At 41.5% G+C, this 281,012-nt stretch overlaps 21 protein-coding genes across 39 annotated transcripts; 10 read left to right on the top strand and 11 right to left on the bottom strand.

The window, feature by feature from the left end:
* Nucleotides 1–1,565: 1,565 nt before the first annotated feature.
* gucy2d (guanylate cyclase 2D, retinal) lies at nucleotides 1,566–9,071 on the bottom strand (the record flags this gene model as incomplete). The annotated part of the gene is made up of 18 exons (XM_083986575.1): nucleotides 1,566–1,650; nucleotides 1,797–1,879; nucleotides 1,997–2,091; nucleotides 2,992–3,090; nucleotides 3,681–3,855; nucleotides 4,124–4,316; nucleotides 4,840–5,003; nucleotides 5,146–5,294; nucleotides 5,531–5,680; nucleotides 5,782–5,938; nucleotides 6,038–6,214; nucleotides 6,461–6,541; nucleotides 6,658–6,777; nucleotides 6,910–7,021; nucleotides 7,100–7,184; nucleotides 7,294–7,663; nucleotides 7,765–8,066; nucleotides 8,192–9,071. The coding sequence occupies 18 exons, from the start codon at nucleotides 9,069–9,071 to the stop codon at nucleotides 1,566–1,568; spliced, it is 3,477 nt and encodes a 1,158-aa protein (XP_083842701.1).
* Nucleotides 9,072–17,584: 8,513 nt separating this feature from the next.
* On the top strand, nucleotides 17,585–22,100 carry hsd20b2 (hydroxysteroid (20-beta) dehydrogenase 2; the record flags this gene model as incomplete). Its single annotated transcript, XM_083987045.1, has 11 exons — nucleotides 17,585–17,735; nucleotides 18,273–18,319; nucleotides 18,478–18,553; nucleotides 20,086–20,196; nucleotides 20,522–20,589; nucleotides 20,731–20,775; nucleotides 20,862–20,896; nucleotides 21,005–21,086; nucleotides 21,214–21,279; nucleotides 21,713–21,862; nucleotides 21,957–22,100. The coding sequence occupies 11 exons, from the start codon at nucleotides 17,585–17,587 to the stop codon at nucleotides 22,098–22,100; spliced, it is 975 nt and encodes a 324-aa protein (XP_083843171.1).
* Nucleotides 22,101–22,285: 185 nt separating this feature from the next.
* slc12a9 (solute carrier family 12 member 9) lies at nucleotides 22,286–32,832 on the bottom strand. The gene is made up of 14 exons (XM_083987430.1): nucleotides 32,548–32,832; nucleotides 30,101–30,342; nucleotides 29,823–29,957; nucleotides 29,578–29,715; nucleotides 28,523–28,825; nucleotides 28,290–28,397; nucleotides 27,424–27,535; nucleotides 27,174–27,331; nucleotides 27,003–27,085; nucleotides 26,608–26,732; nucleotides 25,840–26,032; nucleotides 25,566–25,740; nucleotides 24,654–24,800; nucleotides 22,286–24,554 (listed from the first exon to the last, which is right to left on the bottom strand). Exons 2-14 carry the CDS (start codon nucleotides 30,303–30,305, stop codon nucleotides 23,710–23,712), a joined length of 2,727 nt encoding a protein of 908 aa, XP_083843556.1. The 5' UTR covers nucleotides 30,306–30,342; nucleotides 32,548–32,832; the 3' UTR covers nucleotides 22,286–23,709.
* A 2,473-nt stretch (nucleotides 32,833–35,305) lies between these two features.
* On the top strand, nucleotides 35,306–44,991 carry gnb2 (guanine nucleotide binding protein (G protein), beta polypeptide 2). 2 transcript variants are annotated; one of them, XM_083986142.1, is made up of 10 exons: nucleotides 35,306–35,903; nucleotides 37,859–37,938; nucleotides 38,026–38,064; nucleotides 38,250–38,356; nucleotides 39,783–39,846; nucleotides 40,100–40,262; nucleotides 41,440–41,506; nucleotides 41,588–41,789; nucleotides 42,623–42,839; nucleotides 43,888–44,991. In XM_083986142.1, exons 2-10 carry the CDS (start codon nucleotides 37,882–37,884, stop codon nucleotides 43,992–43,994), a joined length of 1,023 nt encoding a protein of 340 aa, XP_083842268.1. In that variant the 5' UTR covers nucleotides 35,306–35,903; nucleotides 37,859–37,881; the 3' UTR covers nucleotides 43,995–44,991. The 2 variants fall into 2 exon arrangements, with proteins under 2 accessions (XP_083842268.1, XP_083842269.1); XM_083986143.1 differs by lacking the exon at nucleotides 35,306–35,903 and having other exon boundaries at nucleotides 37,824–37,938.
* A 1,088-nt stretch (nucleotides 44,992–46,079) lies between these two features.
* On the bottom strand, nucleotides 46,080–78,906 carry mink1 (misshapen-like kinase 1). Of its 5 annotated transcripts, none has more exons than XM_083986699.1 (31): nucleotides 77,470–78,906; nucleotides 73,159–73,224; nucleotides 71,778–71,960; nucleotides 71,571–71,681; nucleotides 71,375–71,465; nucleotides 71,140–71,270; nucleotides 70,992–71,046; nucleotides 68,568–68,646; nucleotides 67,280–67,455; nucleotides 67,111–67,180; nucleotides 66,787–66,997; nucleotides 63,691–63,798; nucleotides 62,980–63,066; nucleotides 61,003–61,179; nucleotides 60,732–60,902; nucleotides 59,489–59,755; nucleotides 58,938–59,017; nucleotides 58,743–58,846; nucleotides 58,549–58,640; nucleotides 57,644–57,795; nucleotides 57,377–57,494; nucleotides 55,868–55,984; nucleotides 55,454–55,589; nucleotides 55,047–55,196; nucleotides 54,369–54,512; nucleotides 53,424–53,558; nucleotides 53,192–53,292; nucleotides 52,664–53,066; nucleotides 51,796–51,935; nucleotides 51,589–51,688; nucleotides 46,080–47,380 (listed from the first exon to the last, which is right to left on the bottom strand). In XM_083986699.1, exons 1-30 carry the CDS (start codon nucleotides 77,524–77,526, stop codon nucleotides 51,605–51,607), a joined length of 3,996 nt encoding a protein of 1,331 aa, XP_083842825.1. In that variant the 5' UTR covers nucleotides 77,527–78,906; the 3' UTR covers nucleotides 46,080–47,380; nucleotides 51,589–51,604. The 5 variants fall into 5 exon arrangements, with proteins under 5 accessions (XP_083842825.1, XP_083842827.1, XP_083842828.1 ...); XM_083986701.1 differs by having other exon boundaries at nucleotides 46,080–51,688; nucleotides 52,664–52,823; nucleotides 52,917–53,066; XM_083986702.1 differs by having other exon boundaries at nucleotides 46,080–51,688; nucleotides 52,664–52,823; nucleotides 52,917–53,066; nucleotides 55,478–55,589.
* A 1,604-nt stretch (nucleotides 78,907–80,510) lies between these two features.
* On the bottom strand, nucleotides 80,511–99,764 carry pld2 (phospholipase D2). Of its 3 annotated transcripts, none has more exons than XM_083986705.1 (24): nucleotides 99,519–99,764; nucleotides 93,560–93,723; nucleotides 93,331–93,458; nucleotides 92,040–92,182; nucleotides 91,804–91,897; nucleotides 91,436–91,501; nucleotides 91,279–91,337; nucleotides 90,940–91,185; nucleotides 90,692–90,835; nucleotides 90,513–90,596; nucleotides 90,290–90,368; nucleotides 90,072–90,182; nucleotides 89,756–89,959; nucleotides 89,010–89,166; nucleotides 88,791–88,909; nucleotides 88,351–88,464; nucleotides 86,583–86,687; nucleotides 86,158–86,246; nucleotides 85,848–85,961; nucleotides 85,464–85,510; nucleotides 85,030–85,164; nucleotides 83,178–83,331; nucleotides 82,577–82,694; nucleotides 80,511–82,479 (listed from the first exon to the last, which is right to left on the bottom strand). In XM_083986705.1, the coding sequence occupies exons 2-24, from the start codon at nucleotides 93,690–93,692 to the stop codon at nucleotides 82,255–82,257; spliced, it is 2,868 nt and encodes a 955-aa protein (XP_083842831.1). In that variant the 5' UTR covers nucleotides 93,693–93,723; nucleotides 99,519–99,764; the 3' UTR covers nucleotides 80,511–82,254. The 3 variants fall into 3 exon arrangements, with proteins under 3 accessions (XP_083842831.1, XP_083842830.1, XP_083842829.1); XM_083986704.1 differs by lacking the exon at nucleotides 99,519–99,764 and adding an exon at nucleotides 97,543–97,696; XM_083986703.1 differs by lacking the exon at nucleotides 99,519–99,764 and adding an exon at nucleotides 97,547–97,696.
* Nucleotides 99,765–100,098: 334 nt separating this feature from the next.
* chrne (cholinergic receptor, nicotinic, epsilon) lies at nucleotides 100,099–107,975 on the bottom strand. 3 transcript variants are annotated; one of them, XM_083986867.1, is made up of 13 exons: nucleotides 107,629–107,858; nucleotides 105,927–106,021; nucleotides 103,902–104,035; nucleotides 103,565–103,609; nucleotides 103,341–103,450; nucleotides 103,095–103,250; nucleotides 102,905–103,005; nucleotides 102,625–102,825; nucleotides 102,189–102,303; nucleotides 101,976–102,090; nucleotides 101,675–101,882; nucleotides 101,241–101,374; nucleotides 100,099–101,115 (listed from the first exon to the last, which is right to left on the bottom strand). In XM_083986867.1, the coding sequence occupies exons 2-13, from the start codon at nucleotides 105,976–105,978 to the stop codon at nucleotides 100,942–100,944; spliced, it is 1,545 nt and encodes a 514-aa protein (XP_083842993.1). In that variant the 5' UTR covers nucleotides 105,979–106,021; nucleotides 107,629–107,858; the 3' UTR covers nucleotides 100,099–100,941. The 3 variants fall into 3 exon arrangements, with proteins under 3 accessions (XP_083842993.1, XP_083842991.1, XP_083842992.1); XM_083986865.1 differs by lacking the exon at nucleotides 105,927–106,021 and having other exon boundaries at nucleotides 107,633–107,975; XM_083986866.1 differs by lacking the exon at nucleotides 105,927–106,021 and having other exon boundaries at nucleotides 101,241–101,371; nucleotides 107,633–107,975.
* Nucleotides 107,976–110,771: 2,796 nt separating this feature from the next.
* On the top strand, nucleotides 110,772–115,961 carry gltpd2b (glycolipid transfer protein domain containing 2b). Its single transcript, XM_083986775.1, has 4 exons — nucleotides 110,772–111,439; nucleotides 113,711–113,769; nucleotides 113,946–114,124; nucleotides 114,261–115,961. Exons 1-4 carry the CDS (start codon nucleotides 111,370–111,372, stop codon nucleotides 114,877–114,879), a joined length of 927 nt encoding a protein of 308 aa, XP_083842901.1. The 5' UTR covers nucleotides 110,772–111,369; the 3' UTR covers nucleotides 114,880–115,961.
* Nucleotides 115,962–121,153: 5,192 nt separating this feature from the next.
* atp1b2b (ATPase Na+/K+ transporting subunit beta 2b) lies at nucleotides 121,154–127,691 on the bottom strand (the record flags this gene model as incomplete). Its single annotated transcript, XM_083987044.1, has 8 exons — nucleotides 121,154–121,318; nucleotides 121,441–121,536; nucleotides 121,796–121,822; nucleotides 122,076–122,135; nucleotides 122,404–122,609; nucleotides 122,829–122,936; nucleotides 123,050–123,178; nucleotides 127,601–127,691. The coding sequence occupies 8 exons, from the start codon at nucleotides 127,689–127,691 to the stop codon at nucleotides 121,154–121,156; spliced, it is 882 nt and encodes a 293-aa protein (XP_083843170.1).
* Nucleotides 127,692–130,759: 3,068 nt separating this feature from the next.
* nyap1 (neuronal tyrosine phosphorylated phosphoinositide-3-kinase adaptor 1) lies at nucleotides 130,760–161,070 on the bottom strand. Of its 3 annotated transcripts, XM_083986771.1 has the most exons (8): nucleotides 160,614–161,070; nucleotides 147,178–147,286; nucleotides 144,022–144,269; nucleotides 136,192–136,565; nucleotides 134,126–136,102; nucleotides 133,769–134,011; nucleotides 132,608–132,714; nucleotides 130,760–132,012 (listed from the first exon to the last, which is right to left on the bottom strand). In XM_083986771.1, exons 3-8 carry the CDS (start codon nucleotides 144,207–144,209, stop codon nucleotides 131,581–131,583), a joined length of 3,321 nt encoding a protein of 1,106 aa, XP_083842897.1. In that variant the 5' UTR covers nucleotides 144,210–144,269; nucleotides 147,178–147,286; nucleotides 160,614–161,070; the 3' UTR covers nucleotides 130,760–131,580. The 3 variants fall into 3 exon arrangements, with proteins under 3 accessions (XP_083842897.1, XP_083842898.1, XP_083842899.1); XM_083986772.1 differs by lacking the exon at nucleotides 147,178–147,286 and having other exon boundaries at nucleotides 144,022–144,255; nucleotides 160,597–161,070; XM_083986773.1 differs by lacking the exon at nucleotides 147,178–147,286.
* A 2,520-nt stretch (nucleotides 161,071–163,590) lies between these two features.
* Nucleotides 163,591–169,099, top strand: mogat3b (monoacylglycerol O-acyltransferase 3b). Its single transcript, XM_083986620.1, has 8 exons — nucleotides 163,591–163,852; nucleotides 164,297–164,387; nucleotides 164,572–164,679; nucleotides 165,091–165,161; nucleotides 165,816–166,020; nucleotides 168,209–168,383; nucleotides 168,493–168,677; nucleotides 168,753–169,099. Exons 2-8 carry the CDS (start codon nucleotides 164,306–164,308, stop codon nucleotides 168,905–168,907), a joined length of 981 nt encoding a protein of 326 aa, XP_083842746.1. The 5' UTR covers nucleotides 163,591–163,852; nucleotides 164,297–164,305; the 3' UTR covers nucleotides 168,908–169,099.
* A 505-nt stretch (nucleotides 169,100–169,604) lies between these two features.
* srrt (serrate RNA effector molecule homolog (Arabidopsis)) lies at nucleotides 169,605–178,491 on the bottom strand. Of its 7 annotated transcripts, none has more exons than XM_083986780.1 (20): nucleotides 178,400–178,491; nucleotides 177,657–177,775; nucleotides 177,407–177,535; nucleotides 177,176–177,322; nucleotides 176,633–176,821; nucleotides 174,799–174,968; nucleotides 173,929–174,110; nucleotides 173,730–173,840; nucleotides 173,488–173,647; nucleotides 173,189–173,343; nucleotides 172,663–172,724; nucleotides 172,456–172,534; nucleotides 171,990–172,181; nucleotides 171,709–171,879; nucleotides 171,364–171,517; nucleotides 170,950–171,143; nucleotides 170,711–170,867; nucleotides 170,181–170,273; nucleotides 169,985–170,098; nucleotides 169,605–169,854 (listed from the first exon to the last, which is right to left on the bottom strand). In XM_083986780.1, exons 2-19 carry the CDS (start codon nucleotides 177,773–177,775, stop codon nucleotides 169,992–169,994), a joined length of 2,571 nt encoding a protein of 856 aa, XP_083842906.1. In that variant the 5' UTR covers nucleotides 178,400–178,491; the 3' UTR covers nucleotides 169,605–169,854; nucleotides 169,985–169,991. The 7 variants fall into 7 exon arrangements, with proteins under 7 accessions (XP_083842906.1, XP_083842902.1, XP_083842907.1 ...); XM_083986776.1 differs by having other exon boundaries at nucleotides 169,996–170,098; XM_083986781.1 differs by having other exon boundaries at nucleotides 170,717–170,867.
* Nucleotides 178,492–181,803: 3,312 nt separating this feature from the next.
* rnf167 (ring finger protein 167) lies at nucleotides 181,804–188,944 on the bottom strand. 2 transcript variants are annotated; one of them, XM_083987470.1, is made up of 10 exons: nucleotides 188,512–188,944; nucleotides 186,908–187,038; nucleotides 186,718–186,798; nucleotides 186,488–186,625; nucleotides 186,317–186,404; nucleotides 186,117–186,207; nucleotides 185,832–185,937; nucleotides 185,483–185,576; nucleotides 185,224–185,304; nucleotides 181,804–184,528 (listed from the first exon to the last, which is right to left on the bottom strand). In XM_083987470.1, the coding sequence occupies exons 2-10, from the start codon at nucleotides 187,010–187,012 to the stop codon at nucleotides 184,104–184,106; spliced, it is 1,209 nt and encodes a 402-aa protein (XP_083843596.1). In that variant the 5' UTR covers nucleotides 187,013–187,038; nucleotides 188,512–188,944; the 3' UTR covers nucleotides 181,804–184,103. The 2 variants fall into 2 exon arrangements, with proteins under 2 accessions (XP_083843596.1, XP_083843597.1); XM_083987471.1 differs by having other exon boundaries at nucleotides 188,746–188,944.
* A 7,379-nt stretch (nucleotides 188,945–196,323) lies between these two features.
* On the top strand, nucleotides 196,324–197,286 carry LOC310997000 (olfactory receptor 52K1-like; the record flags this gene model as incomplete). The annotated part of the gene is made up of 1 exon (XM_083986567.1): nucleotides 196,324–197,286. One exon carries the CDS (start codon nucleotides 196,324–196,326, stop codon nucleotides 197,284–197,286), a length of 963 nt encoding a protein of 320 aa, XP_083842693.1.
* A 2,560-nt stretch (nucleotides 197,287–199,846) lies between these two features.
* On the top strand, nucleotides 199,847–200,809 carry LOC310996651 (olfactory receptor 52K1-like; the record flags this gene model as incomplete). The annotated part of the gene is made up of 1 exon (XM_083986087.1): nucleotides 199,847–200,809. One exon carries the CDS (start codon nucleotides 199,847–199,849, stop codon nucleotides 200,807–200,809), a length of 963 nt encoding a protein of 320 aa, XP_083842213.1.
* A 1,393-nt stretch (nucleotides 200,810–202,202) lies between these two features.
* LOC310997367 (olfactory receptor 52D1-like) lies at nucleotides 202,203–208,889 on the top strand (the record flags this gene model as incomplete). Its single annotated transcript, XM_083987042.1, has 3 exons — nucleotides 202,203–202,975; nucleotides 207,865–207,973; nucleotides 208,881–208,889. The coding sequence occupies 3 exons, from the start codon at nucleotides 202,203–202,205 to the stop codon at nucleotides 208,887–208,889; spliced, it is 891 nt and encodes a 296-aa protein (XP_083843168.1).
* Nucleotides 208,890–213,714: 4,825 nt separating this feature from the next.
* LOC310997366 (olfactory receptor 52D1-like) lies at nucleotides 213,715–214,656 on the top strand (the record flags this gene model as incomplete). The annotated part of the gene is made up of 1 exon (XM_083987041.1): nucleotides 213,715–214,656. The coding sequence occupies one exon, from the start codon at nucleotides 213,715–213,717 to the stop codon at nucleotides 214,654–214,656; it is 942 nt and encodes a 313-aa protein (XP_083843167.1).
* Nucleotides 214,657–221,508: 6,852 nt separating this feature from the next.
* Nucleotides 221,509–251,287, bottom strand: LOC310997650 (connector enhancer of kinase suppressor of ras 2-like; the record flags this gene model as incomplete). The annotated part of the gene is made up of 22 exons (XM_083987429.1): nucleotides 221,509–221,556; nucleotides 221,648–221,847; nucleotides 224,093–224,576; nucleotides 225,247–225,347; nucleotides 226,588–226,655; nucleotides 226,915–226,986; nucleotides 228,593–228,666; nucleotides 228,751–228,929; nucleotides 229,467–229,515; nucleotides 229,600–229,799; nucleotides 230,713–230,802; nucleotides 231,011–231,213; nucleotides 233,059–233,195; nucleotides 234,716–234,862; nucleotides 238,416–238,484; nucleotides 238,659–238,718; nucleotides 241,583–241,702; nucleotides 241,803–241,844; nucleotides 242,886–242,991; nucleotides 244,028–244,230; nucleotides 246,446–246,609; nucleotides 251,224–251,287. 22 exons carry the CDS (start codon nucleotides 251,285–251,287, stop codon nucleotides 221,509–221,511), a joined length of 2,880 nt encoding a protein of 959 aa, XP_083843555.1.
* A 4,530-nt stretch (nucleotides 251,288–255,817) lies between these two features.
* On the top strand, nucleotides 255,818–260,941 carry nlrc3l1 (NLR family, CARD domain containing 3-like 1). The gene is made up of 7 exons (XM_083986592.1): nucleotides 255,818–255,884; nucleotides 257,123–257,387; nucleotides 257,869–257,973; nucleotides 258,176–258,253; nucleotides 258,337–258,445; nucleotides 258,566–258,806; nucleotides 258,895–260,941. The coding sequence occupies exons 2-7, from the start codon at nucleotides 257,218–257,220 to the stop codon at nucleotides 260,481–260,483; spliced, it is 2,292 nt and encodes a 763-aa protein (XP_083842718.1). The 5' UTR covers nucleotides 255,818–255,884; nucleotides 257,123–257,217; the 3' UTR covers nucleotides 260,484–260,941.
* Nucleotides 260,942–262,844: 1,903 nt separating this feature from the next.
* rnf121 (ring finger protein 121) lies at nucleotides 262,845–271,876 on the bottom strand. The gene is made up of 9 exons (XM_083986850.1): nucleotides 271,754–271,876; nucleotides 270,563–270,600; nucleotides 269,508–269,649; nucleotides 269,022–269,176; nucleotides 268,808–268,915; nucleotides 266,638–266,758; nucleotides 266,415–266,548; nucleotides 264,950–265,051; nucleotides 262,845–264,403 (listed from the first exon to the last, which is right to left on the bottom strand). Exons 1-9 carry the CDS (start codon nucleotides 271,829–271,831, stop codon nucleotides 264,283–264,285), a joined length of 999 nt encoding a protein of 332 aa, XP_083842976.1. The 5' UTR covers nucleotides 271,832–271,876; the 3' UTR covers nucleotides 262,845–264,282.
* Nucleotides 271,877–273,567: 1,691 nt separating this feature from the next.
* On the top strand, nucleotides 273,568–279,348 carry LOC310996865 (ribonucleoside-diphosphate reductase large subunit-like; the record flags this gene model as incomplete). The annotated part of the gene is made up of 19 exons (XM_083986367.1): nucleotides 273,568–273,706; nucleotides 274,363–274,451; nucleotides 274,550–274,727; nucleotides 275,048–275,148; nucleotides 275,246–275,305; nucleotides 275,400–275,439; nucleotides 275,542–275,704; nucleotides 275,798–275,939; nucleotides 276,047–276,130; nucleotides 276,236–276,397; nucleotides 277,218–277,297; nucleotides 277,385–277,586; nucleotides 277,708–277,857; nucleotides 277,952–278,173; nucleotides 278,262–278,338; nucleotides 278,455–278,590; nucleotides 278,684–278,779; nucleotides 278,879–279,067; nucleotides 279,157–279,348. Exons 1-19 carry the CDS (start codon nucleotides 273,688–273,690, stop codon nucleotides 279,346–279,348), a joined length of 2,382 nt encoding a protein of 793 aa, XP_083842493.1. The 5' UTR covers nucleotides 273,568–273,687.
* Between the last annotated feature and the right edge of the window lie 1,664 nt (nucleotides 279,349–281,012).

The following is a 281,012-nucleotide window of genomic DNA, read 5'->3' as shown; positions in this document are numbered from 1 at the left end:
TTAGATTTGTTCTCGAAGGACCTTCAGATACTGCCACAGTTTGGGATCCCAAAAAGACGAGACGATAATGGCTTAAAAATTCAGACCAAGACATTTTTCCCTTTAGAAGCCGACGATGCATATGAAGGCTCACCCTGCTGAAGCACGCTATTAGAGAAGATCGTTCCAGTCAGTCGACGTTCTGCATATCAGCGCAGAGTAGACATACTGTTTGTACCCAAAAATTAGGTCTCCTTATTGCTGCCCTGTGAGGAACACACGGCATGCTGTGCAATACATGCAGCCATGCATGCAGCATGTTCGGTAATAGGCTACATACACTGCGGGTGAACCTATTATGACAACGCATTACTTTCACGAGCAATAGTCTGAGGCTTGCCTGCATGTTGTGTACATCCTCTATGTTTTGGTAGAAAATGTCAGAATAATGTTAAAAGCAATACACACATTGTTAAAAAACAATACATACTGTATGTAGCATTGTGCCATCATTAGGAAGAGAAGAAAAATACTTAAGATGCTACTCTGCAATAAGTCAGTATCATGTAGGTCCCATGGTAAGTTTTTAAAAAATGGCTTGTTATCAAATGTCAGAATTGACTCATTATTTCCAGCTTTGCATTGTTTTTCAATCTGTATTTTTGTAATTACCGTAGGAAAAAGTTATTTAACGCTAATAGGCCTGTCACAGAAATGTGTTCCACCCAGTTGTCAAAAAGTTGCTGTTCTTTTCTAACATATGTTCATAATTCAATCTAATATTAACTAAACAAAGCAGATGCTTAGATATGGCTCCATTTGTCAAATGAGTGAATAACCACATTGCTGCGCTACAAAAGCTAAATCACAGCTATGCTTGACCTGAGCTCTCGACCCTGACTAACATGTCTAGTGTTCCCAGCTGAAATTACTGTGAGAAGGTATTAATTCTGTGTTGTTGTTCTAAAAAGGCTAATGCTTTTAAAGTGAGTACAGCATAGACTCTATTATACCTGAGATGACTAGTCCAGCAGTAATAGCCTCCAGCCTCAGGGTGCTGATTATAAAATCTCTCCAATGTCTCTACAAAGCACAATGATCAGTGCAGATACATAGTGCACACCAGTATCACACGTGGTACTGTAGATCCTTTTTGTAGACTCCTCCATCATAATCGCCTCTTGTTGGGCGATTGACACGTTCTTAGACAACATATTTTGGCTCTGTAAATCAACCATGGTGTACATATTTATGCTGTGTGTTTATATATACAGCATAAACAACTGTTGAATGAACATGGCGCATTTTTTTGCATGTTGGTGCCGCCAGGGTTGATCATGGCACCGATGTGTTAAAACTATGAATGAAGAGAGCGACGACCGCCAAGGAAGATCATTTTGGTCTATAAATGATTTTGACACACCCAGGCCATGAATTTCCAACTCACTGGTGCAGGGATTTTGTTTGAGTGCACATGATAGTCGATTTTGTATTATTTAAGCATTTAGCACTGTTCAGTTTTCATTCAGACACATTCATGTATTTTCTCTCACTGGAAAAAAAAATACTCTTGTCTAAACGTCGGGCTAGCCCATCGTCTTCTGTCGGTCCAGGAATTTTTGTCTTCTGTCAGGAGGAATCTCATCTAAAGAGATTCCATGACTGCTACCCCTGGAATGAGAAATACAGGTTATATGTACCAAAAACTGGGACACAGAGCAGAACAAGACAGACCATCCATACCATACCAATGGCTAAAATTACACAGTATTACATGTAGGCTGTGCGTGTTTGAAGAAGTAAAGAAACTCTCTTACCCTTGAAGGTCTGGAGGAATAGGCAAAGGTTTGTCGAAATCTTCCCTCCCAACCAACCAGAAGGTGTTCTCAATACCTTTTCCCTAGAAATAGACAATCAATAGCAAATATTTGCTACTATTACATGGCCAGTGCTATAGTAGGAACTGCATATCTATCTTCTGTGTATATTATGAGGGGGTAACTCATCCTTTACTTACCTTTAACTCTGTCATTCCTCTGGTGTCGATTTTGTATCCCAGCTTCAAACTGTTCAGGACATCAACTGTGCTTTGGTTGACATGGATTCTGTAAGCTACAATAGCAAATACAGAAAAAAAAATATTTTCAACATTTGCATGGAGAAACGGTCTGAACATCAGGTACGTAAAATCTGCATTTTAGTGTGAACATTTGGCTTAAAGTACAAACAATAGAAAGAAAACCACAAAATGTGGCAACATTTCAGGCTCCAAACACGAGCCTGAAGAAGCCTTGATGCGAAACACGTTGCTTAATAAATCATGGATCCTCCATACAGTCTTAGTGTGCGGTATGTTGCCACATTTTGTGGTTTTCTTTCTATTCTTTGTACTTTTACGCAACCCTACCAGCACCTCGACTGTTCGCTGTGCACAGGCATTTTTCTAATTTGGCTTAAAGGTTTTGGTTTGATGTCTCAGACTCTGGGAGCTCTAGACATTCAGGCTGTCCTGCTGGTATTGAGCCACTTGGTGGCAGTAGAGAACCCATTATTACTTTGCTCTGAATTACAAGATATTGTACATTATAGTCATGAATAAATGCATAACTGTTATTACAGACACAATGATTTAAATTGGCCAGTAATGTTGAATTATTTTGTTCTCTACAGTATCTCCAAGGAATGTGAGAGTTTTATTTTTCAATGTGAGTGAACTGTACTAGTGACTAATATTTAAGTTTATATGTAATTTATACAGCATGCAGAGGGTAACCAAGGCAAGGGTCACTGACGACATTTACACTGAAACTTCAAATTGGCCTCTAATTCTGCTGATAGTCTTAAAGGATTTATAAGGACTGTTCACTTAAAGCCCTGTTTAGCCTCAAGCAGCATGCACACAAACTGCTGTACACCTGTCCACTCAACCACCATGTCAATTAAAGAAGAAGAAGAAGAAGATAAACGGAGATCTGACTGGTTTGTGTGATCAGTAAGACACGAGACACTCACGCAACCCTGTGGACTCCATTCGAGATGCTGTGTTGACGGTGTCTCCGAAGAGACAGTACCGAGGCATAGTGAGACCCACCACCCCAGCTACAACTGGGCCTGCAAAGAGCACAGACACACACACAGATGTTAGAGGGTGCAGGGGTGGGATTTGAACAGGACACTTGTTGAGTGAGTTGTCATTTCATAAACATAAATGTGTCATGTGATTATAACTCTGACAACTCAGAGTTTTAAGAACAGTTTCTCCCCGTTGTTTTGTTGTTGTTAATGTTTTTTTCTATTGCAGACTCACACAATGTCCTAGCAATTTGTCAACAGTGCACAATTCCTGTTACTTTCGTGCATTAAGAAATTCATAGAATACAGTTAGAAATCCAGAGTATGCTGTGTGTTAATTGGATGACAGTGTCCTAAGTGGATAGCGTTTCACTGTTCCAGGAATAAGTTCCAGACGAGGACGAGGATAAAGGAGGTAAAAATACCTCTGTGCCTGAGGAGCTTGAGATCCTGCTTTCTTTTTCCTCTGCAACAAATTCACTTTTACTCTCTCTGAAATGTAATTTACATCTATTTCATGCTATCTTGCTCATTATATGTGACTTTCAAAGGACACGATTATTCGCATGCAACACTACTACTGTATATAATCATACTAAAGAGCTGAAAAGGGCGAACATAATGCTCACCAGAGTGCAGGCCAATACGGATCCTGACTTTTAGCTCAGGCATGTGGCTCATCTTGAAGGTCCCAATGCAGTGGAGGATGTCCAGAGACATGTTGGCCATCTCAGCTGCGTGACGGTTGCCGTTCCTGTTGGGGACTCCTGAGGCGCACATGTAGGCATCACCAATAGTTTCCACCTAAGGAAATAAGAGCTGATATTATTTGGCATTCCTCCCTCAACATGCTTCATACTGCAAAGTGACAGAAAGGCACTCCCTTCATAAACAGTGTATGCAAAACATTGAAATGAAGTGGGAATTGACTTCACAGTATATATATTTGGATCAGATTCATGAGCAACAATAACAGAGTAGTCCAGGCCTGATATCTGTGGATGTATGGACACAAAATATAAAAAGACAGATACAAAGAAAGATGCAATGGATAGAGCCCTCCAATACTCACCTTGTAGACATCATGCTGTCCAATGATAGCGTCAAAGAGTGTGTAGAGGTCGTTGAGTAATTTGACCACCTCGATGGGCTCACTGAGAGCTGAGATGGTGGTAAAACCCACGATGTCACTGAAGTACAGAGTGACATCGCTGAAATGCTCGGGTTTGACGGGCTTCCCTGTCTTCAGGGCCTGGGCCACAGTCCTTGGAGGAGGAGGATAAGTGGAGGGCAGTCAGGATTTTCACACCAGATTAACAAGATGTCATTTTAAGATCTCCTCCCAAACTGTTATTATTGCAAACATGCAAAGTGACAAGCAGGACTGAGACATGGTATACAGAGTAAACACTGTGGCTCTCTCCTTTCAAAATGCAGCTAGCAGAAAAATATTGGAAAGCCACCTCTCTTTGGGTGCATTCTTTTTTTTCTTTTTTTATGTGGTGTTAAGATTATTGAATAAAATATTAATTAGTATGAAAAGCACCCTTGAGTGTCCTTGCTGACATGCTGCACATACTGACACACATCTCTGTAACACTGAGACCTCTACTGTATGTCTGGGTTTGCACCAACTTCAGCTCTGCTTCCCCCTTCTTGTCCAAATGTGTTGATGCCCTACAGGCTGCCACAGGCCAGTGCTGCACATCAACCCTAATTGCTGTACTGTGTGTTTGTGGGTGCAGACAAGGGATTATATGGCTGGAGTGAAAATAGCTGGACACTAACCTGGGCAACATCTGAGCCACCAGGTTGTCAGTCTTCTGCCTCTCCACCTCCAGCTCCTCTGTCCTCTCCCTGATCAGATCCTCTAAGTTGGAGGAGTACTGCTCCAACATGCGCAGCATAGAGTCGATGATGTTGGTCTTTTTCCCCTTGGTGATGCTCTTGAACTGTCAGGTGTTAAAAAAAATAAATAAATAAAAAGGAAAGAGAGAGAACAGAAATGTGATCTTCAGCTAAAGAGCAATCTACTATATAGAATAAGGTAGAGTGGGCCTGTTTCAGTGTTTTTGTCTTTTTTTTTTTTTTTACCTGTTTGAAAATATCCTCAAAGGTTAGCCTCTTGTCAGGCTCCTCGCTCCAGCACTGTTTCATCACCTGTATCACTTCCACCGGGGCCTCGTCCATTGACACAGTAGGTCGACACAGAGGAGGAGGCTCTTTGACCTTGCTGATAATCTCTGTCAACGCATCCACATGAGCAAGAACACAGAGACGATAGACAGACAACAGTGAACTTCACTGCAAACATGTTACAGCACTTTCAGCAACAATTGTGATATTTGTCATTTGTCATTTAGTTTTGTGGGCAGTGTGGGTGAAGAAGCATAGAGGATGGGATAAACATTAAAAAAAAAAAAACCTAAAGCGTATTTACCAAAAAGATTCAGATTAGGGTTACTAATGCTTCTCTCACCCTTGGGAGGCATGTCCAGCATGCAGAAAGGTGCACAGCGAGCGATGACCTCCTGCATAATAATGGAGAAGCTGTAGACATCTCCGAAGAACGTCCCCCTCCTCCTCAGACTAGAACTTCTCAGCAGCTCAGGAGCCGTCCAAAGCAGCTCTTTGTAATGGAAAAACATGCACCGGTGTTATTACACCAAGAAATGTTACATACGCACAAGCACAAACACTTAAGTGGCCGGTGGATGCTCATAAACTCACCCTCAGGCTTTTCCTCATCACCATCAATGCCTTGGGAAATCAAAATTTCACTGAACCCATAATCGGTCACCTTCAACACAAAGCGGCCATCTACCACACAGTTACGGGATTTGAGCCGCCCATGGATGATGTCACGATGGTGCAGGTACTTCATTCCCTGATGACAGTTTGTAGAAATGTGTGAGAGATAATTAAAATAATAATAATAGCAGAAAAACACATGGTAGGATATGAAATATGAGTTGGTCTTTCTTACTCGTATCAGATCCATCAACAGGGACGACTTGAACATCCAGTCGAGACGCACTTCCTCATTGCTGAGGAGATCCTCCAAGCTGCCTCTGGAGCAGTGCTCGGTCACGACACCAAAGACCCCAGAGTCGCAGAACATTCCCAGGAACAGATTGAGGTTCTCGTGCCTCATGTCTCTGAGCTGAGGGGAAGACAACGCAAAAATAATCAAAGCTGTGAAGTTTGTCTAACTTCAAATTTTTTCTGGCCCGGGTCAAAGGAGTCAGGAGTTTTGCAACATCTTCCATTTCAAATTCAGACAACCAATTATTTGTCCTTTCCTACAGCATTTTCAAACACATCACAGATCCAGACTAATAAGTATTTTATGGTTTGTGGCTATGATGCGCTAATAACATGAATGACAATGACTCACGCACACACTTACCTTGACAAAGACACCCTCAGTGCTGCTGTTGACAGCTGATACTGATCCATTGGGAGATTTCTTTAGCCAAACCCAGTCGCCCTGGGAGGTAAAAAACACGACACAGTCTTTGTGAAGCCAATAATATGCATGGGCATGAACTCCAAATTGATGAAGAGGAGTTTATTGAATGTGTCTTGTCTCGTAACTCATCTCACCTCAAACACGGCAACGTTGGAGCTGTCTGGAGTTGAGGCCAGGTAGCTTCGCCCCGACACCGAGTGGAGAGGCGTCTTTATGTCAAGGTGGCTTCTCATGATACTTTCATCATTCAGCTTCTGCTCACACACACAGTTCAAATAAGACGGATCAGCTTAAAGGAGATCGTTTCCTACAGGTTAACAACACATACTTCTAAAGTATTGCATGAGAGAAGAATACTGTCAATGTTGATTAAAGACAGAACCAACCCTTTTGCTGATTTGAGTGTTGATGAAGACCAAGTCATCCAGGGTCAGGACTATCTTTGTTGATCCACCGTTACCACCACCTCCAACGCTGAACCCAATCCGCCCACTTTTCCTAAACAGTCACAATTCATTGTAAAAAACTACAAAAGACTGCACTGGGTGATAAATCAACCTCTGACATACTACATACTTGAGACGAAAGAGGAACCCAGCTCCACCACTAAACAGTGCAAATAACAGAAGGCAAAGGAAGAACATGGTGACTGAGTCCATGCCTTTAGTAAGAAAGAAGGAGAAGAAAATACAAAGTTAGACAGTTTGAAATCCCTGAATTCAGAAATACACATTATACCAGCTTTTTGGTGTACTGTGTAGTGCACTCACCTCCAGAACAGGCAAAGTAGGGGCTAAACCAGCAGCCTGAGTCCGTGTAGGGCGTGCTGCCAGCAAAATGGACCGATTTGAGATACTTCAAGTTCCCGGTCCTTCCATCTGTATGAGATGCATCCAGGACATGAGTGGAGTAGAGAGTGCTGCCCATGCCACTGTAGTCCAGCACTACATAGCGAGCCTGCATGCCTTCACCATTTCTGCCGGCCCTCAAGGGCTGGTTAAAGCCTTCAAATTCAAAGCCGCCCTCACTGTTGCCCAAGATGTGACCAGTTACCCAGCGGCCTCCTTTGGCACGTGCCTGCTCCACAGCCATTGCTATGAAATACATCATGTTGTAGATGGTGCCAAAGAATGGAGAGATCTAGCAAAAGAGACAGAGATGACATGATTAAGATCCAAATATGTCTAGAAGAACCTTTATTTTTCGGCTTCTTCCAGATTTGTCCAATTTTTTTGTCTCACCTCCTCTGGTGGGGTGCTGCTGCGGATTTCATAGTTCTTCTGAGCATCTCTGAAGGCCTCGTGGAAATTTCTTTCTCCAGAGTCCATAGTGATGGTGAGTACCCCATCAAAGGCTTTCCGCAGGTTGGTGTCATTGCCAAGAGCATAGTAATTTGTATCTTTGTAGGGTAGTGAGTATAGGAGGGTGTCATAGGGGATGAAAACATAGCCACGGTCGATCATACGCATGGACAGCGCTGTAGTCAGAAGTTGGTACTGGGCTTGACCACCGATCAGGACACTAGGCATGCACATGATGACCACTGTAGAGATAAGAGGGTTTAAAAACTCATTTATATGCATGTGCATGATTCTTGTGGAATAAAGCCATGTGGAGGTTCTCTCTATTTCGATCTATCTAATCAACAACTCTAAACCTGCAGCTCACCTCTGACCCGGTCTGCTTCTCGCACTTTTGTCAGGGCTCTGTGGGGCCCATCCTTGTCCGTCTCCATAGTAACTACAGGGTTGACAGGTAGGCCAAGAGCCCTCAGCGAAGAAGCCAGCTCCTGCCCTGTGGCCTCCCACACGTCTGACTCCTCTGAGATTATGGCCACATGGGCCCACCGGAAGAACCGCAACACAGCAAAAAGCACATTGGAGGACAGCGGCAGTGGCCTCAGAAAGGTGGGGTACATCCCTCCTTTGTGCATGTTGGGTTTGAGGCAACCCCAGGAGTGTATCCCAACATCCCATTCCTTAGTGTACAGAGCAGCTGAGGAGCAGTATCCTGGGTTGGCGGGGCCGAGGAAAGCAGAACCGTAACCATCCAGCTCACCGAAGCGAGCAATAGCACGAGATGACTTGCAGTCCTCGTTGATCAGCGTGTAGTCGTACCAGTAGCCTTTCTTTAGGTGGGGGTCTTTGTTTATGCGGCTTGTGGCGAGTCGGGCTGCCAGGTCAGGTAGGGCTTTAGAATATAAGATGTCACAGGTCCAGGGTCCAACCAGGGCCACCTTGAAGGTGGTTCCCCAGGCTTGAGAGGGCATAAATGTGAGCATGATTAAGGACAGAAGAAACCGGTACCCCCACCAGCTCCCAGAGCGTCGCATAGGGAATGATGGCAACTGTGGTTTTGATGACATTGGTCTTGATGACAATGATGATGATGGTGATGAATTTAAGAGACTATACCCACTGCAGCTGTTTGTAACCATTGTCCGATCAACCTTTGTAAGTCTTTTCCTCTTGACTTTTATTGAGTCATGCTGCCATCGTGGGTGGTAGGACAGTTTGTGCAGGAAGCGAAGGTCTCTGTGACTTGCCATTTTCTCACACAGCTACTCTGATGCTTTCAACACAGAAGAGTAGTGGAGAGTTTACAGTAACGAGTGTGACAGTGAGTGTGTCTTTTGTGGATGGGACTGTCTCCCGTGGCACTGAGCAGGCCTCTAGTCCAAAGTAGGACAGGCGATGATACATCCCCGAGCCATCACTGCCTCCAGAAAATGAAAGCAAAAGGTGAAATTAATTAGGAAATTGACACAATAACAACAATAATGCATATGTGGTGCAAGCAAGAGCTTCTGAGGATACAGACATGATCCCTGACCTCATTTATATCTTGCCGAGTTGTCTTTTCTGTGAAGACTGTGATCATGCATCTAATCACCATCCATCTGTCTTACTAAGGACATGGTGCCCAGAGTGCCAGCACTGTCCCTTGGAGAATTAATGGCATGTGTGTAGCAAGCTGATTATGACTGTAAGGGTCAAGGAATTTAAGATGAAGTGCCAGGTAACGTGCAGGCTAAATCTGGCCTTGATGTCTTTATTTGGTCCTGGTATCTTTTTTCCCCTCTAAGACCAATCTGTTGAGCTCTTGTTAGTTATCCGTTTGAGGATGATTCCTCCACTTCACCCCTCAGATTATGGAAATCTACATCTAAATTTGTATCAGCTGCCAGGAATTCACTAGGTCACCAGTTCGTATGATCTTTTTGTCCAAAATAAAAGACAGTCAGATTAAGTTGACACTGATGTTTCAGCTAGTTAAGAGAAAGAAAAGATGGACTCTCTCAATCTCAAATCATTAATTGATTTTGGAGTCTTAAATGCTGTAAAACAATTTAACTGAAAAAATAACAAGCAAGTAGCATTTATTCTGTATAATACTCTACTGTTAAGTTGGAGATGCACCAATTTGTGAAGATTTAGCTGCTGTGACTATCCTGCTGTTCAGATTATCTCCACCAAAACTTCATGAGTCACCAATTGCATGATCCACCCCTGGCAATTCACAGGATTTCATGTTGTAAAAACCTACCTTAAAAAATAAATAAAAAAAGAGTTGTAAATATATACAGCCGATAAGTCATTCTGTGTTCAGGTTTTCACTTCTTAGAAACGGCTGCCCATACTCAGCTGAGCAAGAGGTCCAAGCAACCTGACAAAATTTTACTTTCACCTCATGCTAAAATTGAGGACATTGTGAGTTTAATTTTTACAACAGAGCCACAGAGCCTGATTCATGATTCATTTCTCTGTCCTCAAGCTGAACTGTAGCAGGCAACGAGCCTCGTCGAGTGACTGACACTGGCTTATCAGTTGCTAATAGGTTAAGAGGAACAGTGACTAGAAGATTCTGGCCCTGTCCTTTACTCGAAATAAAAAATAGGTCAAATTATGTTAATCCCCCAACACCCTCTTTGCTCTTCCTAAATAGAGGAATGATTTCAAATCTATAGTAATTTACTGAAGCGATTAATCGACCTGTGGTGTTGCAGCAGTTACACATTTTGCACTACTGTTAGAACAGTAAATTAGCTGTTAACATGAACAAAGACGCAGCAATATAACAGATAAGGCAATTAAATAAAACATATGAATAGGAAACAACTAACCTGGAGCAGTTTCTACATAGGAGCCATGTCAGTGTTGCCTGTTGTTGAGTAGCACCGTCCAAATATCCGAACTCCAGGTGGATTAAGTGTACAAAGGTTTATGGCAGGAGCTGTTACCTTTGGTCTTTTATTGTGAAAAAATACCATAGGTAATCCAAACAGGATGAAAAGTAAAAAAGAAAAATAAAGTCAAATCATCTCCTCTTGCATCCAAGTTCCTCGAAGAGAGCACCAAAAGTACTAAAGCTGCACATTTCCAGTAGGTTAGTCTTGCTTTAGTTCTTTCTGTCCCTGTTTTGGACTGGGACCCACCTAAAACCAAAGAGCGAGGGAGGATGCGCGAGAAGAGGTGCAACCTTGATCCAGAGTATGGTTTGGTTAAAAAAAAAAAAGATATGGCAGAGAGCAGTGGAGAGGTACCAGGTAAGGGAAAAGGAAGAGAGGGAAAGACTGGCAAGCTTTGACTTCTCAGCCCTCTTTAGCTTTTAATCCATACTAGTGTGGGAACAGTGTGTGTGGAGGGGGGGAGGGAGGCCTGGCGGAGATGAACAAGAAGGTGAAAGTAGAGGCATCCTTTGTCCTCTACACAGATGCTGCTGCAGCTGGAAACATTTTCACACCTACAGCATTTTAAAATTAACTCAATCAAATAAAAGTGCATTATAAAACTGATTTGATCGATTGTTCTACTGCTATCGGATCAGTACGAACTGAGATTAGGATAATAATTTTTTTTTTTAAAAGGAAACCAGCCCTGAGTTTGGACTGATTTACTGCACCTCCCCCAACTCCACCTGTTTCAAATCAAAGTTTTTTGAAACGATAAAACAGGTGCAATCATCAAGGTGACCCATAATCCTTAGATGTGCCTAAAGCAATAAAACTGACAAATAGAGGAATGAAAAAACTCACTTATACAAACCAGAACAAACAAATACTTTGGAATTTTAACAATTGCAGTGCTTGAAACGCCACGGTCTTGAAGCTGCTGTAGTGATTAAGACGCCCGTGCCTTTTGCCTCATATAACCTGCTGCTGTTCAAATCCTTCTTTACTCATGCTCTTTGCTCTTCTCCTAGTCTTATTACAGCGGCAAAAGAGGCCAAAGAGGCCAACTGAAACACATTATGACCAAAACTCACCATACATTAGTAAAGTAGCTCTTTCATCCCATCAAAGCAAACGACAGACGCCATTTAGCAAACAACAGCATGGGATATGACAGAATCACAACCCTGACTGCACTCCAGATGATCAATAACAGGTTTTCTGACACTGATAAATGATGTCGTACCATTCCTAAAGTGCCTATCTTTCCTTACATCATCTGAGGCCTCATGCCAGCGCTAACATCTTTATAGCCTCTCACCAAGCTGTGTGTGTAACAGCCGCAGTCCAAAAGGTCAATATTAGCACCTTAAGTATGTATAAGATGCATCAGAACTATGTGACCTGGAGCTGAGGGCCAAAAATACCCTGGGGTAAGCTACTAAAAGTCTGCTGTTGCTCTTCTGACCTGGCAGCATGGACAGTCCACTACAGCTGGATTTTAAGCCGATGCGGGGGAGGGGACAGTGAGGTATAGGGAGTTGAAAAAGTTTCTGAATGCAAAGATTTACAGAATATACAGAAAATACGGCATAAAAAACATAGCTTCAGCGAATGTCACGGAGCTTTGTGCATATGAAGGTGGTCTACACTGGATTTGGAAAAGCCAGGACATGTCATGTTTGTTCTTGTTTACCCTGCCCTGCACATTGATAGCAGCCTTGTTGAAGTAATCAGATTAGTCAGGTGAGGCTGTGCTAAACTGATCTGCTACCTGCAAGCCTCTTAGCGACATGGCTAACGGCACTGACAGAGATCACTTCAAAGCAAGGTCAGACACAAAGCCAGCCCAGCTGAGCAAAGAACCGGCTTGGCCTACTGCAGCGGCAGCAACGCAGCACAGCACAGGACTGATAGGAGGACACTATGGACCAGTAAATTAACTTATTATGTCATTCATCTGTGGCCAGAACCAGTGACCAAAACCATTGGCAGCAGGAACAGCATGTCAAGTTACAAAACAATATTGTAGTTTATTCAGAGAAATGTGATTTGATTGAAGTAATAAAGGCAAAAGCAATGTTTCGAGACTTGGTTCACTGAGATTTGTTAAAATTTGATATAAATACAAATGCACTCCTTCTTTGTTTTAAGGTGACATATCTACCCTTGACAGACAGTTCAATAATTGGTCACATGACATGCAAAGCCATTGCGTGATTGGTGATAATCAGTACATCTCTCTCTTGGAATTCTCTACTTTCCTCCCCTGAAGCTATTTGTCCAAGTTGATTAATTAAATACGGAGAAAACGCCGTGGGAGGAGCCACAGAGAAGCTTAGACATTTGCCTCCTCCGTGACCCCACCTAATTGATCAGGTGAATTAATTTGGCCACCTCCCTTTGTGACATCACTCAGTCTTTCCTGGATCTCGGGATCAGAGCTGCATAGGGAAACCCTCGGGAAAAGAGACTAGACATTGTTACCTAATTAAAAGCATGTTGGGTAATTCTCCTGTCGCTGTTCTCAGACGGACAGAGGTGGACTTGTTCACGGTTACTTCAAACTGTAACAGAAAAGTGTAAGCAGCAGATCCAGAATTAGGATATTTCCCCCCCTCAGAAATGTAAAATTTGCAGCTGCAATAGTTTTGAAATGCATAACACTTTCTCTGATGAAAGGAATTGAAAATGTGGAGTGGATATCCTCCAACACTTTAGGCTACCAGATAACAATCTGTGGCAGCATGATTCATCTTATTAAGCAGCACAACCTAACCAGAGAAATGCCATTATTAACATCAGGGTGTTGTCGGTACAGGACCACTGCTTGCATATCATTCACCTTTGACCTCTCACAGAGGTCATGGCCTTATTAAGGAGGTCACATAGTTAGGCTATCTCTCTCTCCTTGTTATTCCCATATGTATTCAGTGTAGTCTGGATTTTTTTTTCTTTGATTTCAAACAAACAACAAATTTCACACATACAAAAATTAAATTTACACATTAATGAGAGTCGACTGAGCCATCACAGATCACAGTACTGTGTCCCTCTGTCAAATCCAGATCCAGCTGTGACCTACTAACTCAATCCGGCCCACGATGTCCACAGAGGAAAAAAATAAATGAAAATCCTGCATCATCTTTTCTAGAGGTGAATGAAGACAATGACCTTGAACTGCTATATGACCCTATTGCTTTTATTACTTTTATTTTGAGCAATTGAGGTGAATTAAAAGCCATTTGTAGACAGACTGATATACAGCTCATTAATCAGCAGAAACAGTCGATGACAGCCCTTTAGAGCACTTTAGCCTACACGTCACAGACAGAAGCCTCCTCCAGGTAAGCTGTTAGGGGTTCCCAAACTTTTCCATGCCAAGGCCCCCAAATAGCATTAGCTTCTGGCCAGGGACCCCTTTTGCAGACTCACCGAGATTGAAACTTGATGTCAGGCACAAACTGCCAGGTCAACATAGTTTATGATTTCATGAATTATATTTTGACTGGCACGCAACTAGAAAGATTAGAAAGAGCATGATGGCAAATAAGGTTTCAATGTGTTATATTACTATACATTATATTTCATAATAATTCTCAAAATATAATCATTGTATTTTATTTTGTTATTTGCATTTTTTCTCATCTTCACTCCAATTTGATGAGGACCCCCTAGCACCCCCAGGCGGCCCCCCAGGAGGCCCCGGTCCCCACTTTGAAAACCACTGAAGATCTCCTGCAGCAGAGTGATGATGAACGGCTGCTCAGTTTCTCCTCCGCCGGACACCGGAGCGGCTGTGATAGGCTGCAGTAGCTACTACCTGTCCAGGTGCAGCTGATCTCCACAGCGAAGTTTTTGGTCACGGCGCTTGTCAGCGGGAGATTGGGGATCGGTGTCATCAGTGCTGACGGTTATTCGCGTTTAATTTCCGAAACACTGACGTTTGGCAAACTGTGATTAAAAGAGCATTTCATGAGATCGCTGGGTTTTCTGACGTGATCGGTGCAACCGTGCGTCTGATTGTAGCCTACACATACGTGCGATTGAAGCCTCCCTCCACAAATGATAGGCTTGTAATCAGTCATTTCTCACACTTAAAATTCGTTTTCATGCTGATGCTGTTAGTTACAGTAAAACAGCAGCAAAGGAGTTGTGTGTTTCTTCATAAATAAATATAAAAGATACCAGCCTAATATTTTCTTCATTGAGTGATGCAGGTCTGTTTAAATTTGGGTTATGCTACACAAATATAACAGTCTTGCTGAATCAGACCTGAAAACGATCTGAGTGGTTAATTGTAATATTCATTAGTATGATCATTGTTTAAGGGTCTGTGAATATTATTTTTCTTCATTCATTTGGGCTACTTAATGGTCAGTAAGTTTTGATAATAGTAAAAACAATCTGCCTTGAGTTGAGTCCATATTTATATGATAAGTGACCTGTGGTGGATACCAGACAACTGGCAATATGTTTGGCCAATCTAAAAGTTGATGGATTATAGGCTGGCTAATTTTTAAAGCAATCATGTTCACCAAATATGAAGGAAGTGTTATAACTAATATAATTCAGCACTAAATATTTATTGTGGCCCTTCCCTTACTTTAACTCATTGTAGCACCCTCTGGTGGTTGACGGTGGTCTATTAAAGTTCATTTATCAAGTAATAGTGTTTACTGCCTTTTATGTCATTTTATCTGTGTATCCTACAGGTGATACAGCTGGCTGTGATAGGAGGAAATATATAAATGCTATTGATTATTTGCTCAGTTTCTTTTTGCTGTATTTGCACATGGTCACAGGTGATTAATTAGGAGCAAATTATAATTCCCATAGCAAAAATAATTGACCTCATCCACCACCACTTGTTTTCCTATTGTGAATTGCATCTCCTTATAGTTTGATTAAAAGCACATTTATTTATTACATGTTTGTTTAGTAAAACAACAAAGGTCTTCAAGTATGTTTTAGCTCAGAGTCTCTATATTAAACAAAGCATCAAGATTAAATAGCTAATTATGAAGGGGTTCCCTTAACAATCAGTCTACAGTCTGTTTCAGCGGTTCATGCCGTGTTAACCAACAAAAAATGACCACAAACTTTTTGTCATATGGTAAATATGGATATAGTCTTACAGGAACAATCTCTCAGTCACTTTTTAAAATGACTAAACATGTGTGAAAGAAGAACTTATTCTCACTTGGTAGAGCAGGTGCCTCATAAACAAGGCAATTTCCTGTCTCTCTCTAGCTGTACTGTCAAAATAAAGGCATAACAGCTGAGTTTAATCGTGTCTTTGCTCATGTGAGCCAACATCAGCTGGTTTAAACAGAGTTGGGGTAAATGTCTCAACCATTACTTTATCCACTCAGCGTTCAAGGTTAAGAAAATAAAAGCCTGAATAAATTTAACCTCAATTACACAAAACACGTGACTACAACACAAAGGTTTATCAGAGTGATATTGTCAAATATTTATCTTTTATATGATAAGCAGCTTTTCTCATCATTGGAACATGGGACTGCATGTGTGAGTGAGTGCAATTGAAATTTCTCATCTATCACAAATATTATCACTCAGATATTTAATCTGGAGTATTTCCAGGTTTATCTGTGTACAGACGTTGACTTTGAATGAATTGGTAGGACTGTTTCTACTGACATTAAAACTTGACAGATTGTAACTGCAGCAAAGACTAATCAGCTGGGAGAAATACAGTGTCATGTTCGCAGCTTTCAGCTTTCAGCTGAAAGAAGTCAGGTTTTTGTTTTGGACTTTTGAGATAAGATGAAAACACTACCCGCGTAATGAGGCCTGCAATATTTACTGGATATGCTGTTGTGACACAACGCATGTGAGGTGTAAAAAGATCAGGAAGTTTATCAAGATGGAAGCATTTAATCAATGACACTATAAGGTTGCACTATGATATGTATGTTTGATCCCAATTAGCAACTAAAAGTTAGCTCAACCACTGCTTCTTTGGTTAGCACATCATTTAATCATTCATTGTGATTCATTATATTGATTGATGTCCCTTTAATGTAAATGTAATTTTGATACAATAACGAATATGGAAGAAATCACTTGTGTGGTTGATTTTTGAATTACAGAATCTGTTTTTTAAGGATAGGCACTGGGTTTTAAAAAATCTCTTTAGCCGTATGGAAAATTACAACTCAGAAAAGCTTAGAAAAAACTCTCAAAATTTATTTCAACATGACAGTGTCTCCCATGGCTAATTAATATGTTTGTTCCACTATCTTTTCCTTCTTGTTTTTTTTTTTTTTTAAACATTAGTTTTACTGTGACACCATTCACATCTGGAGAGTAGACCTTTGATCATCAGGCGGTCTTTTCACATGTCAATAAACTACTTAATCCTTTAATTGTACCTCCTGCACTGAGACCATCAGACATGCAACATTTTAAGGGTAAGTCAGGTAGACAGGAGGTGTTAAAGAAACACTTCAGAGTGATGAGAGACTGGCCTCAAATGGTGATGTTCGAACCTAGGTGGTTGATTCACTTAAAAATAAGCAATGGCATAATATACACAAGTTATTTCATTGAGTCTGGGGGAAAACTTCCATGTCTCAGAGACAACATTTCAGAGTGGGGGTCAGACTGTCTTACATTCGTTTGAAACATTTCCTTCATCTCTGTCTGCAGGGAATTTGTAATGTTCAGGTGCATTGTTTCCAGTGTTGTCTGCCAAACGTACCCTCATGACACACAGTGGAGGGTGGAGCAGAGTGGGAGGAGCACTATGCTACATAGTTCATTAAAAAAAATGTGTCATTGCTTATACTATAAATTTAGGAATCACCGCCTTTTAAAACTTCACCCATTGGACTAAAAGGGAATCCCAGGAGCTCTGCTGCACAATGTCCTTCCCTGAAGTATTAACCGTCATTGGTGGATTCACTGTGATTTTCTACTTACTGAGACTGGTCTGGAGATGTTGGTGTGGATTCAGAGAGTTTGTGTTGTCAGAGCTTTGGCAAGTGGATTTAAGGACATATGGACGATGGGCAGGTAAAGTCCAAAATAATATGTTATGTTCTATTACAGGATGGCAAAACAAAACAAAACAAAACAAAACAAAACATTAACAGTGTCTATTATGCATACAGGCAAAGACTTTGGATTTAGTTAATCGAGTACAGGAATTCTCTTAAACTACTCTTTGAGTATGAGCTTCAATCTGCAGCGGCACACACTGGACTCCTCCCCGTGAAGCCCGTTTGATTGAGAACTTGATAAGATATCCACATTCCTTTTTGATGGGACATTTCCGTCTAATTGGCTGAATTAAAAAACTCTGCAGTTAATTCACAGTCAATTTTTCATTGTAGTTTGGTAAAAAATGTGAGATTTCTAGATGAAAATAATAATGATAATAATCTCAATTTTTTTTTTAAAAGTTTTGCAGAGCTGGTTGAAGAGCTTTGTGAACGAGTGTCATCTTGAAAGGACTCTATCAAAAAAAATATCAACTAATGTTTTATAACAATATGTGTTTTAATATGGCTTAAGTAAATGTAAAATTTCTCTGCTCTCTCCTTTGTGCAGTTGTCACTGGTGCCACATCAGGCATTGGTAAAGCTTATGCCACTGAGGTGAGGCTCCAGTTTCCATCCACTATTAATATTTCTCACCAGTTCTTGGTCTGCATTTCAAATTTGGAGCTGATGACGTGTTTCAGTTTTCACCAGTGTAGAGTCTTGTCACGACTCATGACTATCGTTAAACCTGTCTGTCTGCTTGTTCCTTCCAGCTGGCACAGAGAGGCCTGGACGTCGTTTTGGTTAGCAGATCTAATGATAAGCTTCAGGTGGTTGCCAAAGAGATAGGTGAGTTACTTTACAGTTCCTCTCATCTACTTTGGCTCAGTCCTCAAATGAGAAGCTCAAATCTCTGAAGAATTAGGCTACTCTGTCATTCACATCAAATCTGAATTTCTCATTCATTTAACCGGATCACATCATTAGCATCGCTTGGCTCACTTGGAACCCGGGCTGAGGTGTTACCAAAAAAAAATTAAAAAACTGAAGTGGGCCCCTGCCCCCTGACTTTTCATGAAGACTTTTTTCTTACACTTTGTATTATTATCATACCAGGAATGTGAAAACATTGTGTAGGGCAGGGTGAGTGTCCTGTATTGATTTAGTAACGAACCATGCATTTTAATTTTCAATACGGGACAATCTAGTGTATGGGACGGCTGGCAACCCTAAGTTAGTAAGTTAGCTGGGAGCCCTGCAGCTAGCAAGCGATCTTCAAGCCCCACTGTGTAACTTTTCTTGTTATGTAACAAAAATCGATTATTTCATTCAAAAGAATGTGTTTCCTTAATTAGTATTTACCCCATCAACAAACTTAAGTGTTTTGATAAACTTTGGATTTTTTCCAAAGCTTATCATAGGCCTACATAGAGCTGGTAAGCTCAATGCAGGCTACCATGTTGCGCCGCCATCTTTTACATTCAGTGGCAGCATGTCCATTAGAAACACTGGTAGGCTCTGGGAGAAACAACAACACCAAGGCTGTGTAGAGTGAGAAACGATGGAGGGTCACACAAATGCTGCATTCATGTACATATCAGGCAGATGGAAAACCAGATACTATTAGTGGACAAGGGAAGGCCGGTAAAACGTGGGTGAGGTAAACGGGGTCATTCCTATGTTCCCACAGCCCTATGTTCCCTCATTTCTAACTTTTGTTGTCACTGAAAATTAGGCCCTATGTTCCCACAGCCCTTTGGTCCCACCATTGGTTGGGTTTAGGCAATGAAGAAAGGAGTTGGTTAAGTTTAGTAAAAAAGACCAGGTAGAGGCTAGACAGGCCAGATAGGTAGAGTCCAGATAGGTAGAGAGAGTCCAGAGGGAACATAGGGCTGAGGGAACATAGGGCTGAGGGAACATAGGGCTGTGGGAACATAGGCACGCTCCCAGGTAAACAATAAGACATGGCCATAACAACGTATTGTCACATATTATGTGAGCAAAGAGGCCAATAAAACATTCACTTCCTGTGGGGAAAGATTATCTGCATTTTGGTGGTTGACACTTGACAGTCATTAGCTCAACCTGAGGTGAACAACAGTGAGTGGAAACGACCCCCGTGAATCATTGGTGTACACTGCCAGACCAGCTAGCTTACCGAGGTGGTTACTCTGTCGGCTCCACGACGTCTCCAGCTTTCTTGTTCAGAAGCTACGTGTCCTCGCTTCCCAAGCAAGTTGTGGACTACGCGTCATTTCCTGTGCTTAGCGCGGGAATGTCACCCGAAGACACGAAATTCAAAACAACAAATACTGAAAAGTGGTGTTCAACCGCGGTTTCCTCATCACTGTAAACACGTGTCTCTTCTCTCTCTCTCCCAGAGGATCTTCACGGACGAAAGACTCGCACCATCCAGGCTGACTTCACAGAGGGCCACAGCATCTACCCTGTGATAGCCAAGCAGCTGCAGGGCCTGGAGATTGGGATTCTGGGTAAAAACGAATTACTACACAGCAGAGGACGAAGATCCTTTTTGAAATGAGAAATAATACAGAAAACGAAATGATAGCCTCAGAAAGAAGATTAATAGATTAGATTAGAGATGAATCTCTATTGACTGTCAATGAAGCTGCAGCCTGCAACAGGTTATTTTAGTTCATCAAAAGGAGAAACACCTCGCTACATCTGAAGGCAAATAAATCAAACAATCATAACCTGTAAAGATTAAACCAGATTGCGTGGAAGATGATGTTGAATATGAATATTCAGATGAACTTTCTAAACAAAGTTTCTTGTTGGTCTCTTTCTAATCCACAGTCAACAATGTAGGAATGACCTATTCTGATAATTTTGCCTATTTCCTGGAAATCCCAGATGCTGAACAGGTAAGTTTGGCAATGCATTATGAATGTATTTTACCATAACCAATGCAGTGGATGATTTATTTTCATTGACTCTTAACTTGTAGAAAAGATCATATTTACCTGTCATTCACATAGTTTCCCTTCTGCTCATATTCTGACCAGAAAATCACTCAGGTTATCAACTGTAACATGCTGTCTGTCCCTCAGGTAAGACATTTACTATATAAGTATTATTAACAATGTGTCCTTTGTATCTGAACAGTTTTATGACTATTTATATTGTCTCCACTCAGATGACCAGACTAGTTCTTCCAGGCATGACAGAAAGGTATTGTCATATTCATTCATCCAGATCATAGTTATCCAAAAGTTGAATCGAAGACAACTGGATTTGTTGGATTACTTACTGAGAGTTTGTCTTCCTCCTCGTCTGCAGAGGGACGGGGCTGATTATCAATATCTCCTCCGAGGCGGGCGTCCGTCCACAACCTTTGTTGTCCCTTTATTCTTCTACTAAGGTACTTTTTCATCCATATTCAGTCATTTAAGTGCATGCCTTGAATCACATGCTCTGTAATGAGCTCATCCTTACACAATCCCTCATTTGTGCACTACTTCATAACACTTTTTTTTTCTTTCTTTCAGATTTTTGTTGCCTATCTCTCACAGTGTTTGAATGCTGAGTACAAGTCAAAAGGAATTACTGTCCAGGTAAAGTTTCCAAAGTTATTTTGTGATTAGCTGCCAAAGCCAAATGTTAAGATTAGGGTTAGGTTTAGGATTATGCTTAACCAAGCCAATGTAACTTGGTAAATGTTTATTTTACACCTATCTCTGAAACATAGTGACCTTTTACAAGAGTTATTCGAGAGGATTTTCTTCATGACATGTTTTTTTAAAGAAAGACTTATCTGTGCCCTCTGCTGGACAAATTGTGTAAAGAAGAACACACTGTTTTGAAGTGACCTTAAACGTGTCTTAAACATTTCTTACTTTAATGAGTATCTAGCTAATATGTGAAGCTGCATCAAACTCAATATACTAGAGATCTTCCTGCACTGCACTGGATGTTTTTCGGTCTCTGTGGTGTTTTTACTTATTGATATCTGGAGAGGTTTAACCCATATTAATAACACATCCCCAGTGTGTGGCCCCCCTCATGGTGTCCACCAACATGACAAAGAACAGAGAAGTCAACGGCTTCGTGAAAAGCGCTTCAGGGTTCGTACGTGAAGCCTTGAACACTGTGGGTCACTCCAGCTACACCAGCGGATGTCTGTCTCATGCACTCCAGGTCAGAGAGAAGAACAGTGATTACAATCTTTTGCAAATTTTCCTGGTGCTGCATCGTCTTAACGTCTCACCCTCTCTTCCCTGTCATCCTACAGAACGTGGCTCTCACAATACTCATGCCGGACTGGCTTCGTATGTCAACATTCCTCATCAGGAAGCTACGAAACTTTGCAGAGATCAGTGGAGGTGGAAGACGAGCACATGAGGAAAAACAGAAGCTGAGAGAAAAGGAGGAATAATCATCTGGCTGCATTTGCACAGAAGCTAAAGCTCAATAAGTGAACGAGAATCACTGTTAGGAATGTACTGTATATATTTCAGTTAAAACTATTGTCTCCACTTAAGACATGGATGTGAATAATAGTATATTTTGTATCTATTTATTATTCTTGCATGGACTGTTTAATTACCCATGGAGGTAAATGTGTTTAAAAGCCTTTTCACTGGACTCTAAAGTAGCCCTGAGTTGCAACATCTGTAAAGAAGCATCAACTATCATTTCTTTAGCTGTGTATTACACATGACAGATCTGCAGACAACAGTTTGTTTGTATTGCAATGAAGCAATCTATTAAATAAACAGTGCCGTACAGTTATACAACATTACAGTTGCAAAGGTGGCAATACACAGTACATTTGGTGTATATTTACTCCTGTGTACAGTGAGGTCCAAACGTCTGAGACTTAACCATTCAAGTGAATTAGTAAACAAGTGCCAAGTCGTTTAAGGCTTTCAGTGACCATTCATCACAACTCATGATGGAAAATAACAAAAAGGGTAAAGCCAAGTCATGCAAGATGCTTTTTCAGCAACTTCATATGTATAGTTTGTTACAGGTCCATGCAGTGCTGGATGCTGTAAAACAAAAACATGGCAATAGTACTGTTACAGTTCACTTATTGTATCCATAATGTATTTGGTATAGTATGTGGTTAATTAGTTGCTGTGTAAAAATAAGAGAACTGGCTCTAGTTTCAAACTTGACTTGGTCTGAATCATCCTTGGTCCTGACTGAAGCTGGATTCACACGCTCTTTATTATTTTTTCAGTAACTCCATAGTAAGCATGTGTGACCCTTTTTGGTGTATTATTCACTGTTTGCATTGTGAAGAACAAAAACCCTATGGTTTTTTAAAATTAGCATATAAAACAGCAACTAATGCTCTGCATCATTCTGATGTGTATGTACACAACAGTTCCCTTTGTGAAGACTAGAGATGTACACATGTAACAGAAAGAAAGAAGACATGTACAGTATGAGCACATGGAGAACAGATATCACAACTCAGTTCAGTGCAGAAACAAAAACTTTTGATAAGTTGGTCCAACAACCAGCAGAAATGTTGGAATGAAAGAAAGAAAGAAAAAAAAAACAAGCAGCAAAAACACAAAGGAATTAAAAATAACAATTCTCATGAATTAATACAAAACCCTTTTGAAACGGAACCAGTTACATTTCTACCATGGTCAATCGGTATCACAAAATACCACAAATTCATAATTTCATCTCTGAAATTATATCATAGACATTTCTACTATTACTACACTCATTGTCCTAGGCAACCCGTAACGCTCAAAACAAATAGTGATTTTGTTCTGAAGAGTCTTTGACACATTCCCATCTCTGTCTTGAGTGAAAAGACAGACCTGTAGACCTTAATCTAAGCCAGTATCACAAACATGACCAAAAACATTGTCTCCCATTCATTGGCTATGTCACTGAGCCAGTTCAAGTATATGAAAATAGGAAATTCTCCTACAATTTATACTTTTACCTAAATAAGCAGTCAGATGAGATGCTGCTGTGAGTACACTGTCAAATGTCACAACTTCCTGCCTTGCACATGCTCAGAGGTCAGTGTATGTGACCGGGGTGACGCCGTGAATCAGCAGCGTTGGCCCTAAACCGTTGGTCACTGCCTCTAGCTGAGCCACGTACTGCTGCTGCGCCTGGCTGTGATGAGCAGGGGGTCGAGGTAAATAAAGGAAGCGGACGGCAGCTTGCGAGCTGTTCTCCGCCAACATGGAGTTCACCGCCGACAGGAAGTCCTCGGACAGAGCTTGCGGCTGCTCTGCGGCGCACTCCCCGTCGGGCTGACTGTGGTGCAGCACCACGGCGTCCCACGGCACGATCTTGATTGACGCCCTGATTCGCAGCTTCCTCAGCAACTCGCGAACCGTCTCTTCGTTCACCACCCAGCTCTGGTCGCTGGACTCCGTCTCCACGTTGAGGAAGATTCTCATTCTTGCGTGGCGCCATTTGTTGGACATGTTGAGCACGCAGGCCATCTGCAGCAGAAAGAGGCTGCACACGTCCTGGTAGTCGCGGCTGCCCGGCTGGAGCAGGTTGAGAGGCCACACATCTATGGTCCGCTCTGATCCATCCACCTTGCTATCTTTACCCTCTCCCTCTAACTGGAAGAAATAGCGGCCGAGGCAGACGTTCTTGTTCATTTTAATGGCGTCAGAAATGATCCCCACGTACTCCTCTGGTGATAGCCAGCGGGGGCTCTCGACGTGTCTCACTGGGGGGAAATGAGCCTGTAATGAAGGCAAATCTACCCCAAAATTATATTCTCCCTCATTACTCCGGCCTATTGATGAGTCACAGAAAGCTGAATCTTGTAGAAAGAAGTCCTCGGGGGTGCAGCTGTCGTAGAAACCCAGAATCAGCGTGTTGGGCTTCATGCCACCTAAGAGAGAAACAGAAAAAGCACAAGAGTCACAAAGTGCAGATGAAGACAAACATAGTCTCTACCTAGTGACGCCACGATGATACAACCAGAGCTCACCTAAGCCCGTGATGCGCAGCAGATGCTGTGTCCCCTGTCTGACAGAGGGAGACAGCGTCAGATCTACGAAGGCCTTCACCCCGAGTTTATCAACTAGGCTCAACCAGAAGTTATACTGCTGCTGCACCGGGTCTGATGGCAGGGAGTCTGAAACACAGAAAAGGTCAAATTTAATATACTGCATGGATTTCAATCATATTTATAGAAAACTCTTAATCAGGATTTACTAAGTAAAGAAGTAAATAGCATTTCTGGTCATTGCAGTGTCTTCTAGTGGACACCAGGGGGCAGAGAGACTATGAGTTAGTTAATGATTGAAAGACCAAATTAGCAGCTGCTATACAGTATGAATTGCCATGGTGCATCTCTATTAAAACTATAAAACTATATTCTCTTTCTTACAGTTTGGTAAATGTTTGCATGAATTTGAAAAAAATATAAACAAAGGAAATATTTAACTTAATTCAAAAGTGCCTAGTTTAAAAACACAGGTTCTGATGCCACAGTGGTGAAGAGAGAGTATACTCTTATTAATAATGCAAGAGAAGCAGCAGGTGGAAAGTGAAAGCCCACGAGGCAGCTTTCCATGCTGGTGTCGATGGACTTCAGGTCGGCTACTCAGAGCTGTCGGCTTATCCTGATCATTCAGCCTCAGACTGAAGGATAAAAACGTCTGCTACCACACCTACAGCTTATTCTGCTGTAAAGACATTTCCGTTACAATTTCCGTGGAGACAATGAAAATCATTACATTTTGTCAGCAGTAATTAAAGGAGTGATGGACTTAAGATGGTGAAAAGTGTTTTGTTTCGGTGGAAGTGGAGCGAAATCAGTGGAAAATTATCCAAAGATAAGGATAATTTAATAGTGTTTGCTGCAGATGGCCGGCACAGAGCATCCACAGAGCATTACCCAGATCTCCCAGCTGCACGTGGCCCAACACATACAGTCCTCCCTTCTTCAGCTGGTTGACAAACAGGATGAGCTGACAGGAAGAGCGAGGGTTGGCCACCATTAACAGCACCTGCGGCCTCCAGAACTTCACATGCTCTTTCCTCACATCCAGCATCAACAGATACTTTCGCACCTAAAACCACAGCAGAGAGAGGAAAACAACATCTTTGAGTTCATTTGTGTGTGTGTGTTGTGTGTTGTGTGTGTGTGTCTCTGCTGTGCGTCCAGATACCTGATGGAAGATGAGAGCCTGGCTGATGTAGCCCCAGCTGCTGGTTGGCGATCTGTAGTGGAGGAAAAGCAGCAGCACTAACAGCAGGACGATGCTGCCCGAGGAGTACACGGGGTTAATGACGAACATCATGACTAAACAGCTGAGAATCCCCAGCAGGCAGGTGTGCCAGGAGAAGAGCTGGAAGGTCGGTCTGTTAAACACACAGAGACAAAGAACTGAGGCCACCGAACAGCAATAAATATCCCTCTATCTGTCACATAAAATACATATCAGGTAGTTAATCTAGTATATGATGCTGTGGTCTGGTGTTAATATTTCTGGCTTTCAGACCTCACTTTGTAAACGTGTACTCTCTAAGAGAAGACGTCTTTAGCTACCTTACTATTTTAGCTTTTCTATTATCACTGAGTGCATTTACATTTTTTTTGTCTAGAGAATTTATGGCCATGCTAAATGATACGATGAATAATAAAGCAGCACTAACAGCAGAAGCAGTGGATGCTTTTTGTAATTTAAAGGGGAACTATGCAAGTCCGGTTGCTTTTCTGCTGTTCTACAAACCCTCCTCCGGGCGATGTGCATTTGTTTTTTAACGAAGCCGGCGAGAAAATAATCCATGGAGTGGTGGTGGATAATGTTATTTATCATATACGTGTTACAATGTCTATATTTGTGTAGTTTTATGTGTCATAAATAAGAGATTGAAGATTGCGGGGCGCGTTTGTGTTGCGGTGCCGCCGAGACAAGACAATGATGTTATATTACCTGAAATTCGGTGCCGATGCCCACTCAAGAGCCAGACAGGCCAGGTCAACTGCAGCATAGGCAAGCAGGTAGAAGACTGTCACCAAGCTCGCCACAGCATTGAGCTGACCTGCAAACACAACACACTGAAACACACACACACACACACCCCACAGGTTAGGACACAAGCTGTTGAAAAATGTTGAAAAATGTCAATCAGTGTTTCCCAAACCACAATATGCCCACAAACCAAAGGGATAGTCAGTCAGAAAGGAACAAAGAAACTAGAAATATTCACATTTTTCTTAAAAAACTACTCAAACCGATTATTGGATTATCAAAATAGTTGACGATTAATTTAATAATCGATTAATCAATTTATTGGTGCAGCTCTAGTTGACACCGCCTCTGCTCACCTGTGCCAGCCCCCAGGTGTACAGCACTGCCACCCATGGGTTCCCTGAGATCGATGTGACAGCAGCCGGGGCTAACGGCAGACCTGTTGGGGTAATAAAAGTCTCTTAGAAAATGACTTAACATACAAAAAAAGGCACTGGTATATAGTGAGTAAAAACATCAAACCTCACCAAAGAGCTGGTCCAGGGCGAGAGCATGGAGGATACGAGACGCCCCAATCATAGCGCACATCGCAGCTGACAGTGAGGCGCAGAATATCCCGATAGTGACGAACGGTTTCCAGATGTTTATTTGCTGCAAGAATCCATAATCCTGAATCAACAGGGTCCTAGAGAAACAGAAACAAACAGTGTTACATTACCGCAACCGCTTACAGGACTGTGGATTTACCAGACAACACCATCACGAGGCGTTTCAGACCTGTCGCAGGTGGCGCTGACCAGGATGAAGAGGAGGACGTAGACTGTGAATGTGTAAAGAACGGCTATGATGGTGCCTTTAGGGATGGACACGCTCGGAGTCCTCAGCTCCCCTTCAAAGACATGTGGAGGCAGAGCAAAGGGTCAGGGTCCGCTTTTTTGTGTGTGTGTATATGTATCAACGACGTGATAAACTGAACTGTGATGGGTATAAATAGCGGGAGTTGTAAAACTGTGTTAGCTCTTCCACTGAGCACACTTCTCTCTCTCAACATTAGTGTGAATATTATTAACATGTATATGGTCTAAAACTTAAAGGCCCCATGCTGTGCACTTTTCTCTGGGTTTATTTACCTGCTGATATCCCTAACAAGATGTATCATTGGTTTTGAGTACCTGTGATCTGCTTAATATCGTTTATTCTGCCCCTTTCTGTTGCCTCTTTCTGGAGCTCTAGCAGGCACAGGTCATTTGGCCAATCAGAAGAGAGAATGAGAACCTCTCCTCTGATTGGCTGACTGTTTTTTGAGTGGCATGTGGTCGGGCCAATCACAGGCAAGTAACTGAAACCTAAGCTGCATTTATAAAAATTGAAAAAAAAAAAAACTGGTCACGGTGGGCGGAGTTACCTTGTGTGTGACATCACAGAAAGGAGGAAGTGCTATCTGCTCGTCTTAAAGAGAATGTTCCTACAAATGGGCGGTGTGTGTTTCTCCGTTTATGACCAGTTTGATGCATGGGGCAGTTTATACGTGGCCCAGAGACCTCCCCAAGCACCAAAAAATAACCAAAATCACATTTTTCATGCCATGGGGCCTTTAAAGCAGTTCTGCCATAAAAGAGGGCGATGTGACAACAAGCTTTAACCTGACATATTTGCTCCGGCCATGATCCCCGTGCAGCTGGTGAACATGACGGCAAACACGGTGGCAAAAGACATGACGGTGTTGGTGCTGTAGTCCAAAGAGTAACCAGCTGGAGGGAGAAATGAGGAACAACAGTAAGAACCTCTAATAGATGCACCTATATTCGTGAGTGTCATCTTGTTTTACACATGGAGTTTCACATCCTCACTAACAATCACCCTCAGCGACACTCACGGCCCAGGTTGTTCCTCAGCGTGGTTGCACTGAAACCCGTGTAGCTGGCGTTGTAGCGGAGGGTCTGGTTGCCGGGTCCCTTGTGGGTGATGACAAAGTCACGAGGTTTGACCGCCAGAGAACTGATGAAGATGGACAGCAAGGATACAGTGACCACCAGCAGGATGACGAAGGCGGTGCGCGAGTAAATGTGGGCGCCGACCAGACACACAAACAGACACAGCAGGAGGACCACCGAGGAGTACAACACCGTGTACCAGTAACCCTGAGGGAGTACTCGAATCCCCCCAGACACAGATGACTCTGAAACAGAGGAAAACAGGCAGGAAAATCAACACCCTTTAAAGGGATAGTTCAACATTTTGGCAAATTGGCCCATTGCCATAATCCCTATAGTTTTAGGAGTAGGTTTGTTACCTTTGATTGTCGGTGCAAGATATTTTTAGAACGGTGGAGCAGAGCCGCGAGCTGCTCAGAGCTAAGCTACGGAGGCTAATGGGATTTCTTGGTTTCCCTCATCAAACTCATCAAATACACAATCCAACAACTCCAAAACGCTCTGGTGGACAAGTTGTGACCTGCACATTCACCACACTATGAGATAATAACGGAGAGTTACGAGACAGAGTTGTTTTAGAGGTAAATTCATGCAAAACCACTGATCCGCGTTCCTGTCGAGGGCAGTTTTTCGGCAAGCAGTCTCTGCATTTGCCTCTTAAGCAACTCCGTCTCGTAACGTTCTGTTATTATCTCATAGCGTGGTGAATGTGCCTGTCACAACTTGTCCACCAGAGTTGTTGTTGGATTGTGTATTTGATGAGTTTGATGAGGAAAACCAAGAAATCCCATGAGCCTCCGTAGCGTAGCTCTGAGCGGCTCACGGCTCTGCTCCGCCGTTCTAAAAATAGCTTGCACCGACAATTAAAGGTAACAAACCTACTGCTAAAACTATAGGGATTATGGCAATGGGCCAATTTGCCAAAATGTTGAACTATCCCTTTAAAAAAATGGATAGGAGTTGTTTAGTTACAGAAAAAAAAAAACATAAAACTTACCAGGATCCTCACCAAACACATCAAGTATGGCCTCCACCAGACCCAGAACATATTCTCCACATGCACACACTTTGGCGAGGAAAAACATCAAACCAATACTTCCTCCAAACTCTGGGCCTAGAGACCGACTGATCATGTCTGGTCATATTTTTATTAAGGCTGATGTTTCGACTTGAAATGAGCATGAGATCAGGTCGCTCCAGAAAAACTGTATTTTGAGAATGTGTTTGTTTCTGAAAGGATACAGTAGGCTCCACCTCCTTGAATAGCGCCGTTGGTGGAAATTGCACAGATAGACAGTATTGTAAGAGATATAATGGTGTAGGCTACGATCACCATCAGAAGACCCTGTAACAGCCCTGCATGACCAACCACAAAGCCTGGAAGAGAGATGATGGCAGCGTTAGTCCCTGCAGCACAATGACTCAGATATACTGTATGTGATTCATACAAAAAAGCCACTGTCTGCAGCACAAAGCAGCTGATAGTTTCATAATAATCTCGCCGCTCACGCACTGGTCACCTGTTCTCAGAAACAGCACAATGCTGAACATGGAGAGGATGGTCGGCACCATCACCCCGAAAAAGGTGTTCAGTTTTCGGGGGTCTTTGCTGGGAGTCCCGGGGCTGGAGTCTGGGGCGGGGTCCGGCTCTGCACCGCATGCCGCTGCGGTCACAGCCAGGCCGCACACCCCGGAGGTGATCAGAGGGGTGCGTTCGCTCGACATGGCCGACGTGAAAGGTTTTCACCCCAGTCTTCCTGTTCTGTGAAAAGGAAATCAGGTTAAAAACTCTGGAGATAAAAATCTTCAATCACCTCAGTTTTTCTTTCTGTTTGCATTGTGGGTAATCAGATTGTTCTCTGTCATTAAGCCCCGCAGGGAACTGTATCTCCCAATTTGTCACTAACGCACAACTGTGCTTTCCCAGACAACTTTAATGAAAGGCTGGACAGTAAAAGATGTGATACACCACCTTTACATGTGTATTTTATGATAAAAATACACATGTAAAGTGTAGACAATGTGTATTGTATGATAAAATACACATGTAAAGGTGGTGTGTCACATTTTCTTATCCATATGTGAGCTCTTGTTAAAACCAGAATAGACTAAAGAAAAGTCTGCGCCCTTCAGCTCCCTTTTCAGTGCATTTATTTAGCACATCCAACAAGCTACGTTTCAAGCCACATCCTCTTCTTCAGGCTAAGATGTGTGATATGTTCCCATTAGCAGTCAGATAAACAAAACTGTCTACTTCAAAGAGTTATGAGGAACTGACAACTTTACTATCTGAGACCAACCTGAACACGTTTGGGGCTTTCTGACGAAGATAAAACATCTGTTTTGTTTTCAGTGACTCGAAACAAAAAGGAAATGCACCACCAGGTTCGCCAGCAGCAGCACTCACGTACCCCGGTCACCTGACGCTACAGATGCAGGATCATTCAACTAACTTGTTCTGTTACTGTTTGACACAGTCACTCATGTCTCATCTTTGCACCCTCTATATATAGGGACCAAGTTTTTTTTTTCCTCCTGCAAAACACACTAAAGATCAAACACTGAAACACCAGCAGGAAGAGGCTCCAAGTGCCACTTAATGAAAACTCATGCTCACACCTAAGCTTGGCATTTGGAGTCACCTGATTCACAGCTGCTTGTCTGTTTTGACAAGCAACTCAGATCAGACATTGACGCACAGCTGCCTGAGCAGCAGCGCCCTCGCTTTTCTGTCTTCATCTCAGACACCTTTGTTTTTCTGCCTCAAGGTTTTCATCTCTGAGAGAAAAAAAAATCTGCCAGGTTTGTCCCAGCCCTCTCTGCAAATTATTAGATGACAAATAGGAATCACATGACGGCCAAGCCCAAACTAGGACAGAAGCATTACACAACAATGGGTAGAGGCATAGGCAAAAGGAGCCTAATTATAGAGACAACACCTATAGGGGCTGATCTTTTTATTTCTACTAATTCTAATTCTACTAACTTCTAATTTCTATTTGAGATTTTGACATAGTTTCAATAGTGAATTGAAAGTAATTGTCTATTAATTGATCAGCAGACCGTTCCTCTGTGTTTTTCAAGAAAGATATGTTTGGGTTTCAGACCAGTCAGACAACTAGGCTAAATTAAGTCTAGGCCCTGATGGAAAAAAATAATATATCACAATAGGCCTTTTACACAATTAACAACGATCAGGGCAGAAATGAATCAGCATATTGCCAGACAGTGAGCTATATGCACTTCTAACCACCACCGTCTGACTCATAGTCATTGGTGGATATGTAGTAGCCTATCACACACTTCAAGTTTTGAGTGCATTGTGTCTTGAAGACAAAGACTCTTCTTCCCCGTGGTTTTAGGGTGACTTATCACTGATGTAAATGGGGAAGTGGATGGTGCTTGGTCGGTTCACACGCGCACTGACCCATATCTCTTCATCAGGCTCAGTTCCTGTGATGTAGACTTGAACTGAGGCTCTTGGTGGTGGATGCTGCTGCTGACAGTGACGCACTGAGCTCATGTCCCGGCCGGCTGTGGACCGGTGGAGGCCCTCTGCGGGTCCCCGGACCGCACTTTGAGAAACAAGTAACCGGTAACCAAAATAAATCAGCCTGCATGTGTAACCCTCCGCATTGCTGTGTGGTGTGAGCAAGCATGGTGCGGCACAAAAAAACAAAACAAGACAACCAAAAACACAACTTCTCTTTACGTCGGGTTAAGTGGTTCAAAAACGTGGGTAAATATTGCGCCATTTTGGGGAAATGAAATGGTCTGTTTACGTTTTTGAGGTTCACGTTCAGGTCAGGAAGTGTTTAGGCTGCGGTGGTGAAGCTGCATGGGGAAACTGCACGGCGCCACTCTCTGCAACAACATCCAGGGTTTAAACAGGGAGACGCGCCCTGTCATGTCATGTTTCCCACCGCCCCTCATGAAACAGAAACACCAAGGACAAAGTCAAACTTACCTCCGTGACTGAGCCTCCCCAGTGACTGTTTCACCCACTTCCTGCTTTAAAAAAAAACTGCTTCTTCTCCCCGCGGGGCTCCAGCTGTGCTCGATCCGCCCGTGTCTCAACGGTGGGTTTCTGCCAGAGGATGATGATGATAGTGATGATGATGGTGGTGGTGGTGGTGTCCCGGGTCAGATGCGCAGTGGACGGCCGGGTGTGACGGCATGGAGCAGGCCGGCGGACGGAGCTGAGTGTCCCGGAGAGTTGGATGCTGCTGCTGCTGTGAGAGATGAGCTGCCCAATAACAACACAGCAGCCATGGCACGCCTCGGCCCCTGTTATTTGCTCCAATGTGTCACGGGAGAGCGGAGAGCGAACCATGTGACCGGCTGAAGGGGAAGGGGAGGGCCCCAAAAATACTTCAAATATGAGCAAAGGTACAGCTGCTGCCTGATGTAACCACGCCCCGTATTTGAACACAAGTCAAACGTGACCTCACACCAATCACCTTCGTTCAATAACTTATTAACATCAGTGTATAAAATTATATACAGGTGATACAGTTAGTTGTTTATCTGTTGTTTGCACTAGGAGGAAAAGTCGTGGATAGCTACACAACTATCAGGTGCTTATAAGTTTTTACTGTAAACTGGATTGTAATACAACTTATTCACTCTAGGGGTCGCTGTTGTGACAAAGATGACGCCCACTATAAAAGGGCAGGACAAAACCTCAAGTGTCAAGAAATTTTCAATAAATGATAAAGGATTTATTCAAAACAATTACTAATACCACTACTACTACTACTACCGCCACAAATAATAATAAGTAAGTCTGTGCAGGATTAACAAGCCTGTATTCATTCTGCTCCAAACCAGCACTATTAACAAGGCGATTGACATAAGGTCAAAGGGGTGAGCATAGTGACTCAACTGAAAGTGTGTCAACATCTGCTCTGGGAAACAGTGAAATCCCCATATTATTTCACAATCTATATCAACTAAAACTTATATGAACTCTGGCATTGTCTATTAATGTTTTTATATTAAAATATAATCCCTACTGTACTGTTGAATTAGGATGCAACTGGAAACCTATACAACCAATCAGATATTATTATCTTTTTATTAAGCTTAAGCTATTCAGTACATTTTACCCAGGCGATTTTGGGAAAACATCTGTTACTTTATTGCAAAGAGGGTGGCACAGCCTACGGAGGCCTCATATCTGTTATGCAGCAGCATCTCTCCACATGTTTTTAAGGAAGGGGAATAAAAGTCAACACAGTTCAGTCTGACTGTGTGTCCATGTTGATGGCTGCTTTGATGTTGTCTAACATTTGATGATGTATGCAGTCAGTGCATGATAGGTTATGTGTAATGCTAAAGCTAATGCTAATGAGCTCATGGTGAGTATATGGTCAGTCATAATTATATTTGCCAGATGGTGCAGCATCTTACAAAGTCTATCAAAAGGAACTTCAGATATTCTTTCATTCTGACCATATAGTAAGTAAACATCATCATCCAAACATTGCATCATCATCTTTAAGTGAGTAGGCTGCAGGCTTCAACATGGCCAATCCTATGAAAAATATCTGTTGAAAGAGAGACTTGATGGATACAGATGACAGAACAGACAGTAAAAAAAAAAACAACAACAACAAAAAAAGGACTTAAATCTTATGGAAAAGAGTATAGCCTATGTGAAGTTTGGCCTTTATGTTGCACATCTTTCTTGTAGTTCGGTGCACACAGAGGAGCCCTGGCCTCCAAAAACTGTGACTGACTCAATCTTCATATCCAAGTGAAGTAAGAAAAAGCAACACACACATTCATTATTATATTAAACTACAGAGTTAGGTTAGTTAAGTTAGCACATCGATAGGCTAATGGATTTTTTTTTTAAAGGACACAACTGCATCACTTTGCTGTGTTTTAAATGGAAAACTGCTTGAATTTCTGAATCACATCTATAAATTGGAGTTATTTTAAACATCCCATACTAAATCCCCAGGGGCCCCCTGACTCAGCCTCAGCAGATCAACTCCAATATGTTCCCTGATGGAGCCTGTTTAACTCTTAATGCTCTTATTTCTAGTTAAGGGAGATATCTGTTTGCATGGACCTCAGACATGCAGCAGGAGGCCTCCATACTGAAAAACCTGTAGGGGGATTTTTTATTATCATACTTCTCAGTTTTAAAACGAGCATCCTGGAGGATCTGTTATCTCCAACCTGGTTATCTCAGTCCTCGTGCAGATAAACTTGTTTACAAAAGACGAGGAAATGATGTCAAACCTGCAGGGTGGTCTGATCAGAGGGGGGTCATGAGGTTTAATAGTATTTCAGAGATGGGTGTGGTTGAAACATATGCTTCATGCCCGGATTTGAGGATCCTTCTGCAAACGTTCACCGCGTGATCTGGCAGCCTGTTTCTGAATGATGATATTCAGAGGAGAGAGAGAGGGGGAGAAAGAAAAAAAAAAAAACAGGAACCGTGTGGATAATAGCTAAGTGAGCGACAGGGCCTCCTCTTCTCTGACTGGAGGAAGAAACCGGCCACATTGGACCTGCTGATGGGCTGACTCCTTCCTGTCCCTGCAGCTTGTTTTTTTCCTTCTTCCTCCTCTTCCTCTTCTTGATCTCATTATTTTTCCCACATGAGGCACTTCGCAGATTTTGCTCAGTAATTCATCGCAGGGTCGGAGGCGGCCGCCCCGATGAAGTGTCGGCAGAGGGAGGAGGAAACCAGAGAGAGGAAGGAAACGAGGATCACGTCACGAAAAGCAGAGTCGGAGTAAAAAACGGGGCTGAATAGTATTTAATGGACTGAATCCTTGGATGCGGGGCCGGGGACCGAGCTGCGGCTGATTATTATTGGCTTTGTTTACGCCGGAGCGGACAGAGATGCGTTTGGGAACTTGTCGGGCGTGAATAAGGCCGAAGCTGTTTTTATTTTTTATTTTTTTTGTCGGAGAGGAAACGGCAGCAGCAGCAGCAGCAGCAGAGGCAGCAGCAGCAGCAGCAGCAGTGTAGTAGATTTCATCTGTGTGTGTTTTTCAGGGGCTCCGCTAAAGCAGAAAGATAAATGGAAATGTGTGCAGCCCTTCTCCGTTTGCTGTTTTGCTGAAAGGATTTTTTTGGGAAACAAGCTCATCATCGTGACACACGGAGGGAGCTCTGAGTGGATCTGCTCTGCACCTCATTTGTTTTTAATGAGAGAAAAAGACGTGTAGTCCGATCCTCCGCGGGATTTTTATTTTATTTATTGGGGGACGTCGCTTTCAGTTTTTCTTTTTTTCCCCTTTTTCATTTTTTTCTTTCATTTTTATTTTTGTACGGCAGCAGAATCATCGGGAGAATTAACAGGTAGCCACCCATTATCAAACACAGCAGTGACAGTCAGCAGCTGCAGGGCCAGCCCCGGTGAGCGTTAAGATGGCTGGGTGGGTGATGATGAGCCTCTTCATGGCATCATTTCGACTAAATTAATTTAGCTACATCCGCATTTTTAGGAGCTCAGTGTGTGAAACAAGATGTGGCCCAGGCCTCCATCACTGTGCTGATCAATATGTGATGTAGCTTGAATTCACGGGGCCTTGTCTTCCTAACTGGAGGCTCTAGGAATCTCTAAATTGCTGCAGATAAGAGAAATAAAATCCAGATGAAGAACTAGATCTGGCCTCTTTCTCTCTCTATTGCGGTTTTCCAGGCCTATGAGTGTGAGCAGCAGCAGCAGCAGATAGCCTTTCAGTTTTACTCTGAGACATTCAGGGGGCTGTGTATGTATAGAGGCTCTGCACTCTCCTCCAGCTGCAGATGTAGCCATGCCATGGTGGTGTAGTTACACATCAGATGTGCATCCCAAGGGGTGGGGCCAGTCACACTTGGCATCTTTGAAATGTTATATCTCCTTGTGTTATAAAACATGCTCTCAAAGGGGGCCAGCGAGTGAACGCCCTCAAATGTTACAAGGCAGCGAGAACATGCTTTATCCTGCTCATCCTCCTCATCAGCAGCCTCATGTAGGAGGAGGCAGCCTCTCGTCTGCTACTAGGCCCATGGATGCATCAGTGCAGGTGGAAGCTGTGATGTGTTTGTGTCTTTTTTCTTTCTTTCTTTCTCCACACTCCTCTGCTCCCGGTCCATTGGCACGACTTCAGCACAAAATCTGCACGACAGTCGATGCTCACAGGCAACAAAAACATGCACCCGAGCATCTGGCTGGACCCATCTATGACTGATCTCTGATGCATAACCCCCCACCTACCCCACCCCCACCCACCCACCCAGCTTTTCTTCTCCTCATTGGCTAAATGAGCAGCTGTGCCAGGAGACTGAGACCCATGATGCACCCCTTTTGGCTTCCATTATTGCTGTGTGATCCATCTGGTCGCAGGTCCCTCCAGGGAACAGTGACCTACTGTAGCTAATTGCTCTTCCTCGCAGTGTGTGCCGTGTGCATGTTTGCTTTTGAGTGTTATCGAGAATTTGAATAGCTTCACAAATGCAAATTGATGCTCCGTCTCTGGGAAGGTGTTTGAATGTGTAACTGTGCTCCTGTCGGATCGGGAACAGGAAATAACTGCTTCCCACTGAAATGAAAGCATGATGCAATGTAGAGAGTGTGTGTGTGTGTGTGTGTACGTGTGTGAGTGTGTGTGTCTGTGTGACCCCAGTTGGCCCGTAGCTGAAGCCATCTCCTTCCTGGCTATTTTTACCTTCCATGTTAATTTTTAGGAACCATATTGCCTCACTTGATGATGAGGAGGAGGAGGAGGAGGATGGAGGGAGCAGGAGGAGGAGGAGGAGGAGGAGGGGTGGGCAGGGGGTCTTAAAGATGGCTGTGTCCAGCAATAGCACAAGTTGTGACTTGATCTCCAGCCTGTACGTACGCAGTGTAACAGGTTCCCTTTGCTTTAAAGGGAGTGTTCCCTCTACTGTCTGGTAGCGATGCTGGCTGCATGATAGCAGCTTAGTCATTACAGATTATTCTCCTCAGTTAAACCAGGCATGGTTGCACAGCCATAAACAGATTACAAGGCTTTTTCTCACTGTGTGGGTTCAGTAAACCTTAGAGATTAAAAATGTGTGTTTTTATTTTATTATTTATTTTCACAAATCAGGGACAAATGGTATTTTAAGTAAATTATTTGACTTAATTGATTCATTTTTGATGAAAGTAGGCCCTGGGATTATTGGATTGTAAAAGCATGAAACTATGCCAGTCCCAGGGAGACAAAGGATATATAGCAGCAGTCATTAGCTCTTTTTTTTCGTTCATTTTGAGATGATACTTATGGTTTGATATTTGACACCAACAGGTGACGGCTTGGACAAATCCAAAATGAGTGAGCTGGAGCAGCTTCGTCAGGAGGCAGAGCAGCTTAGGAATCAGATAAGAGTAAGTCAAATGTTTTGTTATCAAATTTTCACTTTGGACATGATAATACCGACATATTTAACTCTTTTTTTACTCCATGTTGAACAGGATGCCAGGAAAGCATGTGGAGATTCAACCCTGACACAGGTAAGAGCCACTGAGAGTCCAAGGTGATAAAATATGAAGCAATTAAATCTGAAGCATAATAATATATGTGACAGGTTTTAAATACTTTTTAATATTTAAAACTCCTCTCACACACATATTCACCAATAAAAAAAAAACAGTGAAGTGAATTAAACCTGATGTTTAACCTCTCCTCAACAACTTAGATAACCGCTGGTCTGGATCCAGTGGGGCGGATCCAGATGCGGACGAGACGCACCCTGCGGGGCCACCTCGCCAAGATCTACGCCATGCACTGGGGTACAGACTCAAGGTGAGTGTATACTAGACCCAACACTCAATGCTGTTGACTTAATGCCTCTGATTGCCTTTTACTTAACTCCGACTGTGCATCATTCAAATGCACCATTAGAGTTTCCCTCGAAGTGGATCAGTAAAATGGACATTTTGAACTGGCCAACTAAATCTTTGGCTCCCTACCACAACGACTTTAGATGAAATAATGCATTAGAACTCAGTATGGAGTGTATAATGGGGCTAATGTGATGATTTGTAAGTAAATGCATGTCATAAAATGAATGTAACATCATCCAGTCTCAATAGGAGACAAAGACTTATCAAATAATAACTATACCAATTTGTGGATACATCCTATAAAGATCTATAATGCACTGCACAGTAACACGACTACACTGTGATGTTGGTTCAGAGGGAAACTTCTCCATCAAACCTTGATCCAAAATAAACAGTATGTAATAATGTGACCAAACTGGTGCGGAGTAGGCTACCAAGGCGCTGTGACGTGTGGTGGCCCGGGCTCGCCTGTGTCTGCACTGTCATAATGTGATGTATTACATAACTATCTATTGTCTAGAAATTTTGAATGGCATGATGTAATTATTCTGCGTTTTATTGGGATCAGGAGTTCAGCTCTGTACGAGGGCTGGTCAGTCTGTCCATCACTGTGGTCTAGGCTGAATCACATGGATTACTACGAAATTCATAAGTGGCCAGCGGATGAATTATAATGATTTAGATGATCCTGTGTATTTTCATGTATTAAAATCAACAGCATTCATGGTCTTTAGACGATATATCCACATGGCTTTTCTTACGCTAGTGCTATCATGGTGTTTTAAATGTCTCTAGACATTAGGCACAGACGGGATGAATTATAATAACTTAATCAGTGGTAAATGCCAGGGTTGAGCCACAAATGTTAGCACACAACAAACAAAGATGAACATAGTCAACATAATATAACTGCTAATCAAATAGCAAATGTTAGCATTATCTATTGTGAGCATGTTAGCAGCATACTGACGTTAGTGTTTGGCTCAGAGCACTGCAGTGTCAAGCTGCTGCGCCTTCAGGACTTGAGCTCAGAGTGATTATCTGGGCTAATGCACCACAAACTGAACTAAAGCACAGAATTAGCAAACTGGGAAACTGATATTATTGTATCAATGTGAGTTATATTCTGTATGAATCTGACTAAGCAACTATCTTCAGTTTGAAGTCATAGTTAAATTTACAGCACATGTGTATGTAGTCTGGCGTAAGTTGTCAGATGTTCCTTATAAATGATCGTCATTGTTGCAAAAGAAGATGGACATTATATTTCTCTTTTTTCTTTTTTTATCTGTAAATGAACAGTAAATCCAACCGAAGGGCCTTAATGGAACGGAACAGAAAAGATGGAGAAAATGTTTGAAATGCTTGAGTGTTTGTCTCTGCAGGCTTCTGGTTAGTGCCTCTCAAGATGGAAAACTGATCATCTGGGACAGCTACACCACTAACAAGGTAAAGTCAGCTGAATCATTCTCCTCATCAGGCCATCAGCTGGATAAATAGTCACACTTGGCCTGTGTCCAAACTGAAAGTGCGAGTGGCATTAAATCTTTCTCTTGTAGGAGTGTGGTTGACTCATAATAGCTTCCTTTCAGTGTTCATACTGGCCCCATTTTTATGTTCTCACTCAGGTTCAGCATTGGGTTTTCTTCCGATCCAAAAGTTACATTATGAGTTGCTTTTCCACATAACCTTCCCATCCTAGATCCATGCCATCCCCCTGCGCTCCTCCTGGGTGATGACGTGCGCGTACGCCCCCTCTGGGAACTACGTGGCCTGCGGAGGCCTGGACAACATCTGCTCCATCTACTGCTTGAAGACACGTGAGGGCAACGTCAGGGTCAGCAGGGAGCTACCTGGTCACACAGGTAAGAGAACATCGCACTCTGGATCACCCCTGTATCTGTGTCGACTCTTCTGCGATTCAAACTGATGAGACATTTCAGAGGAACGCACAGCAGTCGCCCGTCCTTGTGGGGAAAGCTCCGGTCCCAAACCCCTAAACAATAAAGATTTCATTTACATGGTTAATTAATTGCAGGGCAACACGGTCTTAATGAGCTGAGACATTACTGAGAGTCTGTGAGCCTGAGACCCTGTAGCTACTGAGCTGCTGTACATTATTAGATTTAACACTTTTTATAGTTTTGTTTTTGGCAGTATCATGATAGTATGTAAGAATTTGATTCCAGTTGAATGAAAATAAATTCACAGAGATGCATGAAATTGGACTAAATTAGTTGCATTTTCCCCTGTAAATGGGCACAAATGCTCTTCATTTCAAGGGCTGTGACTTAATATCAAGACGACTCTAAAGCTTGAGTAGCATTTCCTGGGCAGGACATGTCCTGTTAATTAAAAGCTTCAGTTAGATTTTCTTATTAAAATCAGCCAATCAGCCTATATTGTCATCCAGATGGTAAAAATCAAGGTTATGCAAGTTCTGATTATCAGTCACCTTCACAGCATTAAAACTTTAAGAGCAGCAAACCGCTCTGCTTTCCTTGTTTTTCCTGCATTTTGCCCCTCACTGGACTCCACACGTCCAGCCTGCTGTATTTATGGCTTTATGATGCTTTACTGGACCTGAGTGCAGCCTGTGAGGAGCTGAGAAATAATTTAATTATTCATAATTTCAATATTCTTTTTATAAAGACAAAAGAAAGAATCAACCATCAGTCCAAGAAAGGACTAAAAAGAACAGCTATCTTTGTAGTGAAGATGAAAGTAACTGTAGAAAATATCTTCCTAGGAAACTAAATTCTATAATTTGAAGTAGATTTGTTGACTTGACAAAACTCATTTGTATTCAAAAGCCTTTCTGGTTGATTTCATCAAACACACAATTAGTTATTTACTACAATGACATATAGGAAATGCCATTTAAGTATTCTATCCAACTTTGCCCCCAAAATGTAAGTGTAGTTTCCAGAACACGCTCAAAATACCTCTCTACATCTAAAGGTACATATCATCTTAACTGTGCAAGTTTCCTTCAGGTCCAACGGGAACTCATCCAAGTGTGTGCGCTCTCTTTTCTCTCAGGTTACCTCTCATGTTGCCGTTTCATTGATGACAATCAAATCATCACAAGTTCAGGAGACACCACATGGTGAGCGATGCAAACAAACGCACAGTGCGAACACGCTTTTCTAAGGTAATAGGTGTCTAAACTCTGCGCTCTCTGCCCCAGTGCACTGTGGGACATCGAGACAAGCCAGCAGACCACGGTTTTCTCGGGCCACAGCGGTGACGTCATGAGTCTCTCCCTGGCCCCCGACCTCCGCACCTTTGTGTCGGGAGCCTGCGACGCCTCGGTCAAACTGTGGGACATCAGGGACAGTATGTGCCGGCAGACCTTCACAGGCCACGAGTCGGACATCAATGCCATCTGTGTGAGTGAGCTGCTCTGGGCACCGGTGGCCTTGTGAACAACAAATCTGTCTGGGCCGGGGTTTTTTTTTTAATTCAAATCTTTTGTTTCTTTTCTTTAAAATCTAGGAGGAGTGCTCTGTCAATTTTAACACAAAGTTCACTTTTAATGCTCGTGCTGGCGGCTGCAAATGGCCAAATTGATTTATGTTTATTACAACTCTGAAAAATAAGATAAATGTATTGACTAATGTGCTAAATAGAGCTAAGCAATTGATTCTTAAAAGGCAATTGTTAAATTTTTAATTCAGCCTCAAAGTGGGCTGTTAACATATAGCATACATCTTGATTGATAAATGACATAATAATGATTAATTAATCAGGACATACATACATATTCCCAATAGTGAATCTGAATGTCAGAGATAAAACAGAATAAAACAAAACCTGTATTATACTATATAATGTGCCGAGATATATTCACTTAACTGTTGTGGCTCCCTCCTGTGTGTTGTCTAATATGTTATCAACAGAGCGGCTCCAGGATTTGACTGTGACGTCACACACTGCCTTGTCTCCAGCTTTGGGAGGGATTTAAACTGGGAGCATAGGAGCTAGAGGATTAACAAGATTATCAATTAACAACATATCTGAGCGTCTTGACCATTAGGAGACGAGCTCCAGTGCAAGTCTGGACTAAAGGCGCCACACAGGTTATCTGATGGCGTGACAGGTGGACAGGTCGTGTATTAAAACATGGTGATCCAGTCCAACAGTAGAGGTCTTTATTAGAGGCTTATGATTAAGTTGCATTGATTTGAAGGCAACGTCTCACTTCCTGTGCTTCTCTCCTCAGTTCTTTCCCAACGGCAGCGCCTTCGCCACGGGCTCTGATGACGCCACCTGCAGGCTGTTTGACCTGCGAGCCGACCAGGAGCTCAGCCTCTACTGCCATGACAACATCATCTGTGGCATCACCTCCGTGGCTTTCTCCCGCTCCGGCCGCCTGCTGCTGGCTGGCTACGATGACTTCAACTGCAACATCTGGGACGCCATGAAGGGGGACAGAGCAGGTGGGTGGAACGGATGAAATAAAACAGTGGGTGGTGAACAATTTGAACCAAAAAAAAAAAAGTTTTTTAATGCAATTGTTTGAGGGATGTGGTATTGTCCAGATCAATACATCAAAGAGCAGGTACACTGTGCACTTTAGTTTTCAAATGAATTTTGCAGTTAGCTGTGATACTTGGTTTTAAGGGATAGTTCAACATTTTGGCAAATTGGCCCATTGCCATAATCCCTATAGTCAAAGCAGTAGGTTCGTTACCTTTATTTGTCGGTGCAAGCTATTTTTAGAACGGCGGAGCAGAGCCGCAAGCTGCTCAGAGATACGCTACGGAGGCTCATGGGATTTCTTGGTTTCCCTCATCAAAGCATGAATTTACCAATTTGCCAAAATGTTGAAATATCCCTTTAACTATCTGACATGGAAATGAAAGAAAGTGTTTAGCATCCTTAAATTAAGTTGAATTTTCCTGCAACTGAATCTAAGGTAAAAAATAAAATAGACATAGTTTTACAAAATCAGATTTTACTGTAATGTATGATTTATAAATAGGAAAATAATAAGCTACTATTATTTGCAACTGATTCATGTCTTAAATCACAAAAATGCCAAACACACCCTGGCTTCAGGTTACATTTGCTGTTTTTATATCGGTGTAAGCTAAATATATTTAGAAAACAAGACGGTTGTGATTGTCGCCATTTTATATTAGAACTATCAATGTGATGAAGAACTAGCTGCGACCCATTTGATCTTAGTTTACATATGATTATTTCTGGGGAAACACGGCTCTGTGCCAGACTCACCGGTGATTTCACACACTTTTTCCCTTTTTTCAGTCGGATCCCCTGCGTTCACAGCTTGATTTTTTTGTACAAAATGTACATCGCTGGGTGAAACCGCCCTCCCAGCCTGTGGTGGTGCGAGTTAAAGCACAAACAAACACTAGCTCGCTGTGTTCTGTGTGGTTTTTAAGAAGTTTCAGAACAGACTGCAGAGCAAAAACATTTCACAGTTAACAAGTCCTCTTTTGTTTTTCCTCGTCCCTCCTGCAGGAGTCCTGGCCGGCCATGACAATCGTGTGAGCTGTCTGGGTGTGACGGATGACGGCATGGCGGTGAGCACCGGGTCCTGGGACAGTTTCCTTAAGATCTGGAACTGAGCCACCGCGCACATCGACGGCAAACAACGTCCGACAGACCGACACCGCTGGGACACAGTTTGCACCCTGTATTCACACTGTATGTAAGATTCAACAGACAAACTGCAACATCGTACTGTACATAATATATATGACTTAGGTATGAGTTTACACACACACACACACACACACACACACACACACCTTAACACCTGCCCACACTACCTACAGCTGATTTAAATACACACATGCTACAATACCACACACACAAACACACACACACACACACACATATATATAAATATAAAATCTGTAAAATGTCAAAATGTGACCAAATACAGTTGAATCTTCAGCTGCCCAAATAAAATTTTAAAAAAATGCCACTATGACCTGAAGCCTTTTAACACTTCTAAAACACACTCTCTCTTTGTCTCTCTCTCTCACACACACACACACACACACACGGTTTCCTGAGAGAGACTGCTCCTCGAGTTAAACAGGAGAAGAAGTAATTGGACAATTCTGTCTTTGTTTACATTGAAGTGAAAAATGCACTTCAGACAAGTTTTTCTGTACTATTTTTGCCTCTGAACCACATGTATCTCAGCAGTGGCGATGTGAAGGAAGAGCGGTCGAGGAGGAGAATCCAGTCAGGTCCATTAACACTGAAAAAAACTAAACAATTCACTGACAGACAGACAGACAGACAGGACGTGGACGGACAATCCACCGAGTCCAAGAGAAACGTCATCTGGCTCCAAACGTCATGTAGTCACTGTTTTTATAGAAACGTACCCCCACATACAGTACATCTGTTCTGAAGTTTGAGTTTTATTTTCAACACTTATTTTCTTCATGTTCTCCCTGTGTGCCTCAGATACACTTTAAGGATTATTAATAGAGAATATTGATACAGTTAAATTAACTCAAAAAAAGATCTGCGATTCAGAAGGTGGGTGAAAAAGAAAAAAACATTATAAGACACATCTTAATAAAGCAGGAGCCAGTATTCGTACTTTGACTTGGTCAATGTATTATCTGGACATTATGATGGTATAAATTGTACATAATATTAATAAATAATAGCCTCTCCTGCCAGTTATTGTGGTGTCTTTTTTTTTTCTCTTATTTTTAAAACACTGTCTACACAAAATGTTGATGTGAAAGTGAGAGTGTGTTCAGGTGCAGATTAGGCAGGTGTGTGATTGTTTCAGTGCTGTTGGACAACACACACACACACACAATAGGATGTTGTTTTCAGTGGCCTTGTTACGTTTTCATCACTGATTCTAGTTTTATATTCTTATTTTGACATAAGTTTGTTTTAAAGACGCTCAAGTGAAATTCAGCCCCATGATAGATTTGTGTTTATAGCTAATGTTTAAAGAACGCTCTTCTTCTTAATAAGAGCCCATCATTTGTCACAGTACGTGTTGGCAAACAGTACAACATGACCACAATTCAGGAAATTTACAAAATATGGTAAATTTGGTTGGTAACGTGGAAGCTGAAAATATACCAGAGTCTGTTTAGTTGTATTATTTTGTAGACATTTCTAATTGTTTACAGACTAATAACTTCAGATAAGAGTAGTTCTTACTAACAACATTGGATTGTTTTATTTATTATTTATATAGTATATATATATACACTGTATATATATTTTGCAGGGCTGAAGTGTTTTTACCTTCAGCCACCAGAGGGCGCTGCAGCTCAGCCAGCATCCCCGATTCTCAAAACAAGGATAAAAGCTTTATCCATTAATATTTTATGTTCATCATTAAGCCAGTTCATTTATGCCATTTACTGGCTCTGTCAGTTGAGCTGTGCTTGGTGTTGTGTGTACAGTGTTGCCCGCATTAAAAGAGTCGTGTCATATTTTTAAGCGGATTTCAGCACCATCATGTGGTAAAACCATAAACAATGACGTTTTCCCACTCTGTTCACCACCATATTGTTAAAAACAAAAAAATGTGTGAATTATTATCGTGACATCATGTTTGGTCACTCTCTGCTCATAAATCAAACACATGAATGTCAGATCTTATGTGATGGACATTTTTTCACATTAGAAAAAGAATGAAACAAGACGAACAGACCACAAAATGAGATCAATGTATTTTATTTTTCAAACAATTCTGTATTAAGACATGAATTCATTCAACACAATCCTTTGAAAGTTTAAAGTTTTATCAGTCTATGAAATACAATCTGGAGTTAACCTCTCACAAGTAACACAGACGCGCGCACACACTAAAACATTGCAAAGATGTTTACCGTCTTTAAAAAAAAAAAGTTATTGAAAAAGAAGAAGAGATATTGTAGTTCTGTTCAAAGATCCACGTCGTCTTCCAGCTCCCCACGTTTGATCTGCCTCGCTCCCAGCTACAGCTGCTAATCCATTCATGCGTTATTGATTAGAAATATAAGCTTCTAATGAGAGAGGAGTACCTCGTCGGAATATTAGCTATCATCCATTAATCAATACGGAAAAGTTCATAAAAGGCAGTTTCTGGGATTTCACTACAGCAAAATGAGAACAAGTGTCCCAACAGACACACAGAAGCAGAAAGTGAAGTACAGAACAGTTTCTGTAACAAGCGACGCACGAACCAGCCGACATTCAGTCTGCCAAAGGCCACTGACCAATCACTTCCTGCGGGCCGCACTGAGAGAAGACAGCCATCATATTGATTTGTTCAAATGCTTGTATTGCTTATTAAAAAAAGAAAACGTCACCTTCAGCTCCACCTACAACTCAGTGGTGCCTGTCTCTCTCTCTCTCTCTGATCTCATACTTTGTGCATCATGGCTGCAGGATGAACTCTGCAGTCAGACCAGATACACATGTTGCCTAAAACTACAGAGCTGCAAGGTTCAGGTCTTTTAATGGCTCTTGGTACGAAATGAAAAAAGCACTTTCATACATTAAGGTGCTTCGAGAGGAGTCAACAACCAGAACTACTCTTCTGTTTTGAGACTGCAACCCACTGTAGGAATTTCTGCGGCATGAGATGAGTCAACAAAAGTGTGTGTAAGTGTGTCTGTGTGTGTGTTAAAAGACAACTCCACCGATTTTACACATGGAAGTGTTTACAGGTCTTTGTGGAAGAAGTTGTTTTGTGGATCTGCGTTATATCTGACTCTGGGGTTGTGGAGTTCTGCAGAGGAGAGAGAGAGAGAGAGAGTGACCTGCTCCTCATCTCTGGTTTAAACTCATTAACCTGCAGCTTGGCCATCAACAGTGAGTAGTCAAGCTGCATCATGGGTAATGTAGTAGGATGTGGAGAGAGAATAGCATTTAGTTTTGTTGGCATCAATTTTGATCAATGTTTTTTTTTTCTTCTAACCATCCATCATGAGACAGAAGATGTTCCAGATGACCCGGGATAAATTGGTGGAGTTGCCTGTTAATTACATTGAACAACACAAATCCCAGTTTATTATGGGCACTCTGCACATCAGGGTCATTTCATCTTAATTTAACTACTGTTCAAAGGTGATTTAAAAAAAAAAAAAAAAAACAGATCTGCACATTTTATTTGGATTAGGAGACAGAATTAGTTAATTTTTGCAACATTTAATTGATTGTTATAGAGAGCAGTAAAGCTACAAGGCAGCACGAGACATGTTGCAAACAAAATGGCAGAGGAGACTGTACCTAGTGTTTAGTGTCTTCACTTTCACATCATGGTGAGTAAAAAAACGTGGAGGCCCAAAAACACACGAGTGTCTGTTCTGTCACAGTCAGTGATTGATAAATGCATTTTTCCACACGTTGCCGTCTATAGGATACTTCCCAAAGCCAAGAGCCACCAACCTCACAACAGAAGCCATTACACCACCATCACATCACCACGTCCACACCTGCGCTATGATGCATGTCGTCACCTGAGCGTATTAACAGCCTGTCGACCCCTCGCAGGCCAGAGACACGGAGAGAGGCCGGCGACGCTTACCGGTATCTATCTATGAGTCACCACTCGTCTGAATCACAGCCACAGTCGGCTCTTCTGGTTACCAGACGACAGACTTTGTTTTTCTGTCTGGACAACTCAACAGAGTGACACTGTCCCCACACACACACACACACACACACACACACACACGGAGCTGTCTCAGCGGATTACTCGCTTCGCTACGACCAACTAGCTGGACTGGTTTCACACTGACGAGTTTGACGACTGCTGAAGTGAATGAGGAAAATAAAACTCCATCTCTTTGTTATATTTAATTATAGCTTCGATCTCTCTGCCTTAAATACATTGTGCTTTGATTAATAGAGTGGTACACGCTTTTATATAAATACAAATCTGTCTTATAGATGTACATTCACTTTTATTTCTCAATATAGGCTAATTTACAGTTTTTTTTGTGTTTTTTTTTTATAAAATAGGCTTCTTAGAATATATCAAGCTACTTTCCCCACTACAAGATTAAACAATCAACATCAGTAAAGAATAAGCGTTTACCTCAACTTTGCTGCTATAACCTACATTTTCTGAGCAGACATCACACACAGTTTTATCTGACCTGTGCACAAATACTAAGTTTTCTTCTACAAACACGTTTCATACGTATGGCTTTTCTCTATGCTGGCTCCCACTGCGAGTCAATCGTCTAACATGTTACACTGGATTAATTGGAAACGTATCAGCTCACTTGTTATTGCAACTTTCTGAACGGGTAGTCTGTCTCTTTTGTCATTTTAGGTGCCAAAAAAGCATTTCAAGTCCCTCTACGGGGCTTTCTGGGTTTGACTTAAGTGCACTTAACTGGCACAGAAACGTTAGTGTTGACGAGGGAGTAGAAACAGTTGTGCCTCTTCTTCGTGTGATTTCAAGTAAGAGACAAAGTGGGGGGGGGGGCTCACAACCCATCCTAGAACTTCTCGCCTTCCCAACTCCAAGGCACTGCTTTTATAACTGTAAACATGGCAGATTGGAAAAAAACAAAACAAGAATAATGATTTGCCCATGAAAAGAAATGAGTGCCAGAGCTCCTGGTGTGTTGTTAATTGAGAAATCTGAAATGTGGGTCATGGCACACGACATATGTAAGAATAGAAACACATTCGCTAAAGGGAAAAACAACTTTGTTACAGTACTACATACTCTATTTCAATGACTTACATGCACACCAAAGTATCTGCTCGAGATATATTTGTAAATGTTTACTGAAGTCAAAGTGCTTTCCATGCTCATTTACAGTTTGTTTTATAATCTTACTGTGAAATTAATCTCCTATTTATATAATCTTTGATTAAACACTCTCTGCCCTGACCCTTCACTGCATTCTTAATAGCTTTGATTTTTTTTTTAATGCATAAAATATATAGTATCTGCCTTAGCTTAAAGCCCCACTTTTAGCTGACTATCCCGTTGATCACTGGCCAGGTTTCCTTTTATAGCATCCAAAAAGCTTTTCATACCGACAGTCTCACTAAAACTTTACCGTTGTATTCTTTTTAACTTCAACATGTCACCACTTAATGATGTAAACTTTCTTCCCCAACATCCTTATGCTGATTAGCTGCAAGATGGGAGGAGGGAGTAAAACCATATTGGCTTTATGTGGTAGCAGTGTTGTTGTAAACACTGTAGAAAAAGCTTTATTCATGTGCTGACCTAATAAAGAAAAAAGAAGAGAAAACATAGACTACTTGCTGTTCTCTGCTGTACTGACTGGTGTATGAGAGCACAATCCCCCACCCTAAGGAGCTGCCTTAACAAAGCAGACACTTAATCCACCAGAAATATGGGGGATAGGTGCATTACTAACAAACACATAAAATCAAGATCTATAGGGAATCCCAAGAAACTAATAAAGCACAACACCACAGAAAGGACCCAGTGGTTAGTGATCAGTGGGAATAGTTTCTTCTCAAATCTCTACAGTCGCCCCAAATAAACTCTATTCTATTGCCTTTGGCCTCGGTTCATTCCCCCGTTACAGAATATGCTGTGAACTTTGGCAGAATGTAAAGATATGAAATATATTAAGTCTCAAGTGTTCCAGCCGTGTTCTCCAAAGTGCCTGATGAGATGGAGTCCTCTGTGGTATTGCAGAGTCGCCCTACATTACGTTAAATCTTTCCACTGGCCCAAGACAAATAAGTAAGTGTACCACGCTAAGAGCTGTTCCACTGCAATCCCCTGGACAAACACTTTGCACATTAAGATCCACACTAACAGAAAAATAGTCTAAGAACTGAAATATAATACAGTAGAGTGGATCGCTGTGGTCGGAGGGTGAAAGGACCCTGAAAATGAACTCCCTCCAATCACTATAATCTCAGTGACACCCTCCTCCCACATTTTCCAACTGTCCTCCTTCACTGCCGAACGTCCCATCCCTCCGTCTCGGTCCTCCAAAGTTGTGACCACACTCGCCTTACTAATATTAGCTGAACACATGAACCCTCCTCCTCAAACAAAGACTCCACAAGATAGAATATATTGCAATATAATGGCAATATAATTACAGTAAAGTTAAGAATACCAGTAGGCTAATACCAATACAGAATCACTACATATAAATATCAAATTTTTGTATTTTGTAATCTACGAAAACAAAAACTTTAGATACAAGCCAGATGAGTCAAATAATTAATGGTTTCACCTAAACCATAGAAAAAAAAGGCAAAGCAGGATATTTCACAGTACTGTGTATCTGAGTACTGATGAGTACACATGTCTGATTGTTTTGATCTTATTATTTAATTGTTTCAAAACTGAAATTCATTTTGTTTTGGAAGCATTCAAGGCTTACTTGTTGTGATTGACAGTTAGCAACATAATTTGCCTTTCAGGCCAGAAAAAAAGAAGAAGTTGAGAGCAGAACTTCAGGTAACTGTCTACTAAAGAACAAGCTACTTTATCCTGACTTAATGTCCCTTTGTAATATTTTTTTTAGGACTAAATCCTTCCTTTAAGCCTTCCTGGAATTGTGAAATCCCCAAAACAACGGGGAACCACAAGCCACTGCAGATGGGTGTTCCAGCATTTTATTATTTGACGTCCATGTGCCCAGTGGCAACGCACTGAATGTAGGCTATATAAGAGGCCCGCAAATGATTCAGATTCTAAGTGTCAGGTGCTAACTATATTTACAGCTTCAGTTTGACATACAGTATCGGTAAATAATGCCTTCTTCAAAATGTACTGCAGAACCATCAAGGAATGTTTTTAACATACTTCACAATTAGGAACTAAATAGTTACGACTGAACACAGGTCCACCAAGTAAAGTAAATCAAGACAAGAGTATATACAGTACAAATTAATAGATGGTATTAACATTTGAAGCTCATCAGTGTTTTCTCGTGATGATTCCAGGGACAATGTTATCAGGGGGCCTCGGTAGAAAGTGTATTTTAAGGAGTGTAGGCTGGAATGAATTTAGATATTATTTGTGTTTGTGTATGTGTGTGTGTTTGTGTGTGTGAGTGTTTGTAAGAGTCTGTACGTGTGTCTTTGGAGCAGGAGTGCGTGAGTGAGAGCGAGCTGGAGGAGAAAGCGAGAGAGGTGTTCGCGTTTTGTGTGCATGCGTTTTCGCGAGAATTTTCGGATGCACTTCCTTCTCCAAACCCCTGCTGGGTTTTCACACACACTGACCGGAGCAGCTGTTCCTTCACCAGTTCATGATGCAGTTTCTGTTCAAGGTCATGAAGTAGACCTGGCTGCTGCCGCCGGACCGCACTGAGGCGAAGAACACCTGAGGGGCAGCGCAGACACAAAGGACACGTAGGTCAGAAACATCCTTACATCTGGCTACTGTTAGTGACTTTACCGTCCGAGGCTTTCGGCGCTTTCATGTCTCACCTTGTCGTTCCTCTCACACAGGAACTTCAGCCTCTGAGCCCTTTTGTGCATGAAGACGCCATCCAGGTGTCCCGTCTCCACAGAGCGGATCTCAATGGCCTTCTCTCCCCAGCCCATGATCTGATTGGAACAGATGTGAGCTGCAAAGCAAAGCATCGTGTTTATTATACAAGGAACAGACCTGGTCACAGATGATGCATCTAGTTTCATGTAAGTCCATATAAAGCCCCTCTCCCACTGGATAAAAACCCTGTTTAAACCTGCTAACAATCAGCTTCTGATGAAAGGGCATTTGAAAATCCCATACTTTTTCCACACCCTAATTTCCAGACTTCTCGGTTAAAAAAATTCAAATAATTTGTGACGTTTGAGTAATTAGATGCGTCTCATGTAAATAAATTATGCAATTAATCATTTGTTTTCATTATTCTGAATTTGTATGCCATTATGTCACCAAATCATTTCCAGGAGATTGTAGCTAATAGCGCATACAAAATAATAAACCCAAATAACTTCACATAAGACCAAAACCCGATAAGCATTAAGATAAATATATTTCCATGCAATAGTTTTCATTTTCCATACTTTTCCAGACCTGGAAATGTATAAAATCAAATTCCATACTTTTCCATACTTGTTTAGGAACCCTGTTAACCGTTTACTTCACTGTTTTCTGCACATTAATGTCAATGTGATGACATCATGAAAAGTGCTGCAGTGGGGGTAAACGGCCACGCAGCGTGCCAGCTGGAGATCAGACCCAGGTTGTTTGGCCAGTGGGAAAGGAGCCATATGCTGACTGTAAGCGGGTCGACTTGCTCATTTTAGTGAGAAGCGGTATAAGTTTGTCATTGGATTTGACCCGTACCAACAGATGTGGGCATCTCCCCCCACTGCAGGACGACATCCTTGATGATGCGCCCATAGGTGTTGACATAGACGCCCTCGTCTTCGTAGCAGAGCAGCATCTCCATGCCATCGGAGCTGGGCAGGAACACGATGGCGTGCGGTGTGATATGACTCTGGATCTGTTTGAGGTGGAGAAAAAAGGAAAAGGATGAGATTGTGTGGGTTCCACCTCTCCTGAAACGCAGCATCCGTCCAACAGTCGCGCAACTCACGTGCACAGGGATGTAAATGTCATAGTTGTTTCCAGAGTCCACGTCGATGGCGTGGAAACCAGCACAAGAGCCATAGATGACTTTCAACCTTTGACCTTCTTCCACCGTTAAGTCAACAAGTACAGGCCTGTGTGGCAGGTCTGCAAACGACTGGTGAAAAGGAGTGGGGGGTTTTAGGGGCAGAAGGTGAGTGGGAGAAAAGGATAAACTTGAATGCTCCTCTGCTTGATTGATCTTGCATAACTAATCCAGCGGGTAAGAAAAGAGAGACTTACCTTGAAGGCCATGAATTTGTGATAAGGTTTGGGCGCCCATGCGTACACCTCCACTGCATTCTTCAAGGCAATCACCAGGAACTTTATCCTCTCATATTTCACTAGACAGAACAACAAGGCCATCTGATATCAGATACTTGTTATCAATAATTCACTCTGCCAAATGCATTTATGAGAACTTGCCTGAAGCGGAATAGACAGCAGTGATAAACAGCCATCATATGTCACTCACCCACTTTGTAGTGCACACACCCCTCCATCTCCCCCACAGTGGTCCAGCCCTGCTTCTTCTCCACCTCGGGGTCATTGTGGAGGATCTTATTCCTCAGCCACGCCAGGTAGTAGACACGCACCTTGTTTTTCTTGCCTTCATAGACACAGTGGGAGATCAATTACAAATTATACTACAGGAGGTTTTTTTTTTTTCCTTTACTGCATTTTCATTGCTGGAAGACACAGTATAGAACTTCAAATTAAATATCTCATTTAAAATACCCTTTCCAAGTTTTAAATACTGCTTTGAAGTTATTAATACCAATTCCCAAACTTAAACGTATAGCTCAGTGGGTTGAGCAGGCGCCACGTATACAGAAGCTAATAGTTGGCCCTTTGCTGCATGTCATTCCCCCTCTATGTTTCCCCATTTCCTGTCTCTCTCCAACTGTCCTGTCCATTAAAGGCATAAAAAGCCCCCCCAAATACTAAAAAAAATCAAATACGTTTGTGCAAGTAAATGTCAGCTAAATAACATTAATGATCATCAACAGAAAAACACTGATAAACAGTATATCAAAAAGAATATTAATATTTGATCTAGTCAATAACTATCGCTCAAAGTGTGAGCAGCAGTTTGGCATGATATTCTGATGGAGAAGAGATTGTTTAAAAAATATTATAAATATTGACCTGTACAAGCATCAACAAATTCTACACTACACAGAAATCAAAATAGTGATCCACTGATTCTAAAGTCAAAAGTCAAAATGCAAAAAAAGAAAAAAAAGAAAAGATAAATCAAATAAATAACTAACTAAAAATAAAATCATCTGAAAGCATTGGCATAAATTTGGCATCTAGTATTTGGCATTCCATTAAAGACAGTGATCTTATGCCAAATGAACAGGCAGCTTCAACTGACTGTAGCGAGAGCAGACTGGCGAGGAGCAGCATTAACGACCTGATATGGTGATGAGCAGGTTGAGGCCCTCCAGGACGTCCATCTGTTGGAACCGGCGGGAGTTGATGAGGGGGTAAACCTTGCCCTGACCACTACGGTCCAGCAGCTTCAAACCGTTCTCCGTGCCCACCAACAGGTTCACACCTGGTGAGACACGTGCACAAATTCACAGCTTTTTCATTGCGCATGCAATGATTCTAATTATTGCCTTTGCGCTCGTCACAGCTAAAATTAACTTTGCAGTATCCCTGTGTTGTCACTCCTTTATTTATCATCTTGAACACTGTTATTTTCCATCATCATTTCTCATAAGCTGCAGCTATTGCATCACCATAATATTTCATTTTACCATTGTATCTAAAGCGTATTTAAAGATGGAGTCATGAGCCTCACTCAATGAAGCATTCAAGTCGCATGGGTGACAGACTGAAAATTTTATTTAAAATTTTTATTAAATTGCTTTAATAATGAAAACAGAGGCTCCACCTTCTCTTAGGAGTTATTAATACAGTTTAAGGTACAACAGTAGCCTCAAATCAAATTTTCTTGCTTTTGTTTTCAGCGGTGGTCATATTTGTACCGAGAGCCCTGCTGGAGCTCATACTGTATATTAGTTATACATAAGGAGGGTTAAAATAAGTTTTCTCGTTTACACTAAAGCACTAAATTCATTCTTACCCCAAAGTGCAGCACACAGGATCTCTGAGTTGAATCTCTTCTTGTACTTGCGGATCTCAGGTGTGTCATTAGGGGGACGAGTGTTGGTGGGATTGACATTCACCATGGATCCTTTTCTCACCTCCATCTTCAGCTGCTCAAATCTGGAACCTAAACGTCGAGGCAGCGATGGAAAATGCATCACTTTGGAGAGAAAAAACAAGGCAGCCCAGGAAAAGGTGCTACAAGAACTACACACAGGGAAACTCATATTACAATGTTATATAAAATTCTTGGCCTTGAAAGAAAAACACATACTTCCATCCCCTCCCGGTGTATTTTATTGCACGAGAAATAATGTCAAAGGTTAACAATCAGCTGTAGCAACATGGTTTGCTGTTCAAGAAACTCTGAGCAGATGTTTCTACCTGAGTGAAAAGCTTCCAACTCACTGGTGACAGAGATGTTATCCCCTGTCCCTCCAGGTGACTGGTACATGCCCAGATCCACAAAGGTAGTGAAGGAGGACTTGCCAGATGCTTTAACCAAACCTCTGGACTGGTACTGGTGCAGAGAGCAGAGAGATTGTATGAGTTGTACAGTGTTGTTTAAATTAACTTCATGTTAGAGAAGATGTTAACTTGTCAGACAAACATGCTAAAAAAAAGAAGAAGAAGGATGTTCTATACTAAGATTTGTATTTTTGATGACAGCCCACTCACAAACTGAGCTGATTTAATGTGTTAGGAGTGGACGTCATGGCTAGAATGATGGCAGATAGGGAACACATAAAAATAAACCAGGAATTTAGGGCTGATATACTTAGCATTAGTAAAACTTACGTCATAAACAGAGTCTTTCCCAGGGGAAGAGTGAGTGGCTGAATCAGTGGGGGAGTGGGAGGGTTGCACCACATCTGGCAAGTTAGTGTATCCATTATGGCTCCGCTTCTCTGGGGTCTTTCAGGTAGAAAAGAAACACACAGATGTAACACACCTCCCTGTAATAAATAACGCCAATGAGCCACTCCGATCTGGGCCAATCTCACCAGGATGTGACCCGTTTTGATTGCACACCACAGTGACCACAAACACTGAAGAAACAGCTGTGACCAAATTTGCGTCAAAAAGTCAAGTCGAGTCTTGTTCTTTGCACTGGGAGAATCGGATGGATGTTGTGTCTTTTATGTTACTGATGTCCCACATTTATTTACATTTTCAAGTTTCTCTAGATCTCCGTTATGTTTTTTCTAAAATGACATCCCATAGTTAATTCAATCACTCACTCCAGCTTTTACCTGCAAACAAACATCAGTGGATGCTTTGCAGCTAAAACTAACACTAACACAAGATGTATTATGTTTATAATGTCACATTAATGGAAAATGGAAAGAACAGATACACGTATAATGGTCAAGAAGACCAGAAAAGATCCAGGTGCACAGCTTTAAATATTCTGATTTTTAAAATAAAATATGGAACCGATTTAACATGGATAAATGTCAACGGTGAATATACTAATTGTAAATCATTTATTTCCTTTACATAATTTTTTTTTTCTTTCTTACACCTACTGCAATCAAATTGCCCAAGTTGGGACAAATAAATTACTTGACTTGACTTAATTTAAACCCTCTGTATATAATACACATACTCAATGGTAAATATGAAGTGTGACTTCCTAGTGATGATTCCAACTGTCCAGTCTAGTACTTGGTATAACAGTATGTACAGTATACTGTATGTTACTGTGTGAAAATAATCAACAATCATCTTCTATGTCATGTATGATGTTTGCAGAGTTATTTATAACATTAAACAAGTTAATGACATGCAGTTAAGTAACTACAGCCTGGCACATATCGTCATTGCGGTCTAGTACACACACATATGCATAAGCAAAAAAAAAAGAAAAAAAAAAGATTGCACTTAATGAAAGTGACACCTCACACATTCAAGTCATCATGCGCCACCTGCAAGATGTATGCCGTCTGTCACTGAATCATATTGCCGTCTCTTTAAAAATCTCACATATTTATGCCAAACTAACACAGGGTGACTTCAGGTAATATACAAGATTTAAAAAAAAAAAAAAGCACTATAAGCTTGCAAAAGTTAAACCGATCAACTCTGGGCTGATCACTGTGATCCTGTGGGCAAAGTAGCACTATGAATGAACTACTGAAGGCAAACTGCAGTGCATGTTTCCCTTCTCTGTGATTCATTTCTTCTGGATGTTTAATGAACATTATGGAGCCATTACGTCTCTGTGATACTCTGTCATGTAACACATTGAATTTTCCATCAAGTCACAATGCATTTTAAGCATCATTACGTATACAGATGACTCACCCTCTGCACCAGCATTGTCTGATCCCCATAGCCTCCAGCTTGCTCTCCATCTCCCCCCTCGCCTTCGTCTTCGTGAACCACCATAGTGTTGACTGAATCAGTGTCTGCATCCCTGTGACTGCAATCAAGAGGCACAGATTGACAATGTAAACGGGAAAAGAGACAGTAACACGATATTACGGGAAGTACTGAATTCTTTGTTAAATCAACAAATACAGATCATTCTTTGCTTCTTGAATTGCCAGAATCTGCAGGTGACAGTGTTACCGGTCTGTGGGGCTTTCTTCCTCCTCTGCTCCCTCACCACTCTCGCTCTCCTCACTACTCTCGCTGCTCTCAGAGGACGAGGAGTAATCGTTGGCCTTGACTGGTGGCCTCGGCTGCTCCTCAGCTCGCTCCTTGGCAAAGAGACCATGGTCCTGCAAACATGTAAAGCATTGTTTACTTTGTGAATACTGTAACACAATGTTAGTTTAAGCCTTTTAAGAAACTGACAAATAATACAACAGCAACATATGCAAAACTAATATTCAAAGATGATGTCAGCGGGATGGACTAAGAAAAAAAAGGAATCTCAGGAAGTCTGGAAACCTAATGATATAATGTGATGATTTTGAGCCATGGGTTTTTGCTGGGTGTCAGAAGCCCATATAAAAACACAATAAAAAGATCTTTGTGTAAAAAATGGAATTTCATTCAATACATGATTTAGCCAATATATGAAGACATGCAATTCATTCTGGATGAGCATGTCCTACAGCCAATGAATACAGATACAAACTCATGCATGGACGTCGAGCATCATACAACACACAAAGACTGTGAAACTAACCTCCCCTATAGCTCTCTTGTAACTCTGTACATTAGAAGTCAACCCAACAAACAGGGATTTGAAAAGAGGAGAGACATGAAGAGAAACAGCAGCAGTGTGAGTACTTTATGTGTAAGGGAAAGGGTTATTTGAGAAGTCACTGTACTACAAGCAAATTAACACAACAGGTTTGTTATGCACAGTCAGAGACAGAACTGAGCATATGTACAGTAAGTTAGTGTTTTGTTTTGTTCTTTGTTACATAATTGCATAAATCTGAGCTGAATTATGTATTTCCTGCAACTTCTTGTACCAGGGGAAATGGGGGAGACAGCCAGTGTCGGTTTGAAACAGCACTTACAGCAGGGCGCCCAGGGCGGGAGGAGGTACGAGACTCCCCTGGCTTATGGCGACTATCATGGGAGAGGATGGGTGAATCCATTTTGGAGGAACCTGAAAATAACAACGTTGTATGGTGTGGTTATATTTTTCTGAAACCCGGCTCGCTGCAAGGACAGTCTGCAGAGAAAAAGCACCAGGGAGGGAGGGACTCACTGAGGATGCGATGCCTCTCTAGGGAACCGGTCTGAGGCAGATTGGATATGATGCTCATACTGTCTCCTCTCTCCCAGCGATCATTGCGGCTCAGATCTGGATTGCTGCCATGAGGACACGAATCACTTATCTCAAGTCGTCATTCAAACTTAACACCATTTACTAGACACTAATCAAACTGATCGAACCGTTTACCTGGCTCTTACTGGATGCCTTATGCCGGATGTCAGGTTGGTGTTGAGAGCTGTGGCAATAGATGCAGTCCTCTGGGGAATCTGAGGACAGCAACATTAGAGTTGTGCATTTACAAAGACAGCAGCTTAGAAAATGACCAAGGATGTTTTAGTTTTAAACCCTAATACCAAAAAACTGAAATCTGAGAAGATTGTTTGTTGTCAGATTACAATTTTATTGTATAAACCACCTTTTTATCTGATTAATATATATTTAATGAGCAACCTGTCAAGAGTTTCCCCTAGAGCTGAGTATGTAAGTGCAGGGAGGGTCCATCACTAATGCAGGTCAAAGACGTGAATGGGAGAAAAATGCTTTTGTGTGGGAGGCAAGCAGAGTTTCTATTCATAAAGAAGTAATTTCAATGTCAATTTACTAACTGTAGTCCAGATAATATGATATTTTCTTCAACAAGACTCCCGTGTTTACACATTAATAAGTGCAAACTGAAGTTTTGTTTAGTTTGCACACCTACTGGCGAGTCAAACCCAGCACCAGCGTCTGGATCTTACCTTGGGTGGGAGCTCCACATCTGGCAGGCGGATCCAGGGGCCACGATCTTCTCTGATTTGGTGTGCCTGTGGTGCAGGGGTTTCAGAGGTGGGGTCAGAGTTTTGGCGCACGAGCTCTCTAGAGTGAATGGGGCGGGGGGTGGGGGTGAGGGAGGGATCCTGGGTGGGGAAGGCGGACATGGTCTTAGTAGGCTGGTCGCACAGGGACTGGGAGCGAGGGACGGGGGCTGCGTAAGGCTTCAGAGGAACCAAGTGAGCCATCTGGAACTGCAGAGGACAGGAGCAGCAGCGGCAGCGGTGGCGACGCACCAGGAGGGAAGAGCAGCCGAGCGGAAGGAGGATTACACAAGACAGTGGGAGAAGGAGGCCATAGAGGAGAAAAACGCAAGGTTTTGTTTGTATTCCAGGGAAATTTTTTCAACATGTTGAAAAGAAATGATAGGTAGAGAAGAGAGAAGAGAGGGGAAAAAGACACAAAAGAAGGTATAAATAAGGAAGCAGAGACAGTGAACAGTAAAGCAGCAAAGAATCAAGGGGCTGAAAGGCGTAAGCAGTTGTATCTTCCACTGTGTTTCTGGGTTTTAAAGGGATAGTTCAACATTTTGGCAAATTGGCCCATTGCCATAATCGCTATAGTCATAGCAGTAGGTTCGTTACCTTTATTTGTCGGTGTAAGCTATTTTTAGAACGGAGGAGCGGAGCGGCAGGGTGTTCAGAGCTACACTATGGAGGCTAATGGAATTTCTTGGTTTCCCTCATCAAACTCATCAAATACAAAATTCCAAAACTCCAAAACGCTTTCGTGGACAAGTTGTGACCTGCACAATCTACGAAACGGAGCCGTTTTCGAGGTAAATACAGAGTCTGCTTGCTGAAAAACTGTCCCTGAACGCAACGCGCATCAGCGGTTTTGCATGAATTTACCTCTAAAACAACTCTGTCTCGTAACGTTCTATTATTATCTCATAGCGTGGTGATTGTGCAGCTCACAACTTGTCCACGAAAGCGTTTTGGAGTTTTGGGATTTTGTATTTGATGAGGGAAACCAAGAAATTCCATTAGCCTCCATAGTGTAGCTCTGAACAGCCTGCCGCTCCGCTCCTCCGTTCTAAAAATAGCTTACACCGACAAATAAAGGTAACGAACCTACTGCTATGACTATAGGGATTATGGCAATGGGCCAATTTGCCAAAATGTTGAACTATCCCTTTAACCATCTACATTTCACAATACTTGCACACACCTTGCCCTGTCCTCCTTGGGGTTCGACGGGCCTTTGCATTGGTGGGGTCTGCGCAGACTGGACCACTCCTGATTGGCTGATTGAGTCAGAGCGTGACTGGATGGCCGTGTCGGAGACGGTGGTGCAGATTTTGGGTGAGCCCTGTCTGTTGAGTTTACTTCTCTCCTCCACCTGAAATATGGACAACAGTGATTCACTGTGCAGGCCAGCGTACAGCAGCTTGACCGTAGCAATGCGCATATTGCTGCAAGTGTGAGGTAAACGTTGCTACCTCACGAGCCCAAGTGGGTTTGTTGTTGGGCTCCAGGTTTTTGTTGTAGTGGTAGAGCTGGGGCTTCTTCTCCTGCTGCTGTTGTTGCAGAGACACCAGGTAGGCATGCTCCTGCTGCAGCTGCCTCTGTAGCCTCTCTGACTGACGCTGCTCCTCCAGCTGCTTGCGCTTATACTCCTGACCAAAGAAACACACTGCAGTCAAAATGTTGTTTGACTCAGACTGGACACAACAGACAGGTCGGGGCAGGCCATGACTAAAACCGACACATCTGCAAACAGCAACTCTGCTGCAACTACAGGCACGTGTCTGCATATTTAGCTGACCACTTCTCATTTCCTCCACTCAGACAGTAAATGTTTGGGGCAGACTTAATCATCTCTAACTTTGTTCTCCTATTTTTAGTACAGTAGCACATTAACAAGCAACATCAAAAGAGTATTGATCGTGTCTGTATGTAAACCTTTTGTATGGTTTCTTGAACAGACAATGTGAACATGAGTCAGTTGAGTTATTGGTTTTTCACTGTTAAGTAGTAGACACTGGCCTCCAAGCCTTTTGATGGCCACTACGCTCTTAAGGAAACAAGAAGTGAAAGAAAAATTGTTTCAACCATGAGTCACTAAAAAGTTTTCTTAAAATCCCACATAAAGATAAATAATATAAGGTACAGAGAATCAAAATCAACTTGTCATTTGTCATTTATTTGTTGCTCTTTTGTTCTGCTGATCACCGTGGGCCACATAGCACTAGATTTTACAAGCCAGGGAGAAAACTCAGTGCTGGGATGCCTCACCTGGGAGCCTCCCTGTGGGGGAGGGATTACAGAACATGTGATCTTAGATTTAGACCAATAAATCTTATGGCTTCATGGTTCCTTTAGTTACTCATCAAAGCCGCCCTGCAGTGTCTCTTTACTCGTGCGTTTTGTTGGTTGATTTTTTTTAAGTGGTTTAGCTCCATTGGATTCATATGACCTTTATTTGCTATTACGTTCATTACATCTGTACAGGAGAGTTCTCACTATTCAAGTTGCAGGAGTACATGAATCAAATCCAAATTGCAAAGAGTTATTTCAGGGCATCTCTGACAGCAAAAAAATGTTTTCATGGCTGAATCGCTGTTCTTTTTGCAATTAATGTGCATAGGAGAAAGTTTTTGAGTCCAGAGTGTGTTTTGTGCCCTGCAGTTCAGAATTTGGCCATGAAACAAAATTTGCCTCAAAGCACTGTTCCTGCACTGAACCCTCTAAACCTGCTCCAGGGGCAATTGGCCTGTGTCTGACCCTGTGCCGTGGTCCCTATGGAGGCACGGATAGACACAGCCAGGTATTATGTGTATATGCGTAACCTAGGAGAGATGTGTGAAAAAATATCTCAAATGCCTCTCGCATATACCAGCCAGGACTGGGCTCTTCCTGCCTCCAAAAAACAGCAACAAAGAGCTCAATCCAAATGACTGCCACTCCTACGCTTCACAGGAGATAGCTCAAACAAAGATGTCAGGAGTGTGGTAATTCTTCTCTTCAATGCAAGAGAAAGACAGTTGGAGTGATACGCCAAAAGCTGCCGAAAACTGCCCCGAAAATCTAGGTCAGTGCATGCCTTTTCAACACATGCAATACTGTGGGAGCTGCATCCATACACTTTAACATGTGGAACATATCTACATAAGGATGCTGCAAATTCCTGAACCTGAACCTGCTTATTTTTGTTACAACTACAAGTGTAGCTGTTCTAACTGTAAAAATAGTCATCTCTGCTGCAGTCCACCGAAAGGAGTCCGATGGGAAACATGGAGATATAACAATAAAGTGTTTGTTTTGGCCAAAAAAACAAACAAAGCCCACTATTGAAGGCAGATGTCAGATATTTTTGTGATCATTTAATCTTCCTTTATTTATTGCGTAATAACCAAGAGAAGATAGGACCTCTGCACTCAAAACAAGAACTGATGAGGACGGTGAGGACTAGTTACCATAAGCAACGCCTGCTCCTGAAGCAGCTGCTGCTGGAGGATTTCTAGCTGCCGCTGCTCCTCTTCTAACTTATGCCTGATAAACTCCTGAGGACAGGTGAGAGAGCAGGAATTACAGACATTAGGGTGGGGAAAAAAGAGAAGTGAAAGTACACAGGGGAGGGGCAGAAGACAGAGGCATATAACAGTTATGTAATGTCGACAGAAACCATGTGCTGCGCTGATAAAAATCAACTATTATTCTCACACTGAATCTTATTGACAGAACATCTCCTATCCTTATTTAGCTGTTATAGAGACAAATGAAAGTTAGCACGAAAAATGATTCACAACTCTCATAACTATATAGAGATTGTGATCAGTTACTAAATAAGGAATAAGTAAAGTATTTGCCAGGATACTATCATACCAACTTTACAATGTATAGTATATAACATACTGAAATAAAATCAGTATTTGGCAGTAGAGGTGATGGTGCTATGATGCCAGACTGTTACTGAGGGTAGACTGGAAACAGCATAAGAGACGCAGAGAGCTCACCCACAGAAAACTCATCTCTGAATAAATACACTAATTTAGACCCTTGCTGCTATGGCAACCTACTCATGGAATTTCACCACCAGAGCAACTTGCACAGTGTTGCCGGTGGACACGCCCACACTTCACCCTGATTGGCCGACCGCAGCCCCATGTCTCCCTGTGGTTGGTTACCTGCTCCCTCTCAGCCATCCTCCGATCTTCCTCTCGTCTCATATCGTCGAGTCTCCGGTGGGGACCTTTTTCTTGCTGCCTCACCATCTCTCGCTCTTTTCTCTGTTGCTGGGAGAGAAGGGTGACAGGAAAAAGAGAAATGAGTATAGTGGCTGTGTTTTCACAGGGGAATCTAAAATGGATAGCCTGCTTATAAAGAAAGCCCTCCCTTCTTTTTAGTGCAAAGAGCTAGAAATAAAGAAATGAAGGGAGTGCAGAGTAGAGGTTGTGAGTCATTCTCATCTCACAAACACACACACACACACACACACACACCTACACACATCACCCTAATCACCCTCTAAGTGTTCTGCTTTGAACTCAAACTGACCAGTTATTCAGCTGTGGCAGTCGTTACCTGCCCTTTTTAAAGGGGCATTGAAAAAAGATCTATTCTTTGTGTAGATAAGTGAACCTCCCACTTGGTAGTGACACAAAACACTCGCTTGTCTCCTCAAGTTGTTGTTGGCACTTTGCAGTTGAAAGGAAGATCCAAATGAGATAGGAGGAGGAGGTGAAGGTAGATTAGGGGAGGGCCACCTTTACTGCAGCAGATTACCTCACAAATACAACACAATGCTTTTTGGCAACGTGTGTGTGTATGCGTGTGTAATTACATGAGCCGCTTTCAAATCCCACAGAACTCCTGAAACATTTCACAGCTTCTGACACTTTGTCAGCAGCCCACCAGAGAGCTGGGTTATGTACCGTTTGTCTTCCAAAACATGCATAATCTTTACATAAATGATGTGTACAAACAGGTTTTATGACAATTCATAACCCTAGCAGCTAAATCGCAGCATTAAAACAAAATCTAAATCTAACAATTGTGATGTCCTGCTGCGTCGTTTCGATCAAAGACAAATTACAAACGCCAGTTATCCGGTTTCCTACATTTTGTTCGATGCCTGTGACAAGATGATACATATAGTGATCACGACCATCTGATTGCACCAGCCATCAATAGACTAAGTGCTAGCCACTAACGACAACCGCATTCATTTTTTTACCCTGACAATGCGTTGCTATGACATTTTATCAATTTCATATTGGATAAGGCATCAAAGCAAGTTCAGATCTCTGGTGGGAAGAGAAGATGACATAAAGTGTATATGAAGACTTTGCATCGGCTGCTACAGTAATACATCGGCATTTCAATAAGGGAGTGTACAAACCAGCAGGAAGAGTAAATCATTGTTCAGGTGGAAACCTTTTGGGTGAGGGTAATAAATTAATATAATATTATATATAATATAATTGATAAACTGATGATGATAGGTCACTGGTGATCCAGATCTGTGTTGGTAAATTTGTAATCATAACTGTTATTTCCTGTTTAATAGGTATTGATCTGTATTTCTACGCGACTCCAGTTTACTACATTTACGCACAGACTGTAACAGCAACCTTATACTTAAGTTACTATGCTTTATATTAGTCACATTAATGCATTTTTGAACCAGCCTCCAGGGTTGATTCAAAAATGTTTCAGTATTTCTGTCCTCATTACAGCCACATAAATGGTTTAATGAAGAGAAAGCCACCAGTACAACGCACTGATCTCCTTACTCCTTAAGGGTGAAGCTGCTTTTTTTTTTTAGTTCCATGTAGTTTACAAACTTCTTCCTCCCAAAACATCTCCTTCAAGGCTACAAAAACATCTCACTCTTGGTACATGTTTACATAATTAATAATTCATATTTGCAGGGAGCAGGACAGTAGTTCACTTCAAGTAATCTCCTTCTGTTCCCCACTGATGTAAGCATGGATGCTGAAAAGTCACAGTTGCCAGTGAAGGTTACCTAAGCTTTTTATTCAGTATTTGCAATTGGTTATTGAGTCATGGCAGTTCTGAGTTAATGACAGAAAACTCCTAAAGAATAGGTGAAGTCTACTTGTGTGTTCCACATATCGTGCATCGGTATCATTTCCAAATTCAAAATCTAAGCTATTCATGTTACTCTGACATGTTCTTTCTTTTATAACTTATGCTCATGGCAAATATATTCAGCATAGTACACAATATAGTTTATTAGTGCCCACAATGGAAATCAAATCATAACTACTGACAAATCAAACACTGCCCTTTTTATCAAGGTTTCAATCATCATGTCAGATAACAGGGAAAGGGGAAGTATTTAAGTGCTTCAATGATAAGGATTAGAGCGGACACATTACAATTGCTTTGATTTGTAATAAAGATGTACTGTCATCATGTTGCATGTTAGTATTACAAGCATCCTGTTAAGCGGTCAGTGATAGAAATAAGTGCAGGATCGTATGGCTCTACACCTGACAAAACCTGTAAACTTTCCAGACAACAACAAGATTTGGTAGAAGCCATGAGTTAGTTGTGAAGTGAACATGGAGTAAATGTAATATCTGACTTTAATGTGAATGTGCTTTCTGGCTCTGTGGAGTTGGCTGAGGATTATCTTATGGGTGGCATTTCATTTTTAAAAGTTCAATTTCTGATACTGAACCATGCTCTTAAAACACACCTACTTTTTGTAAACTCAGTAAATCTGTGTTGCTCTGTGTGGTTAGGGACCCTTCTAATCCTTCTTTCTAGTGATAGGATTCACCAGGAGCTTAAAACAGCATTTTATTTTGCAGGTACCAGACCTGAAATCGCCGTATTGGGTGCAATATTTTGATAATCTTACAATACTGGCATGGTGAGTGTTAAGACTAAAACTTAAAGGAAAGAATGTCAGGATAAAGGCAAGAAGAAGTAGTTTGACATTTTGGTAAACATACTGCTAAGAAGAAATTAGCTTATCTTGGCATGAAGGCTAAAAGCAGGGGTAAACAGTTACTTCAAATATCTATTAATCAAAAAAATATAACTACCTAATCTGTACAACTTTGGAGAGAGCCAGGCTTACTGACCTTTTACTTAGCTAAGCTAATCACTTCCTGGCTCTGGCTTCATATTTTAGAGAACAGACACGAGAGTGAGATCGTTCTAACTCTCAGCAGGAGGAAAATGAATAAGTGCATTTCTCATCATGTCAAACTATTGCTTTTAAACGGATCGATTCCCTGGTTGGTTACCTCTTCAAGTCTGCGCCGCTGTTCCTTCTGCTCTTCAATGCGTTTCTGTCGGTCATGCAACAGTTGCCTCTTGTGTTCCTCAGGGTCCCGTCGTTGAGCCGCCAGTTGGGCCTGCTGCCTCTTGTGAGCCTCTGAACGCTCCTTGTTCTCCTGCTGCAGACGCTGGAAGTCCCGCCGCAGGGTGGACTCACCAGGTACGTTGAGGATTGAACTGATGACCAGAGATAAAGATTCAAAGGACAGGGTTTTAGACACCATTGTTCACACAGGGAACACAAGTCAAGGATTTGTACTATTTAGCCAGAGATGGAAAATTGCAATTACCTTGACTCTCTGTCATCGCTACGATTTTCATCTTCTTCATCACTACCACTGTACTCGTACTCAGTCTCTTCTGTAGGAAAAATTAGGATAAAGACAGGTCAGAACAAATACACAAACTAACTCTATAGCATACTGAAGTACAGTGTACTCTTTCTCTCTGGTTTCCTACCTTTCTCTCCCCTTTTCTTGCGTGTACGGTCAATGTGGTCTTTGAGCTGAATTCGGACCTGGCGCTCAGTGGGCTGGTCCCTGATGAAGGAGTGCTTGAGCAGCTGCTCTGTGGACGGTCGGCTGGGATACGTCTTCACAAGACAGCCCTCTATAAAGTCAATGAATTTCTTGGACCTGGGAGGGGAAGTGCGGGTAAGAGGATAATAAACTGGTGAGGGAAAGTAGGAGGGAGGAAAACATGGAGCAGCTGGGCTGATCATTGTTGGATCAGCTGCAGCCAATCTGACAATAATCGGAAATATTCAAGCAATGAAAGACCTGTGTAAAGCCTCTTTCACATGTTCAGCATCTCCACACTGGAAAAATACAACATTGCTGCTGCTGCTGTAATTAATCAACACTTTGTACAGTCAATCAGCAATCAGAGAAACTATGGTACTGCAACTGTTACGTCTTATTCAATTTCTCTGAAATTACAAACTACAATGAAGCATCGACATAATGTTTTAGGGTGATAACCAAGAGCGGTTGGGTTCAGTGTATTCAAGTACTCATGTTATTGTGTGTTGCTTATGATTTTATATATTCTATCTTCTATATCTTTAGAAGAACAAAATGATAACACAGGCAGAAAGAGCATTGGATGCACTATAAATGTTACTATTTCATTAACGAGTCGAAGGAAAAGTAAAAAGGACCAAAAAAAAAGAAAGGGTAGAAGAAAGAACATGACAAATTAGTTTAATAGCCTTAAACTTTTCTAGCTCAAAATCATGTTTGTCTCAATAAGTCCAAGTGACGATCCGCAATCACCTATTTTTTTCCGAATCGAGGGACAAAAACACCAAAACTAACCTGAATCTCATTAACAAATGCTTTGAGAAATCACTAATATTTCTGTAATTTCACATCTCTACTACTTGTACAGAAAGAGCTTGAGTTACTGCAACAGAACAATTTGTAAATGTTTAACTGAGATCTTCAGTACTCAGAGTGGGGCAGTCTTTTGCCATTTCATCTGATGCTCTTCATAAAAATGTTTCCATGTAATCTGATAGGGAAAAACACTGGAACAGAATGTGTCTACTACGTAATCTGCTGCACAGTACCAGACAGTGAGAAATATACAATTTTCCATCCTCCTTTTTCTTCAAATTACCTCTAAAAACATTTTAACATTTTGAAACTGTCACAGATTTAACATGATGTGAAGATATGTGAAGTGTCTGGGATATGACAGTAATAAGACAATCTAAGAAGACACAGAGAGGTAGTCGAGTGCTCACCATTTTTTGGATTTAAGTTTTGGAGGGGGGTTCCTGGGAATCAAGAAGAGGGCTCTCATTGGGTGCATATCACACAAAGCTAAAGAGATGAAGGAGATGATGAGAGTGGTTAGACATTATTAAATCCTCCTACCTATGCTGAGCTACAGTACAAAGAAGAGAAAGGGAACAACAGAATAAATTTAATGTTAGACAGACATCATATATTCCCACACATTGTAGTTTGTAAATAATACTAGCTACCATTACACATATTCTTTGTATCCTCAAACATGGTTACAGCTGCTGTTATCCAATCTTTCCTGGTGCCTCAGGCTTTGTTACATTGAATGCAAGAGCAAGGGCTGTGAGTCATTGTGTTCCCAGCGTAGGTAGGTAGATAAACCTGACTGGTTAGCTTTAGAGTTTCGCAGTAAATAGGCTTTTGTAACTCAGTTTTTGGACCTATGCAACGTGACTGAAACAGCCAAAGCCACATTAAGAAAAGAGGGATCACAGTTATACTGATAATGTACATGCATATAGACAACATGTATGCAGATTTACTACACACAAAGTAATAATTTCAGTAAATTTCTATTCATTGAGTAAGCTTGCATTAAAATGAATAGTGTACACAGGGTTACATGCTGCCATCCTGTCTCATGCTTTACCAAATACCTGGAGTCAACTAGTCTTGTTTGTTATTGCTTTTGGCTGATGAAGAGTACAGACAGTCCTAAAGCTCTGCATTTAAACAACCACCTTTTATACACAGACAACTCTTTATTTTGTTTGCCCGTGCACCTTCTGTGAACACCGTAGGTAAGAACAGTGTCAGCTAACACAAGTGACCAGAACGCATGAAGGTCTGTGAGAAGATTCTTCACATTTTTGTGCATAATAAAATAATGTACCCAGATTAAAAAGGTTACTGTTGCTGAGGAAGAAAAGACAGGGCCTGTATCAGTACCTTGTTTGTGGAAAAAAACACTCAGGGGCAATAGCAACAAGTCTGAACCAATTCTGTGTCACAGCTGTTGCAGTGATATGTGGACCCTAAACGTTCTGCACATATACAGAAGACGAAGACATTTAAAACAATGTATCATTTGCCAAGGTTGTGGGAAGACCGAGTCTAGTACAGGGCAAAACATGCCTGAAGTAGAGCTACCGAGGCCAAAGAATCACATGGGTGGAAGGGAGTGTGTTAAAAGGTCCATATGTTCAAAAACAAGCTAAGAAACAGCCAAGCATATAATCCAACCACAAATGATAGGTAGCCATCAGGGGGAAATATGCTCCCTCATATTTTCTATGTCTCAAATAACAAGTGAGGCGCTCCCATTTGGCCTGATTCTGCCATTTTGAAATGGGTGAAACAAAACATTTCCTCAAAACACAAATTCATACAAATCATCAGATATTAATTTGACAAGCAAACAATTAAATAAGCAAATGCAAAAAAAAACAACAACATCAAATCAATCTCAGTGAGGTAGTAACACACATGACATGTTTGTTGCAACTAATGATAATTTTCATCACTGACTAATCAACTAAAAATAATCAATAGTCAATGTGTCAACATAATAATGTGATTAATGATAAATACCTACATTAAAGTATCAAAATTCATACATTTATAAGGCTTTTCATGGCCAAATTAATTGATTAATTACTTCTATTACCTGCAGTTGTTGCAACAAATCTAATCAATTAACTGACAATGGGTTAGGCCCTAATAACAAAAAAACCTGCAACTTTATTAGTAGAATTCATAGTTCACTAAGACCACAGCATAACTCAGCATGGTACATTACAGCTTGCTAGCTGGCCTGTCAGCCACAACAGCAGCAACAAAGTCTGTAGGAGTTGTGCCGTGGAAACAGGCCAGATGTACAAATATGTTTTAAAAAACAAAGATAGACTACAGTTAAACCTTAACCCTAAACTTAAACCTGATTCTTGCTGTGGGCAGGGTTCTGACAGTTGCATTACAACCACCATTCACTGGTCAAATGTAACAATATACACTACACTACACACTCACATTGAGCTACTGCTTAACATGGAATTTATTTACCACAGCTGTGATTTATTCTACATTTTAGCTGCTACTCTTAAGTGAGACCGTCCTTGCTTCTTAGTCGGCTTTGACACCGAATCTCCAGGCAGACACATCTCCTCTGCTCTCAGAGAGATCTGTGCAATCAGCCTCCATAGGCCAACTGCCAGCTCACGACTACACTACCTTGATTACAGTGAGTCAGCTGTCCATCTGAAGGCACAGACAACAAGGCCACATATGCAAGACGGACTCATTCATTAGGTCTTTTAGAATGGGCTTTGAGATGATATAAGAAATCATCTGTACATAGATATGCACGCATAATTCAGCCAGGAGGGGGTAAAATAGGTGTGTGATTGAGTGTGTGCACTTACGAGGCGCTCCTTCTGCCATCTCAATAGCTGTGATTCCCAAGGACCAGATATCACTCTGTAAAATACACACGGGACTAGATCAGTCTCTATGTTTCATTTCGATCTCACAACATAGTAACCAAACAGGAGGATATAGCGCTGCTGTTACCCTGTAGTCATAGGTGGAGTCTGGGTTCTCGTCACAGGCGATGACCTCTGGTGCCATCCAGTAAGGTGTGCCGATGAAGGTGTTCCTACGGCCAACAGTCCTGTCCAACTGAGCACTCACTCCGAAATCGACTGAATGTGGACGAAGGAATCAGAGGTGGAATGAATGTGAGACAATGAAGGACAGAGCACACCTACTGTACTCTACTTCTTGGTGTTGGGAGTGTTCATCATACCGAGTTTGACCTCTGCGTTCTCCGTTAGCAGCACGTTCTGGCCCTTGATGTCTCTGTGGATGACTTTATGGGCATGGAGGTGAGAAAGGCCCTGGGCACAGGTAAAAGAGGAGAGAAGTGGTCGGTCAGTAAGCCGTGACCTCTGCCACACACTTATCTTTTATTTTGACTTGGTGATGCAACTGCGATTTCTCACCCTTAGGATCTCTCTGCAGATGTAAGCAATCCAGTCCTCCTTCAGAGAGCTGCCCTTAGTGTTTTTAACCAGGTCAGTCACCGATCCTGCCCCACAAAACTCCATCACCAGCTACGTGCAGACAGACACAGACTTTGTGAGCACAATCAAAGAGGCATACTGTTGCAGAATGATCATGGCCAAGGCACAGAAGTTGAGTAGACAGACCCAGAGTTGGTCATCGTGTCCTGGTGGACTCTTCTTAACAAAGGCACCGTAGTATGTGGCTATGTTGCGGTGGTGGCTATATTTTTTCAGCATGTTGATTTCTGCTTTGATCTCCTCTTCCTCCTCCTCCGTAACATCCATCACCTTGATGGCAGCCAGCTGGCCCGTCTTCACGTGACGGCCCTGTTTCAAGAACACGTTGGATCACCATATCAGTGGTCAGTTAAGTCCCAATTAAACCTGAAACTCTGTTAATTTGCTTCCTCGCATATTCCCAGCATATTGCCATTCTGACTTCACATTTTCTTATCTTCCGTACACAACCGCATTAAACTCTTCAGACTGACAGCTTAAAAATCTACTGACATGGCGTTAAGCTAAATCAGAACCAGAGAAAAAAAAATGCAGAGAACATTTAACAAAGTACGGGGTAGGGATGGGCATTTCGACTAATTTACTAATCGTGTAACCGAAGCTGTTACTAATCGGGTAATCGAGTACTGTAATAAAAAATAAAATGACGTCATGTCTGACGGACAGAGCGCAGCCGGTGCATAAATGCGCTCTGTCCGTCAGACAGTCCACATTACTGACACACAGCGTCGTCACACACAATGTCAGGTGGATAATAAGAGTAGAGACTGGAGTTTAAGATGCACATACGGGGCAGATGTGCATCTTTATGCCGGGGAATAAATGCGCTGCATGCGCTCATTGCGCTCTGAGCGCTGAGTGCAGCGCATTTATGCCGCGGCTGCCACGGAGGATAAAACTTTTTTTTTCTTTTCTTTTTTAAATCATTAGCGGTGCTTATTTATTAGTCCACACTACACATGTTGGTGCCTTCGGTCCTCTCTGCCTCGCATCGTTTCAGGAAATAACAGGGAAGGTTTCAGAGTGTTTGTAAAGTGAAAGTATATTTTCTACCAGACTTGAGACCTGTCGTCTCCCTCCCGACGGCGTGCGTCGCCGAGGGAGGGAGGGAGAATTATTGTAAAAGGTTTGAAAGTCCGAGGCTCGATCCAAAAACGCTTTTACACAGCAGAAAATCACGTTGCTTGATCCGAAACTGTTTAACACTACAAAAAGCCGAACCAGGGCATGATAATGTAGTCTGATCCGACACTAGATTGCGCTCTGACGTGCCGTTTTTTTTAATCCTCGGGTACCCGAGTAATAAATTCATAACCGAGTAGCAGATTGCTACTCGAGTACTCGAGTACCCGGGTAACCGTGCACATCCCTAGTACGGGGCACTCAAGTGATATTTTATGGCTGTGCTTCAGCTTGCTCAGCTTTACATTCACCAAACAGTGACAGCTTATGCATTGAATGCTTCAGCACATTATTCAGATGTGATGATTGATGCATCACGTCTCACCTTGTACACCTGCCCATATGTCCCATTGCCGACAACCTCGACCAGCTCAAAGATTCCCGCAGGATCCTATGGGAGGACACGGGTAGATTCATGAGTCGTACGACAAACAGACAGCAGATAGTAACGGCTGCTATCTGGCTCCTGGCAATACAAAACACTGTTAAGGCTGAGGACACAAAAAAGTAATCAGATCAATGTAATTTCGTTAAACAACAACCTTGAGTATCTTTGACAAGCTTTCGGTTTATAAATACTGCATCTACTAAACCAGTTGCATTTTGGAAAGGTTTTTTCTTGTGCAGCACAAACTGTGCAACTGTTTCAGTGAGCAGAGACTTCACACACATACATGCACGCACAAAACACACACACATAGCCCTCTGTAGAACAGAAATCATACAAAAAACAAGAAAAAGAAACCCGGATGCTTTCTACTGTGTACACTAAAGCCAATTTGAATCCAATATTCCATATTTCCACACAAATCATGTGAACTCAATCTTCCCACTCACCACCCACCAGTAAGACTTTACATGGAGGAAAACAGACGAGCAGATTTACTAAATATTGATACCAGATTAGATGTACAAAGATGAATTTTGACAAAGAAATCAACATGACTTGTGGCCTTTCCCTATTTTACTCTTTTTAAGTTTTGATGCAGTGAACACATATTTCACAAACACTAATAATGAGTAGGTTGCTTCGATTTAATTATGCAACCCCCTCCCCCAAGAGACAAGGGAAAATGACAAGCAGTTCCACTTTCATGCAATTTCAATATGGCTTTAAGAAGATGTGTGGGTGGTGGGACTGCTGCTTTGGGTTTAGAATGTACAGCATGACCTATCCTGCTTTCATCTGTTTCCAGTGATGGGTTTTCTGCCTTCAACATGGAGGGGAAACATTCCTCAGAGACAGGGAACATTTGTGAGAAAAATAACATATCTACGTACAACAGACTGAGCAGTAGAAAATTATCAAAGATCAGATATTCTATTGAAAAAGTACAGTGCGCTTGATTGTTGACATATTGGCCCTAATTTTGAAGCGTGTTTAGTACAGCAACACAAAAGAGGTGGAACCATGACGTAAAAGTAAACAGCAAGGGAGTGATGGTATGGAAGAGAAAAATGTAATGATAGAGTGGGCGGCAAAGGCAGAGGCGGTAGCTTCACCTACGTCCAGCACAAAGAGTGGGATGAGAGGAATGAAGTGATAGAAGGGGAAGGGTACATGTTATGTTCGAGGAGTAGCAGCACCATCAGCACACACAATCAAATTCTCAGCAATGACTGCAAAAAAAAAGGGGGAAAAAAGCACAGAGGCAATAATACTATGAGGAATCTACAGCGTGTCTTCCTAAATCATCACAACTGCAGTTCTGATCCTTCATCTGGATATCATGCTGCCACGTTAATGTGTAAACTCAACATACTGGTGAGCCTCGGGGAGTAATACAATGATTTCTTTTCTTAATGTCAAGCTGTGCCCTGCCTCTTGTCGAAAGAACAGCCTCATTTCAGACACGGGTTATGGTTATTGTCCATGAGGAAGTTGACCACACATTTCCTGCCGTGGTGTCAATTTAGCTGACGGAGGAAGTCTTTAAAAAAGATGACTCTTATCTCTGGTTATACAGCTGCACCAGCTGCCGCAATCACAACCCAAACTTGATTTATTGTTGCGACTCAAACTTGCATTCGACAAAAACTCACTACTGAACAACTTTCTATTTGACCTTACCTTTTAAACGGCTTCCTAATCACTAAATACTGCAGTACAAGTCAAGGTCTTTGACAAACAAGAATTCCTGCAATTCAACAAACTAACTACAGCATCTTAATATCTCTGCAACCTCATTACTGCAGTTTGGGTGGAACATTTTTTAATTACTCCAGACTACTACTGTTGAATTATATTAGTTGGTAAAGCAGTTATGGGCCTGGTGCCACCTGGTAAACACTTTTCATATTGGCTACACAATACACACATTCACAACTGTGTCATCTAAGGTCAGTGAATATCCACAAACACCTAGTATTGAACCGTTGGTGTTTTACCAAATCGTTTTTGTTAAGTAAAGTTGCCCAATGATGCTGTGAAGTAATATCAACACAAAAAACATCAAATCTGATATGAAGGAAAATGTAAATGATGTTCTGTAACTATGCAATATAACGCAACTCTTAACATTTGAAAATAAACCTTTGCAGAGCTTTTCTCTTACTATTTCAGCATTTGTTATTCTAACACTTCTCTGTAAGGTTATTTATGCAAAACACAGCAGGGACTGTTTTCACTGCAGAAGAAAAAAAAAGAAAAAAGAAAAATCACAAGACTAAACTTCTCATGAGTTTCATTTCCACAGGGCTGCTATTCTTTGCTAATCAGCATCAAGTATCCTCATCCAACTCTTAAGGTTTCTCTTCAAAACTGCAAGTAATGTAAATTTTATATGAACAACAAAAACATGTGAAGTTCATCAGATATTCTGTGTACATGTATTAATTTATTATGCCACCATTATCCAACACTGTTGCACAGGTGGCCTTGGTTTCATCCAGTGTTACTGGCATAGGAATGAAGTGTTTCTGCACAAATGACACATTTCCTGTACAGTGAATTGTTATGCAATGTCGAAGTTGTTCTGTACTCTGTAGGAAATATCTTGAAAAATACTTCAATAGAGCCACTTGAAGTTTCCCTGTGGATTTTATTTTGGTCCTCTGATAATACTATGGAGCTGTTTTTCCTGTGAGTATGCCCCCTTTGTCTCATGCAGAGTATACACAAGGTACATGGTTCCAAACTGTTCTTATATTATATTATTATGAACATATTGTTAAGATTTATAGATTTTTATAGGAGGTGCAGTGTATATAGTAAGTATATAATAAATATGCATGTGTATAATACATTACAACTTTGTTGTGAAATGTCCAGCCAATTATTGAAATGCAGAACGTAACACATTTCTGAGTTCAATGAAGTGATTGTAGCTCCATTCAAAGTGATAAAGTCATAGTGGCAACTGATTTCGACATGACAAACTCAGGTGAAGCCTCATTCCAGTCAGGTAACACTGGAACAATCAAGCTAGGATTTGGATAAACTAACCCTGATCCCTTGTTAAGCCCCATAAACCTGTGAAAGCTACACTCAAGTGCTGGAGAGTTTCCTGATATTTACAGAGGGCACAGGGATCCCCCTAAATCGGCTTTTCCTCTTTGTATGGTCTGACACATTTTAAATTTGATATCAATTTCACATTTTTACATTGTACATTTAACTGAGGGTCTTAGTTCCTTAACTTTTAAATAGCACCAGATGCATAGTTTCAGTACCTCTTTGGTGATATAGACTGACATTAAATATGCCAGTAAATATGAGAGTGAACATTATAGTGATGTTTAAAAATTAGTGTGGGATGTGAGCTCTTTTATTTCATTTGATAAAAGCAAGTGACTGAATACATAAAATCCTCATTTTAATGGTAATAAGAGTCTATCTTGGGGTGGGGGGTATACTGCTACAAAAACCATACATTTTACACCCATTCCACTATGATAGAGCGATAAAGAGAGTACCAGAGCTGTGGCTTTATTCACTGTATCCTTGAAAAGAGGGTTAGATTTTTTTTTATCAGTTGGGGATAGTGAAGTGGATAATGTTTATTTCGGTCTGACTTCATTTCTTGCTGGCTCAAATTGTTGGAGAGGTGTTCAAAACACCAGGCAAATTTCTAAGACCCTTCAAATTTCAGGCAGAGCTGGAGGCTTTGCCATTCAACTGGTTGTCTGTTGGATAAAATAATAACAAAGACTTTATCAAAAGACACCTTTGTCCATTTAAATGTCAGAGTTTATATTTGGTAACTGATAACTTTACGTTCATCTTTAAATGAACTGTTTATCGTGTCTGCTGTGTTCAAGAAAGAAATAATTTCACAGGACTAACACAGTGTACCTGGGGTTGTGTGAGAAAGGAGCAGTCATGTCACGTTATCTTCTTAGCAACACGTCAATTATGAAGACAGGACTGGCGAGTATAGTTCATTATCAGGTGAAGAAATCCTCAAATATCACTGATTTGAATCTGTGATACCAGCACAGGCCAGCTGCCTGTAGCAACACCAGGCCGAAGGATGTTTATTCCACCTAAACTTTGTTGCGTGGGTGTTTAATGGTCGTGCTTGTGCCAGACGCAAACTGACACCTCAGTTCTTATGACATAACATCTAATAAGTCCGTCTGCCATAATTCACATGAAAACAGTGCAGCACACTTATCTTGCAATAACAATACTCACCCTGAGGGCTGCGAGGTCTATGTCATCCAGGCTTCGTGTGGGGGCGTTTTCAGACATTGCTGGCGAAACTTATAACGTTAGCTAAAGAGTTAGCCAGTTATTTAACAACAAGTAAAAAATGAGGTGGCTGCTTTGACGAGCCTGAAGGGGCTCGTGTTTCAGATGAAAATCTTGCCAACGGGCTGTCTAATATGCCGAAACTGTTGCGGGAACAACACGGTAGCTCTTAGATTAGCAAACACATCGCAGATAGAGCTGCCACAGACGCACCCAGCTGGCTAGCTCACGTCAACTCTAGCCGAGAGCTATAATGTTATCCGCAGTTGTTGTTTTTTTTTTTTTACAGAAATGCCGGTGGCAATATCCGATCGAAACACATTCAAGTTAAATGAGATATTTCAACAAACTGTTCACGACGCCGTTAGCCGGCCATCGGTGCCGCTCTAACTACTGGCAGGTTTTCAATGCAGTGCACCTCCACTGTTGTTGAACACCTTGCTGCTGCGTTCATTTTGACGAGACGCCGCGTCTTTGCTGCTGTACAACATCACTGCTAATGTTGTATTGGACAAAATGACGCGTCTCCCGGGAGGACAAAAAAACAACAACTACCAGAGAGGGCTGGTGTGGCACTGAAGCATTCCTTGATCTGCTGATAAAGTCTAAAATAACATTAACGGTTCAGCAGCGCAATGGTTGTTTTTAAGGAGAACGCAACGTCTGATGTGATGGCGTCCGGATCCGTCCGCACCGCACCGTACCAGAACCGACTTAATAAATACGTCCTCCCGGGATGTTCCTATGGCACAAGTGCGGAAAATGACAAATAATGGCCTCGCCTGTTGTATTAATCTTTGCGGGTGCAGTTGTCAAACTTGTTAACGCGAGTTAAATGTTCCTCAATCGGAGCCGGAGCGCGCGGTAATCCGAATGTCCGAGTCAGGTGCGCGCGATCAATCGAACGTTAACTACCTGGCTACCGTTGCTAAGCTAGCGGACGAAACATTCTTTTTCCTGAATAAACTTTCCTTCTTCGTCCATTTTCTGTGTTGACAGTCGCGCCTAGCAGTGCCAACCTTCCGGGGAAAACACAGGCACACACACACACGCAGACAGGCAGGCAGGAGGGCAGGCACTATGTTCTTGCCAACCACCGTAATACTTGTCAACCGGGGCCCTAGACTCTGTCAAGTTTGTAAGTGTTGTTTTCGTTCTCCGGCGTCCAGATTTTATGAGTTGTAGTTGTAGTCCAACACTGCGCGAGACGATGCAGTTTAAAAACTGCAGCTAACAGCCAAACTTGTTATATCGCCATGTTTTGCTTCCCAAGTCCTCCCTCCTCCTCCCTCCCACTCCCTGCCTTGATGTAGTCTTGCGGGGTTGTACTGGCGATTGGCTGCACACACACTCCTCAAGTGTTTTCTGTTCTTGGACGGCTACGGCGCTTCATCAGGGACAAATTACCTGAACATTCACGGTGGACTTCGACCTGCGTACGCAACTGCCCCTGTCTGCACTGGGCGGCAGAGCTGAGGTCATCCACTGACATGTCCTCCACTGACCTTCTTTATCACTGAACACACCCCATAATTAAGTTAAGCACAAGTTAAACACATAGAGAACACGCTATAATAAGAGTTACAGGCATACAGTGTTTCTTTTTGCAATAAAGGCCGATGATTTGATGTTCGAGATTTCTCTTCTTTTTCTTCTCGCTCTAATGTTATGAGTGTGTAATGTGTTTGCCATCCTAACAGCTTTATGATTGCTATAGTCATATGTCCATTAAGACAGGTCCACCTTATCTTCAGCGGATGATGATGGTGATGTATAATGCATGATTCATTCACTTCCAAAGCATCAAGTGAAAGTTCATTTCATTTCATTAAAAAAATAATAACCTGAGAATTGGATGGGTGAGTTCTCAAACATTTTTGCATTAACATAAAAAAAATGAATAAATAAATAATAATACGTCTACCAAATCTATAATGTGCTAAATAGCTATTTGATCCAAGAATATAGGCCACTAATGGCAAAGGGTGTATCTGGAATGTAGAGGAATAGTCATACCAGTGGTTTACGGGATAACAGATGTTATCAGTGGTTTCTGGCATTTGAGTAGGTCTACAGTTTTTGATAAACACATGTGGATGTGTGGTTTTCTATCTAGGTTTCTAGGAACACTATGAATAGCATTATGATTTTCTGCATGGGAAGTTTGCCATTTTGATTTGGAAAATCAAAGTAAAAGCAGAGATTGATTTTGAAATTCTAAAAAATAAGTTTATTATGGGAAACAGATGCAACAAATTAGGAAGTAAAGTTCATAACTGTAGAGGCAACACTTAACATCTCTCTACCCCTGAGTGTTAGTAACTTATACATCAGTTACTCCAAGATAATAATCTAGGTCTAAAGATATGTTTACATAAAGGTTTTCACATGGTGATTGTTAGGGATATTATACACACATTTTTATTAATTATATATTCATAAAAGATATTGTTAATGCTGGCTAGTAGTAAAACAAAAATAAAATTCATGAAAGAAGTATAAAAAAGTATAAGGTCACTTCTCATAGTAGGCTATACCACAGACATTTCTGTGAAATCTCTAAACAAAGGATACCAGTCAAGGCAGCAACTGTGTGCTTTATAAGAGAGGAAAATATGGTGAGTGGCTTTTTAATACCTTCCAAGCAAGGATGGACAATTGTGAAGTCGCCAGTGCACCATCTCTCGACTTAGGTGATCTTAGTGGCAGCTTTGACAAGGTATAAAGTGGCTGTGTGAAGGGTGCTGCTTGTGGCGTTGATCTGTGAAACGTGTCATGTGTCACATTCAAGTCAGCACTGGGTGCACCAGGGTAGTGTAACTGTGACTTGTTGTGGGCAGGTTGCAAAATCTCACAAGGCTATCGGTGCACACTTCAAACAGAGATCTCTTTCAGATATATGGGACAGTGTTTTGACAGTTAAAAATATGTTACAGAAATACCCAATTGCAAGCTTCACCTGCTGTCTATTGCCTCTCTGGTGGTTGTTATCTAAAAAAAACAAAAACAAAAATGCAGATATGATAGAGGTGCTTTTACTGCACTGATTAAGTCAGACCAGTTGGTTTACCATGTGAGAAACCTCCAAATAGATTTTTTTTTTTTAAAAAAGGTCATAACATTTTTTTTTACCTTGGTGTCCAATCTCATCTTACAAAACTTTCTTTTTCCACCGTTACTCTACCTGCTCAAACTTGTATTCTGTCATCTTGCATCTGAGAAACACAATTATTATATGACATCATTGCATAAAAAAACCCATGTCCTGTTTTGTTTTTTTTCTAAATGAGGAAGCGTGGGGTTTCTATGATTATTACATGATTTTTTCATCAGATAAGTCAATGCAAAATCTCAAAGGAGGGCTAGTTGACTGCCTACATTTACCACCAATGCTACATATTTGTCCAGTGCAAGACTCTTCCAGACTGACCAGTAGTGGCCAGTCAATATCTCCTGGCTCAATAAAAAGGAATGAACAGGTTTAAAGATCACAAAATTGTAAAGAAATCATCAAAGTCTTTGCACCTTGAGATTAAAAATATGACTTGATGCTGTTCTACACCGAGGAATAGCATCATGAATGAAAGCCAAATTATGTCACCATGTTACAGCTTAAGGTAAATCACCTTAACAAATGTGTAATGTGAGGAATTAAATTGGATAGGCATGCAAGATAGTGAATGTCACTTGGACCCTCCTTTTCCTCACGAAAATAGCTGAACAATACAACAGTGAAGCGATGTGTGTCTCTGCTTCACACCACTTTCTCAAAGCCAAGTGGACAGAGGAATTTTCTAATTCATCGGTTGTCATGGTGACTCTTAAAAAGGGAAAAAAATGTGACAATTAAACAGTAAAGCACCCTTTAATTATCCCGCTTTCCCTTCCTTCCCTCAGCTTCTTCACCTGATCATATCAAATCCCGAACATTTCTAAAGGACTTTGCCTCCACAGATACTGCCGATCTCCTTTCAGCATATTAACTTCTATTTTCCGGCACACCATCCTGATTTAGCAAGTTATCCCTCTTATCAGCAGCGCTCTCCCTTTTCTGTCCTTTCCAGCCTTTATTTCAGCTCCGATCCAGTCATCTCTTTATATCCGTCACCATAACAACCACAAATGTTCTGACAGATTTGCTGGCACTGCAGTAAGAGGTGAAGCCTCAAAGAGAGAGAGAGAAAGAGAGAGGGAGAGAGAGAGAGAGAGCCACCCATCCGCCCACCCAAAAACCTTGCACCAATAAATGTACACTATGTTCCCAGATCATGTGAGATGCTTGATTTTCCAATACAACCTTGCAATCCTCTCCTGACTCATACATTCATCTTTGTGTGTTTTGCACCGCGGCCAGACCTGCAAGTCCAGATTGCACTGTAGGACTTATGAATCTGACATCGTTACCACGGACAAACGGGCCTGTAGGCTACTGTACAGATAAAAAATATTGTTCTAAAAGGTTATCAATCATTGCAATTCATCTACATTTCAGTGGTTATCTTCAGACTTACAGACGAGTCTATTGTTGGTCCAAGATACAATATAAAAACATATAAACAAGTAACAAGTACATGGTGTTAAAATGGCACCTTTTCCCCACTGGTGAAGTAACAGGCTTGGAGCTACTTTAAGTTTAGTGTGTTGTGCTGAATGAAACTACAAGGGGAAACATGTGGTACAGTAGCTCTTTAACTAATGTGTAGTGGTCTGATCCAGTCTGAGTTGTGGTTATGTCCACAGCCCCACAGGAGCCATGCCTTCTTTAGTGGCCAGCGGAGGCAGCAGGTTCTCCTCACACAGGAACCTCAGGGGGAAGTGGACCAGCAGCCCGCGGACGGCCTTCAGCTCCTCCGCCGCCTGCTCGGGGTCCGTGTCGCAGAGGCGCTCCTTGCTGGAGTACTCCTTCAGGTCTCGCATGTTGTGGACAGAGTTGTAGGGCAGACACCTGAAGACCTGTATCACAACAGGATGAAGGAGAGAAGAAAACTAAGACTTCTAATGTCAGGAATAAAAAGGCCCACAGATGATGATTAATGACACAATTTTATACCTTGTCGTAAATGGTGGCATTTAGTTTAGCAGATGCAGTCCAGACGAGGAAGAAGAATTCATCACAGATTGGATCATCAACATTGATACTGGGGTCTGAAGGAGCTCCAACAAGAACACTGGTGAGGGAAAAGAAACAGCAACTGAAGTAAGAGGACCAAGCGGTAATGTATCGTCTTCTGATGTAGGCTATTGACATTTGATACGATGGAAAGATAAATCGTAAACAGTAGCCTACTAAGATCTACTGCAGTGATTCCCAACCTTTTTTGGCTCGTGACCCCGTTTTGACATTCACAAATTTCTGGCAAAACCTGCGATCATGTGCAGTCATGTGATCGCAGGTTTTGTCAATCAAGATGCACCAGCTCAGATATTTGTATATGCTGCATTTTATTTGATCGATTTATATATTATATTTTTAATCATAATTTTAAAAAGAATAATAACTAGTTAAAAAAAATATATATATCAGTAATTTTTTTTCAATTAGACATTTCTGGCAACCCCAAGGTTGAAATACACTGATCTACTGTATCATATGTCACATCTAGAGGTAGTAATCGTCCATGGTCATACACACTGGGGGTCATTGTACTGACCTGAAACACTCTTTGCGCAGAGCGAGTGTGAGGGGTCCTGCCTGGTACTCTTCCCCTCCCATGATGGATGGGACCCTCTCTTCATCTTCCACAAACACTGCCAGCTCACTGTCTCTATTGCCCAGCATGCTGCGGTCGTTGATGTTGGCTGACCCTGGAACAGCAGTGCAGAACACAAGCTTTAACTGTCTGTTTTTCATTTCCTATCAACACATTATGTAAGTGTCAGAATGAAAAGAAATTATGATATTGTCATTGTCATTGCATTCCTCTGAATGAGCGCTGCTTTTCCGGTTTTCCCTCATTCAGTTGTTTGTAATGTGCATTTTTATTGCTCGGATATGCATTTGAAATTGAGTGTGGGGGATTATATTTTATGTTATGTGAAATCTGGTCTGTTGTGAATTAAGAAGAACTGAAAGCTGACAAATTACAGTATGGAGTATGAAGAAGAAATTCAAGTTGAGATTTAGGTGTTTTCATTTGAATTTTATAGTTTCACATCATTCAGTTTGTAGTGTTAGGGGATTTCAGTCTTGCAGCAGTTTTGATGAACAAACACAGCTTTTATTTGCTAATTTGGTGACAAACACATGGATGCCTCACATTAAAGACCACGCCGTGTTTTGATAATTGAATGTTTTTAATGTGAATGAATGTTTGGTTTGAATTAGCAGTAACTTAACACATCTCCAGTGCAGTGTTATGGGAGTAAACAGCATGAGTGAGCACTGTTTCCAGGGAATTCCCCATGACTGGGCAATTTAAATCCAGACCGTAGCTACCACAAAGGGTGAGACCATATATAGATAATATGGATACTTCACATATAAAGTGTGTAGTTAAATTGAATGATATCTGGCAAAGAAAAGGATGATTAAAAAACAAGGGGTTTAACTTGATAAAAACCTGAAGGTTAAAAACCTTAAAGGCAACTGAAACAATTAAATTAATATCTAAATAAAATCCTTAAAGCAGATATCAGTGGAATGTTTTTGTTAATATAAGTCCTAAATAGTCCTATTTTCCGTCAGCAATCACTTACATGAAGTATTTCAGCCTAAACACGAGTCTCTCCGTCACTCTGCTCTGCTGTAACCCGAGGAGAAAATTTTCCTTGTGGGATACAAGTGTTATCCAATGAGGAGAGAGAACGGCATGAAGGGCTGTGTGTGCAGCCAAGGGATGCGCGTGAATGTGGTGACGTAGCACGAGGACCAATTGATGCCTGACAAGGGCGGGGGCTGCCAACTCATGGTGCGTTCAAAGAAACTCGTACTTTGTGTTTTTCCTTCCTGTGAAGTCATACCAGTTCGATCTGGTACGAGTTCACGGGTCGGAAGTTACGAGTGGGCGTTATAGGGAACTTTCACAGACAACAGGATGGTAAAAACACGAGCTACGGGTTACCTGGAACGCTACCAAGTCGTAGTTGTGACTTGAAGCTGTAACTTACGGTTTCAAAAGCCTGCCTTGAACGCAGCATTAGCCGAAACGGCCGTGAAGCTGATATCTGCTTTAATATTTGTGAAGCTTTAAAGTACATTGTTTCTTGTTACTTTATCTTGCTGTTCTCTGGCCAGTGTGCTTTAGTACATCCTACTAAATGATCTTATACTTTGTATCCTTCATATTATTCAGTCTTGTAATTAAATATCCATATACTTGTTTATGTGCACATTTTTATTTTACCACAGTTGTATTTGTACTTTAGTGTCATGACATCTTTCAGAAATGACAGACATATTGATTTGGTCACACTATTGCTTCATAGTTATGGTAGACAATGAAATACAGCTCAGTCATGACTCAAAGTGAAAATTATCTCTGTGTCTTTAAGTGAGTGACTCACCTATGATGTAGCAGCGATCATCAGCAATGAGGGTCTTGCTGTGAACATAGATTAGCTCTGTGACAAGTGACTGGGAGAGCTGCGAATGTGTCCTCAGGCCACAGAGTGTGATGTACTCCGTCCACTTGTCCTCAACTGGGAAACAAAACAAAGTGACATAATTCAAGAGAGGTGATATAAAGACACAGTGAAGATGTATGGAAAAAAAAAAAACTCATGTAGACATATGGACTGTTTAAGTTATGTGAAAAGAATGATGAAGGATTAAAACAGAGACTAGTGAGCAGATACCTAGTACCAGTAGCTTCAGTTTAAAGGAGCAATGTGAGGGGAAAGAAAGAGAGCCATGTTAGAGAGGAAACAGGTGGCACTTTGTGATGGGAGGTGGATTTTTGAATTGAAGTGACAGCAGGAAAGTGTGACCGTAGACTCACGTTCAGTAAGCCTTGACAGGATGGAGTGTTCCCCTCGGCACATGGTCCTAAGAAGAAATTGCATTAAAATTAACAAAATACAGAATGATAATCTAACAATAAATCATGACAGATAATAAAACAGTAGTTTGCATTTACGAAAATCATGGAAAGCTGATACCTGTTAATTAAAGGAATGCGTGATTTGCGTTATAATGCCTATATCCTCTTATTTTGTGTTTAGATGAACAGCGTACACATCACAGTTAGAGTACACTAACTAAAGCTTAATCAGTCAAGTTCAATAAATCCTTCCTCATGAGGATTCATTATTTTCATCCCATTTTTAATCATAAATAAGATAAATCCACATCACTATTTGGAAATGTCCTATAAAAGTCTCACCTGTAAGTGAAGTGCAGAATAGCTTGGATGGCGTTTCCACCACCTGCACTGATGTCTCCCTCAAACCCAGGAAGCAGAGGAATCACCACAAACACTCTGTACTTCTTCTGCTCTCTGCAGAAAGACACAGTGTTAATGTACATTTTATACAAAGAGCGAAAACACTGAAAGCGACTCTTTGCTGCACTTGGTTTGACATGTCGTAATCCGCCTTCAGCACAAAAGCTGCTTTGTAACTTCCAAGGTTAAAAGAATGTGTGGATGTGTAGCACTGCACTACATGAATCTGACTCGTTCACTCCAAACAGACCTGTGTGCGCGCAGGATTCGCTTCACAATCGCATCACCGATCCCGTTGTAGACGGTCTTCCCATCGGCACAGCTGATGAAGAACTGGTTCTGCAGGCAGAGAGAAGGCAGATGGTGGCTTGGTATGAGCCGAGGGCTAAAACAGGCAGGTAGCTGGCAAGGAAGGGGGTGAGTTATGACTGCATTCAGGCCCATAAAATTAGACTCACACTGGCCACAGAGTCTCTTAGTGATGTCAAATTAATGTGTCAAATGGTATGTAAGTAAGCATCACAGACAGAAAATTACATGAACGAAACAAATGCTCTGCAGCTTTCAATCATGCAGAAATATACACACACACACAAACACATAAAGGCACAGACATATTACATATTACAGATATTTTTGTGTGCATACTGTATAGCCACCACATCCCTGCATTACCTCAATGTAGATGTAGTGTTCGCTGTTCTCGATGGTGTGGACGTAGGCGTTCAGGATTGAGCTCTCACAGGTTCCAGTTGACCAACGATCAGCAGAGCGCAGCACCTCAAGAAATGATATGTAAAAACTAAAACACTCTGTCTTTGGACACACTGTGTAAAACTCATGTTTTCAGAATACTTCTTAGAAAAGGGTTTTCATATTTGCTTCTTAACTTTGTGTCTTCCGATAAAATGAAACATCCATGTTCAAACCTTCAGTTGATTTTCTGCAAGTGAAAACTGAAACAGCTCTATTCATCTCTCTATTGTTTGCGGTGCACTGAACTTGAGCTTTTTGCATTTATCTCTGCTCAGAGATGGTTCGTTTGGGAAATGCGGCTCCAACAAAACACTCACACAAAAATGAAATGGACCTGTTGCGGCCCTGACACATGGCCCCTGAAACCTGAGTATACTGTAGGAGCAACAATAGCTGATTGAACAGATGGGGCATAGAAGGTAGCAAGGGTTAAGGTTACAGGCCACCGCCCTCAACACAGTAAGAAAATACATAGAGGAATACTTACATAGAGATACACTATTTTACATTAAGTGTTGCCTATAGCTTTATTATTAGCTATAATGTCAGGTCAGTGTTTGTCTGACTGATAAAAACATCTTAGAAAGTTGCTTCATGTAACATCTCAAGTATAATCTTGATATTTGATCAAATCAAAGACTGAAAGCCTGTGTCTCATGGCAGTTGCGCTGCTAATGCTGGTGTTTCTCCTAATCTGGACCACAATTCCCATGAAGCCTGTTGCAAATGAGATACTTCCACTTGTTCTCCTTCGCTGTCCTTGGCAGGACATTTGTTTTCTCTGGCTTTACTGAGCAGGATAAACATGTTGGAAGTGATTTTGTTCCACGGGCTCTACTCTTGTTCCACCATCTGCCGCTGCAACCAACTCTGAACAGTTTAGCTGCAATTTCAAAGCCAGAACAGCGTCTCTTTGTTGTACTGTAAATAAATCCATCTGATTTCCTGCTGGATCTGACTTTGTGTCACACAATGTACAATGCAGAGTGGGAGCCAGTAGTGGCCTTCAGTCTCTTTGCCATTGGCCTTGTTTGTCTACAGTGATTAGTCATTTCACTCATTTATCTAAATTAATATTGTGATGATCAGCAGCATGGTTTGTTTTGAAAATTGAAGTGAATTTGTTGGCTAATAAGAGGGCTCTTTAAAGATCCCTGGGGAACTTGATGCTTATGTGACACCAGAGTCTCTTCCCTGCGTGTACATTAAGCATTATAACTATATTATAAATACTAATGTAAAGGAGGCAGTGATGATTTTCTATGCAGGGCACTCTGACACTCAGTTTCTGGCTGGCTTCAGTGTGAAGCTTATCTCTGGGAAGCCTGATTTATCTGGAATGCTAAGGTCTCACTGGAGCAGCCTTTGTATTGGAGACTGGAGGCCGAAAAGCACTGCATTACCCAGATAACTGGACCTGGCGCTGTGACAAGTCTGAAGTAGATGTGTTTCTTTTGCACTGCTACACACCAACCTGATTTGTACGTTAATTTATCATCATTTTATAAACAAGATTATGGCAATCCAATAAAATAATGATTCTGTGCCTTGTTCAGGAGGCAAAGCACGAGTTAGAGTCCTTCAGGTTAACCTGCATAAAGTTATGATCTAAGATGTTGATGTTTTTTTTAACAGGTGCTGCACAATCGTTTGATATCATTTGTGGTGACCGTGTTTGCATAAATACCTGCACTTTGGCCTTCGTAGACCCAGGCACGGTGAATGAGAGTGAGTCAGCAGAACACTGAGACTTCGGAAGAAGGTATGGGTAGAAGTCATCCTTGTACTTGCTTTTGAAGATCTAGAAAAAAGGACATCAATGAATGGAAGGCAGTTTTTTGTTCTTTCTGTTTGTCATGTTTCTTCCTGTTCATCTAATCTTATTGAAGAGTTTTATACTACTCACAATCCGAGTCCTATTTTCCTACACCAGTAACATAGTAGAAACTGTGGAAAACTACTATTTGATGATGCTAAAAAAAAAGTTAATATTAACATTTATTTTGTTTGCACTTGTATATTGATTGACTCACTATAAAGCAGATTCCAGAAGAGCACTAAATGCCTCAGCCTCTACTACAATGAGGATGTTTACAATACGGTATTATGCTTTGCTATGAATCAGACCTTGGTGAAGTTCCAGCGCTGGATGAAGTGGCGGGCAACATCCCTGGCAGCTCTGCCATGAATAGCTGCAGACAGATCACGCCACGGCATGCGAGGAACTTGAGTGCGGTCGATGTTATCTGAACAAGAATGAAAAGCAGTCCTTTCAGTTCCCTGTTCAGAGTTTCTCCGTGTGTGTGTGTGTGTGTGTGTGATTCTGGAGGAGATTTGGTTATGTACCTTCAAACGGTTTGTCCAGTTGGACCCAGTCTTTCCTGATAAAGTTGCTGTAGTCTTTCCCAAGCCACCGTTTAGTGTTTCCAGTCAGACCATCTGGGTCCTGCTCCTCTTCCTTTTCTGGTTCTGATGCTTTTGGATCATCAACCACATCCTTGTCCTGGTTAACAGAAAACCTGTTAGCATCTGGAGGGAGTGTGAAAGCCCTTTGGTTCTCCAATAACCATATTGATGGTGATTAGCGAGTGTAAACAAGCTTAAAGGAATAGTTTGTAGTCCAACAACACTTGGACAACTTGTAATATTCCTCCACACTGCTCGTCCGCTGCAATCAAAGTGTCCTGAAGGGATATAGTCCAGAGTTTACTCTGAATGACGTCATTTAGGACATTTTTACAGCCTAAACAGTCCTGTATTCAATTTACCTGGGACGCGCTCTCACGTTCATGTGCGTGAATGTCAGAGTGCAACACAGGACTGTTTAGGCTGTAACAATGTCCTAAATGACATAAACTCTGGACTATATCCCTTCAGGACACTTGGATTGCAGCGGACGAGCAGTAAGGAAGAAGATTACAAGGTTTTTGTGTGGTTTTATGGACCTTTTTGTGTCGGGCGCTATTGACTCTTCTATTGACCCGGGTCTCCAGATGCACTTTGAGGAATAAAAAAACTACTCCGGAGTATTCATCAGCATGAGGGTGAATTTAATTTTTTGGTGAACTATTCCTTTAAAGTCACATCCTTACTCCTGCATCTCCCTTTGGCTCCTCCTCATTCAGACTGATGGAAGTCAAGCCCAGGTCAGTGAGCTGGTACTGGCTGTTATCCCACCTCCCGAACGCCAGGTCTAGCCCCCCGACAAAGGCCACTGTTTGGTCAATGGCCACCATCTTCTCATGGTGCGCCCACAGGAACACCACAGAGGAGACGTGGTCAGGGTGCCGCATTACCTGACGGAGATAAAAGGAGATTTAAATTGAGGTCAAAACATGAGATGGGGCCTCTGGCAATTGTCTAGCCATTCTCTGTGTGTCACATTATGCAGCGAGGCGACAGACAGACCTTGATGTTTGGGTGCATATTCATAAGAGTCCTCTTGCTGTGCTCACTATTGATGCCAAGGGCTAGCTCCACCTCTTTGTAGAGCAGAACACACACTTTGACTCCTTGTTCCTGAAGGAGAAGGTTCAAAAGAGAGGTGAAAAAAACTACGGAAGCAGGTTGTGAAATTTGGAAATTATTTCTATTCTTAAAAAAGAAAAGAAGAGGGGAATCCTTACTGCTTTGCGCTTGAGTATCTCATCCAGGCGCCAGTAGTTATCAGTAGCTGGCCTCTTCAGGAAAACTTCGGGGCTGAGCCTGCCAGAAAATATAACACAATATTTTTCATTATTCACAGTGGAAATGCTCTTCATCTTTAGTTGAAATATTTGAATGGTGAATTGACAAGGAATTTATGGTTTGTTTTTTCAATAATTTCCTGCAGGTGTTGCTGACACTTACCACCAATCTGTGATGAAGATTTCCTCCTTGGCCTGTTCCAGAGCATCAGCCAGGTCGGCAAAGTAGCCGCTTCCATTCACATACCTTCAAACAATAATCAATAGACCAAAGAGTTTAGCAAATAAGGACAAGATTTGGTGACAGAGAGCTGTAAATCTAAGACTGACTCCACATCTGACCATTTAGTGAGCGTATCTTTGCGTGGTGGTGCGAACCCATCAAAGCGTTGCACTTTGAGGTAGTCGGAGGATTCTGCCAGTGTGTTGATTTCATGACTCCACCAATGCGCTTGTCTGTAACTGCTGCATTTGATGATCAGACTCCTGCACAGGAACAAACAAGCAATTTGTGTATTGTAAACACATCATATAACCACATGCTTATACTCTTATCCAGATCGCATAGGCAAAGAGACAAACAGACGTACCGAGTGAAGTTCTCAAAGCAGACACCGTATCTCGTGTCTGTGTGAGCACGGCCTACTTTCACTTTGAACTCGGGATCAAACAGCAACACAAAGTTGATGCTGCCGTTGTCTCGATTCATATACATCAGGAAGGACTCTTTCACCACCAGCCACCGGCGGGACCAGCGGAAACAGAACTGATGATGTCCAGCGCAGTTTAGGCCTTGGATCCGGTGACCTCCCGATCTCTTGAAGATGGGCCCCTCCCTGTTGACAGATGTTGCACAATAAACCTCTGTCCCTTACAAACTTAATCACTTCCCCACTTTCCCTTGTGTCTCTCACAAGATATTTGCTTACAAGCCTTTGGATCCAAGATCGGTGACGAAGGAGAGAGCACCAACAGAGAGGAACTCCAGCTGGAGAAAAACAAGAGACAGTGTTCAGACGCTTCATTACATCCACTTTGTATACAGTACAATACATGTTATGTACTTTTGTGTTTCATGGCTATTACCATGCTGTGATCATTTTTACAGAATGCGTTGTCCAGCAGACCATTCAAGTATTCCTCTAGGTATTTCTGCAAAAGAAAAGTGACAACATTTTGAAATGCAACTTAATGTATAGCAGTCTGAGATTTCGTTCTGTGCAGTAGATCTGCAACAATATATTTCTGACATAAGTTCAATTATTATCATTTTTGTGACAGTAATTGTAAGAACATTACAAATGTGCTTTTTGCACAAAACAAGTAGCCAGTCTTAAACATATACAACTTAATATCTATAGTATTAAGTTGACCAGTATGTAATAATGAACTCCAGCTCCAACCAACAATGCACAAAGATTTACATTCATTCAGTTGGTAGATCATTTTGATACCATTTTGCTTGAGGTCCTTCTGGTCCGTTCAGTCCCATGCAGGCTTGGCATTTCCTCTGACATGTGTCTCAGCTGCTGCCTCTCCTTTGCAAATCTTTGAAATAAATTTGAATATTCAAAACACAGTGAAAATACTGCTCCTCTGTCAATGAAAACATAAAGCAACCCACCACCCTGATTTCAAGAGTGAAATGTTGATTTGCATGATCAAGATAAAAAAGATTGATTCCGCTGACCTTCCCAGAGGCAGCAAGTGAATCATCATCCTGTGTTTGTAAAGGTCTCGATGCAGCTCCTGGAAGTGCTTGTACTTTCTCTTCACCGTCCAGTGGAAGGGGCCGTGTGTTAACCGCACAGTGTACAAGGTGCCTACATGGACCTGGATGGACATTAGCGACATGGAGATCATGAGCATGATTATGTAAATCATGAAAAATCAAAGTCTCAATCAAACAAAAAGAGAGAATAGGATTCTCAATCATTTTGAATTTCAAATCAATTATGAATTTGGATGCTGGGAGAAGAATTAGAGCATGACTGAGACACCCTTACATAACTCAGTTGTTACTAATGCTTGTACATTTTAGTGAGTTGCTTTATTCACATTACAACATGTTTCTCTGGCTCAACAATCATGAATAAACCATTAAACTTCTCGTACTTTTTAATGTAAATACCCATGTGGAAATGCAGCATGAAAATTCAGTGGTGAACGCAGCATGATGCATCATAGCTCTAAAAGTGATTTGATTTCCCGAGCAAAATGTACAGTGGCCGTGAAAGCTCAACACACTGTACCTTGGGGAAGCACATGGAAACACACAAAGCTGCAGTAAATTCATAAAACATCTGTCAAATTGACACATTACTGTAATATAGCATGTTAATGCATTTTGCATGTGTTGTGATTTGCATGTGTTTTTTTTTTTTTGGCAGCACAAGATGCCAAATTGATTAGGATGTTTTCTGGATCTACAGCGTCTTTTTCTATTTGCATGTGTTTACTTAACTCGAAGTACATTGAGCTCTACGGGACCAAAGTTTAAAAAAAAATAAAAACACTCTCCATACAATTTCCAGCTTTCTCTCCATCTGAAAAACAGCAGCTGAGCCTGTTGGCTCAAAGCAGCACGCAGCTCAAAGTTCAAACGCCCACACAGAGGTTCAGCTAAAACACAATCCAGGTACAGCTGACTGTTAAGACTTGAAACAAACTGCTCCTGTGGTTTTACTACTCTCACAGACAAAATGTCATTTTTTGGTAAAGCATGGTCAAGTTTGACTTCAGGGTGATTTCAGCTTTGCTTGAAAATCACATTAAAAACTGATGCAAAAAAATTACTGTGGGTTTGTCATTACTCGGTTTACAGGATTTTTAGAGTAGAAATTGTTTCAAGATGGTCATGAAGGACATGGTGAAGCATAGATAAACGTGCGTACTTTGACTTTCTGTGAATACTACAGTAGTATCCTTTGAACCACCAACAAGAGAGAAAATGTAAAGGATTTTCCATCTAGAGACTGTACCTTTGAGCGAGTAGTGTACTTCTCTGTGTTGTCCACTTTGCATGTAATTGGGACACCGGGTATTAAGTGAGGGACACCCGTCTCCTTTAATTCAGGAAGATGATGAACCACCATGAAGGGACGGCCATCTGTGAGGATTTAGAGGATTTGAACATTTTAGTGAACTTCCTCTGGTGCAGCCATTAAACGTTCTTAACAGGCAGGTTGTGCCTCAGGTTGATCATCTTACCGCTGGTGGACATGAGGCCATCTAACTCATCTGGACTGAGATTGTGGACGTCCTTGGAGAAGCGTCTTCTACCCAGGTTCTGTGCTGTCCCGCTCTGAGCCACTGGCTCGATCACGTCCTCTGTACTGGCCATCACTCAGTAGTTGCAAGTGCCAGCTGCCCTGCTGCACACACAAAGGAAAGGAGAGATTTACATTTACAGAGTTTGTGAACTACTGCTCTCGCCACCATGAGCACACAAAAGATGCACTAAATTAGCATGCACGACAAAACTGCACTTCTTTGTAAACACACCACAGCAGATTGACAGTATTTAATTACTATGAGGTGATTCAGCTCTGCAGTAAAGGCAAACATACAATAGCCTACTATAGCACACTGATACCACAGAGTGCAAGTGGAAGGGTTTGGCTGTATCACGATCACGCATTTTATATTTCTTCACTTTTGTGTATGATAGTGTAGCTACAGTTGAGCAGGTTGTTGTTTGTTTATATGATGTATTTTAAAAGTAGGAAAAAACTGCAGGAATCATTTGAAAGGTACAACTCTGACATTTTACTGTGGGCAAATATATTAGCCAGTAGTGTATGTATAAGTAGCAGAGGAAGCAGCAGTGGCAGTGCATTAACTATAGTGTGTAGCAGTAGCAACAGCAACACTAGTAACAGCAGTTTAGGGGCACTAAAGGCAGTCATGCATTACCAGCATTCCTAGCACCAGCAGTCACTGTCGCTACACAAGAGTCACATAAAACAACACACAACTCTGTGGAGCTGTAGCTTTGTAGGTGTTTGAAGAGGTCGATGAGCTACAGTGAGAAGTTCTGACATTGTAAACAAGAAGTGAATCTAATCCTCAAAGAGGGCAACTCATCCTGCTCACACAGAAGGTGGCGCACACGTAAACTCAGCAGCACTAGTGCCAACGCAAAAACAGAGAGCTGCAGGCATCTAGTGTCATTTATCTGCTGAACGTGTGATCGACGTTGCAAAACACATAGTAGGATGCCACTGCAACAGGGAGAACAGGGTGTGTGTGTGTGTGCCCTTTTGTATGCCGTGTGGGTAGATAGATGTCTTTGTAAGGCCGAGTAGTTTCCTGCATGGGTAATGAGGGAACAGGGAGGGGCGGTGTGTTTCTGTGTTACTGGGTAATACTGCTGATCGTAACTCGCCTCGCTATACCTCTTTTAGACCTGGTTTCAATAAAGTACTTGCCACATTGCATTACCTTTACCTTACCTATCTGCGGGCAAGAGAAACTACAGGAAGAGAAAGTAGGACTGGGAAGCAGGTAAAGGCTGAGGTAGGCTAATGCTGAACACTGGGTGGGAACGTCACCTTCACTGCACTGGCCAAAGACTGTTGGCACGATCTAAATACATGGGGAGTTTCAATGAAAACAAGGAATGTGTAATACACAGTCGTCAGTCATTCTGTGATTATTCAGCACATTAAAATGTCCATGCTATTAAAAGTTTAGCATCTTCTAGATCTAGTTGCAGCTCCCTCTGGTGATCACAGTCTCCTCAGACCTAATAACCGATGTATAGCAACTTCACACAATCATCTCTTAGGTGTGAAAACATCGACAGAGAAACTACAAGGTATTAAAGCAATAAAATGTAACATAACATCAGACCCCCCACCGCAATGCTACACCACAGTCTCTGATGAGATGTGACAGACAAGAGAAGACAAGCTGAGCTGAACCAGCAACTCAGTCTGAGGTCTGACCTGTACTGTCAGAGCTTTGTTATGGGTCACCGCTCTGTGAATATAGGTTGATACTTTATAGCAATATTAAAAGGAATCTAAATCTCGATCTATTCTACATGTCTTTCATTAAAGTATCATCATTAGGGGGTTTTGCTGTGTATGCACAAGTGCTGAAAAACTCATTCTCATGAAAACTGATCCTCACCAGATGTTGCTATTTTGAGTTAGTCATAATAGTTAATGCAATTTCAGATTTGGCATCTGCTCAGAGCAGTTTCTACACTCTCTACAATCCATCCTTTTTCCTTTTGGTTGCTGTTGTTGTTTTCACATATAATCCTTGAGCTTTTATAGACCGATCAGCCTTCTAGCTTAACATCAAACCCTGTCATTTAAGTTCCCATCCAACTGCTTGTTGAGAGAGATGTTGTCAAAACAATGGTTTGCCAAATAAACTCTTTGTCATGCAGAGTTTTTGCCCGTTCTGTCTTGACAGTTAGAGCAGAGCATAAATAATGTGCATCACATTGACTTGCATGAGACTGATTAAAAGAAAAGGGTTGACTTGACAAGACTGTCTGGTTTTTTTTTCCTTGATGGGGTGAAACTGTACCTACTCTTCACTCAGATTTCCTGCTGGTGAAATACTACACCTCACCCACAGAGCCCTCTCCACATCATGAGCCAGGTTGGCCAGAAAGAGGGTGCTGATGAAACCCACATGAGCATCAACATTGTTTGTGAACACTAGAAGTTCTCATCCCACAAACCTATGCCTAATATCTAAAAAAAAAGAAAGAAAGAAAGAAAAAAGGAACACCACCACTGGATCAGTTACCATTAGAGATTTAAAGGTCACGTGTGTTGGACCTGGAGATACCTGACTTATTTAAAACAGCCACCTGGTTGGCACAAGGGAAATGCAGATGGAAACATGCTGTAAGATGGGGACGCTGAGAATTATCATGCAACACAGACTGCACCAGTTTACTCCATCAGGATGATGAAAAAAGTTGCTGTAATCACATGAAAACAGATACAGATATGAGGCCTTAAAGAGCTACTTTTTTTCTCACTGATACTTTGCTGTGATGCTGTTGAGGTGTGGTCAGGGTGTGGCCAGTGCTTCACATGTGAAACAGAGCACCTCCCATGCAACAATGCTATTCATCTTGGTTAAGTTACTCTTTCAAGAACATCTATGACAATGGCAGCATTCCCATGTGTCAAACCAGCACTCAACAGGCTGAAATGTATTAATGCATGTTTCAGTTACCACGAATAGATGTTACAGCACAGCACGTAGTTCACAGAATAAATTGTGTCAGCAGAGTCATATCAGTGCGGTGGTCATGGTCGTTCTTCTCTATCTATTCAGCAAAGTACATGTTGTAAAGTTCCTGCTATAGGGGAAAAGTTGTGGTTTTGATATTTGCATGATCTGCCTTTTGTTTTGAGAGACAATTATGGGACATTTGAAGTCACACTTCACCAAAAATAGCAACAGGCTGTGACACATTCCATCAAAAAAGGACAGGCCCTGATTCTTCGTCATGATTTCCTCCTTTAAATAAAAACAGTAGCGCTGAGTCAACTCTTGCCAGCTCTGCTACACATCTCATTTCCCCCCCCAGAAAAAGCCCAGTAGCCTACCTTGCTGACTGAGTTAACATGTCACCACTTAACTTCTTAACAATTCAACACAGTCTCACAATGGATGTTTGTAAAACTGATTAAAGACTTTCGGCTGTGAAGGAAACACACAGCTTCAGCCTGTGATTTGAGGGCTGATGGGAATCAGGATATGGTGGAGAGCTGCTGCTGCTGCTGCTGCTGCTCCATCAGGTTAGGTTTACATAACATTTCTTTACTCCACAGAGACAACAATACTCTTAACAGTGAAATCCACTCAATATACCGCCAACCACGGATATATGGTAGCCGAGTGCGTGGAGAGAGAAACTGCCGACAGGCTAAGTTTTGTCGTCTCCACCCATTCCCAATGGTTTCCTACAGCGCCGCATTCCACTAACAAGCGACACCTCGGTGTGTAAAAAAAAAAACGCAGCAAATGTCAGCTGATACAAAGTGGCACCGGTGTTAACACTTCATCACACCACCACTTCATACGAGTCTGAGTGGTGACATTTCTGCATCTGGACGGGAATCTGCCGCCACAGCTGCTGCCAGCACGAGAGAGAGAGAGAGGGAGAGGGAGAGAGAGAGAAATGTGCGTCAAAGTTGGGGCCTATAGAAACGTACTTACTTTGACTTTACGCGCAGCCACGGCTCAGCGCACGCAGGTAATCCACACGCGAGGAGGCAACACGGTGAACATACATTCAGGCTACAGGCGCTTTTTCCATCCTATTCAAGCCTGTCTGTGTGTGTGTGAGAGAGAAAGAGGCTCGGTCCGTTTCCCCCCGTAGGTGATGCACTCTTTAGTCCCTCCCATTTGTCCAGCAGGACACAGATGAGGAGGAAAGAAAAGAGCTCACATCGAGAGTTCAGATCAAGTAATGTCTCTGTGATTAGATCAGGGGCTGTGGATACTCTCTTGAGGTGTAGGTTGTTATTCTGGTATGTCAATGAAGTCGTATTTGATTTCCTGTGCAGCTGTGCAGAACAGACACGCATGCGGGGACTGGACCGACGGAGGTTTGTGCTGCTGCAACGTGAGACAGACGGACGGACACGAGGGACAGGACAAGTCATGACTGGGTGCCATTGGGATAAACACACACAGGAATGTGTGGATGGATGGAGGTGGGGGGAGGAAATATCCAACTCTCCTGTGATTTTACTTTTTAACGGCAGACATAGAAAACATTGCGACATTTCCGGTTTGTATTTTCAACGTTAAAGCTGCCAAAACCAAAATCCAGCAAGGATGAGAAACTACACACAAAATCAGACGACACCTGAGGAACTCTTAACATCATGGTGAAGCAGATACACCGGAAGTGCTAGATTTAGATAGTTGGATAATCTTATAGTACACAAGAAATATAAACTTTAATTCTGAAAGACTGCATTCATGTTGAACTGGAAACATTTAGCGCCTGTAATCTGTGTAAGGGTGTGATAAGCAATGCAAACCGGCCTGAATCTGGATAGAGGTTTTTGATTTGCATGACACTTGTATTTCCAGTCACACACCCTTATCTGTAGTACTATACACAAATTATTACATGTAGCCTATTAAGTTTTTTTTTCTTCTTCTCATAACCCAGCCTGAGACGACTAGAACTCAGTCTGCATTATTAACTGCTGCACACAGAAAACACATATGCCTGTGTTTATATTTATGTCATAGGGCCTACTTGTTTCTAATTTTAAATAATTTTATAATGTGCTGGGTTTATCTGAATAGAACTCAGTCTGCTAATCCTCTTTAAATTATGCATGGTCATTTATTATGATATTATTATTTATTATGGATTGGGCTATTCAAATAAACGGACTTATTTTTGAGAGGAAAGTTTGACCAAGCTGGATTGATAAACCAATAATCAGATATAAGTTAAAATTTACAACAACAACAACAACAAAAACTAGACAGAAACTGGGGCATTTACACAATTTCCAGACCTGAATGATGAATAATTAAACACAGTGTGAATGTTGGCCTAGGGGTGGCGCTGCTATTGGGAGATAAGCCCCGAGTGTTTGAGTGTAGTATAGGTTTACACCACACGGTGGCGTTGTGCCATGCTTTAAGAAAATGTCCAATAAGGACTTAATCTTACAGTCACAGTCTATGGTTACAGTTTATTACATTATAACAGTGAGCGCAGTTATTTAGAAATAAATCAAGTTTCACAGTGAGAGAACAAAATGAACCGTATATTTTATAACAATGAACATGCAATACATGAATCATGCCTATACCTGATAAATACATAATACAAAGTTAAATATTCTAAATATATTAAATATTCTCACCATATATCCAAATGCTGTGTGGATGAACCACCTGTACAGAGCACTTTGAATATTTCTCTGAATATCCACTCCAGTAACTTTTAACACAAGTGGAGACAAACACAAAATGATTGATGTTAAAATTAAAATGAGACAGGAAACATCTGTATTTTAATGTGATTTTTAAAACTATGATTTATGAAATTATCAGCTTTTCTGTTACACTGTCTGACATTTTGAGGAGCTGGCTTCATAACTTAAAATCTATCTAGTAAAAAAAACCATGGGGATGCAAATAATGACCCTGTACTGACCTTATGCAGATGTGAAGGAGGCCAGTTCACCCAGTGAGGAGATGAAGCAGGATGATATTAAAGATGTGGAACAGGAGCTGCCTTCAGAAAATCAGCTTGAACGTTACCTCCTGATATCCAGGTCAGATGCATTGATCATCTTGCTGACTGGACAGTTGACGATGACCCACTCACCACTCTCTGAGTTGTGTGTTTCAAGTAGTGGAGTATTGAAAGTGGATTCAAAGTACTCATTTACGTATGCTGGTTTCCCAGTCAACGCACAAACAGCCCTGAAGGGTAGTAAACACACAAAGTATATTTACCCCTGATGCTGCCACAGATAGCCCCTGTGTGAATAGTGATCTCTCTTTTGAGGTGTTTCTGAGGTGTATACAGGCAAATCTGATGTATTAGAGACTACATGTGCAGCTACTGTAAGATTAAAATAGCTTTCCCATTGTTTGTTTGTGTGTGTGTGTGTGTGTGTGTGTGTGTGTGTGTGTGTGTGTGTGTGTGTGTGTGTGTGTGTGTGTCACACAGGGGTTTTCAGACAAGACACACTTTGTAATGAATTGATTAAATAAGTCATGGTGGACAAAATAAAATATTTATTTTAAAAAACATGGCACAATGATATCACAACAATATCCCTCTGAGCCATCTACCTAACAAGACTTTCTAATAAATAAGTCATAGTAAGAAGAATAAGGCTTTGATTCAGAGCAGCTTGGCTCAAGTTGCATGCACAGGTTCTTCATATAAGACATAGTACATGCAGGGAAATGGATCCAGGCTTGAGTAGACATGTTTTGTACAGTGTACAGTGCATGAGTGATTCTTGTAAAGTTATGGAAGATGGGTAAGGAATCCTCTTTACTGTTACTTACGAGTACAGTTCTACATTGTGCCTGTGGCTCCATTTAATACATAACGATACTGCAGTGAAACATTCTCTGCTGCAACAGAAATAACTTCCTCAGCACGGTGCTGCAGCAGCTTCAGCATTTTAATTGAACTACATCTATGAGACCAAGTGTGATCTTGCTTGAACTCACAATGTTGAGTCTTTTATAATTTAACAGACAAATATTATTGATTGAATTAATGATAACATCGCCATGATGATGATGATGGTTGTAATGCTGTTGCAGATGATTTAAAACATCACTTTTCAACCTGATTTGTCTTGTTTATGTTTATATCCAAAGAATTTAAGCTAAGATAAAGAACTTGAAGTGAAAAACCTCAGCTGCACCACAAGTGTTCATGAACAGAAGACGGAGAATATGAACACGTGACAGATTTGGTGTTAAACATCTGTATTTAAAGTGCAGACTTAACTCACCCCTGAATCAAGTCAACGACCAAGACCGTTCAGTCTTTTGGACAGCGTGACGCACAGTGACCCTCGGACAAATTTCAACAGAGCGAAATGGTATATTTAAAATATACTCTTGGTATATTTTCTGGTCTGTCCAGCGAATGGAAATTCTGGCACCTGGTTGAAGTGTCCTGAGAGGAAGATCCCCACTGTGCCGATGATGAAGAGGAGCATGGCTGCCCAGAAACACACCTTGTCGATCATCTTTCCAATCAGCACCCAGCTTTCAATTTCCTGTTGTATGTTGTATGTTTAAAGAGAGTGAAGAAAGAGAATGAAGAACAGTAATCCTTAGAGGCACATGGAATAGGAAATATGAGCAAAAATGTTATGTTGGCTTAGTGTAAAGCAACACTCACAGATCCAATGTTATTTTGTTGTCTTGTGCTCTCAGCAATAAAGTTGCAGGCATCCACACATTGCTTGATCTCAGGTGCAGCTTGGGCCAAACTCTTGTACAGGTTGGCTGTGCTGCTGACATCTATATTATCTACTGGGGGGTGAGGAGATACTAGAAGTTAGACAATAGTATGCTGCAGCATTTCCAGAGGCAGACACTGGGATCTTTGACTGTGACCAGGCAAAAAAAAAGGTGTTCAACTATACAGAATCGCCTGTAATACACAAATAAGTCATAATGCAATAAGAATGACCCCCGCTCTATAAATCATTTCTAAATAGCACAAGAATTCACAATTAGTTACAATAAATTCCTTTGAAACACACTTCATCTGTATTTACACTTGAGCTGGAATATTTGACAAAGTCATAGTTTTAGAAACGAGCATCCTACCTATCGATCGTGTGAGGCCGTGCCTCTCTCTTTGTTTGTCAAACATCATTTCACTGCGTGGTTGCTTCATTACGTATTCCTCAGCTCTCTGCATTAGGCCAAAGGAGCTGCGCCGCCGCTCCCGTATCCCGTTTACCTCTGTTGTCACCTCACTGTCATCCACCAGTGGGGACATGCCAAGGAAACGAGGAACCATCTCCAGGAACAGCTGCAGAAGACACAAAAGAAAACAGTGATTATGTCATCATAGAAAAAAACAAAACAAAACACAAGAACTGTAAGTTTGATCATTTGTACTTACATGTTTGATGGTATGGGACATGGTGTGTGTGCTAGGGCTGCGCAGGGAGAAATTCAGCACCACAATTTGATTAGTAGCAATCAGAGTGGTGACACTCATGACAAAGATCAGGTACCTAAAGGAGAAAATGAGACAAGATTTGTTAGAAAGGAGAGTCAAAAGAAAGGAAAAAGAAAAGCAGCAGAGGTCAGCGGACAACACACTCTGACTCACTTGCCGATGAGAGGGACAGAAAGAGATGTCTCAGGGACTTTCTGAGCAATAAGAAAGAGGAAAACAGTCTGAGCCAGCAAGACAGAGATGGACGTAGTCAACTTCTGTCCCCCAGCTGTGAAGGGGACAACAGAGACTTAGGAGACAGTAGAGCACACCAAATAAAATTAAAACAAGAAACCCACCAGATGTTGCCCCATACTTTGAGCCACTACATATATATCATATTAGAGTTATGCTTCAGGGTTAGCATCCCCTAACCTAACCCTGAGGCCAGTATAAGAGTTGTTGTGTATAAGTGTTACAGTTATATGAATATATTTGTTTGTGTTGTTCTATGTGATGTGATATGAGAGTTTCTTTTGTGAGTTTACCTCATTTGAAACCACAACAACCTACTGTATGTAATCACAGCCGTAGGGATTTAGATAATGACCTTGTGCAGGCAAGAAGTAGGCCAGTACGACCAGTGAAGAGATGAGGGAACACGGCAGGATGATATTAATGATGTAGAACAGGGGCTTCCTCTGGATGATCAGATTGAACAAGATCTCCTGATACTCCAGGTCATCCGGGGTGTACCGTTTGTTGATCATCTTCCTGGCTGGACGATGCACAATGGCCCACTCACCATTCTCTGAACAAATGAAAACATAATTAGCTCCAGAGAAACTGTGTCAATTTGAAACTTTGGAGTGGATGTGCCGTTCCCGTACCTGTGAAAGCCTCTGGATCGATCTCCACCCACTCAATTTTCCTGCCTTCTTCATCAACAGCTAAGATTATGTCAACTTCACTGGCACTGTACGTCTGGGATCTAGAGATGGGAATAATGGAATAGAAATAAACTAATAAATAATTCAACATTTTGCATATTTAGTTAGTGATAATATAGTTTTACCAAACCTGAATGCTAATGTGCAGTTCTGATAATCAAAGGGGAAGTAGGTGATCTCAATGGCACAAGTGCTACGATAGATGGCAGGAGGCAGCCAGTACATGTAACCAGTGCTGTCGATCAACACGTTAGCGTAGTAGGCCACATCAAACTTTCCATCAATGCTGCAGAAAAACAAGTATTTAATGACAATTTGTTTAATAAAAAAAATGTGGGATCATATTGAAATGTATTCCTCCTTGTCACAGCCTTACTTGTTTTCAAGGACAATGTCAGGAAGCCAAACAGTTTTGCATGGTACACGAATAACTTCTATGCCATAGTACTGAGACGAGTTCCACGCAAGGCGGAAATCAGTCCATTGCTGTCGATGACATTAGAGAAATGTCACAAGCACCATTAACAGTGAGTGAGACATAGTAACAGATGTTCTGTAAACACAACAAAATAAATAACCATGAAGAGAGGCAAAACTTACAATCTCAATCCACACGCTGGTTGTGAGAGTCTCCTCCTTTTCATTCTGTTGGCACAAGGGAAGACGTATCATGAGTTTTTGAGACATGGGTGTTCATCAGGTGGTGAGCCATGTGGTCACTTCTAAAATAATGATAAGGTAATAACAATGTTGAATTATTATTACAAAAACATTATAGTTATTAATTAGGAATAATACTTGCCAGAATGATAATAAATACTAATAAATGAATACCACTGGGAATAATGGAATAATTGATAGACCAAACATGGCCCGTAGCCTGTTTACAAAGTGCTGCAAGGGTTTGTTACAACAAATATGAGGAGCAAGCTCTCACCAGAGAGATAAGGTTGGTGAGGGTCAGCTTGAGCTGAACCTCCACCTTGTCTTCAGGATGAACCACCGGGCGAATGTTCTTGTTGTAGTTTTTGAACAAGTCTCTCATCAACATCGACTCCTCATTACACTGCACTGCATGACAAAGAAGAAAAAGAGAGACTGAGAGTGAGTTTATGAGTGTTGCAGTTGTGCTGGATAAATAGGGATCTAAACATCTGGAATAGATACAACTGCAGACAGGATGACGAAGGACAACAGCTGGCCAATGTTAGCCCACATGTAGCTATATGTTAGAAAACCACTGGATATCACTGTGTTGTTAACATCCTGCTGACAGTTTACTGACTGTTTTATCATTGGCATTTACCAGAATCCTGTAGATGTCTATCAAACAGAAACACAACCTTGCTACAACAGTTTTGATCTGGTTTAATCATTACAGCAGCTGTTGTTAGCTAATATTTACATGTTTTTACACAGGTAAGTGCTTTGCAGCCACAACTTTGTAGGAAGACAAAACTCACATTGAAACACACGTCTTTATTGAGCATTATACTTTTGGTCAACAATTTAGTGTAGAAAGAGTTTGAACAATGTAAAAGACATAAAGTAAGTTTGGATTGGTTCATTTTAGTATCAGTAGGCCTACTAACACAAAAATGCTATAACCTGGCTCAAGATATCTTTTCTTGTCCTACAAGATGAATGTTTATTTGCGCATTGTCCCTGTTTTAAATAAATAAATTCCTATCCTATCTTATCAAGTGGATCTTTCTTTTGACATAACTTCAAAATACTATTGAAAAGTACACAAAATGTTAATTTGTGTATAGAAGCACGAATACTGTTTTACGAGTTTTAGACTTCATCAAATCATGTGACATCAACTAGAAATAACTTTTACCTAATTTACCTAACCTCTCTAATAAACAAACAGCATGGTGAACTGTGTCCAACTGCTCAACTTAAACATGAATTTAGGTTACAGTTTCTCAAGACATTGTTGTGTTTGTAAGATCAGTGCACGTTTTGAGAAAGGAGCCAACCACAGTCAGAAAGATGAGCCACGGTGTATAAATTGTCCAGGGGACTAGAGACTGGTAGCTATTCTGAACTCTGCACCTAATGGCCATGGTGGCATTATACTACTCGCACCATATTTCAGAATGAACTCTAACAGAGACCAGGAGAGAAAGGCAGAGGTTATTTCCGACCCCTTGCCTCTTCCCTCCCAGCTGTCACTATCCCCAGATCAGGTTACACAGCAGCTGGGAAACTTTAAACCAGGACTTTAAGTCACACTCAGGTCATGTACAATAATCATCAATATCAATATTAGGTAAAAAAAAAAAAAAAATTGTGATAGTGATTGCGGACATGATTGATTCATTCCCTGGTCCGTCTGGTCGGACACAAATATTTCACATTGTTTTGAGCTTATTCTCCCATGGGACAATTTGTGTAGTGGTCAATATTACGCTTGATGCATGGATGATGGATGAGAATGCACGATAAAGTGTATGATTCTCATGGGTTTTTAATCAATTTCCATTGACGCTATAGAGCATCTATTTGTTGTGTTTGGAAACAGAGCCATAGTACCTCCCGCTGTTTCGTCATGGAGGAAACACAAAAACACTTCTTCCCAACAGGAAGATTACAGCTGTTGTTTACGGAGCAAAAATACAAACAGGTCTTAGCTTTGAAATGGAGACACCAACTTGTATGACTGATCAAAATAAACTGAAAATAAACTTTTTATATAATTGGCAATGATAAATTCATAAGACATAAATTCAGCTTACGTTCACTATCTTCTTTTTCTGAATATCCATTTACAAAACAGTTATATTGATGGATAACCGGCTGTTTATCATGGATGGTTGCAAACATTGCAGCACATTTCCATGTTGATTTTCATCACTCTACGGCGGCCGAGGGAGCAAATGACTTTTCAAACATGCCATGTGAGTCTCACAGTATCTTATTGTGCTTCTAAATGCAGTTGAGTCGGCCAACTCACGTGGTTCAGTTATTTTAATATGCGGATACAAGGTACAGTCAATGTTACGCATCTGTGCCCTGACCTGGTCACTTCCTGCAGCTGATATTTAAGATCTGATCTGTGAGAGAGAGAGGGAGAGAGAGAGATGTTGGAAAACTAGAGGCAGAGGGGGGAGATGATAGGCCGTCTCAAAACTTTAGCAGGGGAAATCTAAATCACCTAATAGTGCCACTTGGTTTTTTTTTTTGTGTGTGTGTGTGTGTCTGGTTTGGTTGAAGTGACATGAAGTCAGGCAGTCTGATATGTCAGAACAACACAGACACCCAGGTAAACATTACAACATCTCTGTTTGACTGAGTGAGACAAGCTCACACAGATGACTATGACCCACTATCTGGTGCACTGCACACTGTGGGAGCTTTTCGAACATTTAAGGGATTTCAGTGTGATCTAGCAAAAGGGAGAAAGAAGAGTCCAGTTCATTGTCCAGGAAGCATCTTTTCTAGCTGGAGTATCGCAGTATCGCAGCCTTGTCATCAGTCAGACACATTCCAGCACATCATGTCCTGGTCATTACAACTTGATGAAGAGTCAAGGAGGAGACTCAACGGCAGACAACAGCTTCGGCTCAAGTTCATCTCGCCTTTTTGTATATGATAGGGAGTTATCTGTGGTGTAAAAAGCTCGTCTGCGTTATTCTATAAGAGCTTTGACAGTTTGAAAATCTTAATGTACTGTTATGTTTTCTCAGTTTATGTGAGCAGTGTTTGAAAATGGACACTAATCCAACAGCACCGGTCTCAAACTCCAAGTGATATTTGAGAGATTAGGGATTATAAAAACCTTAGACCAATAATATCAAGAGTCTACGTTTCAGAATGAACTTTATCCTTGCTGGTGCTGGTGTCACTGGGATTTTTTTTTTCAATCTGTCACAGTGACCTCTGCCAAGGAGATGGACTCCAGAGGCATTTGATACCAACATGCGTGTCTCTGCTGAGTTGCCAAATGGATCTACAGAATCATTGAAACTCCCCCAATTTAATATGTTTACAAAACCTCCATCATGTTCAGAGTTTTACCTTTGCCTCCACTGCAGCTGTAGCCTCTCTCTCCTGGTGTTGTTAAACAGCATGCAGTGTGCCAAACATCTGTGCACTGGACTATGGACTTGTGTTGAACACTCCAGTAATGTGCGACAGAACACAGATTACTTCTGCATTAGTTGATGCTCACAGACTTTTTGGTGTGCCCATCTGACAAACTGGATGGATTAACTGCACTGAAAGAGCTGCTAAGCCATGTGACAGTTTATAGGTAGAACAGATGATTCCTGTCAACATCAGTATAAATAGTTATAAACAGGAACTTACTGTGTAAGAGCAGAGATAAAACACAAGAGCTCTGTGAACAGCCTCCCGTATACACCCAATTTAAAAAGTAATGCAGGTCTTTAAATAAAGTGCACAGACATATATAAAACCTATAGCAGCATGCATATGTTATATATATTATACCTTTCCAAAAAAGGCTATTATTTTCTCTCAAATCAATATCAGCATAATAAACAAATCCATAATGTATAGCAGTTTGTGTGTTCAAGAGTTTTGGAGCTGGTTGTCTCTTCAGCTTGAACATGACAGGCAGGGCATTGCTTCAACAGATAAGAAGGCAACCAGCCAGTCGATGAGGATGTGCCAAAAGTTTGCAACTGCGCCACTTACCCTGAACCATTAAACCCCCGAGAACAGTTACAACTCCAAAAAATATCCAGAAACCGCGTGTTGCCATCATGCTTCAGAATCACTTCACTGCCCGACGCTGCACTATTTTCAAATCTAAAGTTTGACAGAAAGAGAGAGCGAGAGGGGAGAGAGAGAGAGAGGGAGAGAGGGTAAAGACAGAGAGGAAGAAGCCCTAAATCCCACCACCAAACCCCCTGACTGTCGCCCACCCCGGCTGTCGCTGTCCATGGCTCGGGTTACACAGCAGCTGGGAAGCACTAAACCAGGACTCCAAGTCACACACCGGTCACCCACAATAATCATCATCATGATCATTAGATGACAACTATCTGTGGTGAAGTGGCGTAGATTCAATTCAGACAGTCCTGTGGTAAAAACAAAACAAAACAAAACAATGGGCAACAGAGAAAATATACTGCTCATCTCCTAAATGAAATGACTCCAATATCACAGTGATGACTTAACACGTTTCCCCTGCATTTGTGTGTGTGCACAGGATACATACACCCAAGGGTGCGATGAGGTGAACAGGTGACGGGCTATGCAGACCTGCTCTCCCACTGCTATGTGTCCAGGGTATATTAATACTTACTGCAGAGCTTTACCACTTCGACAGGAGGAGCCCAGTGGTGAGAGAGTGTCTGCAGACCGGGGGCAAGAGGGCTGGAGACAGACAATACGCATAAAAGCCATGAAGCCACAGAGGCAGACAACGCCAGACCTGCATCACCATAAATCCCTTGACTCCCTTTTTTATGCTGTAAAGGCAACTCTAAAAAACAATGTCTCAACATTTTTCTCATTTCAAATCCGGAGACTAAATTTGCCATTATAATTAGTACTGTGAGTAATATAAGTCGTGTCACTCTGCGGTGTCAAGGGCAACAGAAGGTTTTTTGGAATGTGCCATGTGAGTTGCACAGTATGTGATGTACTTCTAAATATACAGTTAGGGAAACAGAGATGAGCTTCCTTAAGGTAACTAGAGCCTCCAGAAGGCAGATTGTGTGTCTCACACTAAGTTGGAGCTGAGGGGCAGGAGAAGGGCTGGAGGTGTCGATCTTCTGACCCGCAGGTTCACAGAGCGAAGCTTCAGTGTACCACGACAGCAAAACAATAGGCCTGCAACGCATTTAATTTAGTTTAGTAGTGTGAGTTATAGATTAGGGGCAGGATTATTTTAAGATCCTTCCAGGAATCTTCAGATTAGTTTGTTTACATTTCCCCCATGACAACCAGTCTGAGTACAATATAGTGTTTGCTTCTTCTGCACAACTGAAACCAAGAAATCTCTCTTCACCCAGTTACGTTCAGCAACTCTCGGGAATTATTACCATGGAGATCAGTGTGAAATGTCACACAAAATGATGTAATTGTTTTTTCTTTTTTCTTTCTTTTTTATAACCAGTGTTATAGCCACATCCAGTGATGTGGGGAGTTAAACGTACATTAAACCTCTGTTAATGTATTTACATGTGACTGTGGATGTCTGTTGCAAATAAGTTGTAACTTTTGACCAGGATTGCACCTCAGGCAACAAACCGCAAAGGGTCACACCCACAAGAATCCACAATAGCACTGTTTTTTCAATAAACATTTGCTTTTGAGCACCAACACGTTTGACATTTATCTTGCTCCTGATGTTTGTTACGTGTAAATTTAAACTTTACACCTTTGTTCAAACCGGTTGAGGTTTTCAGAAAATGTTAATGACCAAACTGGATAATCTACTTGAGTTAAATGTTTCGAGTCTCCAGATGTGTTTCACTTGAGTGCGGAGTGGAAAATCCACTGTGGTGCTATCTGACAGTGACAAAAAACTTCTTTCCTGCTCTGGTGAACCTCCATACATAAACTTATTCACACAGTGGGAGGTCATACCATGTGTTTTTAGTCGGTGACTTACTGCTATTTACCATAGACTAACTAAAAACTTTAAGAAGTTAACTATTTCTAAACGTGTGTTATTCAGTCTGTGCTTTTCATTATAAAGCAGCAGCTGTGTGGAGTGAAACACTTCAGGTTTTCTGAAAGGGTCACATGTTTCCACAGGGATTCAGTCTCTCCTTGTCAGTCGCTGCCTATTCCAGACAGGATCATCCATTGGTTGCACAGAATAAAAGCCCCATGACCGGCCCCTCCCCAGCCAAATAATGAATGCCCCCGCTTTCACTTTTTTCCCGCTCCTCTGCTGAAAAAATACCATTGTTAAGTCCCTCTTCATGAACACACACATGTGGTTTGGCTTGAGAGTAGAGTTCAATGTCTGTTCACCTCCCCCCACAGCAGCAGCAGCAGCGGCGGCGGCGGCGGTGGTGGCAGCAAAACCCACTGATAGTGGCCAATCACTTGGTCTCCCATGATTATCACCTCTGGTAGTGATAACCATGGGAACACCCTTGCCGACCACATCAGTCCTCCTGTTATAAACAGACACAGCTCAGACTTTGGACCCCAAAAATTGAATTGAATCAATAAATACAGACATGCAGAATAGGAAATCTCATAGAATGTATTAGGAAATATCTAAATCCTTTTTGATTGAGATATTGTGTCAACAGAAAGGAAATTACATATATAAATGTATGTATAAAACACATTTTTTCCCAAATAGATACATATTGTTTGCTCCCAGCATGTTTCGCAGAGATACAGATGTCTTTGTCATATCATGAATGGACTTTCTTTGTTCCTCTTGCCCTGTCAGCTAGGATAAGCTTGATTAGACTTTGTTATTCATTGACAAACATGGATTTGGTATCACATCTCTCCTTGTTCAGCAACTAAGAGGAGATTTTGTTTGTCCTATAGATACAGAGGTTTAAGCAAGGCTGTCTTGGCTTTATCCAAATAAGGGAGATTAAAAAAAAGAGGAGAGGTACAAAAAAGAATACACTCTGTTACATTGAGGGAGGTCTGGATGTCTTCGGTCATGTATGTTTCATGTTACGCTTTTATTTCAGCCAGCATGTTTTCAGGAATGTGCGTCTGTGCTGTTGTAGCGTGTGGGGGTTGTGGTGGTGCTCGTAGGGATGTGTGTGATTGAGTAGAGAAAGAGAGAGAGAGAGAGAGAGCAAGAGGGAGAGAGATAGGGAGTGGAGGAGTGACGACGAGGGGTGGTGGTAGGAGGAGAGGAGAAAGAGCAGGCGTTTGCTCAAGCTGAAGCTCATGGAATATAACGCATACATTCAAGATGAACCTGGAGGAAAGAGGTTACTGGCGGACAGGCGGCTACGTGGGCTCTGCTTTATCAGCCAGGGGCTGGACTTGATTGATCTCTGGACCGTAATATTGAGCAACAGAACAAGAGAGTGGCAGCCACAGAATCAGTCAGACGCCTAGGCAGGGTGGAGGAAGGAAGACGTGGAGCAAAGAAAGTCAAAGAAAAACAGAAAAAGAAAGAGCAACAGCCGGCTGAGGTGTGGTAACGTGACAGGAGAAATGCAGCTGTTGTAAAACAGGGGTTAAACATTAACACGGGCTCTTTCAGGTGCAATGCTGGACGCACCTTTTTTGTTCTAGGTTTTGGGGAATTGTATGAAAGATTTGAGAGGACTGGGGGTGGGGGGAGGGGGGGAGGTCAGAGGCAAGGGTCTGGTAGAGAGTAATTGTGGTGACAGGCAGTGCAAGGGGACAAGGACTCATGTGAGACACAGAGGAATTAAAAGATAAAAGACACAGAGAGGGACCGGCAGACCCCAAAACTGGACTTCAGTATGGGTGTAAAGAGCAAAGCTGCTGCAGCTATCTTAATCCTGCTGCTGTTCCTGGGCTCCCTCTGGCTCCGTGAGTATTTCTGTGTGTTTATGTCTGCATGAGTGAGTGTGTGTGTGGTTTCTATGTTGTACTATTAATCTATACAATCCCTCTCTTGTTTGGACTGCACAGGCTCGAGATCAGGAATGTATCACATGGTTGAGTGGCAACAGGCTCAAGCATGGTGGTCACAGCACTTTTTTGCTGACGCTTTAGGCTCCAAAATATTTCAACAACAACAACAACTTCTTGAACATAATCGTCTTTCGTTGTCAGATTCTTGACATGACATCTAAATGTCTAAAGTCCATAACTTCACCATAGTCTCTCTGCCTTATTGTTGGGTTCCTGATGTGTTTTTTTTTTTAAGTCTCAAGAAATAAACAAGAAGATTAAGTTGTAAAAAAAAAAAAAAAAAAGTCCTCCAGGGTAGAAATAAATGGCTTTGGGCAACAACAAACATGAACAAAACAAATTCAAAGTAATTAGTGAAGGAATGAGAAAACTGGGACCATGTGATCCTCTCTCCAGCAATGGATTAAATTTGAAAGATTTGGGAGATTTAGTAAGTTGGACAACCAAGTGCAAACTGAGCAGGGAGGTTTTCAAATAGAAGCATGAACTGCCATTTCTACATCCTCATAGTAACTCCTTTTAGGAAACTTAAATTTAGATATCACTCATAGTACGTCACAGTGCCCTGTAATGTTGACACTCCTGCCAACATCTAGATTAGGTCACTGTCAAGTTAGAAATAAGTTTTTGGCATTAGACAGGCTGTGAATGTGGCTAACGAGCCAAGCTATCTGACAGGAAGTTGAGTAATTCAGATTCTTTATGATCAGTTTAGAGGCTGGGCGCTACCGTCAATTATTGGATTATATCACATCACAGCTTTTATGGCCTTTTGGTTATTGGTATAAGATGCACCAGTCCCTAGTGAGTGGTCTGAAGACCTGCAGGAGGTGCTACATGATGTGGCAGGCCACAGCTTCACTAGATTATATGCTTTATAGCGATGAAAAGGGATTATGTGGAATTGTTACTTTTATAACAACACCTTTTTGTTGCTATACGGTATAATAATAATAATAATAATAATAATAATAATAATAATAATGTGTGTGCGCATGTATCATGTGGCCTTATGGAGGCTTGTCATTGGAGAACATGATTTGGCCCTCAGATGATCCCAGTAAAACTTGTGCATGTGGTGTGTGCAGACTGGATGTGTGTGTCTGAGTCAGTGGAGATGACAGCGTTTAGCTTCGTCACAGGCTGGAATGAGTCCCAAACGAAACATCAGGCTGCCGTGCCGTGTGCTGCTCTATGTATGGTTATCTTTGTGCCACATTCAGCACAGTATGATTTTAACTGGAATTAATCAGGAATGTACTAACACACACTCAACCTTTTCATAACCAGTTTCCTCATGTTAACAGGATAGGAGGTCTGTCACAAGGCAGTGATAATTTGTGAATGAGCTGTTGTGAATGAAATGACCCTCTCATTTAACTGAAAGCTATAGCTAGACTCTACAGTTTTTTTTGCACTCTTAAAAACATGACAATAAAATTACAATAAAATTATCACATGAGTTTCCAGCTCCTGTCAGCTTTATAGGGTATCACAGTCCGATAGAGTTATTGTTTTGGTTTGGCAGCAGCAGCAGCAGCAGACACAGACAGTATACTGCTACCAGCCAGTGAGCACAGTGGAGACTTTAGAGGCTGAAGAACCAGATATTTGTTAGGAGGAGGTGGAGACCAAAAACAGAGTTTCAAGAGTATAAAAAACTGATATTCACCAGGAACAGGCCTCAAAATTAATAATAATATAACATGTTCGTACCTTACACCAGTAATCGGTTGCGTTCACAAGTTGTTTGTGCTGCCTCTGTGTGGTCAGGAATAGACTCATCCATCCGTTAGCTATTCCACTTATCCTTAAAGAGTTGCAGAGGGCCACAAATCAATCCCAGCAGACAGTGGGCGACGGTGGTGTGCATCCTGGAGTGGTCGTGGAATAGAGACAAATGGACAATAACCAGGAGCACTCACATTCACACCGATGGGCACTCTAGAGTCACCACTTAACCTGACCCCCTCCTCGAGGTCTGTGGGAAGAAGTACCAGCAGGGAACCCACACATGGATGGAAACGCCACACAGAGAGAGGCCTAATGGCTATAAATGTTTTATTTTGATGTGGTTAACTGCACTCTGCGGTCTGTTTTAGCGGGAAAGTGTCTGAAACCAAAATCTAATTTCAAGGCTTTCTCTTGTTTCCTGTCTGACTGCAGACGGAGGCTTGGATTACCACTGGGATTCTTGTTTGAAAGGCTATAATCAAGTGAATAAGGTCGGTAAGAAAGCACAAATAATACATCATTTAATCAAATGTTTTCATAATCCATTTATTTCGTGAAGATAAAAGAGTATTTTGAATATAGTGGTGGTATTGCTTCAGCTTCCTCTCTTTTCTTTGTTTCTTCGATCGTCCGCACACATTCACATCTCCCCTCCCCCCGCCGACAGATTCACCAGCTGTCCAACAGCAGTGGGGCTAATGGAGCCGACGTCTCTGGGGTCCTGGAGGGATGTCCTGGTCAGAACTTCCAGGTGGCACTGCTGCTCTCCCACCTGTTGACCACGCCAGCCGACACATCTGACGTGCTGCTGCAGCCCTATCTGTCCAGCTGGGATGAGCTTGTCAAGTAAGATCATCAGATAAAGCAGGAGCAAAGTGAGAGATGTGCATTCATTTATAGCCACAAGAGAGAACTAAGTCATTTATGGCTTATGACATAACGTGGGCTCCATAAACTGATCCACCTTGTGTTACTCCTCCAGGTTTATGGAAGCGTTGGGCCCGATGGTGGGACTGATATCGAAAGAGATAGAGAGCAAAACCAACATAATCCGCCAGCTGGCCCTCTCAGCCGAGGACAACCCTGAAGCAGAGCTCGGTCCGAATGTACAGCCGGTCAACTCTGTCAGCACGGAGACTGAGACTACGAAAAGTTTAGAGGCCTCACAGACCATTAGTCCTTACCACTCTGTGCGCTCCATGATTGAGGAGGAACTGAAACGAGGCGTGGTAGACTTCCACCACACCACGGAGTCTGGATGTCGGACTCTTCTGCGTCTCCATCGCGCCCTGCTTTGGCTCAAGCTCTTCCTGGAAAAGCTGGGTGAGACGCCGGTGACCGGGCGGCTCAGGAGTCCCTCAGACTTGTGTCGAGAGGCCTATCAGAACACCCTGGCAAACCACCACACGTGGTTTGTACGCCGGGCTGCCGAGGTGGCCTTCATCGCCATGCCAGATCGGAGTTTCTTCTTTAGGCTGGTGTGTGTGCAGAACCAGGAGGAGCTGAGCATGCTGCTGAACAGAGTGGTTCAGGCCACTGGAGAGATTTATGACAGGACGCAGAAAGCCCTGGAGGAATATGGCATGCTGGACTTGCCATAGACATACACAGTCTCCGCTGGTGTCTTTACTATGATTTACTCTGTCCTTGTGGTGGCAAATGAGGTTTTAATTCAAGGAGACATGACTCTAGGCCTACGTGATGATTTCCTTTGGCTAAAATTTCCCCCGTGTGCCATATTTTTCTTCCTGACCAAAGTGCCGTGTCAACAATCAAGTAACACACTGAAAAGTCATATCGCTCTCATTCTGATAGTTCATCAAATAGTATCAGATCATGTCTCGACTTCTCACCTCAGTATTTTAAGGCAGCTGATATGCTAATGCATAGGCTATAGGCTGGCTAAACACAGACTGTGAATTATTTCAACAGGTGGACACATTAACATGAACAATATCCCCTCTGCTGTTAACAGGGGAGCTCATTTTCTAATGGACTGTGTTGTCCATTTCCATGTTTTTGTGCCCACATGTGATTTATTTTATTTTTTTCACCATTTAAAATGCTTTTGAAAATGACTGCTGTTTTAATTGTATTTAAAGGACCTATTTGTAAGCTTTGCTACTGCTACATAGCCAACAATAGCATTAGCAGATAACGTTGCGAGTTCAGCATCAAACTTCAGTCCTTCACTCTCCAGGTGTGTCTCTTCCTTTCTTCTGCTGACATTAGTATGCTTACCAGCTAGCCCCGGCCCAGATGGACAATCTCGCCAGTTTCCGATAGTGAGTCACTGTTGCGTCCATGCCTGCCCTCAGGAAATAGCGCTGCTCAGAGAGCGTGTCAAACCTCAAGTAGATGCAACAATGGCTGAAGCTCTCGGCAAGACTTGTAAATAAACAGCTGTTTAATGTTGTCGGCTGTGTAGCTGTGTAAAAGCTAACAAATATCTCCTTTGATGCTTGGTGATTTAGATGCTACCTCATGACTGGCTGAGTCTAGGTGCCTTGTAGCCTTAAAATCTGTGATCAATCTATCCTGATTAAAGAGAAAGAAATGAATATATGCAGAACAGATGACTATAAGGTGCTCCACAGTAACTGTGGTGTTCAGTATTAATTCCTCAGTTTTACATTGTATGTTTTTGTATCGTGTTCAAAATAATTAAATATCTATAAAATGATTAAGAGAGAACCCGGTTGCGTGTTTTCTGACATTGTGTGGTCCGATAACGTGATCGCTTTGACATTTAAATGCCACTGAACTGTTGTGTAATGTTATCCACCATCCAGCAGAGGTTCCAGTGCTCTGGTAAAGACTAAGCTTCACTTTCCTCACATCATGAATGGTGAAAATAATCTACTCAGTGCAACACTTAAACTGATCACATTTTATGGAAGTGGCCCAGTGGCAGCGTGAACAGGATTTCTCCCTCATAATATCTCCTTTTAAGAATATATTAGATATCAAAGCTTAAATAATATTTTTTTTACAAACTAATCTGATGAATATTAAGGGCTTGCAGATCATTCAGCATTATAATTTATTGTGTGCTGTGCGTGCAGTGTCATGGAGAATTGTGTCTACAAATATCAGTCACTGGCACTTCTCTTGATCAGACTATTTTAAACCTACAAATACCTCTAATGCTACATAATCCTTGCTCTCCCCCTTTTCCTGGACTGTGCTCTCCCTTTCTCAGGAGGAGACAGTAAAGAAAGGAGGGAGAGAGAGAGAGAGAGAGATAAGGATAGAGCCTGAGGGCACAGAGTGAACAAGAAACAAGAGCTGGTTGAAGGTCAGCGAGCGGAAGTGCATTTCGGCTGTAATCTTGTCAAGCAGTTGGCGGCAGACTGTGTTAAAGCAGCTCCCGAAGGAAAAAGCCTGAACGAGGATTCACATGTTCTTGATCTCGGGTTGAATGGTATATAATTATGAACGGTGGGCTGTAGCACAGGATCAAGATGAGATTCTAATCTGTGACCTTTGACCTGTGATATGCGTTGGAGGATGACGCGTTGTGTGTGGTATTTCCACTACGTATGCACTTCCTCTTGATACAGAGATTCTCAATACTAGAGACACGAGACAGTCATGATCACAGTCACATGGATCTTTACTCACTGGGTGTCTTTCACTTGTACCAGTAAGTCTGCACAGGCGTCGACTGGCGCTGTAGGCTGTGGGGATTATAGTGAATGGGATTACAATAGATTATATCCACCTGACGCTACCTTTGACTCTGTCTTCCTTTTCTGTCTCCTATGAAGGGCAGACTCCACTTGACTCCGATTTATTATAATTAAACATTGAAAGAAAGACAAATGAGGCAGAGGCAAAAATTATTTAGAGTTTTGGTTCCCTTAAATGACATTTATTTATTTCTCTATCTTGGTTCGCAGTAAACATGAGCAAAAATATACATACAGTAAGAGCAAAAAATAAAGATCCAGAGTAGAATTATTATAATTAGTATTATTATTTTTGGGGGGGAGGTGGGGGGAGTATTTCAACAAATTTCAAGGTTTCTTTCTTTCTTGAACACCACAGTCTTAGGCAATAATATGATGAATGATGAAGGGCTTAGACAGGGGTAATAAGGTTTCCTGAAATCACTCATTATTTGAAACACGAATAGTTGACGAATCTGAAACGTTCTGAACATTTTCTAAAGGTTCTGCATTTGAAGGTTCTTCAACAACACCGCTCCTTCATATTGATTTTGGCCATTCAGTGAATCTGTCTTCTGATTCTGATGCAACCAGCTATACGGTGCTCAGGAAACTTTCAGTGCAAACCTTTTAATGCTCAATTTGAAAGAAGTAGAAAGGACTAACACAATGACAGAAGAAATGTTGTAAAAAAAAAAAAAAAAAAAAAAAATTCCAACCTAGCTTTTAACATTTTGCCATTTGTTGAATTAAATGATGAAAACCTACCAAGTAGCTCCCATGACATGATACAATCCAAGCTAATACATTCTCTCCTCTTTACAACAAAATAGCAGTAAAAATACTCTTTTATAAATAAAACAATACTTTTTATATCGTTCCTTTCGTAGTAATACGCAAACTGGCAAAACTGCCTGAATGCAATATCTCTATGTTCTTTCCCTTTTCTTTGCTCTTGATGGTACATGTGTTGCACAGATTTCGCATCATACAGCCACGAAAGAAATTAATATATTGCTTTTTGAGGACATCTCCAAATTATCACAGAAAAAAAAGGGATAAATGGAGATAACAGGAAATAACATTCTGTGACACTGGGGAACAACACAGTCTGTCCACCAGGAGGCACTGTTATGTTGCAGTGAAACGTGTTCCTTTTGTGCGTACTATTATTATTTTCAATATTATTATTACATAAGAGTAGGCCTTTTTAATAAAACAGGGTCTATTGCCCTCTGCCTGAATCCTACAGTGTCTCTGCATGAGATCCTTACTAAGATCTGCTGCTGAGGATGTGACAGTGCAGCAAGAGAAATAAAATTTAAACTGTCATGAAGATCTTTGGTTGAAGAACAAATCTTCACATGCACATAAGTAAAAACAAATATGTCCAATAAATTATGAAGCAAAGCATTTTTGTATTTGCCATGTTGTGATTCAAAAGAGTTTCACTGAATTTAATTATGAATGGGGAAAATAGGGTTGAATGCTCTTAAAGAATAAAATAAAAAGACAGAGAAAGGAGTAAACCTTGCTTTATCCATCTAGAAGATGATGATAGTGACTCAAGCGTTTGACACAAGGAGGAGGAGCGACAAAGTGGGGTAAAGAAGTTCAGCGTGCCTGCTCTGGATTAGCCGACCAGATTAAGAGATTACAGTGAAATTAAGTAAGTGTTGTAGGAATGCCAGAGGAGAAATGCATGTGAAGTGGTCAGAGCAGACTCTCACAAAAAGCAAAAAAGGAAAAGAGCCACAGAGGACTGTTAGGGCACAACCATCATCATGACTAACCCCCAAACTATAGTCTAATTGTCTCTTTCTTTCTTTCTTTAAAGATCGTATTTTATGCTAGAAATAAGGTCCAGATTGTAAAAAAACAGAAATCCAACTTTAATTTCTTGCCCAGCAGTGTGTTTTCAACTGGCACACAGATATCTCACTGTGGTCAAACAGGGACCTCACTGTCAAAGTCACCATCTTGACAAAGAAAGAAAGAGACAATTAGATCATAGTTTGGGGGTTATTCATAATGATGAATGTCCAGATTGTAAAAAACAGAAATTCCCCTTTACGTGGTGGACTCGAGCCAGACCTTAATGTGAGTGAACAGATGCCTGTGTTTCACATTTCACATTTCACAGCTGCAGTGACATGGCATTCGTTCAGTTTTGTGTAACATTTAAAAGCACGACTCCTATCGGCTGCATTTGCAGTTGTTCCCGACACTTTTGAGGGCCTGTGAATGCACCATATGTATAAACCGCTCCAGCACCAAACTCAGGCATTATTAATGAAGACGTTAATTGCTCAAACTGGTTTTTCTAGTTACCAAGATGCCATCCCCCTGATTCACACAACTGTGGAGAATACTACAACAACAAAAAAATATATAAATCAAATGGAGAAAATATCCCTTTCCATGTGGAAGCAAATCTCCAGGCCTCTAAAACAGAACTCTGACCCACTAACAATTCACGTTATCAAGACTCTATCAGTTTTGAAAGAAGATGTAAACTCTACATTTTGATATCCTGTTTGAATACTTTAGAGGTTGATATGAATGAGTATGGATGAAAACAAAGGGAACAAACACAAACTCTCTACATCCCTCTCCTCCGATACTGTTCATACGTTAATTAATTCAACTCATCTTGACAAAACAAAACAAAAAAGAAGAAAAGAAGCACACTTCCAGTGCAAATCAATACAAAATATGACAATGGCATCTATTCCTGATACATATGAAATAGATGCAACACACGCACGCACACAGGCACGCACACACACACACACACACGCACACACACACACACACACACACAAAATCTAAATATTAATTCTTAAATTGATTAAAAATTGAGACATAAGAAAATTAGGTAAATTTGAGGAATTAAATGGGAGCCTAAAGTTGATGTGCAGCCAGACTGAGGTGATTGTTTTGGTCGATAACTGTAGTCTGGGAGCTAAAGGTCTGATTAACCACTAACTCAGAGGATAAAACAGCGATGGCCGTGTTACCTTTAGATGATATTGTCATGATGTCTGAAACATGATTGATGTTCTGTATCAGAGTTCATTTGGCATCAGTGGTGTTGATTTGACCATTTCCTAGCAACCCAAATACCCATGACTACTTTTTTTTTTTTTCATACATTTTTTATAAGCTGCTCTCAGGTCAAAAAAACAGTTTGATGATCCAAAATAATTAAGAGAAGTCCTCTCAACTGAAGAATGGACTCAAGCATTCATAGGGTTTGCCACGTAATGAATATTGCACATTGCATGCAATTTCCCGACCTACAGTATGAGATGGGAATTGTGAATGGAACACACACACACACATGCACGCGCACACAAACACACACACGTGCGCGGACACACTCACATACACACACACAGACATACTTTTAAAGGTTTGGACCTCTACTGTTTCTCCCATTTCTTTTTTTCTTTTTCTCTTTTTTTTTTGGAGATTCCTATCTAACTGTATGTTTTTGTTTTTTTCGAAACACACGTTTTGCCGTGCGTGAGGTTTTTGAGGATTAGAGTGCGTCCCTCCTGGTGGTCAGTGGTTTAACATAACCTTATTTCACACTAAGCAGAGAGGTGGGACACAGGGGCCTCCTGCCCTCAAAGTACCCTAAAGACAATACACACATGCAAAATGGCTTCTTCTCTGCATCCATCCATCAAGATATACACAGGTCTGTTGGAATTTTCTTTTAAGTGCAACAAAGTAGATGTACTGACATAAGGTTATGATAACGTATAAATACTGTAAACATACACATTTTGTATTGTAATTTGTGTATATTCATATATAGAGGGATACTCTATAAGGAGGCAGCAGGATGGGAGCAGCAGTAAAGTGGTAAAGTTGCTGATCCTTGCAAACTTTGAAAACACATGTTCACATCCTTTATATTCCCTAGTTTGTCATGCAGTATAAATAGACATCACCTCAAACTAATGTACAGGAAAGAATTTGTCCCAAAGCTCACAGACAGAAATAATGACAGGATTACCACCCTTTTTTTTTTTTAATTCTCACCTCGCCTCGTAACGTGACTGGACAATTTCCCCAAAAATGTGGGGGTTGTAAACAAATCCTACAAAGGGTGTGAATACTGCGATTGGTTTCTGTGTATGTGCAATGTTGCAGAGAATGGTGACAGTAGTTTTCAGGAGAGGAAAAGGTAAACCTAATCAGTGTTGATCCTCAGCTTGAAGGACACTCTTCCAGCAAACTTGTCTCTTTCACTTCCAGCGGGAATGTTGTTGGAGTTAATCTTGCACTCAATGTTGACATCTTCATTTCGAGTAATGTTAAGGAACTTGATGGCAACCAAAGGCTGAGAGTAGTTCACCTGCAAAAAAAGAGAAAAACACACCGAATGACATCTTTAAACATTAGGAATCCTGGTGTGTGTTTGATTAACTATCTGGAAAAGCTAAATTAACAGCTCTGTCATCAACAACTGGGTCTTACCTGAGCTTTCTTGCCATAGTAAGGGTAGTACATGAGGTTGAAAGCGCCATCTGGAGGGAAGTACATCAACTCTCCGATCTTTTCAGTGTCTTCTTTCTGCAGGGGTGAAACAACAGATTCAGTCACTTCATAGAAGTGGAAGAAGAGAAACCTCATTAATCTCCTTCTTTTCTCTAAATCTCATTTCCTAACATGCCCACCATCTACTTCTGCAGTCGCTTCGATGCAACACATCTCACATGTAACTGCGATCTACACTGTTTCATCCTCACAGGATGAAACATACACCACCGCTATGTGTACAACTGTAAACATACTCTACACATACAAGTCACATTTTCTGTCCTGTTCTTACCCATTCATTTTTGCCAACTCTGTATCTCTGACAGTGGCAAATTACAGGAACAGGATGAAGAAAAGAGAAAAACAAAAACAAAACCAGACCAACAAATGAGGTGTAGATGACAAAATGGCATGCAACTAAAGTTACGACATTGGAAACGATACAAATATAAACCTGAAATGAAAACGTGGGATGAGCAGTAGGTGATACATTGCGGATCAGAGTGAGACACAGCACGAATGGGCTGAAATCCAAAATGTTACATAAAGCCTCTCATTGTGAAGGGGATTACCTTTGCGCCACAGGTGACAAACGGAGCCTGGCCATTCTTTCCTGGCAGCATAGCAATCACCTGGTGGGAAGGAAAGACAACACATTCCCAACTCACTCTTACTTAAAAACACAAGAGAAGTGATAAACGCTTAAAATTGCAAAAAGCTATGACAGAAAGCAGCAGTAAACGTAATAATCTATAATCTTGACACTGCCCCCCCCCCATTTTTTTTCTCTTTCACTGGGATTATCTATTTCCTCATTTCCAACCAGTCTTATGATCTCAATCGCTCCATGTCTCCTAGCAACAACATCCATTTCTCTTCCCCCTGCTTTCGCTTTCATACCCGATTCAGCTTGATGATGATGCACGGCTTGCCCGTTGGGTATCCATAGTAACGGTCATCTATTCCAGAGCATTCCTCCAGAATGGTGCGGTTGAACTGACAGGAGCGCTTGGGGTTGTTCTTCACATCGCCGCTGTCGTCCTGCTGGAAGTACTGGTCTGGGGTGCATTCGTAGTTTTTCTGGGCCTGGACAGTGTCGTTGTAGTCTGCAGGGGGGGGGGGGGGTCGGGGGTGGGGTTTAGTTTAGTTTGTTTGTAAGAGCTTATGACTCATCTAAAACCCCCAGTGCAAGGCAATCTCCTATACCGCTGACTGTAAAGGAATTATCTCTTATTAGGTAAAAACAATTCATTCTGGGTCTTTGGATAATCCACAGCAGTAAGCTTTTTTGAGCCACTGTGAGAGAGGCTGCGAGGCAGACTTACCCCCCAGGAACTTGTCCAGGAGCTCAGTGTACATGTCCCAGCTCTCAGTCTTGTGGGTGTTGTAGACAATCTCATAGGTCTCATCTGCTTTGGGTCTAATTACCATGCCTGTAAGTGACAGAGAAACAACAGGGAGTTCATGACACTGCAACACACAGACACACACACACACACCAAACTGTGATCTGGACTCATGCACTTTGTATCATTAGCTGCTGCACCTGGTGTGGTGAGCCTGTCTTGCCAGGTTGGTTTGTGGTCGTCCAAGGTCTGCAGCATGACGTACATGGTGAGTGAAAACAAACCAGCCAGGAAGATGTAGAAAATTAAATAGAAGAGAAGAATCAGACCTGTAGACAAAGAGATGAGAGAGTGGTGTCAACTCTGTGTAATATCAGTGAGAAATTGAATATTATTAATACCAACATATCATTCATCATTCAGTCCAATAGCCTTCAATTCCTCTTCCTATTCGGCATTTTAATCTTCTATGACACTCAGGACAGGAAGTAAGTAGACCTACAGTTTATTTGGAAAAAAATAAATCAACCATGAGTAAATATGTATCATCCAGCTTGACTCAGTGTCTTCATATCTGATAGTATCTTAACATTATAGTGTCATTTATATGTTAGCACACATTAGGTTGGGTTAATATTTTTATATTCTTATGTAGACAAAGTCTTCTCTTCACTTTAACTCTCAATTAATGAATTCGTCTCAGTTTGATTTTTCAATACATCAAGTCACATTTGTAATAAGAAAATATACTGGATAAGAATAACATGTCAATAACTGATAATTATATTTAAAAAAACATTTTGTAATTTACACAAATTATTGACACACTTGGGCAGCTCCTCTACCCCTCATGAAAAAATATAATATAATTTGATGTTGTGTTGAGGCTCTCTGCTGTATCCTTATCTAAATGTCATATCATATCTGTGTTTACATGTTGGTTGTTTGAAAGCAGTTCGCAGACCCACACTTCACTGTTATACTTTATGTAAAAAAAAACTAAAACAATGACATTTCCAAGCCATTCTTCAAATACAAAGATGGCCGTTGACCTCCCTGTCTCACAGTAGCTACACCTCTTTGGCCATTTCATAATTACTGTAATTATAATAATAAAACTCAATTTAAAGGATAAATAATCTTCCATCTGAACTGATAATGGAATTAGCTGATTTTAATTAAATGTTGCTGTCGTTGTGTTGCGACTGTTCGGTCACTTTCGGACCAAACATGGACGCAGGAGGCCAGATAATCCTCATTAAACTAGAGGCTTCACTCTATCTGCAACATCTGCCTCATTCTCTCTCTCTCACACACACACAAGCAACTGTCCCTTAGACAACAAAAATATCTCATATTTTATCAATTCATGGCCAAACTATAAATGCCTGTATGTTAATGCTTTATTTCCTTGCTGCACTCAGTTGAGATTGAAGTGTGGTCTTCCTCCAAGTCTGAATTGAATGAGATGTGTCTAGCCAATTTCATTATGGAGTTGCTTTGTCAGCAGAGTGACAGCAACGATGACAGAGGGAGATACAGGAGGAGGGTGAACGAGGACCCCCTGGAGACAGGGTCAGGAGATTACAGGCCATCATGGACTAGGCCGATTTCATGAACAGTGTAAGAAGATCATAGTGATGATGTTACATTAGACAGAATACTTTCTGTCTTTCTGGGCTGCAAAGAATGATTATTGATTTTTTTTGTTATCAATTAATTCAACACAAGGTGCATATATAATCATCTCTATACTGTCTGGGGCCCATTTCAGACCTTCGTGTCTATGTCGAAAGCAGGAAAACATAAATAGCTTTTTCTATGACACATCCCCCATTTTAAGCATCAACACCTGAGGCCATCATTGGGTAGCAGCTGAGTGCCCTGACCCTTTGCCTCTGCTGGATGGCCCCCAGCGTGGAGCTCACTCGCTGTCAGCAGGCTCAGTGCTGCATCTGCCTCCCCACGCAGCCACGCTCACAGGAATCCATAACGAAATGTCAAGAGGAAGCTGCTCCATGGGGGGCAATTAAAGAGGGGGTGTTTTTTTTTTTTTTTCTTCGTCCAATTGTTCCTTGAATTATTGGATTCCAAAGTGAAATTAATGAATGGCTGAGTAAGACTTGATCGAGCATCCCATCTGTGGCATAGAAAGGCCCGAGCTGAGTCATTAAATATACAGTCAGGCTCCGGGCCCCGGACCAAGCTGGAGGCACTAGAGCGAAGGAGCCATCAGAGGTGAGATGTGACAAAGCAAAAGTGCTTAAGTGTTTTTCCTCCAACTTTCAGAAGGGTGGTGGTTGTGCTAACCACAAATATGACACCACCCAGGGGGGACTGGATGTGCACACGTGCATACAGGGTCAATGGCGCAGACAGGGTGGCTTTCCCCCTGGCAAAGAGGGTGTTAGGTTTACAGTCTGCGCTCTCAGTCCATGCCGATGATGGACGGTGAAGCATCTCTCTTTCACCGCGGTTTTGTTCGCAGACGGCGGTTGAAAGCAGAGAACAAAAGGACGGGGTGGGATGGTTCAGCATCCTGTCCTTTCTTCACTTATAATGACGGGAGGTGTCTCTTTTCTTTCAGAATTAATTAGGAGGACAAGGATGTTCATTTGCTTTGTAAATTTGTGATAAACATGCCTCTGAACTAAAAATGAAATGGTCCGGAGGGAGGCTAGATAGCTCTGAGCTGTGGATCTCACTGTTTAAATAATTATTATCTTCTGTAGAGACTATATATAGTATACATATATGATGTGCAGTGTTACAGTAAGAACAGCATCACACTTTTGTTCCTTATTATTAGGCTTTTCCCCCATGTTCAATGCACCAGAGCCTTTTGTTGTTTTTGGAAGTGGGAGGTGCAGAACACTTAATTAGTCCTATTTTAAATGGAAGTAGTTGTTTGACTATGTTTGCTTTGTGTCAGCTGGTGGCAATGTAACATCAAAATTGCAGGACTGTTCCACTTTATCAGGGCTATTTCCATATCATTACAGCTCTTTGTACAAAGAAGGACACACACAGAGAAGTGTTCTGTGTTTCATCCTCAAAGAAGCCTTTGATCTGTTGCGATGAATTTACATTATACTGCATAAAATTGAGGATAAACAAGAATTTGTCTTTTAAAGAGACTGGGAACCGGACTTTATGGGTGTCCTCTCTCTCTCTCTCTCTCTCTCTCTCTCTCTCTCTCTCTCTCTCTCTCTCTCTCTCTCTCTCTCTCTCTCCATTTCCTGATTGCATGTTGAGATAAGTGGGTACAGAAAATGGATGGACTATAGATAGAGCCAGTCACAGTCAAACAAGTGGAAGCAGAGGTACAGTACGTACAGTGTCTGCATCATACGGGAGAATGAGGGAGTAGCAAGGTGAAATGTCAAGTTAAGCACAGCTACATACATTGGCTGACTACAGAAATAGCCTAATTAACAGGCCTTAGAGAGCACAGCTTAAAAAGGCCACCAGACCTTAAAGCACCTGGGACGCATTGAGCTGGATTAAGTCGTACACAGTGGGAGGATTCCAGCAAAGACATCTACAGTCAATGATTCCCAACTTTGCACAAATAGTACAAATGTCCATTCATGAAACATCAAGGAGAGAATAACTGTGCATGCAAAACCACTTCCACCATTATCCAGACCCATAAGTGCTAGACTTCTTCGTTGCTATTAGGACAATGTCTCCAGTGGGAAAGATCAGAAATAGTCTAAATTCCAGAGAGTGGTTTAGTTAGTTACGGTAGAGCTAGTCCTGAATTGATACCTTCCCCATCAGCCAATGAAGTCATTAGATTAGGATTAAATCCCTCACTGATTTACACACACTGGGAGGGGCCGGGTTGGAGGTGATACAAATAGCATTTGGCCCTCGGCTTTACCCAGATTAAAACGCTCCAATGTCATTAGAAGAGAGCCATATGCGCCCTATCATTTCATGAATCTTTGAAATAGTTGCAGGCTGGTCGCAAAAAAAAAAAAAAAAAAAAAAGAGGACAGCGGGAACAGGGCTATAGACGGTCTAAAAACAGCGGCAGGGTTTGATCTCCCTTCAAAATCTCGGGGGGAGAGAGAGGGGAGGGGGGATGGGGGACTGAAAATGAATGACATCATGTTGAAAGCTCATTAAATTAGGCAATAGGTGCAAAAAAAAAACATTTTGTTAAACTTCTGCAAAGCAATTTCCATACAATCTGCCTCCTATGCAGCAAAATTCATGCTGAAGCTGCAGCTGAAGCTCTCCGCCTCAGAGAGGATGGCGCTCATCATATGCACTTTGCAACAGAGTGGGACCTGCTCGGGCAAATGCTGCAGTCATCTGGCAAAATAAGACCATATTCCTCCACCCTTATGTTGAGCGCATTGCGGACGGACGGAAGGCAGGCGCATAAATTAATAAAGAGGTGTATACATTTATATAGAGGCTTTATATATATTTAAATAAAAAGAGGCAGGGTTTTTTTTTCTGCCGGCTTCTGCGGGAGCGGTGCCGCATTCAGATTCCAGCACCACACTGTAGTAGACAGCGACACAGCCATCTCATCACCTGAACACTGAGGGGAAATAATCAACTCAGGCAACTTCAATCGGGATCAAATGTACATTATAGTCACAGTTTAAACATTTCTGCAGGAGTCTGCGCTGGAGCTGTGCATCTATGAGAGTGTGAGGAGACTAAGACAGTGACCTGTTACAGAGCTGAGGGACCGGGTTTGCTGCATTGCTGTATAGCTGGACTGTACTTACCCCAGCTGCTCGCCGTCCTGCCCATGAACTCCCTCGTCCTCGGGTTCCATATAAACTCTTTCCAGTCGCCCTTTTCTCCATCCTTGGCCATTTTCTCATAAAGGTTTGGACCTCTAGTGAAAGCGCTCTTACACCCACCGGGTTTATACAATCAGCCAGACAGCTAGAGAGGTAGAGGGAGAGAGCCCTACTGCACCGCGTTGAGGATGACAGGGAATTGAAGAGGTCTACCTGAAGGCTCCGATCAAGCACCACTGCAACCTGTCTAATAACAGAAAAAAGCCAACAGATGTAGCAGTCCTACACTCAGACCTAGTAGCTGCCCTCCCCCCCAGCTCTTGTCTGCATGCCGCAGAGTTTTGATGAGTGCTGCAGAAATCTAGTGATACTGCGGTAAAGCACTCCCTCCGCCTCTATCTACATGCACCCCCACCCTCTCCAGATCCCACCCACTCCAACCTCATCCTCTATCAGCAGCCAATCACCAGAGCCGCATCTTCCCTCCTCACGGGGCCCCGACTCATGAAGGACAGGCTCGGGAACAAATGGTGTGGTGGCTGAGGGCATCCTGCCATAGGCTCCCGGCCCCCACCGTCACGTCTTCATAGGAAAATCAGCAAAATATCACTGTATAGATGAAGAAATCTAAAAAATAAAACAAAAGTGTGTGTTATTCAGTGTTTCATTTATAAGTCTCTTATTGTGCTTAATTATAAACCTAGATATGCATGTCTCCTCCTCATCACAGTTATCATAATTATAAATACCATGTATAGTGTATACAGTTTATGGCCGCAGCACCCCACCCCCCGCGCCCCCCTCACCCCAACACACACACGCACACACACTGGAGATGTGTATTCCCTTCCATACCCAGATATGGTACAATCCAGTTTAGGGGTGTCTGAAAATCGTATCACATTTACAAGATTTTAACCGACAAGGGGAATACTAGGCATTTACAATTACATAATAATATTATGAATATTTTGAAAATGTTTTTATCCATTTTAGAGGTGTCTATGTCCTAATTTGGGGGGGGATCTGACCCCCCTGACGATCCATAAAGGCAATGCGTCCTGTCTTAAGTTTATGATCCATTTGGATAATCATTTTCAGATATTCATTGATGAGATTTTTAAAGGCCATGTTTGGTGAAAAAAAAAAAAGTCAAAAAATTGGAACTGGAAAACAATATAGGCATCTACACCTACATCTATTTCTAAGTGGCAGCATATGAGCTAGAGACAGTTGGAGGTAATCCTGTGGTTCTGGTTCTTAGCGGACTCTCGTGTTAACCATTCAACTTTTGGCCAGAATACTAACTTACTGCTTTAGGCTCCAACTGTGAAGGGTGTTTAAGGTCTGATGGATTAGTCTGAGGCTCTAAACCAGTGCTTGTGTGCGCTGCACTGACGCGGTGACTGTACAAAGCCACACCAACAGCAGCAACAGCAGCAGCGGCGGCAGCAGCAGAGGCGGTGGGGACAGAAAGTAGCGCCCTCACTTGGAAAGTGTGGGTGTTGCATCACCTGCTGCAGAAGTGCAGTGGGAACATTATGTCCACTTCCGCAGCAGCTCCACTGGAAAACAACAAGAGGCATGAAAACATGCAAAATCTGTTTGTTGTGTAAAGTTCATTATATAAAATTTATTTTAATGACAATATCAATGCAAATATAGCACTACAGTGATTTCCAAGGTACACCGTCTCTTACCATATCAATATAGTATGGCACTCATATAATGGCCACTGTTTTAGTAGACACACAAAACCAACGGCTTCTGTAAACTATTTTTGGGAAATGATACCTAGGGTCCATATCAGTCTGTGAAAAGGAATCATAGTAAGGTGATTACTTAGTATCTCAAATTAAATTGGGCACAATAGTCAGTATCATTGGGACATTTTCAGTATAAGGAATCTCTGCATGCATTGCACTTGCCCATTTCCATCAACCTGACCTGTGTTTGTTTGAAAATGGACTCCGTAAGCTTGAAAACCCTCGACCGTCAAACACGAGCAGGTTGAACTAAAACAAAAGGCCAAGCAGTGACTCTCAAACATTAAGATAGGTCGTCTTTTCACTGGGTGTACTGTTCTGTACAGTTTGGTGCTAACTATCATAAAACAACAACAACCAAGAGACATTCAAGTGCCTTAATACTATTACAGAAGGGCTCACTCTTCAAGGTACAAACTTCATTTCACGTGGCTTATAAAACAAATATGTAACAATAACCACTATATTAATAATGCTTCTCATGGTAACACCATGTAGTTGAATGAACAACACCAGTAGTTCAAGATAGCAGCAACGTATTCAAAAATCAAGAAATCTGTACACAAATAAAAATGAATGTAGAAAAAAAAGACATAAATAAAACAATAACACAGCTTAAAGGGAGTCTTGCATAAATTTAAATAAACAACTGTTGGACTGTGCCTTTCTTTAGAGGGCTTACTGTTTATTAGTACAACTATAAGTAATGCATGGAGTGGCTGCAGCAGATAAAGTACTTAATTCTTTTAGAAAAAACAAGTGAACAAAGTTATGTTTATACAGTATATGCTACATAATATGTACTGATTACGATTAAGTATGAAAATGGAAATAACTGCTACATTTTCAATACAGTTGTACATATCTATTTACAGTACATTAGGGTTTGATTTCTCCTAAGCATATACCATGTTTTGTGCAGATTGTTCCAGCATTCTGTTTGAGGTGATCAATACTCACAGTCTTATCAGTTGCACCATATTGTACAGTCTGTGTTGATGGGTGTCAGTGCTTGTCTTTCTGTGTGGAGGAACAATTACTATTATGTGCAACTGTGGGTAAACATGAGTGATGAAGTTTGTGTACCACTGATCCCAGGCCTGTTGTTCGACTGGACTGCACGGTCTGTGCCATCTGTCACCAACACCTTTGTAAATGATACCCCAAGCAACATATTCATCTTTTTATACAACCACATGATATTATCATAGTGAAGATCTGCTGTATGTAAAAGTCTGACATGATCATCTCTACACATTTATATATATATTTATATATATATAATTTTTTTTTTTTTTTTTTTACAATACTGTATGTCTATTGTGACATGCAGAGAATGACACAGTAAATATGACTTATTCAAGTCTTAGATATGTATGTTAGGCTAGTTGACACAAGTTTTAATTATGTTGCTCCAGCAGTGGGAGCATATTGCTATAAAATTGCAGAAACGTTGAGAAAGTAAATAGGTACATTACAAATATGCAAACAGATACAGTAGGTAGCTTTTACTCCTCAGTGATGATTATTTGCATCCACAATGAACAATCTATTGATACCAAGACATCTCATATGCATTCACAATTTCAAGAAACACTTCAATAACTTATCAATGAGTCTTGCCTTTTCTCATCCACAGAGTAGTTTCTATGCGTGTTGGACAACTGTGTGTTGAAGAAAAATATATGTGTCAAGTAGTCAGGAGGAGATTTGGCAACACCAATCACAGAAAACATCCCACCCATTATTATTTAAGTTGGCGTCTACATTTTGTAGCAATAGTACTGGTGTACTGTGGCAAAAAATCATTGGCAATTAGAACACATCAACGCTGTACGTAGTAGAGAGCAAGTACAAATCAACTGGGTAAGAAATTTATTTAGTCTGATTGTAATACTTCTTTTTCTTCACCTCTTTTATCAGCCTTTTTTGTATGGTTTTTTTCCCCAAACGAGTTCAGTCTCAAATGGCCTGTCACTGTTTTCCAGTCAGTTTATCACACAGTCAGAGCACTTGCAAATTCTTCTTTGACAACAATCTTGTATTCCTCTGTGGTAGCAAATCTCACTACAAACCATTTGAGGAATATTCCAGTGATTGAACCCATTTTTTACTCTCGTCTTATTAATTATTCAAACTCATCTGTGTGTGTTTTGTCTCTCCTCAGTGCTGTACTCTCTGGCCTGTCCGTCCACCTCAAATAGCCGTGTCCCACACGACGGCTTGTGGCCTCTGGCAGGGTGGCGTGCCAGTCTTACGGGGCTCAGGTGTCCGTCTCCAGCTAGGGAGGATGGGCATGCTGTCCTGCTTGCACAGGCTTTTATCAGGGCGCCTGTGGGCCTTGATCTCTTTGCACAGGCAGCGTTTACGCTCTATGACTTCCAGCAGCTTGCCGTCTCTCTGGGTCTGCATTGTGGATGGGGTGGTGCCTCCGCTGACAGGGGGCTGTCCCTGTGCCAGCTGGGCGAGCTGCTGAAACTGCAGCTGTAGATGGTGCTGTTGCTGAAGCTGCTGGAGCTGCTGCTTTAACTGGAGCTGCTGCTGGTGGAGCTGAAGCTGCTGCTGCTGCCGAGACACGCTGGGACTGCTGGGACTGCAGGGCACTTGAGGCTGGGCCAGGCCATGCAGCTGGAAAAAGTCAAATCACTGTATTCACATGGTGTTTCAAAATATTAGAGTATCAAAGCTGCTACATAACCTGGATGATGACTGCAGTGCTGTAAGCAGTGACAACCAATCCTAAAATGTTGAATAAACCTGCAGTTCCTCTGGACAGCCACCAGGATGCAGCGCTGCCTCATCTATTAGAGGTTGAGGGAGAGTCAACCAGACACATGCAGACAGTCTCTGCAGCACACTCAAACTGCGTCAGCACTTGCTATGCAGCCAGAATCTGGGCAAAATGCGCCGGTCGAAGAATGCAGCTCATCTCCTCAAAACACAGAACAGCATGTTCCCTCATCCACTCCTCTCTCAGCCACTGCTTACATATTAACCTACGTCATGTACCTTCGCAGCTCATATTCTTTTCAGGCAGGCCAGAACCTTATTCTGCTCAGTGGGCATATCTACCAGCTATAAATAGATCTGCAGGAGCACTGTCTCTAACAGGAAGGGAAGTAATAATGAGAACAATATTAATGTTCACTCCCAAACCTACCATGAATGAAGTTAATAGAGTCTATAGCATTAAGGACAGGTATTATATGTACTATATATTCACCTGATTCAGGGCTTCTCGTGCTGGTAGACTGCTCTGTCTCTGGACGTCTCCTCCACCCACCTGTCTCACTCCAGCAGCAGAGGAGGAGCGGCCCAGCCGCCCCACTTCTGTGAAGAAACAAACATTACACTGTGTGCCTGCTAATGAGAGCACTGGAATATAACTTTTCATTTTAACACACTGCACAGAGCTGTGGATGTCGAACCATACTCATGTGAGTGGAGACGGCCTGTGTACATTGTTTTAACACATCTTATTCTAAGATCCTAGACAGAACATACATTTATGAACAACACATTTTTATTAATAGTCATGTTTTCACTGACATTTGTTACTGTGTGACTGTTTGGCTCTGTCAATCCATCAGTTGGGCCTCTTATGTTGCATTGTAGGCAGATTCCCATTAAATTTATTGGATGGAAAATGTGATTTCATTTTGGTGCTGATCCTAATCTGTAATTTTTGCTATTCAAAAAAATGTGATTTATCCAGATCAAACTTCAATAAGCTGAAAACTCATTCACATTTATAAAACAGACATACTTGCAGAGTGAAATATATGATTACTGTAACAGTGAAGTTACAAAAGTGATGCACAGTTCACGTAACTAAATTGAATCTAGATTTAAAGTGTTTTATAGGACAAAGTTTGTCACAATATAAATCCTTAACACCACGTAACTGGACCAGAGCTCATAAATATGTGCGTGTGAGGATGTGGGTCTGTTTATGGAGCACTTCTTTTACTGGCTCTGCTTCAAGGAAAGTATTGCACTGATTCTCAAGGTAAGCGCTGCCTGTCTGTCTCTAGAGGAAGGCCTTGAGTGCAGATGCAGAGGCTGACAAAGAGACACCGAGCGTCACAGAGAGCAGAGGAGAGGAGAGGAGAGGAGAGGAGAGGAGAGGAGAGGAGAGGAGAGGAGAGGAGAGGAGAGGAGAGGAGAGGAGAGGAGAGGTAGTCTCTGCTAGTTTGCCTTCCTTTACTAAAGTCTGGGGGTTTAAAACCATATATAATAGCAAACAATTGCAAAAAACAATTGCACTTTCCAGGCTTAAAAGCTACAGCAGAGCCACAGAGGTGAATCCACTGATACCGTGCTTTACTAAACAGGAAGTTGTGGGGAGCAGCTGCGAGGAAAAGACTGCGACCACTGTATTTACCTCCATTGCGACAGGCGGGGAAGGTCTGGCAGGGAAGAGGCATCCCTACTCTGGGTAGGGCTCTGAATCCCAGGCTGCTGTCCACGCCAGCCAAGGACTCGCTGTGACCAAGGGCTCTGCTGGTGGCACCACTGAAGTGGACCGGGATGCCCGAGTGGCCTCCTCGAGACCCCATCCCTAGATCGTCTTTATCCATTCGTAACAGGGCATCAGCGCTGCCGTTCCACGCGCGCCCTTCATCCCCTGAGACAGGGCGAGAAACAGGAAGTATTTCAATGAAGTAGCCTCGAAGATACCTAAAATGTTTCTTTCTAATAAATCATCTGCACCCTTTATTCAAAACAACCTCTGACTTACTCTCCGTCTCTCTGCTGCCGTGGCTGAAAGACAGTTTCCTCTGCATCGGCCAGTAAGACGCCTCGTCGGCGGCTAAGCTGGCGCTGCTGTCCCAAGGGATGAAGCCGACCTTTGACTGGAGGGACGAAGGCCCTCCGTTACTCTTGGACGTCAACTCACCTACACCGGTGAGACTCGAGGGCTGCTGCAGCGACGGCGTGTGACAGCTTCCTCTGAGGCTCTCGTAAGCCGGCGGCCTGCGGAAGCCGCCGGAGGGGTACGTCCACAGCAGCGGGCTGTCCGAGGACGGCGGCTTGTAGGCTGGCAGGCCGTGCGGCGTGTGAGAGCGGAGATGTGGACGGGAGTGAGGACGCTGCGATGAGGATAATGGCGTAGGTGTTGAGCTGGTGCTGCTTTGACATGTTTGACTGCCACAGGAGGTAGCGATGATGTCCATCTGTAACGAGTGTGGTCCGTCCCTGTCCCTGTCCCGATCCCGATCCCGATCCCGATCCCTGTCCCGATCCCTGTCCCGATCCCTGTCTCTGTGTCTTTCTCTGTCCCTTTCCCTGTCCCCGTCTTTATCCCGATGGCTATCCCGATCTCTGTCTCTCTCCCTGTCTTTGTCCTTCTCCTTATCTCTTTCTCTCTCTCTGTCCCTGTCCCTGTCTCTATCTCTACCTCTGTCCCTATCCTTCTCTCTGTCTCTGTCTCGGTCTCTATCTCTATCCCTATCTCTATCCCTATCCCTATCCCTATCCCTATCCCTATCCCTATCCCTATCCCTATCCCTGTCCTTGTCTCTGTCCTTGTCCCTATCCCTGTCCCTATCCTTGTCCCGGTCTCCTTTGTCGGACTTCAAGAGGAAGCTCACAGACTTGCCTTCCTTGCCTGAACTTGAGGTTTGGGTCTGGACTGTGGCCTGGTTTGAGCCTTGAGAGCCGCTCTTGGTCGGAGCGGGCGAGTCTCCTCTCTCTGGCTTGCGATAGTGATGGTAGTGCGAGGGCCGATGGTGAGGGTGGTGGTGGTGGTGGGAGAAAGGCGAGGTGGATTTGGAGGAGGGAGGTAACGGTGTGGAGTGACTCCTGGCTCTCAGTCCGGGAGCCGGGCCTAACTGAGAATCTCTACTGTGTTTGTCCTGCTGGCTCGAGCTCCCTCCCGACGACTCCTTGGAGCCCGACAGGGATACAGGAACGTTAGAGGAGGATGAGGAGGTGCTGGCTTGAGTTGTCACGCTGGATGTTTGAGTTCCCATTTTCACAGAGGCAGACGCCTTGTTTTGAACCCCAACCCCACTGGAGGCTGCCGCGGGCTGAGGGAAGGCGAGCAGCGGCGGCCGGTGCTGTAGAAGGTTAGGGAACGGGGCTGGGATCTTTGTGTTGGCCTCATGCTCTGATTTACCCCCCTGCAGCAGGTAGGGGGTAGGAGCACGCGGGGTGTGCGGACTGGTGGAGAGAACCTGCGGGATGGGGGTGGAGGATGCGGATGAAGGGAGGGGAGACGAGTGAGAGATCGACACAGTAGCTTTGGGTTTGGAGTAGGAAGGAGAGGAGGAGGAGGGGCGGGGCAACGAGGAGGAGCTGCTAGAGGAGGAGGGGGTGACGTGATAGTGTTTAGAGGATTTCAGTTTCTCATGCTTGGGTGGGAGGTGTCTGTGAGACTCTCTGTCCTCTTGCAGAGGATATTTCATCTCCTCGTAGATGGCCTCGCTCTGGTCCGAGTCAGAGTCAGGTGTGGTGGCCACGGGGGTGACGGGGTGGGGGGTGGCCGTCTGGCTGTCTCTGGTGAACACTTGGCCCACCATCTCTATATAGACCGGCTCATCCTCCCCGTCTCCCGTCTGAATTTGAGAGTCTGTTGCCTGGAACGGCAGTGATGTGGCAGGAGGCACACGTGGAGGAAGAGGGTCGAAGGAGAGCTGGGTGCTGGGACTTCTTTTAGGCTTTAGAGGAGGCACCTTCTTTGATCCGATCTCTCCAGAGTCAGATTTCTTCATGGCTGTTTGATAAAAGGAGAAACAAAACAGAACAAGTCAAGAAAACAGAACATTTCCTTGAAGAATAACCACCTGAACATACACCACTCACCATTTTTCTTCTCTGAGTGTTTGGACTGTGAGTGAGTGGGCGGAGGAGGCGGCGGCGTCTCGGGTGGTCCTCTGCTGTCCGCCGACGAGGAGCTGAGGCGAGTGCTCGGGTGGCGTTTGGGTTTGGCCGGGGGGCAGCGGCCGCCATGTTGGGACTGGGTGTCGGAGTAATCCCCATTCTCTAGACTGTCCGCCGTGTCCCCGGCGCCGACAGCATGGCAGGACTGCGAGCGGGGCGCCATGGCGGAGGCACAGGAGTGAGGGGACAGGTCCTGGGAGGCCGGCATGGTCATGAAACCCATCCGGAAGTGTCGGCGGAAAGAAGCCAAGTCTCGGACTTTGCCAACAGTGGCTGAGGGGTCGTTTTGCGTAGAGCTGCACAAATCGGGAGACAGGTTGGAGAAGGTGTGTGTTAATACTGAAGCATGAAAAATTACAGTGATGTGCTCACTCAACACTCATGTATTGACCTCCCTCTTTCCTCCCGCTGTCTTTGGTCTTCAAACATTGCTTTTTTCAATAAAGAAATGCCTGCAGGGCTTTTACGCCAAAAGGGAAAACCCTGGAGGCTCCTCCATCTTTAGGATTCACATATCTTTCCATCTGAATTCCTCCACATCTGCTTCCACCTCAAACAGATTCAATTAGAAAATCAATTCCCAACATACTCTCTGTGTGTACACGACGGTGCTGCTGCTGGAATTCCCTTATTCTTTATATTTTTATATCCTCAGCCAACATCTGTAGTCTGTTTTTTTTTTTTTTTTTGCCAGAAGCATTTAATCGGTTACCATGGGAACAGTTGTGATTTTCATTTATGTGATGGCTTGTCTTTGAAATCATCAGCGATACGAGCTGCCACAACAACAACAAAAAATAAAACTGGCAGAGAGAAAAAAATCGGACAAAAGAATCACAGCCCTTTACTAAAGCGTTGTTCCCCCACAGAGCATTTAAAGTATAATGTACCTTTTACTCCAGTACGACCGTAAACTCTATGGTTTGTTTTCAGTAAAATATAACAATAATGAATTTTGAAGGGTGTGACTGTGACAGCACAGCTCAGGCGTCAGTGTCAGTGGTTCAGGTTGTTGACATAAGACCGTGAGGTTTGATAACCTGCTACTGATGCCGTGTGTTACGCTGCAACGTCAAGCCTTTAAGTCAACTTGCTTAAAAAAAAGCTTTTTTGTTTTCCTTGTTTAGCTTTTTAGCAACAACGTTCCTTTGAAGTCAATATACTCACAACACTGTACTACCGTATATTATGTAAAATGTCAGAGGAGAGCAAATGAAGTATCCCAGAATTCAGTGCAGCGATGCAGGAGGAAATCACAGCTTCATACCAACAACTGATCCATGTTTGTGTTGATCATATCTCAGCATAGAAACATCTGGGCATCCACATCTGTCTATACATTATTTGACGCCGTGAGAAATTGTGTTTCTGAGTGTGTGATTAAATAGCTCAGATGCATGATTATTCTGTGTGGAAGTGATTCACCATAGCGAATAGCGGTGACATATGACTGTGGGTCATGCTTCGCTCTCTTTTAGATCTGTTGCAATCCAGTGAAGCACAGAAGAAAACAATTGGAGCTTACAATTTGTAGTCAACAAATTGCGAGCAGCAGAAACAGCAGTGGGGCTTGCTCATCATGAAGAACAGACTCCGCTATTTTCCTCCTCGTGTGTGTCTGTGCTTTGAACGTGTGTGTTCATGTGTGTTTGCATCTGTACTAGTATGTTTGTGCCCTTGAACGCCTGTGGAGATGTACTTGTGACTCCTCACAATCGACATAGATACTACAGGTCCAAATATAGCCCAGGACAGAGGCTGAGCAGCTTCTTCCAGCACCTTGAAGTGCTCTGTTTTTTTCTTCTTCTTAAAAGCAGAAGAATCTCTTTCAGCATCTTCAAAAACAAGACTCAACTGTTCAAAAATCTGAACCCTCGCCTCTTTACTCACTTTCATTTCTTGCTGCCACTGATCTACAGCAACTGAGCACATAAGTTTGACATTTTGGGAAATACCCTCATTCACTTCCTTTCCAGTAAAAATCATAGCATAAAGACTGAAAACAGAGAGACTGTTTCTCTGTCTGAAGGGAACAGCATCTCAAAAGCAGACAAATGAAGGCAATGTTTATTCCTTACAAAACTAAGGGGTTAACAGAAAATATACTGAAGGGAAAGATGGTGGAGAATGTATCCCTCAACTCATCTCAATGTGTTTCTGGTTCTCATGCGTCATTTAAATGAAAATCTGCACTAAAGAATAAGTTGAACCGTGCTAATTCAGAAGGTGTTGATCACCCACCATAGCAGCTCTTAGACTATGCAGATGTCTTGTATTCACATGACTCATTGTGCTGTTTTGATCCACAGCAGAGAACAGAATTTCCTCTGCACCTTTGTCAGTTTGTCAAAATAAGGAATTTATTCGCCTGCATGAATTGAATACGACTCGAAATGATTTCTCACAAAATGCTCAACAATAAGGTCAAGAATAAGTTCATGTCTTACTGTAATACAATTTTCTATGTTTGCCATCATGAAAATCACACAATTGCCAGCAGATTAAGGTTACATATTAATACCAGTAAGCTCTAGGAAGAAGGATGGAGGAATGAACATCATTGTCCCTGCCAGTCAAAGGTTATCCCCTGCTGCTCTGTAACCTTTAGAAAAACACTTCTGTTAGATTTATCTTCGAACAGACCACCCCCCACCCCAGAGTCGAAGACATTCCCCAAAGCTTTTAAGACTGGTGATAAAGTTTTCGCTGCAAAAATACAGTTAAGATAATTCTGCCCCAAGCACCTACCGTCCTATTTCTAATTTACCTTTTTTGGGGGGTAAAGTTTAAGAAGGGGTTATGTTTAAAAGAGTTGAATGAGACGATCTTTGAAAATATTATCTTTGAGAACATCCACTGTGGTTTGAGGGCATATCAAAGCAGTCAAGTCGTCGCCTGTTGAAGGTTGAGATGAGATTAAGGTTGAGCTGCTATCACCGAGTGTGTTCCTGTCCTCATTCTTTTGGACTTCACTGACATATCTGACACAATACTCGACAATTTAATTGATTGCCTCAAGTTATGGGTTGTCCCTAGCATGATTTCAAACGGAAATCTGATTTTTTTTTCTACCACCGGAAGAGAATTACATAAGTGAAACTGCCTGTTGGCTTGACTCAGAGCAATAAAGCACAAGTTTTCTCTATTGATTCTTCTGATAGTATTATTATAGTATTACTGGACGGCATGTGACTCACTCACAGTTTCCGGTCCCCCTGAAGCAACCGAAATAACTTTTCCTTTGATCACCCCTTCTCCTCACAGATATGAACTTCTTGAAGCTCTCACAACAAAACAATACCGAACTCTGTCTGCCTGACTGACCTTTATCTATTAAGTTTTTTTATTTGCATGTGAAGGACTGTTTTTTCTCTGTTCACGAGGGTATGTTGACATGATGAGGAACACATTTACATCCAGTTGCATGACAGCTGCCGTAAATTGTCTTCATAACAAACCTCAGATGTCAAGGTTTTCCTGTTAAGAAGTGGCCGTATGTACAGAAATAACAGGCATGTGAATCTCAGACTGGCTCTCTGTTTATTTGGCCAAAACAGCCACAGTCCAGTGCGTCATCCCCGAATGTCTGTGACTGACTGAGCGAGTGACAAGATTTGGACTTTACCAGATGGCCTTAGTGACTTTTTTTTTTAAAGATCATATCTACAAATGTTTTTAGACAAACCTACGTTTCAGCCAAACAAATCACCAACACTTCCCTGTGAGGAAGGGATCACACAGACTCATACCGAGGTGACGTACTCATATCACAAATACAGTAGTTATACTATACTAAACTAAAGCAACATGGAGTAACTTGTCTCATAGCTAGCATATTAACGAAGTGGAGCGTACAAAGTCCTGTTAGCATTTAAAGTTAAAATAGAAATAGTGCCAACAAATCAAAATAATATCGTCTTCTGGCAAAAAGGTCAGACCTGGCAACTTTAAATCTGAGTCTGAGAATGATAACTTGTGTTCTTTGAATGGGGAATGCAAAACAAAAGAACAAAATAGAAACTGCTTATCCAAATATGTGATATTTGTCCACATGTGCCATGATCTGTCCCTCCCTGATCTTCCGTTGGGTATTTTCTTGGGTTTTATTTTGACATTATTTCTCTTACATGTTTGTTGTGGTTTTATATTGTGTTTTCCTGCCAGTTTTCAGGTCCACCTGTTTTGTGTGTATATATTTGTGTCTTTTCCTCTTCCAGATGCCAGAATGTTTTGTCTCATTTCTGTGGGCTTCGTGACCTGTGTCCACGTGTTCACCTGGCTCACCTGTGTGTTGACCCTTTTTGCCTTTGTTTCCTGGATTCTTGCCACTGTTGATTGGATTTGTTCGTTTATTTCCGACTGACCCTGTGCTGCCTTTCCATGTTGTGCGCCTTTGTTTATTTTATTAAATAAACCTGTGAAGTGTATTTGCTCTGCTACAGTGTTATTTGGGTCCTTCCTGTGTTGTATAACCTGTGTGCACCAGCTTTGACAATATAAAAGATATATAAAAGAAGATCTATTACTTGTCTTACATACGTGTGTCCACTAGTCATTTTTCAATTCAAAATTAAAATGATTGAATTATTATGATTCAAATACATTTCCTTTCCTTAAAATCTTATAATCTCTCAGATTTGATCTATGTGTCATTAAGTGGAGAGTTGTGCTGATCTTCAGGAATAAGACTTTGCTATTTGCTATAATATTTTTATTTTTAATAATTAAATTTGTACCAGATACAAATAGTGACCAGACTGCAAGTTATTTCTGCAGCCTTACACTTGCATATAGATCGAGACACTTACAATTAACAACCATTTATCATACTACCTTGGACAGTTACAAGAAATGTAAAATTACAAAATGATTAATAGCAAGACATGAGTGTGTGATGTAAATGATGTCTTTGAATATAAATGGGAAACCAGGTTGAAAAAAAAACTGCATTACTATTAAAGTGTATTGAATTCAGAAAAATGCAATAATGCAGTGCATTTCTGAATCTCATTGTTTATACTATCATTTGTATTTAAACCATACACCATTTACTATTATTAATGAATCACTTTGCAATTTTCATACATTTAATAACAGAAATATCTTCTTTTATCCATCATTCTTTGTCAAATTGAATATTAATTGCTTTAAAAAGGATTTGCAGGGCTTTTTTTTGTTTTGGTCATGCATATATCAGCCTGCATATTGAGAGTGCCAGGCTACACCAATTCCTGTCCATTCACACTGATCTCATAACTCTGTGTAAGAATTAATAAAACCTCAGCTGGCAGCAAGGTTTCCTCCACCAGTCACCACTACAGGGAATAGTCTGTCTGCCTGTATTAGAGCCATAAAGAAACCAGCCCTATTTTTAAAACTCATATTGAAGCTCACCTATTTACCATTCTCTATCTCCACAGTCCACTCTGCTTTAAAAATGTGATTTCTCTCTCAAGGGCCTCAAGATCTCAAACTGTCTACCAGTGCCCTTCATACCGTATCCTTTGTCCCGCCAACCCCACCTCCCTCACTCCCACCGGCTCTGCAGTCGGCCCCGGTCCCGCCTCAAGTCCATTTGGTTTCCATCCCTTCGTCCCCTGTGTGGTTTCATTCCTGACCCTGCTCTGTTCGTAATCATCACTGGTCATGTCCCGCTTCTCACCTCTGCTGCTCTGGCCTCGCTCGGCTCTGCTTTCATCGCTCATCATGTCCGGCTGTCCCACTTGCGGCCCTACACACCTCCACTGGACTGATGCTGCCATGACGGTGATCTTCGCTGCCAACACGAGGGCCCTCCATTTACCACCGTGACTCAAAACGCTCCTAAACAAACTCTACTGTCATCGGTCCGCGATGTCCTCCTTCTCCTCGGTGGCACAAATAGCCACATACACAATGTGGGATTTGGATGAATTATAGGTGACTCACATTTAAACAGCACATCTTCACACTGTCTCCCAAACATGCCGTCACATACACGACATCACACACTCATGGGCATACGCACACTTTTCAAGACAACGCTGTCATGACCAGAGTGTGATTCAATGTGTGATGATCTGTTTGCTGACGCCTGTTTTGACACTTTTGTAGAGCTCTTGAATTAGGTCATTATAAATTAATTTCTTTGATTTTAATGTCTGACTGTCTGTCAGCATCTTTGTCTTCAATGAAGTTTAAACAAATTAAGATACTTTTTTAAGTGTTTACACACAGTTTGATTATTTTAAACATTATTGACAAGGCCAGCGCTTGGTCTGTGTTGTGAATTATTAGGATTACTTTTCACTTTCACTTTGGAAGACGTCCAAAGACAGGAGCTGGATCTGATGCGTCAACAGCTGTGTTGTGATGGTAGATAAATAAGAGCCTTGAATACAGTTGTTTAACAACAACTTTACAATATTACTGAGACAATATTTTGACAGGCAGTTGTGGAAAACATATTCTGGTACTTATAGTTAAAGAACCAGTACAAAAATCTAAAAATCCGCTACAAGTGAAAGTTCAGACTAGTTCTTGAGTACAAGTGAAGTATTATCAGCAACTCATTCTGCATAAAAATGGCTCTCAAGGGTGTTTTAACATAAATAAATAATCTTATGATACCTTATTAGATTGCTAACACTGGTTCATTAATATATGAGCAGTACTTTAATGTTATGGCTGCACATGTTGTTGCCAAGTGGCTTAGTCCAGTGGTTCCCAACCTTGATGCCTGGCATGGCATCGTTGCCCATATGAATATGTTAAATACTGGATGATTCGACATCTCTGGACCTGACCAGTAATTTGCATTTGCAAAGTTTAGAAGGGAATTCTTTATTTGGTGGAGCTGTAAACAACTCACAGGCATCTAAAACCTGACCAATCAAAAATGAGTGTGAACCAGAACAACTAATAGTGTCAGATAAATGAGATAAGTAGGGGGAGTAAAAGTCACTTAGATGGGGGGTGGTAGTGGAGATAGTGGAGTAAAAACGGAGAACATTTTTTAAAAGTGGAATAAATTATCAAAATTCAAGTAAAGTGCAAGCTCATCAAAAATGGAGTCAAGTACAGTAGTTGAGTAAATGTACTTCATTTGACTGCTGCCAGGCTCAGCTTCAGGGCTTCGAGCTTCCTGTTGTTCCTACATATTTCATAAAACCTAGTTACAGGCTAGGTTTTTTCTAATTCACTCTTCTCCTCTCTCCTTCTTGGAAAACATCATGTACAGAGCTGTAAGGGAATGTGTGCGTGTGTTTCAGTCTTAAATGATACAACAATTAATTTTTGGATTCCTCTGGCTTCATCTGAGAACTTTTTAAAGGAATGAATGACCCAAATTCATATGTTACACTGCGGTGATACGAAATAACTGTTCTCATTATACCTTAAAGGTCAAAACCTGTGCAGAAAGTATGTAATTTTAAAGAAACAATCATGTAGCTATATATTGAGATATATGAGGCAACCACTGCATTTAATTTCCTTTTTCATTGGGTTTGGCCCCTTTTTGCCCTCTGCCATTTTGCCTGACATTATAGTAGTTTATCTCATCTAAGGAACATATTAACTTCATTATGAACTGCTGTTATGCAAATTTGTCCAATGCTATTCAGACGAACCCCTCTGACTTCATGAACTGTGCTTGGAATTAAGATTTTGAAATTAAACTCATTCACGGCGGCTAAGAGGTTTATATCCCCGCTGAACTGAACCCTAATGTAATTCCTTATATGCAGAGCTCCTGCGAGCTGATCCTCTCACCTCTTTTTACTTCCCTCTTGGTCCCTCTGCCTCCAGTCCAAACGGCTCTTACGATACAGCAGGTTCATGTCGCTGCGGGGTCGCTCCTCCTCGCAGCCTATCACAGCGCAGTGTAGCCGCTTGCTTCGCCTCTCTATGTCACGCAGGAAATGCTCGACTGCCACATCCTGGGCTGAGCCAGAGCTCATGGTATAGAGGAAGCCTCGGGAGAAGGGGACGTATGGTGCAGGCAGCCTCCTCCGACTCACCTAAACAAGAAGAAACAAGGGCAATGTTTGAGCTCATTAATCTTTAAAAACATGTTTAACAGCTTCCCAGTCTTGTTGTAGCTGACAAAACTGACAGCAACTATTTCCTGATGTGGCGATGCACTATGAAACCCAAAATAATCAAACCCAAATTGCTGGCCGAACTTCAGGGTAGTCATAGATTATCATGCTCGCTGTGTCATAGTAAACAATTCTGCCCATTGCTCCAACTGGCAGCCTTCAGAGCAGAGACACAGTGATGCATGATGATGGAGGTTGCAGTTTTGTTTATCCCTACCTCTAGTGTATCACATGAAAACTATTTATACTTTCATTATCCAGTTATTAATATTTGAGTAAGCATGGTAACTCAGCTGCAGAGCGTCTCTGGCTGCAGGCCCTGGGATGGCCTAGCTAAACCTGTCTGCTAGCCAGACAGTAATCTGGTTTGTCATATGTAGCGCATGCACAGCTTCCTACTCACGCTCACCCCATGAGAAGTCAGGCTTGTTGTGGGGCAGATATCGGAGGGCCCAGCAGTATTTTCATGATGGAGAATGTGAGTGTGCAATGCAATTGGCTAAGAAAAGCACAGCTGTCAGCTGATGCATGTTTCCAGTGTTTTTTCCATCACAAATAGAAACAGAGCTTGGATGTTTTTTGGTAGTTGACACAGGGGCATTATCATTGGTGCTCCTGGCATTGGTTTGTTTTCAACTGAACTGTATTTGACCTGAGCCTATGCATATCACTTCCATGGGATGCATTAAGCTGAGATCATATGTTGTGTGAAGTAGTGCTTTATAGTCATTTTAATGGTCCATAGCCAGGTTAGCAGGAAGAATACCCCGCGTGAAATATATAACCAATTATTTTCTGTATTTAATATTTTTCTCAATCACTGTTGTGCAATCACAACATCTTGGACTGAAAACCCATGCAGGTTCAGCGTAATGAGGTCTGAATTGTGCTTTTATATGTCTTGTTTCTGGATGCAAGCAGCATCAAAAGCAAATAAAAAATACATGACGTTTACATTTCCCAGCAGTAATAGCAATTCTAATTCTGTGTATATTCAGGAGCACTTAAGATACATTTAGCTGCACAGTGCTTTTTACTGTGCTAGAAAATCTCAACCATGCCTCGGTATAAAGACAGAAAATCCACCGTCACCTGGGCCAGGCAGCATGTTGAGCTCTGTATCTGTGTGTGATTCTTTTGTCACGGCTCAGCGTGTCATCCAGCGTGTCAGCGTGGCTACTGCTATTCTTGTATCCCACAGCCCTGACCACGACCCCGACCACTGCTGCTGCCATGCTTGCTGACTCAATGTTAATTAGGTTAGAGAGCTGCGACTGTAGGTTGGGATTTTGTTAACGGGAGCTTTGATTTGGGTTTCTAGGATCTGGCAGCTGAGCGGGCAGCCCTGCAATTGCCACATTACATGCTGAGTTGGTGTACAATTAGCTGTTAAAGAACCAGAGATCCTCAAATGAAGAGATCCATTACATTTTGGTGATGGAAAATGTTATTTCTCTATTTTCTTACATTGATTTATGTACTTCTATGTTGTTTGCATGTATTTATTTGAATTTATCTCAGATTAATTTATATAGTGCAAAAATCTGAACAGCCATTATCTCAAGGCATTTCACAGAGTTAACCTCACAACATTATAGACACAGTTCCCTCCGCAAGCAAACACTTGGTGACAGTGACGAGAGGAGAAACTTCCTAGGAGGAACCCGACACCCTGAGTCTGACACGTTTCCTTATGACAATGAATTCTTTCCCACTACATAAGTTATCCAGCTCATTTAGATTTAATGCTAATACACCCCTCCTTATTGGAAAACAGCTATTACGACATCTCCTCAATCACAATCATCGTGAAGTAACCGGTACCAAAACTTTCATTTATGTCAAAACAACAAAAGTTGTGATTTCCATGTAGAAAAGCTGCATCTTCTCCATTTACTCGAATTTGTTCACAGCTCCCATCAAATATGGCTGCCACATAGTGCGGCAACAGGCTTAAGTGGGCAATACAGAGGTAATGCCTTATTCATACATGGATACAAAAGTAAATAAATAATGTAGAAGTGAAAAGATAAACAAGGAACACTGATATAAATGCATAAAAATAAATCTAGAAATGTGGAAACAATGGAATATTAAATAGGCAAAGATGGAAAAATTAATAAAGAGTTGATAAATACGTAAACAAATGTAAAAAAATCCACATTTCAGTATTGATTTCCACTATTCATTTAAATAACTTACTTTATTATTTCTCTGTTAGTTTGTTTATCTATTTTATTTTATTTATTTATTTATTCCTCTGCATTTTGTCCTCCATGACAAAGAGCCTCATTAAATCAAAGATAAACATAATTTTAAAAGACCCAAACATAACATGTGCTAATATAGTTTGGCTGTGATCAATAACTAGAGTCACTTTAAATCCAGAATAAATTCTGAGCATTTAGCAAGTTGTTTCAGGAGCATCTGTCGAGTCAGTCGTCGCTTCAATTCCTCATTAGAACCAGGAGGCAGATGGAGCCATGATTCATATAACTTGATCTGCATGCAGCACTGCAGACAACTCATTCATGCACATAAGCAAACAGATCACACACTCACACATACTCAAATCCCCCATACATGCTAAACACACGCATAGGGACGGGGTGTGAAGCAGTAATTGCAGTCGCTCAGCTGCTGATTTAAGTGTGAGCTACTGATGATGCAGGACATAGATCATTTAAAGCATTTTGAGACTAGGGAGGAGTTCACTTTGACCAAACAAGAGCAGGATGTCCTCACATCTCTTTTATCTTTCTCTGTCGCTGAATTTTAACACTCCTGGAACACTTTGTGCTCCAGCCCTCTGCCCTCCAGTACCCACCTCTGCAAGTGGTCCTTTAGTGTTGCTGCACCTCACTGTGAGTGAGGCAGTAGCGCAGCAGAGTGGTGGGACTCATCACAGCACTGGCCTTGGCACACGGGTAATATTTCTATGAAACATATTCAAAATTCACGTGTTAGTTCTTGTATTATCCATTTATCCACAGAAAATATGATTTTAAACATCCACTTTTATCCTATTTATCATTACAAGACAAAGCATCCATGTGATATATTTGCCTTTGCAACGCTGCTTGAGGAGAAGCAATTAGATTGGAGGGGCAGATAGCAGAGAGCATGTTGTCCATTAAAGACATCATCTTCCTTCTTCTGTCTCAGATTGACGTGCTCGCATCTGTGCAAGCCTCAATTCAATAGCAAATTACTGCAATCAAACTTTTCAACTTAAAGTAAGTAGGAGAGAAACTGTGTTTTACATCTCACTCCATCACTGACTGCACTTTGTATATTTTGTAAACACAAGATGCTTTACATAATGCTTGAGGCGTATTCAGTTTCACCCAAATACCGGCAGCGTTTATACCTATCGCTGCACAGTATCATCACTTAACCATGCAGCCAAATGGTCCACCAGAGTCAGCGCACTCGAGCCAGACACAGCGCTGCAGCTCAGCAACAGGGACAGAGGATGAGAGAGAGGCAAGAGGGGAAGCAGAGCACAAGGATGGAGCAAAACGCTCAGGAGGAGAACGAGCAGCTTGAGAGAGGGAGAGGTCGGGGCAGAGGGAAGGAGACAGGAGGAGGGGGCTTGGTGGAGGAGAAGGGATGGGTGGGTGATGCCAATAAATAGGGAGTCACTGTGGGATCGACCGGGCGGGAGATACATACAATTAGGTGGAAAACGTACAGGAGACAAACTGATGGGAGGGGAAAGTGGAGGAAGGGGATTTGAGAGTGGAGGGAATGCGCAAATGGAGGCAAGTGTGAGAAATAGAGGATAGGAAAACACAGTGAAAGGCAGCCAGACTACAAGAATGGGGGAGGGAGGTGAAATCAAGCCTCACACACTAGTCGCTGTGTGTGGTCTCCTAGCAACACTGTCAGCCATGCATCTCCTCCTTAGCCACTGAATATGCACAAAGCAGGATGTCAGCCTTGTCATACGTGATGAACCCGGGGTTAAACTTCACTGTCGCTTCGTTCGAACCTGGTTTTTCCGCTAACAACACACCCTATGTATCTTAGATGGTGCTAGCATCTGTCTCCAATAGCAACCATACAACCTTGATAACCTGCTGCTTTTAATGATCCACGAGCTATTTCAGATGTTGTATCCATATGATGAAACTTGACGTGTACATTCAAACCTTTTATATAGCTTTTTAAAAAAATGTTTTCAACATCAATTTGAATGATCTTCTCAGTCAGCTGAATCCCTCCTCTCACTAGATATAAAAAATAAACGCATGCCAAATATCAACCACAAAACTCAGGTGGAGTTGTTTTGTAGTACTAGCGTAACATTTTATCACCTGTGGCAGCACATTGAAGTAAAATAGATGTTAAGAGCTTTGCGCTTGGAGAATATCTGCACCGGCTGATAATGCTATGACTGGAATACTAAAACAGGAGCCCCATTAAAACACAGCTGGTTCCTCTCAAGAAACTGGTTGTAATTACGAATCTACTCACAAATGCCAAACTTCCACAGACAGATAGTATGAGTACAGTAGTAATGAGTAGATAATTTATTTTCTTTGTTGTTTCTGAGCCTCACAATAAGCCCCAAGACATATGTTTACTGTATTTCTTTTTATGTCTTTTACCATTGAACAGCAGATGCTTGTGCGATGTGACAAGATGCATCATGTCATCTGAATCTTGGCAAAGCAAAAAGAGCAAAATGAGTGTTGAGAACTAAGAGACAATTTGTTTCATTGTTTAATGACCTTGATGTAGCTACTTTTGCGCAGTAACAACTGGATTAGATTTACGTTTTCACACCCGAAAGCACATTATGGGCAGAGATTGTGATTACATGTGATCGTAAGCATGATTGTCCAGTGATGTTATGAAGAATATAATACTGTGTTTATAGTGAAGGCTATGGGGGAACAATAAGGGGGAAAAAAGGCAAGCTCTCTAAACAAATAACACGACTAAATTACACTAATGGAAAAGGTTTGACATTTTGGGAAAGTGATCACTGCCACATTACGGTTAGCTTAGCGTAGTGAAGACTGTAAACTGAGAGAGAGATGCCTGTCTGGCTCTGTCAAAATATAACAAAATCTGCCTCACAGCAACTGCAAAGATAATTAATTGGCACGTTGTATCTCATTTGTTTAATTAGAAGAGCTGGCAGGCAGATTTTTTTTTCATGCTATTAAATAGTGTTAGGCTGTTTTCCCATTGTCTTTGTGCTAAGCTAAGTTAGCGAGCTGTTAGCAGTTTCATACTTGGTGTATGAGAGACATGAGAGTGTCTAATGATCTATCATCTTGGCTAAAAGTAAAAGTCCCTAAAATGTCCCTAAATATTGAACTATAACACAGAATTTTAAAATGACGTAGATGTCAAAAATGAATTTGTTTAAAATAAACAGCAGAGAGACCACAGTCTTCCCACATAAAGATAAAAAACCTCAAAAGGTTCATTTTTCAAAAGTCAACTTTGTGCTGACGAAGCAGTAGCCTAATGTGCAAAATATTCATGGTCAGATGTCTCACACTCAACTTGCAATTAAAGATACTTAATTAAACGTTTGGTCTTTTTGGCTAATTTCTGTTCTATCACATCATTGAGACTGAACATTTACCACTGCTATTGTGATGAGGACAGGATTTCTCTCAACACATGGGAACAAAGAAAACACAGGCACACTCAAATCCTTCATAACACACACTCCACCTGGTTCACCTGCTGTTGGTGGTGATTAGATGACATCAACCCCCCTAAGGTTATATTCATTTGCACCTGTGAACCTAATAGGAACCAGGTTAGATGCAATATAATCAATCACAGTCTGGATCTCCTCTCTTTTCCTACTGAACATTAAACTCTTCAAATGCAGTGTTTGATGTTTCTGCTTTGGGTTTTTGAAGAAATGAAGGTTTTTTTTTTTCCTTTTAGAGCCAAAATCCTTGAAAGTTTGCACTCGCTCAGAGTGGCCTGCAGGACAGAAACCCTTTCAAGCAACATCTAAAGCTCTGTTGGTTTTTACACGCAGGTTAGGACATAAGCAAAACCAATCTAAACCTCCCTAACAACAAAACAGTCACCTGAGGTAAAAACCTTCCCTCTGCTCCAGCCCGTCTGAGTCTTCTCTAGCTGAACCTTGTGCGACAACACCAGTAACCACCAGCCAGAGGCTACTGGGAGTTTGACCTGTCTTGCGTTTGAAATAGTAACAATGGGAGTCCTCCTTCCTCTCCTCTTCACCATCACCTGCCCTAGGACGCTCCTTTAATCTCCTCAGTCCCAGATCTCCCAAAAATTGATGCTATATGCAGTGTATCCTGATCCACTAACCAGCCTCAAAGACACTGTGTATGAATTAAAAATAAGAAACCCTAAAAGCAGTGAGTTTTCTTTTTGCCTAATTAATATGTAGTGTTTTCTGAGGTTAGAAGAGAGGGAGATTATTCAAATAATTCCCCTAGTGTGCATCACTAAATCAGAAGTCACTATTTTCATCTCTGGGTCATAAAGTATATGAGGCTCTTTGCAGCTAGCACGCCTCAACTTCTCTTCATGTGTTGTTGTTGTGTGCTGAATGCTCTACAATATTGCATTGTGCACTGAAATGCCTGTGGCTGATGAGAATGGACAGGAAGAGGAGGAGGAGTAGGAGGAGGAGGAGGAGGAGGAAGATGTAGAGGCTGATGTATCACTCCAGACCAGGGGTGGAAGGCACATGAGAGGCGGAGAGGAATTTTACTGATTTTTCTTTCTTTTTTCTCTTGACCTCTTTCTCATGTTTTGGGCATGAAATAAAAAATACAAGCTTCAGTGTTTGATGTGCATGGTCACATGGTCTAAAATCAAACTGTAAAAGAAAGCTGTATCTTTCTATTTGTTTTGTTTTGTTGTTGTTTCTTTTCAACTAAATACCACCAAAAATGGAGTTCAAAGCCTAAAATACACTTATTTAAATATACATGTACAGGACACTTTGCACACTTTGGATTCTCTTCCTCAGCGTTGTACAAACTGAGTGACCACTAAATCTTTCATGGACTGCAACCAAAAATATCCCACAAAAAAGTGTTCCCTGTTCCCCCTCGCCCTGCGCTACCAGGACACAGCCTTGAGCCACAACAAACTTGCAGCGATGCTCAATGTTTATTTCAACTACGCACCTTTTCTGCCAACAAATGAATCTATAATTGTCTGTGTGTTTGTGTGTGTGTGTGTATATAAGTAAACATCTTTACACTGTGTGAATCATAAATAGTTGAAAATGTGAAGAGCTGCACTTACGGAGAGTAACCTGCTATGAAGTGAATAAAAAAACAAGATATACCTGCATATACAATAACACCAGTCTCCCTGTGGTCTACAGGAGGCGGCCAGTGAGTGACCTCCAATCCCCGTTTCCCACCTAAGCTTGCCCTTGCCTTCATCATCTTCTGCTGGAATCTGCAGTAACCAAGGTGACCCAATGCACTTAGCATACGTGGACACTTACCAGCTTACAGATCCACAAGCCCGAGCTCATCCAGCACTGGGGCTCATTTCCATTCAGTCTGTGCTGTTTACTTTCTCTATATCGCACACATAGGGGTTGTAAATGTTGCGGAAATACCACATCACATCACAGAGAAACAAAGCACCCGGGGGAAGACTCTTCTGGGGGTGGGGGGGGTGACACGTGGTGAGGGACGAGGAGAAGAAATAAAGATTGAACACCATGTGTTTGGATACTGCGTAGATGACTGGCGCTATGACGAAAGACTGCAAAAAAATGATCACAGCATTCAAATGTCTCTGCAGGGTTCCCTCGTCTCTTGAAAAAAAAAACATTATTCAGCACTGCACATAAGTAAACTCTCGCTCAGAGTTTGTCCAATCACATTAAGTGTCTGTTTTGTTTGATCTTTGCATTTGGCTGCTGAATCGCAGACCTTGAGGTATAGCGCTGAAGGGAAAAGATGCTCGCGCTTGTGCATGAGGCGGAGAGAAGAGCTCCACTCTACAGCTGCACACGCTTCACTGAATCTGTATCCCTCTCTAACCAGGGCCTGACTTATTTTAGATGTGGATTTCCCAGCAATATGGCCTGGCCTTGTTGTTTTGTTCAATTTAAAGACTTTTTTTCTCTAATATTTATTTTTAGATAAATTATCTTAAAAATATAATAGTACAATATATAATATAATAATAAAACGCACTATAAATAATAATACAACACACTATAAAGAAAAGTTGGCTATTAAAAAAATAAATCTTTCCCACATGACAGGAAGTTCTCATCCCTCATCTTTTATGGAAGTAAGAAATCTCTCGTGTTCTCTGACCGTCCGTGCTTCACAAACACTGAACCAAGGGCTAAACCTGTTTATGATCCAGAGGAGCCTGATTCAGATTTATTTTTTTGATCCACCCATTAAAAAAGATAAAAACACCACGGCCTCAAGCACTACTGTCCTTGCCCCAACATGGCAAAACTCATGAACTATTCAGCAGACAACAGATTAAGCAAAGCCCAACAGCCCAGAGTGAAACCAAGATCAGCTGAACATCACCGTTGTAAACTAGACCTATGATTTCCCTCACAGCAGCTTGTAGTAAACTTGACTTGAAACTTTCTTGAGCGTCTGCTTTACATAGCCTCCAAATGAAGAATTCAAAATTAACATTTGAATATATCAAAAGAAAAACAACAGAACTGATTAAATACGATGTTGATATTATTATAATAACTCTGCTGATGCGCTTGCTGAGCTGCCTTTGGTTTGATTGAAAGATGCAGCAGCAGCAGCAGCAGCAGCAGCAGCAGCAGCAGCAGCAGCAGCAGCAGCAGCAGCGTTGGTGTGATTTGCAAAGCCAGGTAGGCCACAAGTGGTCTTCCAACATTTGAATCATCCTACTCCTTGTGCTCAAAATCCCCCGATAAGCGAGTCATAGTGTAGGTTGCACAGGATAAGCACACACACACACACACTCTCTCTCTCACACACACACATGCCCACACACAGCTCTCCCACTCATTCATCTCATTACATACAGATCATGTCTCTCACGGGCTGGATATTTGTACCCCACAGTGTTCACCAGCATGACGGTAACTCAGTAGAAGAGATTCTGTTAAGACATTTTGATAGCATAGACTCGGTCGGTGTGACAACTCTAATTGCTTGTGAAGTATATTCACGCTGCCACTTGTTAAGATTTTTTTTTTTTCCAAAACGTGAATAAAATCATGAGGCACTTTGGAGAGTTGTTGAAAATCAGTATGAACATTATAATGGTCTGCACTGCAAGCTGAGAAGCAAGAGAAGTGGAAAAATGCACAGGTTCGTTGGCCTTACAGGTGTGATTGGCAGGTTTTCAGCTCCGAGTCTCACTTGAGCAATTCCTATTCCTGTCATTCCTGCTGTTCACTGCACCAACAGAGGAGAAGTGAAAAGGCACTAACTGGGACAAATGGCAGCTGATAGCAGATTTCACACTGGATGGTGTCTGATTCAGACAGTGTTTTCCTATTTTGTGCTCTTGTGGTTCGGTGGGACACGCGGACAAAATAGCAGATGGAAACACATCACAAGATGATTTCGAGTGGCTTGTGTAGTGACTTGCTTTGGCCCAAAGTGGCTCCCAGCCAGAAATGAGAGTCTAACACTTGTGCCTCTTTTATATGGTCTCACCTCTGCTGCCTCAGCACACACTGATCTGAAATAGCAGATTTTAACTTAAACTTATATGTGTGGAAAATGGTCTTTTTCCATGTATCGATCAGATAAATTAGATGACCAGACACCAATCTATTTAATAAATAATGCATTTAAAGTAATTGGGGGTGTGAAACATGAAAAACAAATACCATGCAATCAGAGAGTCTACAGTGTGTGTTTTTTAAAAGTGTATTTGTAATCAGTAGATAAAAATTTCCTTCTGCTGACATCTGGTCAAACAGTCAGGATTCTCTTTCACAACAAATGAAGATTGCGCTGACATTTACAGCACATACTTAAGCTACCCTGCAATTCAGATTTACATTTCTGGAGTCACTGCGTACCATAACCTATTTCACACACTGTTGCTGAACCCGGAGTTTTTGCTTGTTTACTGTGACCTTTAGGAACGTCACAGACAATGAATTACCACTGCAAGACACTTCAAAGACCATTGCAGTCAACATCAGTCTCAGACTCATGTATTCACATGACACTGTAACAAATAATAACAACGTTGTTTGCTGAATTAAAAAAAGTATACTTTTTCACTGTTTGCAACCAACTGCCATGACCATCGTGTCTCATGCCCTCTAATGATTTAGTGGACACTTTCAAGGTCTTTTGAAGGTCTAAATGTAGCACATTAATGAGAATAGGGGCATTAACACGATACCACTTTCATGTCCATTTATGCGTGCCGAAACATGTATAATTCAAAAGCAGGCTACAATCTCCCCCTTGTAGTTCAAGCTCTTGCAAATTACTTTTCTCACATAATGACACTGATGTGACTTTCCCAAGGGTTTCTTGAAAATAAAATTGATAGATGTGCACACACATATGTTAATATGTTTGTTTTCTGTCCCAAATATATGCATGTTTCCCGTGTGGAGGACACTGCACAGAGATAAATATTGCGGTGATTAACATGGCTGGAGACTGGGACCTCTATGCCAACAAGAGAGGAGGAACTGTTGGCTCCTGACTTTATTTATTTTGCATGGCACCATGCAAATGACTTTGAAAGGTTTAATGAGAAGAAAACAGAGAGGAAATGAACAAAGATGAGTTGCCTCAAGGAAATCATTACCACACATCATTCCCTTTGACTACACACTGCAGAGAAGACTGGGTTGCTGCACGATGCCTACAGTCCCAAATGAAAGCATTTAAAGGGAACATTTACTATGAATTTTCACTGGCTCATTTGGCTGTATACATCCCAGACAGGGGCCACGCATGTTTGACCTTTTTAAGTGAGGAGCGCACAGTGAGCCAATAACATCAACAAACAACATGGCTGGAGAAGCAGCTTCATAATACGGCACCAAGGAGTCAGTGGTCATTTGTAGGCCAAAGTCATCCAAGCTCATCCGCTCTTCCTCAGTGGGTGCAGCAGCTGTCTGTACATTTAAATTTTGATTTCTTTTTCTTTTAGCTACCACATCCAGTGTGTGACAGGAAAAGCACAAGACAGAGAATGGCAATCGTTTTCAAAGCAGAGTGGTCAATCTAAATGCATTTGTGATATCTATTTAGAGAAAGAAAGTCTTAAGAGTGGGACATACAGCTGAAAAAGTCTAATGGGTATCAATTCTTTCTTTTTTCTAGTTCCTAACTGGACAGGTTGCAAGACTAAGGTGGATGATAGCTAACAATGTCCAGGACTTGGTTTGTACCAGAACATCCCTGGTAAATGGCATGCCCTTTAATCAAGGAGCCACCATGGAGAACCTTTACCTACAGACTTATTAACAATTCAACACTGCGACTGGTTCCACCGCAGGGAAAAGTTGGTTTGATCCACGAGAAAAAAATGGCTTCATGTTTAATTTAACAGGAAGTTGGGATGTGACATTAATTTGAAATTGAAAAAAAAAAAGAAAATATTGGCAATAGGTTGATTCAACATAATAGATGGGAGTGTATTTATGTTAACAAGCAGCACAAAAATGATACAAGGGTCAGTTTAGGTAAATAAATCAATTTGACCAACATTTGTGACAGATGATAGAAGATTAAAGAGAAACTCCTCCATGCTGTGAAAACAATCGTATGATGCCGTCTGTGGCTTTTTGGGATTTTCTTTGTCAAATCTGAGAAAATAACTGTGATGATGTCATCTGTGTTATAAGCTTGGTCTTGGACATTACAAATTCATAAAAGCTTTTGATACAAACTGGGAGTATGAAAAGAGTATCTAAAAACATACACTAGGCCCACTGAGGTGCATCATGGGAAGTGTAGGATTCAACTTTGTTTCCCCTGATTGAGTTTGTGTGTGTGTGTGTGTGTGTGTGTGTGTGTGTGCGCATTAGAGATATATACTCTATAGATGTCAGTAGACCTGAGAGAGCGTATCAGTGTGAGTGTTGTGCTCGGGTGGGGGGTGGTGCCCTTTTCTCTCTCTTTCCCGCTTCCTCTCATGTCCTTTTGGTTATGTCTTGCTTGCACCTTACTGGCTATTACTATTATTATTTTATTATTGTTTAGTTGTTACAGTCAATTTTCTTCTGTCTCTATTGTCCAATTAACGAGTCATGTTTTTTGGTTGTAACTTGTGTTCTTGTTCAAATAAAAACATTTGATCACAAAAAACTTTGGTGGGTGACTGAAAGTAAAAACCTCTGCTTTTGCCGCTTCAGTAATAACCAGTAACTTGCAATCTTTCTTTAACAAGTCCCCTAATGTTGTCAAAGTGCAGTAAAAAAGAAAACAATGGGCTAACCCCTTCTATTGTGAAACTTTTCCACTTCTGAATCCAACATTGTCAGTTCTTTGAAACAAAAAACATGTCGGTTTGGTAACTCTGTATAAACAGCAGAGGTTAAAACATTCAGTGTGCAAGGCAATTTAACAGCAAAATAAACAAGAAAGAGAGAAAACACCACCCCTCAAACATCTGCTTTATGAACAGATTAATGACAGCAGTAGAAAGTAAAGTGAGGATATTAAAAATAAATAAATAAATACTTTTATAAGTAGTTCTTATTCATCAAAGGATGCCATATAAATGTCATAAACAGACAAATATTATATAAAATCTCTACCTTATAGGGCTTGGTTGTTCCAAGCATCTTGTAGAGCTCTACTATTGACTTAGGGCTGTCTTATTGTTGTCTGTCTCTTCATGTGATCATATAAAGCGACTGTATGATGATGAGATCAGGGCTCGTAGAGGCCATAACATCAGCTGCAGGACCGCGTTCTTCTTGTCTCTGGAGATTGTCCTTTACAACTCTGCCTGTTTATATGAGGGGTCGTTATCATGCTGCAGAATGAATTTCAGAGTGATGGTCCTACAGGATGGGAATACGATTTTTGTACAGTACTGTGTATACATACATAAATACATACATACATACATACATACATACATATACTATATATGTAATATGTGTGTAATAGATATATATACACCTTGTGTGTACTAAACCACTGCTTCCATTACATAGCTATTTCAAGACAGCAGCTAAATTCTACACATGTCAAAGTCTCCCATTGGTTGACACATGACATATTAATATAGACAGGTACACTGAGGCCACTACAGATTTTAAAACACTTACAAGTGTAGGCTCTAGAGATGCAACTAACCATCACATTATTGAGTTTTCAAATCATTTGGTTTAAATGTCGTGTTCACTATTCTATAGAACAAAAAGTAGAAGCAAATCATCCCATTTGAGAGGCTGGGGAATGACAATGTGTAGCATTTTTCACTATTTTGCACAAAGAAATGACTGAAATTATTATTCAACTAACTGACTAATCGTTTCAGCTCTAGTGGGCTGTTTAATCACTTTGACTCAAATGTTATTTACTCAGCATGTAAGTGGTGGGGGAGGTAAAGCAGAGTGATGGGAGTGAAAACTGTGGCAGCAAGATTCAATCCGAAACCACTAGGGGCAAACTTTTACTGCTTCGGAGGTGAAGAAACAGTCATCTCGTCTCCTCACAGTAAACAAGAGATTTACGTCAGACCAAATAACCTGAAATCCCCCCCCCCCCCCCCCCCACTCCTGTGACGATCATTGGCCTGATGAGAAGAAAGTTCATAACTCCAGAGTATTTCAGCTGATAGGAGCCACTTACATTGCTCACATGCTGCAGCAGAGACGCTCTCCCCTCCATCCCTCCTGATGCATCTCTGACAGAGCCGAGAGAATCAAGATGGAGAAACCACAGATGGATGAAGCACCTGCTCTCCCCTTCAAAACACAACAATGCCAACAATGCACACCATAGCCATGCAGCTAAATATAACCACAGCAGTATTGATTTTGAAATACCTCCACAACTAGCCAGTCGTAGCCATTTATATTACTTTTACCGACCTATTGACCTGCTGCTGGTCAAATTCTGTTTGGGTGCTTCAAGAAGCCCACAGGCACAACTAAATAGATACATAAATAAATAAATAAATCGATTACTGCTCATCCAGACTGAGGCATCCACTCGACTAGAGAGGTGGGCTTAAAATGTCAGCATCTGCCACGTCTGTCTCTCATCCATCAGTCTTGTCGCTCCCTGTCTTCCATCCCCATCGGTCCCTCTCCTCTCTGGCCGGTGCACTGGCCTCCCCCCTGCCCACTCCGAGTCCACTATATTCAATCAAACATGCATTTCCCGTCGTTGGTTGGACTCAGACATGATGCTCACTGCCGGTCAGAGCAACCGAATCATCCACTTCATGGAGAGAAGCTTAATCCTTTCTCCTTTATTGAAAACATTACTGACTTTTTAAAAAATGCTTCCTATCTGAGCATCACAAGCATGACCTCTGCCCACTTCCAGTCCCTCTTACCCAAATCTGTGGTTATTATTCATATATTTTAAAAGCTCTACTTACTGATTAAGCAGGGTAAATCCTCAAGGACTAAAGGACTTCAATGAGACATATTCCATTTTATTTTCCACACTGCAATGCACAAACTGACTGAGCTGCCACCAAGAGTTACGGTTTCCCGTCATAATCACATTTCTGGACTGAATCTGGGCTCACCAGGTGAGCAGTCCCACAAGTTGTGTTCGCCCCGGTTTTCCTCCGCATTCAAGACACACTGCACAGTATGTGTGGCTCACAGCCTGCACTCGATGACCCCACAGTCACAGCTGCTCTCAGCCATCCCTGCACTCCTCCAACGAGCGCTTAAAACTAAAACAGCACAAGACACACTCACATATCAGATCCTGTTGATCTGTATCTGTTAGCCATAAGCATGATTTCAAGTCATGTGATGGGAGATTTTTTGTCATGTTCAGCTCCAAGGTCAAGCAAGACCGGCTTGGCAATTAGTTTCAATTCAATAGCAGATAGTGAAGTATCCAACATAACAGTGAATCATCCTTGGAGAAAAACCATCATCATATTTCCAATTCAAACAGGAAACTTGGTGCTATTCCTGTAGAAAATTCAGCTTTTTGGTATCTTGTCCCTGGTCCCTTTTCAGTTCTCATGTTGTATTTGTTTTTGACAGACACGACTGATTCAACACAGTCAAGTAAATGCAGCTTCTATTTGGGGATAACTACAATAGATATTTTCATTATAGCAGCCAAATAAGAGCTGCTTTTGTAAACGTGTCTGTGAGCCTTTGGTGGGGTGGTGAAAGGGATCTTTCAGTAGGAGTGATGCTCGGTTTGAGTGACTGTCACGCCCGGAAAAAGGCGAGAAAAAAAACACACACACAACTGACTAACGTTTAAATCCCTACAACTGGATCCTTTAGGTTTGATAGAGGATCTGAGGTTGGATACTGTGAAGGTGATCAGGTTCACTCCATGATGTTCTCTTGTATAAAAAAAAAAACAGAAAGGGGAAAACCACAACACCTAGAGATCTGGCTCCCCTCGTCCAGACGCCTGCCTCTCCCGCACCTTAAAGACGCGCCAACACATCCTCACCTGGCTGCGCACAAACACACACACACACATAGCCTACGAACACACACCGTATTTTCACAATCAGGAGTAACTACCGCCCATTCACACGCACACAAATACAACCCTGCTCCACTCTTATCCCCCCCCAGTAAACATGCAGATGTTTTCCATCACGGCCTTGCAGAAAACACTGACACCGCTGTCAGCGCCGTGGTGTAGGTATTTGATTAATAACGCCGTGCATGCTCCAGCATCAGCAGTCAGCTGACGGAGGCTTGTTTTTTGGTGAAATATTCATAAGGGCTTGTCACGACTGAACTTAAACACGGGCACTGGGTTAAACCGCGCGGCGGTCTTTCCACATCTTTCCATCTCTTTTGTGTTTTGGGGGGGGCTAAAACAGAGGCCTTATAAAAAGCGACATGAGGCTGTGAGGCTTCAAGGTTGAATCATTTAGCTTGTGAACACACGGCGGATCGCTGTCAGCCTTGGATTTCTTGGGATTTTACGCGTAAAAACGCCACCAGGCCCCCGACGTTTCCACCGCAATACAGCATCATATTTCCTGCTGCTAATTAGGCAGACAGTGCATTTAGACTATGACAGCTGGCTGTGCGGGCTGGCTGGTGTGCGCGAGCCATGCGATGATTTATGAAGCAAAACACAATATTAACGAAGGTGTGATACCTACCTTAGTAACTGGGTAGCCTATGGCTGGCGCAGATGCAGACTATGCCGAAATCCAGTTGCCCAGGCTCGTAAAAAATCAGACAACAACAAAACCACGCCGGTTGTTGATGACACAGCTGTCTTGCTGGACGGGAGGGAAGGGGGAGAAAAAAACCCTCTCCCCAGATGTGTCAATTGACGTGGAAAAGAAAAATCACTAATTCAGACGCATATCACCGGACTGACGCCTTTCCCTGACGTGAAAGGTCTTCCATTTTTATGATAAACAGCACAATGTAGTAGCGAGGCTCGGTGTGCAGCCTGGCCGGTGTGAGAGCTGATTGAAAACCATGATGCAATTCAATGCGACGTTACAAAAAGGTTCCTCTGCAAACGCTCAGGTAAAAGAAAAAACACCATCCTCGTGTGTATTTGTTTGAGAAAAAGCCTCCGACACGACCTCCGCGACAGAAACATGTTTTCACTTCAGCCCCGGAGAGAGAGAGAGAGAGAGAGAGAGAGAGAGAGAGAGAGAGAGAGAGAGAGAGAGAGGAGGGAAAAAAAACAAAACGCCAAAACAAAAAAAATGCGCAGATATGAGCGCGCTGGGTTGGTTCAAGCGCTGGGCATCCTCACTGTGCATTTGCATCCATATTATTATTCACACGGTACTTCCTGAGAGAGGACCAGAGGTTGTTTATAGAGGATTTATAAAAAAAAATAATAATAATAAAAGCACAAGAGGTGGTTTTGAGTCCGACTGCGACGAGACGCTATGTTGTTATCTATCTTGTTATCACTGGACTGAAATGAAATTTGCTTTCATGGCTCAGATTTGAGAGAAGATTCAGCAGCAGACTCATTAAATGTCCGGGTGGACTCTTCTTCAGAAAAGTAGAGAACATGTTTTTCCTTTTCTGTTGTTTCTCCCTCCCACAATGAACTCCAGTGTTTTTATTTGGACACACTAAAGCAAAGCACAAGTGTCGTATGGAAATATTATAGAAGCGGTACAGTGATGTAATAGGGGATAAAATACTATTAAGTATAAAATCAGCTATAAACCCAGTGTTGAGCACCACAGACGCAAAGTAGGCTAAGCCTTCAGATGAATATTACTATATGACATTTTGTCATTTCAGTGAAAGCCAAGGGGAAATATCATTGTCCAGAAAAATGGATTGAATGTGAAAGACAGGAAGTGACCACAGCTGAATCCTTTAAATATCATCTAAATAATGGTATTTGACCTCCACATATGGTATTTGACCTGCACATACACAAATGTGATTTTGGGGAGGAGGCGTCACGTGACCAACTAGCCAACACATGGCCCGCGTGAGGCGGACACGCCCCCTAAAGTCTGTGGCCGACTGATTGTAATGAGGACAGCTGAGAGTGAGTGTATGAGTGTTGGCATCCAGGTGAGAGATTAGTTAGCAGGGCTGCCTCTTGAGCAACACGGGCTGTATCAGAGGAATCTTTGGACCGCCACGGCCACAAGTCAGAGCTGAGGTCAAAGTGTATACATGACTGTGGGGGTTGATCTCAGTGGTGCTGGGAGATATCTGGAGGAGCTCCCAGCTAAAGTCCACATCTAAAATATTTCACTGACTGATTCATATTCCTCCTGACACTGGTCACACTAATGCAGAGCAGTGTGCTATGCGTTGCACATCTGTAACAGCAGCACCAGCTGGAGCCTTTACACAGAGCAAGCCAATTAGTCTTGCATAAAGTCTATAAATCTATAATCTATAGGCTATCTGTTATGATAACGAATCAAACTCATCAGTTGTGTCATCATACATGATAACAAATCAAACTCATCAGTCTTTGTTTATGACGCTGTATCATACCTGAATCTTCACTGTCAACTAAAAGCTATTAAAGCTGTAGGTTTGTTCCACTGGACAACATCTGCAATGAGATTTCACTACTAATCACATTTTATCAATCAACTTTTTCTTTTTTCGGATTCATCATATAAATCTCCCATGATGCTGTATGTGTTACAAGACTCGTCCCCACACACAGTCACTCCACACAGGTGTGTTCACCAAATGATCCGTTTAGACCTCGTCTCAGGACTATGTGTGTGTGTGTGTGTGTACTGTACTTGATTGACATCTCTGTCAGCCAGCAGCTTTACTTTGACAGCTCCCAGCATTCTTCTTGATTAATTATTCGGTGACGTCACATCATGCCCGGCACCGCTCCACCCGGCCACAGGTCTAATCAGAAAGCAAACCAGTGAGAGTTTTAATAAAAATAATCACAGCTTTATTTTTGTTAGAATGGCAAAGTGTGAACCTTTTAGGTCAGAATATGGACAGAAAATCTCATTATGTCCATACACGTTTGTACTTTTCTGGGAAAGTGATGAAAAAGAAATCCCTTAGGGTAACAATTTAAATTTTTTCTCAAATCAAGTATGAAATTGGCTTGTAAAGTCATAAAGTGAAACCTTCCTGTTTCCTGATCTGATCCAGTTTGTCATGTTGGTTGCTGCTGTTTGCTCAACACTTCCACTTCCTGTATTTCTTCTCTTGGTTTAAAAATAAGGAGCCTTCCACCGGCACAGGGAGAAAAGATGCCTGGACTTATTTTGAAGGCTTGTATTGTGAAAGGTTTGCAGGAAGTGTTGTGCTTCATTAACGATGCCTTGACATGGGAAAAGCATGTAGAATTGATCAGACATAAACCAGTGAGCAAGAACAATATTTCTGTAAAAAGGCACTGCAGTGTTTCTGTCTGAGTATTTTGGATAAAAGAGACTCAGACTCTTTAGCTTTGCTCTGTGGAAACTAAAGTGATTTGTGAGAAATAGGAAAAAATGAAGTCAGTTCATGAGGAGATTAATAGGGAAGCCTGCTGCATTCAAATATTCAACATCAGAGGAAACAAGACGGTAATGTTGTCTCAGATCCCCTCAACTTGAATAACACCAGCAGAACAGACTGACATGTAATCCTGCGTCTAAAAGCAGAGGAGGCATAGCACATGTAACACTGATACGACCATAAAAACCACTGCACGTCCCTCTGAGGACTCTGCAAAAAATCCAATACACAAAGTACGCTACTATAAAACTTTGTTATGTTTATCTCTGACATTGCCGGCGTGTCAGAGTATTGGGGGAGTGGATTTGTTATCAGCAGCTTTACATGATCTGGTCAAAGTGCGTTCTGTATATGGAGGTTGCCGTGACCTGTGAATCTGGATCCATTCAAATTTACTTTGGAATAAAAATCTAACAAGGTAAAGTATCATGTTTTATGCTCAGCAGTGTGATTATAAAAGTTGTTTTATGTTGTCTACACGATTTTTGGTTTCGTGGATCTACTGGCAGGACTGATAAAAGTTTTCTTTGTGACCAGATTATAAATCTTACTGTCTAGCTTTGCCTGTGAGCCTGTTCATAAGTAAGTCATTTGATCAGACTGGGACATGCTGTGCAAGTTTACAAGTCTATGTCTTCCCTAAAGGAAATTCAAAAGCACAAGCTGAGGAGCTGATTACTGATGCAATCTGGATGCTATCATAAAGACATCTATCTAAACTTCCTTATTATATTTAGATAAAGCAACTTTTGTCATCTCTACAGGCATGAAACATTTAATTGAATTACTCTTGACCTTTACTGAATGAAAGCACTGTTTATAAGTGTATTTGATTACTGAAAACCGATGTTGTGGGCTCCAGCTTCCAGGAATGACTAAAATAAAAACTCAGTGGAAGGAGTTTTTGGAGGCAATAAGTGTTCTGCAATGGGTGATGTCCTTTCTCTTCTTAGGTAAGATCCCACCACATTCACCAGTTATCAACTTGAATGTTTTTCACCACTGCTCATCAAGCTTTATACTCCATCCGTCAATCAGCACTGTATTCCCAATTGTATCCGAGCTCATTTAAGATATCTCTTGTATCCTCAACATATCTCATCCAACGCGGTGGTACGATACACATCCCAACCTCAGGAGTGGCCTGTTATATCTTGTTCGTGTATCTTATGTTTACCTCGCTGTGGCCGCTCCCCACGCTGTACTTCATATGGCTGGTGTTGGACTGGAAAACCCCTGAAAGAGGTAAAGGAAATTAATCAATTAATCAATCAGTAAACTATTTATTAAAATATCAGAATCCCAAACATTAGCCGTGTCTCACTTACACATTACATTGATAGCACTGTGTAGGCAAGTTCTGAATTGTTCACTTTGGAGAAGGTAAAATTTACTCAATAAAGTCAGTTTTTGTATTCTGTTGATGGACTGTTTTCCCATGATGCATAGCACCACTATGACAGCACTGAGTGTGTGTTGGGTAAACACAACACACACTGAAAACCTGCTTAGAATAAAATGTGTAACTATTTGTTTACTAGCTGAACTATGCTATAATCATCTCAGTATAATGTAATGTATAAGATGTGATCAATAGTGTTACTGCAGTATGAAGCATGAAACTGGGACTGCTAAGATTTCTAATGTGTCCATCAGGGGGCAGGAGAATGCCAGCTATGAAGAAGTGGAAAGTATGGGGGCATCACAGAGACTATTTTCCCGTCAAAGTAAGGTTGACTTTGAATCTTTTTCAATCCTGCACCTGTTTAAACAAATGTGCAATGTGTCAGTGACTCGGTGTGCCTGGCTAGTAAAAGGATTTGCCGACAGAAGCAGCCTTAACATTAAAAGCAGGAAGATTAACGCGCATCCTGCATTAGTGACTTACAGACGCACACAGAGCAGATTTGTGTACAATTCACCCACTCTCCTCTTCTCAGAGCTTATCAAACTTCCTGATATTTCAAGCAAATATAAAACTACAACTACATTTACTCTGTCTCTTTCTGTTCCTGAGTTACAGTACTGGATAAAACAAACCTTTGACAACCAATCTCTTATCAGATGACATTTGAGGTCAATTGAATATTTGTGCCAGATGTAATGAATTGGCCTCTGGACTCTCCTGATATATCACGTTCACAAGAACGTGCGGTTACCATTGACCTTTGACCATCAAAATCTAATTGGTTCATCTTTGAGTCTAAATAAACATGTAAAGATGAAAAAAAATGCCCAAGACATTACTGAGATATTAGATCCACAAATTTGGGTCTGTCTCTGTATCTGTCCTTCGGTCATAGACAATACAGTGAAATGATTTTATGCTTATAACATTGGAGACTGACTGTGAGTCTTTATATGTTTATTCTCTTGCTCAGTTGGTGAAGACAGCCGAGTTGAACCCAAACAAAAACTACATCTTCGGTTGTCATCCTCATGGCATCATGAGCGCCGGAGCCTTTGCCTGCTTCTCCACAGAGAGCTGTGGCTTCGCCGAGACGTTTCCTGGGGTGAAATCTACTCTGGTTATCCTGGCTGGACTCTTCAGGATACCGTTCTTTAGGGAGTACATAATGGCAGCAGGTATTTAAAGGTCCCATATTATACTCTTTTTACTCAATTTCACTCAGCTGTCAGACGTCCAACTAAACTGTATTCGAAATGTATTGCCCCAAACTGATCCGTGGTCCTGAATGGCAGCTGTCTAAAAGTCGCTCAAATGAGCTCTGCTGAGAACAAGCTGTTTCTGTGCCTGTACCTTTAAATGTTAATGAGCTCCGTCTGTCACAGCCTTGCCTGCCCCTCTCAGCCAATCAGAGGCCTAGTAAGGCGGGTCTTGGCGTGGCCATAGTAGGAATTAGGAAAGATTCTGCCTCAGGGACAGGATGTGGCTAACGGTAGCATGGGCTAATGTTTATGGGTGGATGTATCACTATGGCCAGAGCGATTGATATAACAGCGTGGCGACAGCGTGGCGACAGCTCTTGACGTCGCCGCCAGTGCGGTCTCGTGGTTCATGTAGCTCACAATAGTCCCAAACCAGGCTTGAAACAACGTTCAAAACACACACAGCCAGTATCACAACTAAGCAGAAAGTCCGCTTAGCTCAATGCTAACGTATAATGTGAAACCTCATAGACGGGCTAACAGAAATTAGCATCGGCTGTCGCCGTTTCGCGGCAAACGAACAGCCATAGAAGCTGCTAAAACCCTGTTTTAATTCAGGCTTTAGCACTGTTAACACGTCACAGTTTCATGCAAGAAAGTTTAATCCAGAGTCTGTGGTCAGTTTTCTCCGATGTCTGTCCTGGGAGAAGTGCAGAGTCTGTATGAGTCCTGACCGGGGACCAGGGCAGCGGCTGTCTGCAGCAGCAGCAGCCGCTCTACTGAGCTGATCTGCCGGCACGGACATCTCCTCCTCCCGGAGGAGAAAACGAGCCGAGTAACGTATCCGCATGCTTTTAGAGGTTTACCGCTGGCTGGTTCAATTATTTTTAGGAGATTTAATGCTGGTCTCATTGATGAAATTTAACAACTGTGGCAGTGGCATTAGTTTGTTTGAATGAAAAGTGAGGAGGAGCTGGGCTATGTACTGAAATCACCACATTTACGAGATAAAGGGGAGGGGGGGCGACAGCGGAAAAGCGACCAGACTTGCATAGTTTGTTCATTTTAAAACATTTATTGATTGAAATGTGGTGATATCTGATTACTTTGGCGCTCGTGTGTGCAGCCAACAACAGAGCAACCACTTAGCTATGTTAACAAGCAGGGGAAAATTTCTTCAGGCGAAGCAAACCTTCACCGGGGGCGGTGCCACCAACCTAGGGGGTGGCGTCGAGTCTGTCGGTGACGTCACCGACAGACAGATCTTCAACTGGCCTGTTTAAGCACACATTTTCTAAAGACAGCGAAAGCGAAAAAGGGAGAGGATGAACTTTTTTCATACCAGGGGGGATTGTAGACAGGCAGGGGATGCATATTATTGATAGAAAACCGCTCTAAAGTGCATTTTGCATAATATGGGACCTTTAAACAAGATCAACACTTCATTTAGTTTACATTAGTTTTCATTTTCGTTCTTGAGTTATGACCAAAAAATATGTTTCGTGAGATCACAGTGTCTTTGACTTTTGAAGGTGATCAGTTCATTTCAATCCAAGTGAATGGTTTTTCAAAATTTGAAGAAATTCCCTCAAGGTGTTGTCGAGATCAAATATTTCCGTGAATGGGTTCGGACAGACAACTTGAAAACATAATGCCTCAGAGGCATAAAGAGAGCTGAACCACCCCGTCTCTTAGTTTTATAAGCAGTTTACATGGGGTCAAATCTGATTTAAGGCCTGCTCTGGCACTAAGCCATTAGGTTACTGATGTCAGAGCAGCTCCAATATCTAATACTTAAACCTTTTTGAATTTATGTGCTAGAGATAAAGGAAAAATCTAATTTATTATTTTTGTTTAACTGTAAATAGTAGTGAAACAATACGCACGTGACTGGGGGAAAATACTGCCGAAAGTCTCAGAGCAGCTGGTGCTGTCACGACCGTATTAAATATGATTTACTTTTGATAGCCTATCATTTATTTACTTTATTAATAAAAGGGCCATGCACAATATTAAATATAAATGTGGCCATTTGATGCATTGTACCAGAGTTAGCAAAGAGCTCATTTACATCTGCCTGCATCCTCCTGTTTTGTTCTTTCCTTTAAAACCACAGTCTTCAGCTGGAGTAAACTGATGTTACTGTCTTACTTTCTCTGATTAGGCCTTTGTCCGGTCAGCAAACAGAGCCTTGTCCACCTCCTTTCAAAAAGCGGCAAAGGAAATGCAGTGGTGATTGTGATTGGCGGCGCTGCAGAGTCTCTGGCATCCTCTCCTGGAGTCAACACAGTGGTTGTGAGGAATAGAAAGGGATTTGTCAGGACGGCCCTTGAGTTTGGGTGAGAACATTTTCAAAAGCACACGACAAATAACACTCAGTGGGTGTCGTCGTACTCACATGTAAGTACTTGTGGAAACTCTGCTTGAACCTCTGACGATCTTTCACAGTGCTGATCTGGTGCCTGTTTACTCATTCGGGGAGAATGAGCTCTTTAAGCAGGTGATTTTCACAGAGGGCAGTCTAAGTCGCAGGTTGCAGGATCTGTTTAAACGCATTATGGGTTTTGCCCCATGTCTATTTATTGGTGAGCGCTGGGCAATCATGCCCTACAGGAGTCCGGTTACCACTGTCGGTGAGTACATCATTACTCTGTAGATAAGCCTTGCTTGCTGACACCATCTCACTGTAAAACTCTTGCTTGTTTCAGTGGGAAGTCCCATTGCAGTCCCAAAGCTGGCTGCACCTACTGAGGAGGAGGTTGACCACTATCACACACTTTACATGGAAGCCCTGTCCAAGTTATTCCATGAACACAAAGTCAGCTGTGGACTGCCTGAAAGCCACAAGATTCGGATCATCTAGACATTTCGCTGCCACATGAACTGCGTAGCCGTGTTAATATTTGTTGTTCGTCAGTGATCTTAACTTAAATGAGCCTGAACATGTGGATGATGATGTGAAGTTGATTTTAAACAATGGATTGATTTGCCTGTTTTCTGTTTTAAGATATATCACAAGATATGTGCCTTAAGTAATAATAAAGATGTAACAGATTACGTGGGAATGCTGTGTTTAAGGAGCCGTGAAAAAAACACAAATTATATCTCTAATAGAAAATATGATGTGTTCAAACAGTAACATTACAGCGGTGCATGCTTCATTTTATCTTAGGTCACAGTGAAAGGTTTTTTGTGCACATTGTGTACATGAGAACGAAAAAATGACATTTTGCTATGCAGTATGCACATAGAGTACGGTATGTTACTGCTAAAATCTGCTTTAGTACACCAATACATTTTAGAGCAAGAACCTGCATCTGGATTTTTTATTTTAAATCAACACATCAGCCTCTGCAACCCTCCTGTTGTTTCCTAGTTATTGGCCGTGTTACATGAAATGCCCAGCAGAGTGGTTTATCCAGTAGAGGGCAGCATTCCTCACACCTGCTTCTCAAAAAACACATGAGCTTCTTCAAACCTGCACATAAGCACAGGTGCTCAAAACCACACCACAACATCTTGCTTTACTTGAAAAAACAAACACGTAAAACATATTAATGTAATTAGCTCACAACTTTATTGAGGAACCAGTTTACAGCTGAGGTTTGCTCTAGTTGCACAATAATTACAAAATGTAACATTTAAGAAAAGAAATAATCTAATAATCACTAAAAGAAAGCAGGCAGAACACAACACTGGTAAAGACTGGAGACTGAAAGGACCAAGTGAACTTTCTAAAAGAAGTCCATGTCATCTGGTGCATCCAGGTCACGATATTCAATGATGTTGCGTGGATCACCGCGTGACATTCTGAGGTGGTCGCAAGGACAGAAACAAAAAAGACCCAGGAAAGAAAAGACATTTAAAAAAAATGGAGCTTCAAAGTTCTCCAATAGCAGAAATTCGAGACCGCTCATAGCGAGATAAAGATCACACGTACAGTGGTCTCACCTAATGTTGCGTGGCTTTCCCAGGTAGCCACCTTGCCCGCCGCGGAAGTTGTCATAATTGCCTCTGCCTCCTCCGTACTGGTTCGGGGGGTAAGGAGGCCCTCCTGTTGAAACCAAGGACTCAACATCAACTGAAAAAAGCAACGCTCTATGGATTTAAACAAACGGTGCAGTCAGAGTACATACCACCATATCCCATTAGCGGTGGACGAGGCTGTCCAAAGCCCATCGGAGCTTGAATACCTTGAGGAGGGAACGGCATGTTGGGAGAAAGCAAACCTGTAGGAGAGAGGAGAAAAAAACACACGAGTGAATATGGTGGACAAATGTGATTTCACTTGTTTATTCAGTCAGTCTTTGTGTCGGGACCAGCGTGTGGGGTTTAGTGGCATCTAGTGGTGTATTTGAATCTTCATCTCAACTGTGCCTTTCTAAGTAGGAGAACCTACGGTGGCCTTCAGGTTATGTAAAAACACCAAAGGCCTTGTCTAGAGCCAGTGTTTGGTTTGTCACACTGGTGCAACATGGTGGGGTCTTTGGAAGAGGGAGTCCCTATGTAGATGGGAATGGCTCCTCCTAATCTAATGACAGCAAAGCAATTCTAAGATTATGAATGTTATCTATCATTTCTGGAAAAAGAGCCCCAAATTCCCACACACTGATCCTTAAATTACAGAGCTTCTTGTGAGCCTATGAGTTGATTTAGTTGTGTTGACCTTGACCTGGACCTGGGAGAGGAGGAAGTTTCATCTCTGGCAGTGACGGCCTCTTCGCGTCCATCAAGAAATTGTTGAAGAACACCACCTCCTTCTTCACTTCTTCAATTTTGTCCCCGTGTTTGTTCAGGATGTGCTTCCGTACAAACTCTGGGCCCTGGAAATTCATTTCAAATGTACAATAAGAATCAAGCTAACTACACGGTCAACGACTATGCAGTAACCCTGTAAGCACTCACCTTAAATTTCTTGCCACTTAGTGGGCACAGCCACTTGTCCTTTCCCAGCTCTTGAGTGTTGGCCAACACAAACTTCTCGACCTCCTCTTCAGGATCCTTGCGGCCCATCTTCGCAGCCTCTTCCTCAGACAGGATCTCTTTTAAACTGAACAAAGGACTAAGCTTTTCCTCCATCATCTTCTGCCACTGTTGCACTATTAAAGAAAAAGAAAAGAAATGTGATTTAAAGTTATAGAACTTATTAAACCAAGAAACTATCAGTTAACAAAAACATTTGTTACATTGATGTTGAACATATTTTAAGGTTACAAGCCTGTGGCCAAAACTGTGCAATAGAAAACTACGGGTTAAATCACAGGTAATACTTAACTTACAAAGAGATATAATATCTTAAAGGGAGAGAACCAAACTGACCTTCTCCATGCGTGATGCGGTTTGGAGGGATCGGTCCACGAACATGGATCATACCACAGCGATTGGGCATTTCATCCTCGCTCGGGTATTCACAGGTGTTGTAATAATCAATTGAATGCACAACACGTAGATACAAGACCAGACGGTCCAAAACCTGCACAGAGACAGGGGGCAAAGAGAACATAAAGACTTACTGTAGGTTTTTTTTTTTTGATTATTTCATGAAATAGCCCGTTTTAGCCAACTATGTGGATGACAGACAATAAATAAATGACAAGGATTGGAATAACAGTTACTTTTGATATGTATATATTCATAATTAGGCTATAATGAGAAAAGGCAAACCTTGGCCAGTTTGTCGTCCCTCTCCACCGTCGTCTCAGCGGGATTTCCTTCCTTGGTGTTCTCCTCAGGATCCATCCCACTCCCAGAGCCCAGGAGCTCCTCCTCCTCAGCGCTCACCTCCTCTATCAGGTAATCGGTGATATTCTTCAAAATGGGGTTCTGAGCTGGCAACTTGAAATGACAAACCACACACAAATATGAAGTTTAGTGAGATTTTGAGCACAATCTGTTCAACCTGTACATACACACATGAATGTACTAGAGACAACCAGGACTGTTACCTCGGTGCTCTGTCCATCTTCCTGGGACTTGTTGCTCCACAGGTCTCCTTTTTCATCCAAAGCATGAATGAGCTTGGCAGCCAGCTTGATGTCGTTGCGTAGCACCTGCTTGTGCTGAGTGAGGCCGTTGACATTGCGCACCCTCCGCGCCAGGTCTCTGTTCACCCCCGGTGCCAGTTCACAATCTCGCAGCTGTGAGAAATAAGACAGTAAAACTAACTTTTGGTGGCCTCAGCTGCAGTTTAGGAGATCACACAGGTCACGAAAAACAAGTGCAAAGACCTATTCAAGTCCAACAGGTCTGGCAAAGTCCACTGCCAACAACACATTTCCACTTTCCACAAACACAAAACCAACACTTCACTTATACAGAAAAGGCACAAGTAGAAAAAAAGCAGAAGATCTACTGCACCAAAACGGATGTAAATTATAACAATTTCAAAACAGGACAGACTACCACACTTACTCGTATGTTCTGGAGGTTCCAGCAGACCTCTTTGATGTTGACACTACGATCAAATGTTACCCAACAACGTCTGAAAAACCTGCAAAAGAAAGTACCGGGTTATGTTAAAATGCAATTATAAACAGTCTCCTGTTTCACAGTTTGTGACAAATTTAATCCAACTAACAATTATTTTCATAAGAAGTTTAAAGTGAGTTTTTAACCAACCTGCGCTCAGGATGGGGATCAGACAAGCAAACGCGCAGAAACCCAGGGTATCGCCTGCAGAGCTGAGAGAGAAACACAGACGATATTGAGTTTACTACAAACAGCAACGTCCAGAGGCTGAAATATGAAGCAAACACAAAACACTAAGAACTGCATTCCCTCAAATCACTGCTTACAGTTGGCTACAAAGGCCAGTCAATTTCAAATGGTTCCTATAATATGTCCAGCTTTGTAGCAGAAATTAACATTTTTACAACCTGGTACTAAAAAAGGGATTTGGTCTCTATTTAAGACCTAAATATCTGTATAATTGAGGATGCAATGCTCTAAATGAGGTGTGTGTGTGTGCCTATCATGAGCACAGCAGAGACAGGAACTGGCACGATGCCGACAGTGGAGCAGCTCATTTGGAGCTTTAAATATTCTTTCCAGAAACCTATGGGTGACGTCACAGGGGCTGCGTCCATTTTAATATATTCCACGGTTTACCAATCTATATTTCATGTTTACACTGTGATCAACTCACTGCAATAATCTCAGCCTTGGAGATGGTGGGAGCGATGCTCCTCATGAACAGAGAGCAGGTCCGGTGAAGAGGCCGTGGTCTGGGAGAGTCATCTTTGGGCTTCTTTTCTTCTTTCTTCTCCTCTTCTACGTTCTCCTTTTGTTTCTCCTCTTCACCTTTGTATGAGGAAAAAAAACAGAGCAGTGGAGCAAACTGTGAGTTACAAATGCTGGGGACACAGACAAAATTAAGCAGCCCGTAAAAAAAAAAAAAAAAAAAAATAAGATGTGTCACTGTCAATATGATTCCTGATTCCTCACCTTCACCCTCCTCTTCATCTTCATCCTTGTCCTCCACCTCCTCTTTCTTCACAGGTTTGTCAGAGCAGTTGGAGTTGGAGTCTGAATCAGAGTCAGAGTCGCTCTCCGAGGCGCTGCCTTCATCATCACTGTCTCCACTGCGCTTCCTCTTTCTTCTCTGCTAGAAAGCGATGAAGGATATCTGGTTCATTCATTGTTGTCTCTTGTTGGCAAGTAAGTGAAAGAACTGAAGCAACACTAACCTTCTTGGGTTCAGGCATTTCTTCTTTGGCAGCTTCCTTTTCTGCGCCCTCTTTCACATCCTCCCCTTCTGCTGCAGCGGCCCCTTCTGTGTTGGCAGCCTCTCCCTCCTCCTGTGGCAGAGATTACCGTCATCATCACCACAACGCCGGGAAGCCTTTACTGCTTGGCCAAGACTGACAGAGACAGACCGGCACGTACCTTCTCGCTCTTGTCTTTCTCAACCGAGGGTTTGCGGTCGCCGTCCAGGGCTTTGAGATCCTCTCTCTTTGGAAGCTCAGCACCTAACGCGGACGCCAACTTCTCCCTGTCTTCTTCCTCTTCAGACGGCAGGTCCAAGATTCGAAGATCGTGGTCCGTGCCTCCTTCCATCTTTATAACAGCTGAAGGCAAGAAAAAAGGGTGAATGGTTCAGTTATAACCGAGGGCTTCTTAGACTATTATTCAAGTACAGAGATGGACAGAGTACTCGACCCCAGTACTTAGAGAAGAGTACAAATACTACTGGTCAAAATTTACTCCATTACAAGTAAAAGTAGCTCAGTCGACATGTTACTCAAGTAAGAGTAAAAAAGTACTTGCTTTTAAAGGTACTTAAGTATCCAAAAGTACATGCTTTTAAATTTACTTTAAGTAAAAGTAAGAGTAAGAGTAAATTTCTTATTTTTCACATCAATGAATTACTATAATTTTTTCTAAATGAATTTAATGACCTTTTAACTCTTGTTTCTGAGAATTAACTCTTTGAAACCACTGATGTGCTGCTTTTAGGGGTTAGGGTTTCCTTCTTTGACAAACACAGCTTGTGTTCAATAGTATTTTAGAAAAAAAAAAAAAGAGCAGACCTGAAAGTAACAAGTACTTTTCAGCCTTCCTAGAAATTAACTCAAGTAAAAGTAGAAATATTTGTCTTGGAAATGTATTCAAGTAAGAGTAATAAGTACCAAAGAAATCTAATACTCAAGTAAAGTACAAATCCTCTGGATATGTACTTAAGTACAGTACTCAAGTAGATTTACTCCGTTACTGTCCACCACTGATCAAGTACAATCCAGTGTCATGATGCCCCACCTGCGTCCAGCACTTTGATGATGGCCGGGGTCTGTTCAATGTCCAGGGAGACGTTGTCAAACCAGTTATTCTCCATCAGGAATGTGAATACGTTAAGACGGTTGTGCAGGGCACCCTGGGCCTCCGCTTTGAGCCGGCTGGCCTCATCTGGGTGGTACTTGGATCTGAACCTGTGTCCAGAGTCGGGGTCCACACAAAAGTGGGGAGGGAATGATGGGGGGGTTGGGATGAACGGGATGCAAAAGTTAGAGAACAGAGCATATTACATATCTATGTTGCATCTGTGGGGTTAGAAATTGCACTGTGAGAAATCTTATTTGCATATTATTTTCAGCAATTACATTTTTAAAATCCAGATGTTGTTTGGTGGGAAAAATTAAAAATGCCAAATGGAATTGAATTATCTAAACAGGATGTCATTATCTAGGTTGTGTTTTCTGTATTTTGTATTGATTAGTGCTTGTATTAGGTGTTTCACTGTATGTAGGTTTTCATTATTATAGTTATTATAACAAATTATTTCTCAAATTTGAAAGATTGAGACTAACTCACCAAAAAATTAGGAAAAAAAAAAAACACAACAAAGAAATTATAAAATTAAGCAGTCACATAATCAAAATTTCACATTGAAAATGTTTATCATTGAGTGGACTACAGTTACCTTTTGTTCTGCCAGTTTAATAACAAATAAATACAGAGAGGGGGTCTCTTCTGTGAAAATTCGCTCCACTTCACCTCAATGGTGTGTCTGTTTACACACAAATTCGGTTTTGGGATTCGATTTGATCCAAATATAAAAAGAAAATAGCGCAGAAAAAGCATAAAACAGGAAAAAAAAGGATCTCCGTGCGTGGAAGGCTACTTGACTGTCTATCTAAAATCCCTGTTACTGTGTGTCTAAGAGCAACTGCATTGTGCGCAGTGCATACCCTTGCTATCTAAAACCGGTTCTTGCGATTCCACTTTTTCTCATCTTCAAAAGAAACGTCGTCAACGTAGTAGTAGGAGTGAAGGGAAGAAAAATGGGGTTATGTCAAAACAGAACAATTTTGCATGACACCTGTGAAATAAGTGTAATAAGCATTAACAGGCATTTTTACACATTTAAATCATGTGAAGGTAAATAAGGAAAAGAAAATCAACCCAAACGATGGTGGTCTTTTTTTTTTGTTCAAAGCTAAATGTACCTCAGCAAAAAATTAACATAAATCTTCCAGCATTATGATTGTTGTTAGAATTTAGAGACCTTCTTGCTTTCACTGAAGACAGGGCTTTTACACTGCTGTGTGTAAAGTTCTTGAGTGACTTGTGACTTGAGTCATTTTGTCAGACATTGTAGGTTTAATAAACTGTATCCTAACTCCTGCGACACATCCATAATAAAACAAAACTATACTATGTGCACTGAGGTAGAATTTGGGTTGATTTCCTTCTTTGATAAACTACAGATTCTTCAACAAAAGTCATTAGTAACAAACACTGATTGTGGGCCTGGTCCTTGTACATGGGTGAAACCACATTTGAAGAATTCAATAAGGTATTTAAAGCCTTAAATGGAGGAACTATATTTTCTTGTTATGATTGTTACTACAAACACTTGCTTTATCAGCCATCAGATGAATGTGACCATGATGCACCCACCATAAGGACCGGACCCTTCTAAAGTGTTATTTGAAAAAAGGAAAAAAAAAAAAAAAGCTTTTACTGAAAAATAATCAATATTATGAGTGACTATGAGAGATCAGTGAAAAAGGACTATAGTGCCACTATATTAAAAACCTACTAGTAATATTAATAAATAGTGCTGATATAGTAAGGGCAACTGATATCGTACCACTCTTCATCCTTATGAGCCAAAAAGAAGTCTTGCATCTGCTGTCGGCGGAAGTCGATCTTGTACTCATTGTAGCGTTTGACCGCCTCAGTCTCATCCACAGAGTCATCCAAGGAAATTAGGAACTCCTTGAAGCTCTTCATGATGGGAGGGGGAGGCCCCAGATCCATGTCATGGATGTTACCGAGCCTGACGGAAGACAGAAAAGTAAGTTAGGGAGTTTGGCCCAGAACAAGTGGTAACTTTTCTAAAGATCTTATGTGTCAGCCATCGAGTGCGACTGTGTCACAGTTTCTCTTTGTTCACCTCACGTTTACATCCTGCTAATTACAAATAACTTGGGTTGGCAATTTGATTCTTGTCAGATATTAAGTTCCTTCAGGCTGTTATGTTTTTGTGAAATAAAAATTACAGTAACGATCAATGACCAGCATAAGCAGTAGTAGCAGCATTTGTTGGAAGGTTAATACCCGATTATTAAAGACATGTGGGGGGAAAAAAGAAAATCGCTTTTGACTTTTATAGCCAGTTTCCATCTCTCACCTTGCCTGAATGGGGATGCCATGATGAGGCTGCATTAGGTGCAAGTCAGGGTGACCCCAGTGCTGTGGTGGGCCATAGCTGGGCCCTCCTCCCCCTCCATAAGCCAAGTCATACCCTCCCCGGTAGGGATCTCCACCGTGGTCGTCCCTGCCAAGGTACAGATAAAAGATCGTAAGCACCAGAAGACACAGTTGTACACGTTGTAGGTATAAGTGTCGCTGCTCATCTCACCAGTCTCTTCTCATTCGTTTCTGCTGGGGACTCATGTCGTGTCTGGGTGGAGTGAATCTCTCCCTACGGCCTCTGTCATAATCCCGGTATTCTCCACGACTTCGCCGTTCCCTGCCCCTGTCCCACTCCCTGGGAAATTGATTTTAAGGAAACAAGAAAACACATGATATGCCATTTAGTTGCATTTTATAAAAGGGACAATGTAGTTGCATGAGGTTTAAATGAAGCCCCAGATATTCCTCCATCTCACCTGTCATTCCAGTCGTCTCTTCGCCTGTCCTCTCTCTCTCTTGACCGGTCATAGTCACTTCGCTCCCGTCTGAATTTGTCCCTTCTCCTGCGATCATACTCGTCGTCACTGTCCCCCATCTCCACGTAAAAAGAGAAAAGCACAATGAGGTTAACAATACAGAAGATCTTTGTCGTTTGTACTGACACAGTTAAGTTACAATGTAGTAGTTATTACAGCCAAAAGAAGGAGATCCTAACTCGTGATCACAAAGTTGTATTTCAATGAACTCCTAACTACCGCATATAGCTCTGATAATTCATACGACGAGGGAGAGATGCTGTTTTATGTATAAAAACAGTGAAAGACAGGGGTGTACAGGTGATAGCGGGATACAGAGGTGGTGGCCTGCGAGGCGGTGGGTCTTTGTGTCGCACATTACAGCAGTTAATGGTTGTGGTAGGACCCCTTAAGTCTAAAGCAATAAAAGCATTTACTGGGAAATAACATTAACACAGGTGGGGGTGAATGTGTGGCTTCTTCAGACAAAACAACATGAATAAGTTGCACAACGGGTTTAGATAGCTGTACGAAACTGCAGTCTAATGTTAGCTCACATGCTAGCTCGAGCTTTAGCATTAATGTTCAAGTCGGTCAAGAAGCTCAAGAGAAAAGTCGTTTTGTACACAACAGAGCACAAACTGTCTGGGCAGTTTAACGCCAGTCCATAAAATGTGTCACTGTGTAAAGAAACAGTTTAAAACCTTGATAAATAACGCGCTGGGACGGTGGTCGTGTCCGTCTCCTCCTCCCCTCGGCTGGTCTCTGCAGCAGCGTCTCTTCCTCGTGACGTCGTTCAGTGATTCATAAACAACGAGGCGGAGCGGCAGCGCCCCCGACTGGTTCAACCCGGAACTACACCTCTAACCCCCCATAAATAACATTTATTCCCACTGCCAGACAATCACTTATTCTTAAAGCAATACAATAAGTAGTCTGGTTAAGAAGGGCAACTGTCTGCTACCTGTGTCATAATAAATCTTGTGGAATGGCCTTCCTTTAAACCTTAAAACTGCTAGCTCCTCCTACTTTCTTTTTAAGTCTTCAAGAAAAAAAATGGTTAGCCAACCAATAAATTAAATCAAAAGAGCCATGGCCCGCGAAGCACCAGATTATTGTATTGTCTGTTTGTGTGTCTGCTTTATGTTTTGCTGTCTCTGTTTGGAACCTAATCTCTTGTTTTATCTATTTTATTTGTTCTTTCTCTCATGTGCCTAGTGTCTCTCTCCCATGTTTTTAGTCCATGTGTTGTGTGCCTGTCTTCCGTGTTTTAAATCCATGTGTAGGCCTACTGTCTACCATCAAATAGGACCACACTGGAAACAAGCCTTTGGGCTTTATTGTGTTTTTTATCCCTTTGAACACTTGTCTAATGTTGTTCAATAAAGTTTTCAATCAATCAAAAAATAGGACTGTATGCTGTACACTCTACTTAGCTATACATTACATAGACACTTTCTCACGCCTCTCTTTCTTTTTTCTTCTACATGGTGGGTTCGTAGTCTGACTACTACTCTGACACCATGTTGTGATAGAATACTTACAATATGTATTAATCTATCATGTATCATAAACTGGATACAATCACCGCAACTCTGTCCGGAGCTTCTCTACTCTTTATTAGTAACACTAACAAATCCTGTCTCCTATGTGAATTTGTTGATGAAGATGCTGCCGGTGCAGTTGCCATTTTGCGGTCCCAAGCCAAGAAGGTTTTGTGTGTATCCAGAGCTCTGGAGGGGAGGCTGGTCGACCGTGTGTGGGTGAGAGGAGCAGAGAAACTGGGTTTGAGCTCCGTCTCTGGAGCGTAGCGGAACTGCAGTGTACCAGGACCGCGGTGGGTGGGTTCCTACCCGAACAGCAAAGTTACAGATGCAGTTGCAGATGGCACAACCCCGCTCAGGCTGCAGTGGCGGCACGATTCACCTTATTAACTGTTTTTCTACCACTTAAACAAGTTTAGAGACATTACTTTAAGGTCGAAAAACGACATAGTGTTGCTTTAATCAGAGTAAGTGAATAGCATATTACTTATTCTTAATCAGTACAATGAGTTTACTGTTGTAAATCTTCATTGAGTTTTAGCTGCTTCACTCCCATGTCCCCAAAGTAATGTTATCAGTCAAGTCAAAATAGTATGAAAAAGGAATATGGTACCTGTGGACAAGTCTGTGAGTTATCCAGTGTCCCCTGACAATGCCACACTGATCAGTAAATTACTGTAAAAAAAAAAAAAAAAAAAAAAACTCACAGCAAGAGAATTTGGTATTTTAACAATATTTTATTATATTACTGTAATGTCTCGTACTATTTTTCACTTTAATTATCCAATTAACTCCTTGGAATATCTCTTCTTTGTCTTTCCTCTGAACCTTAACTGGTGCCTCATATAATCCAGGACTGCTCGTGGCCACACTTTGGTAGTCTCCACGATAAATGCAGATTCCACTTGTTGTGGAAAGGAACGGTCAGTCTTGGATCCAAAGGCAAAGTCTCCTCCGGGTCCACCAATGGCTTCCATAGGACTGGACATAAGGTGGTAAGGACCGTCCAAAAGTCCCTAAAAAAGTTTATATCACTTCTTTATTTCAGACAATATAATTCAGATTATTTTAGAAAAAGGAATTTACAGTGGCACTTATGATTCATGCTATGATAGATAGATAGATAGATAGATAGATAGATAGATAGATAGATAGATAGATAGATAGATAGATAGATAGATAGATAGATAGATAGATAGATAGATAGATAGATAGATAGATACTTTTTTTAAACATACCTCATTCTGGTCTTGACGAGTCTGTTTGCAATCCAGAGGCTCGAATAAAGAGACACTCAGAAAGAGCAACACCAATCCAGGCATCTTTCCTCACAGCTGCATTTACAGAGAGAAGTCTGTATATATCTGCACCAATACGCCACTACAGCTTCTTTTGCTTCAGGGCTCAGTTATGGGATGCCATGTCACCGGGCCTCTTTATGTATTTCTCAACTTGTTTGTAGCCTATAGTCCCACATAGATGCCATAATCCAGGTAGTGACTAACCTACACAGAACCATACCATCTATATGCAGTTTATTAATCTTAAATATGAATGAAAAAAAAAACAGCAGGTGGTGGCGTTATTAAAGGCTCATGAGATGGTGAAACTGAAAAGGCATGGTCCTCGTTAGGAAGGATTAAAAGCACTGCAGGAAGTCTTATTGAATCACAATGACACTCAAGGGCAGGTGGCTGGTCTTGTCTGCAAAATAACTTACAAAAAGGACAAAGTATTATTACTAATATGAACTCTTTTTCCTCAAAGACACATTTAAGATCATATGAAAATGGCTTACTGTAACAACTGTTAACAGAGTATGACGAAGTAAACAAACAGCAGTCTTACAGGTTATTTCATACACATACATAAGTGACCTGTCACTGCGGGTTTTTTTTTTTTTTTTAATATTCATTAGGTCTAATGGTTGTAAAACGTGAAACCTGTTCAAGTCAGCAGGATGTCGCTGCTCTCATTAGTCACTGTGATACAGTACTCATGCCAATAGGATCAAAGACCATAAATTAATTAGGAGAACATTTTCTTAGGCGGGCCTTCCTATTGCAGAAGCTTAAGTCTATTCATTAGTGTTATGAATGAAACCACCTGTGCCTCATTATGGCTCGACACACTGGGGGTGGAAAGTGAAGAGGATAATGAAATTACATAAAAAATTCTCACATCTCCAACCATCATGACTACATGGAGTGACACCCAGTCTTTGACCAGCTGCACTGACCTTTCACTTTCACTACAGTGATTTAAGGTGCACCCTTTGATTCTGTTGTAACACCCATGGGGACATGATCTACAGTAACATGTGAAACTTAGTTAAGGTATTTACTGTAGTGTACATGTTTCATCAAGTAATGCAAAATATTTATATGCAACTTATTCTATAACATTATACAATATCATTTAATTCAGCTTTAATGATTTTTTTAATGCATGGGGATGATGACAAATCATATCGTGCTTTATAATAACTTTATTACAAAGAATAGTCATGTTTTTCACTAGGCCTTCGTCAGGAAAGTGTCACAAACAAATAAATGGCACCACAGTCCCATTTCCATGTCTTTTAATCTTGCACAAATCACACATTAGATGCAGATTTCCAGACTGTGTTTAGACATCCTACGGCTTCTCAAACCTGCTTTATACACAAAAATTATACTTGACACTGTACATTTATTATTTTAGTGTGATAAACTAGGCACGTTCTAAAAAAAGGGAAAAATGGGTATTATATTTTTCCATTTGTTTTAGTTAACAGTCTCCAAGATTGAGACATACAAAGCAAAATAAAAAAAAGTACAGTATGAAAGAGATTTGTTCTATTTTACAATATCAACTATTGCCAAGAAATTAAAATTAAACCTTGACAGGGTGGAGATTTTGAATAAATCAATCAGCAGTAAAATACAATAAAGACGGAATGTTTTACAGTCCTACCGATTTCCCAATGCAACTCTCTAACAACAAAATAAAAACAATTCCTCGGACACAGAATTTATATATACATCATGTGCTGTGTTTCCTCTGTTGTCATTCGCTGTTGTAATGACACATTTGATCATTTACCTGATGTCAAGTAGGAATAAGGTTTCAAGTTTAGCTTTTACAGTAGGGCATGGTTTTTTTTAATTGACACTCATACAGTAACATAGAATTACTTTTTCATTCAAAAATTTTCTCTGACCGTGTTGGAGCAATGTAAAATGACTACAGAGGAAACACTGGTCACATCCAGGTAAATAAGAGAGCAGGGAAATCTTTACAGCACTTATTTAGAAAATCTCCACCGTGTAAGTTTATCAAAAATTAAAAACAATCATTCCAGTTGTGAATTTATCGTCTGTGCACCGTACATTTATTTGGAACAGTGAAACAGTTTGGCTATAACAGCTTTTTAAGGTTCCTATTGCTTGTGTCATAAATCAACATCAGCATCAACCCCACCGAAGTCTTTTTTTTCTTTTCTTTTTTTTTTTAAAGTAGAAGAAGAAGCGATATCTCACTCACCGGCAGCCACCGAGCTTGTCTATATTTTCAGGTGCAAGTCAAGCTACGACTAAACTGACTATCATTACTGGCAATGAACATGTGGAAACACAGGCTTTCTCCTCCTGGTTCGTCACTTGAAAACAAAGGAGCACATTTTCAGACCAAAGCTTTCTAACCAGCAGTATTAGATACAGCTAGACAAGAGGAAAACAGAAGGAGTGTGAATCCTGTCCCTTCAATTTCCAAACATTTAATTTAATATACATATTAACATCAAGGCCAATGTAAGGCAATTCTCTTTTTCCCTAAAACACCTCCAGGGTCCCACGGTTCAACGTGTTATCGTTGTATTGCGTATAAAAATGGAAACAAATTAATTAAATATTCATGAATCATGATTTAACTCAAAAAGCTAAAACCATTTATAAGACCAAAACCCATTAATCCTCACTATGTTATTCATTTACAGTACCCACTGACCTTTAATTTGTTGCTATAAACCTGAGTTTGTTCAACTTGACAAACTGGATAAAGCTAAATATAATTTTCTTAAACTGACCACACAGTAGTATCAATAACAATGTAAAAGCAGCAGAAAGGTATAGCATCTTCGCAATATTCTATTATAGAGTAATTTACTGTGGAGATTCAGAAAAATCAGGCATTAAAAAATGTTTAAAACATGTACAAAGAAAACTAAAAGGATAACAGGATAAAAAAAGGATAGTAAATTCCCCTCCACTCGAACATCTTTGTTAGGAAACAATTAGAGTTTTGTGAAAAGACTGTTAGATATAAAACAGCTATAATCAAGACAACAAAGAGTCTTTAAACTGCACTAACCCTACTTAAACCATACACAGAGAACCTAGAGCCAAGATCCACTGTAATAAGTGTGTGCACAGAATTCATTCTGTTTGTTTATGCAGGCTTCATCTGCACGCGTCATTCTCCTTCCTAAACACACAACAGATAAGTGGCCCATTCGTTTTTGTGCAGCTCTAATGCTTAGGTCATGTGGTGTGGTCAAGTTACGAATTACAACATGCATTAAAAAAGGAGGTCTACAGACAAATAGAGGAGCAGTGGAGTGAATGTGTGTACAGAAGTGGGTCGGTGTTGTTGGATTCTTGTAAAAGGATGTTCATGTGCTTTGACACCAACAAGTAGACCACCTCCGGTTAATGGGTTAAAAAGAAATCTGTTACAATCAACAGATTGTTGCAAGAAACCTAAATGTCAAGCTAACCACAAACTATTTTAAAGTACAGTGTGATAACAGCGTGCGTGTCATGACAGAAAGACCCTTTTTCAATAGGTAAAACTAGGTAATCTCATTGCAACCGAGTTCCGGCGATCAGACCTCCACTCTGTCCCGACCGATGAGCTGAGCGGTGTCGTCATCTGTGTGGTGCCTGTCCTCTCCCGAGTCGTCGCTCTCTGAGTCCGTTTCCTCCTGGGGGGAGTAGTAGCCTTCATAACCCAGGATGGGGGAGTCGCAGTGTGCGGGGGAGGCGAGGCACTGGGCGGTGGTGGTGGTGGTGGTGGCTGAGTAGGCCCCCGGGCTGCCTGAGGGGGACCCCGGGTTGGAGGGCCGGAGCAGAGGAGTGCGCTCCGAGTCCGCTTCGCCCTCCGCTCCTTCCTCCTCCCCGCGTCCCCCGCCATCCTCCTCGGACTCAGACTCGGAGTGCTCCGGGTTGTTTCGAGTGACGCGCTGTTTGCACACCGGACACGTCTTCTTGGTCTGTGTGAGCCACGGGTCGACGCACTTGCAGTGGTAGGCTGGAAAACAAGACGGACTTTAAGAAACAGAGGCACGACCCGACAAAGGACGATGGTGCAGCAGACTTTTTTTTTTTTAAGTTGTAATGTAGAAAAAAATGTAACACAGAGCTGGTGTCCTGGTGACAAAGGTGGGCGTACATATCCTGCAGAGTTTTCAGCTTGGCTGGTTACTACATAGAAAATATTTTTTCTTAATTTTTTTAACAGACCCCTTGTGGTACCTGGTGTAATTGCAAGGGGTACTTAAACTATAAATCATCGATTGACTGAGTGACCTTTACAGCCATTAATCATTTCACTAAAATAGTGACCGGAACCATCAAGCCAAGCTAAACTAAGGCATTTTTCTAAATCCCATGTTTTGGTGGTAAATTGGTCATATTTTAATAAGAAGCCACATTTTGATGGTTTTGATTCGCTCTCGTTTGTCTCTGCGTTACATGGTTTTTTTCTTATAAAAGACAAACTCATCACTCCACAGTTTTGATCATGGAGTAAAATGTTGTACTTTCGAAGATACAACAGTTAGGGCTACTAATATTGACTTTCATTCATTCTCTGCTGTATAAAAAGTGGTTGCTGCAAGCGTAGTACAAGTACAGAGACTGTGTATCAGCTGAGGTATTTCTACAGTATGTACCAGAACAAAGAAAATTCATTATAACATGATAACAACATATTAAATGTTTTACCATGGGAACAAGGTAAAACCCGCAGCTTGTCTCCTTCTTCATACTCATCCAAACATATTGCGCACAGATCATAGTCGTCCCCTGGAACAGAGGAGAGAGGGTTACAATCAACTTCTGCAACATGAGTTACATTTCAGCCTAAGAACACGGACGGTAGAGGAAATTTTATAAACAACTGAATCCATAGAAATGGTTCCCAGTGTTCCTCAAAACAACATACAGTATTGCAGCAACAGTGAAAACAACCCAATCCTCTTACCTTTACTGAACCTGTGGGTTGGAATCCGCTTCAGCTGTTCCTTGGACAAGCGATTTTTCCGCAGCCTTTTTCTGTACCGTACACATCGTATGATCTGAACGACACAAGAAGATGATGTTACAGATGGTGTGAGAATTGTACAACATTCAACATGCTCTAATGGTTTTGTTTTACATGTTCTTGTTGGACCCTAGTTGTCAAAGTAAGTCAGAGGCAGTAAGAGGATTTGTTGGAAAAGGGCCTTTCAGGGCCATAAACGATTACACAACTGCCGTTTTAAGTCATTTTAAGAAATGTGCTTACTGAATAAACACCCAGTGAGACATCACATCATACAGTACATACTTACCAAGACGACAAACATCACAAGAATGATCATGCCAACGACGCCAGTGAAGGGAATAAGGTAGTAAGAGAGTGGAAACGCAAACTCCGGCTTGAGGATCACATAGGCCCTGAAGAAAAGAAATAATCACACTCCAACTTCAACCTAAATAGCTACAACTGTCATTTATCGGTCAATGCAAATCGAAAGGTGGCTGTTAAAGGCCTGTACGTTTTAATTTTACGGTTAAGTTTTGAAAATTAATTCAGAAATTATGTTTTCAGAAACACTTGAAATGTTTTTACTCACCCTGGTTCAGGAATGATGTATTGCCTGAGAACTCGAGAAGCATAGTAACTAGTGAATACTGAGGGGATCTCAATCTCCTCTGCAATAGTGTCTGGAAACAAAAAGAAAAAAACAAGAGTTACATTTTGACATTTTAGTAAGACTGATTCGTGTGCGTGTGTAAAGTTGGAAATTGTGTACATTTTATAAAAGAGAATTACCATTGCTGTAGTTCATATTCAGCAGAGTGTCTGAATACATGTTGTGCACGATTGCAGCATCAAATCCAGCTCTCTGTGCATGCAAGACCTGAAAACCAAATCCTCACATTGGATCACTTTGCTTCACAAATACTTAGGTGTATTATTCACTGTCAAGTAAAAATGACTGACCTTGATATCAAAATTGCAGTCATAGCGCCTGATAAGAACAATGAATTTGGTTGTGTTGGCATCATAGGATGGTGGCAGTGGAGGAGGAGGGTCTATTGGAGCGCAGCCGTTAAGTGGATGGGACACCACCAAAATACCCTTTTACACAATGAGAAAAAAAACAACAACTATAAAAGACTCTAACCGATTTTTTTCTCCATGCATCCATCTCTGCAATACTCTGATCTCACCTTTAGTCCATCCCTAGGAAGTGGGGCTCCAAACAAGGCAGGTAGGTCCTCAAACAACATGGAGGTCATATTGATGTAATGCTGCCAGAAAAAGGACAAGAAGGGACATTATTTTCAGAAGAATTTCAGGAATCACATTTTTAGCTAAAGATCGGTACTGCCCTGAAGCAAAGTCTCCATGGTTACTTACGGCATAGATATAGGCATGTGTGGGTGAGGGCACCAGTATGCTACAGATGAGCAGTATTGGGACCATCAGTCGAGTTCCCACAGGCCGCAAACCAAGGTGCTTCATCCTTGGTTTCTTTCAGTCGCACTAAACTGTAAAATAAAAAAAGAGATATGAAGATACAAAACAAGAGGTAAGTAATCAGTCACAACCAGAGACAGAACGCCTCAGGCTGAAGACTGAAGCTGATCATGAAGTGTGATTACAGCCTCGCATTAACTTACAAATGCAAATCGACAATTCAAGTGGTAAAACTGCATAAATATGCGCATGAATTCCCAAACAATGAAAAGCGAGCTGACTTTCTAGCAAGCATTAACATTGTCTTCTTGAATCAGCAGGGTACTGTGGAGAAGTTCTTTAGTTTTTTTCTTGGTGCTAAAATCTTATGGTTAACCCTTCCAGTCCACATCGTTTCTATTTCCATGTATGCATTTCCTATGCTGAATAAAGTTATGTTTGTGTTGTTCCCAATATTTCAATGATACTATTTTCTTAATCAAATTTTTATGTTTCCACATGTTGACTTAAGGCAAATAGACAGCATCTAGTCACACAGCCATGAAGCAATGTGTGTGCACAGTTTTATTACATTTTAATATCTAAGTCTTGTTTCGTTTCCCAGTTCCCACTAAGCAGAACTCTGTAACATTAACTTTGCCACTTCAGTCTTTTTCATTGCTCCTTCCTCTATACACAGACTCACAGCAGCACATTATCTTACTTTCAGATGGAGCATTTTACTGCCACCACTGTTGCACATAATGAAAACACATTACATTTATGAGTCTGACCCTGGTAGCTTTGTGAAATACTTACTGTAAATTGTAAGATTTTATATTCTATACAAGTAAATAGCTGGTTATTAAAATGCATAACACCATAAATGAAGTGCCTGAGTATTCCCACGCACACAACTTATGTGGCCACGATCACTGTGCAAATAATATCTCGTGATCCCACTTCTAGTAAAGACTGCTATTTTTGTATGCATTTGACACTTATGTACAGGGAAGAGGCTTAAGGCGCCAACAGCATTAGGATAAGCTACGATAACCGGAACGCACAGGTTACTTGTGCCAGTGGCTAAAACGTTAACACAATAATTCATTTCACGTACCCGACAACTTTGTACCCAAAACTTGGCTTCTTTGTGACTTCAGTAAACTAAAATAGCTAAGCTAATATACTGTTTGTGCTAACATAAAATGTGTGGTGAAGACACTGCACACAGTTCAATCGTGCATCACCTTTTATTGTTTTAACTGCCTACAGGAAGCTGTCGATGGGGGAAGACACGGCTTTTGTTACATTATAACAGTTATAAACATGTAAACTCTTTAGCTCACGTTTCCTCATCAAGTCCCGAAAGACAACATAATTTCACTGCTCTTTAGCCGATAATTGCACACATTATAGTGGTATGACACGCTGGATACCACCTAGGTTTCAGGATAATTACAAGTTTTGTCATAGTTTAAGTTAAAATATTTGGTAATAAAAGAACAAAAAAAGTAATAAGTAACTTAGTTGTTGTTGTTATGGTGTAGGGGTTAGCTACATACCTCAGTATCGTGCTAATACCGTGGTGGTTGTAATCTAGGGGTTATTCCCGGTTGTCTCACTTTGTTTGCTCACATGTCAGAGTGTAAAATCGATAAAAGATGTTTTTTTGGGGGTTTTTTTACACACTTTCTCGACAAGACAATGGATCCACAGGAAAACGACAAAAGACGGGGAGGATTAACGTGAGCTAGCTGACGTTTAGCGTTAGCAGATGACTGATCGCAGTTTCCTACATCCAGACGCCTCCGTGACAGCTTCCTCCGCTCGTCCTTCTCTGTTGTGTAGCTTCCGTATTCACCCGTGTGTCGTAGTATATATATAACGATGAATAAATTGATCCACTATAACGGAGACACGCACTGTGTGTCCGCTTGTTTGGCTTCCTCGTTTTCCCGTTAGCTCCCTGCTGCTAGGTTTGTTTGTTATTGCTTCTTTCTGCCTGGTTCTTCTTCGCGTTGCAGTGACGGAAGGTTGTTGTCGAAGCAGCAGCTGCAGCTACAGCGCCGCCAGCGGCCGCACGACGACACGGCAACAATCAGTACAATACAGTACAATACAATACAATACAATACAATACAGTGCAATGCAATACAATACAATACAATACAATACAATACAATACAATACAATACAATACAATACAATACAATACAATACAATACAGTGCAATGCAATGCAATACAATACAATACAGTGCAATGCAATACAATACAATAAATCCTTATTAGCCACCATGGTGGAAAATTGCCTTTGGTTTACCATGTAAAAAAAGTATAATGTGTATAAAAGATATAAAGTAAAAAGAAAAAAATGCAAAGGAAATGGTTAACCTTTTACAAACCAAGCCTATTTTTTTAGGCCTTTTCTCGAAAATTGCATATCCATAATAAAATGAGTATATCTCTGCAACCACAAGGTCTATTTGAATACTTTTGGTGTCATGGTAAAGGAAAAAAATTGAGAAATTGCCGAGATGTGTAAATTTCAGTATATGTGTTACTGGTGAAGAGTAAATGAAGGTGACACACAGAAGAAAAAAAAAGATATTTGAATTAAAAATAAAATCATATTTTGATGATGTCCTTTAGAATAATGCTATCGAAGCTCAAACCCTCTATAAAATCAATGTGCAAGATATGAACATTGTCTCTGCAGTGGTTGATTCCGATTAATTGAAGCAGGACAAAATCATTGAGATTTTACTACAAAATATTCAGACAAGCTTTCCAAAATGTCAATTTTTGGCACAGCTTGGAACCACCTGCCACTATTTAAAGGAATATCATATCTCACCTCACATCGCTCAGGCTGCATTTTACACTGATTGTTCATACTGACATGCAAAGAAAGTGAATGGAGAGATTATAACTGCAGAGACAGACTGGTTTCACTGCATTCAGATGGGCAAATTCCAGTCAGCCAGGTCTCAGTCAGCAGACCAGACCAGCATCCACAGGTAACACTAGTTAATTCCCAGTTTCTTGGTTCTGTAGTAGTAGGCCTCCTATGCACAGCATGACATTGATTTTAAACCGAACATGTTTCAGAGAGATTACAAAGAAACTGCAACTCATACCTTAATGTCCACCAGAGGGCAATACTCTGTTTGACAGGACCAAGCTGGAGTTCAGACATCAGGCTGTATAATGTCTTCAACACCCCCCACCACCCCCCAAGTTGAGCACATAACGCAGTGCTTTCATTGTTGTCCCTCTATCTGAGTTCAACAAGTAATAACTACAGTACAAAGCTGTGTAATGGCCAGGGCTTTATTATGCTTTCAGTGTAAGAAATAGAAATATTCTTCTATCAGAACACTAAAGTAGGCAGATGCACAAGCCTACAAATACTAAATATACATATTATATAAATTGGCAGGAAGCTACATCTTTTATTGTGCAACATCAATCAGATAATGCCCCATTTCTGCAGCAGTACTGTGAGAGGCTATACTCAACAGATCATGAAATATATTTTTCAGTATTTCACTGGAGTAACAGAAAAGGAAAAATACCCACTGTATGAGCCTCTGAATGTTATGTTAATGTTAAACCATGTTAAGAATGTTTTTCTGTTCATAAGTAATTGCTAGGATGACTGAACCACACAGCATTATTTTTTCCCCCCAGTAATGTAACTCAGGTAGCCTGTGGTGAAATCCCTTTACTGCCAATGTCAAAACTGTACTATCACTGCATGAGGCCTGCAATGTCTGCTGCTGTAGCTATATTTCATGAGGTGCATGATGAGTCAGTCGATCTACCCCTTTTATGATTCTCTTAACACCATTCTTGTTTTTAAAGAGGAAATTGGTTCCTTGCAAGTTTGGGATAAATTGTTTTGGGGATTAGCAGTTTGTAATTATCTTTATCTTTCTGTCAAGAGACAACGATGGTTTTTAAAGAAACAATTATCTGTTTACTGCTGATCTGAAGCAAGTGTAAGTACACACTCTTGGTAAGAAAACATGGCTAAAAGCATATAATAAGCATATAATATAGTGGGTGGAAAAGTGGAAATTTGGTCTGATGGAGGAACTGGAGGAAAGATCGGAGTCTAAACCTTTGAGTGGATCATTTGACAATAGGCCTCAATCAAGCCTCATGTGTCTTCGTCTGACATGTGTAGGAGTAAATGTGATTAAGAAAACCAGCAGCATACCATGTCTCTGCTACAGACCCTGACCCATGTGATTAGTGACTGAGAGCAACTACTGAAAATATTGTGATATATCCATTGCATCATCATATCGTTATGTTGTGGTCGGGTAACACTGTAAAAAATAAACACAAACACAACAAACTGGATTCAATAATATTAATTTTAATGAATATTGTTGTTACACTTTTGCCAGACAAATCAAAAGAAGGATTAAAGTCTCTCTGCAGTGTCATTTGTCATGTTTTTGCTGTTGTGTTATAAAAATGCATTTATCTAAATTAATTATGTAATAATTACATTAAGTTACATGAATGTGAAACATATTAAATATGCCAACTCAGAAAACCTTTTTTCCTTCTCCCTGTAGATCTTCTAGTCTTCTGCTGTAGCCTTTCCACAATTCTCTTATTCTCTTATTGCAAATGAAGTTACAGTAATGTGTTGTTTAAAAAAAAAAGTAAGTCTAGGCTAAATGAGGTAACTGAGCAGAAATAGACTTTATTTAAATCTGCCCTAGCTTCATGCATTAAAGGCCTGTGGTGCACTAGATAAAGCTAAAGCGCAATGGTCAGTTGGCTTGGAGGATCAAATTAAGATCACTGTCAGCCATGTGATTCTGTCTATCATCAAGGCTTCAAACAAAGGCTCACACAGCAGTTACTTCCAGACTTTTAGGAAGCAGAGAAGAAAATGCACATTAACTCACGACTCTGGCTGTAAAAACATATATCCTACTGTCCATCCTTAAGTCCAGGGTTGTTGCATCATTCTTCTTCCAATGAAAAGATGTTACTAAAAGTTGGAGAATGTCTCCCTCTTTGTTTTTTCTTTCAACTGGACCTCAGTGAACCACATGAATGTGAGGGATGGTTTTCGGAAATTTCCAATGTGATATGTATTGATAAAGTGTGCAGGTTGCTCTCTTAGTGTATGAGTACATATCGTCAGTGCATCTTCTTTTGACCTCCATTTTCTTAGGGATCCAAAAAGCAGATCTGTAGTTAACATTAAAAAAAAATACAAACAAGCAAGGAGGTTTATTAATGTAACATTTTACTCCAACTCAGCCATTTGAGCTCCATTAGAATCAGCAAAAAAAAAAACCCTATCAGTGGTGGTTAATCTAACATTGTAAAGTCCACAGAGTTAAAAGCCAAGCGTCGTCTTCTGCCTGTCTGTCTTCAGTTATACTTGACAAGTCCCGTAGCGGCTGGATGAGAGTTTTCAGGACTGCGCTGATGGACCACACATGCATTCCTATCTCACTGTGTTCAGCTCTCATAGAAAATGAGAGACACAACACCTAGGAATAAATAAAGAGACAATCATTATGGAATCCAATTAGCAAATGAATATGCAGAAAGTATTTATAAACTGCAGTTAAACTTACAAGAAGCCTTTCCCACAGCCCAGAGGTCCAAAGAACAGTTCTGTCGGGAGGCAAACCTTTCTACACACTCCGCTTAGACTGGGACAAGACCAAGGAAAGGATGCAGCCTCATTCTCCACAACTGTAATCACAGAGAATCATTAGAGAAAGGTCAAAACCTTTTCTGAGTGATTTAAAAAAGATTAGCTGATACGAGCTGTAAAACTGTGTAGATATCATACGAAGACTTACCATTAAGCAGTAAGACAACGAAGAGCGCCAAAACAACCACGCGGTAACAAGACATTCTTGCGTCTGAAACTGTTGCTCCACAATGAGGGTTTGGCCCAGGACTGTTTGTATTTTGGTCCGAGGGGGAGGAGAGAAGATAATATGAAGCAGCAAACTGGTCACTAGGTGTTTATTATAGAATTTTAAACATGCCTTTCTGAATCACATTTAAGAAATCAACATCATTGTGCCCAACTCGTGACAGAGTCTTGTCATGTGACGGGGCGACAAACATTTCCAAGAAGATGCCTGAGTTGCACAGCTGATTCAAAACACATGCACATCCTTAACCCTCACTGCTGAGCACACAGGACGGCTATTTCCATGTTTAACATCATTGTCTCTATTGAATCACAGTATGGCCTTATTCAATGTTACAGCGCATTACTGCGTCTTATGCGCTGTGGTCGACAAGTATTGTGTGTGGTGCCGTGTGAAATCAGTTTGCAGAGATTTCAGTTTCATCAGTTTTGATTTGGGCGCCTGACATGGACAATCTGATCAAATCGATGTCAGGTGACAGTCCTGACAAATGGAGAGTGAAACTAAGAACTGTTCCTTCTTTATGGAGAAATTGATTCTCACCATAGATTTTATTTTCTACGTCTTTGATTAGACAGAAAAGTTTGTGACGGCAGAATAACCTTAGTGATCCTTGTGACCAGTTTGAATAATCAGAGTAAATGTCCTACCATGTAACTGTCATCTTGTTATTGAGTGTCTTACCTAATGTGAACCTAGGCCTATATGTTTATCAGATAATCTACAATTTCTTCCTTCTTCTGTACATTTTGACCTGAATGGATCCCACCACACAATTCAATAGAAGCAGTGCCGATGGAGAAATTCAGTCGGGCTTAGCTAAAGTAAGTTTAGGGCATAGACCATTTTACTCATAAGCTCCATCACAGCTCGATGTTTAATCTTGGACAACGTCAGTAACATACCGCTCCCAGGAGGGTTAGGGTTAGCCTTGATTCGGTTCGGTGTGGTTAAAATACTCCTTTCTCTGCTGAGGGATAGGAGAAGATATCTCCTATGGATGAGAGGACATAATGTGCATCAACATTATTGTTGTTACATTCATTTACAATTAATGCTACTGGTCCTACTGGTTGCTTTCCTGCTCATTTCTGACCGCCATTAATTAATCTTAAAACCCCATCTCATTTGTCATCAGCTTCTTTTATTCAGAAAGGATTGTTGCTGCATAGAAAATAAGTGCATCCACTCTGGTGGATCAACTGCTTGTCACAATAGAGATACAAACAGATGCAACATTACATATGAACTAAAATAAAATATTTACCCTGACATGGCTGTCTGGTTAAATTGCAAATGTAGAATTAAATCTGACTTTGTTCTGCTCCAAGTATGAACGGTGTATATAATCTTGTTTGATGACTTAGAAATAAATGCATGAACAAATTATTGTTGCAAACTGCTTTAGCTCAAAGGTCACAACCCTTCAGACAAAGTTACATCAGTGTTACATCATTGTTCTCCAAGGACAAATCATGACTGTTTTGCTCTCGTCCTTTGTCTCTATTCTCCAGGTGCTGTCCAAAGAGGTCTCACCTGAGGCAAAACAAGTGTGTCTAATTGCTTTCTAGAGGAATTGGAAACATGGAGTGGACTAATGACCTCTAATGAGTGTGTTTATCCATCGTCGGTGTGGAAAATGTTTCAACACTTGGCCAGTGGTGGTTCCCGCTGATGACTCCATACAGTTCTCAAACATATACACACAAATACATTTAAGTCATTAGAAAGTATTTAAATTAGACGCACATACCTAGGCCTACAGATTTCTATGATGAGTGGAGGTCACATGGAAAAGCTTAAACGTTAAGAGAAAATGTGGATATTTAGAGAAAATTAGATTAAAGCCTAACAAAGTTAGAAGTTTTGAACACGAGAAGCTGAAGTGCTGCTCCACATAACAAGTTACCATTGAGTCATTCTCACCACACTTTTCCCTCTTCCTGAATGTCATTTCTAAAACTTGAATCCAGCTGCATAACCTGACATGCACTGTAATATGCAGAAGTTCACAACCTCTTGTTTAGCATTCTGCAGTTTTGGGGAGGCTTTCTCTCAGCTGAATGGACTGATAAACCAGACCAGTTCTCTTACAGGCCCTGGTGGCCTGGATGGTATCGATAGGTGAATCCACATCACTGCCAGTTGTGGTGCATTTTATAGCAGCTATGCTACCGCTCCACTAACGTTTTTCACTAAACAACCATCTGATACTTGATGCTTTCTGACCTCCCCATCATACAGGTGATTGGGAAAACATGCTGCATCGTCTTGTTTTGTATTTTCTTTCTTTTTTTCCTTTCTTTTTTGCTTGTAATGACCGCACGCCACTGGTATAGGCCCTAAAGGCTGGTTAGCACACCCACACAAACAGAGGCCTGTTGTACTGTGGCATACTGGACAATTGACACGATCAAATCTCTGAAAAACTGCTCTTCTTTTAAAGCAGAAGTAAGCGGAATATTTGTGTTAATATAAGTCTTAAATGGTTATATCTTCCGACGGCAATCACTTATATAGAGTGTTCGGTCTGAAACACGGGTCTGTCAGTCACACTGCTCTGCTGTAAGCCGAGGAGAAAACTTTCCTTGTATCCTACAACCTTTATCCAATGAGGAGAGAGAACGGCATAAAGGGGCGGTCCTCTCTGTGTGTGCAGCCATGCGCGTGAATGTGGTGACGTAGGGACGAGGGCATGGGCTGCTAACTATCGGCTGACAAGAAGTTAGCCAAAACAACCGGATCGCTTACTTCTGCTTTAAGTCCAGGTTGTAAAATATTTGAATATGTGAATGAAAGAAGGGCAGAAGTTCATAAAACTACATAATACACTAAAGCCTCATGTCAGAATGAATGTGAAATTAATAGGCTACATGTAGGCTGCAACTCCCGTTTAACACGAAGTATCCATATGGTATGATGCAAACTACAGTTATTAAAATTATATAGGCTAGTAGTAATTTCTACGTGCTATACACATACCCTTTGCAAGGCGTGTGTCTAAACAAAAGTCAGTTAATTCTTTTTTTCTCTTCTCCTCACTAAACATTTCACATGAAAGAAATCAGGGATGGTCAGTTTGGTAACTATGGCAACAAGAAATATGGTTTAGCCAGTGCCAACAGTGACAACATGAGCCCACCTTGAACAATGATAAAGGGCCACCCAGGCTTGAATAGCACAGTGTGCTGTGTGATCACACAGGTGACTCTAGACTCCAAACATTTGACTTCAATGACTAATATTTACCTGCAAGTTAAACTCAAATGTGTAACTTCTATGCGATATCTGTCCCATCCATTCACTAAAATTCTCAAAATAATATTTTTTCTGCTATCAAAGCATTGTTTTTCTATATGTGGATTTCATGTACATGTTATGATGCACATTTTTATCGTAAAACTGTGTAAAGGTTTGTTTCTTTTTCTTTTCAGAATTCAGCCAAGAGATGGACAACACCACATCACTAACATTTACAATGACCGCTTATGCTGTCATGGAAAACTATAAGCACTGGATGTTTATTGTATTCCTCCTCCTTTACCTCACTACTATCACTTTGAACTTGCTGCTCATTACTGTCATACACCAAAAGGCAGAGTTGCATCAACCCATGAATCTGTTCACGTGTGTGCTTTCCATTAATGAAATATATGGCAGTACAGCATTGTTACCTACAGTTAAGGCTGTGCTCTTATCTGAGACACATGAAATTGCTGTGAAGTGGTGTATGGCTCAAGTCTATTTCCTACACACATATGCCAGTGCTGAGTTTTGTATTTTAGCTTTGATGGCATACGACAGATATATTGCCATCTGTCAACCACTACACTACCACACCATCATGTCAAATGCAAAGGCAATCACGCTTGGTGCATTAGCAGGTGGATACTCCCTTGTTGTATTTGGGATTTTGTACTCACTAACCTTACAGCTGAGCTTCTGTGGAAAAGTGGTGCCAAAATTATACTGTGTGAACATGGAACTGGTGAAAAATTCATGTTCACCTGCACCATATATTAGTATTGTGGGGCTTGTGTTTATTCTGTTTCTTGTTGTGCCTCACGTAGTGATGATTGTTTTTTCATATTTGCAAATTTCAAGAGTCTGTTTGAAGTTGTCAAAAGAATCTAAAAACAGTGCTCTTAAAACATGTATCCCACATTTATTATCGTTGACAAACTACACCATCGGTTCTATGTTTGAAATTGTCCAAAGCAGATTTAACATGAATCATCTTGCTATTGAAACTCGTATAGTCCTGTCTTTATACTTTGTTATCTTTCCACCAATTGCCAACCCAGTGCTGTATGGACTTGGTACTCAGAAAGTGAGAGTTAATATAATGAAACTGTTTCTTAAATATAAGATCCTGCCAACACTGTTAGCAAAGGCAGTGGCTGCAGCTTAGGTACAGACTGTCCTACTATGAATTGCAGTGACAATAATTATAAGAATTTCAGAAGTCTGTGTCTTTGATAATTGAGGATAGTATCTAAATTGAAATTAACCAATATTTCCATTATTTATTATTATTAATATAAGCAGGGGGATATCTAACAATACAGACTACCATAATAACTGTAAATCTTGTAATTCAAAGCTAAGGTTCATATTCCTAAGTGGAAAACAAAAACACATTTCACTATTACACTTGCTGTTGTTAGATTAGATGATTGCATTGGTGTTAATTCATATTTCTTTCGGAAATTAGCATGAGGGACATTCAATCTATTGCTTCATTGTTTACAATAGGCAGGGTGACTGTAAATTTTAGTCTTCATTGACTGAATTATTTTTTCTTTCTTTTTCTTTTTTTTGGTCAACATGTCACTTTTGATTGCTTGGCTCCAAATGTCAGAGAAGATGTTTTATGAAAGATGTCTTTTATTACCACATAGTTGCAGATAATGTTTTTTTGTTTGTTTGTTTTTTTGAAGGATGATAATATAATTTGTGCAGAGGTGTTAAGGTAAAGGTATGATCATGTGCATTTGTGTTTTGAATCATAATTTAAACTAACGTGAAATTGCTGTATGTGTTTCATTTAGAAATAAATCATGTAAACTGTATTTTGTCTGTGTAATTGTTCAGTAATCACATTTAATATTTCTCACTTAATTGATAAAAGTTGATCTACCATTTCCTGTCAAATCCCAAGTACATATTTATAAGCTGTGTACTTGGGTATACATATCTTATAGTAGAAGTCATGTATTTCATCCATGCTGTTTTCATTTTGCAGTTTAATGACAACTTCACCACAAGGCCTGTTTTCACTGTGTATTTCAAATTTTCAGTGTTGTGCCATTACACACATATGCACCATTGCAGCTGTCTCAGGGCATATCACACTAACATGTGAAGAGGGCGCTCATGCACATTTCCTGACAAGTATCCAGCATTATTCCCATTATGAAATAATGAATGAAACCACTATGAATTGTCACTCAAAGCCAAGTGGAAATTAAACAAACATACAGCACATGCACATTAAATTAAAGAGACACTCACAGCACTGGATAAGATTCAAATACATCAAAAGATTAAATGATTTATTTTACCCTAATACTGAAAAGCTAATCCCCTTAAGCAGGACTGCTGCAAGTAATTCAGGGTCCCCTGAAAAAAATCTGAATTGGCCCCTGCCTCCTGATTTTTCATTGCCACTTTTTTCATAGACTATTTATTTTTTATTTATTTCAACCAGGGCAACAATGACGGTAAGTGACACTAACAGATAACTTGCCTGTCATTCTGATTTAATAAACTTTGGACACACCTAACCTCATTACACAAATACACATCACCTCATAATGCTCAACAAACATTCACGTTTATATAGGTTGAAGTTGAACAATATGTATAAAAATGATAATAAGGTCAAAATACTCACTTGCCTAATAATTGTGCACGCAGTGCACTCAGTGATAAATATTGATACGGTAGTCAATAATGTTTGTTTCAATACAATGTATTGAATTCAATTTACGTAGCTACAGTAGCCTATATAATAACCATAACATCCGCAATAGCATGTAAAATTATATTTTACCCTTTAATCTAGAATTATTTGGATATGCGGTTATAAATCTGATTCAAGCTCTGTTGTTTTACCAATTATGATTTGGCATGTTAATCCAGTGAAATCATTGGCTTGCAGGTAAGACCACATGATGTCACCTCACAGGAGAAAAAGTAGAAAGGTTGCTCAGCGCAACTGAACGCAAATGGGGGGTAGAGGTCTGCACTGAAAGGTAAAGCCTATTTCATCTGAGGTTACTGAGTAAAATGCATTAGTGTTATATTGTGTCAGCATGGAAAACTTCTCTGAAGTGACGTCTTTACTTCTGTCTGATTACGACGGCATGGAGGCGATGATGCCAGCTTACTTCAGCATGTTCCTGATCATATATGTGGCTATTATTGTTGACAATGTGGCTTTAATCTGGGTGATCTATTGTGAAAAAACCTTGCATGAGCCAATGTATTTATTGCTGTGTAACCTGGCTGTGAATGGTTTGTTTGGAAGCACAACCTTGCTGCCAGCTGTCCTGGCCAAGCTGCTGACCCACTCGTATGAGATATCTCTGCCGCTGTGTCAGACACAGATCTATGCTATACACACATTTGAACAATAATAAAGGGACACCCAGGCTTGAATAGCACAGTGTGCTGTGCGGAGAGGAGGGCGATCACACAGGTAAATCTAGACTCCAAACGTGTGTCCCTGAACCACTAGTTTTGACTTCAATGACTAATATTTACCTGCAAGTTAAACTCAAATGTGTAAATTCTATGCGATATCTGGCCAATCCATTCACTAAAATTCTGAAAATAATATTTTTTCTGCTAACAAAGCATTGTTATTATATACACATGTGGATTTCATGTATATGTTACGATGCACTTTTTTATCGTAAAACTGTGTAAAGATTTGTGTCTTTTTCTTTTCAGAATTCAGCCAAGAGATGGACAACACCACAGCACTAACATTTACAATGACCGCTTATGCTGTCATGGAAAACTACAAGCACTGGATGTTTATTGTATTCCTCCTGCTTTACCTCACTACTATCACTTTGAACTTGCTGCTCATTACTGTCATACACCAAAAGGCAGAGTTGCATCAACCCATGAATCTGTTCACGTGTGTGCTTTCCATTAATGAAATATATGGCAGTACAGCATTGTTACCTACAGTTATGGCTGTGCTCTTATCTGAGACACATGAAATTGCTGTGAAGTGGTGTATGGCTCAAGTCTATTTCTTACACACATATGGAAGTGCTGAGTTTTGTATTTTAGCTTTGATGGCATACGACAGATATATTGCCATCTGTCAACCACTACACTACCACACCGTCATGTCAAATGCAAAGGCAATCACGCTTGGTGCATTAGCAGGTGGATACTCCCTTGTTGTATTTGGGATTTTGTACTCACTAACCTTACAGCTGAGCTTCTGTGGAAAAGTGGTGCCAAAATTATACTGTGTGAACATGGAACTGGTGAAAAATTCATGTTCACCTGCACCATATATTAGTATCGTGGGGCTTGTGTTTATTCTGTTTCTTGTTGTGCCTCACGTAGTGATGATTGTTTTTTCATATTTGCAGATTTCAAGAGTCTGTTTGAAATTGTCAAAAGAATCTAAAAACAGTGCTCTTAAAACATGTATCCCACATTTATTATCGTTGACAAACTACACCATCGGTTCTATGTTTGAAATTGTCCAAAGCAGATTTAACATGAATCATCTTGCTATTGAAACTCGTATAGTCCTGTCTTTATACTTTGTTGTCTTTACACCAATTGCCAACCCAGTGCTGTATGGACTTGGTACTCAGAAAGTGAGAGTTAATATAATGAAACTGTTTCTTAAATATAAGATCCTGCCAACACTGTTAGCAAAGGCAGTGGCTGCAGCTTAGGTACAGACTGTCCTACAATGAATTGCAGTGACAATAATTGTCTTTGATAATTAAGTATAGTATCTAAATTGAAATTAACCAATATTTCCATTATTTATTATTATTATTAATATAAGCAGGGGGATATCTAACAATACAGACTACCATAATAACTGTAAATCTTGTAATTCAAAGCTAAGGTTCATATTCTTAAGTGGAAAACAAAAACACATTTCACTATAACACTTGCTGTTGTTAGATTAGATGATTGCATTGGTGTTAATTCATATTTCTTTCTGAAATTAGCATGAGGGACATTCAATCTATTGCTTCATTGTTTACAATAGGCAGGGTGACTGTACATTTTAGTCTTCATTGACTGAATTATTTTTTCTTTCTTTTGGTTAACATGTCACTTTTTATTGCTTGGCTCCAAATGTCAGAGAAGATGTTTTATGAAAGATGTCTTTTATTACCACATAGTTGCAGATAATGTTTTTTTGTTTGTTTGTTTGTTTTGAAGGATGATAATATAATTTGTGCAGAGGTGTTAAGGTAAAGGTATGATCATGTGCATTTGTGTTTTGAATCATAATTTAAACTAATGTGAAATTGCTGTATGTGTTTCATTTAGAAATAAATCATGTAAACGGTATTTTGTCTGTGTAATTGTTCAGTAATCACATTTAATATTTCTCACTTAATTGATAAAAGTTGATCTACCATTTCCTGTCAAATCCCAAGTACATATTTATACTCCTGATTTTTCATTGCCACTTTTTTCATAGACTATTTACATTTTATTTATTTCAACTAGGGCAACAATGACGGTAAGTGACACTAACAGATAACTTGCCTGTCATTCTGATTTAATAAACTTTGGACACACCTAACCTCATTACACAAATACACATCACCTCATAAACATTCACGTTTATATATGTTGAAGTTGAAAAATATGTATAAAAATGATAATAAGGTCAAAATACTCACTTGCCTAATAATTGTGCACGCAGTGCACTCAGTGATAAATATTGATACGGTAGTCAATAGTGTTTGTTTCAATACAATGTATTGAATTCAATTTACGTAGCTACAGTAGCCTATATAATAACCATAACATCCGCAATAGCATGTAAAATTATATTTTACCCTTTAATCTAGAATTATTTGGATATGCGGTTATAAATCTGATTCAAGCTCTGTTGTTTTACCAATTATGATTTGGCATGTTAATCCAGTGAAATCATTGGCTTACAGTTAAGACCACATGATGTCACCTCACAGGAGAAAAAGTAGAAAGGTTGCTCAGCGCAACTGAACGCAAATGGGGGGTAGAGGTCTGCACTGAAAGGTAAAGCCTATTTCATCTGAGGTTATTGAGTAAAATGCATTAGTGTTATATTGTGTCAGCATGGAAAACTTCTCTGAAGTGACGTCTTTACTTCTGTCTGATTACTATGGCATGGAGGCGATGATGCCAGCTTACTTCAGCATGTTCCTGATCATATATGTGGCTATTGTTGTTGAAAATGTGGCCTTAATCTGGGTGATCTATTGTGAAAAAACCTTGCATGAGCCAATGTATTTATTGCTGTGTAACCTAGCTGTGAATGGTTTGTTTGGAAGCACAACCTTGCTGCCAGCTGTCCTGGCCAAGCTGCTGACCCACTCGTATGAGATATCTCTGCCGCTGTGTCAGATACAGATCTATGCTATACACACATTTGCCATCACTGAATTCACAATTCTAGCTGCAATGAGTTATGACAGATATTTGGCCATTTGCTACCCCTTGCCATATCATGCAATCATGTCGCAGAGACTCGCCAAACTCATTGTCTTCATGTGGCTTTACCCTATGGTGGCATTTTTAATTGTTTTAATTTTCACTCTTCAGCTGAGATTTTGTGAGAGGACCGTGGAAAAGGTGTACTGTATGAATTACTTGCTGGTGAAACTTGCTTGTACAGATACATCTATTGTGAACATAGTTGGTTTACTCTCTGTAGGTCTATATGCAATTCCACAGCTTATCATGATCTTTTATTCATATATACACATCCTGAGGATATGTTACTTGTCATTAAGCAAATCCAGGTTCAAAGCCCTCAGAACGTGCACCCCCCATCTATTATCCATAGTCATCTACTCTATCGGGTGCTTTTTTGAAATAGCACAAAGTCGGTTCAATATTAGCCACCTGCCTTATGAAGCCAAGTTGTTTTTTTCTGTGTACTTTTTGATATTCCCATCCATCCTTAATCCAGTAATCTATGGTTTGGGTATCAAAGTGATAAGAGCACCACTGTTCAGGCTTTTCAGCAGAAAAAATAGGCAAGTGCAAATGTTGTAGCCCCAGAGGGCTGCTGCACTGAAACAGTGTCCTGCATAGTGCTGAAGACTGTTGCCTCAGAAAACAAACAAACAAACAAAACAACGGTCCTGTCTCCTGTCCCTCTGAGTTTAATCACATTACTCAAACAAGATCAAACCAGCCAGTGTGCAGACAAATGTATGGAGTGTTGAATTCATGTCATACCAAGTGATGCTCCAGGAGTTTTAGGAGACTGGAGCTCGGGTTACTGAGTTTTCCTTGAATCTTGGATTATAATGCAGGAATGTTATAAAGTGTTGCCTTCATTACCTTTGTTTTTGCTGGAGTACACATACCACTGGAATAATAATAATACATTTTGTCTTTCACACTTTGCTCTGCCTGCATTAAAACTTCCACTGTTTGTGTATTTATCCTGGTTAAACCAGTGTTTTCAGTTGCAAATAAATTCAAAGTTTAAATTTGTTTTAGACTTTCGATCAGAAATTCTTTGTCTACTGTACGTTTTCTTCAGGGTCAATAGGCTACTTCTTTTACCCCCCTGTTCAGTTAGGAGTAGTTGCCACAGTCAGTTGAGGATGTGAATGTCAATGAAAGGAGTCAGATTTGGATTTGATATATTAGTAATTCAAGTGTGAGATTCTGTTGTGTACCTTTGTGTGTCATTTGCTGAAATTAATAAATTATCTGTTTCCAAAGCTTTGGGTTTTTTGTGTCTTGTAACAAAAAATTATAATATGCACAAAACCCTATGTCGCCATTTGTATCAAATTTGATACATGAAAATTCATGAGTTTTTGAGACCTCTACCCCACTGTGATTTTTTCCCCCTGAAAAACCGAATGTAGTGTATACGATCAGATACATGCAATGATCAGATAATCCACCGTAAATTACAGCTTCATGTCACAATTTACGACTTTGTAGCGTTCCAGGCAACCCACTTGTGTTTTTCCTCGGCTCAGAGCAGAGCAGAGTGACTGACAGACCCGTGTTTCGGTCCAAACACTCTATGTAAGTGATTGCTGTCGGAAGATATAACTATTTAAGACTTATATTAACACAAATATATCGCTTACTTCTGCTTTAATATTTCATAACTTATTTTATAGTGAAACCGTGTTGAAAAGTGTGTATTAAAATAGATACAGCAGGTAATTTTCTATGCAAATTTTTTTTGGTATTATATATTTTTTATTATTTGTCAGAAAGTTCAGTAAAGAATCCAATTTCAATAAAGTTTTCTGACAATTATTTCATGGTTCAGGCTTTACAGGGTTTGATGGGGTATTCTTCATAAAATATTTACCCTGACATGGCCGTCTGGTTAAATTGCAAATGTAGAATTAAATCTGACTTTGTTCTGCCTTAAGTATGACAAGCATACCGTGTATATAATCTTGTCTGATGACTTAGAAATTAATGCAAACACATTATTGTTGCAAACTGCTTTAGCTCAAAGGTCACAACCCTTCAGACAAAGTTTTATCAGTGTTACATCATTCTTTTCCAAGGGCAAATCATGACTGTTTAGCTCTTGTCCTTTGTCTCTATTCTCCAGATGCTGTCCAGAGAGGTCTCACCTGAGGCAAAACAAGTGTGTCTAATTGCTTTCTAGAGGAATCGGAAACATGGAGTGGACTAAAGACCTCTAATGAATGTGTTTATCCATCATCAGTGCAGAAAATGTTTCAAAACTTGGCCAGTGGTGGTTCCCGCTGATTTCTCAGACAAATACACATTTAAGTTGTTACACAATATTAAAATTAGAGGTAGGCCTACAGATGTCTATGATAAGTAGAGGTCACATGCTTAAACAAGAGAAAATGTGGATATTTAGAGCAAATTAGATTAAATTCAAATCAATTCAATACTTTATTACGGACACAGCGGCGGCCCATAGAACAATAAAAACAAAACAAAACACACATACACATATACACAGAACAGACAGGTATTCCAAAATATCACGTAATTACATACAAGCTAAAACGCCAATGCCTCCAGAGCCTTGAGGTGAACCTGACCGTACTCAGGGCAGGGTTTGCCAGCGCAGAAATGATGCTGTTTGTTGATTTAGATATTCTACACATACAGCTGAACATGAGGTTCCTGAGTACAGCAGGACATGTAGACACACCAGCACTCACAAACATTTGGCTCGCACTGCTCCCTCTAGGCACATTGAGCAGCATCCTCAGGCCATCATTATATGCCACCTTGAGTCTCTGCATGGAGCTCCTTTTGTAATGCCGCCACAAGTGGGCAGTATACATTGGGGTGCAGAGAGTTTTAAAAAGAATGATCTTGACAGGCAATGAGCACATACTAAATTTTCTCTTCAGCATATTAGCCTGTGCATACATCATACAGCATTGTCTTTGAATATCCCTATCGTCAGACAGGTCATCACTCAAATAATGTCCTAGATATTTAACTTCTTTGCATGTTTTAAGGACAGTACCAGAGAGAGAGAAGACAGGAAATGATAACTTATTGTCTTCCTTGCTTCTGACTATCATAATGGACAGGACGACCAGATCATCTGCATACATCAGGTGGTTTATAATAGCGTCTCCAACCATACAGCCTGTTCTGCAATTGTTCAGTTGGTTGGATAACTCATCCATATTAAAAAGAAATGGAGATAAAATACTCCCCTGCCTAACTCCATTGCCTACGTTGAAGGGAGCAGATGTAAAATCACCCCATTTCACGTACATTGTCTGGTGAAAAAAAATCAGGATTCTTATAAGTGACATGGAAACCCCTCTATTTTGTAATTTGTAAAATAATTTTTCATGATTAACACGATCAAAAGCCTTAGAGTCATCAATAAAACACATAAAGATTGTGGAGTTTTGTCTGTTGTACAAATCCAGAATCTCTTTAAGAGCAAAAATACATGTATCTGTGCCATGTTTAGGTTTAAAATCAAACTGGTTATCAGAGGTCAGGATGAACTGTTCCAGCCTATTCAAAATAGTCCTCTCCAGAACCTTGGATAAGATACTGGCCAGGGCTATAGGCCGGTAGTTATCTGAGCTGTTGATTTTACCAGAAATCATTACTATTAGAATTAGAACTTGTTTTGTAGCTTTCTTGCGAGAGAATCAGACCTCATTGTGTTTTCATTTCTTTTGATGAAGCTTTTGATGAAGCGTTAATTAAAACTTGCATGTGCTTGTTTCTTATACTCAAATAAAGGGCCATATTTTAATCTGCCTGACTCAACCCATACCTTGAAGGCCCTTCTAGCCTCAGCATGGAGCTCTTCCACATAATCATTCCAGCCTGGCTTGGCTTTGTGTGGTTTGGACTTATACAGAGGTGTGCATGAGACAAGGAGGGATTTTACAATATTATCATACAGGGAGCATAGTTCAGTAGCATGTAGGGTGCTCTTACAATTAATATCACAACATACAATGGCATCCTTTGGTAATTCAATGTTACTCAACAAGGTGTCAGACTGTGCATAATATTTATTAAGATCTTCCTCAGTGAGGTTACACCAGTCTATTCTCCCCACATGAGTGCTGCAAACAATTTTGTCCCCACCACAATATTAACATTATGTTAATGAGTGACAACATGAGCCCACCTTGAACAATGATAAAGGGCCACCCAGGCTTGAATAGCACAGTGTGCTGTGTGGAGAGGAGGGTGATCACACAGGTAAGACTCCAAACATTTGACTTTGACATCTCCCTGAACCACTAGTTTTGACTTCAATGACTAATAGTTACCTGCAAGTTAAACTCAAATGTGTAAATTCTATGTGATATCTGTCCCATCCATTCACTAAAATACTCAAAATAATTTTAAAAAATCTCTATTTTTTCTGCTAACAAAGCATTGTTTTTCTACGCATGTGGATTTCATGTACATGTTACGATGCACTTTTTTTATCGTAAAACTGTGTAGAGATTTGTGTCTTTTTCTTTTCAGAATTCAGCCAAGAGATGGACAACACCACAGCACTAACATTTACAATGACCGCTTATGCTGTCATGGAAAACTATAAGCACTGGATGTTTTTTGTATTCCTCCTGCTTTACCTCACTACTATCACTTTGAACTTGCTGCTCATTACTGTCATACACCGAAAGGCAGAGTTGCATCAACCCATGAATCTGTTCACGTGTGTGCTTTCCATTAATGAAATATATGGCAGTACAACGTTGTTACCTACAGTTATGGCTGTGCTCTTATCTGAGACACATGAAATTGCTGTCAAGTGGTGTATGGCTCAAGTCTATTTCCTACACACATATGCAGGTGCTGAGTTTAGTATTTTAGCTGTGATGGGGTACGACAGATATATTGCCATCTGTCACCCACTACACTACCATACCATCATGCCTAATGCAAAGGCAATCAGGTTTGGTGCATTAGCAGGTGGATACTCCCTTGTTGTATTTGGGATTTTGTACTCACTAACCTTACAGCTGAGCTTCTGTGGAAAAGTGGTGCCAAAATTATACTGTGTGAACATGGAACTGGTGAAAAATTCATGTTCACCTGCACCATATATTAGTTTTGTGGGGCTTGTGTTTACTCTGTTTCTTGTTGTGCCTCACGTAGCGATGATTGTTTTTTCATATTTGCAAATTTCAAGAGTCTGTTTGAAATTGTCAAAAGAATCTAAAAACAGTGCTCTTAAAACATGTATCCCACATATATTATCGCTGATAAACTACACCATGGGTTCTATGTTTGAACTTATCCAAAGCAGATTAAACATGAGTCATGTTGCTATTGAAGCTCGTATAGTCCTGTCTTTATACTTTCTTATCTTTCCACCAATTGTCAACCCAGTGCTGTATGGACTTGGTACTCAAAAAGTGAGATTTCATATAATGAAACAATTTCTTAAATATAAGATCCTGCCAACACTATTAGCAAATGCAGTGGCTGCAGCTTAGGTACAGACTGTTCTAGTATGAATTGCAGTGACAATAATTATAAGAATTTCAGAAGCTCATGTCTTGGATAATTAAGGATAGTATATAAATTGAAATGAACCAATATTTTTTATTATTATTATAAGAAGAAATCTAACAGAACAGACTATCATAGTAACTGTAAATCTTCATGAAAATAGCATGAAAGACATTCAATCTATTGCCTAATTGTTTACAATAGAGGAATGCCTTTACTTTTCGGAATTTATCATTTAGGCAGGGTGACTTTAAATGTTAGTCTTCATTGACTGAGTTCTTCTTTTTTTTGGTCAACATGTCAATTTTGACTGCTTGGCTCCAAATGTCAGAGAATATGTTTTATGAAAGATGTATTTTATTGCCACATAGTTGCAATTCATGTCTTTTGGCAGGATAATAATATAATTTGTGCATAAGTGTTAAAGTAAAGGTATGATCATATTTGCGTTTTGAATGTGTGAAGTGGAAATGCTGTGTGTGTTTTATTAAGAAATAAATGATGTAAGCTGTATTTTGTCTGTGTAATTGTTTAGCAGTCACATTTAAAGCCCTACAAAGAACTTTTATTTTGTGTCGATTTTGGCAAAAACTGTATTGAAGATTGCATTGCCACTTTGTACATTAAATTGTTAATTGCCAAATACATTTTCAAATTACATGACAAAATTAAACATTGAATTGCCATTTTAACAATTAAATTGCCATTTTAAATATTGAATTGCCATTTTGTCAATTAAATTGAAACTGCACATACACTTTCATATTTTAATACTTCTCACGTGATAAACGTTGATCTAACATTACTTAGGCTACTTAGAAGCTGCGTGTACTACTTGGCAAGGCAAGGCAATTTTATTTGTATAGCCCGTTTTTACAAACAGTTTGTCTCAAAGGACTTTACATGGCATCACAACAACATCCTCTGTCCTTAGACCCTCACTTGGGTATAGTATAAGCCAAGGCATGTATTTTATTCATGCTATTTTCATACTACAGTTTTATTACCAACTTTACCTCAAGGCCAGCTGTTCACATTTTTTTCAGTGTAGGCTACAACAAATTTTCAGTGTTTTGCCACTACACACATACAGTATGCATGCACCATTGCAGCTGCTGCAGCTGTCTTACATAGTGAAGAGGTTGCTCATGCACATTCTCTGACTAGTCCCGTGCTGTGTTAGCTACTGTTGCTTCAGCATGAACTAAATCTTTTGTTTTTGTTTTTTAAATAAGGCAGGGGGTCATTGGAAAATGAGACATATTTCATAAATATTGCATGTTTTGTGGCTTTGTTTTGATGCTGATGCAGCATCAGTATTCGTCATGGTTATAAATTATTTATAGAAAAATTAGGCTACTGGTGGTTTTTGTGGGCCCTACTGTGGGCCGCAAGCATTGTCATCACGTTTCACTCCTATGCCTTGAGAATCACAATCAAAACGTGCTGTAGATACAATATATTACATCATTATTGAGCCTGTACTCCAGATAAGAGTAAACACAGTGAAGGAGACAAAATAAAAAAAGAATAGTAGCATTAGTAAGAAAGCACAGTAGCTACAGTAATTTATTGGTGCATCACACAACAGGAGTACATACATAGTAGCCTAACTATAAATCTACTGTTGTATGTGGTTTGGTTTGGTTTGGTTTGGTTTAGTTTTTATTTATACTGTCACATCAATTATCCATCCATCCATCCATCCATCCATCCATTGTCCGCCGCATTATCCGAGTCCGGGTCGCGGGGGCAGCAGTCGGAGCAGGGATCCCCAGACTTCCCTCTCCCCGGACACTTCCTCCAGCTCTTCCGGGGGGACCCCAAGGCGTTCCCAGGCCAGCCGAGTGACGTAGTCACCCCAGCGTGTCCTGGGTCTTCCTCGGGGCCTCCTCCCGGTGGGACATGCCCGGAACACCTCACGAGGGAGGCGTCCAGGGGGCATCCTATACAGGTGCCCGAGCCACCTCAGCTGACTCCTCTCGATGTGGAGGAGCAGCGGCTCTACTCCGAGCTCCTCCCGGGTGACAGAGCTCCTCACCCTATCTCTAAGGGAGCGCCCCGCCACCCTGCGGAGGAAACTCATTTCGGCCGCTTGTATCCGGGATCCTGTCCTTTCGGTCATGACCCAGAGTTCATGACCATAGGTGAGGGTGGGAACGTAGATCGACCGGTAAATCGAGAGCTTTGCCTTTCGGCTCAGCTCCTTCTTCACCACGACGGACCGATACAATGACCGCATTACTGCGGCCGCCGCACCGATCCGCCTGTCAATCTCGCGCTCCGTTCTCCCCTCACTCGTGAACAAGACCCCAAGATACTTAAACTCCTCCACCTGAGGCAGGAACTCTCCCCCGACCTGGAGGGGGCAAGCCACCTTTTTCCGGTCGAGAACCATGGCCTCGGACTTAGAGGTGCTGATTCTCATCCCAGCTGCTTCACACTCGGCTGCAAACCGCCCCAGTGCATGCTGAAGGTCCTGGCTCGAGGGAGCCAACAAGACCACATCATCTGCAAAAAGCAGAGATGAGATCAAGTGGCTCCCGAACCGTACCCCCTCCGGCACTTGGCTGCGCCTAGAAATTCTGTCCATAAAGATAATGAACAGAACCGGTGACAAAGGGCAGCCCTGCCGGAGTCCAACACGCACCGGGAACAGGTCTGACTTACTGCCGGCCATGCGAACCAAGCTCCTGCTCCGGTCATACAGGGACCGTACAGCCCTCAGCAGAGGGCCTCCGATCCCATACTCTCGGAGCACCTCCCACAGGATGCCACGTGGGACACGGTCGAAAGCCTTCTCCAGATCCACAAAACACATGTGGACTGGTTGGGCAAACTCCCATGCGCCCTCGAGCACCCTGCGGAGGGTGTAGAGCTGGTCCAGCGTTCCACGGCCAGGGCGAAAACCGCATTGTTCCTCCTGAATCCGAGGTTCGACTATCGGCCGAATTCTCCTCTCCAGCACCCTGGAATAGACTTTCCCCGGGAGGCTGAGGAGTGTGATCCCCCGGTAGTTGGAACACACCCTCCGGTCCCCCTTTTTGAAGAGAGGGACCACCACCCCGGTCTGCCAGTCCAGAGGCACTGTCCCCGACTGCCACGCGATGCTGCAGAGGCGTGTCAGCCACGACAGCCCCGCAACATCCAGAGACTTGAGGTACTCAGGGCGGATCTCATCCACCCCCGGTGCCTTGCCACTGAGGAGCTTCCTGACTACCTCAGTGACTTCAGCTTGGGTGATGAATGAATCGACCTCTGAGTCCCCAGCCTCTGCTTCCTCGATGGAAGGCGTGTCAGTGGGATTGAGGAGATCCTCGAAGTATTCCTTCCACCGCCCGACGATATCCCCAGTCGAGGTCAACAGCTCCCCTCCTCCACTGTAAACAGTGTTGGCGGAGCACTGCTTCCCCCTCCTGAGGCGCCGGATGGTTTGCCAGAATTTCCTCGAGGCCGACCGGTAGTCCTCCTCCATGGCCTCCCCGAACTTTTCCCAGACCCGAGTTTTTGCTTCCGCGACCGCCCGGGCTGCCGTCCGCTTGGCCTGCCGGTACCCGTCAGCTGCCTCGGGGGTTCCCCGAGCTAGCCAGGCTCGGTAGGACTCCTTCTTCAGCTTGACGGCATCCCGTACTTCCGGGCTCCACCACCGGGTTCGGGGATTACCGCCGCGACAGGCGCCGGAGACCTTACGGCCGCAACTCCGGATGGCCGCGTCAACAATGGAAGTGGAGAACATGGTCCATTCGGACTCAATGTCTCCGGCCTCCCTCGGAATCTGGTCAAAGCTCTCCCGGAGGTGGGAGTTGAAGACCTCCCTGACAGGGGATTCTGCCAGACGTTCCCAGCAGACCCTCACGATACGCTTGGGTCTTCCAGGTCTGACCAGCTTCCTCCCCTGCCAGCGGATCCAACTCACCACCAGGTGGTGATCAGTTGACAGCTCAGCCCCTCTCTTCACCCGAGTGTCCAAGACATACGGCCGGAGGTCAGATGACACGACTACAAAGTCGATCATTGACCTCCGTCCTAGGGTGTCCTGGTGCCACGTGCACTTATGGACACCCTTATGCTCGAACATGGTGTTTGTTATGGACAGACTGTGACTAGCACAGAAGTCCAATAACAAAACACCGCTCGGGTTCAGATCGGGGAGGCCGTTCCTCCCAATCACACCTCTCCAGGTAACACTGTCGCTGCCCACGTGAGCGTTGAAGTCTCCCAACAGAACGATGGAGTCCCCAGTTGGGGCACTTTCCAGCACCCCTCCCAGGGCCTCCAGGAAGGCCGGGTACTCTGCACTGCCGTTTGGCCCGTAGGCCGAAACGACAGTGAGAGACCTATCCCCGACCCGTAGGCGCAGGGAAGCGACCCTCTCGTTATGCGGGGAGAACTCCAACACATGGCGGCTGAGCTGGGGGGCTATGAGCAAGCCCACACCAGCTCGCCGCCTCTCACCATGGGCAACTCCAGAGTGGAAGAGAGTCCAACCCCTCTCAAGGAGTTGGGTTCCAGAGCCCAGGCTGTGCGTGGAGGTGAGCCCGACTATCTCTAGTCGATACCTCTCAGCCTCCCGCACAAGCTCAGGCTCTTTCCCCCTCAGCGAGGTGACATTCCATGTCCCTAAAGCCAGAGTCGTCATCCGGGGATTGGGTCGCCGGGGCCCCCGCCCACGGCTGCCACCCATATCACACGGCACCTGCCCCTTATGTACCCTCCCGCGGGTGGTGGGCCTACGGGAGGGCGGGCCCATGTCGCTCGTTCGGGCTGCGCCCAGCCGGGTCCCGTGGGCCAAGACCCGGCCACCAGACGCTCGCCTGCGAGCCCCGACCCCAGGCCTGGCTCCAGGGTGGGGCCCCGGTAACGCCAGTCCGGGCGACGTACACGTCCTTGCTGTTACTTTTTTCATAAGGGGCTTTGAACCGCTCTTTGTCTGACCCGTCACCTAGGACCTGTTTGCCTTGGGAGACCCTACCAGGGGCATTAAGCCCCGGACAACATAGCTCCTAGGATCATTCGGGTACTCAAACCCCTCCACCACGGTAAGGTGGCGGTTCAAGGAGGAGGTCACATCAATTAGTCAAAGTTAAATTCAAATGATGGCATTGTTTTAATGATAGTCAGTAAAAATGTGTTGACATGCTCAAACTTTTTTCATGGGGTCTATAGCTATTTGAATTTCTGTGTGAATTAGCGAGGAAAACCAGGAAGCAGACAGACCAAATCGACATACGATCCAGCCTCTAAAACTTAGAGGATAAACCGGAGGTGAAGGTGAAAATAAACAGTAGAGGTGAGACAATTATCCCTCATCCCAGGGCAAAATCCGCTCTATTAGCCTACTGCTCTTAAAATGTCCATTATGTATCAAATTTAAGTGACGTGCAGTAACCTATATAATATCCCAATAGTATTATATAATAATATAATAATAATAATATAATAGTAATAGGATTCAAGCTCTGTTGTCTTAACAATTATGATTTGGCATGTCAATCCAGTGAAGTCATTGTCTTACAGGTAAGACCACATGATGTCACCTCACAGGAGAAAAAGTAGAAAGGTTGCTCAGCGCAACTGAACGCAAATGGGGGGTAGAGGTCTGCACTCAAAGGTAAAGCCTTTTTCAGTGTGTGTTTGTGTCAGCATGGAAAACATCTCTGAAGTGACGTCTTTACTTCTGTCTGATTACTATGGCATGGAGGCGATGATGCCAGCTTACTTCAGCATGTTCCTGATCATATATGTGGCTATTGTTGTTGAAAATGTGGCTTTAATCTGGGTGATCTATTGTGAAAAAACCTTGCATGAGCCAATGTATTTATTGCTGTGTAACCTGGCTGTGAATGGTTTGTTTGGAAGCACAACCTTGCTGCCAGCTGTCCTGGCCAAGCTGCTGACCCACTCGTATGAGATATCTCTGCCGCTGTGTCAGACACAGATCTATGCTATACACACATTTGCCATCACTGAATTCACAATTCTAGCTGTGATGAGTTATGACAGATATTTGGCCATTTGCTACCCCTTGCTATATCATACAATCATGTTGCAGAGACTCGTCAAACTCATTGTCTTCATGTGGCTTTACCCTATGGTGGCATTTTTATTTGTTTTAATTTTCACTCTTCAGCTGAGATTTTGTGAGAGGACCGTGGAAAAGGTGTACTGTATGAATTACTTGCTGGTGAAACTTGCTTGTACAGATACATCCATTGTGAACATAGTTGGTTTACTCTCTGTAGTTTTATACACAATTCCACAGCTTATCATGATCTTTTATTCATATATACACATCCTGAGGATATGTTACTTGTCATTAAGCAAATCCAGGTTCAAAGCCCTCCGAACGTGCACCCCCCATTTATTATCCATAGTCATCTACTCTATCGGGTGCTTTTTTGAAATAGCACAAAGTCGGTTCAATATTAGCCACCTGCCTTATGAAGCCAAGTTGTTTTTTTCTGTGTACTTTTTTATATTCCCATCCATCCTTAATCCAGTAATCTATGGTTTGGGTATCAAAGTGATAAGAGCACAACTGTTCAGGCTTTTCAGCAGAGAAAATAGGCAAGTGCAAATGTTGTAGCCCCAGAGGGCTGCTGCACTGAAACAGTGTCCTGCATAGTGCTGAAGACTGTTGCCTCAGAAAACAAACAAACAAAAAAAACAACGGTCCTGTCTCCTGTCCCTCTGAGTTTAATCACATTTGCTGTCTCACTACTCAAACAAGATCAAACCAGCCAATGTGCAGACAAATGTATGGAGTGTTGAATTCATGTCATACCAAGTGATGCTCCAGGAGTTTTAGGAGACTGGAGCTCAGGTTACTGAGTTTCTGTCAGTTTTTTCCTTGAATCTTGGATTGTAATGCAGGAATGTTATAAAGTGTTGCCTTCATTACCTTTGTTTTGCTGGAGTACACATACCACTGGAATAATAATAATATGGAGTGAAATTACTGCCAAAACTCCACAAACACACAAAGCACTCAGTGTGGTTTGCAAAACATAATTCACAAACTAGGCTAATGCATATTAGATATTAGAAAGATTAGATATTAGATATTAGATTAGATATATAGCCTAACATATAATAATAATAAATAACACACACACACACACTGCATTACAACCTCCACTGTTTGTGCATATCCTGGTTCAGTTGCAAATAAATTCAAAGTTTAATACTAATGGTTATCACATTTTGGATTTGTTTTAGACTTTCGATCAGAAATTATTTGTCTACTGTAAGTTTTCTTCAGGGTTAATAGGCTACTCCTTTTACCCCCCTGTTCAATTAGTAGGAAGGAGTCAGATTTTAATTTGACTGAAAGCTATATTAGTAACCCGAGTGTGAGATTATGTTGTGTAACTTTGTGTGTCATTTGCTGAAATTAATAAATGATCTGTTTCCAGGTAATTTAAAACATTTGATGGGGTTTTCTTCATATGAACCAAACCATGTGTGTGTGTGTGTGTGTGTGTGTGTGTGTGTGTGTGTGTGTGTGTGTGTGTGTGTGTGTGTGTGTGTGTGTGTGTGTGTGTTGTGTGTGTGTGTGTGTGTGTGTGTGTGTGTGTGTGTGTGTGTGTGTGAAAAATAACAATAAATATTTCATGGGGAAACAGATAAATTAAGATGGTCAATAACAGTAGACTGTATATTGGCCTTTTTTGTTACATCACATAATCAGATTTCACTCTACACTGTTCTGTGGCTTTTAATTAGTCTGTTTAAAGCAGATATCAGTGGAATGTTTTTGTTAATATAAGTCCTAAATAGTCCTATTTTCCGTCAGCAATCACTTACATGAAGTATTTCAGCCTAAACACGAGTCTCTCCGTCACTCTGCTCTGCTGTAACCCGAGGAGAAAATTTTCCTTGTGGGATACAAGTGTTATCCAATGAGGAGAGAGAACGGCATGAAGGGCTGTCTGTGCAGCCAAGGGATGCGCGTGAATGTGGTGACGTAGCACGAGGACCAATTGATGCCTGACAAGGGCGGGGGCTGCTAACTCATGGTGCGTTCAAAGAAACTCGTACTTTGTGTTTTTCCTTCCTGTGAAGTCATACCAGTTCGATCTGGTACGAGTTCACGGGTCGGAAGTTACGAGTGGCCGTTATAGGGAACTTTCACAGACAACAGGATGGTAAAAACACGAGCTACGGGTTACCTGGAACGCTACCAAGTCGTAGTTGTGACTTGAAGCTGTAACTTACGGTTTCAAAAGCCTGCCTTGAACGCAGCATTAGCCGAAACGGCCGTGAAGCTGATATCTGCTTTAAGTGTTACTTACTTATTGTGGTACAGAGACGCACCATCCCCCCCTGGTGACAGTGAGAGGGAGAAACTGCCAGGTAGAGGTAGAGTCATAACCTGGCTCTGTCTCAATTAAAGCAGTGACTTGTCCCATTTTTCCCATTAAACTTGGCACAGAGCCGGCTACACACGTGCTTTTAGTGGTCCACAGGAGGTCCAGTTGGGATGTGCCCCCCCTCTGAGAAGTGTCATAAACTCTTTGTCTTGCTGGGAGAAATTGGGACCTAATCACTTCAACAGCAGATGTAGTCCCAGCAGGAAGTCAGGGGGGCCATGCTCTGAGTCTCTGCCCGTACAGAGTGGGAATACGACGGGTCAGAGCTACAGGTGGCCCCCCTACCCTGGACTGGACCTCCTGTGGACACACCACAGAGTAAATTTCTAATATTAACCATGATGCCAGATGCAAAAACATCATGAAGACGTGTTTCATTTGGGCATTAATCATATTAGACGATGATATTTAAGTTTAACATCACAGATGGTCTCCTGTAACTCTATAAATGGTCTGCAAGGGATGGCGATGTCTTGTCACTGCTGAATGGGAATATGTAATGAGAAAGACAATTCACCAGGGGGAACAGAAAAACAGTTTCTTAGCAACAACACAGACTCTTAAAAGCTCTTACAGCTCTGGATTTTTTTTTTCTTCTTTTTTTGATAGAATCACTTGGTAAAGAGCTTGAAGAGGTCAAATGACAAATCATTATTTTCTGGGTGCAGCACTTTCAAGAGTATTATCAACAACATTAAATATCAAATGCTGTAAATGCATCACAAACATCGTGATCTTGAAGAGTATTAATCAGAATCTCACCATCATTTTCTGGACTCAAAATGACCACCAATATTATGGCGAAAGCATTCAAACACCTTATTTTCTGCCTTTGGAGATATGTGTGATATGAGTCATGTAAAAAAAACAAAAAAAAACAGTGACATCTGCAGTAGGGTTTGCTGTCAACAGTTGACTAGTCTTTGAAGACTGTCTGTGTAGCTGTGGCTTTGCTGCAGTGGAGGATGAGACTGTGAAAAGGCTTCATTGCCCTCTTGTGGCCAAAAGATGACATTCATCCAGCTTTGTTGCATCACATTTTCCATGCCTCTCAACATTGTGTGCTGTGTGTCCCCTATGCGTCATATAGCCTAGATGATATGACAGGCAGGTAGGCAGTGTGTTCAGCCAAAGGGAACTACTGGGGCTGGGAAGCAGGGCAGGTATCTGACACAGGGACCAGGGGGAAGAACCAGGTTCAACAAACAGGTGAACCTCAGAAAATGCTCTCTAAAGAACAAACATAAACATACAGAAATGTCCGTGGTCCAGATGAATGCATCTTTGCAAGTGGAAAGTCTCTTAGCAACACTGTTAAAGGGATATTCCGGCGTAAGCTTAACCAAAGACGGTTTATAGAGTATCAAATTTGGTTTAACCCATGGTCCAACGCACCGTGAGACCGAGTTAGACGCCCCCTCGAGAGATGAAGTCTGCTGACCGCTAGCTTCTCTAGTTGTAGCAACTTTAGCGTTGACCGCACCACAACAAACAGTGCAGTATATTGATCTACGCGCAACCGATCAAAAAAGCCACTTATAGCCCCAAATAATGCTCAGAACAGCACCATACTTCATCAACAGTACAAACAGGGTTCCAGCACATAATACGAGGCGTCAAACATCTGTTAGCTTAGCCTGGTTTCTATTGAAAGAAACAAAACAACTCACCCACTCTCCTCCAGTTATACACTATGCAGCAACTTTCCGCGTCCAGCAGCGTCCAGGCACCGACAACACACGTCCGAGGCCGACTGGCAGCACAAACAACTGGCTTCAGAGGCCACTGGCAGGCAGTGACCACCACACTGACCACTTGATTCCCCCAGGTCCAGCACATAGACTCCACCACAGCTGTCCCTCTTTCACTTTCTCCTCCATTTCCAGCACATAGACTCCACCACAGCTGTCCCTCTTTCACTTTTCTCCTCCATTTCCTTCAGCTTGTCTTCAGTAAACGAGTGCTTTTTTCAGTCTCAAACGATAGGGGCGCCCATCGAAATGAAAACAGTCGTGGTTGTTCTCAAACTGCATAAACTCAGCCGTGTTGTCCCTTCTGTGATGTCTGAAGATAGTTACTGCCATGGTTACAGGTAGTCCGCTGGCGTGGAGGCGATTACGTTACGAGTGAAGTAGAGTCCCGAAGCTCAAGGATGAAAAAATGTGTGTGTTACTCCATACAATGCATCCAAAGTTCCTATATCTTGCCTATCAGTTTATAAAATGAGTGTTAACAGGGAAATGAACGGAATTGGGCAGTAACTAACTTTAGGTATTTGCGGGAGAAAATCACGTAAACAAGCGCGAGATTAGACGCGACGTCACGCGCGAGATCAGGACGACGTTCGTTGCCGGAAGAGACAACATAGTGAAGCAGACATCACATATGGGTTAAATTTACGCCGGAATATCCCTTTAATCTAACTAACCAACTAATCAAAGTGAGAAGTTAAATCATCAATGTTAGGAGGATGCCGTCAAGGTCATTTTTGAATTCCTTGGGCAGCATCTCAAGCTCAGGAGAACTAGGTCTCTTGTTGATTTGGGAGTTCCCAACAGAAGATGAACTCTTATTGAATGTCTTGACTTGATGCCACCATTTCTTAGGTCTCTTCTTGCCACAGAGGGTTAATTTACATGGGTTTGCTGGATTTGGATCTTGGACACACTACTTCCTGTCGAGAACATGAAAGGTGTATATTTTTGTGGTAGCCTATTCTCAGCAAGGGTTTGGCTATTTTAATTTCATTTGACCTTTATCTTCTCACAGGTACCAGGCATGCTTATGGATTAGATTCAGAAAATATGCTTATTGACATTTAATACTAAGAGTTAGATATGAAGATTGACAGCACTCTTACGTGTGTCTGTTAAATGTCAAGCTAATCTTAGTTTTGCATCAGGACTAGAAATAGAAGTCTGGCTCTGCCCAAAAGTTATAGGTGCTTCAACACACATTATCAGTGTACATTACATTGGTGTTTTAACAGGAGCTTACATCTATTTCTTGGCAGGACACAGTGACTTCCCAGGGTCCTGTCACTGTGCGGTTGCCAGATATCTACTGGAGACTCCTGGCCAGGAAATAGTCCAACTGTACACCCACTGCAAAACTACAACTTGTCATCTTTCAATTTCAAAGTAAAATAAAAAATGACTGTGGTTGTGATTTACTATTCAGAAGTAAGAGCAGTGGCCATGTTCTCATCTAACACACGGCAAATAAGCATTCTGCACATAATGAACTATATTTTGAAAAGGTTCAAGGGAACTTGAAGATATTCCCCTCTCATCATTTCAAACATATCCAATATTAAAGAATAACACCATCACATAAACAGATGATTTTTTTCATGCATTGATTTGTTATTGAAGGGACAGTTTTCACATCAAATCTTCCAGTGCCGGTGCCAGCTTGTTTCCAGCTTATCTCAATGCAGCGTTCACTCAGGTCCTTTGTCTGCACTCAAGTGAAACAGACATTACAAAGCTGAAGTGATCAAACACACACAGAGATGTTGCAGTCTGACATTTTATATGTGGATCAGGATATTCTTTCTATGAATTGTCTGTGATGCATCTTTGATGCATTTTTATATGAAAAAAAAAAAACACAACATGGACACAATAATATATTCATTTTACCAATCCTAGCAAAGGTGATGGAAAACATCTTCATGACTGGACTCCTGCTGCTCCTAACTGCCTCTCTTGTTTTATGTTGGAAACATGAGATTCTCCTTTGTTGTGTATGTATTCTGCAGGTAGGGCACCACTTTCCTTTGTTGATCTCCCTTGGTGCAATTCTGTTAATTATACCTGACTATATCCTATAAGAAGGCCCTGGGCTTTGTATATCATCAGAACTGTGTATTTCATGTTTGCATATTATTATCATCCTCAGTCAACCTTTGTTGTGCTGCCTGGAGAAATGTCTAAAAATAGTTCTTTAAATGTGATAATGAGGAAAGAAAACATTTTACGATGGGTCTCGTGTGTGCCTGTGCCGTACTTTATTTAATAAAAAAGTAATGTAGCTACAATGTGGCACACCTCAGGAATGTCAGTCAATTTCAAATGGCATGGTAATGTATTTAGTTATACAAAGCATGCTTGTACATTAAACACTTAATAAATACAATTTCTCCTCTTTTTGTTGTGAACACTTAAAAAATTAATTTTTCTGGGGTAAATTGTACAATAAGTCTTAAAAACACAACGTGGTCGAGGGGTGGACACCAGTATTCTCCGGAAACAAACACTTGGGAATACAAAACTGTTTTACAAACAATCAGGTAGACAGCATGCATACAAAAATAGACAACTATTCTGATCATTCCTTTAAAGTAATTTACAATACTAGATCATTATTGCCAAGCGTTATATTTTTGTGCTCCTGTTTTGAGGAATTGCTTGCTTTCTGTATCTTCCCTCATCTCTCTTGGAAAAGTACAATGTACATTCACAATCACTGAGGCACAGCACTTGATTTACAATTTGTATACTGTAAGTACCCCAAAACATTGTTGTTGTAGTAGTGTAATGTTAAATATATAATATATATATATGTTTAACACCCTGTACACTCATAAAACAAACATACCCATTGATCATACACACATGCATAACAAAATGTTGTGTACATCCAAAATAGCTTTGCTTTGAATTTCCCCATCAAACCAGCATGATGTTTTGAACGACTCACCAGAAGCGAAGGGGGGCGGCCATGCATGTTAGCGACGAATTAAAAAGCTTCCCATCAAGTCTTTGACACAAAGTGCTTATTTGCTGGTCAGATACCCTGTTACTCTACAAGTTACGTCTCCCTTTGCCTTTTCAGAGAGCCGCCATCTTTAGGAGCGAGAGAGAGAGAGAGAGAGAGAGATCACCATGTCTTTGTCCTCCTTTGAGTGACGCTGAACGAGCAGTAGAAAGAGAGGAGGATGGACAGCAGGGAAATGGTGGTGTTTGGTGCCTTATGTCTCCAGCAGGGGGGATGCCAGCTGTGTGAGGCACAGTCAGAGGCGATGCAGTCAAGGTTTTATCAACACACTAATCCTCCAAGGCCTACCCTAAAAAACCCAGAGACCGGTTTGTGTCTTGAAGAGGGACATTCTGCAAAGACATGAAAGCATGAATGAGTAACTGGCAAATACGACGCACATAGGGAGGGAAAAAAAAGCTCGAATCATTGTTGTTCTTTTACCTTCAATGAGCTGTGGAGGACCCTGAGGCGATGGAGTTTGTCATTTAGCAGGGGGTCATTAACTCGACGGACGAATGAGCGCTTATACTCCAGGCGGCCGGCTGATCTGTGGTCTGACGATGTGGACAGACTCGTCTGCTCCAGAGCCCGGTACAGATCCCCCAGAGAGTCGGCCTGCATCCTGCAGTCTCGTCCATGGCCTGGCAAAAGACGGACACAACGCAATGATTGACAAGATTTTACAGTAAACTGAAGGATGAGGATTTTGTTTGTTTGTTTGTTTTTTAAACAGAGAAATACTGGAGGATTATGTTACAGTGCTTAAACTTTTCCAAATGTATGAAAATAAAAAATTGAAATATGCCATTGATTAAAATGTTCAAACATGTCGCTTTGACACATAGCTCAGGTGTTTCTCAATTGTTTTTGATCAACTTTGGGATGTTTCTGCACCTTGACTGAAGCCTACAGTACCTTTGGTGAGCTCAGATGACTGGACACAGACCTGGTTATATGCGGTCTCACGGCCCAGTGAGTGTACAGTATATCAGAGCAATAAAAGCCATGAGGAGGAAGCAACTGCCTGAGAGCACAGAGACAGGATTGTGTCCAGGCACTAAAAAGAGGCCATAAAAAAAAATTCTGTTGTACTGAAGGTTCCCAAGAGCACAGTGGCCTCCATATTTCTTAAAGGGAAGAAGTTTGGAACAACCAGGACTCTTTCTGGCCAGACTAAAGCCCCTTTACATGAAAGTTTGCAAAAAAAAAAAAAAAAAAAGAACAAGAAAACATTTGAAGGACTCGCACTGTGAGAAACTGTTTGACCTCATTTCTAATTGTCATGTTTTGCAGAAACCAGACCTGACACCCGTTGTGAAATTTTCTCCCATCTCCACAAACACACTGTTAAATCTAAAATAAATACATAAACAATACATCTAAGTATTTATTTTACACTTTTCTGTTATTCTTAGTCTTAGTCCCTTCTTTATGTGATTTTCTTTAGGATGACCAATGAGGGAAAAACACTCATCTCATATCGTTGTATTGCGTAAACTACCAGGTCCCCTTTGTCTCCAGTTTTCCTACACTGCCCTCTGTTGCCATGATACTAACATTACACTAGAGCTCTGAATCTGATAGTCGTCACATTATTTTGTGTTTTAGAGGCAGCGTCGCATGCTCTGAAGCTTTGGGGCTGTGCTTTGAAAAGTATCATGTTTTAGTTGCCGCCTGTTTTGTGTTTCTCTCTCGTCTTTACAGGCAGTGGTGGAGAGAATGAACGGTGGAGCAGTGGATAAATGAGGACAAGGAGAGAGGACCCTTGGGCATGTTTCTTTATTCTGTTCCGAATTCAACATTAACACGGGCTGAAAGGATTGCTCCTCGCTTCACCATCCAATCCGTGCCAAGAGGCACAATAACATCTCGATCGGGCAAGAGAGAGAGAGAGAAAGAAAGAGAGAGAGCCCAAGTGTGTGTGTGTGTGTGTGTGTGAGAGAGAGAGAGAGAGAGAGAGAGAGAGAGAGAGAGAGAGAGAGAGAGACGACTGCCAAGATAAATCAGAATCAAATAAGACACTAAATTTCCTCTCACTTAGTCAAGTGCCCTGGAGGTCTTCGAGGGGCGGCAAATGGGCTGGCTTCAAATCCAATCCAATAAAGCAATAATAGGCAGTATTCAACCTCTGACATTTGCTGGCTCTGGCTGCCTGTTAGCAGCTTTAATAAAATAAGTGACGACAAATAAGTGCCCTTGCTCAGCACTATGCAGATGAAAAGACTGACCTACAAATACCAGCCAGCAGAAGAGGTCCTTACATCGGGACCAGTCGGGGCGAGCACAGCGTGTCACACCTTGACCTTCTCTGATGCTCTACAACCGGATTAGCCGATCATCAACGCCACCCGTCATGTTTCAGGTGTGCTCATTTGAACTTGTTTTATACACAATGTTGTTTGACACTGGCTGGCAAACTACAGGATTTAGTGATCCTGGGATTCTAGCAGTTCCTCCAGTACTTTTAGCGATCTATTTTGACTTCCTGCTAATTAATTTTCACGCACTCTCAATCACAGCATGCTGTGTTAAGGTGCTACATGTGACACAGATTGGTGGAGAGCATGTTTTGTGCAGGTACTTTGTATTAAATATCAGGCAAATCACAATTTCTAGTTCTTTCAACTAGGATTAGCACATTTCTCACCTTACAATATGTGTAATGTAAAGTTGCAACTAAAAAAACACATTCATAGTTTTTCTGTTGGTTATTCTTTCATGTAATGGACATGTCCTGTTGTTACGTAAGTAGTCTTTTTTGATGGATGACCTAACTGACTGAAATAATTTTCTGTTGATCAGCTTTTTTGACTTTAGTATTATCCAATATATTCTCAAACTTAAAATTCTAAATGCTTGACTGCTTGTGCTACATGTAAGTCTGACCTGGGTCTCTGGGCTGGTCCAGCTGGTAGTGCTGGGTCTCCCTAGGATCCAGTGCAGCGGCGGTGGCGGCCAGGATGGCGTGGAGCCCGCTGTCCCTGGGTAGCGTGAAGCTGCGGGGTTTCCCTCCCGCCTCTGAATCGATACTGGCTCTGAGGGGCAGAGGCAGGGCTCGGTACTGTTCCTGCAGCAGGCTGCGCGGGGCAGGCAGGGTGGACTGCCTGCGGTACTCCATCGCCAGTTGGTCTCTGTCCTCGGGGAGCATGGGCTCCTCCATGGGAAACGTCTGGAGGTAGTGCATCCTGGTGCTGCTCTCCATCTGCTCCTGCCAGGAGTTTCGATGGCTGCTGCTCGTCTTCTGCCCGGGGGAGACGCTGTGGTTGCTTCCTTCCTGAGGCTCAGAGTGGAACTCCTCATGGGAGGAACGGGACTGGAACGTGTCGGAGGAGGAGAGATGGCCGCGTTTTGGTTCCAGGTATGGACTCACCTACAGACAAAGAGACAGCAGGTAAAGAGAGACGTCTGCTATAGCTATATGGTGATGCCTGCTGGATCTGGGCTGATAGACTGAAGCTTCAGCCTACACCTTTTTGGTCAAGGTACATTTAGTCTTGTTTTGTTTTGGATTTCTACTTTAAAGCCCCTGTACAGACTTTTCATTTAGTGTTGATTTTGGCGGCCCCTGTGGACGAAAGTGGTGGTGTTTTGCCGGAATGAAGACTGCATTTCCCACTGTCATGAAGACGTTTGTCTGGCCAGCGCGTGTAGATTTGTTTTGGAAACGTCGGAAAGAAGACGGGACTCGCTTTTTTTTTTTTTTTTTTAGCAGCGTAATGTATCTATACGTATCGTTTCGTCAGTGGTCCGACCCGACCATGCCTTCCAGAGGTATAGAATTAGACTACTTAGAAATAGCGTATCTTCACACTGATGGGCTCATTTGCTGTTGTAGGTAACAGAGACACATCAGCAGAAACCAGAGACTTTTGCGTATCCAGTTAAAAGCTCCATACAGGGGCTTTAAGGAAAAAAAAATATGAATTATTGTTTGTTGTTCATTTATTTTTATATCATATGTGTGTATATACTATTGTTTATTTGATTCTAGAAGACCGAAATAAACGCACTTTAACTGAACCAAACTAGACTCAACTCACCGAGGATGCTCTGGGATAGGTGTCGTACGGCGGTGGTGGACTGTCCTGTTTTGGCATCGGGGGCATCTCCATGTCCTCATGATCACTCTCACTCCAGTAATCTGTCATGAACCAACAGATTGTGTCACGTTTTATTTCTATAACAGAGCCAGGTTGAATAAATACATTAAAAAAAGACCCTGGTACAAATCATAAAATTTTTGGTTGAAATTGATAATGAGCTGCTGTGTCAAGGCCCCGCCCGGGATGGATGCTCCGAAAGCGGCAGCTGCAGTGTTGGTGTAGCGTAGGTGTGATGCAGATAAGACCAGGTCTGAGTACTTTTGAGGGTGAGGATGAATCTAGAAGATGCAAGAACTTCCTGCTAAGTCTCCTGGAGGTGTTGAGAGACTGATTTAGCAACATGTCAGTGATGGAAGAAGCCCCCTCTTCTTAAAACCGGTGACAAACCTGCTCTCAGCCACCCACCTCGGCTTGGTTTCTACATAGGCTTCTCTAAATAGCCCAGGGGTATGAGGAGGGAGTTTATTTCCTGTCCACATGTAAGAAACCAAAGAACAGCATATAAAAAAAATAAAAAAAGTACACCCTGTGCCCTTAAAATTAGCATTTCTATACCAGCACAAAGGAGAGAAGCTTGAGTCAGAAGTGAAATGTGAAACTGCAGCGAGGTGTTAAAGCCTCTGCTGATGATCTAAGAATAAGATCTATTTATTGAGTTCTCTACGTGAGGTCTTGTATCTTGTTCACGACTTTATTTCACAAAATTACACAAAACGAACAGTTCAAGCAACTCGCTTTCGTATTTATTTTCCTTATTACCTCTAATCTTTGACAGTCAAAAACTAGCCAAGAAAAAGTACACAAGAAGCAGCTGAAACACATACACACTTAATATGCTTAAATGTGAACAGACCTGGTATGATGCAAAATATCCATTGCAATGACATTCATGTATCAGTCTTTATATAAGAGGCAGCGTTTTCTATAGATGCCATAAACGGTAAAATGTACCAGGATTGGCAGATTCATTCTGTTGGTTGAGGGTTTACATCATGTAGCTTTGAGCTTTGTGTTTGCAGCGGGTATGAAATGGAACTGAAGGTGCAGATACGCTGTGATGGAAAAACGACTGCGAACCTGTGAAAGTGAATTAAAACGTCACCAAAAGAAACACGCGTACATCCGTCACTACTTATTTATACGCGATCCCTCAATCTATAGGCAACGGCTCAATGTCTCACTGCTCAACCTCAACAGTTTTATGTAACTTTTACGTAAGACTGTAACCGACCAAGAATCTTTTGCAGCTCTGCGAACAGAGTCTGTGACTAATCTCACCTTGTTCCTGGCGAATTTTCTCCTGCTCGGAGTAGCCAGCCACTGCCATACTGAGACGACTCAGCCACCTGTGTGGGAGAATGACGCACAACAGTTTCACATCAAATAAAACATCCAGTTCTTGTGTGTGTGTGTGTGTGTGTGTGTGTGTGTGTGTGTGTGTGTGTGTGTGTGTGTGTGTGTGTGTTTGTGTGTGTGTCTCCTTTTTTGACCAATAACCTTACAAATCTGCTCTGTGTCAAGTTGGACAGTCCCACGAGGGGGTTTAAATGTGGCTGCAGATGTGAGAGGGTTTACAGTGTGACTATCACAGCCTCATTAACTCACCGGGACATGTCGTCTACATTTTCCGCTGCAAAGTAGAAGGTCTTTATCTTCGGATGGCAAGCTTTGAAAGCGCTGAAAGGGAAGCGAGGGTATAGTTAATGAAATGCAGGGACCTATAGCGCACGTTAACATATGAATGCAGACGACTGCCAAGATTAACTGGCACACGATTACACACACACACACACACGCACACACACACACAGTCTAATCCAGAGTGACACAAAACGGCAAGACTTTGCATCATGAGATAAACGGCTCTGTTTATTTTTGGCAAGTTTAAAAACAAGTAAACAACCATAATGATGAAACATAATGCACTCTTTCAAAAACCCTGAATCTATTGGCATTTATACCCAATACTGAACAATAAACCCATTAGTCACCTATTTTTGCCACCAAGTATATTGGATACACTAGCACATGATTAACATTTGCACCATATTACTGAGCCATCCATGTGATTTTCTTCAGATCTAAGCTTCAAACAATTATAATAAAATATACCTTTTATCCTATGGTAACGTATTGAAAGATCTTTTGCTGTTTCCTTAAAAACTTAAAATCTGCTCACTTTAACTCAACCTTGAGCGAGAGAGCAGTTATGCACTATTTTTCCCATGTGGTTCATGCCATCCATCTCTTTCTTAAGTGGCAAAGGGATTCCTGCCAAGTTGTGAATCTTGCACAACATGAACATAAAAAACCCAGCTGTGCAAATGAACTGCTTTTACGGTTGTCTCAGTCAGGTGTCTCACTCTTTAATCACACCATAAACATCCATCCTCCGAATCTCTCTCCATCGCTAAAAAGCATCAATGCATCGATTATAAAACTTATCAATAATAGTGATAATGATAACCCACCCCACCACCTTTCTCCTCCCAGTGTGCAGGTGGTGGAGGCCGACAGCTGGCCCGCCCTCACTCCACTTTTGTTAGACATGTCTTCCTGCTAAAAAGGAGTTTTTCTTCCCCACTGTCACCAAGTGCTCGCTCGCAGTGGGAACTGTTGGGCTTCTCTCTACAATATTATAAGGTCTTGACCTTTCTCTGTAAAGTGCCTGTGCAGCCGCCCCCGTCTTGACACAGCCCTCAGGTCTGACAGGCACAAATGGGTTGGTGTAGAATTGCCTGAAATGTCATTTACAATGACATCTACACACTTCTTGTTACACTGTGTACTGCAGGACAAAGTCACTCTTATACAGCCGCCACCATTTATACTTTGAATGCTGTTTCTTACTGTATATAAGAATAAAAACCTATTATATATATACAGTATATATATAGATATACATATTTCAATTTTTTTTAGATCCTATATATAAAGCCATACTTAAATGCACCTGCTGTCCCCCAGTCTGCTCACTAAAATGTTTTTGTTTGTGAGTCACGCATCCTCTGCTGTAAATTGGCTGTTTTGCATACTCACTCGCCAACGATATTAAATATATCTGCTCTTTTTGTCTGCCAGGAACCAGTTTACACAAGACAACCTCAGCAGCATTGTATCCTCATATCATATGCACCATGAAGTATCTGCTGGTAGCTGTGTGAATTGTATTGTATGTAAGATTTTTGTATTGAGTTTTGTCTAATTTTGAGGCCAAATGAAGAAATAATGCAAATCTATGAAGCTTGATGTTTGGTGTACACAGGTGAAAATCGTTACTCACAACTTCCTCCTGCACTCAGTGGCACGATCGATCTTGAACTCCGGGAGGCTGACGAAGCCCTCCGCCTTCTCGTCCTGCCACAGGACAAAACAGAGTGAGCTCAAAGCACCACATAATGAATAAAATCCAATAAATGCAGTCGAGATGATCTCACTCACCTCCTCATTCATGTACCAGTACAGGCACGTGTCTTTCAGGATGAACCAGTACTTCTTCCACTTCTGCGAAAAATATGTTTTAGCGTCCTTCTTTTTCCACAGCCAGCCCTCGCAGTCGCCCTGACCCAGGTCTCTGCAGGAAATCCGCCGCTTACTGATCGAAGACATGGGGCTTTCAGCTGCAGGTGCCAGCAGGGGGCGGGGCAGAGCAGACAAGGGGGTCAGGAAACACTCCTCATGAAACACCTGCTCATGTTTGAGTTCGAGTCAAACCCCTTAAAGGGATACGCCAACATTTTTTTCGTGTCTTGCCTCACTCCCGAGTCCATGACAAGCAGATAGACACCATCCTCTCGACTGTGTGTGCAGTACCAAGGGAGATAGAGCCGTATCGCCCATAATTAGCTTAGCTAAAACGCTGGAAGTGCATAGGTAGTGTTAGCCTGCCTCCTACCCGAGATGAAATCAGCAGTCAGAAGCTGATTTCATCTTAGCTCTAAAGTCTGTTATATAAATATATCACTTTATCGACATTTCAAACATTTTTAGGCGAGAAAGTTTGAGCTAAGCTAATTACGGGCGATACGGGCTCTATCTCCCTTGTTACTGCACGCACAGTCGAAAGGATGGTGTCTATCTGCTTGTCATGGACTCGGGAGTGAGGCAAGACGCGCAAAAAAAAAAGCTGGCGTATCCCTTTATACCACTGCTCCTACCTTTACTCTTCTTCTTCGACCTGGACAGCAGTGAGGATCGCTCAAACACCTGCAATGTGAAACAAAACAGAGTGACGACCTGCTTGTGCTCACGACGAGAAACCGAAATTTTTTAAAAAAATCACAAGCTCACTGGACTGACATGGTAGAGGGATGCAGAGTCAGAGCTGGATGTGGACATGGACACTTCCATCTGGAGGGCGGGGACCAGCGTGTAATGGGTGGGGCTCCCTCCTCGCTCCGTCTTCCTCCTGTTCTGACTCAGGCTGCGTCCCAGCAGGAAGTCCTCTCCTGGCGCTTTATCCTCGCTGGCAAAACGCAGTAAGGAATTCTCTGCAAGGACAAAAAAACAGAGGCGACACACAGTCAGTGACATGAATTTATCCTGTTGAAATACAGTAGCCTACATCATTTCAGTACAAACTCTCTGCACCATTTCAATCCCCTACAGAAGTGGATTTTTTTTCCTGTTATCACATATTAGCTCTACAATAGTTTATGCAATTAAACTCATATCACTTTGTTGATGTAATCTGCTGTAAAAACCAGCCTGCTGCCTGTGATCTCTGGATGCTGACATTTCAAAAGACTTCAACCAAAGTATCTGAAAGGCATTTAAAAAAAAAATCTACAGACAGAGGCAGTTGTCAGGCAGGAAGGCCGCAAAATTTTCAAACACTGTCTCTTGTAGATAAATATAGCACCATCACTTTTTTGAAAAGCCCAAAGGAGCAACGTATCAGCAGCACCCCCCCCCCCCACCCCCACCCCTAGGAAACAAACACATCACTCAAGCTTGTCTTTGAGACGGAAATAAAGCAATCCAGTCTCCTCCCACTCCATTTACCACCTAGCTCAACATCCACCGACAAAATGTGAAAATCTCAGAAAAATATATTTCTACCGTTGCCAAAGCAACAGTGTACTTTTTATATCCAAACACAGGGAAACTGCAAAACTGAGAGCAAGGGAGGGAGAGAGAGAGAGAGAGAGAGGGAGAGAGGGGGAAAAAAGAGCAGTGATAGATTATGTACATACGCAGCAGAGAGAGACAGGACCTGATATCCAGCATGTTATCAGTTTTGACAGGCCAGCTCATCCTTCTACTTTTTGGCTGGAAGATCTGAGCGGGTGAGGATATAATGAGATATCCACCCACTCACCTCGGTTCCCTCTGTCCCTCTCTGTCCTCCTTCTCTCCGTGCCTCCCTTCCTTTCTCTCCCTCTCCCACTGCCTCCCACTCACCTCTCCGGCTCTCTCTCTTCAGCTTGGCCAGGTCTTCGTTGTCTCCCACCCAGTTGTATTCCACTGGCATCGAGATGGGCCTGAGCCTGCCTGCAGTACAGGGAACGTCAATATTACACAGCTGCTGCCCACACACACGCACACATACACACACATCAAACAGCAGCAGACATCTCAGGAACACCTCAGAAATAAACAGACGTCACATCCACAGGGGCATTGAACTCTTGGCTCTCACAATTACACGAGTGAGTCCACAGATGGGGGGAGAGGGAGGGGTGGGGTGGGGTGGTCTTACCATAGGTGGGAGTGCTCCCCCTGCGGACTGACGACACCTCCTGGTTCTGGTCGTACTCATAACAGTACAGTATAGCATCCTCCTCCACCAGAGGAAATCGCCGCCGACACTCTTGGTCCAGGTAGGAGTTTGGTGACTCAGATCCTTCTGCGACGTGGACGTCGGACTGAGGATCTTCATCTGGCAGATTTCCTTTGTCATCTCTGCCATAAGGAAAGGAAGGGAGTCATTTTATTGTCAATTACGATAGTAAATAAAATCCAATGGTGTTATAAGAATATACCACAGGGTGAAAGTTTTTACTTAAAGGGATAGTTCAACATTTAGGCAAATTGGCCCACTGCCATAATCTCTATAGTCATAGCAGTAGGTTCATTACCTTTAATTGTTGGTGCAAGCTATTTTTAGAACGGCGGAGCAGAGCCGCGAGCTGCTCAGAGCTACGCTACGGAGGCTAATGGGATTTCTTAGTTGCCCTCATCAAACTAATCAAATACACAATCCAACAACTCTGAAACGCTCTGGTGGACAAGTTGTGACCTGCACATTCACCACGCTATGAGATAATATAACAGAACGTTACGAGACAGAGTTGTTTTAGAGGTAAATTAATGCAAAACTGCTGTTGCACGTTCCTGTCGGGGGCAGTTTTTTAACAAGCAGTCTCTGTATTTGCCTCTAAAACAATTCTGTCGGGTAACGTTCTGTTATTATCTCATAGCATGGTGAATGTGCAGGTCACAACTTGTCCACAAGAGCGTTTTGGAGTTGTTGGATTGTGTATTGAGTTTGATGAGGGAAACCAAGAAATCCCATGAGCCTCCGTAGCGTAGCTCTGAGCAGCTCGCGGCTCTGCTCCGCCGTTCTAAAAATAGCTTGCACCGACAATTAAAGGTAACAAACCTACTCCTAAGACTATAGGGATTATGGCAATGGGCCAATTTGCCAAAATGTTGAACATGACGTTTTTTTTTTTTTTTTTACAGTTTACATTAAAGGGATAGCTATAATGTAAACTGTAAAAAAAATAAAAATAAAACGTCATGTTTTTAGTCTGAAGCATAGAGCCTGATGTTCTGTGTATTTATTGTTACCCAATAAAAAGACCAAAACCAACAATGTGTTAGTCATTATCAACACTTACTCACTTCTCAAGCCTTTCTGTAGCTCTGGGCTACAGCTCAGTCGTTCCTGCTTATGAAGTTTGTTTGTTTTTGTACAAAATATCCCAGAATAGTTGGACACATTACTTTTTTAGCAGATATTTATAGATTTTGTTTATATTATTACAGGAGCAAATAATGGAAAACATTTGTTTCAACTTCAAATTAATACATTTGAGTATTTACATAAAATAAAGAATTACAGCAGTGTCCCACACGTTAGCAGGATGGCGCAATTGTTGATTTACTGTCAATAAGAAAAATAGAAATGACCATCTTATCCTTTAAGTTTTAATTTTAGTATCTAACAATTTGTGAAAAATGACATTGCATAGGTCAGTGAGGATGAACAGTGCTCTGAACTACCTGTCAGCACCAGTGTGCTAACATGATATATACCATAGGTTATGATGTGTACACTGCTGAAAGTCATGATTTTGACCTGATGGAGGTGCTCAAAAAAAAATCTGCAGATAAATACAGTGACCATGACTTATCCCACTGACGGCTATTCAGTATTTCTATCTCTTTATTGTTATCTTTGTTTAACCTTAAGGGTCTCATTTTCAATAGAGATCTGTTTCATCACATAATTACACAGTCTGTATCCACAAGGCCTGACAGATGTGATCAATCATTTTCTATCCTCCATAAAACACCCCCAATTTAAACTGTGTATTGTTTACATCCATGTTTACACACCACCACCACCACAACTTGTCAATCAGTGTAGAAACATGAGGCTGGTAGCAGGAGTTTGTATCAAGTTGCAAGTTGCACCAAATGCAAACCTCGTAGAAAAGTTCCGTAGTGAACTTCATTGTGTTTTGCATGTGTGTGTGTGTGTGTGTGTGTGTGTGTGTGTGTGTGCATGTGTGTGTTCACCTGGGAGTGTATGGCTCCGATGGAGGTGGGGGTATGAAGAGGTCCTGCAGAGCACAGCTACTCCTCCTGGACGGAGTGCTTAAAGTGCTGGTGGGTGTGGCGACGCTGCTGCTGCCGGGGCTCTGAGGGAAGATTGGCTGTGTGTGAGTGAGTGATTGTGTGTGTGTGATGAGTTATGTGTGAAAGAGAGAGAGAGGAGGAGGCAGACAGAGAGAGGAGAGAGAGAGAGAGAGGAAAGAAGAAGGAAAGTAACAGTTACAGGGATTGACACATTGAAAATTTGGAGTTCACAGCAGTTCAGTCAGTTAGTCAGTCAGGGGCCGGCTCCGTCAGCGCAGACTGTGCTGCTGAGCATCTCGACCGTGAAATGAGCAGTGTACTGTATGTTTCTGATGCTCCAGTTCTAACTGGTGCACACAAGAGGACAGGTTGGTGTGCAGTTGAGTCATCCCTCTCATTCAGGTCAAGGAAAATCTGGTCACAGCCTACATAGTCTGTTAAACACACGGCATGATCCCAGTTTATTTATGATAACTTCCAAACTTCCTAAAAGTCACATTTACTATATAAAAACAGGCTGCGGAAAAACCACCAACTTGAACAGTGGGAGGGACGTAACCCTAACTCAATCACAAGACGCCTGATTTGCAATGATGGATTTATTAAATTAAATTTCTTCAACAATAGAATATACATTTCTCATTGCAAAGACTATGTTAATGTGTTGCGTAACTCGCTGCTGACTAATATCAGAGATGTAATACCAGGGGATCGGCTCCATCATAAACCCATTATGCACGTCAGAGGTACTACAGAACAATTCTTTTCAATATCTTAACAGCTTACCTTGACATGCTTAATTTTATTCTCATCTCAGAGCAGGAATCGTGCTCTTTCTTCCCTTTTTTTTGTCCTAAATAACGCCGGCAGGGGAGTGAGTACGATTTAGGTGGAAAGAAGAAGAATGTGAGGATGTGACGGGGGAGGAGGCTGAGCAGGACTGTGCTTCAGGGCCTCAGGGGGAGAAAACATTTTCTCTGGCCTGGGACTCAAAGAAAGGCTGAACTACTTTAATACACATCCCTCTCATTTCCACCCAGTCTGGCTCGGCCGCACGATCCTAATAATGTAATTGGTTTGGCTGAAGTAGGACAGCAGATGCCACTTAGAGCGGAGATGTGAACTTGTGAATGAATGATGCTGGAACCTTCAACCAATTAGTCACAAGTTTTTGTTGCAAAAAAGAAAGAGGTGTATTGTGTTGAAACAATACCTGGACAATGCAGTGAAATTCCCAGAGCTACAGTGAAAAGGTTCACAGCCAGAAACTGTCTCTTTGAAAATGGTCTACCCGAAATAAAACATTATGAGTTTTACAAAACGAAAGTCTCATCTAGTGCTCTTGTTTTAGAGTTAATGCTATTGTGAAATCCCATTTCACTTTGAACTCTTCTGTTTATTTTTTTTTTATCCTGCCCATTTATAGAATGACCTGGGACTTTGGTGTCTGGCGCGTCAGGAGTCTGTTGAGTCTTATTTTGAACACGACAGATGCACATAGATACACACACACTTATAAATAACACAGATGTCGTGTTCTCATGGACGCAACATAATGTGTGGAGATGAAATGAAATGATGAGAGCCGGCGTCAAACCTGCAGAGCCAGAGGTTTCCATCTCATGTTTTTGAGCAGGGCAGGAGTCGAGGTGAGCGTGCTCTGCGGTCGCTTCTTCAGCGTCAGGGTGACACCTGCAGGGTCTCCACGCAACAAGTTCACCAAGTTCTTCAGCTGCCAGCCCACCTGACAAACAACAATAACATGATAAGGGTTTTCTTTTTTCTCAACACAGCAGAAGTTCGGCTGCAGCTGAACTCGCCAGCAGGGCCGTTGCTAGGAATTCTGGGGCCCCTGAAAGAATACTAAAATGGGCCCCTGACTTTTCCACTTTTATTCTTTGACTACATACGTATTATCATTTTTTATTTAGCCTACTTTTTTATGCTAATGCAGCATTACTATGAGTATTAGTCAGGGTCTTATGCAGAATAATTCAGTCATACAAAGATTAGACTACTGGGTTTTTGGGGGTTTTTTTTGGGCCCTACTGGGCGCTGGGCCCCTAGAATTATCATCACCTTTCTCCCCTATACAACGGCCCTGCTCGCCAGGCCGCTACATCTCATTCAAGGTGCTGCTGTCGTCACCGTTATAATGTTAGAACCTGAGGAGCATCCTGCAGTCTTGGAGGTTCATCTTGGTGAGGACGTTAAATGCAAAGCTTGATGCCAAAGGGCGTCCGACCTGCACTCCCCTTGTGACACCCATCTGTGGGCGCTGTCATGAAGTGGAAAGCTACAGTGCTGTGAGTGGTGAACAGCTGCATGCCTTGTAAATAGTCTTTAACCCAGTTTTGATGACATTTGGCACAAAGAACATCGCGCCCAGAGAAACATGGTCTGCTGCTGAACCAAATATGCCAGGTCCAGTTTGGGGAGAAAATATCCTCTCTTGCTTGGCTGACTTCACTAAATTTTTAGTACATCTTGTGTACTCCATGCAGCCAGAGAAAGCTGGGCATTTTTCAGGCTCTGACCTACCAAACACTCTGTACCTTTCTATGTAATTTTTCACCTTGACAGTCTCTACACGGAAAGTCTTCCCTCTCAAAAAGCATTAAAGGAACAGATACAGAGTTTCATTTCATGTTAAAAAGATTGTTTTGCTGTGTCTGGCTAGAAAATGTGTTTATATGAAGCATAAAACACCTGATTTTTTAACATCTTTCAACAATCCACTACTATGCCACCTGAGATTGTGTGCCTCACTTCAAGTATTCTGGTAACATCCTCCTCCATTGTTAAATTTACTGTCCTGCATGAAACCATTTTATGTGTTAGGAGCCCTCCCCATTTATTGACCATTCCTGCACCAGAAATTCAATCTATCATAGCTGCCCGCGGATATTTATTCCCGACATGCTCTCTTTATTTTTTTAAAGCCTTCCAATCTTGGGTCCAAGTAATTTTTCACTTTTTTTCCATCTTATTATACACGTGCCATAACTTTTTCTGAGCTTTTGCCTCAGAGGGTCTCTTTGTCATTTATTTCCTTTGGTCAGTGTTACTCCTTCACATCCATGTTCAAGTCCAGTTAACACTGGTCTGTGTCTCACAGCTGGACCTCTCCCAGTTGTCCTAATTATAGATCACTGAACTGTTTCAGATGTCTACACTCTTTCCTTGGTGGTATTTTTTTTTTTTTTATAAATGGTGTTTGTTCTACTGTCTCTCAACCTTGAAGATGTTTTTTTCGAGCTTTATTTTTAAGCACCTCTCTGGTTTCATATCTTCCTGTGAGCGGAGACAAAGAATCGTGGGCCACAGACACATCTCGTGTTCGATGCACTTATCACCTGGTTTCCTCAAAAGGTTTCTCCTTTCTTCTTAATCACAAGTCAATATAAGAATTAACAGTATTAAAGCTGGTTATGGCCGCCTCTCTGAGTGACAGCACAGTTGTGGATCAGTTGTGGACGTGTCGGCTGAGCTTTCAGATTGACATCCCCTACTTAAGCTGTCAAACTCACTCAGCTGCTGCTCACTTCAGCAGCAGCCACAGCAGGACATCTTCCCTTCACCTCCAACCTCTGCAGCATCCACCACTGAACACTTGTTCCATACCACACACTGATACTCTACCATAGAACAAATCTTTCATTGTTTTTATTCCAGCTACTGCAAAAAAATGTGTGTACTCTGCTGTCAGATGTCAGTCACACTGGAAGTCTGAAAAGCTGCCGCCAATCAAACCGTTACTGAGAGCACAATGTTTTGCGCAAAAAGCGTCGCCAGGGTCCTGGTATTGTGCATGCTGCTCAGCCTACTCAGCCATCAATAATGTCATTATTTACACGTGGGGTTTTTCTCAAAAATATCTGCAGTGAAAAAGGTTTGTTAGGCTGCTGAGCACTTTTTTTTTGTTCCCTACGAGGAGCATGCGCCGAGTCGACACATCCCTGCTCTCACTGTTTTCAGCGCTTAACCCTTTATAGGGCACTCATTGAAATACTTTGAAAATAATTGTCATGCTAAATATGACTGTTAGCTGTGTAAATATTGAATGTTATCATAAGAAAATATAAATATCTCACTTTCGTCTACCTACAACTTTTATAGATCCACAGACATGCTCCCAAGACGAGGTAGAGGACGATGACCACGCCCACTTAGGAGACAGGAAGTGTTTACAGTTTCATATCATTGGAGCAGCCTCTGCAGACAACAACAGTGTCCAAACACAGTCACCTGCCTGATAATGGGTTAACTGCATTTTACAGTGAAAAGACCCGAGGCCACTTTTGCACATATTCTTTTTCAAAATGGCTGCATTTAGTGGGTGAGTTAGTTGACTGACTGAAATGAACCTGACTTGAGCTGTGTAATTATCATATGTCTTGCTGTTTCAGACACAAGTAGCAATTATTTTAGACAAAGGGTGCTATATTTGAATTGTGCACCACAGGAAACTTTGTTGCTCTCATTTCCATTGAGTTGAGTTTATTACAAAAAATCTCAGCAACATGCAGATCGTGCAGTTTAGTGTCGCTGGTAAAAGCTGTGAAAGAATTTTTTTGGCCGATTACACCTCTGCTCATGTTGAGGTTTCCTATGCTGAGAGCAATATAAGGGCTCCAGACTCCCATATTAAAATAAGAAGGATAAACTTGGGATGCCCTGATGGTTAAGACGCTTAAGGCACCAAGCATAAGCAGCACAGTCGCCGGTTTGAGCCAACTATATGGAGGTTTGTTTTATGTTCTTCACTACACCTCTTTAACTTCCTGTTATCCCTCTGCTGTGTGTCTCTAATGACGACAGAAAATGCACCAAAACACAACAAAAAAGGAGGGCAACGATACATTTTCCCGCTAGAACTGGTCAGCAGAGGCCTAATAAGTTACACATCTGTGGCTGCACCGTGGGCGTCTATAGGAACTGAGATCACACTGGAAACTGTGGTTTTGGCTCGAAGCAGCAGACGCCCCCTGATCAGCTGAAGAGCTCTTGTGAGCAGGAGATAAGTGAGTGACCCCATGATGAGCAAAGTAACATATCCACATCCTCATACACTACTTATACGAGACACAAGAGCCTCCACTTAGACAGCAGCAGGTCCAGTGGTGCTGCAGTGCAGTGTAGCTGGATCATACACATGCACATCATTCAGACTTTGTGCACAAAGTTATGAGTTAAACTTCCAGACTTTCAAATCTGCAGATAACAATTGATATATAAAAAACTGCTCATTCAGACAGTAAATAGTGTACAAGTGAAGAGATAAAATCAGGTCTCACCACTGTCTGATGATTAACCTGGATGACTTCATCTCCAGCGTGGATTTTCTTACAGCGGTCAGCCAGGGACTGATGGAGAGACAGAGACGCAGAGTCAGTGACTGCTCGTTCATTCTACTGTCATGGCAGAGATTGCTGTGATACGATCATAAGTGACACACTGCACTCTACGTATTACAACACAAGTGAGTGAGCAGTGAGGCGAAGCTCCGCATATGTGAACAGAAAAGGTCTTGTACTCACTCCCTCCGTCGTCCCGGTGATTACATGCAAACCATCATACGTTGATTTGATATACATGCCCTGTGGGAACACAGTGGGAATATAAATTGACATTTACATTTGAAACATAAGGCACATTTAACACACCGCATCCTTCTGTCAGCCTCAGCACCACAGCCACTGGCATTAAAGGCCGGGGTCGTAGCATATCCGTGAGTCACGTTTGATTTAATCTGCTTGTTGTGCACTTATCTCACTATTTATTTTAGCTCCAGTGAGAGATGTGACCGTTTTTATATGGAGCTTAGATATACAGTATGTAATCAGAAAAAAATGTTTAACAACCTGTGGGGGAGGTCCTTAAACATCACATGGGTGTACTTTTCAAAACATAACCAGCACAGTCTGAATTTATCTAACAAAGTGAGTCCCACTCAAACACTCCTCCAAGCTGACTGAATCAAAGATGGAGGATTATTTATCTGTAAATACTGTTTGTTGCAAAAAATAAAAAATAAAAAGCTCAAACTCAGGAGCTTCCACTAAAAGGGTCTAAAGTGCACCACGAACACAACACACATAGGCAGACAAACACTCAACACACACACACACACCCAGACACACATTCACACACAGCTATGCATGAGTACACATCACACAATCTCACACACATACATGCACACAACAGATACACCAAAGCATCACACCAGTCTTCAAGATGTGCGTAAGAGAGGTTTATTTTTAGGCCACTTGGTCCACTGTTCAGGTTTCGCTGAACGGTTGAGAGAACTTCCATGCCCCCCGCTATTTGTGTGGGGGTGGGGCTCTTACTGTGGCCCCAAGCAGAGCGCTCGTGCCTGAGTGTAGGTCAGCGCCAAGATGGAGACTGTCTTTGGTGCTGATGGACAGACAGCGGGCAGCACAAATAAGTGTTTTCTTTCTCTGCTTAACACGGAATCTGCAGTTTTGTTTCAAAAGTCGGACACGCACACGCACACTCTGTTGTTGAATTACAGTTTGCACATTTCAGCTGTTTGTACGTTGCTCAGGTTAACATGCACAACAAGCTCGTTTTTATGTTGATTTTTATCAGCTGACTCATTTGCCCACCAGCTCAGTAAAAACCCAGTTTCGGGACAGCCACAGACAGTGACCTGCATATGATACAAGACAGTCTTTTTTTCCCCTCATTGCTCCTACTGTTTTGAAATGTGAAAAAAAAAAATACATACAAAAAATAATAGCAAAGGTTCTGCACCCTGTGTCCCTCCAGACAAACAAACAGGACACTCTGGACAACTGGATGATTACAGTTGAGAGCAAGGACAGTGCAGCAACAAGGACACTGTTTCTGGAGAGAGATGTTTCTGCATTTTTAATGCATGCTTCTGTTTCTGTGAGCACCTGAAATGCAGTTCAGTTCACCTGCAGTGTACCGAGGGTAGGGCTGAAATCTCACAGATGCACACATTAAACCATGTCCAATAAAACCACAGCTCCCTGGGTGGCGTGATACCACTAGAGGCAAATTAGTAAATTTGTTTTTTGTAATGTGATTCAACCAAAAATGTACAAAATGTCTTTCTGGGTCCCAAAAGCCTACGTACTGTATGTAAATTATGAGAATCTAGAAAATAAAATTAAACAACTATATTTCTAAGGTTTTTTTTTAAAGAAATCAGGCAATGCAGGTTGTTAGTGTATAAGGAACTGATTTAATTGTTTTGACAAAGACTGGGACACATGCTGCGAGATAATTTGCGCATGCCATATTTGAGTCAAACACAGGTCGATATGGTGCTATATGACTCATGTTGCTGTGATTTAATTTCACCAGCACCCAGTGTTTATTAGCAGGTTGCTACTTTACTGTTTTGGCACAGTGGCCTTTTTTTCCTGCGTTCACTTCATCAAACCTGGAAAATAATTTAACATCTTGACAAGAGAGAGCGAGAGAGAGAGAGCAGTCTGTGCAGTGTGGTGCTGTAAAGCAACTCCAACACAACAGCTATGCATCACGTAATTGGATGTTTGACTCCATCAGTCCGCAATATCTCAAGAAGTCAGTCTTGATTATTATAATTAGCTACGTGGACCTCCACACTTCACTTCACAGGCTCAAAAAGCAATTATTGTGAACATTTCTTCGTACACTTTGAGTGTTTATTTTTTATGTGGGTGGAGAAACTACCTCAAAGAAACTGTGATGATTGTGGGTAATATATATAGTAATATAGCAATATATATAATATAGTCACACTAACAGTATTCATATGTTATGGCAACTGCTCTGTCTCTGTAGTTTATCTAAAATAAAATTTTGTAATCTCAAATTTAATTTCAATACATTACAAGTAACATTTTTCTGTTTTTACACTGAAAACGTTCATTATGTCTTTGGGATTATTAAGGGTTCTTGTTCGTTACCTTTACATGTTTCGATGGCTGTTGATGTAAAATGTAAAAGTTAAAAAAGAAAACTTTAATTGTCTGTGACGAACAAGAAGTCTTGATTTTTCTGGTTTAACTCTTAATTACTGACTAATCGCTCAGTTAATGCGCGACAGCCGTTAATGGATGACTGTCTAGTTATTTCTGGCAATTACTCTGCAGCCTTTAATTTACCCCAAGTTACATAACTCGTGGGCTAACTTTGTTCATTTGTGCTATAAACAAAAGATGAGTGAAATCCTTTGAAAGCAGTGACCTCCTGCCGTCGAATCCTATTTTTACTGACACATCTTTGCCGGTTGTGAATCTCTGAGCTGAACACAAAGACAATGATTACTTCAAGTGCATTTGTTGTTGTCTGCACTGAGGACAGAGCTGCAGACAGCACATGGTCTACTCTCATGATGTGCTGGGAAGGATGACCAATGAGAAAGTCAGCCAACAAAAAAAAAAAACAGTGTGATTCAGTAAGTCTTACAGAGGGTTAGTCTTACCAATCCTTCAGTGGATTTTATGTTGGCCAGCTGCACAACCTCCAAATGTGCAGCCTGGGACACCATGGGATCCGAGGACAGAGAGATAATGTGGTCGCACACTCCAGATAGAGTTTTACACTGGGGATGACATATTAAGGACGATTAGGACCAGAAAGTGTCCGCATTATGGCTTCATTTTCATGAGGCATACTGTAGTAGAATAAAGTCAACAACTCACCACATGCAGGATTTTGTTTTCTGTTTCGTACACAGAGCAGTCCTGAGGAACATTCAGAGAGCAGTGTTACCTCAAGAGAACGTGTCAAAATGGAGTTATTATTGGTATTTCTGCTGTAGGTGGATGTAAGCAAAAAAAAACGAGCTGCTTGGCACCTATAACCCCCAACACTCCCACACAGACATGCACAAACACAAAACAAATGAATCACCAATGCGGAGGCATGTGTCTCTCTCTCTCTCTCTCGCTCACTCTCTGTCTCTCTGCCAGTCTTCCTCTCTCTGCCTTCAAGTCTTTCCTCTTCGTCCTCTTTTACGCCCACTTTTAATTTTTCCCACTTTAACTTGTTACTTAACTCACTATGAAGATTATCCTGCACAGTGATGATGCTAAAAGCTAATAAATATAATTGTTCCCGTTATCCACTGATCTGACTTGGTTCTGCAGATTGTGAGTGTAGTGTGAAATAGACTCGTATTAAAATCATTATTCCCTGTCATGAAGATCTGACCTGCCTGTGTTTTTTGTGTATTTCACCTGCAGCTGAATGTGTTAATGCTGCTTCATATGACTTAAAGCCATGTCCATCATCGTGCATGTCCTCAAAGCACAGACAGTGGTCATTTATAAAACGAGGACATGTGTGCACACACAGGATGAGGTTGGTTTATTCTCCCCCTGTCTCATTAGCTGACCTGCAGTAGATGAATGTGCATATGTAAATTATGTTTTAACAGTTAAAGGGATTGCAGAATTTCTCACTGCCTGCCTTTACCCCTGATTGAATATGTACATGGATGCAATGTGCGCAAAAATAGGAGCTGTGTTATGGCATTAAATGCTTCAGACCTGATGTTTATACAAGGAATTAAAATGAGATGCTGCTTCTCCGTTTCAAGCGTAACACGTTTTCTGAATGTCAGATTTCAAAAACAGATTCCCATATGCTGCCTATATGCATCAAATACAGAAATCTCTGCAATATATGGAAATACTGAGACAAGGCATAGAGGAGAATGAGTTTGTGTCTAGTGGAGGTATTTTGATCAAAGATTTTGTTATTACATTGTGTGATTTATTTACCTGTTGTACAATTGTCGTGAGCTCAAGACAAAGCTGGATCACGTTGTTTCGGGTCACAGAGTAATCTGCCACTGCAGCAAATGGAGACCTGAAAAAGAAGGAGCACCTGGAATGAACCATTAGATCATTCTTCCTTTGAGACTAAATCACTGGTAAATCTGTGGGAACATCTCCAAACACTCGCTCATGCGCATCAGTGCAACTGCACACACGCAAACACCAGGACACATGAGATTATTTCATTGCAGTCAAAGTTATAGAGTTTTTCTGCTAAACATTAATTTAGAGACAAGCACAACCGTAAGTTTATTTTAAAAATATCATAACAGCAAAAGCGTAAACATAGTAAATGAATACTCTATGTGCAAACAAGTCAACAATGATGTATTTGCACAGGTTATTTAATTGTAATTAGAATGAGTGCTGTCGAGTAGCTATGGCTGCCTCTATGGGAAAGGAAACAGCAAATCACTTTGTTATTTCTGTTGAATGTCGCCTGCTTTGAACTTCCAAACTCATCAAACACACACAGTCACACACAGACGCAAACAGACGCAAATACACACAATTGGCACAACCCCACAGAGAAGCAGGGGATAAAGCAACATATAAATAGACTTGCTCAGTGCCTTTTTGCCCACCCTGTCAAAATCTACTTATATAAGGCCTTTACTCATCTTTTCTTGTCAGCTAATTGGTCATGGACATAACATAAAAAACAAAACTGGTCTGTAAGTGATAAGAATTGGAGTCTCCACAAAAGAACCAACACATGGTGCCAGATAAACAAGACAGCCTCATCCTTTGTGAAGCCATGTTTTCTATATTTAATTTGCTGCATTACAACAACAAAACCATTGTGTTTTTTTTTTGTTTTTTTTTACCAATTTACAATGTTAGGAAAATGTTGACGGATGTATAAAGTATTTACTTCAGGGCTAAAACATGCTCAATGAGCAAAGGAGTAAAATATGAGACGTAATTACTCCATCAATCAATGCTGCTGCTAAAAATAAACTACAAAAACTAAAGGGAACTCTGTCTTTGTGCATGAGTATGAGTGTGTGCACATGAACATGTAAGCACACAGGTATTTGGACATGTTTATATGTATTACAAGTGCAGCTTTTTGCAAATCTCACCTGTCCAGCCAGGCCAGCAGGCTTTTGGCTGCAGCGATCAGGTCCACCACAGAGGTAAGAAAGTCGTTGGGTAGTTTACGGGTGGCTCGGCCGTCGTAATGGCCGCTGCGCCGCCTGCCTGTGATGAAGTTCTGCAGGTTCTTGGCAGATGCGTTCAGCTTGTGAGAAAGAGTCTTGAGATTCTCCGTCTCCAGCCCGTAATTCTGGAGGAGAGAGGAAAAGTAAATCCGCCGTGTTTGACCAGTTTGTCAGTGTTTGTTTTAACTATGAGCCTTTCCAAAAAATTTCTCTGCAATGCAATTGTTGTTGTGAGTCTGCTCTGTGAATAAAAAAATTAAAAAAAGACCACTGGCAGGCCAGCCACCTTGTCACACCACCAAAAGATGCTGCTTATACGATGAGCATGTGAGGAATCAAACCAGTGACCCATCTGCCCGGCCCCGCTCTCCTCCAGCTGTCACTTTGCATGTGTAGGGACAGCAGAACACTCATTACCCCCGTACGCCAAACTGCACGTGCGGGCCTGTGGGCGTCTGAGTTTCTTGGGAGGAGAGAGCGCGGCAGGAGGGCCGCTAATCATATTTAATACAGCAGAGCCTGAGAGACTTAAAACTAAATCCCAGTTACGTAAGAAGCTTTGAGGCTGAAGCATTGCCCCCCGTGCAGCAATGCAGGATGAGAGGACTTTAGATTCAGATTGCATCTGTGACCTCAGTCCAGTAAATCTCCATCCAGTCTCACTGTGTGTCTCTTGAGCCAACACATACCCGTCCTCATCTCTGTTCCGTCCTCTCGCCTTCACTCCTTGTTTTCATCAATTTTTTCACAACTTCTCCTTTTATGCTCCCCTCGCTCTACCAGCCCAGCGTGTCACACCTTTGACGCTGCTTTAGACTTCCAGCAAATTACTACTTAATGCCGTGTATCATTAGACTGCTCCATTGATTGTCCTTTTAGTGCACAAATAAAAGAGGGATTTGAAAAGGAGAGGAAAATTACAGCATCTTAAGAAATGGTTCAGCAGGGTGCTACACACAGCTGTCAACCACACAACATAATTCTTATTCTGAAGAGAGTTTCATTAGTTTACGTTTATGTAGAAATTCAATTAAAGTGAACTTGTCAAAAGCTGTGAGGAAGAAAATTGCTCCTAAAGTTACTGATAAGTTCTCATGTTTCTTCTACCATGTAGATGTGGAGTCCATGCTTTGTTCATGACATTAATTGGGAGAAAATTATAGATATAAAATATAAAAAACTATTTAACGATTAATACTCTGAATCAATTTTTAAGCATAACTTTTAATGTCTCGGATGTGCTCCCTCTCTCGTAACCTTGTGGTTTTGATTGGCTGTACAAGATAAGCTACTTATCTTGTACAACCAAAAGTTTTTGCCTTCTCTTCTTACACTTAATGCTCAAAACAATTATTTGCTTGGTACACAAAATAATCTGAAAATTACTCAACAGTGAAAACAATCTTTATGTGCAAGCCAAAATAAACTGAGATATGAGTTTTGTGTGTTAATAACAGGTCCCAGATCCAAAACCACAGTGTAGACACTGATAGATAACTGCAGATTTTCAACATTAACATGTTTTAAGATGCAGCATTTATGAAGAAAAAGACTAAAATGAAAAGGAAAAAAACACAATATTCCCTGACAAAACGATGTCCTTTCTGTCTAAACTGATCGTGTAACCTTCATCTGTGAAGAACTACTCGGGACAGGTCAGTGCACTGGCATGAGGAGGAGTGAGTGTTACAGACTTAATTTGATGCTCCAACTCCTTCGGCAGCAGCACTTTAGTCCAATCAGCAGAGCAGCAGTCCATCATGCTGACACATGCAAAACTTGTGTTTCTGAGACCAAGTGCAAAAATCACTTTCGGAGGAGGCTGTAATCCATGTCAGCGCTAATGACAGCTGTAAGATTTTGCCTGTGGAGGATATTTTGGCCAGATTATTAACTCTGCTAGATTTGCTGTGATGTTTTTGAGGCCCAAAGCAGTTTCAAGCAGTGAAGTCTAAACCCCTCAGTGATTTATGCAAAAAGAATATTGAGTTTATTCTGATAAATCAAACAAAAATGTGATTATACCTGTAATAACTGGCATTGTTAACTGATAAGCAGAATTCATGGATGATGACTTTATGCAAAAATACAGTTAACACATCATAACAACCAGCTGAAATCACACATACTGTATCAAAACTGTGAATTTTGTCAAGACTAAAAAAAACAACCTAATTTTCTAGCTTCAATCACAACAACCACTAAACTGTGTGATAAGCTGAGGAGGAACCGAACATGCGCCACAAAAAAACGAAAACTTAATTCGACCGCAGTGGTCCGTGACTCTTTCAAGTAACAGTACAAAGAAGTGGGAAGACAGCGTGGGAAGCTTGGACTCACCAGAGCGCAGAGTAAGTCCACAGCCTCCAGTATAAGCTCCTGGTGTCCGATTCTGGACACTCCCAAATCCTCCAGCTCCTGGTGGGTGATACGCAGCAGCTGGTCCCCCCCTACTTTCTCCTTCTCGAAGGTCTTGATGTACTGCTGCAGGCAGTCGTCCAGGCCTGAGGGAACCCAACAGGATGACAGGAAAACTTTCAGCACAGCACGACAAGGTGAACAGTTTGTTCGCTGGCAGCAGCAGGCTTTCTGGTTTCTTGTGAAAACCTACATTTGCATTATGTTTTCAAATAGAGCTCGGTATCAATGCCCTTGCCAGAATCAGTGCTATAAAATCTGTAAGGCGTGTGTGTGAACACGGTTTGTGTACGACTGTGTCCTGTGAAACAATTGGTGTCAGACGAGGAATCTGACAGATTCCTACTCATCAACAACAATCCCAAGGTGCATTTTCAGCAATAAACTAGAAAAAGCTTTCAACTAAAAAGCGGCGATGTGTCTGCGCTCGGCTCGTTTTACATCTCTCACTGCTGTAGCAGGTGTGAAATCTTCCATTGAGGCAGTTGATGAAGTGCAGCACAATAAAACAAACTGCCTGGCTCTGCAGCTCCTGTCTGCATCAAAGGGCTTTTGCCTCATAAGGTGAGTCTCATCACTGGACACTGGTGTTAGTGCATTTATCAGTAGCAGAAACTCAAAGACAAAAGACACAAAAACACACTAGATCCACCTGAATGACAACTCTCTGACGTAACATGTATCTGTGGTGCCCTAATTATGTAGAATTAAACTGAAACCAGAAATAGTGGATGATGTTACAACAGCAAGATGATTTCATTTGCCCTGCAAGATGACAGATCACAGTTTCTCGTCTCAGTTTTATCCACTAAAAAAACTAAAGTGTATTTTTATATGTCATAGCTGAATGTCAGTAGAAAGTGCTCTGCATGCTAACTGACCGTCCTTTTACCAGTGGGGACAGAGAGAGTAGCCTTTGTAGGGCTTTCTTCTATACACTCCACTCGGTCTGTTTCCATTTTCTCAGTGAGAGGGACACACACACACACACACACACACACACTGACAACTTTGTGCTCATCTTGTCTTTTCATCGCTGTGGACCAATCATACACATGTGACTCAGTGCTGTGTGCCTAAACCTGATCAGGCATTCACATTGGGTTTAGCTGGCAGCTGAACGGTGGAGAGGAAAACATAGGGAGGTTCAATGGTTTTGCATAAAATTTAAAGGCTTAACTAATCAGCCTCTTTACCGAGTTAATTGAGACTCATTACGTCAATGAAGTATTCCCCGTGTTGTCATAGGAACCACGAAGCAGGATTTTGGCAGGGATTCTCCCACAGGACAAAATAAAGAAATAAGTGAGGAGGGGACTTGATGATGCTTTCCAAAAAAAGTGAAGGGTGGTAGCACGAGACCCCTCGGCTAGCGTAGCTGCCCATTTCATTAGCAACAATTTAAGCTTTTAAATGTCATTGTCAGGCATCATGTGTTGCTACTTTGAAGGATGCTGTTTTTAAAAAAGAAATAAAGTTGTTATTAAATTGAAACGAGAGAGTTGAGTCCCCCACATCAAAGAGAAGTGAGATTATTTCAAGACACATTTGTTTTTAGAGCCTATTCAAAAACAACACAAGCTCAAAGTGCTCGACAGAATATGATCAATAAACGCCCAGGCAGTAAAATCTGAATAAAAGACTGAAAACAAAGCAGCTGCATGACACAGAGCAACACAATAACAAACACAGTGAAAGGCACTGAGAAAAAAAACCCCACAAACATCAAGTGGATCCATACACAGGAATAAATGTAGATTTTTTAGCCCTGTACTTTAAGCAAACAGTGGATCTGATAAAGAGGGAGATTCTGCTCCGGCCGCAGAGTCCTGTCACCACTGAGTGTAGATTACTTTGAGATTACTGCTCATGAATGCTGAAGTTTGGTGGTTTTAACTGAACCGCTGCTGTATCTTGTGATATGACTCTCCACTTCAGAGAGCAGTATGGCCACAGACGTCCCCTCCTCTGTAGATGGAGAATACTTTGCTGATTGCACTGAGTAATCTCCACTGCATCAATTTTTCCTGCCCATTTCATTCAGGGGTCAGATTTCAGGCGCGCTGAGGAGAAATTAAAAGCACAGCGCTGACACGTCCTGATCTCCGTTCCAGATAATCCTCTGATAATGTGAGGTAAGAGAGATATCTAAGGCTGTTAGCGTTGTTGTAATGGATTTGTGTTAATCTGACTTGTCATTGATCACTCTCGGTGTGTGTGTGTGTGTGTGTGTGTGTCACAGACGAGGAGAGAGTGGGTGTGCAAGAAAAACCGAGAGCGCATAGATAAAACTGATACACTTCACGAAACATGAATTATACTAATGCGGACTGTCAGGAAGACTAAAGAGATTATACTAAGCCTGCATTAGGTCTGCGCCTCGAAAACACGCAGACAATTATAATAACAAGTCTGAAAATGGACAAATCGTCATGTTTGCACTTGTTGAGAACACATTTTTCAGTCAAAGCTGGAACTCTTTCCTCTTTTGTGATGAGGATCTCTTCCTTAAAGCGGCTTTGTCACAGCTGCGAATAAAGCGCCTTCCTCACACAAAACACTACCGGGGAGGGGTGCAGAGCGGGATTGTGGGAAGGTCACGGGGTGCCCCTATTTGGCCTCCAGTGACATCACAGAGCCGTATGCTAATAATGGAGCTGTGAATGTGAAACTACAAAATGCTGCCATTCCTCAGGAGCTGAGAATGGATGTGAGACAAGAATTAAACCCCCTCCTCCCTCTCTCCCTCCCTGTGTCTCTCAGTGCCACTCTGCCCCTCACTTTAAATTACCATTACTGGGCTCTGGGCACAGGAATCGTCTCTGCTCCACTTGTCAGATGTGGGACACTGACTGAAGTGCCCATGCTCATACCCCGTCTCCACTTCTTGCTCCCTACGTTTCTCAGCCTATGTACAGATCTGCTCACATCTCGTTTTAACTGTTGTGGTCTTTCTGTCTTTGCCTTTCTCCACATCCTCTCATCTCTGAGCCCGTTGTCTGTATCAATCCTCCGTGAATTCCTCTACACATTTGCATTTTGTGTCTCTTCAGCGAGGCAGCGCAGGCAGAAAGAAAAAAAAACACCCTGTTTAAAAAGCAGCTTTAGATTCAGGTACAATTTATAACACAACTCATACAGAGAGAGGTCTCTCATCATCACATTATGTCTGAGCCAGCAGAAAGAGGCCTACAGGCTCAGAATTATGACTAAGTGTGTGTGGGTGTGGGCGTGTGTGTGTGTGTGTGTGTGTGGGTGTGTACGCGCGCGCGCGTGTGTGTGTGTGTGTTGGTCTTGAGGCGGGAAAGATGTATGTATGCATGTGTACGTTTCATCTGGAGCATCTCTGAAGGGCTGTGGCCTGACACGTGAGCACGTGGCTCTGCAAAACAACACACAACACAACACTGAAACAATTACAGCGCTGGTGCACAGACAGGCGAGGGTAGCTCCCCTACTACTGCCTGCAACATCTCCTCCTACGTCTTGTGCATCTCTGAGAGTAACAGGCTGCCTGTGGCGATCAGTTTCAAATGCAAACAGACTAAAAGCAGCATGACAGTGCGCCATCAGCGCCACCAACGTCTCCTGATAGGCCTGTGTGGGCTACTTCCACCAAGTCTGTGGAGACAGTTTTTTTTCCCTCTGAGGAACTTCTCATCCTCAACACAGCTACCGAAACCTATGAATCATTGATTCGTTCTAACAGCTGTACATTAATATATTCAACTTAGCAGTTTCACTGAATGCCCAGACCCTCATTAATTAGAGCACAAACATTGGGCTACTTTCTCTCTCTCTCTCCACCACAGCTCCTGGCCTGCAGAAAGCTTCACCATCAGACTGAACCCTCTCACTCCCTGTGTGTCTGTGTGTGCTTGTGTGTGTAATTGAAAATCATTATTCTGCTGAATGTTTCCCGAATTTGCAGTGAGGGTCTAATTTACAACTAAATGCCCATGTGTCTGAATCAGTGTTTGATTTAAGAGCTCACATATTACTGCTTTTAAATAGTAAGGGCTGAGCCTGATGTTTCAGTCACCAAGAGGCTTTAAAAACTGTTTAATCTAGTCTCAGGCCTACACAGGCTCCTCTAAGTCAGCTGTGACTTCTTAATGACTTGGAGCATCTGTGGATCAACATTATTGGCACAGATGGCTCCTATAAAGCTCTGGTGCTGCACTACAGTGATAGTTCCTATATCGCACGCACACGTGAGGCTTCAACCTCTCAGATTCTCCCCGGATCCAGTGAGAAGGGTTAATTATTTGTGTGTAATTACTGGATCTCCGCTGTGTTTCCCAGCCTCCTGCGAGGCAGCCCCCCCGTTAACAATAACCGCCACAGGACACAATAGAGGTTTAAAAGCGTATTGTGCCACTAAGAGTGCGTTAGGCTCTGGAGAACATGTTGGTCTTTGAGGACAAGTCGTCTCCACATTGTAAATGCGTAGGGAGGAGGAAAAAAATCGATGATGAAATGATTTGATGCTGTGATTAAAAGCCTCGTAGAAGGCGCACGCCGAGGCGGCGGAAGCCCGAGGCTCAGCAGGTGTTTTGTTCTCTTGTGGCATCTCGGGTGAATCTTTGTGGAGACGCAGCGCAACACTGTAGTTTGATTGCAACACAGCAGTTTTTTTTCTTTTTGGTTATTTCTACTTGTAGCTATTAATATTATAAGGCTTCAGCATCGCGCCTTACCTTTCATCCAGTCCACCACCTGATTGGAGCTCCACTTGCTCACAGGCTCCATAACCAGTGCCATGGTAGAAGTTTGTCTTGTTCACGCTTGACAAAAGAAAAACACTCCCAACAATCCCACTCCTGCCTTCAAAGGATGAAGGGGGGAAGACAATAAAGAATATTTAAAGAAAAAAATAAAATAAAATCATAAAAATAAATTCAAGGGCTCTGCGTGTTCTTCTCTGCTGGGTTTGGGTGTTTACAAACATAAAGAGGCAGGTCCAGAAGGTCCAAAATGTCGCTTTGAGGAGCCCGAGTGCAGCCCAGCGGACTTGTGCACATTCCTGTGCTGTTTGCTCGCTTCACAGAGGCTCTTTCACTTGTCATTCACGTCAGGCTCAGGGCTGCTGGTGGTGGTGGGTCGCTGCTGCCCGACCCCCCTTCCAAAATACACCGGAGTAGCATCCACAGCTCAGGAGGACAACGCACAGACTGTCGGTCATACTGGTGTCTGGAAAGGTTGGGCTCGCTCTGAGCATCCTCCCTCATACACAGACATGGAGTCATAGTCCTCATCGCGCACTGGGGTATGGCGGGTGATTGATGCCACCAGGCGGCAGCGGGAGGCTGAGGAGGACAGGAGGATTAGTGGCAGTGATTTTGTGGAGAATAAGTGGGGAATTGAACCACAAGTACTTTACTTATGTGACTGCACATTGAACTGTAATTCAAAAGATAATAGTTAACTTTTTCTGTGTTCATTTGTTTATTTTAACAAATGGAAATAACATAGCTTTATAATCTAATAGTATTCCTGTAATTATTCCAGTTGTTACACATTACTTGCTATGTCACAACTTCAATGGGTGACAATTAGGGATGAAAGTATACTTTTTTTGATAATTCACACAACTTTTATTTTGAACCAGGATTTTATTTGTGAAGGCTATTTATCTTATTTATAATGTAGCATAGAACATGATGAATGAAAAGGTCCTAGACACACAAAACAACAACCACGTTGAGCTTATATAGCCAAGCTTCTTTACCTATGGGTTACTATATATAGTTAATAAAACAATAGCCTAAACGGGACAGGAGACCACATGTCATGTCCACTTTTATCTTTCTAACCTGCGTGAGACACATCTACAAAACAAAACCCCAGTGGAAAAACCCGCCAACCTCACTCCTACGGCAACTCAGAGGGACACAGCTCCTTGTAACATATAAACACAAAATATTCTGTTACACTTAGGCTAGCCCAGTAATTAAAGTATTAAAATGTAGGTGTACGGATCAGCTAAAACAGTGACATCTATACGTAAAATGTGACATAATTAAATATTTAAACTGCCCTTTGTATATGAATGAAGGTTTTATAGTATTTTGCAAATTGTTCAGTGTTAACATCTGAATTTATTTCATTGCAGCAATATGAACACATCAAAAGCCACTTATAAATGCATGCAAAGAGATGGCGGCTGTGACAAAGGGACCTCCCCCTCTCCTCCCTGTCCCTGTGGCACTGATCACCCCTCATACTCCTGCCGTCTTTGTCGCTGCTCACGCCTCCATCACACAAAGCGCAGTGTAGTGGAAACTCGTCAGTGTCTCGGTCACCAAGATGAGGATGCTGCCAATACCCTCTTTTGTTTTCTTTATCTAACCTATTGGTAAACAGCTTCGGAGTTTAAGTCTTTATTCACTGTGCGAGCAATACTGCGCACTTTTCCTTTCTACGTGTTACCCCACTATTCTGTGTTTTTCTTAATGTGTGTTTAATTAGGCTAAGTTTTGTAAGGCAGGCCCAGAAAACTCTTTCCTTCAGTAGCATAACTAACAGCTATCTGACAAATAACGATTTAAAAAGTGTTGGGCTATTATAACCCGTTCAATTTACTCGGGAACAAATCAATAAGCTGACCACCTCAAAATGATGAACTCCTCAGAGAGACAGAGCAACAAAAACAAGAGACATGCCCTGCCCATAATAAACAAGCAGGGGCCAATGCAACATAAACCCCTACAGTGTTAGTGCTCAAGATGATCAATAATCATGAATAAAGCCATACAGTGTGAAGCTGGATTTGTTTTCACTTAGAAACAACAAATGACAATTAACAATAATAATTAGGAAACATGCAGCTGTTACACCAGCTGTAGAGCTTTAAAAAAAAAAAAAAAAAAAACTGTATGAATCATATTTTGCAGCAGCTATACAAAATTACAGCACAGCATGCAGTGAATTGCATAAACATGCTAAAACATATAGTTTGTTCATAATATTTAACACACAATGGTCCTCATTACAACTGAAAAAACTGTGATTAAATCTAACTATCTTTATGGCAGTCCTAATTATAAAGGCTGACAAAGAAAAACTATCTAGGTGCTCAGCAGCCTTAAAATGTGGCATATGAAATGGTATGTTGGTAACACAGGGGGGTAGTTTTGTATATGGACAATATATGTATTTGAGTGTGAAATCACATTAGATCATGCTCCCAGAGGCTACATCTTCCAGGTGACTAATTTAGGCGTGCTGGCCTCTGATTGGCCGAGAGGTGACTATCTGGAGCCTCATGCACCAGCTGACCGAGGAGGGAGGAGGCCGGAGTGGATCAGTGTATTGACAACGGTCAGTTATCAGTGTCAGTCCAGACCTCAAGCACTGGCAAAAATGTTGTAACTCATCCGACTATCTCCTCTGCTGCCAATGTGTTTTCTATGCCAACGTGTCTTGTACTTTGTAGATATCATGCCTCCAAAAAAAGAAACACCTGAGCTTCTTCACCATCCGGGACATAAGTAAATTAACTAACTAACTAACACAGCTACATATAGATTTAGAATGAAAACTTAACTTAACCAACCTTGCATTGGTAAACTGTTAACACTGATGCATCATTAGCCTACTGTGGTTTTAAATGTGTGAGGAGGGGGGAATTCAACATCAGGGCAACACTGGATGAAAAAAAATATTTTTCTATCTTTGTTTCCTTTAAATGTCAATTATATTGGATCTTATTGTAAAAAATTATCATACCATCATCATTGTTGGGTTATGTTGAGCCCTATACATTTGTTGTAGCTTATAGGCAACAGGTTTTAAGAAGGAAGAAGACGTGGCGGAGAAAAGATATGATTTTGGTTTATTTTCTAGTGTTATTATTATTTTAACACTGATGCAACTGTGAATATTGTGAAACACTGTGAAAAATCAGGCAGCACAGCTGGCACCGCACACACCAGGCCTAATAAAGGACCAAAATGACTTGAGCAGTTTACAGTAAAATCATTTTACCATTATGGAAATAATCATTAAATGCTGCACTACACTTCAGAAATCATATTGTGCATTTTCTCCACCATATTTAACGTTAGCAGTGAAGCCCACTGTTGTTGTCCCTGAGGTAGCCTAAACCTCTGCTAGCTACTCCATGTATCTAAATATGTACTAAAACATTGAGTAGGTTTGCTTCATTAAAAACAAGTAAAAACTGCATTGTGATGCAAATTGTCATTGCTGAAAACAGGGTTGTCAAGGTGTTACACATGACCCCACCCTTGTCAGCTAGCATAAACCCCAATGTGCTAGCTAGTAGAAGGCAATGAATCAGATGACACTCATTTAGGCTGTTAGCTAAGACATCAGGCATCAAAATGATATAACATGAGGTTCATTGCCTCAAGAACTCAGGACACCAGTTAAAATATACAGCGATTTTGAAAAATTACTTTCTTACCCCAAAAACAGTGTTTTCCTGATAAAACCTGATGGGGATCAGAAAATGGGCTGATTTCATCCAGGTAGGCAGAGGACCATAGTGAGCATGTGCAGAGTGAATATCATGACTCTAGCTTGTTTCTTACTGGGTGAAAGTGAGGTGTACTTCCGTTGACCCCACTCTCCCCTACCTTGACAGATAAAACCAGGGGATATTTAAAGTTGATTAGTAAGCAACACCTATTATTTATAGCCTACATTAAAGGGATAGTAGCATTTTTTTTAAAGTGGGGTTGTATGATCTACAAATAGCCCCCAAGTACTTTAATTGCAGTTGCAGACTCTCTACACTCTTCCCGTTAGCAACGCCAGCCCATAGCCCTGCCCAGAGATTATAGCGAACAATGGAACTGTGTATTTTTTTTCACGTAAAACCTCTTTTAGGCCGTGAAAATAGGCCGTTTCTTTGGGTCCGTTCACAACAATGTATGTTGTAAATCTCTGGGCAGGGCTATGGGCTGGCGTTGTTAACGGGAGGAGTGCAGAGAGTCTTCTACTGCAATTAAAGTAGGGGCTATTTGTAGATCATACAACCCCACTTTAAAAAAAAATGCTACTATCCCTTTAAGGCACCAGTAATAATGAAATGAATTATGAAATTATCCTTTCAGCTTGAGTCCTCTTGATGTGTGTCTTTTGTAGGCTGTTTAAATGAAATATCTTTCAGTATTTCTGCTCTGCTGTAAAGAAGCTTTTTGTAGGCTATTTAAATAAAATATCTGTCAGTATTTCTGCTCTGCTGTAAAGAAGCTGCCTGGTGTTCACACGCTGTTCACACACTGACCGGCAGGTGGCGGAAGCTGCTTTGTTGTGCGTCGCTCTTCCTCTGTCGGTCAAGGCAGAAGAAGAAGCAAAAGGAAACTTTGGTTCCTGCGTCGGTTAGACAGAGGTAAGCTAACGTTATGTCTTAAATAGGAAATGGTGCGTTTATTTCAATACTAATGCGCTAAAAATGACACTTATGGCCATTATGAAACGGTATTATGATTTTTTGTACAGCTCCGTCGCCTTCTTTGTGGTTTGAGGCTTCAGAGAAACTGTTTGTCTCTGGGTTTGATCCCAAATACAAAGTTGCATGCTAGCCTGCTGAGTTAGCATTATAGTATAACTTAAATAATCTCTTTGACATTATTAGGCAGGGAAAGAGGCTGGGGTGTACATTGATATACTAAACAACATACGGACAGTCTGTCATAGTCATGGGCTCAATATGCGGAAGGAGGCAGGAGGAGAGGAGGGAGAAACGTCAAAATTAGCTCATGTAGCTGTTAGCTGAAGTTGTCACCATCGTGTCAGTTGATCTGGAGGTTACGACGCTTCCGTTTGTGACAGCGAAACCATCTCAGAGGAGTTAAACGAGGTTACAGCTCCCTGCGGTGTGTGTCATAGACTGTGTGTGTGTTACAGCTGCTCCTTTGTGATCGTCCTGTGATTGATATGATTCAACTGTCACAACAGATCAACGACGACACAGTGAACAGTGAGCTGATCACCGATCAATGACTGCCATAATGTCAACTAGCACATCTAGTTAAATATAATGGTGCAACTGTAAAAAGCAAAGCTATGAGATTATGATGGTGCTTTTTAAACATACATTTATTTCACATTCTTTAGCTACCAAGAAGTCTGTAACAGTGAACTTTTGAACTTTTCAAAGTTTTTTTGTAAGCCCACACCATGGAGGGTCAAAGTCCTAAAACCTCTAAATACACTAGCAACTTTCAACTTGTTAAGCATAACTTAACTAATCTGTGTGTGTGTGTGTGTGTGTGTGTGTGTGTGTGTGTGTGTGTGTGTGTGTGAGAGAGTGTGTGTGTGTGAGTGAGTGAGAGAGAGAGCATGGCATTGTGTGTTTAAAAGTTTTGCTTTGTGCAATGAAATTCTTGTCATTTCCAAATAAGTTTTAAGGACATTTAATTTGCTTCTTCAATTCTTTCATTTATGTTATGTTGTCTTGTCTCTGTTTTTTTTTTGGCAGTATCACATTTTAGGGCACACACACACACAAGCTGAGCAAGTTTCTAGTGGTTGAAACCTGAAAATCAGGTTTGGTGTTAAGTGAAACACCTGATGGAGAAATTGAGAGCTGATACCCTGCTGTGCTTTGTATCTGTTCATCTGCAGGCGCTGACGGGTCCAGAGACCATTCCTGGAAAATGAAAAACCATCAGTGTTTGCATTTGGCATGTTAGTCATCGGCTGACCCTCTCCACAACACGATGGACGACGTTGAAATGGAGGCCTCGCCGTCAGGCAGCTCCCTCGGGGAGGCAGCGTCTGGTAGAGGACAGCAGGTCGAGTTTAATGAAGATGATGATGATCTCTACTTCATCCCTGAGAGAAGACCATCGCTGGACCTTGGAGAAAATCCAATGGATATTGCCTCCTGGTACTGAGATCCTTTTCACATACTTACTATTTCACATGGAATTTACATGTACTGTCATTAGATTATATGGATAGTCAGATGTTATTTACCTGAATTTAATGTGATAAGTCACAACAATTACAATTATACATTTTTAAAAATACTGAGTACTTTTTTTTTTAATTTTGGGGCTTTTAGAATGAAGCAAGCCCAAAGATAAATAAAGCAGTAATCCCCCCCCCCCCCCCAAAAAAAAGGAAAAGTGAAATGAATCATAATAGAAAATGGGGTTAAGTCCATGCTTGTCCATCAACCTTCAAAAGTTTTTGTAGATCCTAATACAAATACCCAAGACTTGACAGCCATGATGCTGCTTGTGAAAGACATTGAAGCTTAAAATGAACTGCTTATCTGACATGCGTTATGGAAACCAGTGATGGCTTGTTATGTGGTCACTAAGCAATTAACAAACTGTAATTTTTCTCTATTTTCTTATTTTCAGGCCACAACCGAGCCGGGGCCCAGCCCCAGCTCTGAGCTACGTGTCACAGACATCTTCAATGATCTCAGTCGAAATGGTTGACGAAGAAGAAGGATGCTCCACGAGGTACAAGAAAAAGTATTCAGCAAAGCTTAAATCAGTCTAGAAATGTGTGTATTCATCACATTAAATTCAGGAAACAGCTGTGCCAGTGTGCCTGACAATGTACTATGACTTGCTGTTACTTATTGAGTCCAAGGACAACTGTGCTATAATCTCGTAGTCACGCTAAAGCCAATCTTAAGTCCTCTTGTCTGCCTGATTTAAGGGTCCAGCTGGAAAGAACAGATTCGTACTCAAGCTGCTACTCCTTTGACAGTGACGACTGTGAAAAGAAAATCCCTAAGTAAGAAATACAGACACATAAAGGCACTAAGAAATGTATGTGTGACTTCATGCAAGATTGACACTTGAATATATTTACAACAGGTTTAAAGATAAAGATGACGGGATTGGAGAGCCGTCTGCCACACCTGAGTTAGTCCAACCCACGAATGAGATCAGGCATCCTTCTCTGACTCTGGCGTTCACCTTCACGGTCAGTTTTGTTTCTCTATTGTATCAGTTGGAAAGACACAAAGTACAAAACAGCTGACTCAGTTGACAACAACAACAGCACTGGAATTAAAATGTAATCCTTCTTCTCTTTTGGAATCAGTCTCTCTGCAAAATCCTTAACGAGCTGAAAGACCCAGATAAGAGAAGATTCAAGATGATGCTGTGGAGCCGTTACCCACAGACATTCAACACTTCTCCAAAAAGCATGGACATGTTGGACATTGTGGACCGTTTGCTGGAGCGTTACAGCATTGAAGTAGCTATGCAGGTCACAAAAGTCCTTCTGGAAGAGATGGGGCAGAGGAAGATGGTTAGAGAGCTCTATACTATGTGCCTCAGACGTAAGTACACCCCTGAATTACTTACTATTATTAATATAATAATGATTTGATATGATATATTTACATGTACACTTTTTGTTTTTTTCAGACGAAGTGCGTTACGATTTAGGCGAGACATATAAGAGGAAATATTGTGACGTATGCGAGGACTTGCACGTGTCGGAAGAGAAGAGGCAATTTAATGATCTTTATACTGACAACTTCATAACCTCAACATGTGACAATGGGCCAAATATTGAACATGAGGTTATGAAGATTGAAAAACTGGACAGCAACCGGGAAGCTGGGATGCGTCTTGCTCCTGGTTATATTTTGAACACTGACAGGCTGGCGCTGCACAGCAACATCAAGTTAATACTGCTCTCTGGAGTGGCAGGCGCAGGGAAGTCAATGGCGGTCAGAAAGTTGATCCTCGAATGGACAAAAGACCAGCCTGATACTTTTTTGTTTCCTTTACCGTTCAGAGAGCTCAAACAGTTCGAGGGCACCAAGATCTCCCTGTTGGAAATAATGCAGACGCTCTACCCAGAAATAAAGAAACTGAGGGATGAGGATTATAGATGTGATGAGTTCCCAGTGATGTTTGTCTTTGATGGCCTTGATGAGTACAGTGGGAAGATTGACTTTGAAAACACAGAGCTTGTCAGCGACTATAAAGAGACCACCACCCTGAACGGCATCGTGGTCAACCTCCTCAGAGGGAGGCTGCTCTACCGCGGCATTTTCCTGGTCACCAGCCGGTCCCAATTAAAGCGAGCTATTCCGTGGGATACGCACTATGAGGAGATAGAGGTGCGTGGATTCCCCGAGTTGGACAAGAATGAGTTCTTCAAGAAGAGATTTACTAACCCCGATCAAGCAACGCGGGTGATTGCCTACATCAAATCTTCCAAATCGCTCCATGTCATGTGCCACCTGCCCTTGTTCTGCACAGTGGTTGCCGATGAGTGGGATCGAATCTTTAGGGAGCAGGGAATGCAGGGAGAGCCGCCCAGGGGCATCACTTACTTGTACACAAAGCTTGTGCTGGTGCTCATGCGGCAGTATCGCAAATTTCGAGCTCCAGACAGGAGCCCGGAGGAAGAATGCAATTTTCTGATGAATCTTGGGAAGTTGGCTTTCACCTTGTTGGAAAAAGGCGAGTTCAAGATCAACAAGTCGGACTGGAAAGTTAATGAGATCTGTGACGAGGAGGCGGTCGTGAACAGCGGGCTGTGCACAGAGTATGTCACAAAGCCATACGTCTTGTTTCACGAGAAGGTGGTGAGCTTCATCCACCCCACCGTGCAGGAGTACCTGGCTGCCCTGTACGCGTTTCTGTCCTTTACAAACCAAGGCAAGAACATTTTTGAGCAGCATCTGAGAGAAAGGTTGAAAGGGATGTTCAAGGGGCCCAAAATCACAGAGCTGTACAAGAGTGCTGTGGACAAAAGCCTGCTCTGCGAAGACGGCAAAATGGACATTTTCCTGCGTTTCCTGCTTGGATTTTCACATCAGACCAACCGGGACCTCCTCCAGCGGCTCTACGTCTCCAATGAAAAGTGGCCGGCAGTGACTGCAGATGCTGCAGCACTCCTCCGGAAGAGGATTAGAGAAAACCCGCATCCCAACAGGATGGAGAACTTGCAGCGTTGCTTTGAGGAGCTGGGTGTGTCTGCATCAGAGGCATCCCGTTGATTTGACTCTTAAAAACTTAAAAACTGTTTGATGCACAAAATCATCACATTTCACTACAAAGTGTGTCAAGACTTTCTCTGGAGAGGAGGTAAACTTATAAAGACCTGTGCCTGTGCTGATGGAGAAACATGTACGTCTGCTATTCCTTAAACAAATGTGTTTTCTTTCTCAGCAATTTTAAGAGTGAAGAGTTTTTAAGCATTTACAGCTTATATAATCATTAGTTCTTGATTTGCCAAAGATGTGGAGTCTTAAAGAGAAATGGAAATGTGTGATTTTTTGTGTCTTATGATGGATTTACAAAAGCTAATAAGGCGGCCTTACTTTCTCTTTTTTTTATATAAAATGTACATATTTGTGATCATCATCATTAATTATTGCAGCCTCTCTACTGTTAAGATATTAACATTCATTTCAATTCAGATTTAAAAGAACTGACACTATCAGATGAACATGGCCATTTTGTGATCCCATGTATTTAATTAAATTGATTTGATTATTACTGAAACATTTGTGAAAACTGAATCATTTTGTATTCTGTTGGCTGCTTGTTTTCTGCTACACAAGGTGGTAATCACACTGAAGAGCTGTTATGAAAGTAACGACAGTGACACCAAAAAAAAAAAAAAGTTACCAACTTGACATCAATGATTCAATTGACAATAGATCTTTGGGGAAATCGCCACAGTGACTCATCATCAGCACTGAAGGGGTTGTGAATGAATTGACTGAATCAGCTTTGTCTCATTATTATAGTGTATTTCAAAATGCTGCAATATACAAATTTAAGATGGCTCATCGACACACAGACACTGAAATCATTCAGAAGCACAACAAATAACCATTTACAATATTCTCTATATTATACATTAAAAGACAGCAACATTGTGAAGTCGAGTCATCTAAATTACACTGATTTAGACAGTTTAATATCACATTCCTATCAAGGAGGCAGTTACACATTAAATGTCTGGATGTCGTTTCCTTGGATAAAGCAGAGGATCATCAAACCAAATGCATACCAAGTTCCACCTGACAGTGTGCATATATAATAGTAAATTCACAGATAATTTCAACATGAATCATTTTGTAAGATAAAATATGGCTCAGAGATCTTCATCACTTTTCACAGCAGCAACATTTAGTGTTTCCTTCTTTTTCCTACACGCGAACCCCGTGATGCTGATAGAGTTACTTGCTTTTGGGCCGTTCCAGAGGTGTTGGTCACAACACAGGTGAAGTTGGATGTGAAGTCCTCTGCCGTGACGTTCAGCAGCAGCAAACTCCTATGCAGGATCAGACCTTCCGCCAAAGTTTCCCTAAAACAAACAGTCATTAGGCCCTTGCTGAAGGCTTGTTAGGATAACACAGTCTGCAGAACCTGTTGCAGCTTGATGTTTGATCAACTGTACACGGATTATTAAATGGCTGCTCTAATGTGGTATGGTGACTTCCATTGAAACGTTAATATCAAAGTCATAATACTCACTCCTCTGATTCTACTATTCTCCCATTGGTGCATATGTCCTCAGGGAAAGCGCCATTGACGAGCCAGTAGATAAGTGTCACATCATCTTCGTCGTTTGTAAATGCATCACAGTGAAGTACCACAGTTTGACCTTTAAGGCAAAATACATACGGACCACAAACGCAGCTTTAAATTAGCTTCATATTAAAATCCTTTGATCTGTTGGCCAACAACAGGTCAACGATGCTGCAAATGTCAGAATACACTTAATAGGTGTTGATAATTTCAGATGTTACCTCGATGACATTTAATTTGGACTTCTTGTTCCCCAATGATCTCTGGAGATTCATCTTCTGAAACTGGAGAAAAGATTTAGTTTAGCACATAAACTGAATCGCATTAGAACAAAAGCTTTTTGTCAGCCACAAAAATATTGTACCTGGAAATCCATCTGCAAGCAGCAGAGACAGAGAGACCAGTGCTGTTGCAGAGACAGATGTTAACAGCCGAAGCCACAATACAGTCAAAATGAACAGTTTGGTGTTATTGAATATTACCTTTGACAGCAGATGACAGCTTCATACTGACAGCTCCAGTGAGAGGTTTTTTAGTGCAAGCTGCCGTTTGGAAATACTTTATAGAGAGAATTCACTTCCTCTCCTCCCACACAGAGAGCATTAAACATGGACATAAACAATACAATGGGGAAATTCCTCTTAGACTGGCCCTCTCCTGTTTCTGGGGGTTGTTGACACATCATGGTTACACAGATGACAACTCTGTCACCTGATCCAATTATGTCAGTATATCCTCAGTGCATGAACATGTGGTTTTAAACGTTGGGAGCATAAACCGCAACATGCAAATGTAAATCATCATCATACACACACATCTAAACCATGTGACATTTATTAACAGATCTTGATCAAAACATTGACAACAGAACAAAATGATCATGTTGGCCTTGTTGTACACAGTCCCTTTGGGACCTCCATTTGAACAGATCACATTGAAATAAGACTGGCACCATCAGCACTCTCACGGAGTTAAAGGATCATGCTCAGATGTTTTCTGTCCTCGTCAAGTCAGATTTTGTTAAAGTTAAGATTAGGGTTAGTTCATCCAATTATCTGCTGGTATCTCAGCTTCACGCTTACTAGGAAACTTCAATTTCAGGACTGTCAAAGTTCAGTCAAACTATAGAAAAACATTTATCACCTATAGCAATATCTAGCCATGCAGATTCTATTTTGTTTTTATCTGCTCAGACTTTCTGCTACCCCAATAAAATGTAGGTATTAATGCCAACAGCATAGAAAATGCTTCAAAATTGTAGCAGCAATGCGTCTCGTCCCCCAAACTCAACAGTTGAACATTTCTTTGGTAGAAAGTAGTTCCAAAGAAAACTGACCGAGTTACAGATAGAGCTACAGCAAGTGAGAAAATTTTAAAAAGTCAGTGAACTGGCCGTTCAATCAAAACATATAATTGTGTGAGGACTGTTTGATAAATAGTGACATTTCTCCGATTTAAAAGCAGACTTAATGATGCGAGATATTGCATAAAATTAAAAAGTCAAAACAAAGACTGTTTTGCCAAGTTGGTAAGGATGAGTGTGCATGAAGACAGTGTGGACATTTTGAAATCAAGTAACAAGGAGTTCCATCTTAACAAGTTCTCTATGAGGAATCCTCTGCTCATGTTATGACTGGCACTTTCCCCCCGCACCGTGACGAAGCCTCTGCACGTACAGAGCATGACTCTCAGCGTGTAGGAAACTGTCGGCCGTGTCACTTCAACATCAAGCGGGTCAAACGGTTACGTGAGTGATTACACAAGTGACGCAGTCGTAAAATGAGTGCAGAGGAAGTCTGTGGGTACTGGATTTGTAAATTGAGGAGGTAAAGGGAGCAATTGTTATGATTATTTCCTTTTAATATTTATTAGTATTACTCATATAATCAACATGAGGATGAAAAACTCTAGCATGACCCTTTAAGCATCAACACACACTTAAGACATAAATTAGTGAAATGCACCTTTCTAATGATTTTGAGAACCGCTTAACTAGGTTGTGAGAATGCACAAACCAATTATTAGGTGTAATGTTGTGTGAAGAAAATCCTGGGAAATCGACACAGACATCCAAATTCAGATTACCAATAAAATTCAAATAAACCGTAAATACAGATAATGTGTGCCTATAAATATATACAAAAAGTATAGACACTTTTTATTGGTGTTTTAGTTCAATGTTAGGCCCACTCAGTCTTTTGAGCCCGTGCATATCTTCTTCGCGTGGCGTTTATGTCCATATCTGCCAGTTGCAGGTCACTCCAGACCCAGGACGTAGTTAATACCTTGCACAAATCCAATAATAACGGGTTGCCAAGCCACCAAGTACCGAAGCCAGTCTAAAAGTTGTCCGTACATGACATGTGGCCTCTCCCAGCTAAAAAAAAATTGGTTAAGGAAAATAACATTTACAATAGCATGCTTTAGTTGTCGTTGCACACAAAATCATAGCAACTGACAATGATAATTTATGCTCATGTGAAGCCTCAGTAACATACAACTGATGACAGTGAGGATTTGTGTTTAGTTTTTGTGGCAGCATCAGCATTGTCGCAGCGTCACCGCAGCTGTCTGAAGGGTGAACACCGAACCACAAAAAGGAACAGGAACTTGGCATATAACCTATAAATCTCTTGTCCCAACTGCCTCCAATAAGCTGCCTGAAATATTCACCCACTTACTGTCAGAGCTTCCTGTTACAGGAAAGATGCCCTTCTCCAGTAACTTGCCATGGCTGGGTTTTCTCAGCAATGATTTGGTGTCTGTGGCTGAGAAATCCCAACCAGGTCAGGTTTGGACGTGGCATTTTAATCTATTTGATTTCTGAAATAAAACCAACTCACTCATCAACTCACGACACGAACAACAGATATTCAGTGACAAAAAAAAATTGGAACAATGAAAACAATAATAAAAAGGATACGGGTTACTGAACATCCTCTTCAGATCCACCTTCTCCTTGCAATACGGGCACATCTGCTTCTTTCCGACGATGCACCATCCCCTTATGCAGAACTCATGGAACCTGGTTATGGAGTTAAGGCTCGGCACAGGAAGACGTGAGCAACAGTTGAAAACCAATACACAGGACAAAATTTTCTTTCCCTTGAAATGGCAGTTTTAGTGGAATATGAAAATGACGGACAAGATGCTGCGATGAATGTATGAAATCATAGATGATTACCAGTACATATATCAAAGCTGAATTATGAAAATAAGCTATCAAATGTGCAAAGACCTGCTGCCTATGAAACTGTAATGTTCTGTAAATTAAGCACTAGCATGTTCTCCTGCAATTATCCAAAAGGGTGCGGAAGCAGTGCAAATCATAAAATTATTCAGATGTAGTTCACATCAAACATCAAAATGAGGAAAAATGCATGACCTGACTGATAGGCAGATTTTTTTTTACTGATCTCCTAGTATTTTCCCATAAAACCGTCTCTAGAGTTTCTACTATTCTACTATCATTACTAAAATGTAATGAAATGCCACTGAGCAGCAGTTCTGTGGATGGAAACATCTTGTTGATGGGAGAGTTCAAAGGCGAAAGGCCAGACAGACTGGAGCTCATAGAAAGGCTACAGTACACACAAGTACATAGGAGAAACATCTCATAGTGATCAACACATCCAGACCCAACCTGCTTCGTGCAAACACTCCAGGCTGGTGGAGATGTACTGGATTGGGAAATGTTTTCTTGGCACACTTGGACACTGGTCTCTAGTACTAGTCACCAACTGTTTAAATGTAATAACCTCTCTGGATACTGTTGCAGCCATACAGATTATTTTATGACTCCAACTTAGAATATAATGGCAATTTAAAGCATGATAATGATCTGTACTGAGTGAGTTAAATTTACTTTGGTGACTTCCCAAGTCCAGGATGATCATGATCATATCAGCATTAAACTGAATATTTACAAAATTTGCTGAGTTGATGCCATGAAGCCCTGAGACTGTTTTGAGAACAAAGGGAACTGCTCTCAACACGTGTGATGTTCCTAAACAAGTGCTCAGGGAGTGTATCTGTAAATAATATCACAAGTGGAATTAACCAAAATCCCCCAATAACATCTGCCTGCTGATAAGAGCTGTGCTGATATGATTGCATATCAATTACAGTGTAGAAGCAGCAAAAGATAATAGTGGGGGAAGTCATATAAATTCAGAAGAACAGACAGGCATAACATCAACAGTCTGATATAAAGGTCAAGTTAACTGTCAATTTCCCTTTGGTCTGCTGATTTAGTGCACGCACTATTCGCAAATGCACAACTTTACCTTTTACAGAAATTAAATTTTCCACAGTGTGCCTTCACTTCTCTTTCGCTGATACAAGAGATAATAGTATGACCATATGTCAATAACTGCGTGGCAGGATACACATGGTTGCAGGATAATCTGTATGTGTTCTCAATAATCCCTTCTTCACTGACATCCACAAGAATGGGCTGACCACACACGGCGCAGATATTGTCAGAGAGGTGCTTGGTTGGCATGCCCGATGCACTGTAATACTGAAAAGAAAATATAATAAAACACACTTTAGCTCATAGTCATTACTATCAACAGGGCAACATACAGTGTCTGTAATCGGTCCACTCACCCCAACAGTTGAAGCCATGAAGTCTGCACACATTTCTGCAAAGTCCCGTCCCAGCACCCCGTAGTACAGACCGTAGAATAGTAGTGAAACGCCAAAGTCCATTGCATCCTCTGGCTTTATCCTGGACAGAAAAACCACCACGTGAACACCATGGCTCAGTTTAGCCAACAGAACAGATACGTCTGGTGTTAATGCTAAAACAAGTGGCCAAACACATTGAAAGCTTTGTTTGATAGAAAGTTCTATTGAATCTAGCAGCCATTTATTAATTATTTTAACCACAGCACAGAGTCTGATGGCAAGTTTTAGAAGTGTTACCCTCAATATGGATTATATATGTGTATATGTATGTGCATGTTTGTATAAATATATCATTTTTCTTTTGAATTAATCCCCTTTACAGCGGGGAAAATAAGTATTGAACACGTCAACATTTTTCTCAGAAAATATATTTCTAATAGAGCTATTGACATGAAATTTTCACCAGATGTCGGCATCAACCCAAGGAATGCACACATACAAAGAAATCCGAACATTAATGTCCATAAATTAAGTCATGTGTAATAAAGTGAAATGACACAGGGAATAAGTATTGAACACATGAAGAAAAGGAGGGGCAAACAGGTATGGAAAGCCAAGAAAGCAGCTGGAGTTTGTCAGTATTTAGAATGTAATCCTGTCTCCTATCAGTGCAAAGTAATATCTGCTGGTTTAGTCCTGATTGATGCCTTTTAAAAAGGTTTCTCACCACCAAGGTGTCAGACAAGAAGTATTGCATGATGGGCAATGGCAAAGAGCTGTCTAAGAGCTGTCTAAAGACCTACACAACCTTACTATTGCAAAACAGGAGTCAAAACAATAATCAGAAGGGTTCCCTAACAGTCCAGGACACTGGTGGAGAGCTTCAGACAGACCTGGGATCAGCAGGTACAGTTGTTTCAAAGAAAACAATAAGTAATGCACTCAACCGCCATGTCTTGCATGGTGTGTGTGCATCAAAAAGGCATCAATCAGGACTAAACCAGCAGATATTACTTTGCACTGATAGGAGACAGGATTACATTCTAAATACTGACAAACTCCAGCTGCTTTCTTGGCTTTCCATACCTTTTTGCCCCTCCTTTTCTTCATGTGTTCAATACTTATTCCCTGTGTCATTTCACTTTATTACACATAACTTAATTTATGGACATTAATGTTCGGATTTCTTTGTATGTGTGCATTACTTGGGTTGATGCCGACATCTGGTGAAAATTTCATGTCAATAGCTCCATTAGAAATATATTTTCTGAGAAAAATGTTGACGTGTTCAATACTTATTTTCCCCGCTGTATATGTTTATGTATATTTTGAGATTTTTAATCTAATTTAATTTTTAATTTTAATTTAATATAACTTTAACGACCATTATATGTAAATGTATGATGTTTGTATTACAGTCTGTTGTGTATTATGTTCAAAATGAAAAAAATGAATAAAGAGAGTTTGGGAGAAAAAAAAAAAGCTTTGTTTGTTTTACATATTTGACCATGGTAACGAAAGCTAAAGTTCAGCTGCATCATATAATTAAGAAATCTGAGACAGAGCCTCTGTGTCAAAGGTGAGGAAGTTTCCAGATTAGGTGATATTTCTAGGTAGGAAGTGTAAACCATGTCATTCAGGAAGGTTGACAGTGTTATGGCTTCCTGTTAATTCACACACCTGTGATATGAGATGATAAAGTTAATCAAATTCTAGTGGTCCCGACCACAGATAAAGATTAAAAGAAAGAGAAAAAAGGGTGAAAACACCACCCATCAATCGAGTATTTCAATGAATAATGAATAGGCTGAAGGAATTGTAATTGTTAAAATGTACTGCTTGTCTTCTGATTGTCTTTTTTTCTTTCAATTGACTGTAAAGTGTTTCGTGACCATGTGTCTATGGTGATTCTACACTTCAAATAAATTGAAATTGAATTGAAAAATCTGAACCTGAAATGGAAAATAAAGGGAAGTAAAAATAGCTAGTGTTGTCAAAAGCAACCTAGAGTTTATTTTCAGTGGTTTAAAAGAAAATCCACTATATTTTCAACAGTAATAGAGATTAATTGAGGAGGAAAAAAAAAAAAAAAAAAAAAAAAAAAGTTAATTTAGCTCCATTTAAATGTTGTGGAACTGATGATACATACCTGAATATTAGGTTTATACCAAAAAGTGTAAACATGACGACAGTATAGCCAACTATTCCTGTGGCATAGCTGATCTTGTAGAGGAGGAGGAACCACTTGTACACCAACCTATGAAACACAAACAAAGGAGTTTGTTAGAAAATGTAATGCACAGTCCGATTACTGAAGACGCAGATGTCTCTCAATATCGGCGAGGTGTAAACAATGGTTATACCGTGGTGTGGTGCAGGCCAGTGGCTTGCGAGTGGCACGGTAGGAGATGTACGCTGTGATGACAGAGAAGATAAACCACGTGGTCAAGAACCTCCACCAGTGAAGTTTGGTAGTAAAGTAGAGAGGAACTACCCACATCTGGAACAGAGTCACCAGCTACAAGACAGAACAGTACACATGTTAGAGAAGCACGCAAGTATTGTGTAAACATACAACAATAATATTTCACTTTTGGAATGAATATAGTGTATTTTTATGTTGCCATGTGGATTGAAATAAGACAATACACTATTGTGAGTGGCACCGCTGTCGGTATTTTCTCTTCTCGTTCTTTAATCCCTTCCCTCCCAATCAGTGCAAACACACACAAACACAAACCACCTAGCTTACACCTAAATTCTTTCTGCATCCAAAACATTAATTATTGTAATCATGTGTCTTCAGACAAAACCTCACACATTTTTCTTGGGTGTGTTTAGTGTCTTACATTGTATGACTTTGGATGTCTCTGTTTCCATTGCACAAGGACTAGCTGGGCGACAACCAGAGTGACTATGAGGATGAGCACCATCTCTGCGTGCATGGCCTCATGGCCTTTGTGCTTGGCATGCATTCTCGCATGCTCCACCCTGTGGAAAAAGAAGAACTTGTTAAACTATGGTCAGACACACAACTTGGTGATTCATAACAATGCAGGACAGGCGTGTCTTTAAAAGGTGCAATACACAGCCCTGTGCACTGGTGTCTCCCAATGGTTGGGCTGGGAACTGTTTGTAACATCAACTTTTAATAACCTGGCTGTCACAAAATGTTTCTGCTGCACTTGGTTAGACTATGTGTTAAACATAAAAGAAAGGAGGCATGCAAAACATTTAATGTCAGTGAGATGAGCTTCTATCAGCAGAGTACTTTCTTACACGTCATGTCCCCATTCACTGTCTAAAGTTATTGTTAATTTTCTACCAAATCTAAAAGTGTTTAACTGGGATGTGTGAACTTATTTTCATTACCTAAAAATATTGTGGCTTAATGACTAAAAACCCTTGCAGAGAAAATAAAGAAATTTGACCACATTATATATTGACAAACAAATAATCAAAACCAGACAAACCACAAGAGTTGCAATTTCTTAAAAAGGGTAAAATGATGTTCAAATACCCTCCTTATGTGGTGTGTCTGTGAGTTTATACATTTATGAATGTCCCTCCTGTAATGAATGACTTATCTTATTGTCACAAACGCTCGCTATGCACCACAAACACACTGTAATAAGAGCTCCTGTTGATAAAAATAAATCTTTAAAAAAAAAAAGAAGGTGTTGTTGTTAAGGAACGTGCTTGTTTTGGTGCAGGCCCCAACAGAAATGACACTGTCATCATTCTTCATATTCACACTAGATATCAAAATGACCTTTCCAACTGACCCACAGACTCGTATTACAATATCTGCCAAAATGACAGCAGCTTTTCTGTATATTTTTTAGCCCCATTATACACATATAGGTTGCAAAACAATGAATAAAAGTGTTGTTCAGACACTTACCTCCACTTTTCTTCTGGTGAGAGCTTGGACACATCGAACTACAGACAACAGACAAGGACAAAATAATGATTATTACTACCAATTAAGCAGCCAGCAATACAAACTGATAATACAGGCTCAACTGAGCACATACAAATATTTGTCTTTCTGACCCAATTCAAAGATAATTTGTTTTCATGTGTGGCTTATCTTAAGAGTTACACAACAGGACAGCAACAGGACAGTCACAATTGATTACTAATAACAAAGCGACCACACCTAACTAGTATAGTAAGCAATACCTCTCACAAAGTTGAGGTAAGAGGGCTATTCCTGAATTTATCCTACCGAAAAATGTGTTTTTTTTTGTGTTTTTTATTTATTTTATTTTTTACTTCTGACATGAAACACAGAAGGTCTCCTCACACTTTATTCACTTGATCACACTTAATCATCAGTAGATCAAACACAAGGCTCTTATGTTTACTTTGTCAGCCTGTTGTAAAACCAGCCATGCAGCTCATACTGCCTCTGAGGCACATTTATTAACATTAAAAATGACTTAAGTAGGTTGAAACTGTTTGTTTTGTGGTGCATGACAGTTTGAGCACCTGCTCTGACATCAGTTTGACTTTCAGGTTTGGTGTGACCATAAGACTGAAATCACACCGGAAGTGGTATGATCGCCTCCCCCAGCCTTAACACTGATAACCCCTTCAGAAAAGGCAATCACCTTTGACCCAATCGGCCACATCAGCTTTATTTGTAAAGTTACAACGTCGGCCAAACACCTATTTTAAACCGAACTGTGTGTGCAGCTTTACAAGTAGCTTCGATGAATGGGTATTTTATTTTGAAAAATAACCTCTCAGCTACTTTAACCAGATAACGGCATGACTTGAACGTTAGCCGGCTAACTAGCTTAGCATTTTTAATAGCTCACGGGGCGTTTCTCGCTGGCCTCGTTGATTCTATTGAACGAAACGCAGACTTTCATGTTCGGTGTACAATGCACTCAAGCAGACACTAAACCTTTGCTCGGTAACAGATGGCTCAGTCTGTAGCAGTGGTTAGCTTTCTTACGCTGTGCTAAACCGTTGGTAGCAGCAGCTAACACAAGAGTTTCCGCTCTGGCAGCCCCGCACACCGATATAATTCACCCCCATCGCGCTTTTTCTGTCATGTTGGGTCGATGTGTCCGATTCCTCTCACCTGGTTCGGTTCATCGTGATGCTCCAGTCCATGGTCGTGCTCCACTCCATCAACCTCCACCTCAAACACCCCGGCCATCTTCAGGAGTGTTGCTTCAATGCTTACGGTTCCGTTCCGGGTCCATTGGCATTAGCAACACGGGTAAGACTGTCATTTCCGGTCTGGTTTGGTTTTGTCTTTTCAAATTAAAAGCCTTCCCCGCAGATCGTGTGACTGTCATCTTCAGGTTTTTTTTTTTTTTTTTTTTTTTTTTTTTTTTTTTTTTTTTACTTTTTACTTTTCCTCAGTGTTCATTCATTTTAAACATTTTTTAATACACAGTCGTCCTGAAATTACTAAATAACCATCTCTCTTTTCACCGGCCTCTGTTAAATTGTATACATTTTCGTCTTAACGTTTCTGTTTCTTGTACATTTCCACAATCATGGATATAAGGTTATTCTCAACCTTCAGTCTATGTTCTCAACTGTCTCCGCCTCGCATTAATGCCACAGATGGCTGTTTCCTGTCATGGTGCGTACAGTTGTTATATCCAGTTAGTCTGCTTATTCTTGTTTGCCATTTAGTCCCCTTCAAAATAAAAGTCGGAAAATGTAGGTCAAATATAGTGAGTGTGTGACTTGGTATGCGCAAATAAGGTCAAGTCAATTTGCAAGAGATTTACCTAAAAGGAAATGTATGCGTGCAAAGCAGAAAACTGAGGTTTCAATGAAAATTAAACTCTGACATTAGTGGGAGTATCTTTTCAAAGAAAAATTATAATGTAAAAGTGTGGAACTAGCAGAAATCCTGCTCTGAACATAATAGTGTATAAGTAAAACTAGTAAGTACAGTACAACTATCACCTTCATGTTGCAGTTGGTAAGGGTGGGGCTATTTCCTCCAGAGTGGCTCAATCTAATCACTGGTTAACTATTAGCTAATGATCTGAATCTGCAACGTGACTGTCAGAAAATAATGTAATAAAAATGCAATGTTTACAGTAGAAATGTTTAATTGAGGAAGTTAACACAGCATAACATACATAATCTCAAAAATACAGTATTTGACAGTTACCTCTCCTATACTGAATGGTGCCGGTGGTGTATTTCCCATGGTATTTCCTTAAGCTTTTCATTTGTTAATTCAGCCTTTACTTTATTATACCTTTCAGTAACTTTTAACTTTCTGAACTGCAAGTAAAACTAGCCTTTTATTATTGTTATGTATATCTCTACTGTGGTATTTACATTAGACAAGGCAGGGCATCTTCATTTTCATAACAAATTTCACACATTATGGGAATAAAGAGGTTTACATAGAAATAATAACATAAAACATAACAAAGGATACAGATGCATAATAATGAGAAAATATACAAAAGGTAAAATGAATCACAAAATTGTTCATAATATAAATGTCACCATTAAAAATATAAAAAGTGAAGGCAAGAGATGGCAAGATACATAACGTTACTCATCAGACCTACCTGTTTCAGAAAAGACTTGTCATGATACTTATATCTTAGATTTCATGTTTTTATTTGACTGAGAGTCTTAATATTGTTTGGTCGCCTTAGCGTTACAACTTTTTTACTGCATAAAACGATAAGCAGCAGTATTTCTGTTGCAATAAAGACGATAATTACATGACACAAGAGGATCTGTTGTTTGGAATATCCCGCCAGATTTCACCCGGAAAAGGAGACCGGAAGTGGATTCTGATTGGTCGAAGCGTCGGTCGAGGTCGCCTCTGATTGGCTGAGCCGCTGACACAAAGCCTTGTAACTGGCCTGTGTCTTGTTGGCGCCCTCAGTTTGAGATTCAACTGAGCCGGCTGGCGGATTGTTCTCGCTGTGTTATAACCTGCTATAATAACCACACAAAAGACGAGTCGTTTTCAGGAAGATAACATCGACATCGACTTTGTGAGGAAACCAACAACTTGCTGCCAACATGCACGTAATTAAGCGAGGTACAGTGGTTTCCTTTTCTTTATTTTCTTGTTGTCAAAGTGCTGTCAGATAAGACGGTGTCGGGCTGTAGAGATGTGCAGGAGTGGAAAAATTCCTCGAAAGCTCCGACAAGTGTCAATAAAACAAAGAAATACCGCACTTGAATGAGTCTTTACCTCAATTTCAATTAAATTTTTAAAATGTGTATTATGTAACGTTATGTTTGCGCGGGCTGTTTCCGTCGCGACATTACAACAAGAGAACAAAGACTTATGAAAGGAAACAAGCAGAGTTTATGTTTCTGTCATGCAGCTGAATATTAAACACATTTTTAATTGCAGCGTCGACTCACAGCCAAGAGTAAATAACCTTATCCTGCGTAGCCATTTAAACAAAGTAAAGCAGTGCACCTTCACTTTCATTTACAGTCATTTGTCATTTGGCATCAGTTGTTAAGGCGCGAAACAGGTGTCCTCTTGTTATCATAACTGGTTGAACAGGTGAAGGGATCAAGTTAATTAACAGCTGATAGTTGAGGCGTGTCAGCACTACAGTCTATGGTTCACCACTGTAATTATAGTCATAACCCTGAAACCGGAAATTAACCTCATCTAAACATAGTGACTGAAGAGGAAGAGGAGGATTGATGATAATGATGATGTTTGTTGTTTTTCAGATGGCCGCCAGGAGGGAGTTACTTTTGATAAAATCACATCTCGCATCCAGAAGCTTTGCTATGGACTCAATTCTGACTTTGTGGATCCTGTAAGTTGAAACCACTTTGAAGCAATCTCTACAAAAAAAAAAAAGTCTTAAAAGAAAAAAACAAACAATTAAATCATCTTTTATCTCTGTGTGTGCAGGCCCAGATTACAATGAAGGTGATCCAGGGTCTGTACAGTGGAGTCACCACCGTGGAGCTGGACACTCTGGCAGCTGAGACTGCTGCCACCCTCACCACCAAACATCCAGACTATGCAATCCTGGCAGCGCGGATCGCTGTGTCCAACCTGCACAAAGAGACCAAGAAAGTATTCAGTGGTGAGTAAAAGATGATAAGAAAAATGATGGTGCAATATAGTTCAATGATTTACAGAATTATAATTACATGTAATTAAATAAGGACATACGTATGGTTGTTGTCATTGTAGATCTACAATGAAATTTCAAATAAGAGTTAAAACAAAAACTAGTTGAAACAGCAGTAAACTTGGTAAAAAAAAAAAAAAAAAAAACCTGATAATAGTTCAACAGTCTGTTTTTTTGTCCTCTGTTTTAGATATTCATTCAACACAGTTAAAGTGGTTAAATTATTCTTACATCTACATCTTACACCTTTTTTTCCTTTTTCACTTTTGTAGATGTGATGGAAGACCTGTACAACTATGTCAACCCATTAAACAAGCGCCACTCTCCTATGATCTCCAAGGAGACGCTCGACCTTGTCCTGGAGAACAAGGCTGTACGTGTTGATATATTTTGTTCATATTTTCAAATGTGAAGTTACTGTTATTATTATGTTTCGCATTTCTTATGAAAATGTCCTCTCCTCTTTGCAGCGCCTCAACTCGGCCATCATTTTCGACAGGGACTTCTCCTACAACTTCTTTGGGTTCAAGGTGATTACGAATTCCATCTACTCATACATTTAACATCTTACTTGAGATCATTGCTGTAGAAATCTAATTTGTTTGTGTCCTTGTACTCTGACAGACTCTGGAGCGGTCTTATTTGTTGAAGATCAACGGCAAAGGTGAGACTTGTTTGCTTTTCTACAGCTTCTCAGGAATCATATCTTTTGTTGTGTGTCTTTTTTTTTATCATTCGATCGCTAATCCATCTGTGTTTCGTGCAGTTGCTGAGAGACCCCAGCACATGCTGATGAGAGTGTCTGTGGGGATTCATAAAGGAGACATTGACGCAGCCATTGAGACCTACAACCTGCTGTCAGAGAAGTGGTTCACTCACGCCTCACCTACACTCTTCAACGCTGGCACCAACAGGCCACAGCTGTCCAGGTGGGACCTGAGGGACTTTAGCAGAGTTGACCAAATGTCTGATGTTTTTGTTGAAACTTCTTTTTCTGATCTGCTTTGTTTGGGTTTTTGCAGTTGTTTCTTGCTGACCATGAAGGATGACAGCATCGAAGGCATTTACGACACATTGAAGCAGTGCGCCCTCATCTCCAAATCAGCTGGAGGTATTGGATTGGCAGTTAGCTGCATCAGAGCGACAGGCAGCTATATCGCTGGGGTGAGCAAAATGCACACTACAGGGAGTAAAATCAAGGAGATACAGAGGAGCTTTAATTTACTCAGTGCAAGGTTTTTATATGGCTAATTGTGTTTAATATATTTCAGACAAATGGCAATTCCAATGGGCTGGTTCCTATGCTCCGAGTGTACAACAACACAGCTCGTTATGTCGACCAGGGTGGCAACAAGGTAAAGACAGATTTGTAATGCGCACAAAAACGCTGCCCGACATGTATTCACAATGTAGAAGTGATTTTAATCACCGGACTCTTTGTGTGTTTTTCACCTTTTCAGAGACCCGGTGCCTTCGCCGTGTATCTGGAGCCGTGGCATTTCGATGTGTTTGAGTTCTTAGAGCTGAAAAAGAACACAGGTAAAGAGGAGCAGAGGGCCAGAGACCTGTTCTTTGCTATGTGGATCCCAGACCTCTTTATGAAACGAGTGGAGAGCAATCAGGTGAGTACATGACTCAGAGAAATGTGTACAGGTTGAATTACAATATAGATTCTGTAATCTTTTGTATGCTTTATGCAAGCCTTGTTAGGTGTTTAGTCTACTTGCCAAAAATGAGTACCCGGAAATGTTGAGTACCCCAAAGTTTTATGTTAGAAATATATAGTATGGGTCCCCAGTATTCAGAAACTGCCGGATGCTAATTTATATATATTGGGCAATTAGCACAATTGACATAATTAGCATAAATTAGCATAGTTTCCTATATGGGCAATATTTCTGCAAAATTGACTTGGCTGATCTGGGCAATATTGGAGTGGTTTTAGGGGTTATTGATGATGCTGAATCCATTTCTGACATTTTCAAAATTCAAAATGGCTGTCTAAACCGAAGGGACCAGATTGAAATCCATCAAAATCGGCCCACTGGCGGTTTAAATCTGGTCACTACCGGTTTAGACAGCCATTTTGAATTTTGAAAATGTCAGAAATGGATTCAGCATCATCAATAACCCCTAAAACCACTCCAATATTGCCCAGATCAGCCAAGTCAATTTTGCAGAAATATTGCCCATATAGGAAACTATGCTAATTTATGCTAATTATGTCAATTGTGCTAATTGCCCAATATATATAAATTAGCATCCGGCAGTTTCTGAATACTGGGGACCCATACTATATATTTCTAACATAAAACTTTGGGGTACTCAACATTTCCGGGTTCACAATGGGGCCCTATGGGCTGGCAAGTAGACTAGTTTCTAAAATGTTGAACATAAATGTTTTGGGGAAAGTCTGATTGCTCCTCTGATATATTCTCATAGGACTGGTCTCTGATGTGTCCCAGTGAATGTCCTGGATTAGAGGACTGCTGGGGAGAGAAGTTTGAGGAGCTCTACACTAAGTAAGTTCAACATTAACGAGGTCTGTTCTCATCAAACAGCTCGTTTTCTCACAGCTAACCCGTCCCATGTATCCCGTGTGTCCTCAGATACGAGAAGGAGGGCAGGGCCAAGCGTGTGGTGAAGGCTCAGCAGCTGTGGCATGCCATCATCGAGTCGCAGACAGAAACTGGTACACCGTACATGCTCTACAAAGATGCCTGCAACAGGAAGAGCAACCAGCAGAATCTGGGCACCATCAAATCCAGCAATCTGTGCACAGAGATCGTGGAGTACACAAGCAAAGATGAGGTGAGGGGGATGAAGATGTCGTATTGATACCTAGAGATATAGCTAATTTCTCTAAACTTTATTTCAACCCCGACATGGTTTAGTAAATTTTATTCTCAACATGTATTTCTTCTCCGTTCAGGTTGCAGTGTGTAACTTGGCATCCATCGCCCTCAACATGTACGTCACCCCAGAAAGGACCTTTGACTTCAAAAAGCTTGCATCTGTCACCAAAGTCATCGTCAAGAACCTGAACAAGATTATTGACATCAACTACTACCCGGTGCCTGAGGTACGGTTCACTGACCAGTGCTGCTTCTTTACCACCAATGCATCCAGGTCCTGTGGCCTCAGTGTTAACAAGCGGCTCTTCTGTTTCTTCACAGGCTGAAAGATCCAACATGCGTCACAGGCCAATTGGAATCGGTGTGCAGGGTCTGGCTGACGCCTTCATCCTCATGCGTTATCCATTTGAAAGCCCAGAGGCCCAGTTGCTCAACATTCAGATCTTTGAGACCATCTACCATGCTGCCTTGGAGTCCAGCTGTGAACTTGCAGAGAAACTCGGCCCCTATGAGACCTACGCTGGCTCTCCTGTCAGCAAGGGAGTGAGTAGATTTTACAATGTCTCAAGTCCATCCTGGGATACAGTTTAGAAACACAGGCTCAGGTCTTAACGGATTCTTTTTCTTCCAGATCCTTCAGTACGACATGTGGGAGAAAACCCCAACAGATTTGTTGGACTGGAAGGCACTGAAGGAGAAAATTGCCAAGTAAGTCCTCCTGAATGTCTTCCTTGTTCTGGATATTTCTTATCTCATATCTACTGTGTGTGGAGATATCGGCTCATCTCTGATCCGTACCTTCCTCTGCTCCTGTGTGTTTTCAGGCATGGCGTGAGGAACAGTCTGCTCTTGGCCCCGATGCCCACAGCTTCCACTGCCCAGATCCTGGGCAACAATGAGTCCATTGAGCCGTACACCAGTAATATCTACACCCGCAGGGTGCTCTCAGGAGAGTTTCAGGTCAGCGCTCAATGCATCTGCTGTTTTGTGCCTCCAAAGTTGTGTGTCCCCAGAAGGACGGGTAACTAAGTGAAACTCCTGCTTCTCCTATAGATTGTGAATCCTCACCTCCTGAAGGACCTCACAGAGAGAGGCCTGTGGAGCGATGAGATGAAGAACCAGCTGATTGCTCAGAATGGGTCCATTCAGGTAAAGGGTCAGACTTAATAAAATCTTAACTGATTCATGATTCATATCCCTGCTCTCAATCTTCTAATAATTTAATCATTGTTTTGATGCCTGACACAGGATATTGAAGAGATTCCTGATGATCTGAAGCAGCTCTACAAAACTGTTTGGGAAATCTCCCAGAAGACTATTCTGAAGATGGCAGCAGATCGTGGAGCTTACATTGACCAGAGCCAGTCCCTTAACATCCACATTGCCGAGCCAAACTATGGCAAACTGACCAGCATGCACTTCTATGGTTGGAAGTTGGTAAGTCAGAGCTGAGTTTGCGTAGGCTTGATGCACGCTGCATTAAAGGGCCGAGTTAGATCTTAAAGCCTTTATTCTTTTCTCTCCAGGGCCTGAAAACTGGCATGTACTACCTGCGGACGAAGCCTGCAGCCAACCCCATTCAGTTCACCCTGAACAAGGAGAAACTGAAGGAGGCGCAGCCAGCAAAGACTGACGAGGACGAGACCAAAGAACGCAACACGGCTGCCATGGTCTGTTCCTTAGCGAACAAAGATGACTGTCTAATGTGCGGCTCCTAAGGGAAGCGTCAATCACACACACTGGCACTGCCCCTTCAAACACCGGTTTCCCATTGACAATGTGTTTCGTGAAACAGCATGTGTGTTTTTTATTTGTATATGATGTCACTCAAGTGTTTTAACAATCGCCGCTGTCCTCCAAGTCACAAATCTTTGCAGCTATACTATTTAATATTTTCAGATTTTTTTGGATGTGGTTTGTATAGAATAAAGAGGGTGTAATGAATTAATAGTCACCCTTATTTTTTTATATAGTTTTGTAATAACTGTGTTTGATGAATTAAATGTTGATTTTTTTGTTGTATTTAGGAAAAATAAAGTGGTATATAATGGTCTAAATGTATGTCTCATTATTACATCATGAGGCTTGAATTTTCCCTCAAAACCAGAGCAGATAAACAGTATGTACTTTAATACATATTTTGATGTGGATTTATTAATCCGAGACCTAATGTTAAGGTCAAATCTACTTAGATAATTAGCAGAATAAGGATGAGTATGTTATGTAGTCATGGTGATTTTAATATTTATTCTTAATTAGCAAAGAGAAGCTTCTGTTACTGGGAGATGCAGCAGCTGCTCCAACAGGATGAGACTGTAGCTGCTGGTGATGGTGATACAACATACCAATAAAAAATGACTTCATATTTACTGGTGAATAATGTTGGGATCACTTTAAACTTCAATACCCAACTCAGCTGGAAGAACAGGCTGTCAACACCCAAAATGAAAGAGGAAATGGTGATAACATCAGTCATGCACCACTGCAGCAGAGGGTTTCATTCTGAGGTGTTTTTCCAGAGGAAGAGTTTAGATAAAGTGTCTTGGGGCAGGTGAGGTGATACATTAATGAACTGGTGTGTTCATGCATGCAGCCTCACGGGAGCAGTATGTGTAAAGCAAGCTGAGACCTGCACTGTCACACCGTGACATCACATGTAGGTCTGCTGCCTCCCAAAAAGACACTATAACAACATCAACTCAGCCTCCGTCAGCACAGACATAATGTTCTCACAGACAAAATGAATCAAATACAGAGACACCGAGCAAAATGTAATTTCAAAGTATTTAATCATTTGACAAAGAAACTTAATTGTGCAAAACATTAATGGAACACAAGGCTATTTTCTTGTGATATCTGCATATCATATGATGAGAAACCACCGAATCTTCTCTATTAAAAACTGAACTTTGAAAATGGCAGTGAGGAGAACAGAGTCGTGAAACTAGCTGTGACAGATTTGCCCTAATGAACTACACCAGCATAATGTGCAGTTTGATGTGGTATGTTCTGTCGCTAATTAGTGTAATTTCCTAATCACAAGGTACTTTACAGCCACAGACTTACTGAGGTGTACTGGTGTGATGCTGTCTGTTGTCGTAAACTAATCACAGACTAATTTCTCCACCTCAGGAGACAATAAAGGCTCATCATCATCATCATCATCATCATCATCATCATCATTACAGGCTGATTTTAAGATGCACACTCACTCTTTTTGGGTTAAAACCAGTGGTCAAGAATTATTTAACTTCATCTTACAAAGAAAACAGAAGATATAAAAATTATAAAATATAAAAATGTAAAGATTTCTGTTTTCACACCTAATGAACCTGAACATTCATTATTATCTCACAGTTTTAAAGTTTGTATTATTATAATC

The sequence above is a fragment of the Trachurus trachurus genome, assembly GCF_905171665.1.
Source record: "Trachurus trachurus genome assembly, chromosome: 14".
In the NCBI taxonomy this organism is placed as follows: Eukaryota; Metazoa; Chordata; class Actinopteri; order Carangiformes; family Carangidae; genus Trachurus; species Trachurus trachurus.
Note: the sequence above shows the minus strand (reverse complement) of the source record. Positions and strands in the feature narration are given on the sequence as shown.

Bases quoted from the DNA above. Each gene is read 5' to 3' on its own strand.
- mink1 (XM_083986698.1), bottom strand. From the start codon at position 77,526: ATGTCTGAAAACGCCCCCACACGAAGCCTGGATGACATAGACCTCGCA. The intron at 71,047-71,139 runs GTAACAGCAGCG...TGTATTTTACAG, and splicing joins ACTCCACCTATGACTACAGG to AGTGATATCTGGTCCTTGGG. The intron at 61,180-62,979 runs GTAACTAGTCCT...TTCTTTGGTCAG, and splicing joins AGGAGCAGGCGTTGCTTATG to GAGTATAAGCGCAAGCAGCT.
- pld2 (XM_083986705.1), bottom strand. From the start codon at position 93,692: ATGGCCAGTACAGAGGACGTGATCGAGCCAGTGGCTCAGAGCGGGACA. The intron at 91,502-91,803 runs GTATCAAAATGA...TTTCTTTTGCAG, and splicing joins GAAGGACCTCAAGCAAAATG to AAATACCTAGAGGAATACTT. The intron at 83,332-85,029 runs GTGAGTCACTCA...CTGCTGTTCCAG, and splicing joins TGATCGCTGCTACATCATAG to GGTCAGCCAACATCAACGAC.
- srrt (XM_083986776.1), bottom strand. From the start codon at position 177,775: ATGGGGGACAGTGACGACGAGTATGATCGCAGGAGAAGGGACAAATTC. The intron at 177,323-177,406 runs GTGAGATGAGCA...GTACCTTGGCAG, and splicing joins AAACGAATGAGAAGAGACTG to GGACGACCACGGTGGAGATC. The intron at 171,880-171,989 runs GTAACAGTCCTG...TGTCATTTCAAG, and splicing joins AAGATGGACAGAGCACCGAG to TTGCCAGCTCAGAACCCCAT.
- rnf121 (XM_083986850.1), bottom strand. From the start codon at position 271,831: ATGGCCGGGGTGTTTGAGGTGGAGGTTGATGGAGTGGAGCACGACCAT. The intron at 270,601-271,753 runs GTGAGAGGAATC...TGTTGTCTGTAG, and splicing joins ATCACGATGAACCGAACCAG to TTCGATGTGTCCAAGCTCTC. The intron at 264,404-264,949 runs GTATCCTTTTTA...ATTTTTTTTTAG, and splicing joins AAGAGGATGTTCAGTAACCC to CTGGGAGAGGCCACATGTCA.
- mogat3b (XM_083986620.1), top strand. From the start codon at position 164,306: ATGACTAAAATAAAAACTCAGTGGAAGGAGTTTTTGGAGGCAATAAGT. The intron at 166,021-168,208 runs GTATTTAAAGGT...TTCTCTGATTAG, and splicing joins GGAGTACATAATGGCAGCAG to GCCTTTGTCCGGTCAGCAAA. The intron at 168,384-168,492 runs GTGAGAACATTT...GATCTTTCACAG, and splicing joins AGGACGGCCCTTGAGTTTGG to TGCTGATCTGGTGCCTGTTT.
- nyap1 (XM_083986772.1), bottom strand. From the start codon at position 144,209: ATGAGCTCTGGCTCAGCCCAGGATGTGGCAGTCGAGCATTTCCTGCGT. The intron at 136,566-144,021 runs GTGAGAGGATCA...CGATTTGTGCAG, and splicing joins CAAGAGGGAAGTAAAAAGAG to CTCTACGCAAAACGACCCCT. The intron at 132,013-132,607 runs GTGAATATATAG...GACTTTTTCCAG, and splicing joins CACGAGAAGCCCTGAATCAG to CTGCATGGCCTGGCCCAGCC.
- gltpd2b (XM_083986775.1), top strand. From the start codon at position 111,370: ATGGGTGTAAAGAGCAAAGCTGCTGCAGCTATCTTAATCCTGCTGCTG. The intron at 111,440-113,710 runs GTGAGTATTTCT...GTCTGACTGCAG, and splicing joins CCTGGGCTCCCTCTGGCTCC to ACGGAGGCTTGGATTACCAC. The intron at 113,770-113,945 runs GTCGGTAAGAAA...CCCCGCCGACAG, and splicing joins GCTATAATCAAGTGAATAAG to ATTCACCAGCTGTCCAACAG.
- gnb2 (XM_083986142.1), top strand. From the start codon at position 37,882: ATGAGTGAGCTGGAGCAGCTTCGTCAGGAGGCAGAGCAGCTTAGGAAT. The intron at 40,263-41,439 runs GTAAGAGAACAT...CTTTTCTCTCAG, and splicing joins GGAGCTACCTGGTCACACAG to GTTACCTCTCATGTTGCCGT. The intron at 42,840-43,887 runs GTGGGTGGAACG...TCCCTCCTGCAG, and splicing joins CATGAAGGGGGACAGAGCAG to GAGTCCTGGCCGGCCATGAC.
- rnf167 (XM_083987470.1), bottom strand. From the start codon at position 187,012: ATGAAGCACCTTGGTTTGCGGCCTGTGGGAACTCGACTGATGGTCCCA. The intron at 186,799-186,907 runs GTAAGTAACCAT...TTTTTCTGGCAG, and splicing joins CACATGCCTATATCTATGCC to CATTACATCAATATGACCTC. The intron at 184,529-185,223 runs GTAAAACATTTA...CTTGTTTTCCAG, and splicing joins GGTTTTACCTTGTTCCCATG to CCTACCACTGCAAGTGCGTC.
- nlrc3l1 (XM_083986592.1), top strand. From the start codon at position 257,218: ATGGACGACGTTGAAATGGAGGCCTCGCCGTCAGGCAGCTCCCTCGGG. The intron at 258,254-258,336 runs GTAAGAAATACA...TATTTACAACAG, and splicing joins TGTGAAAAGAAAATCCCTAA to GTTTAAAGATAAAGATGACG. The intron at 258,807-258,894 runs GTAAGTACACCC...TGTTTTTTTCAG, and splicing joins CTATACTATGTGCCTCAGAC to ACGAAGTGCGTTACGATTTA.
- slc12a9 (XM_083987430.1), bottom strand. From the start codon at position 30,305: ATGTCGAGCGAACGCACCCCTCTGATCACCTCCGGGGTGTGCGGCCTG. The intron at 29,716-29,822 runs GTATCCTTTCAG...AAATATGACCAG, and splicing joins TCAAGGAGGTGGAGCCTACT to ACATGATCAGTCGGTCTCTA. The intron at 27,332-27,423 runs GTCTGAAACGCC...CTGTTTCTCTAG, and splicing joins GTCAGCGCCACCTGCGACAG to GACCCTGTTGATTCAGGATT.
- chrne (XM_083986865.1), bottom strand. From the start codon at position 107,702: ATGATGGCAACACGCGGTTTCTGGATATTTTTTGGAGTTGTAACTGTT. The intron at 103,251-103,340 runs GTAAGGCTGTGA...GTTTTTCTGCAG, and splicing joins GACATTGTCCTTGAAAACAA to CATTGATGGAAAGTTTGATG. The intron at 103,006-103,094 runs GTTTGGTAAAAC...TCCCATCTCTAG, and splicing joins AACTGCACATTAGCATTCAG to ATCCCAGACGTACAGTGCCA.